General features: G+C 41.4%; 4 protein-coding genes across 4 annotated transcripts; 2 read left to right on the top strand and 2 right to left on the bottom strand.

The window, feature by feature from the left end:
* Positions 1-4,753: 4,753 nt before the first annotated feature.
* Positions 4,754-22,661, top strand: NAT10 (N-acetyltransferase 10). Its single transcript, XM_017826781.1, has 28 exons — positions 4,754-4,938; positions 6,114-6,205; positions 6,445-6,616; positions 6,869-6,991; positions 7,722-7,783; positions 8,022-8,136; positions 9,471-9,578; positions 9,742-9,875; positions 10,246-10,339; positions 10,691-10,789; positions 11,323-11,459; positions 11,871-11,995; positions 12,257-12,407; positions 12,908-13,004; positions 13,866-13,982; positions 14,084-14,185; positions 14,293-14,367; positions 14,556-14,672; positions 14,851-14,984; positions 15,978-16,026; positions 16,507-16,600; positions 16,690-16,800; positions 17,691-17,863; positions 17,972-18,091; positions 18,949-19,047; positions 19,433-19,506; positions 20,977-21,060; positions 22,181-22,661. The coding sequence occupies exons 1-28, from the start codon at positions 4,831-4,833 to the stop codon at positions 22,272-22,274; spliced, it is 3,060 nt and encodes a 1,019-aa protein (XP_017682270.1). The 5' UTR covers positions 4,754-4,830; the 3' UTR covers positions 22,275-22,661.
* Positions 22,662-33,989: 11,328 nt separating this feature from the next.
* Positions 33,990-148,548, bottom strand: ABTB2 (ankyrin repeat and BTB domain containing 2). The gene is made up of 17 exons (XM_017826782.1): positions 147,476-148,548; positions 74,463-74,609; positions 71,364-71,574; positions 51,067-51,219; positions 47,746-47,911; positions 44,539-44,628; positions 44,015-44,116; positions 42,333-42,429; positions 41,558-41,693; positions 39,832-40,058; positions 38,923-39,101; positions 38,243-38,348; positions 38,023-38,125; positions 37,487-37,577; positions 35,977-36,045; positions 35,466-35,579; positions 33,990-34,187 (listed from the first exon to the last, which is right to left on the bottom strand). Exons 1-17 carry the CDS (start codon positions 148,335-148,337, stop codon positions 33,990-33,992), a joined length of 3,051 nt encoding a protein of 1,016 aa, XP_017682271.1. The 5' UTR covers positions 148,338-148,548.
* A 16,708-nt stretch (positions 148,549-165,256) lies between these two features.
* On the top strand, positions 165,257-180,991 carry CAT (catalase). The gene is made up of 13 exons (XM_017826784.1): positions 165,257-165,524; positions 169,601-169,772; positions 170,701-170,811; positions 172,098-172,228; positions 172,876-172,980; positions 173,401-173,526; positions 173,973-174,164; positions 175,038-175,190; positions 175,990-176,128; positions 177,458-177,588; positions 178,094-178,201; positions 178,801-178,887; positions 179,307-180,991. The coding sequence occupies exons 1-13, from the start codon at positions 165,459-165,461 to the stop codon at positions 179,370-179,372; spliced, it is 1,587 nt and encodes a 528-aa protein (XP_017682273.1). The 5' UTR covers positions 165,257-165,458; the 3' UTR covers positions 179,373-180,991.
* Positions 180,992-187,387: 6,396 nt separating this feature from the next.
* LOC108503077 (fatty acid desaturase 1-like) lies at positions 187,388-196,855 on the bottom strand. The gene is made up of 12 exons (XM_017826703.1): positions 196,607-196,855; positions 194,741-194,851; positions 193,881-194,078; positions 193,429-193,530; positions 193,130-193,258; positions 191,978-192,038; positions 190,546-190,622; positions 190,132-190,229; positions 189,418-189,514; positions 188,868-188,947; positions 188,087-188,212; positions 187,388-187,993 (listed from the first exon to the last, which is right to left on the bottom strand). The coding sequence occupies exons 1-12, from the start codon at positions 196,853-196,855 to the stop codon at positions 187,942-187,944; spliced, it is 1,380 nt and encodes a 459-aa protein (XP_017682192.1). The 3' UTR covers positions 187,388-187,941.
* Between the last annotated feature and the right edge of the window lie 20,520 nt (positions 196,856-217,375).

Here is a 217,375-nt window from a genome sequence, read left to right as displayed (position 1 = left end):
TCTGGCAGCCGCTGCTGCTGCTGCCCTTTTAATTGCTCTCTTTTGAAAAGCACCAGTATGTGTTTGAGTTGATTTCCCTTTTGAAGGGAAATGACAGCCAGCAGTTACAGTTCTAATGGTATAAGCAAGACAAATAAAACATGTTTATAAAAATTGTATCCTGGAACACTGGTTTTCAACGACTGAAACAGATTCCATGTGATGGGGTGACATTTCATAAGGTTTTTTATTTGTTTGGGTTTTTTTCTCCCTAATAATCTCTTTTCCTGACTAGATGTAAACCCTCCTCCTGTTTTCCTGGTTTTACTCTACTAGCTGTGACTTCTGGGAAACCTTTATTTTTATGGACTTTTCCTTTTCGTCAAGGCAGCGATGTATAAAAGCAATGGCATAAGCCTGGGAGCTGGAAAATAACAAGTCTTACTCAAGTTTTACTGCATCCTTGTGGTATAATCCTTGGAAAAATCACTTGTGCCTGCCTTCTGCGCACATGCACTCTCTCTGCAGTGGGGAGAATATTTTGATGCTGCCTCCATAGAGGTGTTGGTAGTTCTGTTGCATTCTATAGCACATGCGAGAAGAAAAGTGCTATATACTCTGTGTTAAATATTGCTCATCAAATAATTCCTGCCTGTGGAAAGGTGAAATTAAGGAACAGCTGCGTGTTGTTTCACTGTTCTATACAAAACTCAAGGTTGTTTTCACTCAGAACTTTCAGAACTTGCAGTCAGATGTTTTGACTTCGTGGTGGAACAACCTGGAACTCTGTACAAATAGGTGGTGATCTCACTTTTCCATGTCCTATGTGAAGAGCACAAATGAAAAATGGTTTTGCAGCGGGAAGTGATAAGTTTGTGAAGACAATATTCCACACCAGGCATCCTGAAACGGTGCTGATGTCTGGGAGCAGCAGTTTGAGTCAAGGCCTAAAAACATTCCGTACCAGTATCACAATCCAAAAACTGCAGCCGGGGAGAAGTTGCTGTTCTGTGTCTTTTTTAGGAGGTTATTACTGAGATAATAGTCCCAACTGTTTTTTAACTGGAAACAAATAAAAAGACAAACCTTTTAATGTCAAACTGATGTAGGAAAACAGTGAATTCCTTTAATTATTTTTTTCTTTTTTGTGCATCAGCTTCCTGTTTAAATGGTTGGTAGAACACAAGCTGTTCAGCTTCTCCCATTGCACACCAAATGCTCCTTAAGTAGCTAATTGTAGTTGGGCAGTAAACATGCAGCATATTGAATTAAAAATTCCTGAATGGATCAGAACATTCCACTGAAAGTTTTGGGGGTTGGTTTGGGGTTTCTTTCCAACTTAAAATAAAACATCGGGTAGATAAGGGGCCTCCTGACAAGTTTGTAAATGTTTTTTGGTGTGAGAACAGCCTTTAGAGCAGCTGCTCTGCTGTTTTCTGGGAGAGGGAGAGGAGGAACAAGTCTATGAGAGGTGTTTAAGCTGGGAATTTGCACTGACTCCTTTAATCTCAAACTGTAGCGAAAGCTCTTCTGGGGTCACCCTGTGGCACATGGGTCCACTCACTGTTTTTCTGGCCTGTTCAGGGGAGCTCCAAATTATCCTTACTCTGTAGCTTGGCTCTGGGTCTGAGTCCCATCCTGATCGTGAGCATTCCTAGGTATGTTTCCTTTAAAAAAGGTCATATCTTGAACAAAGACTGTTACAAGAAGTTAATCGTGAGGCAAAGTGGTGGGATTTCGAGGCTGCTTCTGTTGCAGAGCCCAGGATGAGGTGTTTATCCTATGGGGAAACATCCTGTGTTGGAGAGAGTGAGGATAACACAGTGCTGTGTCTGAGCCTGCAGGTACACACAGCAGTTGCACCTTTTTGGTGGTTTTACCTGATTCTTCCAAGAAGTGTTTTTGGGAGAATTGGAGCCTAGTTCTGGCTGCCTTCTTGCATATACAGCTACCCTGAGAATTTTATTTTGGCAGGGCCTTTGTTATCTGGGCTGTGATAACGTGCAGTGGGGTGTGTTTGAGAACAAACCTCTGCTTTCAGCCTCTTGCTGCTTCTTGGCTGTAATTCAGGGTTTCTTGAGCAAATAGTATTAATCATTCAATTACTTCAGATGTTTATACCTATTGTTACTGTGTTTGGGGAACTCGGATTCTTCCTGGACATCCTAAAACTTAAAAACTTAAAAATCAGAGCTGTTGTCTCATACTTGAGGCCAGTGTCCTGAATTTTACTTCTGTTGTTCCTGCATATATTAAGAACACTGTACAACTTTGGGATTTTGCTGTGGAGCACTCTAAACTTCACTTAACTCCTATTTTCTTTCCAAGATACTGCCTTTTGCATCTCAGCAATCAGAGTAGTTGGAAGAGGATTGTTGGCTTCTTGTTTTAACCAATAAATGCATTCTGCTGGGATTTGAAACTCTCAGAGAACTTTGGGACCTTAATGTGTCTTCTCAGAATGTCCTGCTGACGTTATTTTTGAGGCAGATTGATTGTGTTACAGGTCTTTGGGGAATGGATCAAGCTTCCTTCTTTCCCCAAATGGCATTTGAGTGACTACTTTGGAGAGAAGTTACTGAAGAGGTTTTAACTGTAGATAAATACTGAAAAGATGACAAATGATACTGAAAAGTGGTTGAACTTCGTATTATTAAAAACAAATCTGTGGATATAATGGGGGACTCAAGAACTCATTAACCAGCCCAGGTAATGAGGCTGCTGGATCCATCTTGGATGAAAACACATGTCTCTTGCTTATGTGAAACTTCTTGGTTAAAGTGTTTGCAAAGATGGAAATGGGTGCTTGAAGACACAAATTTGTAGCTGGAGCTGAGGTTTGTCACTGTGAATTAGACTTTTCATTTCTAAAACGTGTTTCAATGATATTCCATCTGCTTTCCATGTGGATGAGACAGGAAAAGTTTTCAATCCTTGAAAACTCAATTCTTGAATATAATGCTATTAAAATTATTTGTGGCTCTCTGGGTTTAGCCTTAATGGAGGGAAGGAAATCTGTTTTCCAAAATCCACATCCTAAAGCCACTCTGAGCAGCACATAAGAGAACTGTATTAGGAAAACTTCAGCCTAACTTCACATTTGGTTCTGAATTAAATTTATTGTTTGCTCTTGCTGCAGTTATTAATTTTAAAAGCCACGCTCTGTTTCCCCTCACTTTTTAAAGTCCATAAAACAATGACATGGGTGTAACTGGCTCAGTTCTCATTTCTATAAAATGTGTTCAAATAGTGAATCAAAGTACACCTGGAATTTTGGTCTCAAGCTAAATTTTAGTCATTATCCATTAGACTTTTATTAAATGAAAATGTATTTTTTTTTAAGCTCTCCAGTTCTAGAATAAATTTTAGCAATGCTTCTACCATATAAAATACGTGTTCAGAGTTTTAGTTTCTTGTCAGGTTTAAATTTTCTGATGGCCTTAAACATACCTGTATATATGTCTTTGCAGTTCTTAAACTCAACGTTGGAAACCAATTGGTCCATGGCTTATGTAAACACTTGAAAAATAAATCTATTTAAATGTTTTATGTCCTTTCAAGCAAATATTTCGTACCTATACTTTCAGGAATTGTCTTGCTACACTTCATTGGTGATTTTGTCTCAGTGACAGGGTCTGTCTGGGTTCACCTAAAAAAAAATACTATTCTAAGCCTTTATTATGATTAATTCAGTAGTTTTATCATAGTTTTGTTATATTTTAAAACAAATATCCCCAAAATACATCCAGTGGTATTAAACAAATTTTTCCTATGATGTTACCTGGTTTTAAATGCTTCATTGTTCAAATGTTCGAGTTAAAAACCAAATTTTGGCAGTATTAAAAGCTAAGAATAAATATATCTATGCAAATAGCTCGGCTCAACTTTGGTATTGAAAGGTTAGGAATAGTTTTACTGTCAGTTTGAGAATCAATGTCATGTTTCTGAAAACTCGCTGAAATTTCAAGTCAGGTTGATCATTTTTTCATTGAAGCTCCACAGTTTTTCAACTTGGGATTTTATATAGAAAACTGTAAAACTAATGAGATGGTTTTATTAAACAGTAGAGCTTAAGTGTTATAAGCTCTACCTAGATTTATTGAGGAGCAAAATAACATTTTTGGGGGTTTCATGGTTTAGTATCAGATAATTATGTATCCTAAAGGTTTATTAGTTTCTGTATGTGTGTTTTGTTTTCTGTGGTCATGTTTCCATGGAAAAACTGTGTCCAGATGCCCTTTTATGTATATCTTTTTTGGTTTTCCTCTCTGCAGTCCCAAAGGCCACCCAGACTCAGTGTCTGGCTCACGTAGGACTGTAGTGGGTGGAAAAGAAATATCTTTATAAAATCAGAGGAACATGGTCTTTGGGGTTTGCAAGCAAGATTCCTGTAGAACAAGAAATTTAAAAAAATAAAATGGGTGTTGCCATTGCGGCTGGAGTTTGGTTTCATCCCCTTTTTACAGCGAGTAACACAACCCCCACCGAAATAAACCAAAAATAGCTGTGAGAGGTGAGGGCTGGTCTATGCCTGTGAGGGCTGTTGGGAGCAGGTTGGCCACAGGGGTGCGCGTAGTTCCAGTGTGTGTGCTTCATCAACTCCGCTGCGGCTTTCCCGTGTGGAAAATTACCTTAAATTATTATACTTTAAAAAAGAAATAGAGATGTTTGTGTGGGTGTGCGGCGCAGGCGAACGGCGCGGGCAGCCCCGGGGTCCTCCCGCGGCGCGCGGCGCCCGCGCTCTGCCACACTTGGCTCCCACGTGGTGCGTTGGGAGCGCCGGGAGCGGGAGCGAAACCGGGACCGGGATCGGGATCGGGAGCCTGGGGAGGCTCAGGGAGGCCCGCAGCCATGCAGCGCCGAAAGGTGGACAACCGCATCCGCGTGCTCATCGAGAACGGCGTGGCCGAGCGGCAGCGCAGCCTGTTCGTGGTGGTGGGAGACCGCGGCAAGGACCAGGTAACGCTGCCCCGGAGATACCGGGAGGGTGGGGCGTGATACCGAACCGGGGGTTCCCTAATCCCCCGGCACAGGCTTCTCCCTCCTGCAGCGGGGGTTAAACCCGCCAGCATCACGCGCGGGGGTTAGAAACGGGTTTTAGAGACCCTGCCCTTAGACATCGGTCTGAGAAAGCTCATGAGCATCCAATAAAACCCAGGACAGGGAAATCGGATCTATTTATTTACCTACTTTAAACTGGGGGAAGGTATATTTAATTTTCTGGCCAGCAGGAGCCAGGACAGGTAAATCATATTCATTTATTTGTTTGTTTATTCATTTATTTACTTTAAGCTGGGGGAAAGTATCTTTCATTGTCTGGCCGGCTGGAGCTTTCTTCCCTGTCTCAGCTCTGCCGTGAGACACGATGGTTTTGGGCTCAAAACGTGCTTTATGTACTCAATGGTCTTGCAGATGAACCCACTTGGTAGCGTTGTATGGAAGAAAGTGATTGCCAAACTCGCTTCGTTTCGGAGACTAGGCTTGTGTTTTTCATGGGGGAGAGGGAAGAACAGCACGGCAAACCCGTGATGTTTTAGGATAAGTCAGGTCATAGAAAAATAAAATTGTTCAGGCTGGAAAAGACCTCTAAGGTCACTGAGTCCAGCCATTCCCTCAGCACTGCCATGCCCACCACCAACCCGTGTCCCCAAATGCCGCATCCTCCAGGGGATTTGTAACTTAGTTACAAAAAAACTTGGAAAATAAGGAGTTGATCAGGTGGCAGTACAAGAAAGTTGTCATTAATTTACTGGTAAGGTGGATGGGTAAGGTCTGTCAGGGCATATCCCAAGTCTAGTTGTGTTCAGTGTTTTCACTGAAATACTAAAATATTCCGTGGAAAATCCATTGTAAGATACAAATACTAGGAACTGTATTTAGCCTGTAATAATCTCCTTCTGTCAGAGCAGTTTTTAGCAGTTCTGCCAAAGAGAGCTAAGGAAAACTGGGCATAAATCAATGTCATGCAGCCCTGGAGAAGGCACAGACACACAGGACTGTGTGAAAAGGAAGGTCGTCTTCCCAACACATCACAGGATCCTTGTTTTGCACAGTAGAAAACATAGCTATAAAATAAAATATGGACAGATATTTTGCTCTTTGATTTTGTTCATGAGCGTTTCTGTTTCTGACAGGTGGTGATCCTGCATCACATGCTGTCCAAAGCCACGGTGAAGGCCAGGCCCTCTGTCCTGTGGTGTTACAAAAAGGAGCTGGGCTTCAGCAGGTAAGAGAAACCTCATGTGTTTCCTTATCCAAAACTAAATTTGGCTTCCATAATACACTTGGCACCAGCACTTGGTACCTCTGGTTTCTTTCTGTAGCTCTAACTTTAATCTGTTGCCCTGGACCAATCTGTCCCTCACCTTTTTAACCTCAGTAATATTCAGGACTGGGCTCTGACTTCCAGTGGGACTTGAACTTAACCTTTTTCCAAGAAAACTTCTGTGTGATTTGGTCCTCCAGCCACAGGAAGAAGAGGATGAGGCAACTCCAGAAGAAGATTAAGAGTGGCACTTTAAACATAAAGGATGATGATCCCTTTGAGCTGTTCATAGCAGCCACAAACATTCGCTACTGTTACTACAATGAAACCCACAAGATTCTTGGGAACACCTTTGGAATGTGTGTCCTTCAGGTGAGGACTTCAACTTTGGACTCAAAAAGGACATTGCTCTGGTATTAAATTTTGCAGGAATAGTATTTGTTGCTTTGTTACTCCAATTGTACAAGTTCTGTGAGGGTGAGGTGGCCTTGGTGGTAGAAGTTTTAACAGGACATTTGTTAATGCAAATGTTAAGTGTGAATTAAATAATATTTTTAGGCTTTCTCTGCTTTCCAGTAGGACTGATGAACTCCAGGCAACTTTGAAATGTTATTTATTCCCTAGGATTTTGAAGCCCTGACTCCAAACCTGCTGGCCAGAACTGTTGAAACAGTGGAAGGTGGTGGAATTGTGGTGATTCTCCTAAGAACAATGAACTCCCTGAAGCAGCTGTACACAATGACCATGGCACGTTCTACATGATGTGTCTGTTTTCTTTGCATTGTGATGATGCCAAGTGGTTGTTTATTGCTTTTATTATGGGCTCTGATCTCCCTTTATGGTCTTTCAGACTGAATGTCTTATGCTCAGGCATTTCTGCCTTGAAATGCTGCTGGGAAGGAAGGAATTGCAAGGAAGAAACACCTGCCATTCACAAATGTAACTGTGTTCTTTAGTTCCACAATAGTTTTGAAAAGTATTTATTCTATCTGCCCATGTATCAGCAACTTAAGTTAAAAAAAACAGGTCTTTTGAGTGTTTTGTGACCTGTTGCTTGGTGAGATCAACTCCACAACTACTATGTATTTCCAGATAGGAATTATATTCACACTGAGTATACTTACACCTAGAGCAGGAGCTGTTTCTGTTACTAAGCAGTGGGTGAATTAAAGTGATAGAATGTTGTTTCTTTGCATCCCCAAGGTGTTTGATAAATTCTGGCAGAGCTGACCTTTAAGTCAGGCCAGAATAAATAAAAGTATTGGTAGTAAAAGTACATTTTTAGCAAGTATTTGGAAAATGTGGGTGTGTCACAGCAAACAGGAAATCAGGATTCTGTCTGGGGCGTGCTGTGGATGGAAAGGAAGGCTATGATCCACAAGAGTGGAAAAGATGGATTATACCATGAGTCACAGTCTTGCAGATGTCACTGTCAGTGCTGTTCCTTCTCCAGAGGGATGTCTTCTCTCTGTTTCAGGATGTTCACTCTCGATACAGAACAGAGGCACACCAGGATGTGGTGGGAAGGTTTAATGAGAGGTGAGTTACTGAGAGTGGAAAGGGTCTGGGGTATCTGGCCCAGAAAAGCATGAGGAACATCATATATTCCTAGTAGGAAAGCATCTTATAGGTTTGCACTGGAACAGGGTTTTTTGGCTGCTTTGGTGAACTTGGAGCTGAGCTCTAAGTACCTGTAATTGTCTTTGTTTAGAAAAGAGTTTGAAACAATTACCAAAAAGTGGAGTTTTTACTGCGCTGCCTTTGCTTTCCTGCCCAGGTTCATCCTGTCTCTGGCCTCCTGCAAGAACTGCCTGGTGATTGATGACCAGCTGAACATCCTGCCCATCTCCAGTCACGTTGCAAACATCACTCCTGTCCCTCCACAGTCCCAGGTCAGTGAGGGATGTCACCCCTTCCCCTTGGGACAAATTAGTCTTGAGCTGGCCCACAATATGTTTAAGATTTAAAGAGGAAGAATTTTTCCTTTCACCCAGGTTTATATCAAATATAATGGGCTTGCAGAGAGGAAGTAGAATGTTCTGCAAAAATGCCACCTGGTGTGGGTGGAGCACTGGGAGATATATATTCTTTCCTTGTTTTTTTTATTGTCACAGCTTTTTTTTTGTTTGTTTGGTTTTTTGAGGTTTTTTGGGGTTTTTTTTGTGCTTTCCCATATTTATTGATTTTCTTGTGTTGCTGTTTTCCATGTGTGGTGAGGCTTAATTGTGATTGCTGTTTCAGAAGTACATAGAAATTTCAGGCTGATGGACAGTTGGGATGAGACAAATAAAAAGACCTTTTGACAGTTGGAGAGTGTGAAAATACTTTGGAAATAAGTACATTACAAGCTTAGGATGCAACTGGAAACTGGTAGTTTCAATTTCTAAATTCTGAATTTCTGAATCTTGGGAAACATTCCCAGAATATAATCCACACATACTTGCATTATTGGAAGTGTATCCTTTTATCATTTTCAGGTGTAAAACTATAGTAAAATGGAACCAGTTTTAAACAGAAAACTTTTACCTTTTGAACTGTGTCGTGTGGCACAAGAAATACCAACATGGGCTCTGACAGAGATGTAAAAACATTTTAATAGGCCACTAATTTTAAAAAACAAAACAAAACAATTCTCCTTTATCATTAGAACAATACTGACAGAAGCACAAATGCTTATCTGTGGGATGGGTAAAGTAGTGCCTTTGGAATTTTGAGTGACAATAAGGAAAATCAGAATTCATTCCCATCTAAAGTTGACTGTGTTTGTGTCCAGGTTTATTGTTTGGCTTCAAAAATCATGATAGTGGTTTGAAAAATGATCTGTTGCTGCTGCAATAGTTTTTCCCCCTACATGGCAGTATGCACAAGTATAACAAAGATCATACAGTTTTGGTACAGCCTGAAGACTGAAAAGTTAATTAAATTCTTGAGAAATTTTTTGCTTGGTCTCTTCCTCTTAACATCTACTGAAAAATCCTTTCCTTTTTTCCTGCAAGCTTGGGGAAGCCAGGATACATCTCTCTGTGTAACCATTCTCCTGAAGATGCCTGAAAATTGAACTGTTAAATATCTATCTGTCCATATAAATTTTTCAAGGGATTATATTTTTCTTGTGGTAACATTTTCTTTCGTATCTCTTTTTCTACCTCACGGAAGACCTCACAAAGGTATAATTGTGCTGAAATGTCCTTTACTCATCCTGTTCTGGTCAATCCTGTGCTTGTAGGAAGACAGACTCCGGCCACAGGACTTGGAGCTGAGGGAGCTGAAGGAGAGTTTGCAGGACACCCAGCCCGTGGGGGTTCTGGTGGATGGCTGTAAAACCCTGGATCAGGTTGGTGTGGGGCTTAAATCCAAAATACTCTGTGCTTGACAGGTCACAGTAATGTGACAGTAATTGCCATTAATGCCAGTAAACCAGTTATGCAATTTAATTCCAAGTAATGCAATTTAAACACAGCTGATTTCTGTTTGCTCTTATTTTTTATAATCCTCAGGCAAAAGCAGTTCTGAAATTTATCGAAGCCATTTCCGAGAAGACTCTCCGCAGCACTGTGGCTTTAACAGCAGCCAGGGGACGTGGCAAATCTGCAGCTTTGGGCCTGGCTATTGCTGGAGCAGTAGCTTTTGGGTAAGTGATCCCCCTTCAATCTCCCAGGCTTTATCTGCGTCCATTAATTGAAAGAAAAAGATGACAGGATCTGAATATATTTGTAATCTCCAGTCCTAAATCTCTCAGTTTTATTCCTTTATGTTTTGATTGCTGTGTACACTGTTGTTCAAGTTTTTATATTTTATAGTAATAAGAAAATCACAGTCTTTAATACTCAAAATAATCGCACATAAATTGAGATGATTGTCTATAGAAATCTGCTTTATTTTGGTTATTAGGTAAAATCAACCTCTCATAAAGAAAAAGATAAAGAAAACATCCTATTTAGTATCTGTATTTAAAATTTGTTGGGAAAATAGTTAAACTCTTGTTTTATTTTTCTCTGCAGTTACTCCAATATCTTTGTCACGTCTCCAAGCCCTGATAACCTTCACACTCTCTTTGAGTTCATATTTAAAGGCTTTGATGCACTACAGTATCAGGTAAGGGGAGCAGACTATTTTACAATACTTTCATAGTGTTCCTGTTTAGTAAGTTTTGCATCTCATCTGTGATTGTTTTACTTATTTTTGCTACCAGCTTTTTTTGTAATGATCTGCAAAAAATGAATTATAGGGGAGTTATGTTTCCTTCTCTAAGTGGAGTAAATCAGTTTCTCTGTGAAGCAGTTGATAACATTAGTAAATAATTTCTCAATTCTCAGGCCTCTGAACCTTTTATAAGAATTTTTAACTAGAATGTGAAAGAACGGTGTCCTCTTAGTGAACTTATTTTGATGATGATGATAAATGATATTTTTCTTAGATCTTGGCTTTAACAGTGTTTTCTTTCAGGAACATCTGGACTATGAGATTGTTCAGTCTTTAAATCCAGAGTTTAACAAGGCAGTAGTCAGAGTGAATGTGTTCAAGGAGCACAGACAGACCATCCAGGTAACTGATCTCTTGCCTTCCTACTTTTTATTCCTAACCGTTGGTTTTTCCAACACTGTAATTGTTTTGATTTTAAGCATGTTCATTTTCTGTGATTGTGTAACTGTCCTAAAGGATTTTGCTTTAAGGCAAAACCTTTGGATGAGTGACTTTCACAAAATACCTTCTTTCTTTCTGGGAATAACTTGTAGATTACAAAGCTCCCTTGTGGGAAATAAAAGCAAAGAAGGGTGAAAGGAACAGTGAAGGAAAAGCATATGTTTTTAGTGATTAGATTTCCTCTATTTTCATCATCTCTGCAGATAAATTTGTGTGGGAATGTGCTAAATAAAAGACCCAGTCTTTACTAGGGTAGCATAAACCCTGTCCTGACTGGATTTTTTTCATGTCTCAGTCTCTGGCTTGGTGGCTGTGGGGAACAAGGACAACAAACGGCTTTTCAGGGCTCCAACTTTACCAACTCTGACGTTTCCCTAATTCCAGGAGAGGGAATGCTGCTGTTGGCAGTGACAGTGTCTTCTCTTTCCTTGCAGTACATACACCCTGCTGACTCCATGAAACTAGGGCAGGCTGAACTGGTGGTGATTGATGAAGCTGCTGCCATTCCTCTACCCCTGGTGAAAAACCTGCTGGGCCCTTACCTGGTTTTCATGGCCTCTACAATCAATGGGTAAGGTTTGAGCAGCAACTGTGTGCCTGGGGAAGCAGTTGTGACAGTGGATTATTATCTACAGTACTTGTTTTATTACATACTGGTACAATAACGAGTCAGTACTTGCTGCTTCCACTGTGGACTTGCACTTCTGCTCTGCTACAATGAGCAAATATATAAGCAGGATTCTGCAGTTAGAGAGGGAAGAAGGACATTTTCCTTCCACTTTGGCAAGGCTTATAAAGTTACCAGGGTCCTGCGCTCTCAAGAACATCAAAAGGCAGCGATTCTCGCAGATGGTTGGGGCCCTGACAGTCCCCAAAGCAGCACATGGCTCTGGGTGGCAGTCTGGGTCTATGCTGGAGCTTCCCTGTGAATCAGGATTGCTCTTTGGTTCTTTGCTTCAGAATTTTGTGTCCTGCTTTCCAGGTATGAGGGCACAGGTCGCTCTCTGTCGCTGAAGCTCATCCAGCAGCTTCGCCAGCAGAGTGCCCAGACCCAGGTGACCATGACAGCGGAGAACAAATCCACAGCCACGGCCAAGCTCACCTCAGGTAGGACAGTTCTGGGCTGTGCCGTGTGGCCCTGTGGGTATCCCATGTATCCATGTGCTTTGCAGCTGGAGGGAAGCAGAAAATACAGGAACTCTCCTCTGTTTTTCCCCTCATGATTTTCAGATGAAAAGCTTTCAAGAGATGAAAGCTACGTGATTAATCATTTTCTAATCTGGGAGCCCTTCAAAGGACACGGATCTTACTGGATTCTTTGCCAGCTGTAACTTCCAACACTACGTGTTCTCTGCCATCTGTTTGCAGCTCGTACCTTACATGAGGTCTCCCTCCACGAGTCCATCAGATACGCCCCTGGGGACCTGGTTGAGAAGTGGCTCAATGACCTGCTGTGTTTGGACTGTCTCAACATCACCAGGATCATCTCTGGCTGCCCACTGCCTGAGACATGTGACCTGTATCCTTATTCAGATGTTGTGCCCTGACCAAAATATATTGCTTTCTGGTGAAGGAGGCTTTTTTAAGCTCATTAATAGTTGGTTCTCTGGCTAATGTGATAATTTTAGCATATCATCTTTTTATTAAGACCACACTTCTGGAGTTAAGCTCTTACAACTGCCTTATGGCACTGGTGGTGTGTATTTTACCAGGACATTACCCAACTCCAGTTTTACTCCAGAGGCAATCCCAAGAAAGGGCTGCATGAAGGGAAGTCCTTATTGGAGTTATAAAAACTTTGGCTTTACAGATGAAAGGTGTGAAACACTGCCCAAACACTACCCAATGTCAACAAACACTGCCCAATGTCATTCATTCTACAAACTACAAACACTGCCCAATGTCATTCATTCTTGTAGATAAAAAGCACAGGCCAGCATGTAGCCCCAGTATTGAAAATAAACCGAGAAGCTTTTTCCCTGTTCTCAAGGAGGTTGTTTCCTTAACCCCTGTGCTTAGATACTATGTAAATAGAGACACACTCTTTTGTTACCACAGAGCATCAGAAGTTTTTCTGCAGAGACTGATGGCCCTCTATGTGGCTTCGCACTACAAGGTAGAGTTTGTGCTGCTTCTATCAAAATTTCAGCTGGGGAATTTTGTGGGGGGAGCAGTGCTTGTTATGCCAACCTAATTGTTCTCACTGAGATTTCTGAACAGCTTCTGTTGCTTCTTGCTGTATCCTTTCTCCGAGATCTCTGCTTTGGTCTTGGCTGAACATACTGGATTTACTGGAATATTTTTGTCTTGAGAAATTCTGGAGGCTGAATTCTAGATGAGTCTAGAAGCTTGTCAGTGATGAACCTCTTTTGCAGTTCTTTTTACTGTGTTCTAGGAACCTCAAGTTAACCAAAAGAGTAGCACCACTGTACTACTGAAAAGAGGAATAATGCATCTCAAGGTTTCAAGACCATGGGTGACTAGTAAATGTGAGGGGTGAAGTCCATAAGTACTGAAGTACTGAGTATTAAAAACCTGAGGCTTAAAACAAAAATTAAGATTTGGTAATTAAAGAGGCAAGGAGCTGTATAAAAATAGAAAATTCAGTTTCATACATATTAGAGCAAGAGGTTTCACTTGAGAAAAGCAGATGCTGTCTGATAGTGTGACAGCCATGAGCTGGCCTGGGATCTTCCCCATCCATCAGCATTGTACTACTTCCAAGTTTCTTAATATTCCTAAATTCAGAAAACAGAAGATTGTTTAGAAGTCAGCTACTAGCATTACACTGGACTTTGAAGCCCTTCTCATGGAATAAGCATTTGGACAACACTCTCAGACACATGATGTGATTCTTGGGGTTGTCCTGTGCAGGACCAGGAACTGGACTCGATGATCCTTGTGAGTCCCTTCCAACTCAGGATAGTCAATGATTCTCTGAATATTTTTTCAACTCTCTGATATCTTTACCCACTAGAACTCACCCAATGACCTCCAGATGCTCTCTGATGCACCTGCCCACCATCTTTTTTGCCTTTTGCCACCCGTTCCACCAACCCAGAATTCACTACCAGAAGTACTTGCTGTTGTTCAGGTGAGAGAGAATCTGAGTATAAACTTGGATTCTTATGTAGTTGAGTGGCTGTAGGAGAAGACATTTTTTCTCTGTTAATTGGTTTTTGCCTTCCCTGGCAGGTGTGCTTGGAGGGAGAGATCTCCCGCCAGTCCATCATGAACAGCCTCTCGAGGGGAAAGAAGGCCTCTGGTGATCTTATTCCCTGGACCATTTCAGAGCAGGTGAGTAATTTGACTGTGTCCTCACCCCAAATATACTTTCAGCACTATTTCTTATTCCCAGAGTACCCATCCGTGTTCTTTAAACTGACTTTTTTGTCTTTGTGTAGTTCCAAGATCCGGATTTCGGGGGCCTCTCCGGCGGGCGCGTTGTTCGCATTGCGGTTCACCCGGATTATCAGGGGGTAAAGTACTTTTCTGTCATGTCCTTCTTCATGGAGCTGCGAAACAGCAAAAAACAAAATACATTTTGCAGTGACTGAGTGTTGTCTGCACTGATTGTTAATGGGTTTTGAGGGGAGAATGTTGTTGCTCTGTCTTAAAAACTAGAGCCATGTTTTTGCTTACGTTGTTGTTTGTTCCTGCTCCACAGATGGGCTATGGCAGCAGAGCTCTGACCTTGCTGCAGATGTACTATGAAGGCAAATTCCCATGTTTGGAAGAAGAAACAATTCAAAAGCCAAAAGAAATTGCAACTGTAAGCAGTGAGGTATGGAACTTAGTACATTTTTTGTTTTCTGTTGTGCTAAGATGTGTAGTTTTCACTGTAAGTCTTCATAATGATTCCTCTCTGTAAGGAGGACATTTAATTTTTATACAGAATAAGAGCTTTAATTTGCAGGTTTCTGTGAGGATTGCTGCTAACCTATTTCCACTTTCTTTTTCAGACTGTTGGTTTGTTAGAAGAAGTTGTGACACCTCGCAAAGATTTGCCTCCTTTGCTTCTCAAACTGAGTGAGAGACAAGCTGAGAACCTGGACTATCTCGGTGTGTCTTATGGCCTGACACCGAGATTGCTTAAGTAAGACTTTGTTCTATTTCTTAATTACATCCAATGCAGAAATACAACTATGTAAATCACAAATATAATAATGTATATTATATAGATGCAGATGCTTTAGCCCTTGGATATTCTCTTTACCTCAGTTTCTGAAACTGGAACAGCTCCAAGCCAACTTCTCCTGTAAGACCTTTCTGTGATGTACAATAGAACTGATCCTAAGTGCATCATTCCAGATAGTTTTTCCTCAGACTCCTTCTGAGGGCAAACCCATTCCTTCTTGGTTGCCTCTGTGACCCTTCTAAACAGATAATGAGCTTTAACTGCTCAGTTTTTCCAGGCTATAGATATAAGAACAGCCTGTAATAAGTAGGGAGAAGTTAAACACTAATTCCTGTGACCTGCTGACTTCAAAGTTAGTTGTTTGTTTCCTGACTAATGGGAATGCTTTTCACCAGCAACTGCAGCTGCTTCAGCTTCTTGGAGAAGCTGAGTTACTGCAACAGTAAATAATTTATTAATATTTCTCAAGTTTTAGCTCCATCTTACCACATAGTTTTATATAAAATCCCTTAGGAGTTTGATAGATGTTAAGTGTGTCATTAAAGTCTCCCTTCTCGTTGATTAGGCTTTGAAATATCAAACATTAAAGAACATCCTTTCTTAAGAAAATTTTTACGTATTCCACATTTTGCAACAGTATTATTGGTCCAAACCCCATCTGCTTGTTTTTAAAGGAGGCCCTGGGAGCATGTGAAATACGATAACTGATATCATGTCTGTCTTTGAAAGTTTGTTGATTTTTTTGGTATTGCAATCATCATTTTTCACTTCTTTGAGGTAGAACCTCAGTTTGATGGTTGTTACTGCTTTCAGTGTTCATTTTCACTAGTTGGTGGGATGTTTCAGAGACTCACTAGTTGTCCTTGTACAGTAGATAAATTGCATTTAACCACAAGTATTACTGTACAATCAACAGCTCTGTAATTCTTGGAGTGTTTCCTCTTTTCCCAGGTTTTGGAAACGTGCTGGATTTGTGCCAGTTTATTTGAGGCAGACACCAGTAAGTACCACACTGTTTCTGAGTGAAAATCCAGCCCTACTGAAGTCCCTGGGCATCTTTCCATTACCTTCTGTGAGATGTGATTGGGGCAGGAATGTTTTCTGAGGCTACTTTTAGGGTTTGGTTTATGTTCATTTTTGTTCTTTAGGCCTGTCTAGTTAACTAAAGGAGTAAAGTTTTTAGGATTGTGAATGTGGGACTCTTAAGTAGTTTTCACTTTAAAATTCAGAGCAGAGGTGCAGCTTTTTAATTATTAATTAAAATTAATGTGGGTTATTGTTAAAATAACTGAGATTTACCAAATTCTAGCAGTTCATAGGTTTTCCATTAGATAGTGGTGATCAGTAGCAGTTGATATGTTTGTTGCTGTTGCTGATTAAGAAGATATTTGCCTTCCTCAGCTGAGCACAGAGTGCAAAAGGTTCATGGAGATGGTGGGAAATACATCACAGAATCATAGAATTGTATCTTATTTATTAGAATGACCTGACTGGGGAGCATTCCTGCATCATGCTGAAGATGCTGAATGAAGAGGACTCTGAACAGGAGCCTTGGCTTACTGCCTTCTGGAAAGGTAACTTTGACTTAACTCCAGAAGAATTCTCTGGGATATTTATCGTAGAGGTCCACAGAGGTAATTTATTGTATTGTCCTGTGCTGTAGATTTTAGGAGGCGGTTCCTTTCCCTGCTTTCCTACCAGTTCAGCACATTCTCTCCCTCGTTGGCATTGAATATTCTGCAGAACAAAAATATCAAACAGCAGCCACAACCACGTGAGTACCCTGGGTCACAGTGTTCCTATGATCCAGAAAAATGCTACTGTTTCTAATTAAAAGCTAAAACAGCATTTTTTGTCACTGAAAACAGGTAGTGATGGGGTTTTTGCTGGTTTTTTTGTGGGGTGTTTTTTTCCCCCCTTGCATTTTTTGATCTAAGATTTAAGTAACATTAAATTAGAGGGCTCCTGACTGTGACAGCTAAATGCATGACAGAGCACAGATGGAGACTGACACCTGCTAGATCCAGTATGGAACTAAAACAGAAGCCTTGAACAGCAGCAGGCAGAGCAACTTGCTTCTTAGGAAGAGCACTGTCATCAGGAATTTGGTAATTGGAATGTGATGCTCTTTTCAAAAGCAAGCACTCTAACAAAAGGGGCCAGACAAGGTACTTCTAACACCCACTTCTGGCTTAAAAGCAAGTTTCTGCTTTCTCAATATCCTTAACAGAGGAGGGAACTTGGTAATCTGTGTCTTGTGGGTTTTAGTTGTCTCTTTGGTGAGAGAGTTTTGGTTGCTGCTACAAGAGAACCAGCAAAACCAGTGTATGTAGTTAAAGACTGGGCAAACTGTGTTTCTCAACCTTCACTGTTTTCAGTCTCTGGCATATTTAAGTCGATATACTGGTCTGTTTTGACAGTTGCAATGTTTTTCATATGGATGTATGTCTGCCTGAAAAGACTTGGATTAACCAAGCCAGCCTGGGTAGCAGTGTTACTGAATTCTGAATTGTGTTGGGAAGGGAACCTGTGGGGTGGCTTTTGGCCTTTCTCAATAATAGGAAAAATAAAGTGTTAAACACTGAGATCCTGGGTAGCTCTGAAGAACAGTCTGGGCTGTGTTTTTATTTAACACCTGTGCTGTGTTTTTGCTGTGCCCCTCAGCCATCAGCCGTGCTGAGCTGGAATCGGTTTTCATCCCCTACGACCTGAAGAGGTTGGAGATGTACTCCCGCAACATGGTGGACTATCACCTCATCATGGACATGGTTCCTACCATTGCCAGGATGTTTTTCCTCAACCAGCTGAGGGATATCTCCCTCTCTGCTGCACAGTCGGTGGGTATGACTGGAACAGAGCCAGGACTTGGGAAAACACAGGGACTGTAGTGGGGAATATGTGTTTGTATTTGCTCTTAAAGCTTCTATAACATGTCATTTCCTTAGGCCCTTTTTCTAGGGATTGGCCTCCAGCATAAATCTCTGGACCAGCTGGAAAAGGAGGTGGAACTGCCCAGCAGTCAGTTGATGGGCCTCTTCAACAGGATCATCCGCAAAGTAGTCCAGGTACAGCTTTGATTTGGTTTTATTGGACCACAGTGGAATTCCAACACTAACAGAAAGTATGGCACTAATGGAAAGCTGAATCAGAACTGTGCATCTTCAACAAGTCCCCAGTAATTGACTGTACGCTTTTTTGTAAGATGGGAAAATCCCGGTAGAAAAAGCAGGTATTTGTGGCCTTGATTTATAAATCGAAACTCCCTTGGCAGGGGGGTTGGAACTAGAGGATCCTTAAGGTCCCTTCCAACCCAAACCATTCCTTGATTGTATATAGTGTTTTCGCAAATAACAGTGCTTGTTTTGTGGTTTTGAATGTTGAAATGTTCTGACAAAAGTGCTGAGCATAAAATCCATGTTGCCAGCTGAGCCTGAGCCGTTTGTTTACCACTGTTCACTGCACTGGTGGCATCTCAACCTTTCTTGGAAAAAAATGTTTTCCAGTGTTATGCAGAGGTAGACTTGAAGTCCAGTGAAACAACTGGAAAGTTTTGGATGTGGTTTTCTGGTTTCCTTTCTCTCTAAGGTTCAAGATACAGTAGCAAAGCTTCTGCAGCCTGACATTTGTCATTGTAGAGGTGATAAATGATGCTTAATAAACTATGAGTTCTCTATATTTATGTGAATGACATTGAGTGCTGACTGATTGTAGATTGATGCTTTTTATAAAAGCTGTGTATAATCCTGCCCTCAGGAAGCAGCCTTGGGCTTTTTATTTCAGTAGGATGGAAAAACAACTGCCTGATTGTATTTGCAAATTTAGAAGAGTTTAATGGGGACAGACAGCATTTCTTTATTTTAAAGCAATAACCCTAAAGAAACATCAGCAGGTCTTTACATGTGTTGGGTCACTTCATTTTCAGCTGTTCAACACAGTCCAGGAAAAAGCTGTGGAGGAGCAAATGGCAGCAACAAAGGATGTTGTAATGGAGCCAACGCTGAAATCTTTAAATGATGATTTGGTAATTACAAACTTTCTTCTTGATAGATATGTAAACATTTCATGGAGTTCCCTAGAGTGTAGAAGCATGGTAATCTAAATTTTCTTGGATGGAAAGAATTCCACGTCCTGTCTGTCATTTCCTGGTAGCTAAAACCTGACAGGTTTGCATTATGTGCTTGTAGAGTCATGCTTTGTTAAGCTACAATGTGGATTTTTTACAGAAAATTACAATTATATGTAAAGAAATAATGTAAAAGTGCAATTATATAACAGAGAGAAGCTTTTCAGGATCATCTGGTGTTTGTTTATAAAGGGATATATTCATTTTTCAGTGGGAAAGGCATTTTCCTCCCATTGCTATTACACTTCGGACTTATTGCATCTGCTGTGCTGTCCTGTTGTAGGAGGAAGCTGCAAAGGAATTCCAAGAAAAACACAAGCAAGAAGTGATGAAGTTGAAGGAAATGGACCTTACACAGTAAGAATTCATCTGTATGAGTCCCTGATATCCAATTGGATGCCAGGACACTAGTGTGTCTTGCTGGGATTTGTGCACAAGGCTGTAGTTGCAAACCATCAATAAATGAGAATTAGCAGTGGGTAAGAGAATCCTACCTGGGTGACATAAGAATGTGCTGCTCTGCTGAGGAAAACTTTTGGGGTCTTGTATGCCCATGTCACTTAAATGATCAATTATTCTTACTCTGTGTCAGCCTTGATCTTGATCTTATATTCCACGTATATAAGTTATTTAGTTGCAAAATATGGACTGATAAAACAAGCTGCCCGGCTGTGGACTATTTCTAATTTTACAGTTTCCTGTGCCCCTAGAAATAGTCATTGTTTTCCTCAAACCGAGATACCCAGATCCTGGTGGCTGCTGTCCTGTGTGTGCAACTCCAGTGAAAATAGTACCTGGCTAATTTTAATATTCTCTTCTTTAACAGCAACAAAATCAAACTAAAACCAAAAACCCCAAAACAAACAAACCAACCCCCCCTCCCTAAACTAAAACCAACCAGAGCTTCTTTTACTCAATGTGTCAGCAGATTTCTCTCTTTCTGGACCAAGAGGAGTTACACGTGCCACTGATTCTCTCCCTTCTCTCTCTCCTCCCACTTTTTATCTTATAAATCCTGTTTACTGACATCCCAGGAGAGTTGTCTGTTTTGGCTTTAGATTGATCTCTGCTAGGAGAAAAGGAATAAAAAGATTCTTTGAATCTTCATTTGTCTTGTTTGAAGAAAGGATAAGAATGGAAGCGATTTGAAGTGACTTGCAAGTCAGTCACACAAGGAAAATAATATAACCAGAATGTTTTAAAAGTTTTAATTCCATTTCTTAGCATTGTTACATACCTATTTGTCATTTTGGACCATGCTCCCTTTTTTTTTTCTCGCCCAGAAATAGATTTCTGTTCTCATCCATGAGAAGAGAGAGACAAAAATCTATTCTAAACACTTTTCAATACAGGTTATAGAAAACTAATAGAAGAGACAGAGCTGTCTGATTTGAAAAGGCTTTGTCCAGCATTGTTCAGCCTTGTATGAACAAAGCCTCCTCTATTCTAAATCTCCCAAGAATTTGAGATGGAGAGCACCCACTCCATTTTACTCCATGATTGCTTTGCCCGGTTAAATCTCTGTATAATTTCCAGGGTACTTGAACACCCAGACAAGGGCCACAGAACATGAGCTCATTTGAATGGCAATTGTTTTAATTTCTCTTTTCAAAAGAAAAGCTGTAGGTCTTCAGTTTTTCCCAGATTGATCCAGACAAACTGTACCATGCAGGCACTGCGAGCCTGGCTTGGTGTGTGTTTCCCAGTTCTGATCTGGTTGGGTGGCTTTGTTTGCAGAGCTGTGTGTGCCTGATGACAGAATCACCTTATTTTTTTCACTTTGTCCTAACAATTTGACTTGAATTTTCCTTTACCTTTGCCTCTTAGATACATTATCCGGGGGGATGATGAAGAATGGAACGAGGTGCTGAGCAAAGCAGGACAAAATGCTTCCGTCGTCAGCGTGAAAAGGTTAAGGAAGTTGCAATAACCCCCAGAGATCTCTCTGGTCTTTCCTGCTGCCTTTATTATAACATTTCCCAAAAGAGTGAAGCCTAGGAGTTAAATGCAGATAAACTGATCTTAGTATCCTTAAAAGATTCCTGGTTTTCCTGGAGAAATTAAAGTGTGAGCCCCTGCGAGCTCTAGTATCCAGTGGTTATGTCTTGCTCTTAGTCCTCTCTTCGTGTAACTTGTTTGCTGATTCTGACTTTTTTTCTGATGATCTGGTTAAGTCTTGATCCTGATCATACTCAGAACTTGCTCCTATTTCTCCCTTGGGTCACTCTTTCCACCTGACTGTCCTGTTTGCTTTGGGAACTAACACTGGATGTGAGCCTGTGGAGGTGCCACTGGAGAAAATGCAAATTCAGGAAAGAATAATTCTTTTAAATGTGAACTTAAGCCTGCAAAATATTTCTGCAATGCAGAATTTTCATCCATCTTCTTTCTTCTGCCTTACCCAGCATGGAGTCTTTCCTCATTTTTTCCTTGGGGATTTATAGTTGAGACTTGCCTGTCTGCTTATTTCCCCTTCCTGGGGTGCCTGACAGCTCAAGTAATTATGTGATCTCAATTCCACCCTTTCTTGATTGTTTTTTCTTGTTTTTTTTTCCCCATGAATGCTGGAAGCTGTGAGTTTCCAGAAGCCTTCCAGGAATGAGAGAGTCTTGCCAGTGCTTATAAAGATCAGAGCTCTGTCCCCTTTGCTCTAATCAGAATTCAGTGCAGGAACTAAATTGTATGCTTAAAACCATTAGTGGTAATTTTTTTTCTGGGCACTCTACATTCCAGATGCCTGACTTGAATTGCCTTTAGGACACACTGCTTGAAAAGCAATGACAAGAGCTAAAAATCAATATCATTTGGGATTCAGTTTGGGTTAGAGACTCTGAGGACACTAGAAGATCTTAAGTCAGGCTCTTGGTTGTGATTTTTCTAGCACTGAGTTTAAATGACCCAAGAAATTGAAAGTGTTTTCTCCCAACCACATTTCTATATTAGATACTCATCCCCCTTTTACAAAAAAAAATTTCCCAGCTGAAATACAGTCTAGTGTACTTTTAACAGCGATTTTGTTTCTGCTTCCCAGTGAGAAGAAAAGAAAATTAGAAACAGCGAGAGGACCCAAGCAACTGAAGAAATTTAAGAAGACTAAAGATCTAAAGCAGAAGAGGAAGAAATGACTTTAAAGCCAAGCAGTGAACTTGAATTAACAAGTGTTGGGTGTGTCCTTAAGAAGTACTGTTTTCCCTTAAATCAACAGACTTTCTTTTGGAGGATGAGAGCTGGAGAGAAGAAAAAGCCTTAAGAGACATTTTTAAAGTGTTTTAATTATGGGAAGAACAGTGACACTGCCAGGAGGTACTGTATGAAAATTTTTTTTATCAAGTGTGACTGCAGAGTGTGAGCAGGCACTGCAGCACACTGGGATGTTATGAAGGTGCTTTAGCAGCTCCAGAGTTCCCATTCCAAGAGGGCAGCTCAATCTGTAAACTTCCTGCATCTTCCTGGTTCTGTGATTTATTAAAAAAGAGCTTGGACAACAAAGGATAAAGATCTATTACCCTTGATATGTGACTGTGCCATTAGCATTGCAGATATTTGATATTTGCAGCTGCCAGTTCAGTGGTACTCTTGTTCCTTTGGAGCTTGATAGGGGTTTGATGTATTTTTATTTGGGGCTGGCTGAGCACTGAGCACTGTCTCCCTGCTGTCCCAATGCTGCTGCTTGGCTTTGATGGAAAGTTTTGTGTCAGGTTCCCAGGAAACACATCAACACCTGGTTGTGGTGATCTCTTTGACTTCAGGGGCCAGTTGAACAGACAATCCATTGGGCTCCCAGCTCTGCTTGTCCTTGCTTTGCAATAAATATGTTACCAGTCTGGAACTGGGATTTCTGTGACTGGAGTACCCTGGGTCTGCTGCCTGTCAGGGTAAACCTTTGCCATAGGATGACCTCGTCCCAAACCTGATGTATTCCCTTGATGTTTCCTTCATGCTGTAAAGGCTTGGAACAGAATTACCTAGAGCTGATACACAGCGTTGTTCTACTTACTTACAGGTAGCAGATGCATTAAATTTACTTCAATACCTTTAATACCTTTATTTTTTTTTTAGGATCTCACAGCTCCTTTTCCCAGCAAACCCTAAAGAAACAGTTTCTTACTAAGTAAAGGCAATATTTCTTCTCTAGGAGGCTGATTTGTGTTAAAAGTGTATTTAACATGGATCTCGCACAACACAAACCTGTGGTTTGCGAGCTGTTGGGTGTGAGTTGGTGACAGTGGAAAAGCTGAGCCCTGAGCAGGGAGATCTGCAGCTGCAGCCCATAAAGGCTTGTTGGGGGGCTCTTATCACCCAGCTGTATGAAGAGTAGCACTGGCAGCCCTTAACCAGTTCTCAAGAACTTGTGAAAGGAGCAGATGTAGAAGGCAAGAAACTCTTCAGAGCTGCCCAGGAAGTCCTTGGAAGAGAAGGTGGGTGCAAATTCTCTCTAGTTTTGCTGTTGTTATTGTTAAAAATAATGTAAATGGTGGCCTTGCTGTGGACTGTTTGTAATTTTACAGTGAAGAACTGCAACTGTTTCAGGAGATGGGGCTGCTGGATGTGCTGCTCTCTGGATGTTGTCTGTGCTGGTCTTTCCTGAGAGACCAAGAGCAAAGTTATGCTATAAAGGGAGTGTTAAAGCAGTTGGAGTGTCCCTTTCAGCCACATGAGGAGAGAGCAGTTCCCAGAAATACTGGGGCTGGATGACTGTGCCTGGGGGCTGTTCTTTAGCCCAGGGGCTCTGCAGCACCAAAACCACATTCCCATGGATATCCACAGGGCTGTGGTTTCCCAGTGTCCTGCTTAGCCCAATACAGAAACCTTGGAGTCAGTTGCATTTGTCTGAGGGATAGTTCTTGTAAGTTCATTTTTTGTGGATTGTCCTGAGCCACCTACATCCTGCAGCCATTGGAGGAAGGGATGACAAAGATGTGGTGGTCTTGTGACAGGGTGCTTCCCACCCTGACCTTCATCAGCCTGTGTGAAGATTTAAATGTGGTTTAACAGACTGCATGACAAAAATTCAAACACCTTCAGACTCCTTTTAAAGCCTGTTGAAACTCTGCATTACTAAAGCAGCTGTAACTATTTTGGATTCTCTAACCTGTGCTGATTGCTGGATTTGTTCACCCAGGGGGGAGCATTTTACTTCCTCTGGACCTTGCTGTGTCATAGGTGACAATATCAGAAGGGTTTTTTAAATTACAGGTCATTCCTTGTGCTAAGAAAATGCTGATTGAACTTGCTTAGAATGTAGAAGTAGTGCAAATTACAGCACATGTCTCAGAGGGGCTAATTTTTGGGTCTACTAATAGGCTCAAAACTAAGGTTTAAGAGAAGTTTTATTACAGAATACCTATGTGCTGCTAGGGCTCAGAAACTGGTTTGTGCTTTTTAAGAGCTAATATTTACTGGTGTGTCTTGGGGAAAGCACAGTGCAAGAATTTGTGGTGATGAGCTGGAGCTGATCTGTGAAAATATCTATAGTGTAGCCAGATTTGTTGTAAATTATCTGTATTTCAGGGTGGAAGACAGGAGGCAAAATTAAACTGGATTCTTCAAGCAGATTAGAGTTTTATTGTTCAGCTGAGATCTTCCTAGAGCTGCCTCCACTGCTTTCTGTGGGCTGGAGTAATTCTTGCTCTGTTGTCTGTGACCTGGGAGCAGTGGAGTTGTGAAATACTTGCAGGATTTGGGCTGCAGGTGTGTCCCTCCATTTCTGAATGGGAGCTGTATTTAAGGAGAACTTTGCTATTTCTACAGAAAATGTGTGTATTTAGTTGAACTGCTCCTTTTCAGGTTTTCCCTGTTCACCTTGTAATTCCTGGCAGCTTTTTAGATTCTTCTGCCTGTCTCTTGCTCTTTGAACAGCAGAGGGGAAAAAAGCCCTCAGATGCTAAAAATAAGGGAGAGTGTGTATTTCTAGTTTTTTTAACAAGTCTAGTCAAACCACATTTTCCTCTCTGTGCTTTCCATCAGGGAAGCTGGGTTAAAATTCCACCTAGAGCAAGGGCTGCTTGAATGCTATCCAACAGCGAGGCAGAAGTGTGTGTCTTTCTGTGGCCAGGAATGCACTAAAAAAAAAAAAGCCACAGGAGAGTGAGTTCTGCATCTCTGAATTTTTAGGATTGGGTGGGTTTGACCAGCTTTGAGCCTGGTTCCCTGTGACTAGAGCAGGTTTCTGGGCTCTCCATACCCGGACTCCCAGCAGATGGGGCTGTGAGTGCTGGAAGGAGCTGGGTGTACCACTAATTGCAGAGTGTACATTTAATCCTAGCTAAGCCAGCTCAGCTGTGCCTTTCCTAGTGGGGGGACAGGTCTTCGCACAACCCAGTAACCAGGTCCATCAGTGTCTCGGGGCTGTTTTAAACCTGCAAAGTCACTGTTCTGGTGCTCCCTGGATCACTGATCACGCTGCAGCAGGTTCACCCTCTCATCTCCTGTGCCCAAGTGATGGGGGTCCTGTGGCTAATTGGAGGCAAATGTGGCAGCCACGTCTGGCTGAGCAGCTCCCTGCAGGTGGTGGGTGATGTGACCTAGTTGTCAGTGGAATCATCCTGTGTGCTCGGAGACCCGTGAGCTGTTTTGACAGCTGGAGCGAGCTGACCTCGGAGGTGGATTTGGGAGGAGGGAAAACCAGGGAAGCTGAGGCTGCTGAGAGCTGGATGTGCTCTCAGGAGAGGTGTGTGAGGGAGAAGGGAGCTGTCTGGAAAGCAAAGGCTGGTGCACTGGAGAAGGGCAAGGCAGGAGGAAGTTGTGTCTTTTCCATTTGGCTGTCATGAATTCCCTTGGCAGTGTTGCTTTGTTAACTTCCAGGTCTGGATTTTTGTTGGACTATGTCAGTCCTACTTCATCTCTGAATCACAAGCCTGTCTCTTGGTGAGAGCCCTAAAACTACACACGATGTGTGATTTCTGGTCAGTGCTTTGTGTTAGAGTGAGGGCTGTGGATGGAGAGAGCTGGAGATGGACATGGGAAACCTCCTGTCTGAGCCAGACATGGAGAGAGGAGTGTTGGGTGAAATCCTGTGCTCAGAACAGTAGGAATAGGGACAGCACTGATGTGACTCCAGCTCTTGGCTGTGTTGCTCCTTTTTCCCTGCTGTGCTGTGATTTTTCATCATATCGCAGACACCTTTTTTCTGTCCCAAATAATGCTGAGTGCTGTGGATTAATGGATCCTTTAGGCTCCAAACCTGCCCTGTGGGGAGGCAGATCCAGCTTTGGAGTCCTCTCCCTGCCACAGGCAGCCTGACAGCAGGTTGCTGCCCCATTCCTCAGGGGAGTCTCCTCTCTTTTCCCTCCCGTGTGCCCTTGGCTGTCTGGCTGTGGCAGGTGCAGGAAGCAGTGTCTGCCTGCCTGGGCAGCATTTGGAGAGGGCAAAGGGCCAGTGAATAGTGGGGCTGCATTAGCCAGTGCTTGCCTGCTGTGCAGAGGCTTATTAGAAAGCAAAAAGGCTTTATTTTAGACTAGAATTCATTGAGTGTGTTCAGGCAGATGTGTGAGCCCTGTTTATTTCCATGGCATTATGGCCAGCAAAGGTTGGTGCTTCCCCAAAGCTGGGCAAACTGCTCTTTTACCTTCTCAGGCTCCATGGGCAGCACTCTGTAAAATATAGGCTGTATGCAACTGGTTTCCTAAGAAATTTCTATTTAACCTACTTGTTATAGTGCTCCAAGGGGAATCTGAGGTGTTTGTATTTTGTAATTCTTGATAACAAGTCAGTGTTTGTGCTGGTGGGTTTCCAAAAAAAGAAGAAAAAAGGTAGCTCTGGGTCAAATTCTTGCTCTTAAACCTTTATACTTCTTAGCTCATCGATGAGTCCATGCCTCTGCTTCCTGTACTGTAGCTGTCAGAATGTCTTAAATGCTCTTTGCTGTTACATCAATCCTCCCATAGTGCACCAGCCACAGCCCTGTTGGCCTTTGGGGTCCTGAGGTGATGTGGAAGGGAAGGGTCACTTGCTTTTTTTTTTTAGTATCTCTGGGGTATGAGTTACTTTAACCCTCACTGTCTCTCCTGCTGCAGAGAAGATTCCTAGAATTAGGGGTTTCCTTGGACACTACCATCTGCTGCTTTCTGATGGAAATTAGCAATTATGCAAATTATCAATTAATTATGCACATTAGGAACAAAATTTTTCTCAGCCAGCGATCTCTAACCCCTGCACCAAAAAAAAAAAAAAAAAGAAACTACCTGCAACATAATGGGGGGAAAAAAAAAAAGAAAGGAAAAAACAACCCCCTCAAAAAAAAAAAAAGTCCAAGCCCCAGTCCAGACTGCAGACAGGAGTGCTGTGAGTTGCTTTTGTTTCTGGGAGAGAGAATTCCTTTGGGAAGCTGCTCTGCCGAGTCTGTGAGTTTCTACAGGTAAAAGCAGAACTAAATAAGAGCTGCCTGACTGATGATGTCAAAGCTGTTTTTTAAGGCTTGGATACCAGCAGGGAGCAGAACTGGTGTTCATGTGTGTTTAAACACTGCTATGAGAACACAAATGGTGAAGTAAATACCTTAAAAAGCCACATTATAAACCCTCTTCATTTCAGCCAACTTAAAATATGAATATATGCATAATAATATGTATATGTAATATGAATCATCTTGTAATGCTGCCATATCAGCTGCAGTGGAGATACCTCTGTGTGCACTTTGGGAGCTCATTCCCAGGGCACCCAGCGGGCTGGAATGTTTCCAGGGTGTTGTAACCAAGGAATGCCTGGCTCCTAAAACTCACCAGTTGAGTCTTAGAGGTTTTTTTTTAGGAGCTGATTTCAGGCAGCAGAATTGGCCCCTCAGGAGGCCCTCTGCCTGCTCTCCCGGATCTGAGGGATCTCTGGACCTTCACGCCGGCACTGAGCTTTTCTTGGAAAGGCCCTCAGATCCCCAGACCATTCTGGGACGCAGGAAAGATCCCCCTGCATTATATAAATCAGGCATTCTTCTGGCTTTCTGCCCATACACCTTGGGTGGGGTATTTGTTATTTTGGATATTAGTTGGGGAGTCTGGACTTAAAAGTTTATTTGGCCCTGGGAACTGGTATTTAGGCTTTTTTCTGTTCTGAGTACTTGAAGTTCCAAAGAAGGAATCTTGAACAAATGACTTTTGGGTTGTATGTTGAAAGCTCGGGAACAAATTGGGACCTCCCTGGAGGGATGGTGCTGTTGATGCCCATTGGGGTTCTGAGGCCCTGAGGATTCCAGCACTCACCAAAAGGATTAGTCAGGAAGATCTTCTGGCTCCCTAGACCTGGAGAGTTCAAAGCAAGATCCCTGGGATTTTATTTAGGCATTCCTGGGAGTATAAAAGGTGTACCTACCCATCATAGAAATGGAGCTCTGTAATGTAATATAATTGGTTTATAAAGGTGGTGATATAACTGTGAAAGAAGTTTATATTGGGATTGAGAAATGACTAGTGATGTGCAATTGGCTATTTTCTATTAAATGTAATTGTAAGAGCTCTTCTCAGAGGAGGCAAAACCACTTTGCTTTCCCTTATAGGACTGACTGAGGCTGTGGATTGCAATGCAGAGCATCTGCAGGCTCCTGGTGCTTGGGGCTGTGGTGTTTGGAGTGCAGGAAACATCCCTGACTGTCTGACCTGGGTGTGGATGTGCATTTCCAGGACTAACTCAGTCTGGGTATCCCACCCACCCAAAGCTTCTGATGAAGCTTGAGGACCAGCAAGTCCCTGAAACTTGAGGGAGAGAAGAAATGAGTTCAGGTAGAAAGATCAGGTAACACATCTTGACTGATAAATCTTTTCCTGGCCAGAGTTGTTACTGTGAGGGGAAAAGCCTTTGCATCCCTGTGGAGCTGAGCTGTCAAACAGCCCAGAGAGGTTTGGTTTCCAAGTGGGAGACAAATCTGGGGCTCACTCCTTGTGTGGTGCCAGCTCTGCTCTGTGCAGCTGAGTGGACAGGAACTGCAGAATAAAGTTCAATCCTACCTTCAAGCAATTCCCAAGGAGCTGATGACGCTTCAGTGAAATCCTGGCCTGGGACAAGGCTGTCCTGCCTGTGGATCGATCCAGGTGAGCGCAGTGCTCTGGGCTGGGAGTGACACTTCCTGCCCTGCTCCCTGTCCCACGCTGGAGCCCCAGGAACTGGGATCAGGGGGCTGGGGTGGCTGCAGCCCCCTCTTGCTCTGGAAGGGAAGCCAAGATGAGCCCAATTCCCAGGGCCTGTGCAGGGGCTCCCTGTGCAACAGCAGTTCAGTGTTTTAGTCCCTGGCTTCTGGTCCTCTGAGGACAATACCTTGGTCTCTCCCTTATTTTTCACACACTCACATCCTGCTCTTTTTGCCCCCCCTTCGGGGCCTGCATTTTGCCAGTGCGATCTTCCCACTTTTCAGTAGACCAGGGATCACTTTCCAAGGTCCCCAGGACATTTCTGGAGCTGACCCATTACTGAGCACAGAGCACAGGACAAAGGAACCACAAAGTTTTTAGCACTTACCACATGGCATTTTGTTTTCCCACAACAACTTGCTCCAGCTCTTCCCATCTCAGAAGATTGTCTTCGTTCAGCCTCCAAGGATTCTGTGAGGAGATTTCACACCCACAAATCAAGATCCCAAACCCAGAGGGCTGCCTGTGGAGGTGGAGCAGTGTTGGCTGCTCCAATGAACTTCCTCCACGGGCCCAACGTAAAAATAATGACATCACTTCATAATCATCGTGGGCTGTACTGTAACAGTGGAAAAGTCCTTTTGCATGTCCAGAGGCAGGAGACTGTCTTGGTACAGGCTGTGAGACCTTAAACTGCACGCTTGTGTGGGGGGCTGTGACTGGGATTCCAGCAGAGAATGAGCCTCCTTACACATAAAAACTCTTCCAGAGACCAGCACTGAAAAGGTTGGAAGCTGCTGCTTCACCCCATGGTGTCAGAAAAAGAGAGAAAACACAAAATGTGTTTCCCAAAATAATGATAAAATTATTCCTTCTGCTTTTAGTGGGACCAGGGATAACTGTGCTATGGAATGACAAAGAATTTCTCCCTCAGACCACCAGAGCTCCCTCCAAAAGCCAAACTGCAGCAGGTCAGGATGGCAGGGCACCTCTGCCTCATCTGTTAGGGACAGCACAGCTCCTGCTGGTCCCAAGGGCTGGGAATGTGGTGGGAGCCAAAAGCATCTTCCCAGGCCAGAGGGTCTTTCCTAAAGCACCACCTCTGGGAAGCCAAGGGTTATGGAAGAAATGGAGTGGTGATTTACAACAAAACCAAGAAGAATAACAACAACAATAATAATATTGGTGAAGAGCAGCAAAGGGAGCAACTATAAGTCCAAGGGAACAGGAGGGATGCTGAGCTTTAAATGGGATTTGGGTGAGGCAGCATCTCCCAGGATTTCTGAAGCATAGCTCCAGCTCTGGAATTACATGATCAGTGCAAAGTCCTCCTGTCCACTCTCTGCATTTGCCTCCTGCTAGTGCTTGGCACCTCAGGCATGTTTTGGGTGAAAGTGCTCCAGTGCTGCTGCCTGAGGGACCAGGAAAATGGGCATTCAACCACTTCCCACAGGGCTGACTCTGAGCTCTGTGCCTTTGGCACCTCAGGCTTCTCAGTAAAACCAGTTTCCATCACTGTGAAAATACACTGAATAAACCCAGCATAGATAAATAACCTTTCTCCAGAAGGACAACCCCAGGGAATACACAACTATTCCTACACCTGGTCAAACACACCAGCAGCCAGTTCTTAGAGAGAGATTCCAGACCCTTGGCTCCCTCCCTGGCTGTAAAACACTTGCAGAAGCTTTGAAGTTCATACACGCATATCAGGATTTGGATACTTGGGCCTTAATTTAAATTCCATTTACACTGAGGAATTGGAAGTGTCCTAAAGGCACCTCCACTCATACTTTCCTTCTAAGCTTCTTTCTCCCACCCATGAATTTTGCTGTTCTTTTGTCAGGAACACTCCACTCTGCTTCTTTAGGCATCTCCATTTGGGAAATACAGTATATGTGGAAAAAGTTTGGAATGCTGCTTCCAACTACACCCTTTTATTTTAAGGCATCTCCAAGGGCTATTGTTTGGGATTTAATTCCTGTGAGGGAAGACTCCCTTGGCTTTAACCCTGCTGCAGGCCATGGAATGTTATCGTATTTTCCCCTAATATTTTGAGGTGCTGCCCTGAATTAGTTGATTTCTGCCTCCCTCCCAATGGTGTTTCCCAGCAGTCCCTCGGCATCTCTTGGGCAATGCAGCTGTCAGAGGTCCCTCGGGACTGTGGGACAGGCAAAAACCCCACAGCAAAGGAGAACCTGGATTTGGGAGATAGAGAATTGAATGGCACCAGTTTGAGCTGTGCCAGTCCAGGGAATGCCAAAGGAAATAATTCCAAGACTCCTCCAGTGGGAGTGCTTTTCCTGGATGTGTGTAAACACAGGCACAGTTTTTTACTATAAAGTGAGTTACTGAGATTTGGGGTTGTTTTCTCAGTTCCCTCTGTAAGTTTTCCCTCTCTCAGCCCCACTGGCCAAACGGGAGGTGCAGCAGCAGCTCCAGGGCTGGAGCTGTTGGATGGGTTTGGGAGCCCAGATTCCCATCCTGGTGCAGAGGTGTCCTGCAGCCTCCTGGGGGGATGTCCCTGCAGCAGCACCCTGGGGAAGGGATGAGACATCTCCTGGCACTGCTGGCGCACAGGAACCCCACTGACTCCCACCTGGGGCACCCATTAATAATCATTAAACTTACTCCAGCAAGGGAAAATGCAAGTTCAACCTATTACTTTAAAAAATGTTTGAGCCTAGAAGGGGGAAATGAATCACTCTTTATCCCTAAAATTAGGTGTATATAAACGAAAACAAATTTAAGATGCTTAAACTGCAACAGCCTTTTCCACTGAAGTGTGTATAAATACATGGGTTTTTTCTCATTGTTAGAAGAGCAGAATAAATAACAGCAACTGTGTATTTTAAAATTACATTGTTAATAAAATCCTGGTACATTTACATAAATGACAACATTAATGTACAATTAACGAAGCATTGTAATATTACAGCAACAAAAGAGGACCTACATATTTGTACAGGTAGCTGGAGCAGCTACTTGAAAATACTTTCCAAGATCAAGCCTTCTGTGGTATTTCTCAGGCAGACTAGTGATAATTTTGAACCCCCTGTATGGCTTTCTGCTAATAAATAGGGTTATTGGAGCTGGTGATGTTCAGAAGCAGATGTGTACCTAAGCACAAAGGGAGTGTGCCCTGACCAACCTGTCAGCTGACTAAGCCTAGACTAAAAATCCTTATCCTTGCATGCAATTTGCCTCTTGTGTAAATCCTTTAGGACTGAGGCTGTGTCAGCTTTTGATGGATTTGTTGGGAGATGCTGTCATTCCTTCTCCTTCCCTGCATCTACCTAAACAGTGTCTATATTGTGCTTTGGAGCTTGGGCCCAGCTGAGCTTCCTTCTTTTCCAGTGTGTTTAATTATAATATTGATTAATTGTTGAGTTTCTAAGAAGGAACAGTTCTCCACTGAAAACTTGGTTTCCTCCACCCATTTAAAATGAATGAAAGGGCCTTGGTGAATGCTTCTGGTGGGTGCAAGCAAAGCTCAGTGGGAATAGCTGGAGGTCTTTTCCTTAAATCTCTTGATGAGAGTAAGGTCTGTGTTTTAACCTTCCTACAGTTGGGATTATTTGAAGTAAAAACACACACAAAAAACCATTGCTTTAGATTCAAAACTGTAGATTGAACTGTCTGCTTTTTCTTCTCCTAAGTCAGCTAGGATGAGGCCTTTTGGATCAGAAACATCTGTGAACAAAGGAAAAATGTGAATCTTGGGCATTTGAGTCGAGGCATCTTGTTTAAGGCTGCAGCCAACCCCCAGGTACCTGCTAGGTGTGCACTGTGCCCAGACCCCCTGAGGTAGTGTATCTGTGGAAACAGCAATCCAGGGATGAGGCTGTGGGAGTGGAGTATAGAGGTCAGAGCTGCTGATTCCAACTAGCTCCAGAAAGAGACCAAACCATGGAGCTCTGTGTTCCTCTTGGGGTCTTGGGGAGACTTTAATTGCTATTTATGCAACCGGGCAGTTTTTAGCATAGCTCCTATTACACCTGAGTCTTCTAGAAAGTGTCTTTTATGCTGTGAGGTCTCACAGATAATGTCCAGAAACAGGTTTTGAAGGTGAAAGCAACTGAGACTATCAGACCTTGACAAGTGAAAGGGCAGACAGTCTTTTTATATCTCCTCAAGATAAAACAAGATTAACAACTAGCACAGTGAAAACACACAACCCCCCGACTCTCCCCTCCCTGCCCCAGCTCGGTTCTTCATATAAGGTTTAAAGAACGAGTAATTTCAGAGTTAATATTAGTTTCTACTCAGCTTTGAACATCCAAAATATCTCTTTCAAGGTGCAAACAGTTTTGAGGGAAAGGTTATGTGAGTCTCTTGCCAGGTACAGACACTGGTGGTGTTACTGAAGTAGTTTGTGGCACTGGCTCATCGGATGGGCAGTGGATCAGAAAACTCCTTCTATGCAGCCTTTTTACATGGAAAACATCTGTTTGTGTGTGAACTAGGTGGTGTGTAGACACTTAAACCTATGTATTAGGCGTCAGGTCTAGGTAAAACTGCCTCTTTCTCTCCAGCCCTGCCTTGTGCTTGTGGAAAGGGCAGCGCTGATCTCTGAGGTTCAGATTCTTCCCTTGCACCCTCAGCCCTTATTTGTGCTGTGCCAGGGGCGTTTCTGTGACAGCAGCAGCACAGAGAAGCCAAGCTCTCCCTCCCTCAGCACCCTGGCCTGGGGGTGGCTGCTGCAGGGGGCTTTCAGCGAGATCCAGGAGGCAAACAGGTCAGCCACAGCTTTCCTGGTGACGAATCCCAATGCCTTGTCCCGCCTCACACCCTGGAGGTGACATACACAGAGTGCAGGCGCCCAGCCAGGGCTGTCTGCAGGTCCCTCAGTGGGTCCAGGCCCTGCACTTTGCTGTTCCTGCTGTAGATGAGCTGTTTGAATGAGTCCTGCTCCAGGAGGGAGCTCATGTGCTTGAGGAAGAAGCCCTCGCAGAAAGAGGCCAGTTCGGGTGCGTTGTGAATCTGAGGGAGAGAGGAAGATTTTTTTAGCCTTGAAGTCCTAAATTACATCCCTGAGTCTCTCTTTCTAATGCTTTTTCCTAAGACAGAAAAAGGACAGTGGGAAAGCACTGAAGGCAGGACCAGTGATGGCTGATAATTTCTCCTGATGCTTTTTGCAGGCACAGGTGTGAGCAGGGAGGCATCCAGGCTTTTTTAATTCCTTCCCCTGCTGGCCTGCTGTTGGCAGAGCCCCTGGCCTGCACTCCAGCCTCCTGCTCTTCAAGGAGCAGAGCAGCTGGCTGATGAAGTGGCCAAGGTACCTGTTTAGCTGTGACACACAACACTGCACTGCCAGATGGTGAGCACAGCTCAGGGCAATCAGGATACGGTTCACAGGATGTGAGCCTTGCTCCTACAAAAAGGAGATGGATGTAGAAGAACAGGGATATTATACTTCTAAACCATACTGGGTGATTTCTGGCTAGGATCTTCCCTTTGCTTCAGAATCAGTCAGGTCAGTAATGAGAACAAAACTCAAGTTCAGCATTAAGAAGCTCTGTGCACATACAGCCTGTTCCTGGGAACTTTGTGCAAATACTATTTTAAGGAAAAGTACTAAAGGCCAGTAGGAAATGTTCTTTTTCCCCTCTCTACCACGGCATACTGTTAAATTTTAGATCCTGAAAGAAACCAACCCAAGTTCCGTGGGAAAAAAACCAGCCCAGTGTGAGAGTCAGGAATTGAAAAGCCTCAGTGTGACACACTGCACACAAAATAAAAAAGTCATGATCAGCTCTCTGTTTCTTTTGCTTAAGGGATTTGATCCTGCAAAATTCCAGGAACAGCAAAGTATTTATGATTTATTGATAACATGGGTTATTTGCTACAGAGGTGAATATCTGCCACACAACTGGGTTTATGTTAATTCTGGAACTGTAAGGAATATATTCCAGCAGTAGGGGTCCTAGGAAAGGGTTTATTTCGTAGCTGCTGTGCTGTGATCAATGGCCCCTGCTGCTCCCAGGATTTGAATCCCTTGGGCTTTGCTGATGTTTGCAGGATCAGCCTGCTCAGACAGCTCTCCCGTCCTCTTCAGGGATCCCCCCTCAATTTCCCACGTGATTGCTTCAGACAGGAAAACACACTGGGGCTGTGCAGGACTTTACAGACTCACTTTATGGTGGGGTAGAGTCACCTGCAGAGAGGTGCCCGCCTGTGCTATTTACTTCCCAACAGGAGCCCGTGGGAAGAATCCTGCTGTTTCATTGGGATTCTTAAACAAGGGGGGTTGGCATTTACCTTTGCATATTTATAGATGTTCACAGAGTTGTCCATGCTGATGGTCTGGGCACAGAGGATCTCACAGTGTCTCTGGAGGCCGTCCAGCTGGAACAGGCTGGCAGCCGACAGCAGCTATGGGGACAAGAGAGAAGCAGCTATTTGAGATCATGAGCCTTGAAAGGCCTAGGGAAGGCAAACAGAACGGATCATTTCCTCTCTGAACAGCCTCTGACTCCCTGTTTTAATGGCCAAGTCCTCATGAAAGAGCAGAAAGGCCACTCAATGCTAAAGTGATTGACAGACACACTTCCCATCATAGCAAAGGCTCCTCACGCAGGAAATGTATTTGTGCTCCTTTCTGTCACAGAAGCACCAAGCAATGACGTTTTGAAACTTTTAAGCTCATTTCCAAGTGTTAAGTACACTCCTGGATTGGATGGGAGCTTGCTGTTAGCTCCCGGAGTTTGCCTTTCAGCTCTGTTTATGCCCCAGTGCACTTGGCAAGACTTAGAAGAAAATGCTCTCTCACCTCTAAGATATCAGTGGTGGGAATTTCCATAGATTCTGTTCCTCCATAGTATAAATACTGCATCAGCATCTGGAATTGGAAGAAGGCCAGGCATGAAGTTATCACTGAAGTCACAAGGGGCTGTTGATGGCTGTGCTCCCCTTCCTGAACAGACGGGAATCGTGTCCTATTCCGGCTCTCGCCTCCATTGGTGGCTTTTTTTTTCCCTAGCGTTGCAAATCTGCTGCTTTCTAACAGTCCTTTCTCTCTGGGGTTCTGAAAAGGGCCCTGCTGAGGATTTTAGGCTGAGGGTGACAGTGTGTCTCTGGGCAACACCGCTGTCCTTGTAAAGCGGTGTCTCAGATCCGGCTTTGTAAAGCCCGGCCGGCTGGTCATGCCCGGAGCTGCCAGCGAGCCCAGCATGTGTGTCCCAGGGACCTCCCAGCCACTTGCCTTCCCTGCTGGGCTTCTAATCATCTTCCAGCCTCCCATCAGGGCCAGAGGAAAAGGCCTAATTGTTTTCAGAAAGAGCGAGAGGCAGCTTTTCTGTTCTTTGATGTGCATGCGCTCACCCCCAGCCCAAACGGTACCATCCTACCAGGGACAGGACTGGATTTGGTGTTGGGAGAGAAGTGTCCTGGGTGCTGTGTAAGCAGGTGTGGGGCCTGCAAGCCATGCTTACCATGTCCCACAGGGGTAGTAACAAACTAAGCTGCTATTTTTAAACGTTTTCTAATTGTATATATTTGTATATATAACAATTACGGGAGAGCAAAGCTGCTTTCCAGTAGAACACTCAGATCTCTGGTGGCTCAGCATCCTCCACTGTAACTGAGATAGCATCTCCTTAACTCATCTGATTATATTTGCCATCAAATTGTTTAACTCTGTGAAGCATTTCACTGTTTCAATTCAATTCCCATCTCCCTGTTCTGTACCTTTCTTCCAAATCTGAAATGCAGGTCTGGAAATCTGGAATACCATAACTATCACATTTCACTGACTTGTTTTTTAACTTCGTTGTGTGTAACCTGCCTTCTCTCCATCATGAATAATCCTCCCGTAGGTCCATTAAATACATAAATGTCATAAAAGCAAAGTATAATTCTCAATTCTGACCCTTTCTTGACAGGAACGCCATTGATTTCTGATCCCCTGATCTGAATGAATATGAAGCCTCGTAATCCACCTGCTATAAATAATTTACTTTTGTTTAGCACAGCATGAAAATGGTGCTGTAAAAAAGTATGAAAATGGTGTCTTAAAAGTATAAAATGACTTCAGTAGAAGGCTATTTTCTCCTGCTTAATGGAAGAGCCTACTAAGAAAATAAGACTACAGACTGGAGGATTCTGTTTTAAGGCTGGTCCTACCTGAGAACTTTGGAAAAAGGATCAGAATACTCCTGAAATTCAGATGTATTGAAAGGAACTCCATTTCTACTTGTAAATTACCTATGATATTACATCTTACCTTCCAAGTAAGTGAGAAGATGATAGAGAATAAAGCAAAAGTAAAATAAGTTACATACCTTGAAAATATTGTATTTCATATCACTGATTTCAACAGTCTTGCTGCCGTGGCTGTCGTGCTCTGTTTTATTGGTCATTAGTGTCTTAAACCTGGAAATTGTTTTAAAAGATTAAGTTTAATTGCTGTGTTAGTGTGTCATATACTCATCAACTACTGACAAGCAGCCAAAGCAAGGGAAAAACAAAGATCCTTGTTCTTGTTTGAAAGTTGAAAATTGAAACATTTCTTTCAATTTAATGGTATTTAGTTAAGGGACAATTTAACCTACAAGTTGCTTGGGTCTGATCCAATCCCACCTTGTAATAGTTGGAAAACCTATTCCTATGCCAATAATAGAGAAAATAACTAATAAATCCAAGTGTACCAGGTCAGTGTACCAGGTGAGTGTGAGATTCCAGGAAAGCTGGAGTGAGTGTAGCTCTCACTGCAAACTCCGAGAGAAGGAAAGGGAACGGGTATGTAAAATCCCAACTACTGCACATATGTTTTAGGGATAATCAGGTTATTTAATTATATCCCTGGTTAGTGACTCACCTGTTAGATGCAGTAACCAGCAGGACTTTGTGTGCATAAAAGAGCTTTCCTTCTACTAAGAAAGTTACGTCAGACATTTCTTTGTTGTTCAGAAAGTGAGGATCTGTCGGGTGAGGGGAAAAAACAGGTGAATATTTTTTTTTAAACTGTGCATGTTTTTAAAAAATAAAAAAACACAACCACAACCACAAGAACTTCCCTGTGTAGGTGAGCACCTTACCTAGGCGAGCTGGCAGCATCTTCCGGATTTCAGGAATGCTGGGGATCGGGCTGCTCCCATAGCAGTGAGTGAAGATGGACGCAAGCTGCTGGTTGATGGAATCATTCTGTGAGGGGCATGGAACAGGTATTATCACTCTGTTTGGAGCAGGTTTCAAATGTGCTGTAACAGTTCACTTGAGGCTTAGAGCAACTGCATAACAACAGGAATAACCTCCCCACAGAGGGACAAGGATCTGAGCAAGTGTGTTCTGACAGAATTCTCAGCAACAGAGAACAGCCCGTCAGCAAAAGCTCATGCCCTTCTCTGGAACAGATGAGCCCACAAGTGTGTCCTCAGCAAGGTCTGATTTACACTTAGCTCATGGTCAGATCCATTTGGTTCCCAGTCTGCAGTTGGTTTTAGTCAGCCAGTTACATCTTTTGCTTTTAATTTAAAGGAGAGTTACAACGCATGTTGTAGTGACCAATTATGGAGGTATCAAGAGCTGGATCTGCTCCTCAGCTTCCCCCTGTCTGTGCATTTCAGGACTGCTTTGGGGGCTGTAAATGCATTTAGATAAATGCTATCAGGGCCATTTCCATACCATAACTCCTTAGGGACTTTGCACTTGTTCTTGTGCACAACCTCGTACAACAACAAAAACACTGATTTTCACACTGTCACAAACTAATACTTACTTTGCTGGTTTTGAGGATATCAAACATGAGCTGCAAGCCTTCATTAACCAGTTCTTCATTGTAATCCTCCTCTTTAATAGTGACAAACTCCCTGAGGAGGGTCTGTACTACGGAGTAACGGGACTGGTAGAAGGTTGTCCGCAGGGATTCGATCCACACGTGGAGTTTCCAGGGAACCCCTGCAGCCACAGAAAAGGAACAGTGAAAGATGATTTCCTGAAGTACCTGTGAGTAATTGTCCTGCTGCTATTACTAACACTTGGCAGCACTGGAGTAGACCATTACATACAAGCCAACAGCACAAACATTTTTGTTTGATATTGAAGGTGACTGAACTGGGTCATTGACAAATTGAGTTATCTACACAAGCAAAGGATTGGTACCAGGATCATAAATTGGAGCTTTATGCTGATTGTTAAGGACCACAGACTCCCTGTTTTGTTCTGAGCTTCATGATTAGTCAGAGCCACAAAATAAATTTGAATTGAACTTGTAAGAATACATAACCCTACGCAAACATGGTGTGAGGGGTCTTTTCTCCTGGTTACCTGTAATACACAAGCTTTAAAACTTCTCTTTCCTACCTTTACATCAGGTTTGTTCTTTCACCTTTAACCATTTAATCTCTGATTTTATTTATGGTTTTGAGACCAGCCTGAATTTTAGGTGTGAGTATCTGACAAAGGGATACGTCCCTTTGTTTTGATATGTGGGAACAGAGAATCCAGCCAAGAGTGAGGGACATCTCACATCAGGAATTTGTGAAGAGCCTTAAAGACTTCTTTAATTTAAATTACACAGCCTGGGATAGCTTTGCAGTTGGAGTTAGTGCTCCTGCAAGTGGAAGGGGCAGAGGAAAAAGCTTTTTATGCCTTAAATTTGCACAATGGTTTAAAAGGAAGAGCTTACCCAGTGCCCTGAGCTCCATGGTGATGTCCACGTAGCCATGCTCAGCACTGTAGTACATGGCCTCCTGCAGAGCCTTCATCCTTGTCTTGCAGAGCTTGACCTGGCCCTCACTGGAGCTTCCCTGGCTGGAGGTGTCACTCTCCACCCCCTCAGCCAAAATCTCCTCCAGGGAGAGAACATCTCCCTTCACTTGCTGGGGCTGGGTCAGGAGCTTGCGCAGGACGTTCCTGAAGAGAAGGAGGAAGAGATTTTACTTATTAATAAGTGAAGTATCAATTCACACAGGACTGTGGTGATTTAGCTGTGGGGATTTGGCTTAGTAGATAATTTCCTTCCCAAAGACAGACAGCAGGCACTATGGAACACCATTTAAACAACTTGTCTTTCCTTACCCCACATCCTCATGCCCTGTTTGTGCACATGGGCTATTACCCCTCATACGGTGGGTTTGTTTGGAATTTCACACAGCAGTTGCAAGAGAGAGACTTTCTTGTTTGTGTCCAGCCACTTTGGGAAGTTTGCATCATTGGTGTCCCTCAGCCAGCTGGAACCATCTGCTCTAGACATTCCCAATCCCAGCAAGGCCACCCAGCGCTCGGCTGTGCTGCTGCATTGCCACTAGCTGGTGCTCTCCTTGCACCCACACCACTCCCTGTGGCTAAATCCAGTTAATTTGGGTCTTTAGGATGGGAGAACAAACCTTGAATTTCAGTTTGCACGGTCAGAAAATGGTGGGAGGGGAACAGTGTTTGTGTAGTTTTACACTGTAAATAACTGCATTAGGCCGTTCCAGCTTTGCAGAGTTTGGGCCTCATTTGATCTTGGAATACTTTTCTGGGTGTATCCAGATGTGAGATGTACCTGGAGGTGCAGTTTTGTCACTGTAAAGCTCAGCTGGGTTCAAGGGAGCTGTTATTTAACATGCCATGTTGTACAACCCTGTGGGTTTCTCTCAGCCCATCTCCAGGGTTGTTCCAGGGCTGTTTTAATTGGCTTGTTACACTAACATTTTTCCCTGGGAACAGAAGGATTTCTGGACGAGTTTGAGAGTAATGACCTAGTTCTAAATAACTACCCTGCAAACAGGGTTGGAAAGCCCAGGCTGGCTGCTCAGCATCATAATGACTCATCTCTTGGTTGGCCATCCAAAAACCAGAGGTGCAGTCAACCAGATTCTGTTGCAGATTATTTTTGCCACCTTAACAAGATTAGATTCCGTCTCAGAACATGACCCAGGATCTCATAACCTCAATCTCATAACCTACCCTTAGGTGGAACTCAGTCTGCTCACACAGGCCCTAGAACCAGCTCCTGCTCACTCCTAGTGCCGCAGAGCCAGACCAGCAAGTGACAGACTAAGAAAAAGCAAAGATCTCTGTTGTATTTTGTGCTTTTGACTAAAATATAATACCTTTCTTTTATGAAAATTATAGTTGCTGAATAATGAAGTCTTGCATCAATTTTTTCTCAAAGGGATGGAAAAAAGAGCAACAAGCAATTTAAAAATCATGCCTAAAAGGCATCAGAATACATTGAGAAACTGTGGTTTCTCACCTCTAAAAATGGTTATCAGGAGTGTCCTAACACCATCTTCTGAGCCACACACCCTGCGATTTGGGTCACAAAGTCATATATACCCATATATATGGGTATATATATACACCATAGTGCAAAATACCCATAGTGCAAAAACCCCACCCTGTTCTGAACATAAACAGAGCCTTACCTGTGCCCGTGTGCTGCTGAGTGGCTGAAGCAATTCATGTCTTCGTGGAGAGATGAGGACATTCCATTGACTTCCAGCATGCTCAGGAGGGGATCTGCACCTCTGCTTAGCAGCAAACTGACCAACTCGTAATTTCCTGGGGAAAAATGGACAGAAACATTATGATGGTTCCTCTCTGGAAGCATAAAAATAGGAGTGGTAACAGGCAGGGCTCCTTTCTCTATCCTCATTAGATGGAGGAGTGAGTGGCAGGAGACCCAGCACAGTGAGTATCAATATCCCTTCAATAAATGTTGGAGCAGAGCAAACCAGAGAGACTCATCATAAAAGCACAAAAATGAAGCGGAAAGAAATCAAGGGAAAAAAAGTAAAACCAGTTAGAGGTGAAAAGTACTGAAAAACAACAACTAGCACAGACTTGTTCCCAGAATGCCCAACTCCTGACAGCCCTCTAGAAGAAATGCACAATTTTACTTGTACTTAATAAACTAATAAAACAAATTTCTTTACATAACAGTGATTTTTCCCCAGGCTGGATTTAAACTTGTTAATTTTTTTGCATCTGGATCTTACTTAGATCCATGACATGCCTGGACTAGGCAGGGCTGGTTCATGTTTCTTGACAGTGCTTTACAAAGGAGTTGGTGCCATCACCTTTGCTGTGGTGGCCTCTGGGAGGAGGCAAGTGTGGGACTAATCGCAAAAGCAGATAATCAGGGCCCACCAGGCTTGTGGAAGCAAGAAATGGAGCATGCTGGGGTCACAAGGAGCTCACCTGCAGCCGAGGCCAGCTGTAGGGGCGTCTCGGCGTAGTTGTCCTCTCCAGTGTTCACAGCAGAGCCCTCAACATGGGCACCAGCATCCAAGAGCAGCTGCAACAGGCACATGGAAGACAGGGAGGTGGGAAAAGAGCAATTCAGAGGGGCAAAACAGAAGGGGCTGTGTGTTAGGAAGGAAAACCAGTGGATTCACACTGAGGAGGGCACACACACAAAGGGCCCGCACACAAAGGCTACGGCAAAGTATTAGTTACGAAGCAAATTTCTCTTGCATTTCCTCACTCATTCCTCACCATGAATGGCAATTTACAGCTTTCTGTAAATTTTCTTTCGTTCACTGTGCTTTCAATATTTGAGTTTATTCTGGAAAGGGGCTCAGCTGGCAGCCTGGAGAACATCACCACCTATTTTTTATCTCCTTTATGGACGTGCCTTTGCAATTGTAATTTCCCAACTCCAAAGAGCTCTGCGATCAGAGCTTCTCTTGAGCACAGGAAGTCCATCTTACTTAGCTTCATGCTGTGTGCAGGAAGCGGGGTTCCTCCAGAGAATTAGCCCTGGAGCTGGTCATGGCTCTCGATCTGTTGCCCTGTGGAGCCTGCTGAAAAAGGAGCTCTGGCAGCTGCAGTGATTTGTCACACAGAACCTGCTTTCATTGAACCATTGAGCTGCCTGTGAGGGAAGAACCCCCTCCCAGATGAAGGGGACAAGGTTACAAGGTGATGGGGATGTTTTATGGCCAGGTGGGGCTGGCAGATGGCACAGGGGGTGGGACAGGGCAGGGAGGACCAGCCTTGTCCATGTGTATCCACCAGGATATTCTAATTGTGGGTAGTGCAGTCCAGCAGGAGCTTTGATATACTTGGCTTCATGTCCTGGGAGAATCAAACTCATATCTTACATGTAAATTAAGGCTGCCCAGGCAATTTGCCAGGTGGAATCTAATCTTTATAATTATTTACAAATGTACACAAATGATGAGTGTGTGCAGCCTCCATTTACTTATATCTTTTTTTCTTTCCCTTTGAGCAGAAGGTAAATTAAATTCATCAGCAATTGACTGCTGTGATCAGTTTGTAATTCCTATGGAAGTCTGTGTAGGATTTCCAGGACTCCACTCCATTTTGCTGCCCCTTAATTCCACAGAAAAGGGAGCAGGGAGGATGTGCAGGCTCAAATCCCATGACAGTGTAAGTCTTATTCATGCAATTTTCAAGGATTATAGAGAAAGTTACAGATGATTTGCTTCAATTAGAGCAGAAATCAGCACACACAGACAGAATTTTTGCACATGTAAATTTATAAACCAATCAATATCTACTGTCAGAAAGCTCCTGATCAAGCAGTCAAGCTGTAACCACTCCACATGAAGCACTACTTTGTCTAATACTAAAGAAATGATTGTGCAACATTGTTCTTGAAGCAGTAAGCCTTGGATCAATACTGAAACCAAAGAAAAATAAGGAAACACACTGTGTTTTGTTAGGAATTCTATCATCAATTTTCCTTCTCCTCATTTCCAAACATGCCATTTTTCGCTGGATTTTTAGGAGGCTCCCACCAAACTGCAGGTGGAGCCTGGGCCAGATCTGTGCTCAGGAAGGCTGAGAGTCAGGGTCACAGTGCTGCACTTCAGCCCCTCCATGCCTCCTGGAAGGATTCTCAACCAGAATCTTACCTGGACCACGGAGATGTGCCCATGTAGCACAGCAAAGGTGAGGGCAGTCCAGTGCCGGCTGTCAGGATGCACCGAGGGGTATCGTGGAGAGGTACTGGGAACCTGGCAGAAGGGAACCAGGCAGTCATTCCCCACTCTGTCTGTCTGCCACCATCTCTAGACTTGTACAGACCTGGCTTTTTCCTTTGTAAGTGACTTAGGCCACTTAGAGAACACTGCTACCATCAGTCCCCTGAGCCTTTTTAATGGGCTTACTGGTTTCTCCTCATGGCAGCTCCTTCCCCTCCCCCCACCCCCATGCCTATTAGACTTCCAATGCCAATCATAATTGTAGTCACTAAATTCTCCAAGACGTTTGGAAGGTTTTCTCCCCCCTCCAAAATCCCTGAAGACATGGTTTCTGAAAGAAATTCCTTGCTTGAAGCTTCCAGATCTGAAGCCTTTAGTTTCTAGAAGGAATTTCATAGCTGCTCCTATTAGTTTACAGATGAATAATTATGGGGAGAAGGTCCTCTGTTACTCACTGGTATATCTAAATTTGCTCCAGCATCTATAAGCATTTGGACCATGGCTTCATCTCCAGCAGCACAGGCGTACATGAGGGGCGTCATACCCTTCAGAAAGAAAAAGACAAGAAAAATCAAGTTATCTTTCTATATCTATCAACACTGACACTGTCACGGACACAGGGAGTTTGAATCTTGTGTGTAGGGACAGCAAAACACATGTTTTTAAAACAGTTTTCTATGCAGAGTGGGAACAACATACTGGTATTAGAAAGTGAGGTGGACAAAGCACCAGGGGACAAGGCTGCAAGAATACAAAAGGCATCACTGAAAATCCTTGCTGTGTATTGTCCACAATTCTCGAGGTTTCTCAAGGCTGCCAACAAAGAAACAGCATTTCTTGGCTCATTTGTAGCCAAATGAACTGAAAGCAGAACGCAACACAAAAATACAGAAGATGAATTTATTTGGCAACTTCTCCCCATTGCTAAAATCCTATTTGCCCCAATATTTCAGAATTTCAATCCCATAAATCTCTCTCTCTCTACTTAACCAGCAAACCATGACGGCTCAGAGATGAATTATGAGAGAAATGAGCCTTACTTATGGAGTTCATTCCAGAAGTAGCCAAGGACGGAAAGGAAATGGCCTAGTAAAATCCATTCCTGCTCAAATCCTATGACTTTCCCGCCCCCCCCCCCTTAATTATTGCAGGCATTTTAATTTTTCACAGGCAGCATCTCTGTTGCTTGGTGTGTAACAATAATACAGCTTCATCTTTACTGGGACCTGTATTGTAAAACAGAATTACATCTCTCACATAGGAGTTCTACTCCTGAATTTGCAAGGCATCTTTTCCAAGCAGGCACAGTTCCAAGCTTCCTGCTTTGAGGTAGCTACATGTACAAGTCTTTATAAAAAAATCTTCACAAAGGTATATCTGGGTGAGGGGGTTTGGGAGGATCCCCTCTCATTAGAGATAAGTAAACTGAGAATTTAAAACTCAGGTCTGCAGGTACAAGCCCATATTTACTGCCCCGGTCAGGGTTCTAAAATTATAGACTTACCTTTTCCTTTTTTTAAATTTTTAGTATTAGTTTTGCATTCCCTGCTTGTTCCTCAGTATGCAAAGGGAAGGAGAGTGTTTTCCTAAAAATCTCAAATCCCAGAGTGCTGCTCAGTCCCCAGTAGAAGGCAATAACAGGGTCCTGCTCCAAATTTGAGTTTCTGAGCACATGTTCTGAGTTCTTTCCAAAAATCTCCACACTCATAGATGGAGAATTGGGTCTGAACATGCTCACACTCTGGGAATGGTCAAAATTCAAACCTGAATCTAAAGCCTTCATGTTAAATTAGTCCAGCAGTCCTGTCTAAAGCTTTTGCTGCACATGGCAGGTGAGAGATGGTCACACCTGTCTGTGAGGCCTTGCAGGTGCTACCAACTGTGCAACCTGTTAAGGAGATGCATCCTGACCAAAAGAACCCAAATATATGAGCTTATACACTCTATCTTATGACAGGACCTGTTTTATCTTGTCAGTTTTCCCAAGGCTGGGCATCTGCCTTTGACTTATTCCTTTCCAGGAAGGGCAAAACAAACTGGTGGCAAAATTCAGCTTTGGTTTCATACTCCAGCTGTGGCAGAGCTCGCTCCTAGAACTTGGATTTCACTCTGTCTGGGGTTGGCAGTGCCATGAAGGATCAAGTGGAGAATTTCCAAGCAACAATGTCTCCAGAGGGGGCCTGTCCTGCCCTCCTTGGCTGGTGTCAAAACACTCTTTGTGTGGCAAAGATGACAGAGCTGCCCCGCTCACAGTAGGGCTGGTGAGAGGATCCCATCAATAGGATGGCAATGAGACCATCAATCAGTGACAGCAGAAACTCTTCCAACTTCCAAGGAGCTGTTTACAAGGGTCTCCACACATACAAAAGCCAGACAGCTCCCAGTTTTCTGGCTGAATAAGAGGTAGGAAACACCCCCCAGCGAGAAGTGACAGCCTTGGCACCACTGTCTGTGGTGCTGGGATAGTAAGGTTCACACAGCAAAATAATCTCTGAGAGAGCAAAAGGGCTACAGAAACAGGAACTGCAAAATTTATTTTAAAAAATTTAATACAGCAAGTGGAAAACCTTCATAATGTAAATCTGCCACCTTTGTCACTTTGACAGAGTGAATATAAGGCGCACCTATGAGGGGATACACACCTTTGTGACCAAAAAGCTTGTGGTATTGGGTATGTAAATAAGGCAACTACATACCTAGATATATTTCTGCTCTATTTGTCTATACATCCACACTTCCTCTAAAACTGCAGAATGGTGGGAAGTACCAGAAAAGATGTGCCAGGTTCAGAATTCAGCAGTAAAATGCTGTCTGTAAGAAAATGTCTCTACCTGAACATAAACCCTTCCCACTGCTCAATATCCTCTTGTTTCAGAGACATGACAGCTCATTCTCCTTGCTGTGACAGCTGTAACGAGTGTTTATTTGGGGGAAGTGGTTTTTTTTTCCTTTTTAAATTAAAAGCTAATTCTATGCACTGAATGATCCCCCAGAGGACAGACTCTGCTGTTACTTGATGGGACTGACAGCATGAGCAGAAGCAGCCAGAGATTCCCAGGACTACCAAATCCCTATGGTTCAATGGAGCAGAGAACAGGTAAAAATGAATAAACAGACACATCAGCACGATGGACTTTGAGCAAATCTAGTACTGACTGATGACACCACTGGGGTTCTCAGTGCTGTTTCTTGTATTCCAAACTGTTCCGAGCCTGAAAACCATCAGACAGCAACACCTTTTGGTCACTCATCACTGCCCCAGGCTGGATTTGGGCTGTTGAAGCAGAAGAGAGTGTCAGTGGCAAAACCCACTTTGTCTTGACATCAGACTTTCCATTCACTGCCTGCATATTAACCTGTCTGCCCTCAGTGCCTGAGACAGCCCATCCAAGGAACAGACCTACATTCCAGCTGATAAACGATTAATTCCAGCCTCTGATGGGTATTTTTGGAGGGGTGGCATGAGAATGAGGGGGGGGAATTTGAGGGGTTATTTTTTTATGTTTTCAGACTGCACTTTCAGACTAAAACATGAGGTAGAATTAGAAAAATCCTTGGAGAGGCAGCAAACACGACCTGGTGTATTGATTTGCCACATGGAAAGGAACATGGAAGTTGTTCATGCAGAGAATTTGTGGGTGTGTTTGTCTTCTGTGACATACCTGGTCATCCATGGTGTTAACCCCATCGGGTCCCAGTGCATCGATTGCTTGGTTGATCAGATCTGTCCTCCCGCAGTTCAGCATCCGGAAACCCAGATCCTGCTGGAATTTTTCAGTAGCAGCTTTAGCATCCAGTCTCCGGAAGGAACTAAAGCAGCATTCAGGTCTGTGGAAGACAAAATCATTCCTGGATGGTGCCCAAACCATGACAGGCACTGAGCAACCAGGGTTACTGCAGCAGGACTGAGGTTACTGTACTGTGCAAACCTGCAACAACCAGGTCTCCTTAGTCCTACTTCTCAAAAACCCCTGTATTGTTTTAAATAATTATCTATATATTTTTTAAATATCATATTTGTATTTTTCTGCCTGTTATGGTCCATCGAACATACATAAAACATATTGCAAGGAGGAGAAAGAGGTGGAAAGTGTGTTTATTATACCAGTATCATTCTAGGATGAAATAATTTTGCTGCCTGCTTACCGGACTAGCTGTTATTTTGAAATAAAAGACATTTCTGAAAGAAAATAGATATCCCTTAGTCTTTAATGGGGGAAAAAAAATTTAAAAAAAATGAAATAAAAATGAAATTTAGACAGCGGAACACTCTCAACTCTTTTCCAACGAGAAAAGTGTGTTAACATTTCTACAAGGCTCTCCTAACTCCTTATCCTTCAGATGAGTTCAAACAACCTTTATCTCATCTGCATGGAGCCCAGGGATTACTGTAAAACCCTCTGGTTGTCTGCTCACAGACTCCTGAATCCAAACCTGGAAGTGTATCTCCTTCACTGAAGAAGCACTTTCGAACTGGAGTTTTCCTATCTCAGCTGGGCACTGATATGGTCAGGCCTTTGATGTTATTTTGGGGTGATGCCTCCACCACCCGCCTGGTTTCCAGCACAGCCTCTTGTGCAAGCTTTCAGTGAGTGAGATATCACCCTGCCAAGTTCCTCTGATAAATGAGATGCTTCCAGCACAGCTAAACCTCTTCTGGAAACTCTGGATGGCCTTGCCAGAGAAACAAAACACTCATCACTTCACATAGAAGATGCAGGATGAATCTTATTCACATTTTAGTTCAGCTGGTCATTTTTTTTCTGAGCTTGCATGGCTGGTGGATGACAAATGGTGAGCAGAAGCTGTGAGCAACGTGCTGAGCAGGCAAAGATCCCCCCGCAGCCTGGGGACTGGTCACCCTTGTACTAGAGCAACCAGCATCTCACCACAGCTGCTCTGAGAAAGGAACTGCAGCAGGGCACAATTTGGGGCAGAGTCAGCAGGGAACGGAGCCACTGGTTCTTTGGAGATACAGCTGCAGTAAAACGTGCCTCTGTGGCAGCTGAGCTTTTGAAGGCAAGATCACTGAACTACTCAGATACTAGATCAGGACACAGCACAGAGCAGAAGAGGACAGTGGGGTAAAAGGCCTAATATGCTGGACATATATAAGTCTTACAGCTGGGCTTTAATAACCCTGTTCTACTAAGGTGGTTGGTACAGTATCACGGTGCTACAATATTATGACTTTGTATAATAGTAAGAAGAAAGAGAAAAAGAAGAACTCTGTGAAAAAAGTGAAATAAAAGGACACCTCTTGAAATCCAGTGAACCTCAGAAAATAAGAGTTTTTGAAGGGATGGCACTTCACATATTTTTCCTGTTTTGCCAACAGGCATAATTCCACCCAGAGCTATTGTCAGGAGGAAGAACACTCACTGACAAGCCCTGCAGAGCCACCAGAGAAACAGAACAGAGGTGTCAGGGACCCCGGAAAAAAAGGGGGCTGTAGTTCTCAGTGTAGAGCTGCCAAGAGGCCAGCTGAGGCACAAGAATTTGAAGTTATAATGCGTGAGCTTTGCTGCTGGGGACCCACAGGCTCAGGCATGCAGAAGTTCCTGTTGTTCTAGAGCTGGACAGTGTGATTTTCTCTGATGGATGCAAAGGAATTTTTTTGTTTTAGAATGTGATAAAAAATCCTACAAGAGCTGGGGGGGAGAGCTCACTGCTCGCTGCTGAGCAGCAGCTGTAACCACAGCAGGATTTCCATGTGTGAGTTGTTATCCTGTGGAGAAGAGAGGGAAACCCTTGCACGCTTCCCAGAGTGAAGGCTGTGCTCCTGCAGCTGCCCAGAGAGCAGCTCCTGTGTCCAGGGAAGGGACTGAAGAACTGGAGGTGGGCTGGGAGGAATGAGGAAGGCAGAGCTGGGGATGGGATAGGGCTGAGGTGTCCTAGTTTGGGAAGGGATATTTTCAGAACAGAGCAGGAACCTGGTGTGCTCTTTGCCTTCCATAAGCAGTAACTACTACTGGAACTACTGGAAACAAGTGGGTTAAACAACTACTAGAATTAGTGGTAGTAAGTGATTTAAACTACTACTAGAATTACTGGAAACAAGTGATTTAAATTTGCTCTGCAGTGAGGAAAAATAATAATAAAAACATTGTGTGCTAATAATATTAACCTCCCCAACACTTATATTTAAGTAAGTGGAAGGGAAATACAGCTCTCTGAAATCTAACATTTCCCCATTTAGATTCTCATTTAACCAATAACAGGTGAGTGCTGAGGATGTTTACAAATAAATCATCTGGCAAACATAAAACAAGAGCATCCTATTAGAAGGCTTCATCCACTGAGACTCAAACAGTTGTTGTGGAGGACTGTGGCGGAGAATAGATATTAGAGGTCTGAATTTTAGGTTATACTAATTATACGCTGTTTTTCTGCACAACTTCTCTTTCAGGGATGTCAACATACCCTACCTGGTGCATCACCACTGCAAGGAACATCATTATTATTATTTAATAAACAGTCTTTTAGCCTGTGCTTCATGAGGAAAAGGAAGTTTCAATTTGCCTACAGTCACGCAGCAAGCCAGGGATAAATCAATCAATCAATCAATCAATCAATCAATCAGTTCTAAGATTTCCTTTCCCTCTAAATGTGCTGGATACAAAAGACTGCTTTAAAGGGTGATATAAATGGCACTGGGAATGACGGATTCCTCTCTCTTTTTTCTGTTAGTTTAAATCTTTCATTCAAGGTATCCTAAAAAGCAAAGAATAATCTTGTAATTAAGGCATAAAAAAATCCCCCAAATCTTTGTTTTTCAGTCATTCTCTGTCTCATTCTTACTTTTGGCAAGACAAAAATCTCTGCTGAGTTTGGCCAAAGCTTCTTTACCTCTTGGAGTACCTAAAGGTTCAACAGGTGTCACCTGTGGAGTATTGTGAGCTCTGGCTCACGTGAAATGCAGTAAGAAGAATATTATGAGTCATACAATTACTGTAGGTGCTTATAAAGCTTAGGCCACGTACTTGAGCTGCCTGGGCTCGCAGTCCAGCCCAGGTAGGAGCAGCCTGGCTGTCTGCCTGATGTCATCACTGTCCACGGTCAGGCTGCGCCGGTGCTCGGCGTAGGTGATGGCCACTCTCATCCACTCCATCAGCGGGGGCAGGAGCATGAAGGGGCTGTGAAAATGAGAAAAAGCCCATCATTTAACACTGCCTTATGCAGAAGAATGCTTCATTGCTTGCAGGTTGGAGGCTGGCATGGGTAAAACCCACCTGTGGAGGCAAACTGTGCTCAGAGAGACTGGCAGGTCACAGCAGGGGGAAGGAGGTGGAACTGCTCAGCCTTGGTCATCTGAGCAGCTTCTTACCAAAAATAGGGCCATGCTGGTCTCATTTTGTACTGAGCCTGAACAGAAGGGACCTCCTTCTGCTGTTCTTAGCTACAGGTCAGGCCCCTCCAGTGCTTTGCTTTGAATCAGAGGGGTTCTCACCTCAGCATGCAGCTTATATAACAATTGTGTCCGTTCTAAATAATCCATACGTACAAGCTGCTCCACCACCAGAAACATGAAAAATATCCTTGATGGTTTGAAACTTCAGTTAAGCCAGGCTAATTCAGTCCTACCTCCATTAAGCTTTACATTACCATTATCTAATAGCTTTTCACATCCTACATTTCTCAGGACTCCATTTTTGCCCACCTGACCCTCTAGAGCACAGCAAAACTGGTGGAGCAGGGAGGTTTGACTCCATGTGAAGGGTTTCAAGGCAATAAAGGGATATAAATAAGGTAATAACAATAGCACTGGTGATGAGCCCCCCTCATTCCCACAAGAAGAATGAGCACAATACTGAGACTACACATTAATATATAGGTACCATAATACTCATACACAACATATCTCATCCACCCTCTCAATAAACAGCCAGACCGATCTATTATTTGCTTGATTTTTCCCCAAGGATACCTGCCATCCCAGTGGAAGGCTTGGAAGTGCCAGCTCTCCCATTTCCAGTAATGACCTTATTAACAGTGTGAAAACAAAAAAGGCTTTTCCATTTAAGCATTCAAAAGAAAATAGGGGAGAAAGTACCGATTTCTTTACAAAGTTCAGAGAGAAAAAAGATACAGATGAGGAAATATGAACTGATTTGGGCATTAATGAAAGCAGCTGAAGCCATGAAAGGCATTTTCAAAGCTCTGTGTGTGTACATGTGCACTCTCGTGTGAGAGCAGTAAGAGTGAGCAGCACCGATCCCGTTAGAAATCCATAATGGGATTTGCAAGCAGAACTCCCTTTGTTATGACTTTGAACACCCTTGAGGGTGGAGTAACTCCACTCTGTAAAATATGTGCTCTTTCCGTTTTACCAGTTTCAATGTGCACCCTAAAATGCTGCCATTGTCACTTTGCAAGCACATCCACTGTTTTTCCCCTCTTCTTCTGTTCTTCTGAGTGGAGAAGCAGCATCTACAAAATCAGAGGTGTTTTAAGCACCTGATCCACCCTGGATTGCCAAGACAAAGGTGTTTTTAACAGGACTGTTGTTACCCGTCTATTTGATGTCAAAGAATGAGACTATCAGGGTTGCTACATTTATCACTTTGAAAATCACCCAGTAGCTCGTCTGAAAAGAATGGGATGGGATGAATCACTTCAGCCCAGCCAATTCAGAGCTGAATGACTTCCCTAAGGGAAGAGCAGCAATTGTCAATAGGCATTTGGGAGCTGCCTTTCAACAGCCTATTCCAGAGAACGTGGATCCTTATCAGGCCTGCAAATGAGGCATTTACACTTTTTAAATTCAGGTCCTTAAGGGAGGAGCCAAAACTAATTATTTGTACTTTCTGTGTACTCCGAGAGTCCCTAGTATGGGACTCAAGCTCTGTAGAGGACAGAGAGGTAGGCAAGGGAGGCTAAAAGCACCAGAATTAAATACAGAATTAAATTACAGTTAGATGGGGTGAAAAGCTCAGGAGCACTGGAAAAGCTCATCTTCCAAGCAATTATATCTGCCACTTTTTATGCTAGATAAAGATTTAGGCCACATCCCAGCTTCCCTGACACTCCCAGTGATGGGAACACTGCTGGACAGAGAACCATGTGGATCCAGCCCTCATCATACCTTGGGAACTGTTACTCATGGCACTGGTCAGCCAACAGCAAATACCACGCAGTCTGCACCAGAAATAACACCTAAATTTCCATTCTGTAAAAAAATCCACATGTGCCAGGGTTATAAATGGCTTCCAAACAAGCCATTTGAATGTGGAAAAACCTGCTTGGGGAGGAATGGGAAAGAAAAAGGATTTTTTTTTTTGTTTCTTTTTTTAATCTCAACAGATTTTTCCAAAGGCTTTAAAAGTGACAGCTCAGACTGCCTGGTTACCCTTTGTCCAAAGGGAAACAGGCTTTGGATTGCAAAAGGCAGCGTCAGGAAGGATGTTCTCCTCATAATGCTCTTCTGATTTTCCAAACCCCACCACTGGTATTGCTGTGCAAGTTGGATAATTCATTCTTTATTATCCATTATTCTATCAGGGGTGACAATAATGACTCCAATTGCTATTTTGCTGTAAAAACTTTACTTTTCTCCCAAATTTCTAGCTTGAGGATGGGCTTTCTATTCCTCCCTCCACCCTTTTATCCGGCTATTTCCTTTCTCCATACTATAGGAACAGCTTTATCTTTGCTCACTGACACTCCACCAGCTAAGCAGCATTATCACAGGATCGAAGCAGAAAGAAGAAATACTGGATAAAACACCCACACTGGGTCACATTGCACTAAGAAAATAAATGCAATTATTCATTTTTTAGAAAATAAAACACAATTCTCATCCCTGTGGCCCTTAACCTGGGCATCCATCTGCCTCCAGGGAATCACTGATCATTTCACAGTCTGAAAAACACTGCAGGAGGGGAAGGGGAAAAACCTTCATGGAAAATTAACTGGGAGATGCTGCAAGCTAAAGAATTCATTTCTGTCTCTGCGTTCCTGTCTGTGCCACATTCTGCAAAGTGCCATTTTCCTCTGGTCTTTCTGACATTTAGAAGCATTTGGCAGCTCATTAAATTCCACACATGAAGTGATCCAAGCCTTGGGAAACTGTCATATTCCAGCAGCAGCTCACTGGGGACACAGACTCTGTGATGTCTGTTACTGTCATGTGCTGTCAATATTCCATCCATAGATTCTTTGAAATTCTCTCCATTTAGAACTGGACAGCCACTCCATTCCCAAGGGGATCAGGCCGGAGCTGGGTGAGATGTGCTCTGAGAAAGGCTGGACTTCACTGTGGGCTTTTCCCCCTCATTTGAACTAAACCACATTGTTTTATTAGACATAACCAAGGAGGCCAAGCAGCACTTGGCAGAGATTTTATATCAATTTTATACTAGCTTTTTCCTGGAAAAAGGTACTGGCATGTGGAGATCACATGCAGCATCCTAGAGGAGAAGCTGTGGGATCACAGATCTCCTGAGTACCAGTTCCTCCTGGGGAGATTCTGTCTGGACACAAGAGGAAAACTTTCACAATGAGAACAGTCAGCCACTGGACCAATTTCCCAAGGGAAGTGGTGGATTCCTCAATATTGGACACTTTTAGATTTGTCTGGACAGGATGCTTGGCCAACTTGCTTTTGCCAAAAAAGGCTGGACCAGGTGATCCTTGAGGTCCCTTCCAAGCTGGTGTTCTATGATTTATCCATCACAAGGAAACCAGCCCCCAAAGTGGGTTCTTCTGAAGGTTTTTAAGAGTGCTGGGATCCAGGTATTTCTGGCAGAGGGAAGTTAATTGTATGCAAAAAGGAAAGAGCTCCAGAGGAGTCAGAAAATTATGTCATCCCTCCTCTGCAGTGAATGCTGGGACAATGCTTTGGAGCTTCACTCTCAGAAGTGAGGAATATCTGCTACCTCAGGTGAAAACAGTCAGTTTTCCCAGAAAAAACAGACATGCTGTCACATTCCTTCCTCCTCCCTGGGTCCCCAGGAGGGTCCTGTGATTAGGTTGCTGAAGAATCACAGAATAGTTTTGGGTTGGAAGGAACCTTAAAGATCATCTCATTCCAAATCCAGGAACACCTTCCACTAGACCAGGTGGCTCTAAGCCCCATCCAACCTGAAGGAAAAAAGAAGCAAGAAGGAGACATTTTCCCTGCAGCCACACCTCTTCTCTGCTGTTTTTCATTGCCTCCTGTTTTGCTCCAGCAAAACAAAGCAGGAGCCAACAGTGACAGCAACAGCAAGAGAGAAAAACCTTGTTCTTCTAAACAAAAGTCTCCTTCTTCTAAAGCAGGGAAGAAATGAGTGTCCTAATGGAAGCAGGTGAGAATGGCAAAATTCACCTCACTCTTGGCAGCCTGAGCAGGTCCTGAGTCACACATGCACAGTCTCCGATCCTGCCTGTCCTATGGTCTCCTAAATGCTCTGAGTGAAAATTTTCTCTTCCCTTCATCTGTAACTGCTGCTCTCTAAGTCCCTGATAACATTTTAAACACACACAAACTTTAGCATCACAAAACGTGTAAGCATCAGAGTACTTTTGGTCAGAGTGGGGTTGTCCATGGTATATCCCCATATTTGATTTACTGGAAATATACAGATTCTACTGCAGAAAAGAACCCCAAATCTTTAAAGATCAGTGTGTGTTATTGCAAGGGACTGAAAAAAAAAAATAAAGAAAGGTTTTCAGTACACTAATGTTTGAGTTTAATGCTGGAACCAAACTCTATGGCTCAGTCCCACCTTGCCCTAAAAGGAGAGAGCTCAAAGTGACTAAGACTTTGCATGAAGACGGAAAAATCCCCAGGATGGCAGCAGAGTGAAAAAGAAATCAGAGTGAAGTCTCATTAACTGGAGAAGGGAAAAGACTTTGAGGCAAGACAGAGTATCCAAAACCCAAACCAGGTCATGCTTATGTGGAAATCAGTGGCATATTTATAATTTGGAATCTCAAACACTTAAAACCCTTCTTCAGCCAGCAGGAAAAAAATAATATCTCAGAGTATATAATTACATGTGAACAGAACAACAACAGAAATGCTGATTTAGAAGAAACACAAAATCTTTGCTCCAAAACACAATCAGTCTCAGTCACAAGCCATTCCTCACAGATTTAAAAATATTTTACAGAATTTTAAAACTTCCCATATTTACAGAGAAAAGATAGGAATTACCATGCTGGATCCTACTCAAGGATCATCTCAACACATGCCACGTCTTTTAAAGCAGACAGTTTTCACATCTTCACAGAAAAGGAAGAAGAAATTCAATCACTTTCAACTGACCCAAAAGGTATTCTTCCGAATCCCCTTGAAACAATGGCTGGCTCTCATCTCAGAAGATAAGAGTTCTCAAATTTTAGTGGATCATTATCAAGTTACCAAGGTCTTGGCTTGGATATGCCATGAGTTTAGTGAGTCATCCTTCAGTCAGACACTGATGGAATGAAAACCATCTGGATAATATTATATTTATTTGGATCCTTTCTCCACTAAATCTGCATTCACAGCTTCCTCTGCTTAGAGAATATAAAATGGTACAAGAATAGTTTCAATCTAGAACCAGCAGCTCTGATCTCTCCTACCACTCCTCGTAACCACAGACAGAAATAACACCTTTTCCATCCTTTGCAAATCACACTTAAAAATAAGATGCAGCATCACACAGGTTTTATTCATGCAAAACCAAGTCAAAACTAGATTTGAGCTCACTAAAAAAAGACATAAAGGGAATTCACTGGGAATCTTAAAAAAGACCCCCAAGTCTGTGGTTTATTTATTATAATCACATTTTACAAACTTTAACAACAGGGAAAATATTCCATTTTCAGGCTGAAAACAAGCACTGGTGCTGCTCTGGAATGTACCATCAGGAAAACATGTTTGTAACATCTGTGTGCTGTGGCAGGAGGAAGGTTTCTAGAGAGATAGAAAATAATTAAAACCAACTTAAATTGTATATACTTGATGATCAGAGGCAGATATAGATACACACGATAGTTTAACTACAGCAATCTGGTCATAGTTATGTGGTCAAGGATGTGACCAACTCCCATCTGCCCCCCCAGCCCCACATGGAGCTCTTTGATCCCTGATGGACATTGTGAGTCGCCACCTCCTGCTCCTCTTGCTCCTCCCAACTCCTTGGTGTCCTAAAACTCTCCATAAAGTGAAAACTACTGCAAACAGTTCAGGAGATGAACTGTTCTGAGTCTGGACCTAACTGCAGTCTTGACCTCAATTAACATGGAGCAATTCCAGAGATATGGAGGGAGTCCAGAGGAGGCCACGAAGATGTTCCACGGGCTGCAGCAGCTCTGCCCTGGAGGCAGGCTGGGAGAGCTTGGGGTGTTCAGCCTGGAGAAGAGAAGGATCCCAGGAGAACTTAAGAGCCCCTTCCAAAGCCTAAAGGAGCTCCAAGAGAGCTGGAGAAGGCCTGAAGTGACAGAACACAGGGAATGGCTTCCCACTGCCAGAGGGCAGGGTTAGATGGGATATTGGGAAAAAATTCCTGACTGTGAGGGTGGTGAGGCCTTGGCACAGGTTGCCCAGAGAAGCTGTGGCTTCCCCATCCCTGGAAGTGTCTGAGGCTGGATGAAGTTTGGAGCAAACTGATCTAGTGGAAGGTGTCCCTGTCCATGGCAGGGGAGCTGAATGAGTTGGTCTTTAAGGTCCCTTCCAACACAAACCATTCCATGATGATTCCATGATTCTAACAGTGGCTCTGGCTAGGTCACCTACATCAGATCTATTAAGCCTCTCCCAGCTCTTACAAAAAGGTGTCTACCCTGCTTTGCAAGCACAAAACACCCTCCCAGACACGATCCAACAAGTCCAACACATGGAGTCCTGGTACCCAGGACCCACCCCAAGGAGACTGACCAAGGAAAACCTTGCCATGCACGACGATTCCTGCAGCAAAGGAAAACACTGGTCCATTTTGGAGCAGGACATGAATCCAAATGAGATGCATGACAGAAATGAACTTGTAACAGCATGCTAGGTGATAGTCAGAGATAAACACGGGCACAGAGCCAGAGTGGGGGGTCTGCTATTCTTGGATTAGCCTTGATCCTGTGGGCAGAAAAACCAAGAGGTAACTCCTACAGTGAATTCCAGCAGCTCTGCTGGCAAACTAAAAAAAAACCCCATTGGTCTCTCAAAGCAGATTATCAGGGGTCAGTGTGGTTCTTCACTATCCACTGCTGAGACTCCTTCCCCATTTTTTTTTGCCCATTTTACTTAATTCCCAACAGCACAAGGAGGATTGAGATAACAGGCCTTTTAGTTATGACTTCAATCTGATTTGCCAACATGCATATGTTAAAAACATATGCTGATTCTCGAGCCAAGACCAATCTGCCAGATTCAATCACTGAACTCACTTTCAGGGCCCAGTTGTAAAATCCTGACACAGAGCGTTGCCACGCTCAGGAAAACTGCCTGAAGCTCCTGAGTTACAACTGTGGGAACAAAGAGCCAGAAAGATAAATATTTTTGTGTAGTTCTGGAAAACTGAAAGCTGTTTAATTAATTACAACTGAAAAAGTTTGCTCAGTCAAACACAAGACAATTCTCACCAAAGCAAAGGGTTTTCACAATGAATAGGGGAACGTTTCCCATTTACCTCCCAGCATAAGCCAAAACCTAATTAGTGTTTCAAAAGAGGAATTTTAAAACACAAAATACTGGTATCTAGAGGCAAAACATTTCAAGGTTAAAAAGATCATTCTTTCCTTTTCAGAACTGAGAAATAGTTGATCAATCTGTATTTTTTAATAACTTTAATTGACATTACACTTGTGTGCCATGTCACGCTCCCATGAGCATGGACATCGTGTGGCGTCGCTCACCCCCTTGCTGATGTCAGTGCTTCCTTAATTAAAATCTAAGTAATCTTTTGGCTTTCCACATTCCCGCAATCCGAGATGTTCCAGAAACTAATTTAGCATGGAGGTACGAGGAACACACCAGTACATGCAGATGACAGGAATGGGTTTTGGAGCTCTCTTAGGTACAATTGCGCCATGTGTGCTCTGAAATCAGGTACCCACTCCACCCCCACAGTGGAATTACACAACCCAATTTCTGGCTGCTCTCTTACAATCACAGAAGGTCTCACAAAAGAGCCAAAATTTAAGAGTCCACTTTCTTGAATAAAAGGCATTCAAGCCCACAGTGTGTGGCATTTGTGGATGAACAGGCAGAACTATACCAATGCCAGGTAAGACACATCAAATCTGTCATAAATGAAAGTTCAGAAGGAGAAGTAACATCACTGCTGGACCAAATAATTTCTTTGATTATTATTTTTCAAGAAAGTAAGACTCTGTCCTAATGGCAAGCTGCTTAATGAACATATTTCACCTAAATCTTCAGGGAGTTTCTGTTCCTTAGTTCTTGTCTTAAAATATTGAAGAGTTGATGTGCAGGATGAAGAAGGTGTTCTGTTTGCTACCAGTGGTGAATGGATTTGTTTCTCTTTTCTACCGGAAAGCATAATTAGATCCATGTTTGCATTTTGCCTTAGATAAATAAATAAATAGTGCCATGTAAAGGTACAGATATGAGAAATAAAAGCAACAGAAGTGTCCTGTTTAAAGAAAACTATCACTGCAATGAAGTTCTTTTATGCCAGACTAGAAATCATCCCATCCTTCCCTTTTGTGTTTAATACTGTGAAATCTCCCAACTTCAAACTCTTTTTATGCTGCTATCCCTGTGATTTCCATGGTCCTATCAATGGGTATCACAACCTAAATAACACTGGAAATGGCAGACACAACAGCTTAACTCTGGGATTCTGATAGGTGGATGGATTTAATTGGCCCAGCTCAAATTCCTTCTGTTTCCAAATATCCTAAATTTAGAGCACGCCTGCATTACATTTCAACATTTGGAGCTGCAGTGCTTCTCAGCAGATGCCACAAATTCCACTATTAAGTCTGCTTTCAGTACCAGCAGTGGTGCTGAGCAGTCTCTTGCTTTGGCTGTGTGTGAACTTTCACTGAATTTCAAATAAGAATAATTAAAGTAATAAAAATACCTCAATATATAGATCTTTCAGTAGATAAGTTTCGCCTAACATCTCATGTATTCTGAACAACAGAGTTGCAGATTTTATGCCAGGATGGCAAATGATTGAATAAGACCCAGCAATGTTTGTTTATACCCAGGACACCTGCAGTCCAGGGAGATGAAAAAACCCGACTGTCCCGCAAGTCTCCATATCAAGGTTATCTGTTACCCCATCTCTCTCTCTAAAAAGCCACACTTAAATAGCCTTATATTAACAGATTAGATAAAAATTCTAATGGGGGGTAAGAGAGTGAAGTTTTCTTATCCACACCCAAAACCTGTTCTTGCAACAAGCCCAACCTGGTTCATGCTGACCATTGCAGAGGGTGCAGCACTGTGGTTACCACAGGAACACAGAGGAGTTTCAAGCTCCAGCTGCCTCCTCAGCTAATGACCAGCATGACAAAATAATAATTTTTGTTTCTAATACCAAATTACAAGGATTTTCTTTTTCTTTTCAGCCCCCTGTGGCCAGAAAGCAGATCTAAAACCACAGAAGCAGCAATGATTGAGATGTTAAAGATGACAAAGCTGAAAGTGCATCAATTCTAATGCCAAGTACAATGTGCACAATTATTCTTTACCAGCTTGTTGTGAAAAATATTTTCACTCAAAATCTTCATATGCTCTACACTTCAGCACCTGTTACTTGAATAAACCTTTCTATCAGCACCCAGTGCTCTGCATTCCAAACACAAAAAAAAAGATGATACATGGGAAACATCTTTCTTCCCAGAGTTTTTTCCTCAAAAAAACCTGAAGAAACAAAATTATTTGAGAAATAAACTGATTTTCATTTACCTTTCTTCACAGGAGGTACCTCTGAGCCCTGACTGTGTGGCTAAAGCTGTAAATAGCCAAAACTGTGCCACATCACTGTCCTGGGGCAAATGCCCTTTTGCTCTCAGATTAAGCCAGTTTGGCCACTTATCCTTAAGCATATTAAGTGTCTCAAAACAGACAGTTTAGCAGACTAAAAGTGGTCCCAAAGTGAGTTAATTAAACTATTGTAACTTCTTGTGTAAGGAAGAATGGCATGCCCAGATGGAAAGTCATTTAAAGGCACATATGTTTCTGTGATGTTCTAGTGCACCAACTCTTCAGAGAGATCCTTCCTGAAGAATTTGGCAGCCCCAACAGGGAACTGAGCACTGACTACCTGGCACAGTGCAGAGCTGCACAGAGGGAACTCTTAATCACACAGTCTGGCTGCTCCGAGCAACGTAATTACAGCAAGATACAGGTTACGTTAGTCCTGTTATAATTTCATGCTAATGTGCTCAAGTTCCTCTCAACTAATTAACTATCCTCCAGTAATGCATCATGGACAACTCATCCTTTCCTACTGAAAAGGTCTCTAGTTCTGCAGCACCTGTCTCAGAAGAGCCCCATGTTTCTCTGGGAGGATCTTTTCCATTTCTCAAGGAAGCCAAAGGGGTGAGGAATCATTAACTGAATTCCTTACAGTAGCAGAGAGTTTTCCAGGAATAAAACTTTCCAGCTCCTGTCTCCCCCTTCTATCCTCTAGCCATTATGATACACTTTCTAATCCATGGAAGAAAGACCTCCAGGTACAAACTCTTCAGTGGAACTCGTGTTGTCAGTGGTTTGGCTCCAGACTGAGAGTGCCCCTTTCAGCAGCATCACCCCAGATAAGCAGCAGCAAAGCACAGCTTGGTCTCTCCTCTCTCAGCAAACATGTCAGACCAGCACCCGTGGTATCAACACCAGGTGGTTTAGCCCCAGAAGATTCCATGAACCAGGGCTGAATCAGCTCAGACATGCAACTCATTTGAATAGGATTTGTCTTGCAGAGCAGACATGCTTTTTCAAACAGCCACTTCAGCAGTTACTGTAAAAACATGTGATTAAAACAGGGCAGTTGAGCTCTGTAAGTGACCGTAAGGTTACATGGCAGCACAGGCACTCATAGGTATGGGACAGGGAACTGCAAATTGCCAGGGTCTCCTTTAAAAAGGAAACCAAGCAGAGACACACCAATCTAGGATTACCCCAGGGAAAGCTTAGGTCTAATCTCCACAAGGTCAGAGAAAAAGAATGATTGTTGCTATTATCATAAATTACACCCAGAAACATTTACTCTTCAGAGGAGGTTTGCTCTCAGCTCTGTGTTACAGAGATGTCAGGAACAATAACAGCAAAGCCCCCAACAACCTGCCAGCCCTGGCTGCTGCACAGCAAAGACTCACAAATGTATTTATTTAGTGTGGCCTTTGTTAAAGCACCAGCTAACTCCTTCCTCAGGAAACAGGCAAGTTCTGCAAGGGAAGGGCTGTAATTTAGTCCAATAGGAAACAATATTAACTTCAATTGGAAACAGCAATTACTGAAAAAGGAGAAACTTGCTGGCTTGATACCATCATTGTTCTTTGCTACGTGCTCAGAACTTTTCATCCACCAAGTTGCTGCTTTTTAGGTATATTAGTACAAAAGCATGATGTTGGTATCACAATACTGACAATCAAGGATCTATTTAAGAAAAAATGGAGACAGGCTCATAGGAAAAGACGGCAAACCAGCAAGAATCAAGCAGAGAAATGTAGACTCCGTCAGTCCTCTACTGTATCAATAGGCACTCACTGTCCAAAAGGCGGAAAAAGAAGCCAGAAGACCTTGTCTTACTCATTTCTGTGTTTCTATAATGCTCAAACAGTTTTGTTTTAGGTTTCCCTGCATTATTTTCCCTTCATTTTTAATGCTGGGTTGCTGCTCATTCTTCTCATCATGAACAGCAAACAACGAACAACACACAGCCCAGGGTGCCTGCAGGCACTGAGGATTCCTGGGTGCACCAGCCCTGAGACTCCAGGCAGCTGAATTGCCAGGCTCTCATTTTCTTACACCTTCTTTTTTATCTTCACAGATGGAAACTCAAGAGCAGAAGCCAAGAGCTCGATGTGGGCATCTTTACAGTACAGTAATTACTGCAGCTGTAGTTACAGTAATTGCAGGGTGGTAGCACACACATACACAGTGGCTGTCATCTCTTCACTGCTAAACAAGACAGCCAGAGATCATCCATCCACTTTCCAAACATCTAGACAAACAGGGACTTTCAGCAGGAATGGCTTAGGTCGGTGCCAGCCTTTCTGGGGATTTCCACCCACCACCGGAAAAATGTCTATGAAAGAAGAAAATGTTTTTTTCAAACAAAGGTTTTGTGACTGAGAGGACAAAGGCTGTCAAATGCCTTATGCTTCTCTAGGTAGGTGGTGAGGACCAATGACTGCACTGTCTGTGAAGAACCAGTTTTAGGAAACAAGGTATTGATACCTGTGGATGAGGGGGAAGTTACCAAGAGGACAGAGGTACAACAACTTTAAGGACAAATATTGGAATTAGAACCACAGAAGCTGAGGTACAAAGGCACTTCTGCAGATCATTCAGTCCAAGCCCCTTGCTCAAAACCAAGGTCAGCTACAGCAGGTTGCCCAGGACCACATGAAATGGGTAATCTTTCAGGTGACCTGTCCTACCTGCATCTGCGATACCTGAGACTTCTCAGACCATGAAAACCAGTGAATATGCAGCAGCAAGGTCCCAAGACAGCCCATTTTTGGTTCATGGCTCCACTACAGCCATTATCATCAAGTTTTTGTTTCACTGTGCATTCTCTTTTTAACCTTTAATGCCTTCCCCATGTGTCAGGCCTGGCAGTGTCTTTATTCTCCACACACTCTGCTCTGTGCTGCTCCATTTCATACACAGAGAGATTCCTCTCCTTGCAGTTTTGCAGAGAATTTAAATAATCTGTGTTTGTACCCCACCCCTGCTCCAAAACAGCAAGATCAGAAGATATAGGAGCTACTTTGGAAACACAACAATAACACTACAAATTGCTTACAGCCAGTAATGTGGAAGAAAGGCTGGGCTGTCCCAGGTGTGAGATATGCAGAGTTAAAAAAAAATAAAATTGAGCAGTGTTTGTTTATACAAAAAACATAAAAGGGAAAAATTATCTAATTCAGAGCATTGCCAGCTACAGCAGTTGCACTTGGATGAATTCAATCCTCAGGGTTTGCAATTAACTCCCTTCACTCCTGCCAAGGTCATCTCTCACATTCCAATTCTGCAATCTTTGAACTAGAAAGAAATAAACAATTAAAAAAATTATGAGACGTAAAAATAGATGATGCCAGGCAAAGGCAGGAATGTTCCAGGAACACAAACATAACTAGTGTCTGTCATCTACTGACTTCAGTCTGACTTGGTTTAATTCCATTCCCTTTAATATTCCATAAATACTTCATCCTGGATCTCTCCTCTCAGTCTTTCAGTTAAAATACCAGGAGCACATATAGAAGGAATCCGACTTGTGGGCTCTGTCAAGAAATCATTTTTTTTCTATCAAAATGTTACTGAGATGTCCCATAAACAGCAGGAAGGTGAAAGTTGTTCATCAAAAATGTTGACAAATAAAGCTACTGACTCCTCTTTTTAAAATATGTTTCCGATTTTTAAAACCGTGGAAGATATTCAATGTATTGCAGCAATTTAGTACAGGCTCAGCAAACAGATTATCTAGTCTAAGGTCAGGAACAGCACTGCCAATGAACAATTAATTTCAGTCAATAGACACATGTTGATTGCATTTTATTGGCCTCTGAAATAGGGCCATTCACTCCATCTTCCCTGTGAATGAGCATCTCAAAACCACAATTAAACCAGACATTAACTGGTCAAAGTCTGAAAAACACCTGGTAACAGCTTCCCTCCTTAGTGCTGGTGGAGAAAGTTAACCTTATCTGTTTATAACTTTCTTATTCTTCTAATAAATCTACCAAGTTGATTTTTCATCAATAGCAAATAGCTGCTTTTTTTTGGTCCCCTCTGCACAACCAATGGCACAGTTCAATGTAAGGCTTCTGTTTCTCTATATTTAATCAGTATATTTATATCAAAATAGCTTTGGGGGGAAAAAATAAAATCAATGGACTGGGGGTGGGACATGGGGATGGGACTGGAATATGCTCATCACTGACACATCTTTCTGTAATGATCCTGTTGACTTCAGGGATATTCCGAGTGGATTTAAGTACTGTTAAATATGAGTGTATGATTGTGCTCTCTCAAGGCAAATAACTGGATCAGGGTTTACTTTTATTATTCCTATACACCTACTTTTGTCTGGTGAGGCAGCTGCAGACAGAATGGAAAGATACTCAAGATCTCTCAGACAAGCGACCCCAGAACTTGTTTTATTGCAGACCTTTTTAAAAGCACACCTCACTGAACTAAGTGTATCAAGTTCTGTTCCTGATACTGCATGGAAACAATAGGATATGGCTGTAAAATACAAGAATTCAGACATAAATACATTAATTTTGAATTAGGAAAGGCTAGGCCACAGATAAATCTAAAAGACAGACAATGATGTAGCTATTACACTTCATAAAATTCCATAAACCTGTAGTTAAAAAGAGTAGAGGGGGGAAAAAAGCCTCATGACAGATCAGGGAGAGTCTGGAAACATCCAGCTGGAGAAGAGATTTGTCCTGGAAAGCCTTACCCAGTTCTGAAATCAGTGATACCTCTCGGTGATGTTGGTGATGAAGCTCAAACCCAGCCCTCAGCAGCAAGCTCTGCAGGTTATTCCTGATTTTCCTTCCTTTTCTGCCAGTTGGATGCCCGTGCAACACAGAGCAAGGCTTTTTGGAGGCAATTCACATTAATAACTGGGATATTAATATCCCTTTAATACGGATTAATACTGCTATATAAATTTGATCCATGTAGCCAAATCACTCCTGTCTCAAGCAATTCCAGAAGGAACATTTAGTTGTGCCAGGTATTTTCTGGACACAGGGAAAGAAGGCAGCAAAACATGAAGGAAGGAGCTGAAGGCTCTAATTATTCCTAATGATGCACCTAGAAACCATCAAGTAAATAGGAACTAAGTAAGAACAAAGTAATGCTTTTTCAAAACATGAAATTTAGGAAATCTGATGAGATTCAGAAATAACCATAGCACAGGGGCTCTTTATTTGAATCAACCACTGCAAATCAATCAATTAATAAATAAATAAATCCTGCTTGGGCAGGATTTTGACAGAAGAATTAATTTAGGCCCAACTCTAGTTTCTGTGCCAGCCGAAGTAGGTTTAGATTTTACACCACAAGACAAAAAATATTAAGTGTTCCAGCCAATGATGATTTAAATCAGGAGCTCAAGTATTGGAAGAACAGAACATTTGTGCAGAGAGCACTCAAAAATTGCATGAAAGGGCTACAATCTTTTCTTCTTCCTTCAGAATCAGATGCATTTTTCATCCTTTCTCAATAAATAATGTCTCAGAGCTGACACTGCTGGAAATACTCCACAGAGAGAAAACCCAAGTACATGGTTCAGCTCCTTCCTCCTCCTGCCCCAGAGGAGGAGGAGGCACAAGTCCATTTTTCCTGCTTGACTCTACTGAAAAATATGGTTTGCATGTTTATCCAAGGATCATGTGAGGTAACAGATGTAATGGGAAGGCTCCTACTGGAAGTAGAAAAAAATTTAGGTCATTTTTCAACCTTGTAGGTAAGAGCAGGCATTGAGCTGAAAGCAGGATGAGCAGCAGCCTTCCAGCTAAAAGCAGGATAAGCAGCAGCCTTCCTGAAGGATTATCTGTGGCAAGGAAGAAACTGAGTGAGCCCAGGTTTGTTTACAGTCACATCACAAAACAGACTTCTCCAAAAAAGCAGCAAATCTGGAGCCTGCACATGGCAAACAGCACGAGGTGGCCCCTGTGTGACTGCAGTTGGTTTCTTGCAGGGTCCACGGCTTTTCCAGCTGAAGAGCTGTGAATTTCCAGCAAATTGGCAAGCCTCAAATTTTACTGTTGTTGGCAGCTGACAAATCCTCCATCAGCTCTGGAATTTCCCTAGTGTTTTACTGGATTTTCACTGACAGAGTCAGATAGGTACAGTCTGTGTGCTTCTGCTGATGCAAATTGTTTTGTATTCACTGATGTTTGGAATAAAATAATGCCCCAGCAAACTCAGACAACATGTAGAACTTGGCACAGCTGCCACATGGATAGTCGGGAAAGGCCTGACATGGCTGGATCCACGAGCACTGATGGACAAGCCTGGAATTAGTTTTAGAATGTTCTACAGACCAACAACAGAAAAACACAATTCAGAGTTTTTTAAAGGGGTAGCTGGAAGGGGAGGATAATCAGCTACACAAGGAACCAGGATCCAACTTTTTTGCCTGTTCTTCAGTATTAGATCATGCTGACTTTCCTATAATAAATGCTGTAGGCACATGATAACCAAAAAGAGACAGGATGAGGACAGTCAGTGGTGTCAATTCCCAGCTTTAAGGCTGGACCACTATGCTGGCCAAGTCAATTTACCCAGGGCAGACAAGTCCACCCAGCTGTAAAATGAAACCATAATATTGACCTGGATTTGGGCTCTATGGGAGCAGACAAATACTCCCCAAGATAAGCATCACTGTGAGAGCATTCTTGCCCTGACATACCATTAAAAATAAAACGAAAGCTTTACGTTCCACTTAGGAAAAGTGAAAAAGGAGAAAGAAACTTTGTTTACCTTTGAATGGCTCTTGTCAAGTCACAGTATCTCAAACAATCCCAGTAAACATGATCTCAGGCTGTGGAGTGCTCCCAAGCTCAGCCAGCCTGACATAAGCAATGGGAAAAATCCCAGAGCAGGAACAGAGCAGAGAGTGGAGTGCCATGTGTCTGCTTGCTCCTTGTGCTCCAAAAACACATTGTTTGACCCCTGACACAACACAGACTAAGATTTCACAGAAAATCAAAATATCTTATTGCCCAGCAGAGCCATTTTTTTGCAGCAGCACAGACAGGTGTGCTCTGATGACACCAAAAAGCTCTGAGCCTTCAGGCACCCAGGTGTATCCTCACTGAGCAAAGCAGCTTGTGCTCACCTCAGGGTCTAATTCCTTTGCCAAAATATTGCACAAGTGGCACTCTCTGTTTGCAAAATGCTTCCTCAGGTGGGCCATCTGACACCAAATAGCAGATGGTTTATTGTCCCTCCAGCAAATAAGGTCATTCTGGGGTTCTAAGTGGGCCATGGCTTGGTTATACAGCTGCATTCACTTTAATGTTTTGCTTAAGATACCTGAGTGCTTTCTCTCTAATTCTGCCTCCTCTACTCCTCCTGCTTCAACACCTTCATCTGGAGGTATCAGAACCAACATCACAACAAACTTTCCAGAATTTCAGTGTACTGGGATCCATTCACATACTGGAGGCCGAAACAGAGAGCTCCTCTCTCTGCCAAACTAGAGGTAGCTCCACTGACCCTACTGCTGCAGGACTCTCCAGCTTTCTCACCTCAGGTCTTCTGCCAAAGTGTTTAACATGGATAAACCCCACTTTAAACTGGTTTTGTTCACTGGGGTGCCTTAAATACCTTTCTGCAGCGTGTCTGTTTTCATACCTTATGAACTTTGCTGCAGGATACATTCAGAAGCTGAGCAAGATTTTTAAAGTCCTTTATGGCACGTGACAGCCCCCATTAGGTGTGGTTTCAGAGCTGAATTCTGTGCTTGCCTTCATGTTGAAGACCTTCCAGACCCTTCAGTGTTATGATTTTCACAGCACTTTCCATCACAGTGTGAAACACAAAAAGCTCAAAGACAGCGGAAAGCCAAAATAAACAGCAGATTGTCAGGTCTCTGGATGAACAACTGCAGTTCCTTCCACTGAATCAATGTGGCTCGTGGATTTTCCCAAAACAAGGTTCTACCAAGTTTGCAGCTCTAACAGCCATCCCTCTCTTTGCTAAATTTCACATCAACGTTCAACAGATTTATATATTTATACAGGAAACTGAAGCACAAGCAAACACAGAACAGCTCAGTGTTACTGTCCTGGTCTGTGACAGATTTTTCCAGCAGGAAACAAACTGGGATTGCTGTGCACAGAACAAGGATATTCCAAAGAGCCAGCACAAACACACAAAAGAGCAATGTCGAGTTTGCAGCTGATTTAGCACAGCTCAGGAAAGAATAAAAGGCTGCCCAGCCTTGCCAAGTCACACTAGGTGAATCAGTGCCCTCATCCCTCATGCCCCGAGCCCGGCCTCCACTGTCCCTCCTCTTCAGCCAGGAATGAGTAAACCACCTCCTCTGCAAAGTGCCACCAGCAATATTTATATAATAATAATATTTATATAAATAACTTGCCCAGAGCTCAACACATTAAGACACAGATAAATCCACCTTGGAGCAAATGAAAGGTAGGGTTGGATGTTCAATTCTGGTGTACCAAGCAATATTAATTTCATTCTCAGCTTTCATAAACTTCTCAAAACCAGCCCTTTAATCTTATAGTGCTCACTTCTGATTGGTTTTTTTTTTCCCTAATTTTATTTTTTTGCTCCATTTTAATATATCCTCTTTAATTTCCTTTACAGCTAAGTACTGGTCAGTAAAAAATGGCAGAAATTTCCCTTACACCAGCTGTCACAGGATCTAGTGAGGATTTTAAAACAGAATAGAGTTGCAGCCCATATTCTAAAAAAACTCCGGTGAACCATGCGAAGAGCATTGTTTGGGAGCAATTGGAGAGATAACTGCACTCCTGACTTAACTCATTTATTGTCCTCAGTGTACAAAACAAGTAGCTGCAGTAACATCATCCCACTGAGAGTACTGAAAAGGACACAAAATAGAAAGCCTAATCTATATTTCTGGTACAAACTGTTCAGCAGCTTCAGCTGTACAATTGTTGTACCTGTAAACTGTTGTACCACAATACAGTGGTACAACTTTAGACAATCTGGCCTCATAGAAAGTAATTTTTTTACACAGAGTGCAAGCATGCACAATAAACAATCTTGCACTAGGTAGGGCATTTGACTAAAGCGAGTAAGCCCAAAAAATTGAGCTCCCAATGGGTTCTGAGTTATGCAGCTGCCTCTTTCTATTCCTGTTTTATTCAACTTCACTTAATTCCTCTTGATTCTTCATATGTGTACATCAGTTCCCTCTCAGTGTATTCCTGCTCCTTTTGAAAAGATTTTAGAGGAGGATCAAAGAAAAAGACAATTTTTTTTACCTTTGTAATTATTTGTCTGTTACTATGATTTCACAGTAATTTTAGAAGCTGGGGCTGAGCACAATGAAGCTCAAGATGGGAAGAAGAAACCATGTTATTTCCAAAGCTGCAGAGATGTTTTCCTTTCCTGTCCAATAAGCACCTTGCTTTTTTTGTTTTGTGAGTGTGGCCTCCCCTCCCAGGTTCCAATACCTCAATACACCATGGAACTTCCCACCCACTTTGCTTTTGGGAAGGGGCAGGATACAGCCTTCCCTCAACCCCGATGTCCAGCAGGCTAAAGGACATCCAAAGAGCAAGCTAGCATAACTAATGGATAACCAGGAACCAGAATTTCCCATTTAAGATTTCTGAAATAAACAGGAACTTGGATATGCACTTGGAAATGGGGAACTGAGCCTGTAACAGCCTGGGTCTTCCTGCAGAATGCAACTGGGGAGCAGGAGCTGCCTGACCTGTCAAGGAACTCAGCTTGTGGCCAGGCTGTGAGGGCTTCTCAGCTCTCCTCTTGCCACCAGCCTGTCAGGCAGACTGCCAAGGAGCTGGGCAGGAAGGAAACCAGGGAGGTTTCCAACAGAAAAAACGTCCCTCTGGAAAACTTCTGACCACTCTAATAATGGGCCTACTTTCAGAGTCAGTTACAGTGCTGGCAGGAGGCAGGGAGACCCACTGCATTCTCTGTTTAGTTATTGGCTTCCTATCCAAATTCCTTTCTGTACGAGACACAGGGCATCAACTGAAGTAATCCTTAGAAGGATGTTCATAAATCCCTCCAACCCCCTCCACAGCAAACGTGGCTTTTCCCCAGAACGATGACAATTGTTAATTGGTGCCATTCAGAAGGTAACATTTTCTTTGGTAAGGTCTTTACCGCTTCAGGCAACCACATGTACTTTTGGCAAGGTCTCCAGACAAGCCCTGTTGGCAGCACACAGCATGTGCCTCGCTCGGAAAGACTGCATGAAAAAACAGCTCACTTTCCGGTTCCAATTCCAAGGCTTCGTAAACTTGGCCACACAACCTGGACTGACTGCAGGAATAACTGATGCCTGATAGGTAGCATCCACAAAGCTGCCCACACAGTTACCCTGCAGAAGGGTAAAAACCTAAAAAAGGGCAAAACCCCTTCTCAGCCTAATTCCACAACTACCGAGAGTGAGCTGACTGATTTACGTACCGCTCGTTGCTCAGGGTCATCCGTGGAGGGTCAAGGTTGGGGTTCTCCATGGACTCCATCTGGGGACAGCGTAGGAAGTAGTAGAGGGTGTGGAGAGCATCAGGGGACCAGGAGATGGGCTGCTGCTGCCGGGTTTGCCGCACGGGGCTCATCCCAGGGCGGATGGTGTTCAAGCACTGCATATGGTGCATCGCTCGTGAGACCAAATCACCTGCACAGAGAGAGGAATAAAGTCCTTTTAAGTGCACTTTTTGACCTAAATAACACTTCTCTGAGCTAAGAGAAATGTCTTCTGTGTGCACACAATTTTCCTCCACAAAAGCCTGTCCTCAGGCTGCCACTCTGGAGGTTGTTGCGTGGGAAATTTAGTAAGTAATGGCCAGTCTTCGCGAGCGAAGATTTGGGAAGGGTCATTAACCCTTCGAGCCTGCGCAGTGGATTTTTTAGGTGAGACACAGCGTGCGCTGAACTGAGCCCACCCTTTAATCCTGAGGTTCATCTGCCGGGGCCGAGTGAAACTCGGACAGTGGCAGTGAGGGTCTCAGAACGTAGGTTTTGTTTAGAGTGACCTTCTCTTAGATGGATTGCCTCACAGGGCTGACGAGCTCCATCTGCCCGGGGGGCCGGGAATCGAACCCGGGTCGCAGCGGTGAGAGTCCTGCACCCTAACCACTAGACCACCAGAGGCCCCCGTGGGAAATTTAACTTGCTTTCAAATGACAAGTTATTACTTAGAAAACATTAAATGAAACTCAGTCCCCACACATTCAGAACAACAGCTTTACACTGAGTTTTCTGGTTTAGTGCTGGTTTTCATCTCTTTCCACCCACATACACCAGTTTCTTGCCTGCCTACAAAAACTACTGATGTCTTTGTAAAATGTCCTCTGCCCAACCTGGGAGCAACAGCTTTCACAAGGCAAAGCCATCAGCACCAATACAAATACTTTACCCTCATTTCTGTTATGAGGTTGCTCCCATCTCTTCCAACTGGGTCATGCTGTTCTACCCTCCTGCCTAGGAACTTGAGCAAACCAATGACATTATGTTCAATACAGAAATTCCTTCTTTTAGGGATCTGCTGCTCTCATTCTTACTGTAGCTGCAGGTTTCTCCAGAATAACAAGACCTGACTCTTTTATTAAAAAGCCAATCTTTATCATGCTGCTTGTCACAAGCTGTGCCAGAAATTTGCTCCTGAGCTTAATCCAGGAACTTTCTGGGCTTCTCAATCCTCTCGGTTTTTGAACTCGAGCCAACCTGCCTCTATGCTGGAGCATGGTGGACCTGAGGAGGCCTGGAAGAAGGTGACCTGTATTACACAGTTTCACTCAGAAAGGATTTTAAGACTGCAGATTTTCAAAAAGTTCACAAAGCAATGACCCCAAATCTGCTCTTTGTGTAATAACCTTGCTTTATGCACACCCTGGTTACTCTCCTCGTATTCTGGTGCATTACAAAATCTAAAAAACCTTTTAAAAGTTTCAGACATTACATCTCGGAGCAGTGTGACTACAGGGAGCTGAATTATTACTATAGATTACTATACTTAGCTAGGATCTATTTTTTCCTTGGGAGAATCCTCTATTGCTTTATGTTTAACAGTCCCCTAAAACTCTCACAGGAAACGTTACTCTATTGTGTCCAAAAGTCACAATACTGGGAAAGGATGGAACTGAAATAGTCGCCCCATCACAAAGCTGGTTCCTGAGAAGGCGCCCTGAGTTTAGCTGTGAATTAGTAACACCTCCCTCTGAAATCCTTAGGAAGTTGTTATTTGTTCATTAATATCTAACAGCAACACACTCAATTTGCCAACCAAACTCTGGCTGAACCCCTGGGCTTCTGCTGTTACACAGGAGAAACCCCTAAAAAACTACTCTATGTCTAAACATGACATTATCAATGGAGTATTAAAAATCTCACTTTGCAATCTAAAGCTGTGCCACTCGTTTGTTGTACAGTATGTTCAGCTTAAGGACCCACTTCAGAATTAAAAAAACCTAACAACTCTGCCTTTCCATTCCAGTAGCCACAAGATCTGCACATTTTATGAGAATATCATGAATCCTCCAGCACTGGTGCTAACACAGAAGTCTGTGCAGTTATAGCAGAAATGCATCTGGAATTCAAATATTCAGCTCAGAATAACGTTCCTTCTCCTTTGCACACTCACTCTATTTTTCTGGCAGTGTGCAGCAACATTTAAAAGAAAGAAAAAAAAAAGTAGGCAACTGTATCAGGAGATCTATTCACTGGATGTACTGACCAAGTTGGCCAAGGCAGGGATGGGGGAAGAGAGGGAGAGAGGAAGCTGTATTCAATCTCAGGCCCTTGATACAAATGTTCTCTTGTGTTCCAGGATAAATAGAGGTGTGTTAAAGGAATTTGAAAACCTCAAATTAAGGCAGGTTGCAAAATAAATGGTGAAACCCACAAACTCCTTGCTGGCCCTGACATTCATTAGCATTCAGATGGTGCAGACTAAGAAAGTGATGCCAGCAGAAACTTTGCAAGGGAAAAGTAGGACCAGGAAAACACAAATCATTTTTGTTTACTTTAAAGGGGTTTTGTGAGTACTCTAGGAATGGAACATTTCATTTGCTTAGCACGAAAAAAAGAAGGGTTTGAACAAGTTTTTGTTACCCAAGTGCTCTCCGATTTTTTTCCTCCGTTTTTTGTTTTTTAAGTAACCAAAAAGCTTTTCCTTGAATATCCTGCACCCTTGACATTTCCACTGCAGAAACACTAACAAAGTGGAACCCTGTCTGCCATCTGAGGGAGGTGCTTCACAAATGTGCAAGAAATCCTCCACAGGCATCTGGGCAAGAGCATCCATCTTCAGTTGGCACTAACACCACTACCAAAAGGCTAGAAAAGCCACATCTTGTATATCTCCAGGTGAATTAAATTTAAAGCAGACTAATGAAACAAGCTGATTTTCATAAACAGCACCACGAGACAATTAAATCTTCCCCAACGTCAGCCAAATGCTGCTTGTGCTGTCAACAATGGCAACGCTCCCACTGACCTCAGAGGAGGAACTGGCTCTCCTGCTTTGCTGAAAGAAACCTGTGGTTGATTGCAGCCAAAACTTACTCAGTTCAGAGATGCTTCCAACACACGTTGCCAGCAGGGACTGCTCCAGGGTCCGGAGTTCCAGCTGGGCGTACGCGTCGGCCCGTCCGTCGCTGCACACCGAGCCGTCGTTGTAGGGGCTGAAATAGGCAGGTAGGGACAGCACACCTGGGGCAAGAGCAGACAACAGACCTGTTAGAAGTGAAGCTACAGGTGTGCAAAAGCAAGTCCCTCTAAGAGAACTCAGCACCTTTCTTGGGGGACTTGAGGTCTTCTGACAAGTTCAAAGAAAATCAAACTGTGCCATAAATACCCTTGGAATGGTTGAAACAGGGAAATTGGGCCCTGGGGACTGAGTCTGGGTGTTTCTTCAGCCTTTAAAAGCTCAGAACAAATTGCAGTTGAGATAAAACTACATGAAAAGCTTCGGTGAAGTCTCCACTCTTGTTTACACAACAGCTCTGCTGCACACACAGCTCAGCTTGCTGGGGAACAGCTGTATGCAGATTGTGGGATACAAGGGCCTGACCCGGAGATGTGGAACAGCCTTGAGTCCACCTCAGGTAGCTGAAATCTCTGCAACCCTGCAAACAAAACCATGGGCTGTGCCAGCCCTTTGAACCTGCCACTGCAGTTTCAAATGCTCAGACTGTGGTTTCTACATGTGCAAAGATCTGGATAAGCCAAGCAACGCCCACGAGTTTTGAGGTTATATTTTCATCTCTATAAATGACCCCTGCGCGAGAGACAGAGATTAGAAAGATAATTACATTGCACACATGCATTTACCACACACACACTCCTTCCATCTCCTCTTGCATGCATTACTATGCAGTCATTGATGGATTTGCACTCAGTTTTGTTAGTTGTTGTTGGGACCCCATCCCACTTTGTGCATACTCCTACAACTCATCTGCATTACTGGCAAATTAGAGACCTTTTGGGTAAATTGGCTGAAATGGCAGTGAAGGGTATGCTACCAAGAACCCACACATTAAGATGCAGGCAGTCTCTAACAGGGGCACTCATTCACTTTCCCCAAGTCACCTTTCTCACCCATTATCTTTGGCTGACCATGGCAGATCTGCAGCCACAAGGCAAGTCAGTGCAACATAAAGATCAAAAAAAACATGCCTTCCCTGCTTTCCTCCCAGAAATCCATTAGTTGAATAGTTTCTCTTCAAATTAGCCAGCTGAAATTTGTTGTCTTTTGGCCACAAGATTGTTCCATGTGGCACAGGGAAGGGGGAATGTGATCCCTGGAGCTGGTGTGAGACAGGGAGCTGGGTATGTGATGGGGGCTGGGGTGGGACAGTGACCCTGGGGTGGATCAGATGAAACCCAGCGTGACACTGCATCCACATGGCGGGTGGACTCCGAAAAGCTGCCTGCAGTCACTCAACCAGTGTTCCTGTGCCCTTGCTACTGCCACACCTTCAGCTGTGTTTGACTGCTACCACAATTTTAATTACAGATCCATCCTGCAACTGCAGTAGCACCCCCAGCCCAACTTTTTCATGATTTCAGACAAGGATGCTAACAGCCACGACTGCCTGTGCTCTTACCCTGCGGCATCCTGTATTTTTGCTTTTTAGCTTTGATCCATGCACAGCCATACCAATCCATTTCAGCCTGGACCCACATTTCCTTCCACCCTTCACCTCCCGACCCTGGGTCAGTCTCAGATGTGGAGATACTTTGCTCCTGTGGCAATGACCTCCTGTCTCATTGGTGCTGTGTATTCTTGTTCAACAAAACCCTGCCAGAGGAATGGCAGCACATTGTACAAGACCTTTTGTTTCTTTGTCTTGATGTTTTCTTTTGAGATTTTATGCTGCATTGATCTCTCCTACCCTTTTCACATCCTCTTCGCATCCTGCTTGGTGGTAAAGCCAAGGGCTGCATCAAAAACTTCCTGGACATTATGAGAATAAGGGAATGATTTATCCTGTTGTGCTTCTTCACTGTACATCACTGTTAGTTAATGGAGAACACTTTGCCAATGCCCTCTTAACCTGAATAATTAGGAAGTTAAGGCTTTAAGAGCTACCAGAAGTGATGCATGCAAACTAGAAGAGCTTGCTTTAAATACACTATACAGAACCTAAGCCACTTCCTTTTCCATGCCAAAGCTATGAAAGGATGTTTGAAAGACATATGGATTGAATTTATGGCAGAGGGAGAATGAAAATAGACTGATTTGTCAAAACTTTCAAATAGAGGCACATAATTCTACAGAGGCGAAAACAGAAACTGGCAGTTACATTACCAGGAAAAAAATGGGGCACATTTTCTCTGCCAGCCGGTTCCAGTTGGTTCTGTTTTCTAACAAGGAATTAAAAATAAAGATTTGCAGAGGGATTGAAGTTGGCTCCCAGACACAACAACATTTTCTCAGTTTTTCAGTTAATGCTTCACCAGGTGGTGTGAGGAAACAGGGAGGATTTATTTACCTTTGGAAAAATGACTCACGCAGGATGGTCGTGGATGAGATTTATGTTGTCATCTGCCTTGGTACAGCTGAGGAGCATCCTCTGTGTACCAGGGAGAAATAAGGAAGTTACCAAGACTTGGGCAATGCGCCAAAGCCTGATGGTGCCACCGGGAATTTTCCCTGGGATCGGGAGGGGTATGAATCAGGCCCTCATGATATAAGGTTTCAAAGGCTCCTTGTGTCTGGCAGGCCTTGATAGATATGAGCAGTCCTGGGAATGAGGACACACCTCCCAACACTGATTTTGAGACAGGGAGAACAGTGACTAAACTCTACTTGTGGGGTAGAAACATACCCCACAATTATTATATCTTGCAACACCCTCATCAGGATTTCCTCTCTGATACACTTCCAGTGGAGTTGGAAGAAGCATCATCTTTGCTCTTCAGATCAGAAATTCAGGTACAAAGACATTTGAAGTTGAGCTTTTCCCACTGGTATTATAATTAAGAACAGGACTCAATCATTTATATAGAATAAAAATAGTTGTTTGATAACAGACAACTGCCTTGTGATGACTGTTTATACCCCAAACAGTGGTTCCTGCTCTCCTGCCTCTCAAATCAAGGAATGTGCAGTCAAAAGGTGTTATAATGGTAAACCACAGGGACAGTTTCTGTCTGGCATTCACATTCCTACATTTTTTGAATGTTTAGAACTACTGCTTTTAATCACAACTGGCTAAATAAGCAAAACTGGAATTGAAATAAATCAATCCATGTCAAAACACTCTCTGTTTGAAATCACCTTCAGACTGCCCACTTGTTTCCTGACTTGCAAATATGCGTTTTCCCCATAAAACAACAATGTGAAACAGTACATAATTACACTGCAGGAATGAACTGCTCTTACAGTATTTACTCTATGTTGCGTTTCCTACAAATCCCTGGCTTTATCCTGGAATTCTGGTCACTTTTTTTTCAATTAACTAAGATTTTAAGTACAGGATCCAAGCCCAGGTGAAGTTAGTGAGTTAGTTAATCAATTAATTTGAGTGTGGCTTAGCTCAAACCTCAGCAGAAGGAGCTAAGAATTCACCTCTCTAGAATGGTGTGATTCTAGATTAACAATTTGTTTCTCATATTTCCATAGCCTTTGAAACAGCAGCTGGAAATAAAGGCATATTTATTCTACCTCAGTTAAATATGAAACCTGCTCATGAGCACTTGCTGCCAACCATCTTAAAAGACAGTCACGACTGGGTGAAATTCCAGTTAAGCAGTTCCTTAAATTCAAATTATTCTGCTTGCCTAAAGAGTTTGAAATTGTTGTCTGTAATTTGATGCTTTTTAATAGCAACTGAAAATGTTTCCAGTCTGAGCAAGATCCAGGGAAAAGTCTGTTCACACTCTTGGACATCTTTCTGCTTTAGGAGGTGCAGCAGTTCTGTGGAGAGCTTTGGCTGTAACGTGACAACTCCCACAAGCAGGACTGGGCAAACTCCTGCGTGGTTTCCAGCATGTGCTGGAGCTCCTCTGCTCTGGAGACAGGCTGGGAGAGCTAGGGGTGTTCAGCCTGCCGAAGAGAAGGCTCTGGGCAGACCTTAGAGTCCCTTCCAGTGCCTAAATGGGCTCCAACAGAGCTGGAGAGGGACTCTGGACAAGGGGGAAGGGCCTTAAGCTGAAGGAGGCCAGGTTTAGATTGGATATTAGGAAGACATTTCTTCACTGGGAGGGTGGTGAGGCCCTGGCACAGGTTGTCCAGGGAGGTTGTGGATTCCCAATCCCTGGAGGCATCCAACACCAGGCTGGATGGGGCTCTGAGTAACCTGGTCTAATGGAAGGTGTCCCTGCCCATGGAAGGAGGGTTGGAACTGGATGATCTTTAAAGTCCCTTCCACCCCAAACCATTCCACGATTCTGTGATTCCCTGAGCTGGTTCTGCTCTTTTGGTATCACAATAAAGTAAATGCAGAATTTTACCTCAATTTTATTTTAAGATCTGAATGTTTAAAAATCTTATTTCAAATAATTTTCCAACTATCCATTGTATCTTCACACTTCACATTGTTTGCATGTTACATTCATGGCAAAAGGACTCTCCATGATTTTTACCTTGCTGGAGTGATTTTCTCTGGCCTTTCCCTCATCGGATTCCTTGATGTTGGCAGACAACCTCCCAGTGATTAACTCATCAGCCATTTGATGACTTTCAAACACTTCTCTGATGTCTAGAGGTTAAGATGGGGCCACTCACAAGTGGCAAAGGGCCAAGGAGACTTGGCTGGAAAGCACTTGAATTCTGCTGTCTGGGATTCCTCATGGAAATTGCCCAGGGTACTAAGTCCCTTATTTCAGAAATGCACTGGCTGTATTCATGACAGATTAGGCAAAGGATCGGGAATATAATTAGGACAGGGGTTTACACCATAAATTACTGACAGAGAAAAAGTCTTTTTTTTTTTTTTTAAATATACCAAGTAAAGTCTATGAGACAACGCAATGTGTATTGATTTCTCCCTTTGGCCAGAATTAAACCAGGTTCTTTGGGTAAGGATTCTCTGTGCGTTCTGTTTTCATTGCACCTACATCAGTGGTGATTGTTACTGAACGCTTCCATAATACAAATTACAACAGCAGGAACAAAAGTACCTATTTGGTCAAATCAACCAGAAAGCCCTTGGAAAATTCAGGATCACCTTCATACATTATAAATTGTTTCTAAAAGCCCCATATGTGAAATGAGAACTGCTGTGAGTATGCTTGAAAAATGTATTAGGGAATTGAGTAAGAAAAATTGGTCTCCAGCACAAGTGTGTTTTTGCAATGTTTGCCTTGCGATAAATTCCACAAGGAACATTCCGTGGGGTGAGAATGGCAGTTGATCCCACTGAACTAGGCTGTGACTTGGAAGGCCAAAATTTTGAAGATGATGACCTGATTACACTGAAGTGAAACAGCCAAATCCCACTGATTCCAATGGACCCATCCATTGCAACTGCAGTTCCCATGCTGGAATTTGGCCATGAGATCAGGGTGGCTGTCACCTTGCACAAAGTCCTGCAATTCTTCATGGCAAGGAGCATTCAAGGCTCTCCTTGTTTTTTGTTCCCCATTCTTCTAAACAGCACAATGCCCTGCAGTTCCCCCTTGCCAATCAATTCCGAGCACAGAGCACCACCAGGAATTAATGCCAATTCCTGGAGCTCTGTTTTCTTCTTGCTGACCCACCACTGCTAGGAAAGCTCAACCCTCCTTTGTTTTATGAAACGAGACGGGATCATTTTGACAGAACATAAACATACTCTCCCCACCTCTCCATAAAACAGCAAGCAAAGTGTTCCTGATAGAACCCCCTGATAGAAAGTTGATTATAGGCTCTATAATCAACTCCAGTCATGCTACAGATTGTGAGAATGGCTTGTGATCAGGAAACAATGCAAGTAATTGCTAACATATAGGAAAATAATGTGGCTCCTGCTACAGAGCAGGCAGGCATCTCTCTCAGTTTGTCAGCAGTAAGAAAAATCAAGCACAGTTGCTTATATCTGTATCCACATTAAACAGTAATTGTGTAACTGAAACCAGGAGGAAAAGCAGAGAAGGGAGGAGCTTCAAGCAGGAGGGAAGATCTTTTAAATCTTCTGCAAGTGCTCAACTGATCTCTCCATCAAAGAGCTGATGTCCTCATGGGACACTTCTAGACTCCTCAGTCTTGATCGAACTGCTCAAATAGACAATGTCCTCTTCAGATTAACAAACTGCAGTTTGCCTGGACTTCAGGAATGTTATTAAAAACATTAATGCACACAGCCTGGTCCATTCTGTAGCTCAGTGTCAACAGGCACTGCTGGACTGAAGTACCAAAATACTCTAAAATGGAGTTATGAAGCACTCTCAAAATCCACTACCACTTCTTCCTGGGGTGCAGCACCTTGAAGTCCAAAAGCAGGGAAAGCAGTAGAGTTCAAAGCTCACAGTAACTGCCCTTCCAGGGAAAGGGCAGGAGCCCAGGAACACTCACTACAAATACTTAAATGCCTCCTTGGTCATAAATAACTCATTGTCCCTGTCTTTATCCCACACTTGGAAAGGTTCAACATTTTGCCTTCCTTTTGCTATGGAAATGGTGGAAGTTGGAGGAAAAAAGGTAGGAAGTGTCTGTATTGTATTTGAATCCAGCTGTGATATATGGGATTGCAAATGACTACAAATGTAGGAGAAAGGCCTTGGTTTAGTACCGAGTCAGTGTTTCCTGAGTCATTAATCCCACTTCCATATCCCTGTGGTCTTCTGGACAACCACTAAGCTGGCTTGGCCCCAAGCACTTAATTGAACATAAGCACAAGGGAGCATATCCTTGGCTTACATTGTGATGGCTGCCAAAAAACACAGCACAATGACTGTCCTCATTCCCATTTCCTAGATGGAGAAACAGACAAAAGGAAAAGAAGCAATTACGAATTTTGTGCATCAGAACCAGCCCTTTGCAAAGCCCAAACCTCCCAGTTCAGAATCTCTGTGCCATCAGAAACTGGCCAACCACGCTCCCACAACCTGGATCCAGAGATTTGAAATAAATGGAATGATTATGAGGGTTTAGTCTAGTTTTGTAGAACTATGCTTCCTATTTTATAGGTCATAATAAAAGACCTTTGAGATATAACCTGTAAATATGACCTGTAAATGCTTCCTGGTATTATGTCTACAAGTACTTTTGAAAAGGAGCATGTGAACCTAAAATTAGGTTGATCCATTAGAATTTGGCATGTGGTTTTCCAGGCACTGGATCTTCTACACAGGGTCCAAGGACAGGCAAAGACCCACACTACAATAATATCAGTATCAATAAATCCCGCAATTATCAACAAAACCATGTTTTTAGGGCTCTTGTTTTCAGGATCCAGTAACTAAAGAGAAAACCCCATACTGGGCTATAAATATCAATGAAACAAAAACAGAGAAAGTTTTATGAGGCGTGGTATAAATAGATTATGAACACTGTGAAAGAAATACAAACCCAGAATCCTGTTCCAAAAAATGACTGTGGTCAAACAGGAGGAAGACTTAGAATTAACTAGTTGTGTAAACCTCGACCAGTTTATCTCCGTGTCCCATCTTATCTGGAAAATGGGGATATTGCTTCATTCCTGTTAAGGGTTCTTGCTTCGTTTCTCATTCTCATCTTACTCTTTCACGCTGCCCAACATCTCAGCAGTGTCCCCATTTCCCAAGTGTGCCAATAGCACATTTTTTTGTCCCTTAGCAACAGTCCATCTTTCATTTACAAGGCCCTTTTTCCCTCCAGTAATCCCAAAGCTCTCCCAGACACAGCTACTTCTGAGATGAAAGGACACAATATTGTGACAGTATATAATTGCACCTCAGTGGAACTTATCATACCAGAAGAGGACCTTTACCCAACTGAGAGGGTTAAGAATGGCAAAATGATTTGAGCCCAATAGAGATTTGGATATGGATACAATACTGGGACAGTTATTCTGAAAAACACAGAAGAAATTCCATGAGAAATTATAAAGAAGAAACAACACGTATATATAAGAAAGCTAAAAAATAAACCTTATTTTTTAAGGAGGGAGAGAGGTAGGACAGATAAACAGTGGCAATTCCAGGAGTCCTTCAATGACATTGCTAAGGGGATTAGAAAGCTCAGGGAGAAGAATTTTATATCTCTTTCTCCATTCCCTTGGAATTCTTTAGAAGTCTCCAATTTAGGTGCTTATACAGTAAAAACAGCTTTATCTGGTGTAACCAATGGGACTGAAGCAACTGCAGGCACCAGCTAGAGCCCTCATAGCCTCTACAATACCCTCTTCTAATCCATTCCTTATTGTTCACTGTCCTTCCTGTAATATGGCCTTTGAATCATGCCCAGCTCCCCAGATGTGGTCTGAGTAAGCCCTTTGTACATGCCATAATGACCTCTCTCTACTTGCCTTCAATTCTTCTATTTATACATCTCATGACTGTGTGCTTGCCAAACAAAGAGGAGAGTAAATTTATATCCTCTGTCACTCCCAGTTCCTTTTCGTAGGGAACATCAAGATGGAGAATCTGGCCAGAGCAGTATTCCAGAATAATCCAGTGCAATCCCTCCTCAGCTATTCCAGAGGAATCTTTTGGAAGACCTGTGCCCAGCAGCTTCTTTATACAGGTGAGCCCTTGCCCCGATGAAATCTCCTGGACATTACAAGAATAAGGCAATGATTTATCTCCTGGCTGCTGTAAACATGCCATTAAAACAGAATTTTAGAAACTGTGGCCACTTAATAATAAACATCAAGACTGCAATTACATCAGTTAATGACTTACAATATCAGAGTGTCATAAGAACTGCTTATTCTAAAAAAGCCAGGAGGAAACAGGAACTCAGCAGTAACCAACCTACCGCTCCTAAACGACTGGAATTCCTTAGGACTGTCTCCATTAGCCGTCAGCTAATGCACAGCTTGGATTTTGTCAGGGTGAAATATGCATCTGTCACTCAATATAAAATTGAAATTTTATCTAAGTGAAACACAGTGCAGCCATGAGACCATAAAGTGTGACCTCAGGAGGGCAAGGCTTGGAGGCTCACTAGGATGAGCACATCCATCCCCTGCCTGCAGACAGGTTTTGAGTCACCAGCCAGACAACACAAAACTTTAGGTGGGTGTATCCTGGGTTGTTCACGAGAAAACAGACAGTATATTGTAGAATTGATACCTGGGGTTTAATCTCCAATATTATCATTGCAGAGCAGTGAATTGCTCACACCAGCATTTATGTGCATGAGTAATTAATGAATCACAAGCGCTGTCATTTTCCCCCCCAAATCTGCCTCGAGCCCAGTATTAGTCCAAGCTTTTGGGACAAGACAAACACAAACCTCCACCATATAGATAACAATGTTTGTGTTTGCCAAGCACCATTAGGCAGGGTTTGCTCTAGAGGAGTATTTTGATAGCACTAAAGACGAGCTATCCCAGGACAGAAGCTATTCCTCTTTTAATTTTCATTTCCTCAAACAAACACTTGGAAGTATTTGGCAGTTTTTTCCCCCAGAATACAGCAAATCAGTCTCTTACTAATGACAGTATTTCACAACTTTCTGCTTCCTCCCATCAAAGCATCCTGGAGATCTTGTCAACAATGACCAACTGTTTAGAGCTCAGAAGTGGAGTTGAGGAATTCCACTTAGTCACCAACTGCCCAATTTTGCCCTCTATCTTTGCAACACTTCAGCCCGTTTCTCACATCGTGTGTGGTACTAAAGGACCATCTTATACCATCGACTTGGCTTTCTTGGCTTCTAACACCTATTTTACTCCCTGCTTCTGCATTTGAATTCATCTTTCTTGTTCCACACCACCTACTTATTGTCATCGCAACTGCACTCAGGATTCAGCCTTTCAAGGCTCAACATCAGTCACAAGCAAGATCTATTTTTGAATGTACCCTTTAGGGGTGGCAACACTGTAAGAATTTGGCACTGTTTGTAAAGTTGGAGGGGTTTTTTCTGCACTACAAGGCTCTGGCCTGTCTCTCTCGTTGCATAAGTGCCAAATGCATTTCAAAGTCTAAGTTCTCTTGGTTGTAGCCATTTATAGTTGGTATAAAAAGCATAACTTGTACACTTCCATTAGAGCCCTAAATATAACTGCCCTGAGCAAGCATTCCCTGGTCAAACAGTACCTCTTTGAATTTTGTTTTCAAAAGAATCCTGTGGCCACTATATTATTTATAGACATTTACATTATGATCTGAATGCTTGGTGAGGAAACTACTCTAATTAATGGATCCCCAGCATTGTTTTATAACTCAGAAGAAAACCTAGTTGCCTATATTTTTATTCTAGAACAGCAATTTTTTTGCATAAGTATAAAAGCACCAATATTTACAGTGCTCAGACTGGATGGCCATGGTTCTTTGAAGAATTTGGGAACACTACCATGTTTCGGTTTTCAAATATAGCAGCTGTGTGGAGGATGAAAATTAGAATCTTAATCTTACATTTTATTTAAAAAATATATTTTGATATCTTTATTACACCCATGCACCACATCTCTTTCATTGACAACAAATAACAGCTGGAAAAACTTTTTTCTTTTTTTAATAAACTATCATAGTGTTACCTCTGTTTATAAAACTTATATAGGCATTAGCATATAAAATAAACTTAATATTTGCTATTTTCTTGGTTCTGTGTTGGTCTACATTGTGATTTTCTCTCTGATGGCAACATGCAGCATCTCCACTGCTGCAAGGCAGAGATGCACAACATGGAAGTACTTTTAAAGCAAAAGTCCATCGAACATCAATAATCCCATTCCACAGAAGTAATCACTTTTTGGATCCAGCTGTTTGTATGTAATCACTATATCCAAGAAATATTAATAGCTTTGATTACTGCCAAGAAAAAAATGTCTTAGAAGGCTTCTTAAATTTATCATGGAATAAAGCAAAAGCCAGAATCATGGCAGAGGCAGATTTGGGGAAGCTCAACTATCTAAGAATACTTTTTTCTGTTCCTTTCACCAAATTATTGAACAGTTTGAATAAGACACTGTTCTGTTAAAACAGAACAAGCTGATAAAGGCTAAAACCAGACTACCCTGCAGCTCCACTTTGGGAATTTCAAAATACAGATGGGAGTAAAGGGAGCATCACTTGGATTTGACACCCAGGTGGCTCCACAGTGTAAAGTTATTTGGATTTCAAATTTTACTTTAGAACTATCTTTTTTCCCCAAAAAGAAATACAACAGTAAGAGGGTGGAGAAAGGAGCACACAGGAGACTCAGAGAGGCTGGAAATAGATACATGGAGGAAGGATGGTGGAAAAGAAACAGGAAAAAAAATAACCAAATATTCCGTGATGAAGAAATCAGTGAAAGAATGGGAGAGCCCTGGGAAACAGTCTAATAAGTAAGAGCCAATTCTGCACCCTCATCTTGGAAATATTTTATTTTTCCTAAAAGTTTTCAGGGTCTTTAGGAACACATAACACTCTATATCCTTTAGCCCCCAGTATCATTTGTCTCCCTTCCACTCACCTCATTCTCTGGGAAGTGGCACAACAAACAAAGGGTGATTGAGCAGAGCTGGACATGCCTCTGCTTAACACTGCTGGAACCTGATACCCACTGGAGCTATCTGGGCAAAGCCATTCAGCTTCCATTGTACCTTAATTTCAAGATCACCATAATAACATACAAATATGAAGGAATCTATTTTTTAATACTGTGCTTTGAAACCTGAAGTTACTGGGGTTTATTTTTGCTTGTTTATGGTTCTTCAGAGCAGAATAATCAGACAAACAGAAAAATGCTACAGTCTCTTAACTACCAATTTTCAAGATGATCTTCACCTTCCTGCCCTATTCTTACTAATAAATCACTGATTCACTGTTAGGGCCCTGCAGGCCCCACCACTGCTTCTTCATCTCAGTGGGAGCCAAATGATGATTGAGATGCCAATATATTAGGCTGGCCTGATTCAAAGCAGGATAAGGAACAAAGCATTTGTGCAGAGCAAAGATAAATGAATATAAATCAAGTGCTGAACCATTTTCTGTGATGGATTAGCACCTTTCTTTGACCTAATAATGTCAAGGGGTCTCCATGCTGACAGCAACTAATGTGGAAATCTCTGTGTTGTGTGAAGCCAGGAGGAATCCTGATCTCCAGCTGCACTTTTACTGTACTTATATTTTGCCGGGTGCCTCACTAAGATGTGAGCAATCCATCTCCTTCATCTCACCTTTGAAACATCACTACAGTGCCCACCAAACTACCTCTAGAGTATAAAAGATTGCTTCCACTCTGTCTTTGAGTTTCTCCCTGTAAACCCATTTTTACCAGTAAACCAGCACAGACAGTACTGACCTAGGCAAGGACTGGATGGAAAAGCTTTCTCAGTGTCTCATGGAATCGTAGAATGGCCTGCATTGGAGGAATCATCTCATTCCACCCTGCTACCATGGGGGCAGGGGCACCTTCCACTAGAGCAGGTTGCTCCAAGCCCCGTCCAACCTGGCTTTAAACACTTCCAGGGATGGGGCAGCCACAGCTGCTCTGGGCAACCTGTGCCAGGGCCTCACCACCCTCAAGGGAAGGATTTCTTCCTAATATCTAATCTAAAGCTGCTGTCTTTCACTTCAAAGCCATTTCCCCTTTTCCTGTCACTGTAGGCCCTTGTAAAAAGTCTCTCTCCATCTTCCTTGCAGGCTCACTTCAGGTCCTGTGAAGGCCACAATTAGGTCACCCCAAAGTCTTCCCTATGGTATCTGGTGATGTTGTCAAAGTATAAAACTATACAAAGCCAGCAGCAAAAAGCAGATGTTTGGATCGAATCTGGCAACTGCAACTTTGCCAAAAACAGATGACAGCAAAAAAATTAGTACACCCTGAGAAAACTTTAGCAGAGTGGAGCCCAAACCTCTCAGTTTTGGCCATGTGTGGTAGCCAGAGCTGTATTATATAGTGGTTAAAAACCCATTGCATCATTGACTGGTGGCAAAAGCTGCAGGTTTAGAGAGCAGGAAATACATCAAAGTCCTGCAGTTATTGTAGCCTCCACTATTGGCATTTTCCAGATGCAGAAGTTGTCTGTGACCTGTCCAAAAAAAGAAGAGAATGATATTTCTCCTGTGTTTGTGTTTGCAACATGAGCCCCTGTGGTACATCTTAGATTCCTGGATGCTTGGGTCAGTAAAAGCAAGGTTTTTGTGTCTGGGCTGTTCCCACAGCTCACTCTGGATATCCTGGTGCAGACAGCCTGGGATGCTGAAATCACAGCTCTGCCATCAACCCACCCTGCAAGTGAGTGGCACTTGTCTAACCTGTTGGACTCCGAATCACATCTCACCCTCTCTGAAGAGCTGACCTGATGAAAGATCACCTCTATAATGTGCCTCAGGCCAGATTCCACCCCTGTGTCTCCCATGCAGACTGACAGATAGGAGGCACTATCTCAAACAGACTTGAGGCACTAAAAATGAGCTGAGGGCTTGGTGTTACATTGTTTTAAACTTCCACTGAACTACTTCCAAGGCGAGAGAGCAGCTCTGCTCCTTCCTCACTCCTCTGACATGAACTTTGTGCTCCCAGTCTCTACTTTTGTCGGAGTTGGAATCTCCTCCTCTCAATAGGCTAAGCTTTGGTAATATCGATTCCCCGCCTCAGCATCAGCACTGTAAAAACACATAAATGCAAATGCAGGTGTAAAAGGGGCAGTGGGCACATGTTTGGGAGCAAAAGGGGATGGGTGAAACTGCAGCACTCCCAATTCAGTTCAGCTTAAGTTGCCACAAAATCACACCCTGACAGTGCCACCATGTCTTGCAGAAATAATAGAAACTGCTAAAATACTGAAAACCATAAATTAAGTAGAACCCCTTAAATTTAATCTCCTGCTCTCAGAGAAAACAGTAAAGGACTTACTTTTAGAAATTAGTAGAAAACCTAATCCTCAGCTTTGGTCTTCTGAAACCAACTGAGTTTGCCAAGTGCAAGAAGTTGTTTATAAGAAAAGAAACAGAGAACTGGCAATGGTTCCAGAAAATTTATTATGATCCACCTGACTGTAGCCAAGAATATTACATCAGCCTAGATAGCCTGAGAACTGGAGCAATATTGCTCTCAAATTAACAACTTGCTTGGTACCACAGGCAGGGAGAAATGGTTTTGCAGGAGGTCTGGAGTTCTGTCCCCACCTCTTGTGAGAGACAATGGGCAGATCTGCTTCTCTGCCTCTAAATTTACTCCCTGTAACCAGAAATAAAGGTGTTTCTTTTCTTTACTCCTAAGGCTGGTTTTTGGCTGGTCGTTTTTGGTGAATTTGGGGGAAGGGGGTTTGTTTTTAAAAAATATTAAGATTCTTAGGACAGTGAGCTTCTCTTACACTTCCAGAATGTCCTGTTCTTTCTCAGTTCATGCTTAAAGAGGGATTAATACAAGGTAACTTCAACCCAAAAGCCATAGAGAACCAGTGGTGCTCATGGTGAGTTCGACTGAAGTATAGTCCCAACATGCCAAGGAATTCTGTGCGTTGCCACGTTAAAAAAGGAAAACAACACATGCAAAAAGATCAGCTGAGCTTAAACAATTCAAAGATCATAATTAGAGAACACCTTTTCAATACTTAGACAATTTCACTGCAAAATAAAACACAGCACTGAGTAGTTACAAAACGACAGCTCATCTAATAACCTTCTCTTCCCCACTGCAGCTGGAAGAGAATTTCTCTCATTTAGCATCACTAATAAATTACCTATTTTATGAGTGCCTAAGAAGCCAAGACTCATAAAGTCTCTGATGGAGCTGGCATGACATCATTAATTCTGAGATAGTGTTATCTTGAAGTATCCAAAAGAACTTTCTTATACATTAAACAAGGTGGTTCATTGGCAGTGCTTCCTGGAAAGTGGAAATACAGCCACTTCTGGGTGAAATCAAAGAGAAAACCAGTAGCTGCCTACACACAGCAATGCTGTCCTACCAATTATGAAAGGAAAACTACTGTCCACAGACACACAACGCACTTGAATGTTCTTATGAACTACCTGGGGAATGCTGAGGAGTCAGGGCTGGACTATTCCAAGCCCAAAGCACTCACTCAGTGAAGCCCTGGCCCGTTCAGGATCCCTCCTATCTGCTTCCACGGAAAAACCATCCCAGAGAGGTGGGAAGGATGGAAGAGCCTATGCCCATTACCACAATACAGGATGGGAGGCTTGGAATGCCAGGGGTAGCCCAACATTGAAGTGTGGTTATGATGATGCTCTGAGGGTCTTAGTGTTGGACTAAAAGACAGGACAACCCCTATAGACCCTCTGCAGCGAGGCAGATGGCGGGAACACAACTCAGTCTGTGGGGACATAACCTGAAGTTTGTTCTTGTACCATCATTTTCAAATCAAAGTCAAAACCTTCATGTAACTGTGCAGACATGGGGCTCATAGAAATGAGTTTTCAAGCTCGTGACTCAGCCTGGCCCTGAGGAGACATAACCCACAGGTTGTTTTCTCCCCAGTTTTGAACCATTAATTTATTTACTTTGCATAAAACATTCTCAGAGGTGCAACTGTTCAAGCTCACATCGCTTGTTTTCTGAAAGCTGAAATTTTAATCAAACATCCTGATATAGTTTAACATGGACAGTATCTTCCCAATTGCTCTAATTCATTTAAATGCTGCAGAAATACAAACTTTACTGTTACATTACAGAAAAGAACCCAAACGTCTGCAATGGAGGAAAAGATGGTAGGAAATTCTCTGCTGTTTTTCTTCAAGATTTCTTCTTGTCTGTACCTAAATACATCTGGTAATATGTTTCTTCTTCACAAGAAGGATCTTTAGACAAATGTAAAAGGCATTTTTTTGGAAGACTTTTTCTCCCTTCTCCCTCTCTCCCTTCACACTGAGCATCCTGATGAAGGAAGGTCTGTAACTAGGTTCATCTTCTGAACATTCAGTTCTTACAATGGCAAATCCCCTTAAAGAGCTCCAGTAATCTCCCATTAATCTCCCACCAGGGTTAAAAGTCCGGGGCAAAAATATAACCATCTTATAATCCCCCTTTTGGGCTGGGGGAAGTGCCAGGATACAACACTGAATCAAAGGCATTTAGTCCCTGAGCTAAAGTTTTCAGTAAATCATCAAATATCCTCCCAGGACAAAGGGGCTCTCTCCAAGTTATCAGCCTATCCCTATCCTATACTTTCATGAATACCAAGGGCATTCCCAGGTGGAAAAATACAACTTCAGCAATCTCATGAGTTGACTTGAGTAAGAACCATGTTGCATATAACCACAAAGAGTTCAGTTCTTATAAGCTTGATCACATCATCCATAAGGCCCATGTTAGGTCTAAATCATACCATAGTTCATATTTTATTATCTGTACAGTACATAAACCTCATAAGCAAATAGCTAATGAAAAGCACAACGCAGGAAATTTTACAGGGCAAGCAAAGGTCATCTGTTTCAAAGGGGTTATGCTGTCATTTTTATTTCAGCTGCCAAATGTCTTCTCCACAAATAAAAGTGCATTTGTTGCATCAGGTTTCATTCCTAACTTCTCCTTTTGAATTTTATAATGAAAGGAAATGCACTTTAGATACATCAGCATTTCTCTTTTCCTCACCAAGCACCGAGGAGGAAAATGTTGGGGTTTAGGGGCTTTTTTGTTTGTCTGTACTGTTTATTTGTTTTTAATTTACACCTGCCTGAAATTGAGGTTTGGATTTCAAACTGTGACAAAAAGTTGTGAAGGAACACATTGGCCCACTACACAGACACAGTATATTTGTCAAAATTTGGTTCGGATTTAGACTTCAGTGAAGAAATCATCATCACTCCTTTTCCAAACATGGTTAAAGGTCCGAGGTTTGGGTCTAACTGGAGCAGTTCTGCTTCCAACTCTGCACTTCTTAGGTATGAAGGAAAAGGTCTCTCTGAATCTCTTCTCATCTAATAGACTGAAAAAACAAACTGGGAACTCCTCCTTTCTTCTGGAATGTGATGAATAGACCTAAACCACTCTTTGCAGGAACACTGATTTATGGATTTGAATGGACCTGGCTCTTCCTCCTTTTAAAGCAGTTTGAAACAATACCTACAGAACCCCTTTTTTCAGTACAAAGAAAAGATCTATATCACTGTCTTTGTTTTTCACAGAAGAAAAGAGGCACAGGCACCACAGCCCTTGCTCAGCATCATTCCAGGACCGTGGTAGAGCAGTCCTGGAAGTCAGGCGTGCTCCAGGGAAAAGGGTGTGAGAACAGAAAGTGGTATCAATAATTCTTTTCCTGTCTGCACATTTATGGTGACCACAGGGCACCTGGTGCAGTGTCCAGGTGAAATCCATCTCCCTCAAGCAGATTTATGCAACACCCCACAGGGTACCTGGTTGACAGCCTAAAAGCTCAAGGCATTCCCATATGGATATGGTTTATTCAGTGTCTTCATCTGGGAAATATAACAAAAAAATAAATCACTTAAATGCTAGACTCTCTTTCAGTGTTATTTTGGTTACCCTCTGGCTTGTTTTCCTTATGTTCCCTTTCTCCTAAGGGATAGTGCCAATAAGACCTGCAGCACTACAAAAAAAGCATGGAACAGCCTAGAAGGAATGGACACATTAATTCTGCCACTCTCGTATTTTCTCCCCTCGTTAAACAAGCACCACTGTTTTGTTTCATTGCTTCTGTGCACCGGACTAAGGGCTTCCAAGATTTTTCCACAACAACATCCAAAGCCTTGCTCCAGCCACAGTACTCTGGATGATTTTTCCAGTGCACACATAATTCCCCCAGCTGACTTCTTTCATTTCCAAGTTATTGTACCATTAGAATGACAAGATGAGATTTATGACACCGTAGACGTATCCTAAATAACCCAGAGAGGCGCTGACATTCCCAGCTCTGGATGGGGCCTGTGCAAACCCCTCTCTCCTGCTGGAAGGACAAGCTGAGATCAGAGTGATGTGGAGCTTTTCAGCAGGGACTGATTAAAAATAAAAAACTGGGGGAGGGGAGGTATTTTGAAGAAAAACTTCTCTATTCTCAGAAGAAAAGAAAGACTATTTTGAGGCAGCTTTATAAACCATAAGCTGTGCTGAAACACAGTGGGAAAAGCCTTAGTAGGCTGTAAAGGCAACAGTAGGTTTAGTACGTCGCTCATGGGACCCGGCAGCAGAAATACTGAATTTATTCCAGTCTGCCACTAAATCATGTGACTGAGGCATTTCCCTCAGCTTTCTCATCTGTTAAACAGTTAACAATCCTGCTTCCCACAGATGATGCCTCAGAGATGCTTGGAAAATGCTCCGAGATGTAGAGGAAGGAAGCGGCACAGCAGACAAAGCTCTCAGTCTTCCCAGGGAAAAGATCTGATCCTTGTGAACACTAAATCTGTGATCCACTGAGACGAAGGGCTGCTGCTTCATATAAAATATAATGCTGTATATAAAACACATACTATATGTCAGCCTCTTCATAATTCTGTTTTTCCTCCAAAGAACTCTCGGGGGTGGGGGTGGGGGGGCACGGAATAAACAACAAAGAGCAAGACAACCCTCAGCAAACAGTCAGGACAAAGTGAGCAGCTGCTTCAAGACAAGTATTAACCTGAAAAACAAGCAGTTTCTTGTCTGTGGCAAGGCAAGTGTTGCTGAAATTACAGCTTTCTGGTATTCACAATTAAAACTAATTCCCAACCTATGCAGGGGCAAGGCAGAGCCAGGGAACAGCCCAGAAGTTCTGTCCAGAACCACTACAAAAGCACAGGGGCTGTGTGTTGCCTCTGCATTTGTGGCAACATCTGTGCTCTGATGGAAATGCAATCTTTTTATATTGATAGAGAAGATTTCCAAAACCAATTATTCAGCAAAGAAGCTGTTCTACAACAAATTATGAGATAAGGCTAAATCTATGTACTCTCCCAGGGCCTTTAAAAGCCTGAAGGGAGATGAAAGACAAGCCAGGGCATGTCAGTGGGAGCAGGCAAATGACTTAAAGATCACCAGTTACACACAGAAAATTCCCTTTATTGCCAGTGTATGACTACACTGGAAAAAGGAAAGAAAGTAATTAAAAAATAAATCAATCTGTTGTGGTTAGACTAAAAGACACCCCGCTCCACCAGCCATCTTCACTTTGAGCTGCAAGACAAAGCTGCACTTTGTTTGACACTTGGAACCTTGCAGCAAGAGATGTCACAAGGTACAGTACAGAAGGGTGTTGTTACAGACCCAGGGCATTACACTTCTGGGATTACACCCCCCATTTGAGACATTTTCCACATCCAGGAACTGGGAAAAAATATGGTCATTTTTAGGAAATATTCACATTTTCAATTGGGGAGAATATATACATGTGTAAGGCTCAGCTTCTCTCTGAGTAAAGACGTTTTCTGTTTCAGATTTATACTGTTCCAGATGAGCCAGATAAAACAGGGAGAGGGAAATGAGGGTCCCGGGAGCAGGACCACCAGTGGATGGAGCAAGAGTGGGAGTGTGTCCCACAGGAGAACAGGTTCCTGCGGGTGCTCTGAGAGCAGAGGCTCCAGAAAGGACAGTTTCCCATAATTCTGCAGTGAGTAATGAATCCACACAGCTTCCAGCCAGAGCACGTGATCCATTTCACTTTCCAGAGGAGGAGAAGGCCTTTCCCAACTGGACTGTATCAACAGCTATTCAGGACCGAGCTCCACTCACGTGCTCCACCATCACCCTCTTGCATGGAGTCAATCCATACTGAAATTCCACTTATTCCCGACCTCACTTTGCCTGGGACTTAAGTTGTCATCTTGAAATGAGAGTTATTTCTTTCCTTGCAGTTTTCCACATTCCCTGCCTGGTTCTGAGCAACTCCAGCTTCATCTAACATTAATGACATGGCCCCTGTGGGGACCTGCTTGGGGTTGAATTGCAGAGAAGTTTGTGACAGGCAGAGCCATCCTTTCAGAGCAACAGAAAAAAAAAAAAAAAAGACTTATCATGTAAAAGACTGATTTTTACTTTAATTCCAAACCAATCCCTTCCAAAAATAAAAGGCAAGTAAATGGTCAATTCAGCTTCTCTGCTGCCTTTCCCAAGGTCATGACTAAGGGCTGACAGGCTCAAAGCCAGGCTGTGAAATGGATAAATTTCCCTTCCCTACTCTCTTAAAAAGTGTAACATCTTGGCTCACCCTCATCTCTTTGCTACATTCATACAACCTCCTGACCAACTAGATTGCAATTGCTGTTCCACAGTCTGTTTTTTTAAAACAAACAATCCTTGTTCATTTCATTCTTTAACATCATCTGATTCTGTGCTCTGGAAGCAGAGTGATTTTGGAATGCCCATAAATCACACACAAACTCGACTAAAATAACTTTCTTTTTTTATTATTATTATTGATTTCTTTTACACTCTATTATTGCAACCAGCTTATCCTGTCATGTGTAAAGTCTGGACAGGTATCTGTTTAAAAAAAAAAACAAACAAGAAGAAAACAACAGAAAACCCAGCTAATACCTGTAGCTGATACTATTGGAAGCAAAGGCTGAGGAAGCTGCAAGGAGTCAACCCTTGATGTCATTTCTACACTTACACCTTCACTGGAGTATTTCTGGCCAAGAATCCAAATCACGTTCTCACACAGTCTTTCACCAACTACATTAAAGGGCTAAAATGAGGTATTACAGCTAACAAAGAATGGGGGGAGAACCCTCCTCCCAAAAAAGCAGTTGCTGTATTTTGCTCACTAGATCCCATCACCTCTCACAGGTTTAGAGTCTCCTCTTGGACAAGAGCCTCACATTCCCTGGCCAGGTGACTCCAGTTGCACCAGTACCACCACCCCCAGGGCCACAGCTCCAGCTCAAATTTCCCCTAATACCTCCCAGGTGGCTGACTGAAGATAAGGAGTAGGATCCTGTCCCACAGGCAAGCAATATGCACAGCCTCAAACCCCAAGATAAGAGGAGGCAGACAACCTTCATGTTTAATTTCTGTGAGAAACCACCCCTCCCTGCTGCACAGGAATGACTGAGGATAAAGCTGGGATATGAGAGGAGCAGGGGCTGTTTTAATGAACACACCAAGTCACTAATGTCACATCAGCCCACTCAGCATGGTGGCTTTTGAAGCTGGAAGAAAGAATGGCATTTTTTGCATGAGGAAGTTACAGAACATGCAAGAGACTTGTATTAATAACTTTATTTAGGTTGGTAGTTGAGAAAGAGAGGGAACAGCACAGGGATATAGTGTAATTGGATCCTGGCTTAGGAAGGAAAGACAAGGCTGTGCTCTGTGTGTACACACACACTGAGGAAAAGAGAAAGGAAAGCCAAAAAACCTTGTCAGAGTTGACCACACTTGCCTTCCACAACTGAGGTTTCCAGCCACTCTTTTTACTACAAAAGAAACAAAATAAATATAAACATAGAAGAGGATTTCTGTGAGCTCTGTGGGTGTGGGAGCAGGACATGTGTGACAAAAGCTGGTATGACAGCAGAGTTGTGAATCATATGGTAATGAAATGAGGAGTTCCTGCTCAAACAATGCACTCAGTGTTGGACTACAGGTCCTGTAGGCAGCAGCCCTGAGCTGAGGGATCCAGAGCTAGAAAAGCACATGGTGCCAACAAAAGGAAAGCCCCCAACAGACACAGTGAACAGCAGAAAAATGGGCTCTGTAATGGTCACACTTTATCTCTGAGAACAGAAGAACCTCAAATCTACAGAGAAAACTTAGCCTCCTACTTCACCGTCTCTCTGATGAAAACTTGCCCCAGAGCTTGTAACAATGAATTAAATAAAAAAGACTTTAAGATCTCCTCAGATGTTTTTGAACGCCACCAAACCAATATTTTACTACATTAAACTAAATTTGTTGTTTTCAGCCTTAGCCCCAACTAATCCTTTTAACAGCCTCTAAAGGCATCCTCTTTACCAGTTTCCCTTTAGCTTTCAATTACAAAATGCCAAAATCAGTGTGTTACCAGTATACGAAACACTGTTCAAAACCAGAAGACCCACCTTTCTTTTAGAAGGCTAAAAGTCCAATTTGAGGACTTTTTCAGCTTTAGAAAAGCAATGACAACAAAAAAAAGATGCAGCAAGAACTCTCAGTCAAGCAGGAGGTGCTGAGATGACCAATATCCAATGCTGACCAAGATCTGGACAATCAGTGCCAAGAGCTCAGGAGAAAGACAAAGGCCTGAATGTCACCTAAAAATAATCCCACAGCTCTGAGAAAAGAAGTAACACAACAAAATGCAAAGAATATGCAAGCTTAACCAGTAAATGCCAGAGCAGAAGATGAAAATAAATCACAGCTGAAGCAAATCTAGTGAAAACCACAAGCGTAATAAAAAACAGACAGTAAAACACAACGTAGATGGATCACTAGCTACGAGTTTTCTCTGGTAATGTTTCCAGCAAGTCCCAGAAAATAAATCTCATTTTGGAAACGATAAGAACAGCCCTTCTGAGTTATAAGAGTATATACATGCACAGATGCATGAAACTGAGGAGGAAACAGCATAGTCTATGATTTCTAAAGACCTGTGCAGTTGCAGTTTTTTCTGAAATAACATCTGTGCACACCAAGGGAAGGTGGGAAGGAAATACGCTCCTTAAAAACACGCTCCACTTCTTTTTACAAAAAAGCAAAACCACGTACACACTTCTGACTCTGTTAGCCCCTACTATGCAGCCAGTTCTCTGTACATGCAGCCCCCCACTTCTCCTTAGGCCATCTTCATCCACCTTTTTTTCCTTATTTCTCCTTCCTCAGCTGCTAAGTAGAGCTCATCTCGGATGGAAAGCTCTTTCAAAGGAGATAACACAGTGTCTTGCACTGTGAGTCTTAATATATAGAAACAGTGCCCAGAGGTGAGCTTTGGATTTGGGAGAAAGCTTATGATAGGCTGGTTCTGCTTTGAGGGCTAAATAGCTCATCATATAACCAGTTAGAACCAAAGAATCATTCAGGTTGGAAAAGACCTCCAGGATCACTAAGACCAAATACCACTTTGCCCACTAAACCATACCATGAAGTCTACTTGTTTTTTGCATACTTCCAGGGATAGTATTCAATACTTCCCTGGGAAGCCTGCTCAAATGCTTCACTACTCTTTCAGTGAAGAAATTTTTCCTAATATCCCACCTCAACCTTCCCCGGAGGAACTTGAGGCTGTTTCCCCTCATCCTATTGTTAGTTACCTGGGAGAAGAGGGTGACCCCCACCTTGTCACAACCTCCTTTCAGGGAGTTGCAAAGAGCAAAAAGGTCTCTCCTGAGCCTTCTTTTCTCCAGATTAAACAACCCCAGTACCCTCAGCCGCTCTTCATAGGATTTATGTTCCAGACCCTTCAACAACACTTACTGCCGTATGTAGCTAAACTACCAAGAGTCCCTTTTCCACTGTAGCAACTGAGCACACTGGCCTATTAAACATTCCAAACATGCCAAAACTATTCCAAATGCAACCATGGCCATGTTTAGGTAGCCCTATTAATTGCACTGAATTGCCACACTGAACACTGCAATGCTGAGGAGACTCTCACATGTAACAAAGGTCCCAAGGACCTGTTCCTCCTCTTGCCCACACCAGGATGTTGTGACGCCAGTGACTTACACAACTGATGTACCAACAGTCACTATGAGTAAAAGAGCCTGAGACTCAGACACTGTTCTGGCAGATGAAAGGCTTTGCAAAAAAAGCCAGGCAATAGCTGAGCTATGCACACCACGCCGGTATCTGCAGACATGCTTATTAAAGCTTAAGCAGCCTCCAGATCTCTTACCTTACAGAAACGACAGCAAGAACATGCAATTTGGTAATTGTCAGTGGCTAGATAAAGTGAGGATGAGTTAAGGTTGCACTTTCCTCTCAAAACTGGTAGAATCCCCCACTTCACTGTTCAACAAAAGCGTAAGTACAGACACTCATCCCTCACTCACTGGGCACTCAGCCAGTGCTACACTCCTGGGTCAGGTATTGCCAGGTTGGTACATCACACTTGCTTTTGAAGGCCTGTATTCATTTCTGTCTTCCTTACACATTGCAACTTGGGAAAACCTTGGTGAAACCAAGCGAATTTCCCAGTAAACCATTCGCTCCTCGTGCAGAGACTGAGAGTCTGGGTTGTGTTCGTGGGAGGAAATGGGGAGAGCCTTGCAAAGCCAGCCTTGCATAACCTCCTGACATCAAAGGCCTGCCAGAGTTTTAAATCAGATCAAAATTTGACTGTGCAGCATTTGCACTAGAAACAATCAAAACTCAGATATCCTGAGAAGCAATTTTGGATTCGTGCTTGAATCTTAACCAAGAACTTTTCTTTGCAATCCCCGTTTCTTTATTTTCTCTAAAGCAACCCAATTTAAGATAAGATTATTCATATTTAGTAAATCACTTTATGTGGCTTCCAGAGCAACTGCTTAAAACGTCTGAGCCCATGCAGAGAACACCAGAATACTAAACATCTGACAAATTCACTGAAGCATTTCTATAGAGAATTAAGAATAGATAAGAAGGGTATGAGGAAAGTGGATAAAGTGTAATCAGCAGAGGGAGGGGGGAATCCAACTTACTATTTGCTGGGTTTTTTGAGTCAAATAACTGACCTGAATGAAAACATAAATACCTGCTTTCTGCATTACATTCTGCATCATGAATAATACATACACCTCCCCTCTGTACTGAAAATAAAACTCACTTGAACTGCCACAGTGGAGCTGGAGAGTGTCAAGATTAAATGACATCCTTAGGTTACAATTGGAAAACGTGCAGTTGTGCTTTTAAGTGAAACAGTTTTGTATTTTAGCTGTTGTCCCAGTTCAAGAAAAGAATGGGAAATTCCCAGCATATGTGTAAAGGTAAAACATTTTATTGCAAAACAAAAATATATGTATTTTCGAGGAGCAGAAGTGACTGATACCCAGAGGATTAAAAGCATAGTTTAGTTGGGGTCACTTCTGCAGACAGGAGTCCATAGATACCTTTGTTCTTAGTCACTTAGGTAAGACAAATTTATTCAGATGGAACAGATATGAACAGTAACAAGGATTAATTACAACATAATTAATTAATGGTAACGTCTGGATGAAATGATAAACCAGTGGAAAGATTAAAAAAAACCAAAACTGAAGTGTGACATAGATCCTTAGTAAACAGATCCATTTATTACCATTAATGCACAGAGGCAGCATTATTGTTTCTCTCTGTGCCATATAAAGTTATAATTAATTATGCAGCACAGCCATTGACACCTGAGATCGATTCATGATCATTTATACTCTTCCAGGGCCAGACTTTGAGAGGAGAGAACTTTGGAGATACCTGATAGTGCCTCAGCATCTGTTTCCTTGGCACAGTGTGTGCTGAGCAATCCCCTCCCCTGGCACAGTCCAGATGCAGGGAAAAAAGAGGAAAGGGGTGTATTTAATTTAAAAATATGCACTTCAGGGTTTATCATGTGCATTTTATGGATAAATACACAGAGGCACAAGGAGCTCACTGACTCGTGGCAAACTTTGTGCCCTAGGTTTAGCATGAGCTTCCTTTTTGGATTGGAAAGTCCTGGAGTTTGTCAGACTGTGCTGCACAGCACTGACACGAGGCACTTTCTATAGTGGAAGATAGGACTTTCACCTCAGAGTCCCCAAAAGGAGTAATAAAAAGGGCTGTGAGATTAAATCAGCTCAAATCGATAATGAACTCCAGGTTTGTTTTGAACTGAGCTCACTCTTTAAATGGTGTCCCCTCGACTAAGTGACTCAGGGGATTGGTTTGGAACTGGGAATGTTTTGAATTGCTGCGTTCTGGATTTCATTATTCGCCCCGGGCAAGTGGATGCATTCGAGAGCCTGAAACTTCATCTGTAGAAATCCTGCTATAGCTGGAAAAGCAGGAATCAAACCAACCAGGATCGGATACATGCTGATGCCTCTGAGTCAGCATTCAAATTCCTGCTCCACTGCAGCATTTACCAAGTCTGGAAAGAGAGAGAGGAAATAAAAAAGAAAAAAGAGACAAGAGGCTTTCCTTACACTACCAGCAGCACACAACCATGTGTGTGCTACAGGAAACAGTCTTGGTTTGCTTTTCAGAAACTTTTTTCTCCATGAAGCAGCTCATTGTATATTATTACAATTCTATTCCTGTTCCTGGTTAACTCTGTGTCTCACCTTCCTACCAGCTGGTGGCTGTAACTGCTGCTCTCTCATCAGGTAGGGAAAGGTGAGGATGTTGCCTTTTGACAGGAGACTTGTTGCTGCAAGTCTGATATATTTAACATTCTTTCTACCTGGTTCATTTACTAACACACAATAATTAGCTTCCAGAAACAACTGGCGTAGCTCAAAGGGTTTGTTTGCTGAGATTCGTAACCAAAGCTTTGAGTATAAGCAAACACAAAGGGAATAAAAAATACAAAGAAAAACACAGAGTGTGTTCAAGATGAGACTTGAACCAAGGCCTCAGCCCAGTGCTGAACCCCGGGTGAAAATAGTGAAGGAATGCACAGAAGCAGAAAGCTCAATCTGCAGTCCAAGTGGACTCAAATGTGATGGCAATTATGTGGAAGATGTGCTTCTGCTCCTCATAGCTGTTCCTTCCCTTGGCTCCCTCCCAGCAATTCTCAGAGGTTTTATGGGCAACTCATATTTGAGACCAAGAATTAATGGAGATACTGACCACACAGATATCATACAAAATTTGATTTAAAAGACAACTATTGGTGCTTTTCTTTCTACAGCTACCTGCCTTCCTGAGAAATACTCAGGAGACACCAATTAAATCACAACTTTATGATGCTTAAGGACTTAGAGTAAACAGACGTGCGTCATGGAATCACAGATTCCTAGAATGGTTTGGGTTGGGAGGGATCTAAAAGAGCATCTAATTCCAAACCCCTGCCACTAGACCAGGTTACTCAGAGCCCCATCCAACCTGGTCTTGAGCACTTCCAGGGGTGGGGATGTCTGTCTTACTTAAAAACGGTTTTATTTTGGAAGGGGTGGATACAGTAAGAACATTCTCAAGTGTTCAAAGGTGGGAAAAGGAGGTGTTGAGATGACTCCCAGGTCATAGTTTTGTACTGTAAAAGGCCAAAGCACTACAACAAAAACTCTGACAGGGATCACCATCAGGGCAGGTTCAAAGGAGAGATTTCAAAAAGTTCAAGCAAGGACAGGTCCTGCCTGGTTAGAGCTGTTAGTGCTGCTGGTGGATAGAGGAGCACTTTGAAGACAAAAGTTAAGATGATCTTGGGGTTCAAAGAACAGATTTAGAAGCAAGAGATCTTAGTCTTCTCCCCACTTCAGACACGGTTTCATCTCCCACCCCATCACTACTTGCTGAATTGTCAAAACTCCTTCCATACAGCACCTCACACTGAGAACAGTAAATGGCTGTTGAGAATCAAGAAATTCAAGATCTGGCTTTGTCTGGCACTTGGTGTTTTCATTTGTAAAGTGGAGGCAATAAACATCTCTGCTACTTCAAAGCACTGAAGTGCTTGTAGCAAAAACAGTAGGTACAGTTATGATCTGCAATGTGATCACTGTAGGAACAGCACAAGTCTGCTCTCTCAGATTTACAGCTCCTTTACAGACCATTCATTTTTTTGTGTGTGTGTTACAACTGAAGGAGCTGATGACTAACTTACTGAATATAGAAATGCTACTGTACTCCTTGGAGTATTCCTTCCTGCAGCACTTTCCCCACCCCCAGACATATGTTAGTGGTTAGAATCAGCTTGCTGCAGCTCAAAGTTTGACAGAGGAAGGGGAAAAGGGGAAAAAGAATATATTTTTGTTTAGAACAAAACAGAATACCTCAAAAGACTGCCCTTGTCTCTCTGGCTACATACACACACGCTTCTTGCCTCTTTATAAGATTTTTAGTTAAGGCTAAGGCACAACAAACTGAAGTAGTAAATAATTGAAATGGTCCCCATTATTTATACCTATCCTTGAATAATGATTCATTAATGAAAGAACTCAGATTTTACTAATGTACATACATTGTGCATTAGTCTGGATCAGAGGGAGTTATCCTTTAGCTTTAATCACAGAATATCCTGAGTTGGAAGGGACCCTCGAGGATCAAAGTCCAACTCCTGATGACAACATCAGCACAGTAACCATTATAGTTTATCCTGCCTTTATTGGTAGGATAATTCTCCAGAAATCATTAGCCCTGTATCCAAAGTAGAGCAACATTCCCTAACAGAATTCCTGAGGAGGAATGGGCAACACCACACAGGACTAGTAAATAGAAAAGAAGAGCAGCAAACCTGCTGCTAGAAATCCCCCCAAAACAATAAAAAGAGTTTTCATGCTTCTGATTTCCCTTATGCCAGAGACATGAAGAGGGCAGAAGGTAAAGGAGGAGGGAGAAGGAACAGTGATCAGAAGCCAAAACAGAGGAAAGTGTGGCTGGTGGTGAACGTGTCACCCAGGCAGGGAATTCCAACCACCGCAAGTGCTCGTTCCAATTGTCATCGCTATGACACAGGAAAAACACCCCAGTGCTCAGCAGCCCCAGAGCACAGCCAGCCATATATGTTTATTAATACCCCTTTGGAGCCAGGAGGTGATGGGAACCACGGGAAGAGACGCCGGCTCGGTGCCTACTGGAAAAGGACTGGTGGTATCTCATTCCCAGCCCCAGCAGCACGTCGGTGACACACACCCCCAGCAGCGCTGGCACCCCGCCCAAAGAGCACTTACCCAGCCAATTCAATTAATGTTATCATTAAGTCACAATATATAATGAATGGGGCAGCCAAGTTCCTCCTCATTATCACAGCATTTCTCTCCAGAGCAGTGCTGGTGATGGGATGCAGGGAGCAGGCTCTGTCGTACAGGCAGCAGGGAGTGGATAAGGGAGGCTAAAACAGCCTGGGGAAATCAGCCACTCTGCTCCTGGGCCTGGGAATAGAATTGTCACCTGGGCTTTTATTTGCATAGGGCCCACACCAGACTTTCTCCTGCTAAGCAGCCAAGTCTGAAGTGAAGAGTTCAACAAAGCTAAAAATACTACGGCTTTTCAAATTTTCAATTTTTAATTAATCAGAATTACATCAGCACTCTAGAAGCTTTCACATGGCATATTTTTATTTTGAAAGAATTACATCTTTTCCCACATTTAGGTAAGTGCTTGGCAGGACACATCTGATAACAATGCTATCTGTACCTGTTCATGTACTGGAGTTACCCAAAGCAGGAACAGCAGGGAATTCTTGGAGTTTCAGCAACATTAACAATCTCACTGCTTTCATTCCACCAGGACTGCCTTCTAAAAACCTAGTTATCTCCATGTTAAATACCCCAAAACAGAAGCCTCTTAAAAAAAAAAGATTACATGAAAAGGCTGAAATTCCACACCCACATCTCTCTGGATTTTAGACTCTTCCCTCTCAGATGCCCTGAAGCTTCACCCACTGTCATAAATACAATGTGCTGCTAAACATAAATGCAAAAAGTTGTTCTGCTATGGCTGAGGCTTGGTCTGGCAGAAAGCTGCAGATAAGCAATGAAATGCTGACACGGAAAAGGAATAGAACCAGAATTCCACTCCTGGACTACCACTGTATTACAGGTTGGGAATAAACCCCTGCAGGGTTCATCAGCACAGGGAATGAGGCTTGGCAGAAGATCTCATGTGCTTCTATCACAGATGTAAAAAGAACACAGGATTTTGTGCTTCAGACTTTTTTCCCCCTAGAGATTTAGATGCTCCCAACTAAATGACCAACCTTGGTGTTTCCCATGCAACATGATTAAGGCTTCGTAGCAATAATTTCCCACATGTGGTTTCCAATGCACTGTTTTGTTTACAAAGGACAATTGGATCCAGTTCTCTGATCAAACCCAGTGTCTGGCAAGTTAAAAGCCAGGAGTGCTTCAGTTGACTTCTTTCTTATTCTACAGAATTTAGGATTTGCCTGATCTAAATAAAGTGCATGGACTGATTTTAGGACTCCAGCTTATTTAACTGGCAGAAATACTGATTTTTTTGCTGATGCTGTTTGCTGGAAAAAAGGCTTAGCTGACTGCTGAGTGTGGCAGAGACGCTTGTGATAAGTCTAAACAAGTTGGCTTAATCACGAGAAGGGCAGTAATTGCAATAGCACAGCACTAAATATGAGTTAATATACCCTGCTAGGACTCCCAGCGTAAATCTGCCTGAAAGGAACTCCAGGGCACCACAGCTGTCCTTCCTCAAATATTCAGGTCAACTCTGTGCTGCAGCACAGGAACACCTGGAATCTGAGAGAAACAAAAGTATTTCAGAAAGGGAAAAGATGTTCACAATTAACTAGGTTAATTAGTTTAACTAGGAAGTTAAACTAATTTTCCTGGAGTTTTCCTACTAATTTTCTCTGAAGTTTCTGAACATTCTAATAGCTTTTCCTACAATTACAGATCAGAAGGACCTTGGAAGCCTGGGACAGTGTTTTTGGGGCTCAGGACTTCTTCCACATCTAGGAGACTTTAATGTTTCCAACACTAGGGCTTTCAGCACTTTCCTGCAAATCTGCTTGACAGAGCAACAGATCCACTGTCAGGAAATCCTTTGGTATTCAACTTGAGTTCCTTTTTGCATCCTCTTTCCTCTGCCAATTACCTCTCTGGAGCACACTAAGCAAATCCTTCAACATTTACATCTTTAAAGTAACATGGTATAATTAACTCCAGGGGAACAGCTTTCACCAAACTACATATATTTATCTCTTTTAATCTTGTGTTATTAATTTAACCCCTCCAGCCAGTCCCTGAGTTGTTTGGGTTGCTCTCCTGTGAGCTCATGCCAATTTGTTAGCTTTTTTCTGGTGACTCAAATGCATAAAGCTGAGAGCAACATGGTAGGTGTGGTCTTTGCTGAGCCACAGAGAGAAATCTCTATGGTTAGAAGTCCATCCTGAACCATGAAAAACGACACACATTAAAATACTTTGGAAATGGAAGCTAATTCCCACATGTCTCTCTGAGGAGGGGAAGTGTCTGACCTGTTCTACAGATTGAAAGCAACAAAACATTTTACCTCTGGCCACAAAGGGAGAGTCAGTGTGAAAACAGTGTCTGAAATTCAGCCTTTTCCTCTCAGTCTTCGGTTTAGACTATTTCCATTGCTCCATAAAACAAACTGAAGGAGCTCCAGAGGGAAAATTTTCAGAAAGAAGTGACTTAGTCCCAGTTGAGCTGTAATTCTGCTTCTGGCACTCTGCTCATATATTATTGTATTGGCTCTGCTACCAAGTACCATTTTGCTTCCCAGGGTTCAGACACTTATGATGCTTGACTTGCTTCCCTCATTCTCATCCATCTGAAACTGCAGCCTGAACCTACAACCCTCTGTAGGAGCCTGATCCACTTCAGCTTTGAAGCAAATGTCAGAACCCAGAACATCAAAGCGTGAGCCTGAGAACACACCACACCTCCAAAAAGCCACAGCCTGAGCAAAAATGCTTCTCAAAAAACTCTGAGTCAGATGTGTAGATTTGTAAAACGAACTGAACATAAAGCAGTTCACTGCAAGACCCTTCTATTTGGGGAATAAAACCTCTAACATTATAAAGTGTTGGCACCGTTCAGCTCGTGCTTCATATGTTTCAGCAGTGCCGTGTTGTTGTTCGTCTTGACAGACTGAGCAATGCCAAATCCTCAGGGAATGCTGCAAGGAAACTTGCATGCCTGGCTGGAGAAGGAGCAGCTGTAGAGTGAGACCATAGACTGAAGAGAACATGTTTCAGCTTGATTTTTATTTTTTTAAAGCCATTTCTGCACCTTCCACACGTAGCTTGTTTCCTTTGCACTCTCACTCACACTCTGAGAAGGGCCTTTTCTGTGCCTGTTTTTTTGGGTTTTTTTTGTGCCATGGCTACTTCTGTAATCTGTCTTCTTCCAAAAAAAAAAAAGCTCAGCAGAATCTTCTAAAAACAATACAATGATCACAGCCCTTCTGTCTCACCACATTAGTGGCAGCTGCAGACAATTCTGGTTTAATATACCTTTGATGTACTCAGTAGACAACCATATCTACGTGCTTGATAAGTAATTTTATTCAAATTCAGGATTTGAATATCCTGAAGCAGTTTATAAGGCATGTGTGCACTTCACATCCCCTGCCTGTAGTAATCTGAGAGCTCACAAACCACCTAAGGCTTCCAAAACCAGCACTTCTCCATTCACACCCACTTCCAAAACTCATCTGCTACACCCAGAAGGTGGAGAGACACCAAGGAGTGGGATTTACACAGTGTTGACTCTGTTCTCTAGACAGAGTCTTGCACTGACTGTGGAAAAAATCTGCACCTTCCTCCAACATTACACATAAAGAGCTGTAAGAAAAAAAAAAATAATGGGAGGAGGTGATTGAGAGATCTCAGAAGAAAATACCTTCCAGAAGGGCAGAATCTTCCAATGACACAGCATTTCCAATGCATGCAAAAATAAGATACTTGTAGGGACATGTAAATTAGAGCAGAAGTGATAAATATTTTCAGTTCTGTTTCTTCACAGGTACTTGTCAGGCCTAGATCTGAGAAGGGAAGAACGTCATTTGAGGGAGATTTCATTTATCCTGGAACTCAACCTTTCCCTGGAGACTCTCCTTCATGAACTTGTGAATACAATACCTCTATTCATTAACTTCTTTTTCTCTTAGTTGTTTTCCTTTAGGGGGGTCCCTTCCCTGCTCAGCCCTTTCCTCCCATTCCCCCTCCTCTTCCCTGCACTATCCCACACTTTGTGAGCCGTGTTACTCCCATTCTGTTATCCCTGCAATAGGGATTGGACGTGCTGGTGTCTGTTTAGATTAAAACCATGTTGTAATTCGGAGGAAAAACACACAAAGCCACGGCTGAGCGTGACAGAAGAAAGTTATTCCCAGTTTTGGAAGCTGCGGTATGTCCCTCCTGGGAATAACCCAGCACTGTGTTTATTACTTTAACCAAAAAGAGGGGAAATGGCTGAGTTTTCCTGGTCTTCCAGAGGCCAGAGCTCATCCCCCCTCCAGCTACGTGGGGTGAACATTTTACACATCCTCTCATTTCTACTTAACGGTTCTTCCATCTTTCCAAAGAACTCTCTCCACTCTGGCAAGCACATGATTTATGGAAGCCCAGCAGGAACAAATGGATTACAGAGCTAATGAATGAATCCAAGGAACCCAAGAGGGGACATCTCATGATCAGCTGTGGTGGGACTGAGCTTTTAAATGGTACTTCTGCTACTTTAGGTCTTTGCACTTGGTTATACCAAGGTTTCAAAGAGCCAGAAACCAGACAGATACTGCATTGTTTAAAAAAGCATGGAATTTTTTCACGTGGATCTGCCCAGCATCGTCTCCATCCAAATTAGCTCCAACTGATGCAGAAAACCTCTCTGTGACAGCCTATAAAAAACCTAGGGCAGAACAACTTTTGGAACATTCCCTCTCTCAAATATAGCTATGGCACTGGGCATTTCTAACAGGACACTTCTCTTGGAAAACATCCAGGGCAATGAAATTTAATCTGCTCAAATTTTAGTAGTAATAAAAATATAATAAATAATATTACTGATTTGTATATAAATATTTTAATATATTTGTATTTACATACTTAATATATTATTATTCATTATACATTATAATATGTAATTATATACAGTATACATATCTTGTCATAATATATAATTATTAATATTATGTATTTGCTATATATAATTTCTTTATCTATTATACATATACTATATAATATGTTTATAATATTGATTTATATATTATATTTTTATACTTATATATTTATATAAATAGAAATTAATAAATATTACCCTGAACTTCTAAGCTGGTTTGTACCCTAAGCATGGCCTGCAGAGGGTGAGATACCTGGAGACTCCAAGAGAAACAGCAAGGTTTTGCTCCAAACTTCCATTCCAACAATGAAAAAAGCTCTGCCTTTCTACCAGCCTGAAGAAACTCTTTCAATATCATGGTCTATTATTTTGATTGAAAATTTCTTCAGCTTTTACACTAAATGCAAGCAAATTTAAAATTTTAATTCCTAGTGACATTAAAATCTCGGCCTTTTAAACCTAAAATGCAAATGTTTTAAACTTTACAAATTTTAATCCTACTTGTTAGGCCCATGCTCTGAATTTGATGAATACCCATTCTGAGCTTAAAATTCAATTGCACTTTTGGGAAATGAACCATTTGATTAATAACTGCCTTGTGTTGTTCAGGATTTCTTCCCTTCTGCCAAAGAAAGGTCACCAGAGGGAATGAAGAGATTTAGCGGAGAATTAGTTTAAGATAATCATTATATAACTTTCAGGCTCTTTCTATAGACAGGAAAACAACTATTGCAGAAACAGAAGTTTGGTTTAAGACTATATTTTGTAGAACAAGTGAAGCTCCCAAGTAGGATGTCATTCACTTATTTAGCAAATATGCAAATATATATTTAGCATATATTTATGCAGCAGCAGCTTAGAGTCATTCTTCCTTTACAGTGGGACATTATCCCATCTGGATGGTGCCTACAGACCTAAATTCATTAAATTTGTGGCTTTTTGGTTAATATTACAAAGAAATGCTCTCTTTGAGTGGTGCCTCAATACTTTCCAGGACTCATCTTTTCACTGCCCAAACACTAAGTTGGTTTTACTCCAGCAGTCCTGAGAGATTCAACATTTTGATGTTAATCATATTTACTGTGAGCTACCAGCACTGAAATGACAAAAACTGCTTCTATTCTTGGAGACTGATATAATTGATTGAACCCTGCTCTGCTCTTTACACCATATGGAAAAATAAGTGGCAAAGACTATTTCTCCCTTTCTCTCCACACAAAGGCTGACATTTCATTTTATCTGAGCCTTTTATTGGTTTTCACATCTGGATTATATAAATTTCAAGCCCAGTTTTCAATATCTGAGTTGCTTAAGGTTACAATATTTGACAAATCCTATTCGCCAGGCTGTCAAATTAAATTAACATGGGCAATGGAGGGGGAACAAAAGGATAAAGAGGCTGGGTTTGATTCCCTTGTGTTTGGAAAGTGAGACAAAATTAACCCCTCTAAAGGAGAAGCATCAGCCCTGACAGACAAACCTGCGAAAGTGGCAACAGGCAACGTGACATAAATCCAGAAATTATGCTGGCTGCTATCCCAGAGATCAACTGGCTTTTTTGTTGGACCATCAGCTAAAGTTTTAACCACAAATCAACAGCAAACACACCAGGAAGGATCCATTTAATGCTTCTTTTGAGTGTTCTTTCTTGGATTCAGCAAGAAACACCTGAAAGATGCTGTAAACTCACCAGTGGGCCACAAAGATTAACTGGTCCCATGTTTTTTTTAGCTGATGAGAAGAGTGAAATCCCAAGGGATGCTCTTCACATCACTCCTTTGAAGATTCTTCACACACAGAACCTTTATCTGATGCTCCAAGGTGGGTTTTGGGGGGACACCCAACTTCAGCAGCCTTATGCTGTGGGGAGCACTTCCCAAGAGCCAACAAAAAGGCTCACAAAGTCCAGAAAAATAGTAAGGATAGAAGCAAAACTCAGGGAGCTGGTCTGCATGAACCAGCTTAATTCCTCACAGATGCTTAAACCCAGTATAGTGCCGGTTCTTTATCTGCTAGGAGAAAAATCTTGGATCATAGTCTGCATCGATATGGCACTTGAAAGTCTCTGGAGCGGGGCAAGAGGGAGAATTCTTTCCTCAGAATTACCTGGGGGCTCTACAATTCCTGCTGTTTTCTGAGATAAACTTCTGTAGTCACATCCCAGAGTTGAAATCAGGCGGTCTCATCTTCACTCTTCCCACAATTGCATTTTTGCCCCCCCCCCCGGGTTCCTGCATCCCCCTCAGGTATGGATGGACAGACTCCATACACTTTCTTTCTGGGTGAAACTCTGCAATTCTTGTCCAAAACAGATATTAACTTCCACATTATCCACTAGGAGGGTTTCACTGAGAGCACATTCACAGCTATTACGGCATTTCTTCCTACTGTATCCAAGTAATTTGGGGGGAACTGACTGTTTAACTAATTCCTCTTAAGCTCTGGGCAAATTGGTATTAAACTTGAGTAACATCTTTGTGTTCACAGTACATACATTACATAAACTGCCTACTGAGCAGCCCCATTACACTGAACAGGACTCAGATTTTAGGAAATTAAGAAAACCACATGGCCTGGTTATTAGGATTGGTTATCAGTATTTCTTGCCATTGCCATGCCTAAGGGCAATGATGATTTCTCCTTCCAGCTTAAATTTGGAATATGCTTTTGCTTATCTCAACTATCTGCTGACAGGAAACATGAATAAATGTGATCATCTAAATATACACATTAGTTTTTTTTAAACCATCATTTTACAGCAAAACCAAGGGACTGACAGGCAGTAAAAGGGCAGAGAAAACATGCCAGCAGTAACACTGTTCAAGACACAGTGAAGCAAGGCACATCTGTCATGAGATGAAGGATCACAAGTGTAACTTTTTTTTGTATGTGCAGATACACGTACATATATATTTGACACCACACTGACAGTGTTCAGCATTTTTATCTACCGTCACCATGATGTCAATGTGGTACCAAGGTTCTCCAGAAACTCTGAGAAGAACTGGCAGCTCTGCCAGTCAAAACCTACTCAGTCAAAGCTGTAGCCACTCCTTGGGGATTTGTTTAGGTTTATAATAGTGACATGAACTGATGAATCATCAAAATTCCTCAAGTTTCTGCTTTTACAAATAGTACATCACACTCCCACTGCCCCCAGACCTGTATGACACTGAGTCACCTGAAAACTGCAGCAAACCAACCAACACTCATTAAATCACTTTTTGTTGAGAAAATGGGTATCTAAAGATGACAAGATTCAGGTAACACACAGTTCCAAATGGAGCAGTGATGGCTGAAATCACAGCAGCACAATGCCACCATCCACCTGCACCTCCAGGGCAGTTACCAGGAGTTGTTTTGTAACACCAATGTTTCACAAAAACATTTACCAAGGGTTTGTTTATGGGCAAAAGGACACACCAAGGAAGAGACAAAGCCCAAAATAAAGCTGCAGTAGTCCAATACACGGTATTTGCAAGTATGTGGAAATAAGCTGTGAAAAGATAGAAGAGCAAGCCTTGAAGGAAGAACAGAACCTGAGCACAGAAAGAGGGATTAGGGAAGGTTTGGAGCTGTACTGAGGGAAGGCACTGAAGATTCCCAACTATGGAAAAGTGAGGCTGAAATGGAGGAGGAAGAGGGGAGAAGTTTGGAAGAGAACATCAGAAACAACCATCAGGATATAAAGCATTATTGGATAACTTCTACATCAAGAAGAGGCTTTTGGATAGTGTTTAATTTGTGCTTCCTCAGATTCCAAGCTTCAATTAGCACAGGCAACATTCTGAGGCCTAGGTATCAGATTAGATTTTTCTTTCCCAATGGGAATATAAAGTTAAAAACAGACTTCAAAAAGAAACAAGATCCTGCTTATTTCCTTATCAGCAGTTTCTGAAGTAGTTTCTTATCTCTGCCAGAGGGAGTGGCTCTCCACCAGTGCTGCATTCTGAGCTCAGCAGCCCTTGCTATCACTGATCCTGCACTTCAGATGCCACAGCTTAAGTACCCGGCTGTCGAGTTTTGCTTTAGACCCGACTAAACACTCTCCTTTGAGCCTCTTCTAATAACCTTTTGTGCCAAGAGACGTTGTTCCAAATATCACAGAGTCTGAGAGACCTTGTGGACACAAGTAAGGATGAAATAAAGCAGTGGGGAAGTTGTTGAGCACTTATTTCTCTAAAGGATTGATTCTGACCAAGAATCTGAGCCATGAACAGAAACCTTTCAAGCACCCACAGAAAACCAGCTGATTGATCAGTATCTGGAACCGTTGAGGATGTAAAACTCTATTGAATGAGGCAGATCACTCAAGCCAGATAAAATCAAAAGTTACTCCTACACTCTGGTGTGATGGATAATGTTGAGCTTTAATGTTCCCCAGAACCCTTGTGTAACAATGTTCACTTATCTGTCCAGATCAGCAGTTCTTTAGGGGCATTACATTCTCTCATCAAGAGAGAATCTCCATTTCCACTAGATGTAGAGGAATGTAAAATAAGAACAGCAGCACATGGCAACACTCATACTTGTTTAGAAGGAAAGATTTAAAAAATGAGATCGTTTGAGGGATTATTTATTCTTGGACAATTTATTTTTCCATTAATCCGTTTTATCATAGATCCCTCATAGAGGAAATCAGCCTTTCTCAAAGCAATTTGAAAGTGCAGAAGCATAGAAAGCATTATGAATATTCAACAAGGGACTGGACAACACAATGACAATTATAAATTTCAAAACTTAAGAATAACTACAACCTCAGCTGCTGGTCCTGAAAACTATTACATTGAAATTTGGAAAGAAAAACCACCCACAATGGAAGAAAAAAAAAAACCCACAACACCCCAAACCAAGAACAACCTGAACTCCTACCTCTGAACATCAATATAAAAGCAGGGCCATGTGTCCTCCCAGCTTCTCCTGTGTGTTCTCTTCCACACTATTATTGGTTCTGCAGTTATAGGATCATCAAGAGAAGGCAAGATTCATCCTTACGTGGCTTCCAATCCCAAATGCTGCACATATGGCAAAGTACAGCAAATAAAACCTGATCCCATTACCCTCCGTTTGGAATCAAAGTTTTTTTTTTCCAAATCTGCTTTGTGTGGCTTGCTCTATTCCTGAGGGAAAACCAAGAAAATGCACATCCTGCAGGGGAAAAAAAAACAACCAACCATATTTGATAGGGATTGAACCAGGAGAAGGAAGGTCAAAAATGCAGGGAACAATAGGAAATATTCCTGTATTCCTGCTTTTGAAATGATCCACATACCAGCTCTTTATCCTACAATGCACAGATGTCATGGAAGCAAAGTGCAACACCGTAAGGCATTGCACTTTTCTCCCAGCCATTCATTATTTAGACATCATTTCTCTTTTATGGCTTCCCTCGAAGGTCACGACAAATTTTCTCTCATCACCTCCAAGGCCCAGGTTGGTAATGAAACACCTCCCCACCAAAATAATTGCTGCATTATATGCTGTAATGCTCCATTTGAAAAGGGGAACACGAAATAGCTCTATCCTTCAGGGAGCAGGGCTTCCACTCGCAACACCAAGGCCTTGCACATTTCTCTCATTTTTTGCCTTCCTGTTCTGCAATATCATGTATTTCTGGCCAGAGGTTACACTGAAAGATCAAAACAACTTTTCCACTTTCTATCCTTTTCATCCATCAGGCCTGATAAGTGTAAATTAAGGAATTGTAAGGAAAAAGGCTTATGAAACAGACACATTAAGGAAAAGTAATTTTACAATAATTAGTATGATTTTCTGAATGTTACAGTAAAATTCAGTACTAATAAGCAATACCCCAAATATTCGGGTGTATTCAAAGGACCAAACAGAATTATCCACCTGAATTTCCTGCTCTCTTTCCAGAGTCAAAGCACAGCCTCTGCTCTTGCTTACAGTGTTAATGTGACTAACTCCAATTTTCACTAAAAAGCCTCAAGTTTGACCTTCATATTTGCATTTGTTCCTTGTAAATTAATAACGAATATACGAACATTAAAAAAACAGCTTCCAAAATGCACTTGTGCACATTATGAAGCCATAAGAGGCTTTTTTTAAACCCTATTATTGTTAACCCTGATTCTGTACCTGAACAAAACCAGGTAAGCACAAGGATTTGTACCACAGCCATAAGATATTTTTTTGCAAGGACACACTTTATACACCAAGCTGGGATCATTCATTCTGATTTCCAATGGGTAGCTTACATTTGATAGCATGAGTTGCACATTATTCTACCAATTTTTACCACTATGTAGTTGCTCAGGCCAGTTAAAATGAGTGCTCTGGTAGAGGAAATGTGAATAGCTGGGAGGAGAGAATTTACTGGCAAAATTATTCCCTGCAAACTCCTGTTTGTCCTGCACAGCTGCAGGACTGGATTGTCCTCACAATAAACAGGGAAATGCTCAACTGGGACAGATGTAAGAACCACCTTCAAAGCAAAGTAACTTGATAAAGCCCTTTTTATTAGTGACTGTAATAAAGAACATTGATCTGCAGTGTACAAAGCAAAAGGAGTTTCTCTAACAGTCCTCTAATAATTTGCAAACATCTCCTAAGCATGGCTTCACTCCTCCCAGGGATAAGAACTTCCAAGGGCAGCTGCTCACAGGGATAGACCTAGTAGGGCTATTGCTCTCCTGAAGGTAAAAAATTTATTTATTTTCTTGTCCACTGTCAAGGGGTGAGAGTGATACAGAGAGTATTTAGATCAGTTCCAAATTTTAATTGCTATGTTTGTTACTACATCCTATTTATACAGTATTTATTCCCACCTTAAATTTGGTCCAACAAACCGCAATTTTCACTGATTTACGGTTTGATTCTGCAGTGTGTATCCCACCAGACTACCTGCAAGGATTACTTCCAAGAATAAAGTTAAAGGATAACATTATGCTTTGTAAATGCCTTGACTTCAAATGGAGTTGCTGCTGATCTATATCAGAGTGAATGGAAACAAAGTGGATCAGATGAGACCAGATCCTGAATAAACCTTCTAAAAAAAGGAATTGGATCCACTACTTCATGTACTACTAATCAGGAAGATTAGATTAGACCCCAGGAGATGAGAGGATAAAGCGTTTGTTTTCACACCGGAAACTGTAGTTTCCTGCTGGTTAAGTCAGTCAGCAGCTCTGAGAGCACAGCATTCACCCAGAACACTGACCTGGGCTTCTTCCTGCTTCTCTCACTCAAATAAAGGTGTTCAGAGATTTGTTCCACACCCTTACCAGAGGGAAGTTTCATGTTTATCTCCTTCTTCTCTAGGAAATCCCCATGATGTAAGAGCTGCTCAGGTACTGCACTGGCAAGGAGTGAGTCAGTGGTACCAAGGAAGGGATATTTGCCTTCCAAATTCCACCCATTCCAGTGTTTCCACATGCAGTGCTAGAATCATACAGGGGAATTCACATCCAGTAACACAGAACCAGGATCTCACCTGTAGGTGCCAACTCATTTTAAAACATCCTAAGTAAGTATTCTCTATACTTCAACTAGATGGAATCAGAGTTTATAACTTAGGTTACAGCTTACATTGTGCTGGCTCCTGTTAAAAAGCGAAACCCTATTTTCTTCTTCCTCTAAGGTGCAGATTTTCCCCCTCAGTCTTGCACAGGCTTGTGCAGTTTTGTGTTTCAGGTCAATTCAATCCAATAGAAAATCCAATAGAAAATTCATTCAGTCAGCAAAGTGATCCAACTTGCCCACAGCCAGAGTTGCCAGAGCAAATACAAAAGATGGAAGCACATGGCTGGCCCAGGGAGAACAGGATCTGCTTTCACTGGCAACCCAAACTTAGGCCAAACTTGGTGTAACACAAACTGCACCCTGAACTGTCTGTGAGGCTGTTTCCCAGCTGTTCACAGGATACTGAAGGGTATCTCTGGATAACTGTAAAGAAGTAGCTGTGCACGAGGCCGATTCCTCCTCCTCTCATTTAAGAAAACTAAAGAGATGTGAAGTATTTGCTATAAGTGGTTACAGAGGTTGGCACAAAGCTCCCAGTGGATAAATAAAGGAATAATATATCCAGAAAGAAATCATGACATGTTCTGGATGACACCTTGCCACAATGTACAAACATGATCTTATCTTCTCACATAAGCTAAAACTCAGTAAAAGATTTACCCAAATTATTAATTATAATTCCTAGAGCTATCCAAACTCCTCAGTCTTCAACACAAAGCCAAGTCTCCTTCAGTACAGTCAACAGTTGCCACTCTATTGCAAATCATGGAGTTTTCTCTGATTCTCCAGCACAACTCTCAGAGTTTTAGTATTAAATGAGCGGAACGATGTTTCTTAGGAAAAAAAAGGGCAAACAAAACATCCATCCTTTTATTCTTCACAGATAAGGAAAAAACTTAAACACTGCAGGCTAAAAATACCAGAAAACAAACCTAACCAAAACAAAGGTATTTTGTTTTGTTTTAAAAACATGCTCTTAACTTTGAATAGCCAGGTTAGGATTAGGAAGACTGAAAGTGTGAGAAGAATCAAGCCTTGATCCTGCAAATTATAACTCCTTAGTATTCCAGAATTACCTTAAATATCTAAACAATAAATAATGTATTTTCTGCTAGAAGGGCCCTTCTAAGTTAGTTGCCTTTGAAAGTCTTCAATAGTTTATATTAAGTTCTTTATATTAGTGCTCTTTTCTTTTGTGATTAATAACTTGAATAATAAGAGGATGACAATTATAAGAATTAAAACTTTTATACATAATCTCTTAATTTCTTATTTTTATTATTAATTTTGGTATTTTCATCCTATGCCAGTTCTGAGGAAAAAACTTGAAATTTAAGAATTCACTTAGAGTATTAGAATTTAAGAATTCATTGTAGTTATTTTGGTTTTGCCAGGCAGGTCTTCATTCAACTCTGTCCAGGAAACCAGCCTGGCTTCTGGTCAAACAGAACCTGCCTAGATTGAGTTAGGTGATCGTTTAAATTCAGGTTGGTCTCTTCAAAAGGTAAAACTGGTAAAGATGAACCTCAGTTTTCCAAGCATATCAGCATCAGCACACTCTGAACTGGAGCACTTTCCAAGGGCAGAAGGAATCCCAAATGGCAGCAGATGCTCATTGTTCAGATGTATCATTCTGTTGTAGAATATTAAATATTCTTTTTTAAACTCAGTTTCTAAAGATGAAAAGAACTGTTAAGACTAGAAACAAACCAGTCAATGTGACAAGAGAGTCAGATTTGGGGGCTAATTCTAAAGGACAACATCCTTTAGCACACAAGCACGTTTTACACAAGCTTTTTAAATGGCTTTCACATTTATTTTGCCTCTGCACCGCTGACAATACAATACAAAACTGCCTGGATTTAAAATATGCATTTCATTTCCACTACAATGGATATATCTTTCTAGCAGATGTTGTGTGGAGTATCTAGTGATTTCTAAAATGTCTTGATCTAAAGTGATGACTAAAATGTGCACCAATACCCCCCTTTCTCCGCTGAGATTGGTTTTTTGCAAATCCAGTTCGCATCATTTCACATGAAACCATTTGTGGGACAGCCTTAAAATTCCAGGCACCACCAGGAAGTGTCAACATCACCATATCCTAAAGAAATACTGATTAGAGAATGTTGTTTCTGATCTCCAGGCCGAGACTTCTCAGCATATCAGGTTTCCTTATTTTGAGGAATGGTTTATTTAGGAAACTGTAGCAATATTCCTCCTGGAAAACAAAGAAGGCAGTTGTTTGAAAAGCAGAAACTGACCTGGATTATCAATGTCAGGGCAAGAACTTCAGCTGCTTGATGTAATTTTTAGTAAGCAGGCCAGGAAAAATGCAGAGCATTTGTAATAATAAATGCACGAACACCCCTCTAAGTCGTTGTCTCCTTGGCTTTGAAAACCTCTACCTCAAAACTGAATGTTTGGAAGTGTAATGGAGATATTGTATCTTATCTGCACTGACTACTCTTACAGTTTTGGTTAGTCCTGTATTCAGGATTATTGTTTCACTCTCAATTTTTCTTTCCAACTCATTTTCTTAGCCAAGTGATGGTTATTTGACTCCCCACACTCACATACCTGTAACTCTTATTCTGGTCTCTGCCATTATGCACTGTTCAGAAAGTGTGCTACCTGTTCTTCATATAGAAATTAAAAACAGCTTAAATAGTTAAGAAAAGCAATTTGCCTTTTCTTAATAATTTTCGGATTTTCTGAGGAGTTTAATTGCTTTTTCTAGCAATGATTTGATGCTTCTCTGATAACTTATCTTTGTTCTGTGTTTAACAGCCCTCTTCAACAGACTGCAAAGGCTAAATAAATAAATAACTGTGAAATAAATCACACTCTTGTTTTGCAAGTTCAAAGTTACTTTAAAAAAAAATCAGACTGAAATCAGCTATAACCACGATCAGCATTAAATTAACTTCCATCAAGAACTGAACATCTGGATTTCAATTAAGCTCAGAGTTAATTGATAACTGTCTTAACTCCTGACCCATCAAAGAGTTAAAAGAAAAAAAAGAGAAGAGATCAGGCTTTGATGATCAGTCTGGAAGTTGCTGAGCTATTAATCAGTGGTTATCAGTTTGCCTTAGATGACTAAAACTCATTAATAGAAACGAGGAGCCTGAAAGGATCACATTAGAGTGTTATCAGGTCCATCATTTACAACACTGAACCAGCTACAAGAGTTAAGCCATCACACACTGCATGGAAGGATAATTTGGCATCATTAATTCTACTCTGCCATTTGCCAAACCTAATTGGGAATGATGGGGCTTGTAAATCTGAGTTCAGTGCCTGAATTTGTTCATTCTTAAAGGGGCTTTTACACTTTTGGCACACAAGGATTATTATGAAATGGGAGTAGTTTCTTCCCTGTTAGTTAAAAATGAAAATAAATATATATATATAATTTTCAATTTCTCAACTCAAAAAGGAATACCCCAAGATTAATCTTGGAAGCAAAGAGAAAACAACAGTATGTACCTAGTCATCAAATGGTTAATGCACTAGCTCTTGAAAGCAGTAAAATAATTTCTTTTTTGTTAGCTCAGTTTGTGTATGAGCCCAATAGTGAGCAAAATGCACTCTTCTCAGCTTCACTGCCATCGCCTTTGAGGAAAAGCTTAGTATTTAGCTAGTTCATGAATAAAAAAATAATAAAAAGTAATCCATAAACATTAAACACGAATAATTTAAATATTCAGATCCAACCCACCTCTGATTTCAGGCAAATATTTAGTTAGGTCAGGGAGAGCAATCCTAAAGTAAAGTCAAGGGTGGAAATCCCTGTTCTAATTAATCTTTGTTGCTGGTCATTTTAATCCCCCTAAAGGTATAAGGAAAGCTAAAAGACAGGTGTTCCAATTCCAGCTGTAGATAAATATGCTGGGTCAGGATTATGGTTATTTATTTACACTCAGCCTAAACTGAATTACCCTCAGCTGTAGCTGCATCCCTTGGATCCAAAAGGCTCCGCTAATTCCAAGGAATCATTCCCGATTTGAAGCACCATCAGGGAAGAACAAATCATACCTGTGCTTTCTAAAGAGATGTCACTCACTCCACAGAAGGAAAGCATTCATCTTTCCCATTTTGTTACTCCCCAGATAATCCCTTTAGCCTTTGGGCTGTTGTACTTTATAGAAATTCAAAATAACCAGCCACCAGCCTTATTTCCTAGCACAGCCTTTTATGCAGCTCTTCAAAGAGCATTCATATTCCAAAGAGATAAGGGAGTTCTTTTGTCACATTGACATGGAGACTTTATTATCCTTTAATGGAAACTTCATCATCTGTGGCAGTTTTGAACCTCAAGGAGGTTGTGCTATTAAGACAAAATAGACGTGCTACTTTTAACCATTAAAAGTTATAACTCAAACAGTGGTTTCCACTTTTCTTGATATGTCATGATATTATATGACATTTTCTCTTCTCTTGCATTCACAAGAACACGCAAGTCACAGTCCTCATTCCAAAACTTTAGGCTTGTTTGGTTTCTTTCAATAAATTGTTTTGAAAAACTACTTTTAAAGGCAAACGAAAAAAAAGGGCTCCTTACAACTATGGGTCCTGAAACTTCATGTCATGAGTTCACTTCACACACTGAGAAATAACCATCTGCAAACCAATAGAGAACTAAATCTAGAATGGAACGTACCTTAGGGGATGGTTCAAAGCATGGAGCTGATGGAAGAATACTTCTCCAAGCCAAAATTACCCCTAGTGAATATTACTTTGGAGCCCCAGGTCAGTGGTGTTTATCCATTAAGAAATGCTGCCCAATAAAAGAAAAATTTACTTTACACTTGGAATCAGTTTCTGAGCTGTGCCTACTTCCTCCCCTCCAATTAACTCAGGGAGCCTTTTACTGCATCCAGCATCCTCAGGAGCCTTTGGAAAGTGGACACTGGTTTGTCAACACAGAATCAGAACAATTCAGTTCAAAACTTTCAAGGGGTGGTGCATTTTCCTTCCTTTAAAAATACAACAGCAATATGTTATTTACTCTCATTTCTTTTCAGCCCACCAGGTTACAACTCTATCCTTCAACTGGAAGGATTAATCATTAAATTTCTCCCTGTGATGTGAGGACCTTAAAGCTCATCCAGTTCCAATCCCCCTGTGCCATGGGCAGGGACACCTTCCACTATACCAGGTTGCTCCAAGCCTCCTTTTCTCCAGGTTGAGCCCCCTCAGCTGCTCCTGATGCTCCAGACCCTTCCCCAGCTCCATTCCTTTTTTCTGGACTCACTCCAGCACTTCAATGTTTTTCTTGTGAGGGCCCCCAAACTGGACACAGTATGATTTCTTTTCCATTGGCATGGATTATTCCTCAGGCAAAACAAGTTCCCATTTGCTCAGTACTTACACAATCCATTCACAGCTTACGTTAAAATATAAGATGTTAAGGAGGACCAAATTCTTTCCCAGGAATTCACCGATACCGAAGCTTTGTTAACCACAACCTTGGATTTACATAATCCCAGAGTCTGAAAAATGTGAAAAAGTATTCACTGCCAGGGGTATAAAAAGCATCCACTACAAGGGTGATGTTTGTGAAAGTATCCCAAGGGAATAATTTTGTAACCTGCTGACGTGGTGCAAACATAGGAATCTTGGGGGACTTTTCCAAAACCTTTTGGGGCATTTTCACTCTGGCCAAGTAATGCTCACACCAAAACATCCCAGGGGGGCAACAGAAACACCCTTTATTGTTCTATTTTATATAAAACAATGTTCATGTAGTGGTAGGAACAGATTGTTCCTTCCAGCAATAGGAGCTGCTCTAGTAGGAAAAGAATCAAACCAGTAATATTACAACAGTAGCAGAAACTTTGTTTTCGTTGTTTGTTTTAGAATCAAGGACAAATTTCATGTAACAGATTCTGGAGGACTCACAAAGTATTTTATTTTCATTAATATAACTGGCTCAAGTGTGAGGGGAATTATTCCCTTCAGAGCACTCACTGTTCGACATGGAGGAATTCAACTTCATCTCCCATTGACATTCCTGTGATGCCTCTACTCAAAACCTGCATCTTTGCCTGCTGCAGATATTAAGGATGGATTTCCAAGGATAAAAACAAACCTTACCAAACCTGATTTTAACCCAGCAGTGCTTTACAACCACGCATGCACTTCAAGCCACAGTTTTACCTGATAAAGCATTGGCAGTAGAACTGTCAGGGTTAATGAAGAGGCTGAGAGAGAAGTGCTAATTACCATGGTATTGGAATGGTATCCACACCCACTATTACTTTATGCAGCATGGCAATTCCTTATTTCTATCACTTCCAACACTGGATATTAACTAGTTTTTTCAAGTGAAAAATAAAGCTGGTCTACTGGAAGGTGTCCCTGCCCATGGCAGGGGGTTGGAACAAGATCATTCTTTTAAGGTCCCTTTCAACTCAAACCATTCTCCAGGTCTATGAAGCTTTTTAAATAATCATTGTTTTTCCCTGCACTTGCAAAGCAGGTTTAACAGAATCTACACTTCTTGGCGCACATCCTATTATTTGAGAGGATCCAATTCCTGCAGGATGGCAACAGGCAGTGTGAAAAGTAAGATTAAGCCCTGCCATTGAAGCATAGAGGTTTTGACACACAGGGGGCAAAGTAAGGAGCATGTAAGCAGAAAAATTAATAAAGATGGAACACTGTAAAGCAAGAGCTTCCAAGAGAAGCAGTCTCTGCTCCCAACACAGCCAAGCAAGTGGAGTCAGGGCACAGAGTGTACTAGTTTGCTACAGGTAAAGCCATTTAGGTTTGGGCTAAAACTCAAATGAGACCCAGAACCCAAATTTCACTGCTGCACTGCCCTGTGGCATCAGAGAACACAGTGACTCCCATTCTGCCAAATCAATCAGCTCAGCACAGACTGAAGTCAAGAGATGGCATCTAGGAATTGCTCACATGATGTGCCTCCAATTCTACTCTGGTCATGTCAATGTAAGTCTGTTTGGAGTATAAATCCATTCTGGAAACGTACCTGATGATAAAAGATGACAGCATCTCTTTTAAAAGCAATTATTATTTGAAAGGTGCTCATTATTGCTAAAATGATTCCTCTTTGATAGGGCTCCTACCTGCAACACTCCTGGTATTCCACACTCCCAGGAGGCAGCAGCTCTCTCAACTGCTAATTAATGTGATAACACAACGGCTCCACTCAGATACACTGTAATTAAATTTAGGGTCTAGAAAGAACAAGCTCTCCCATCTGTGTGGGGAGGGAAGTGCTTTATTAGGACAGGGATAGGGATTTTTTTTCCTCTCTTTAGCTCCCTCTAAGAGGGGACTGTTTACTGAGAACTTGAGCCCAATGTGTTTATGCTGATTTTTAGTCCCTGTTATGCTTCGTGGGAAATCTGTCAAGCTTTGTTTGCAAATTTTCTCTCTATATTTTTTAAAGCATTTGTGCCACTGTCCCACCCCCCCACCCCCAGCAGTTCTGAATAACTGATGCCTTTTTACAAATTTTGTAATTAAAAGACCTACTGGAGTTACTATAGTAACAGGGGCCCTTAGAAATCAATTGAATAAAACAAAAAAAAGGGGGTTGTTTGGTTGGCTTTGATCTTTTCTCTTTGTTCACTGGTATTAAGAATATTCTGAAAGATCATATTTTTTTCTCAGCTGCTGAGTTCAGTTATATTTCATGGCTTACAGTGTGTAAACACCAATATTCACCATCAAGCCATGGCATAAACAGGGATAACTTTTGCTGTTTTCTTTCTGAGACCAACCCTAAAAAGCAAACTCCACTTATCCAGTTTTAAGACAGCCTTCTTGAATTTTTACACTGCTGCCTATTGTGCATGGAAATCCACACATGGAAAGACTCCTGACTATGATGCACATTTTAGGGAATATTCCTCTAAAAATAAAAGCCAGCTCAAGTTACAAGAACAAAACTCAGAGCTCCTTCATTTCAAAGCAAGGTCCAACTGTATGGTGTAGTAAACTTGTTTTATTGCAAGTGTTCTATTCGATTTTACTTCCACCAGCACCTGACCCTTCAGGTTTCTGTTTCAAGAGTGTTTCCACTTTGAAAAATTACTTTAAAACAATGACAAGCTCTTATACAACAGCTCTGTTCCTTCTCATGCTGTGAACAGACCCAGATTATCAGTTCTCAGGGCACAGATCAGGCCTCTCTTGCTTCTCTCTTTCCAGCAGTTCAAGAACCAACACAAAGAAGAAGGTGTTTTTGGTAATCGTTATCTTTTAATTATGCTGACAGACAATGTACGTCCTTGTACACTAATATCAGAGTGTGTTACACCTTAGAGTAAGTCCTGCAACGCAGAATAGGAGTGGTAGTACCTGTGCAAGTCACTTTGTCTCACTGCTTCATCTGATTTAGTGCTTTAAGTCTCTCAACTTGTATCAAACGAGAAAAATCACACCAGAAACTTTCACTAGGAAAAATATTCCACTAGGAGTCACAAATTAGAAGACCACAACAGGATCACAGGCACAAGGAAAGGATGCGATGGCATTTCCGAAGTTCTACCCTGCTGCACAGGTGCTGCTTGCTTTGGGATACCAACCCACCATAAACACACAGTGATGCAGCTGCCACCCACGTTGGAAGGGCATGATTCTCGCTCCAGAACCTTTCCTGGGAAAGGTTCAGCTCAGCTCTCAGAGCCAAGTTTAGGCCTCTGTTGCAAGCAGCCACCTACAACATCTTCCATTTGCAGCCTTTCATTAAGCTCTTCATATTATTTATTGGCATTTGCTTGAAAAATACTTATTTTACAAATATCTCGTTTCTTTGCAGAATTAAGATGAAACTACAAATGTGAGTCTCAAAATATGGAACCTATTCCAAAGATACAGAACCTATCCTATTGGGGCATGGCTCTACTTGATCCTCACCATCAGTCCTGCCTAGACTCCAAACCAGGACCATTCCAGACACTACCTACCATCTTATTTTCCCAACTATGCAGCTGTAAACTCTACTGGAAACTCCCGTTTTCCTTAGAAAACTTGGTTGCCCAGGAAACCAGGCAGATTGAGGAGGAGGTGGAGAGATTCCCTCTCAAGTCCTGTCCTGCCTTGTGGTAGGAACATCAGAAGGTGTTAGACCAGATCTGCAAGGCACAACAGAGAGTAAATCCACCCCACAGCTTATGCAGAACCAGCAAGAACCAACAATTTAAAAGGGTATTAAATCACTTTTCTCCAGAGGAAGACACATCTTAGAACAAATTTAGCAACAAGGAAATTCAGCCACTCATAAATCAATAACATTTCCAGAGGTCTAACATGACTTATGTAAAATCTGTTCTTTAAAATGTCTAATTTAAGACTGTTGTAACAAGTTTACTAAACCAGATAAATTTATGGTCAGACACAGTTATGGAATGAGCCTAAATTTCCATGTAAAACTTGATTTTTACCTTAAATAACTAAGTTTAATAAATAACTAATTTTTATTGGTCTGAAGGGCTATTGCTTAAAACAGGTTTCTTTTCAGCCCAGATGCTCATTTCAGATACTCAGCTGCAGCTCAGATGAACACCAGATCCATTTGGTGAAGTCCAAGCCTGATTTGAAAGTAATAAATCACACTTTTTGTTAATATTTAAGTTATACTAGTGAACTTCCTTTGGAATTTTATATTTGCAATTAAAAATGTAAAAAAAAAATCACAACTGATTAGTGACAGAAGCTGGTTTTACATTAAAAAAGAACAGTTTTAGCACAGGTAACAGTAAATTGTGTTCCAAACCTAAAGTGAGCCATAAACACAATAAAGGATTGATTAGTTTTTTGATAAAGTTTTATAAAAAAAAAAAAAAAAAAAGAAAAATGCAGATGTATCCTCCTTTATCTTCAGCATCTACCACAGGGCTGGAATGGAAACAAAAACTCCTTCTGGGAAGAGCCAAATGGAAACAGACTGAGATTTCACTTTCAACATGGAAAGGAGTTTTGTAACCAAGTCATGTGGGATGCAAAGAGAATTGGCTCACTCTGAGAAGGCCCTTCTTGATTCAGCTGCAGGAATATCTTTCTCCACCAAAATTCCTGCAAAACCTCTAACCAGAATAATTTATTAAAATTAATGGCCTAAGCATGGCACAACCTTTTGTCCCCAAGTCTCAAGCAGACCACCTTCTAATAACCACTCAGAAGGAATTTCAGGAAGACAACATCCCCTTTCCTGTTTGGAGATGGGAGGAGATGCTGGAGATGCTTTGCTGTGTCATGTCCACTGTTTGTGGAGTATAAATACAAGCAGTGCTGGGGTTGCTCTGAAAAATTCTCCGCTTTCCTACAATCTCAGAGCACAGAAAAGCACATCCAGGACATATCTGTTTTGATCCTTGATGAGCTGGCACAGGCCCTAAACTAACAGCACATCTGGCCATTAGGTAGCACCACAATATCAACTCAGATTTCAGGATTTTCTTTCCAGTTTTGCCACTTTTGTGCGATTTTAAACAAAATCACTTCTGCATAACATTTCATATTTTCCTTTTTTTTTAATGTTAAGCTTGCAGTATTTTTTTGCCTTCATAATAAATCTTATTTAGTAGTTGTAAAACACCACCAAAAATTACTTTATAAAAATCTATAAAGTTATGCATTATAATAACAAGAAGCTTTCTAGCTGCTGACTTGATTCCTTGCAGCGTTTTGTAAGCAGGGTGTGAGGTAGAACCACCACACCGAAACTCTTGTGTGTCATCTCCTCCACAGGAGCTCCTCCACCTCTTATTACGCTGCCTACAACGCTCAGGGACCTACACCAACACACAGTGAACTCACCCAACTTTTCCATATAGCTGAAGGGGAAAAGAGAGAGGATTTCCTCATATGGATGGTATGCCCTAATTCTGCTCAGCTGGGGAAGATTTAAAAAGAGAACCATGACGAGCCTTCTGACGTACCCAGTGAGACTCATCACGAATCCAAAAATAGATGACTGTGCCTCAGAAAGAAAAAGAGAGAGACCTTCCTGTAATTTGCACTGAGGAAACCACCTTAGCTTATCATAAAGCAGAAGTTGGATCATTGCTGGGCTGGGAGTTGTTTGTCACCAGATGGGTACATGGAGGTTGTTGCAGGGGAGCTGCACCAACATATTCCGTAATGAGCACACACAGTGGTTTGCCTTCCACAACATGGAAATGAGACCCAAATGTGGGTGACTGCACAGCAGGTATTCCTTAGAATATTCCACCAAGAGACACTAAATTTCAATTTGGCAGAATGCCACAGCTGGGCTTAATGGAAATCCTTGGAGTTCACTGCTCTCCTTCACAACTGGGGAGAAAACATCAGACGAGCAAGCTATTAAAAGAAGTTGTGGAATGTATTCCTAGTATCAGTGATTTTTACTGCAGTGAGGCCTTGCAGTTGTTATTGTCATGGAAGGCTTGATGCTCATGGTATAAAAATCACTGTTACAGAACCTCATCATCAACTGATGCAACTTGTCCTCCAAAATCAGAAGCTTCAAAGTTACAGGTGGGCAGTGGAGGACAAAAAAACCCTCAGAACTTTGAACAGCCAGAACATCTAGAATTCAATCCCAACTCTAATACTGACTTAAAAGGTGGCCTTGGACAGTTAGTTGAAGTTTTGGTGCCACACCAATACAATGGGTAGAGTGTTATACTAACAAGCAACAATATTAAGATTAAATAAAGTCAAGCTTCACTAGGAAAAAAAAGATACTGGAATACAAGGAAATCTATCCCATACATGTTTTTATTTTCATAAAGGATCTGCTTTCCTTTTCCCACAGAACAACACCAGCAGGGAATGCAGGTCTCATGTTTTCAAACCTCAGCTGTACCTTGTCATATTTATTCTCCCACAATCTTCTATATATTCCTACATTCACTAGAAACAACATGGACAAACTTGGAGAGATTTGCAAACATTTTGATTGCACCCAATGATTAAGCATTAACAACAGACCAACTAGACACTGTAAAAGCAGGAATAATATCTGATCCTTCATTTGGAAAGCAGGAGACATCCCTAATCCCCCCTGCTCACTGATGTGCTCCTCATGGGACGCTACTACAGAACTAACTACAGTAAATCCATTCAGTGCTGGCTTCCCAAATGTTTGCTCATAATTGTCATTCTTGGTCATCCTTCCCTTTTTTTTTTGCATGAGAAGTGTGAAAGACAGGAATAATTCTGAGCGATCTGTTTTGCAATCACTACCTCCTTGGTTTCCCAACTGCAGTATTCACCCACAGGTTTTCCACAACATCTAAGAGCAGACCATGTTTTTAGAAGAATTTATGTATCCATATTTTCTTCACAACAGAAAATTATATTTTCATATATATATGAATTTTTTGTATTTACTAAGCACAAGTTTTAAAGTTAAGCTGTTGTTTGTAGACTGTTACTGGTACCAGCGAAACAGGTTTGTAAGCATTGTAAAATGCTTTCCTATTGAAACCATTTAAAGCACATGTTATTACCAACTTCTTAATTTTGCTATTAATGATAAAACTGTAAAGATGAACCCCCTCGTTTTCAAAGTCAGAGCTAAAGGACATAACCAAATTCATGAGCTGTTGTGATTAAGAACAGCTGAACTGCAACAAAAAAAATTACAACAGAATGAAAAGTGTCAAACCAGATCAAAGAAGTGATTGAAGAAGCCTGGAAAGACCTATTTAGTTCAGAATCTAAACAGCTTCTCAGACAAATAACAAGAGATCCCACTCTGAACACAACACACCTTTATCCTAGTGCTGCATTTCTGCTATGAGGGCATTTCACAATTATCAGTATCCCTAAGGAATGGGAAGGGGTTATATTTTACACACAGTCATGGTCCCTGAGACCTTTAAAACCAGTTAGGTGTATAGCCACACTTAGGAGATCCTGGCTAAGCACCTCCTGCTCTGACCCCAAATCTCTCTAGCTACTGACTGTATTTGCAACCAAAATGTTTTAATCCCTTATTAATTTACTCTCATATTCATTTATTCTGAAATGCACAATAAAAGAATTTTTTCCTTTGCAATCCCACACTCCAGCCCCACTGTCTCAGCTTCATCCCTTCAATGTTTTGGGGAAGGCTTTTTGATATTTCTGCTTGTAGAAAAGACACCAGATACCCAGAGACATTTCTGATCCTACTGCAGTTGTAAGTACACAGTGTGCTGGATAAAACCTGACAAATTCCCTCTTAATACTTGGGAAGGGAATTAGCAGCAAGACTCAGTTCTGCAATGAGAAAGGTTTAATTAATAGGTGTCAGCATAATGCAAAGGTGGTTTCTCCATAATCCCTTTTGCTAAAGGCTGGGAACGGGAAAGACTGGGAGAAGTTCACTCCTTATGTCTGGCTTTACAAGCAGAGTACCTGTGCAAACCAGCAGCTCCCAGCACAAATATCCCACCAGTAAATCCCAGGACACAGCTGACTGGGAGCTTGCATGGGTTTGTATTGCTTTATAAAAGGCTTTTACTAGCACACGTTTCAGATGACTTGAAAACTCAGTAGTGGCTTCCTGAATAATGTGCCTGGCTCAAACTCACACCAATAAAACTTTTATACCGGCCCAAACTGCCACCTAGTATTTTAACATCACACATTATGCAGGGAAGCTGTTTTAGAGAGCTTTAAATGCTGTATATTTGCTCCACTTCCTCACATCTCCAGTGATGCCATAACTGCCAGGAGCAAATGGTACCCAGCTGTACAGTTGGAGACACAAACACAACATTTCCCAGGTCACTTTTAGGGAGGTAGTTATTAAACATAAAGATGAGAAGCACTGATGTGCTCTGTCTAGTCAGGAAAAAAGGCCATTTCTCGACCTGTGATGCACACAGGGCTTATCCGCGGCAAATGAAGCCGATTTCAGGGATGTGCTTCTAAATTAGCAGAGCTGGATCCAGCGGCACATCGGATCCCTGGCAAAGCTGGCGCTCAGCCACCTTCAGCTTCTGAATCCTTGTGCGCAAGGAATGAAAGAGCCGGTCACATCCGCCGAGTGGAATGAATTAGTTACTGACAAAAGATAACATTTTCTGCTCCCTGAATAAGAAAGCGCTGAAAACGGCTGCGTTTCTGTAACGTGAGTGAGTGTTTAAGAGTCCCCTCTGGATAATCTGCATGTAAATGAGGCAACATTAGTTGCGAGTATCTCTGGAAACTTAAACTGGCTACACGTTCTGAAAGTTAAGTAAAAACAGAGCCATGGGAGAGAACCCCTAATTACCACATAGCGAGGGGACTGATTAAAACCATCGGGGCAGGGATCCTGTGTTTCATTAAATAAATACACCAAGTCGAGCTTTATTATTATTTTAGCTGATGAAGGAAAAATAAAGTCTACCTCCAAATGCATGAAATTGCCTAAATTCAAAGTCTCACTAGTAACAGACGTCGAGCAGGGCAGGATTTTCTTTCCCCCTAATGTTTGTATTTAAGTAGCTCACTATGGCTACTTGGATTAATATGAAATACTGAAGGCACAATTAACCTCTGGCATTTCAGCATTCTACATAGAGCCATTCCTTTTGGATTTCACATGGCATGGTGTAACTAATAAATTCAACATCAGAATACTATTTTAACCATTTTTTTAAGCTAAAATCTGAGAAGAATTACAGGGCTTTTTGGTATAATGGACACCACCACCACCACCTCATTTATTCTCCAGCTTATAGAGCCTTTTTCTGCTTTCTCAGTGCTGCATTAAGTATTCAAAACTGATTGCCAAGAGCGTGAGCAAACAGCCTCAGTGAGGTCATTTCTGGGTAGCAATTTCACAGGGGGTTTACTTCAATTAAAGAAAGACAGACATGAATTTGTATGTACGGAGCAAGTTTCCTCTTGCTACCATCGAACTCAATTTAGTTACACCGCTCCAGGCAGGAGAACATCCTTCTCCGGGCTATATTTGCAGCCTATACCTTGTTAGTCAGCATTATCTCGGCTGATGTTTCCAGAGTTTTTAAGTTAAAAAGAAGCCTCTACTCCTTTTCCATCAGTACTGACAGCCTCAAAGGAATTCCACATCCAGAACTGGTACTGCTGGTTAATGGGATCTAGCCTCTTTGAGGAAAGGTTCAGAATAATCCCAACATTTTCACAGGAGAGAAAGTTACAAATCTTATCAGTTGTTTTTACTAATCACTTGAAAAGCTCGAGTTTTGTTAAATGCTTTGTTCAACGGCTGAACAAGTTAATACAGAGTAACTTTCAGTGTCATGCTCTCCATCCCACTCTCTCTTTTCAAGTTTATAGCCTCCGAGCAAAATAAAGGAAAGATAGAAGAAAAGCTGAAACTTGCACAGTCACCAGCATTGCTATTTTAATTGGCATAAAATTCTCTTCAACTGCCTACTTATGTATTATTAGTCTTAATTTTTATAGGTGACATTCTGTTTTTTAAGGATTACGTAAGACTAAGGCATAATCCTGTACCTGTTTTCCTGGGCAGCCAGCGTTTAAAGTCACATATTTCCAAAGAAATACTGAATGAGTTTTTGGTTTGTGAAAGCTCCACAATGCAGTAGGTAGAGAAATCAAAATATTCTCGGTTCTCCACTTGCAGAGTGACTCAATTCTCCAAGTACCTTTAGGCACCATTCATGTCAGTAGCTGTAACCTTAAAAAGGGCATCCAGTGATAACAAAGGACAACAAAACTGGGTCTCCTATAACCAACAGATCCTACTTGGTCATTTTCTAAGCTTAAAATGATCAGGCAGGTTATGCCTTCAACTCTGGGAAGGGGGACAGGAAAGAAAAGAAGAAAGAAAATAACCACTGAAACATGAGACCAGACCTTAGGCAGAGGCAAACCTCACAGCCAGACTTCAAACCCTTGATTTTGATAGTGTCTGGATAGTGAAAATACTGATATTGTCACACACTGCAATAATACATCATGGCTCTAACTCAGTGGAGAGAGTCTGTGAGAAGTGTATAGTAATATTTGGCTGCCACAAGGAAGACTTCAGGGATTTTTCTTGGGTTTTGGGGGAGCTTTTTGGTGGTTTTGCAGTGGGGTGTTTTTTCCCCTTTCTGTTTTGTTTCATTATTTTTAAACATCAGAAATAGTTTTGACTGTACCAATGGCTACAAGGCAACTCAAGAATCCTCGTTTGTGGTAGCAAGTAGCTCAGTCCCTAGGGATGAAGTAATTTCTCTCTGGAGACTCCCTAGAGCAAAGGGACGTCTCTGTTTCATGCTCTGGCAGAATTAAAATTCTGCCTTTGAAACCTCTATTTTCCCATAGTTTTTTCATTGCACACAAAGCCACAACTTTGCTCACTGCAGTCTGTTGAGTGCAGGACTTTGCTGGAAAGGAACATGTCTTGGTATTGCCAGAGTCCATCAGTGGTCAGGCTGGACCCAGTTGGTCTGGGCTCATCCCTGCCTTTGCCACAGGGTTCTCATACAAATGTGGGATCACAGTTGATGTAACACTTGTTTGTGAAGTTCTTTCCTTCCCTGAACTTTAGAGACTCTACAAAAAGTTAAAGGAAGCTACTGACACCTTTAAAATGTAAATTAAAAACAGAGACACAGAGAGGGAGAAAAATCACATGGCCCAGAAGTTATCCAGCAGCTCAGAACCACAGAAGGAGTCAGAAGATGTGGGACTGCCAAACGCTTTGGAGAGGGCCTCTGGATTGCTGCCTCCTCCTCTCTGGAGCTCGGCCACTGCTTCCCTGCAGCCACCTGGGCAGAATTCAACAGTTTCCACAACCAGAAAGGCCTTTCTGCACTCAAGGTGAGGCCAAGATGACAGTGGACCACATAATATGCGGGACTGTGTTGTGTGCACATTAATTGGGCAGAATGATAATGATCAGAGAAGGCAGCAGCTGATCCTGGGGTCCATATCACTTAATAAAGCCCTAAACAGCCTCAGCAGGTTTGTGGGTAACACTATTTTAGGCTGCCCAGTTCAAGAGGGGTGTGTGTAAGCTGCAGAGAGAGCAGCAGATGGTCTCTGCCTGAAAATGGTCAGAGACCTGCAGATCAGGGCCTTCAAGGTGAGGGTGGGGAGCTGGGCTTGTCCTGTCTGGCTTCAAGGACACTGAAGGCCAATTTAAGAGAAACCTACAACTATTTGAAGGATAGCTACAAAAATTATGGAGTCAAATTCTTCTCAGGAGCAGCACACAATGCACCCCAAACTCTGGTTTAGCAGTCTCAGGCTGGATATTAGGAGAAACTTCTTCACTAAAAAGCAAGCAGGTTGCTCAGAGGGGCTTGTGGGATCTACCACATGAATGTTTCCCAGATTTAGAGATGCAAAGCCACCTCTTACCCGATCTAGTTCTGGCAGGAGCCCACATAGAGGTGGGAGATTGGACTAGGCAACCTCCAGGAGCTCATCCCAACCAGCATTTCAGTGATTCTAAGGTGACCAAGCAGCTATGCAATACAGCCAAGAGCTCCAGCTCCCAAAGTGTTCATTTATATTCCTCCTCCTACCCTTTCTTGTGTCTAATTCATAAGCTCACAGAGCTTTCACAATGAATGAATCAAAAATACTTAAAAATACCAAATAAACCCCAAAACTATCAAGCCCATGCAACTTCCCTGATGTCAGGGGGATGTTCAATATAACAGAGCATGTATCTAAAAATACCCTACAAGATAATCTACATAAAACACTTCATTCCTTTTTAAAGTGCTGCTTTTGTCTTAGCTTGTCATAAGCTGAGGAAAAGAGAGGGGCAAAGGCAGGGAAGAAGCACATAATTCCCCTCCCACAAAAATAAACCAAATATTCATTAAAGGCCTGAATATTTTCAGCAGACCCAAATACTTAAGCAATTCTTAATGCCTTCAACACCCCTGCCTGAATGTTGTTACTGATTACTTGCATTAGGAAGTTGAGGCCAAAGAATAATCTGTCCCAAAGCAGCCAATTGGGAAAGAAAATAATAATCAGCGAACAGCTGTGTGATTGCTGCACAACAGTTGTGGGAAAGGCAGTGCACCGAGGGCAGATCCGGACCCATTACATCAGTGCGGCTCAAGACAGAAGGAAAGCATTAGAGATGTGAAGTAAGCTCAGAGTGCAGTCCACAATGTGCAGGACAGGCAGCAGAATGCAGCTCATTAGCATAGCTCCATGAATGCCATTATTCAACCAAAATTAAGACTACATTGCTCTCAGCTCCTCAGTGTGCCAAGCCAGGAGTGTTTTAAGAGGAGGCACAACTTGGAGCCCAAGAGATCTCATTCTGGTTCACCTCATGCTTCTACTCACCCTTCCATCCAGTTAAGGCTGCCAGTTTTATGAACTACTATATATTAATGACCACACAAAGCTGACTGTACCCTCCCAATAAAGTGAAAAATGCTGGTTAAGAACACTCCTTAAAAGCTGAATGAACCCTTGGTCCTGTGGTTATGATTCCATTTTGCTCTGCAGGAACAGAAAATTGTGTTATTAAGTAATTACAGAGCAGGTTTCTCACCAGATCATTCAATCTTTTTGAAAAGTCATCTACTGATCCTTTCCTCCATCTCAAAACTAATCTAGGTTTTAATGGTTGATCTATTTGCTCACAGTACTCAGAAAATCTCTGCAACAAGTAGATGTGACTATAATGTAGTAAGTTCTCAAACCATTAGGGCTACACAGAGGATATATAACAAAGACATTGCCAAGGAACTCAGGAGTTTAAACACAGAATAAATTCTCTTGTAAAATAAGCACTGGGATTTGAGGGGAGAAAAGAAGGAGAAGCTGGTTTATGTACCTTCCCCCCCAAAAAAGACTTTTAGGAAAGTGAGAATTTTTGTGTCGGCGAGATTGAACAAAGTGAAGAAACCACTAGTCCAGGACAAAAATTTATACATGGCAACTGGGGAACACAATAAGAGTTCAGTTTTCCTTGTGCAGGTATTTATATACAGCCTCCTTCTACTCCTAAAAATGAATAAATAGAGCCAATACTTCAACAGGGATCCATTTTGCTTTACTCCTTATTATAACTTAATTTGATGCTCTTAACCTGTAGATCTGAATACATAACATACATCTTAGGATTCCTGGCCTTCTGAAGCACACAATAGATGCAGTAAGTTTTTTAAAATAATAACTGAAGGTCAAGCTCAGTGATTAATGGGTTCTTTAATGTGTTATGCTGATTTTGTTCCAAAATAAGCAGCTGCTTTATATGACCTGCTTAATTTCAACAGCAAAATCACAAAAAGTAGAAGAAATCACTCCCACATGAGTCTCCTAAAGCTCGTGCTGTTCATCACAGAACAAGCAGAGAATAACCTGCTGTCCCTGAACAACAGAAAAGTGTCCTCAGATGAACCAGTCCTATAAAATACTATATATTTTTACAGATATTCCCATAGCAAGCTCCTCAGTAGCAGCTGAGCAAGAAGCAAGGCTAGGAGAGCAGATGATTATTAATGCAGATCCATATTCAGAGCCAAAAGTCAAACTAGAATGTGTCCATCAATCCCTAATTAAGATAAATCACATAAAACTCCTGTTGTCTTCTAGAAATCACTGTGGGTGACATTCAGCTGCAGCCAACCCATGCAAGCTCCATGAATATTTTAAAGAAATATTGTGTCTCTCTCCCCATAACTGGCTCCAGGGAGCTGACAACAAAAGATCTTGTACCTCCAAGCAAAATACAGATTGAAAATACAAGTGACAGTAGCTTCCCACCATTGTGGAATATCAGAAAGAGCTGTAAGCCACCCCAGATTGTTCCAATCAGCCTTACTCAATCACTCGAGCACTTCTTTGTTATGCACTCTCATCAGAGAAATACTTGGCAGTGTTCACATGGAAATCATCAGCAGCTTTTTGGATCACTTCTTTTACTGGAGAATCAGCCCAAACTTTTCAGAATGAGGATGTTTCACTAGAATGCTCTTTCAAAAATACAATGCTCTGCTGAGGATTCGGGCAGGTGGCTTGGCTGAGACAGTTTGCCATTTGACAATTGTCTCCAATCAGATTGAAAGAAAATAAAAAATAAAAAAGCAGCAAGTCTTTTTAAGATATTACACAGGGAAAAGCAGCAGTTACTAGAAGGTATAGGGTCATGGAATAGACTCCTCACTCACTGATCCCAGACCCAGGGTTAAATGCTACCCAAGTTATTTGATTTCTAAATGGGATTAATTGGTATCTCTAGTCTCCTTCTTGACAGACATCACCACTGCATCCAGCAATATTTGGCACTGTAGCCTTCACCTTCCTCCTGTTCACAGTTCCATTCTTTCAAGCAGCTGAAAAGGGACTACATAGCCAAAAAACAGCTATGGTTGGAAAATGCCTGGAGAACAAACAACCCTCTTGTATGATCCCCTTCGTCAGAATTAAAAACCACAGATGGGCCTGGGAGAAAAAGTTTTAAGTCAGCTTTTTTTGCCACAAGAGGTTTGCTAAGCTCCTATTCTGTCCATCCTGAATGTGTCCTCGGTATTGTTTTGTTACTATTTTTTAGTAAAGGAGCATCTTCTCTACAAAAATGAAATTGGAAACTGATGGAGAAATTCTCCAGTCCCCTATATGTCAAGGGAGCATAAGCTGCCCAGTCAGACACTGCTCTTCAGACACACTGAGAGCTTTGCAAACTGTGCAGTTCATTACACACAGATTATTGTGCTTATCTCTCATAGACAGATAAGAAAACTGTTTGCTCTCCAAAGCAAATCACTCCAGTATCCCCTGTTTCAATCTAAGAAAATACATGGATAAGTGACCCTATGATCTACCCACAGCTAAAAACTGAGCCAGCTCCACAAGCCAAACAGCTTCTGCATCCCTGTCACTTGGTGGATCACACACATACACTCTGAGCTCTAGATGTTTAACTAACACACAGAATCCGTGAAAATCCTCCCTGAAAATAAAACCAAACCCCCAAAATGAGCCCAGGGAAGCGGAGGCAGGAGGTGTTCTTTTGTCTGACATGCCCAAAGCTCTCTATGGCTCCTCCACATGTGCCAGGGACCCAGTTCTCTGCTGCTTTACTCTCCTTTTAGCCCAGCACAACCAATTAAGTGAGGGTTGAATCAGGCCCCCGGTATATAAATGGACCATTTGAAGTTACACACGTTACTTTACATGGAAAAAATTCCAGCTTTTAAAAAATGAGCATATAAAATATAAAAAGACATTGAAGGCACACACAAGGCAGCTTTGCTTTGCCCTGCCTGTTCAGGAGAACAGATAGCCTGTTCTCTGGCTCTCTTTTAACTGCGAACCTTATACTAGCTGTGTATATTTTGGACCCTTTCCCATCCTACCATGACTTCCTGTCTGAGTCTGCAGCCCATGGCAACAGCAGAAAATTGGAGTGTGGGCTCTGCAGACGGTGGAAGGCCAAATGCCCTGTGCCAGCTCAGTATCTTCTGCCATAACTTCTGCATTATCTAAGGCTTGGTTGTGTGGCAAGAATTACCTTCATGCTAATGAATTATATTCATTGGAATTTGTAAGTTGTGCTCGCCTTAGGGGAGCTCTGGCCTTCTGCAGTGAACGTGAAAAACCACAATCACACAGCCTTACACATACTGTAAAAGGAAAATGATCCTCTGAACTGCTGTGGAGGTAGAGAAAATTCACACAGTTTTATCACACAATTCCAGCAGGTCACTGAGACTGTTTAAAAACAAAGGAACACAGTCCCCTCCCCAAATTTAGGGATGTGCAGCGTATACAACGTGCCACAAAACAACCTACAATGAAAGCTGCATTTCCACATGTCTGCAAAAAAACATGAGACCCAAGAATACACACACAGGGAAAAGGTGCCAGAAACAATTCCAGGGTTGTTTGCCATTGACAAACATAGTGTTAAGCATCAATCTTCCTCGAGTGGCTTTAATAAGAGACTTTGCACCTGGCACTGCCCTGTGAGAACAGAGCTAGAGGGAGTGGCAGGAGGAAGGCCACACTTTTTCAAAGGAATAATATTAATAAAAGCACACCAGTCACCCTCCTCACACTCACCAGCACAGCTACAAAACTACCTCAGTGCACAGATGCTTTAAATCCCCCCTGCTCCCTCCCATATAAGAGGACATTCAGGCTTTCCATGGAATGAAGGGTCACCATCAAAGCTTCTCCCACCTCAAGGTGTAAAGCTTCTAAATTTACTGCAAAGTACTAAAACAAAACTACCTCAGACAAACATGTGGCCTCAACCCAAGTGCTTTCAGACCAGGCAACTGCTTGAAAGAATCCAGGTTTTTTCTGATAAGCAATAACTGATCAGTCCCCTATTAAATCTAAGGGAAATTATTCCTTTGGCTCTAGCAAGGTTAAAACTTGAAGGTAAGCAGCACTTCCCATGTGGATTCTGAGCTTCTTTCAGTAACAGCATTGACAACAATTCCAACATTTTCTACTTGATGATCTTACTGTCATCACCCCCAAACATCTTTTCAGTTCAAACAAAACTGATACTCACTGAAGCCAAAATTTCCACATATACCGACAAAACAGAAAAATTTTCATAACACTTCCTGGAAAGAAACACTTTAAAAGTCTTTATATATTGACAATAGAATTAAATGGTTTATTAAAACCAACAATAAAGATAATAATGTGTCTTGGTTGCTATTGTAGTTTCTCATCTTCTTCCCTCCCCTCTAAGTTAAAGTATCCCTTGAGCGAAAATATCCAAAGGCACCTTATAAATTTGATATAACAACTTAAAAGCACCAGAAACCATGCTAAGAACATAATAAAGCTGTATTAATTCAACTCTGGAGCGATTTTTATGATCTCTAGACTAAACAAAGCTGCCAGTGCAAGTTGAGCATTAAACAGGGTGGGGGGTGGAGGGAAGATAACATATATAATGAAATGTATTTCCTCTGTGGGGGTGGATATATATATATATTTCTGCTCTTTGGTTGAATGCTATCTCTTATACTATTATAACAAGCATCCATCCTTAAGTGTTTTGGTTAGACCTGTGGTGTTATCTCAGGAAATTGCACAAAAATTGGGAAAGAAATAAAAAGGAACCTCACAACCTTTTAAGGACAAGTTTAGGGCATTCACCAGTCCATTAATCATGGAGTCATTGGATCATTTAGGTTGGAAAAGTCCTCCAAGATCAGAGTCCAACACTGCACTGCCAAGTCCACCATTTCTCATCACTCCTGTCACCGATTCTTCCCAAACTCAGCCCACAATAAAACACTCCAAAAAGACACCTCTGACATCAACACTCTGGCTGATGGTACACAGAGGGTGCTCTCTACCTGCTACAAAAACACCACACCTGCTCCCATCCCTGTTCCTCCAGCCCCAGCAGCATCCCAGTACCATTTCCTCATCCATCAGGAAAGGCCAAAACCCTATTTCAGATTAAAAAAAAAAGGATCATCAGTGGATCATCCAAGAGGAATCAAAGATGAGTTGACTGTCTAAAAGCAACTCAAAAATCAAGGTTGTGTTTTCATCTACTAGTTTTGCCACACATGGAGCACTGAGTAGCTATTTAAACAAAACATGCAAACAAGAAACTGACTGCTACTAAATTCTATTAAAACATCAAAAATACAACCAGTTTGAAGAAAATATGAGGCAAAACTGGCCTGATTCCCTGCTTTAGCTGTTTGCCAACACTCAACTCTTGCCCTTCAGCTGAAACAGTCGTGTGCTTTATTCACAAACAATAAAATGTAAATATTAGAAGAAACTCTATTCACTGTCAACTTGGAACTAATCAGGAGAAAAACCAGAGCTATATAGGATCAAGAAAATAATAGATAATTATGCCTCTACATGTTTATTTTTTTAATGTATAAATCCCAGTGTAAACACACAGTCATATTCCCTTCTTTATTCTCCAGGACTCAGGCAACAGGCTGCAGATTGGGATAGAAATTCAAGGAACAGAATTACCCAACATGGACTGTAATGTTATAAACACTAAAGACTGGGACAAGCAGATTATGTCTTTTGTAGTGTTCCTTTCCTCTCATCCCTGAAAAATCATAAACAACATTTACTTTGATCTTTCACAGCCCCACAGAAAATTTATCAGTTGTTATAAATTTACATCCACAAACTGAAAAGCTGGTCTGAAATGTTTATTTGGCTTCAGTTCTTTGTCTCTATCCCGTGATTATACCACAAACACTCTTAATCATCTCAAGCATTTTAGTGTCACTACACAAAACCTACAGAAATTGCTTAAGCACATTTTCCGCTGTTTTCCTCTTTTTTGCTTCTTCATTTTTGGACAGGGAGAGCCAAATGCAGCCCCTGACAGCCCTCTCTGGCACTGCAGGAGCTGGTAGCTTGCTTAATTTGGATGAGAAGCAAGTTAAGTAGCCCTGTGAACACCACACAGGTTTTAAGAAAGAAATGGCCCACATGTAGTAACTAAACAACCAGAACAAGATGGACAAGTGCTCGGTGCACAACTGACCTATGAGTGTCTGGGTCAAACCCACACAAAGAACACCAAACACTTTTTGCTTGGTCCACAAGAAGGAGGGAAGCGCATTGACATCAATCCCTGTGACCTGATTTAAAGATGCTCCCAAGGTTACAGCCCAAAGTCTCAGCTCTGCTGAACACCCTTTTCAAGGAAATGTTTCATGTTAAGGTCACAGCAAAGACCAATCCCAACTACTCCTCCATAAACAGCATCAGTTGGACTAGAGTTAATAAAATCACATCATTAAGTAACAGGTCTGGAGCAAATGAGGAGAAGTTTACAATTCTGAGGCTCTTTCATCTGCAAGTAACACATAACAAGGAGGTTTTAACAGACAAGGATTTTACAGCTCAGAATTCCATTTAACTTGAATTAAAACGACTGATCCCCAGTGTCCACTCCTGAAGACAGTACAGTCACAGCATTCCTTTTCCTCAGAAGTTACTTCCACACTATTAATTCCACCCCACATATCCCAGGCTCACAAAAGTGCAGCCACCACCCTTGCAGGGTGCAGGCAGACACTTTAATTACAGGTTGACAAACCACCTCAGCTGTGCCCTGCCCATCACTGGTCTCTCCTTGCTCCCCTTGCCAAGCTCTCCAAGTCACCCTCTGCTCCCAAACATTTCCTGAGGACCAGGATGAGCTCTCAGATCCAGCCCAGCCTGTGAGCAGAGTCAGAAGGCAAGTCTGGATGTGTTGGGGTCAAAGGACCAAACCTTTCAGCATTTGGTGCATCTTTTCTTCTTTCTATTATTGCTTTCTTGGCACAAGTCCTGCAACTCCACTTAAAAGGTTCTCTTCACTCAAATGCTTGAAAGGTTGGACCAGATGAACCTTCCAACCTGGTATTCTGTGATAAATTCACAACCTGGAACCCTTAAATAGACTTAGATGTAATAATATGTGGTGGACTTTGAGAGCACCTATCTCCTCTTCTGTAAGGAAAAGAATCAAGAGTTCTGTTGAAGTACTTTGGCCCCAATTTGTAAATTAAGAAAGCATGAATCCATCATTGTGCTGGATTTACTGTTGCCTCAGGCTTGCTTGGATTTAACCAAATGTCATGTTGGGCACTTAGGTTCAAAATAGCATGTAAATTAATCCCATCAAAACAAGAAAATCATCAGAAATGATTGTGTTCATTCTTTTGTTCGTCAGCCTAAATTCTCACTGCTCAACAAGAGCAAACGGACATTTTCTCCTGCTCTGGTGGAGCAGAACTTAGTCAGGGAGAGAGGTTTTCCTTAATGTCCAGTGTATAAAACTGCAAAGTCCTGCACCATAAACAATGGAAAAATGTTTATAAATATATACATTTTACATATATATTGACTTGAAAAGCTTAGCACTGACCAAATGCAAAACAAGAACTAAAATGTACACAGATAATTATTTCTCTCTTGTTTCCAACCATTCAGAAGATAAAGACAGTGAGGGATTTGCTGGGCACTGTTGGGTATCCAGTGGGTTTATTGTGTTTAGAAGCCTCTGTTTCTCCTCATTTGAATTCCGCTGGCACAATGGGCAAACTGCTCAAGAAAACGTAAAATGTATTGATCTTTAAGAAAGTACAACTTCATGAAGATTACAAGATTAATGTGTTATCTTTGGACTTATTTTTCCATTTTCTTGCATTGCTGCAAAATTATTTCTTTTTAAAAACCTACTTCTAGTTCAACACTAAGATTTTTGGTATAAGCTCCCAAGTGCACTTTGGAGCTTCAGTTCTTTCTGAAGTTAATTAAGTGTTGAGTCCTAAGCCCAACTCTGCAACTTGGTAATTGTGTATTAAGTGAATTTTATAGTCCATTTTAAAGAAGTATTTCCAGGACTTTACTTATGTTTCCTGCAGAGGATTTTATAAACTTCAGTGTTTCCTTTGAGTTGTTGCAAACCATTACAACACCAAGCATGGGAAAGGGACAGAAAAAATCCAACAGATTAAAAAAAAGCTTTAAGTGGACCACTAACTGGAGGAATTGAATCATACCAGGTACATCAGCAGAAACAAGTATTACTACATGAAAACATTAATACCCAAACAAGATTTTTCAGAGTAAAAAGATCATCATTTCACCCCACTATCAAAACACAATTTATTCAAAATTTACCACTACCCTGTGTTACTGGTGCACTGAATTTTGGAATAGCCCCAAATTAGGTAGGATTAAGATGTCAAAACAGTCAAAATATATATGATATCCATGCTCTGGGTGAGTGATGATCTCAAGGAAGAGGAAGCAGTGTGGAAAGCCAGAGATCAGTTAGGGAAGTTCATTGACAACCATCAACTCTCCCCAGATGAGTTTAGATTTCAAATAATATTTTATTATTAAGAATATGAACACCCAGAGCTCATTCCTCATTTTCTGCTGACACACACACACTAAACAACACGCAAGAGCACCCCAAATATCCAATCACTGCTAAAGTTTGAGCTAAAGCAGCATCATTTTTCATCTGAAAAATAAATAAATCAATGAGCCAAACACCAAAACTGTTATAACTTAGGGGTTTACACACCAAGGATAAAATCCTGTGCTGGCCCCAAAAGAATTCATTCAGTTCAAACCCTTGGCTTTGGCAGTAACAAGACACTTCAGTCTGGACACAACAGGTCACAGAGTTTTCTCTCCAAAAGATCCCTCACTCACAGGCCCAGCTCCTCAGTTTCACAGGGTTAAGCTGCCACCAACCCCAATTCCCCTAAAAACCAAAATATAATCAGCATTTGGTAATTATACACCAAGGGAGTTTCAGCTGTTTAGCCAACTGAATTGAAAGGACACAAATTTTATTGCCATGGAGTAATATCAGCAATATGAAGGATAAATTTATGACTGCACCATTACTTCATTAATGAAGTTTTCCTTTACTATCACTAAAAAAAAAATATAGACACAGAAAACTGATTATAAGGGGGGAAAAAAAATAGACATTTTAGCCTTACTTGAGCTATACCTTAACATAAAATGCACAACTAAAATACAGACAACTGCAGAGAAGCAACTGGTGGTTTGTGTCTGTAGGAGAGGTGAGCATGTACATATAAGCATTAACATTTAAGCTTAAAGAATTTGTCCCTGGGGGTTTGTGGATAGAAATCCAAGCTCTTGACTGTGGAGGAGTGGAAGCACACAAGGTATTTGGGGGTCCACAGGTGAATGAAGCCATAATTTGAGTAGGATCATAGCTACAACCAGCTCATCCAACATGGAAATGTGGACAGAAGTCTATTACATTTCTGCCCAGGAATCCCAAAACTGCTTTAAGCTCCTGCTTCAGACACAGTAACAGAATGCAGAGTTATTTATTTTTTTCTTAAATAATTGGCAAGCCACCTGCAGTATCATTGTCCTAGCCCTCTATTTGTCCTCAGCTTGGTTTATTGATTGCATTTACAGCTCTCTTCCCAAAAGTCCACCCATTCTACCATGTAGTGCTTTCCCCAATAGTTGTGGAGCTGATAGCTTATTAAAATTGATGAGGCTCTTGATGAGCACACCAGTTTGTTCAGCTCTGATAACAAAAGGACATTCTACTTCTTAAAGTGTCACTATTTTTGCTCATGCTGGATTTCAGTACAATACCACAACTACACTGAAATAAAGTTATTTCAGACCATTTTGACAACTACAAAAAGGAATTTTTAGATTGGCATAGCTTTAAAAATCCTTAATTATTTATTTTTACTAATTACCCTCAATTTTAAAACTGGCTTTAATTTTTAACCTGTATTAGTGCAATGAGAAATATAAAAGAAAATGTGCTTAGTGACACTAAATCTCAAGTCCATGTTTGATGTGTGGCAACGTTTAGAGAAGAAAATTTAATTTTATTGAGTCCAACCCATTCCCTCTCACTCCAAGGAAATGTTACACGTTTCTCCCCTCAACCCCTTGCTAAGAAAAATGCCTTAAGACATAAGTAGAGCTTATTTCAGGCTCATGTTTCTACTCCTCGTCAGCTGAGCAGGCTTGTTTCTGGATTAGTTCATCCAGGGAGAACTTCAAGTGTTTAGGTTGACAAGTACGTGGACAAACAGTGTTATCAAATTAAATTCCAACCCCCACCTTATTTTTTTTTAGCAAAAACATCTGTCAACACTTGTATCTGCAGAGCACCAGGATGTGCTGATGCATTAAACAGCACAGCAGGTGTACTGGCAGTCACAGGGGTGTTTGGCCACAGCCAGATAGTTAAATACAATCTAAGTGCTCTAGTTAATAGGACAATAATAGCAAAACGTATTTGCAGTGCTGATAGTTCAAATTCTAAAGAAACAAGCACCAAACATAAGCAGGGCAAGGAAAAAAATCGTGATTCCAAGGTAAGTTCATATTTCAACTCATCTCTCAACGAACATTTTAAATTAATAGACTAATATTCCAAACTAGCATGACTTAAAATCCCTGTGAAACTACTGGGTGCATTCTCTACTTGAGCTGCATATTACACATCTCCATGTAATTAAAAATAGAAAATAAAATGTGTTTCAGTTTACACAAGTTTGGGGTTTTTTTACCTTCCAGTAGCCACATTCTTCAGTAGCTGCTTATAATTTTTGCTGCTTTTCTTTCATTTTCTTTCCAGCTTGCACTGCATTATTTTTTCATCAGCCCACCTAGACTCTGCCTAAAAAGACTTAGTCCTTGGAGACATCAACACACCCAGAAGCTTGGCAGAACTCCTTAAGGCCACAAGCTCAGAGAACAATCCTCGTTCCACAGAACTCACACTGACAGCACAAAACATCTCATAGAGGCAGCAGAAAGTTGATTAAAGAACAGCTTCACAGAAAGGGCAAATAAATAAGCGAGCCACAGATTATTATGTATTAAAAAAATATTAAAATTCCCCCTTAAGCACCTAGAGTTTTAAACTTTACCCTTCACACACCAGGTGTTGATTAAAACACATTTGTTATAATACATAATATTACTCCAAAGCCTCGAGAGCAGTGAGTGGACTGTGGTCTTTGATGGGAGATTAGTCACTGAAGAAACACAGGGCTAAAGCTCAGTCTCTTGAGAATTTAGGAAGATTTATGTATTTACTTACTATTTCTTTGACTCCAAAGCAGCAGGCTATCCTGATCTAATAATGAAAATGGTATTCCATAGATCATAATGCCAGAAATGTCCATTATGATAATCTCCTGCATAGGACACCGCCATGGATTTCATCCCAAGATTGCAATGCTTGACTGGAGTTAGACCTGAACCTCTTAAGTGCTCTTTATCTCTGACATCAAACTCAGGGCTATAAACAAAAACCCCAACACACACATGCCAAACGTGCAATTTATGAGTCCTCCACTAAAATGCTCTTACTAGAAAAGAAGCAAAAGTGACAGCAAAGCAAGTTTTCCTGTTCCTTAAACAGGAATAAATCCAGCTATTTCACCACCAGATCTACTTCAGATTCAAATTAATGTAAAAAGCAAGATCACTTGAAAGCACTGCAGAGAATGATGTGAATGCTACTCATTTACAATTCCTACAGGGAGAAGAAGAAAGAAGTTATTTCAAGCTTTTTTGCATCCATATAAAACCATTTGTGGCCTTGCAACTGCAAGAAAAGCCATTTAGAAGATTCACTGACTTGTGTCAGGTAAAATACTAGTGACAGACTGTCACAGGAAATCACAGGATGCCTTCATGTGCGGTTTTATTCAATTTCCAGACTTAAAAAATGCATCCAATTATTGACAGAATTGATCTGAAAGGCAGGAACAACAAAAGAGGCAACAGAAGCCAATCCTTCTGTGGCCACTGTCTGCCTGGCTTTGCACTGGAGGAGCGTTATCAGAACTGACCATTTGGTGCTTTGAATATTTATAAGCGTTTCCCTGCACAGTCACCCTTCTTTCGATTGAACACCAGCATCCATTCACTCCCTGCACTTTTTCCAAGGAGATTTCTCTTAAGAAATAAAAAGAAGGGACTGACTTTTCCTCTCCATTTTACACACAGAACTTGTGTGGCAAAAGCACTGAGCAGAGAACACAAAAAAAAAAAATGTATATTTTAGTTCACAGAAGCACAATATTTCACTCCAGCTTCCCTAAATAAGGGGAAAAAAGGTCCTCTTTTTGGACAGGTGACACACACTCCCAGGATAAACAAAGAATTACAAGTGTTTTGGCAGACAGGACATCCTCATACCTCTCTAGTCATCCCTGAGCTTGGAGTTTGTAGAGTCTCTGACTTTGAAAGTTACAGTTCTACCCTGAAACGGTGCCAAGAGAACATCCCAAAGGGCTCTTCACATTTATTTCACAAACATTTAGTGACACTGTCAGCGGAGGGAGGGCAGATAAAGTGCACAGGAGGGGTTTTGTGAGCACCCTTAACGGCAGGAGGTCTCTTACCTTGGAATTTGAGCCAGGGGACACTCACTGCACTTATCTACTCGTGATCTGAATCGCGACATTATTGCTTGGGTACGGGATAACCTCGGGAAATCAATGCATCCAGGGAGGAGAAGGTGAATCAGCCCTCTTTCGACACTGTTTCCTTGCTAACACTCACCTAGGGGGTGTTGTCTCTCCTTCACTTGTCTCTCGCTATGAGATTATCTTCTGAAAACGCCAAGCCGCTTGGTTTTAGAGTTAAACCATTAAGGTGTTAAGCATGGAATAACCGACCATAAGGATGTGGCCAGAGAAAGTCCTGAAGCTGTGGGTGGTACACAAAATAGTTTCCTAAACTCCAAGTTTCCCTGAATTTTCCACAGAAAAATATGGCATTCCTCAGTGTGACAGTGCAAAATAAACAGAACTGTCACAGTTAAGCCTTCCAAACTGCTCCTCGGTCTTGTAGGAAGATGCCAACATTCCTCTATCTGCTTATTTGCTTAAGTGCTCAAAACCTTTGCTTTCCAAAGAAATTACAGGGGTAAGTACCTTAACATCGTGTTATTCTCATTACTGAGGCACCGTCCTACATACTCACTTTGGCAAGCCAAGCACAAGCTCATGTTTACTGCACAAGACAACACAGCTCTCTGCTGAACTAGAAGGAAGCCCAAGTAACACGTAGTTATGAGTTTGAGCTCAGAAACTGAATTTTACTACTCCAAAGAAAAAAGATTGAATGTTGTTTTCCCTCTCCAGGTTGTATGTGGGAACGGCATCTTTAAGATGAAGCTGCAAGACACTCACTATAATAGAAATTTTGTCTAAAAGCGACAGTGGTATTTTCTGAAGAGCAGCTTCTAGAGCACATTTCATCTTACGGTTACAAAGAAAGAGGTTTACACGCCAGTTAAGAGTAAAAAATGCTCAAAACAGCAGCTGGTAGAAAGTCAGATGTTTGTTAGGACAACAGGGCTTGGTTTCCCACAGCTTCTGCGCCTTTTATAAGCTGGGACATCTCAAGAATAGAGCAGGATCATTCTTGCCTGGTAAAGCCGCCGTGCCCGCTTTGCGCACACACAAACCACGACCAAGATGCAATCCAGATGGCAAGAAAAGCCAAGGAAACCACTGAGTCTATAGAGATCAAGGATTTTACTGTAAAGCTCGCTGGTATGAAGACAACAAATCGTAAAAGCTGGGTCTTACCATTCGCGTTTTTCCCACAGATGAGATGCTCGTAAGGTTGCAACACTCCCCAAAGTTCCGCGTCATTGTTGATAACCATCTCCAGGACTTCGGCCGAGATCTCCCCTCCACCATCCGGGCTCTGACTTGCCAAAACCCTACCCTTAATCTCTTCCACGAGGTTCTCCATGCAAGCCGTCAGGGAGATGGCCGCGTACTCGTGGATCCTCACCGAGATCCTCGTGTCCACCATCCACCTGAAAAACCTCCCCACCGAGAAGGTGAGGCCACACCTGGCGGACTTCCCTTTCCTCAGCCCGTCTCCTGCGCTCATGCTGTACAGGGACAGCGCCTTGACGGTGGCCAAGACGCAGCTTTCCGACAGGGACCAGCTCTGGATGAGCTTGATGGCGCTCTGCACCTCGAACCTGGTGCATTTGGAGTGCATCACGCTGAGCCGCTGAGCCTCCCTGGAGATCCTGATCAGGGCGCGCCGGAGCAGCTGCGAGAGCCTCCTGACAGCTTCCTGGGAAAAGGTCCTGCCGTGGCCATCTCCCTTCCCTTTGCGAAGGATCCTACCGATGTCTTCATCAGTCCACGGGTATTCCTCTAGATCCGGCAGCTTAGGGCACTTGGAGAAGATATCTGCGACCTCGGGGTCCTCCGGCAGAACGGTGTTCACAGTATCCCAGCTGTTATTCCTACTGTTCATGGAGCCCGAGTAGTACCACCAGTTGCCTCTGTGCTGAGAAGAGGTGAAGGCTTGGGAGTTGGACTTGGAAGAGGAGAGACTAAGGGACCTGCAGGAATCCCCTGCCCCATAACCAGAGTCCAAAGTCAAATCCTCCAGGGTCTTCAGAGTAGAGCTGTATATCCCAGCCATAGGAAAAGACGGGTTAAAGCCAACCGGCAGCGCAGCGCGAAAGGTGAGGCTGGGGCAAAGCCCTATCGAGCCACCAGCGGCGCGGGAGGAGCGGCGGCAGAGCGGGAAGGAGCCCTCCTCGAGGGTCCGGCTACCTCCATCCCGGCGGGAGGCTGCGCTGGGGCATCTCCAGCCTCGGGAAAGGCTGCGGAGGGTCCGGCGGGGCGGGACGGGAGCGCGGCCGCGGCTCCGGCGCAACTTCCCCGGCGCGGCTCCACCGCCGCATGCAAATGAGGGTCGCGCGGAACCGCCAATCAGCGGCGGCGGCGGAGGCCGGCCGGCCAATGAGGTGATCGGTGGGCGGGGCGAGGGGAGACCGGGACCGGGCTCGGGACCGGGACCCGCGTCCCGGCCCTCGGGCTCGGAGCCTGTTCGGTTCCCGGGGCGGGGGTCACCGCTCGAACCGGGGATTATACGGGGCAGCCGCGGAGCTCCCGAATTCCTCAAAGGAGCCTTTGTGGGGTTTCCCCATCGCGGAGCCCGGCACCAAGCCCAGGACCCCGGCTCGTCCCTGCGCGGTGCGAGGGCGCTCCCGCTCGGCCTCACCGGGGAGCGGCAGGGCTGGACGCGGGGTCTGCCCGTGTCTCTGTCTCAAGTCCTTTCAGACTACAGTGATTTAACTTTAAAATTAAATATAAATAATTACTAAATTAATTTAACTTTGAAATGCACTTTTCACAGCTTCCCACAAGGCGCGACCCCCCTCCCCCCGCCCAAAGATCCTGCCATCTACAGCCAGCCGAGCCAGGCACGCAAAGTAAAGCGGGAGAGAATGCACGTCCTTGAAAATGTGCATCCTTGATAATGTCGCAACTATGCCAAAATGTGTAAAACTCAGAGGATTGGATTTTTATCTGTTAGTTCAAAAGGATTCTGAATTTTTCTTTCTATTCTTGCCATATGCTCACTCTTTGTAGGATGTAAGTGAAAAGATACTTGTTGAAGCCAAAAGAGTCAATTCAAGATTTCTCACAAATTATATTCCCCCCCTCCCCCCAAACTATAGAGTGGATCTGTAGAACTTCACACGAAAATCTACAGATCTACACAGTCCTGTAACAAAATACATAGATCTTACACAGCCCTGTAACTTACCTACAGGTTTTAAAAAAAACCCATTGTATATCTTTTCCATAGTAATGTCCCTTACAAGATACAGCTTCCAAGTATTATCAGCTTCAATACCTGGAGAATACCTTCCAAAACCTCCTTTTGTGTTTTTGTACTGTTCTATGTACACTACTTAGTGCCAGTAAGAAATAGATCACAACTATTAGGTATGAATTAAATACTTGAAAAATCATATTTTACTTATCCGCTTCTGCTCACAGGATCAAGCAGCTCCTGTTTATACTGAAAAAGAAAATACTTAACAGGGTGTACTAACTTTTCACTAGCTGACCCTTAAAACTGATTTTTTTAGAAATCCAAAATATCTTCTTTTATCTTTCTTAGATCAAAGTCCAACTGTAATTCATCTCTCTGCTTTTTCACAGCTTCTCCCCATGAAAGCATGAACATGGAGTAAAAGTCGTCTGATAAAACCAGACCTAATTCTCTCAAAGTCATTCCAATTTATTTGGAAATCTTAACACCTCAGCACCTCATTTTGTGCTCCATAGTCAGCTCAGGAATAGATATTTTTTCCTACACAACTAATACCTCACTCAGGTGTTATTTTACAGATCAAAGCTAACTCTGCTATTTTGTCATATTTTTCAGGTTTGAGCTCTACTTTTAAGAGTTTCAAACTCAGTAAAAACACCAGAGCTGACAGTGCACATGGTAAATAGGTGTGACAAGGCATAATGGATTCAAACCACAGCTTTAAGTCTCATGCATTCAGTTAATACACTGATTTTTAAAAATAGTATTTCCTCTCTTACATCTGCATTTAATCCTATATATTAGGTGCCATGGGCCACTGCAGGGCTCTTAAGTGTGACTTTTGTGGGGTGCCCATCTCTCCGTCCCCACATCTCTCCATTACATCCTCAAAATAAGGGGTTTTTTGGGTCTTGTTTTACAAAACTACCTGTTAATTCTTTAAAGATCATACACAGAAAACTCTTTGTTTTGTGTTGCCTCTTTGCAAATGCCTTCCCTAAAACTCATCCTGTTCTATCTACCCCTTGGGATTCATATCAATCTTAAAAAAACAAGGAAAAATTGCCATTGAGAATCACTACACAGTTAGCAACTGACATTATTTGGGAAAAATGCAGCTGTGAAATTACTTAAAACTTCCACAAATCATTTTTGTTCCTTCCCTTTATCACACTTCTCTCATACTCCCACACAGTTTGTTATTCCTTCCATTCTGTGCAATTTAACAGCACAAAAATCATCTGACTTAACAAACAGTGCTTTCCCACTTCCCTCAGACAGTGTTTTCTCATTGTGAGAAGTCACAATTTCACTTGTATTTCCTTATACAAAACCACTTTGTTGATAAATCCTTCTCTCTCTGTACTGCAAAAGTATGACCAGAGTTTTCCTCAGGCAAACAAGCCCCCAAGCACAGAAAGGATTTTCCTTACTGAAGATTTAAACCTCAAGCTCCAAGATATTGAACATAGCAAAGAATCCAAGTCACGCATCTAAACACCAATAAAAACAACTTATCATTCCTTGATTTATAAGGCACAATAAGTATTTGGCTTTTTTTGCATATGATGCATTAGCAATTGCAAGTTATTTTCATGTGATAAAAGTCAACTTTCTACAAGCAGATTTTCTCATAATCATTTCTCTCTAGAATTAAAATCTTAAGGAAGTAGAAGGTATCAAAAGTCTTTCAGGAACATAAGGAAAACAGATAAAACACCTAACAGTGAAAGTTCCATTATAAATAAGAACCTGGCACTCAAGAAGCCCCATTTTCCTTCATGTAAAGAGTTCAGATGTGAATTATTCTAGCTCTGTTAAACTACAGTTTTAAAATTTGAATTCAAAGTACACCAGAATTCACCAGAATTTAAAAGCCTCAGCATTCTCTGATACACAAATAGCAACTGAGTGAATAGCAAACTTATTTTAAAAATAAACAATTTGTTTTAAAGAAACACAACAGTCAAAGCAAATATAAAACCCCTATAAAGTTAATCTGTACCAAAGACTCCAAATAATACTTCTTGAAATAACCAATTAATCTGTTACTTGTTCAAAGTTCAGCGAACTTCTAGAAAATAATGTTTACACATAGACTATTGAGCATAGTTTCTACATCCCATAGAAACTTATTTCAGTTACTTGAAGCAAAGAAGACTCAAGAATTTCCACCAGGAAAAGACAAAAATATTAATAACAGAACTATCCTCAGCAGAGCCCTCAAAAAAGCTGCTTGAGTGGTGCAACCAAGCCTTGGAGCAGTACTTGGAACACACTTGGCAGAGGAGCCCTTTTCAAGCCTTACTCCCTGCAGCTGGGATCCAGTATTCCATGGGTATTTCTGGAAATTTCCTTCTCAAGTTGCTGTCTCTGTCTTGAGCTGGTGCTAATGGCATTTTCCTTATATAGCTACTTAATTTACTCCATTTTATCTGCACCATTCAGAGCTAACTTTGTTGATAAACTGGAGCTGTGTTAACAGCTGGTGCCCGTCACCTGAAAATCAGGGTGAACCTAGACACCAGAAGATGTGGGGGAAGCAGAGAAGAAGCAGGTGAATCACATATCAGGCCTAAATTAAGTGAAAAAAAGTTTACTGCAGTTAAGAGAATACATTTTGCATATTTTCAAAGCAAAAGTGATGGAGAGATAACAAAAATCTGGTTTTCTGTACAGCAAAGGCACTCAATTTCTTGTCTAACTGGATTTGATGGTCAGGTGAACAAGTGACCAAATACTCACTGCTGACCTCACAACTGCCAAAGAAATAAGAGGAATATCTTCCCAGTTGAAGAGAAACTCTATTCAACATGTAATAACTCAAATTCTTCTTCCCTTATTCATTTTGTGAAGAATGGGATTTGCAAAGGTTATAATACTTACATTTCAGAATGTGTTAATTGGTAATTCAGGTAAATTTGCTTGATAGCACCAATTAAAATTGAAAAAGAGAACATAGAATGTCATGAACGTAGAATTTTAGGTATAATACTACCCCTTGTGTAAACTTTTCGGGTAGGTAGAACTCACTGAAATCTTGTGCAGAGAGTACACTGAAGAAATCTTCACGATTATTAGTAATAAGTGGCTATTCTACCTTCTCCCTGCCTTGGTTTTATCTGTGTGATTTGGCACAGACTAAATCTACATTTTGCTGTTAGCAATTCCACAGAAACACTCCTGCCTAACAAATCCTGCCTCATTTTTTTTTATACTCAAGTGATTAGTCTAGTAAAAGACATTACTTGTCCTTACATAACTTACCTCGCTGATATCCTTAGGCTGTCAATTAAAACATCATTTCTATTTAAAAAAGATCAGCCAGGTAAATTTGCTTAGCATAGGAAATCAGCCCAGATTAGCTTTACTGTTATTTGTAATGACAGATAAGGCAGAGCTTCTCAAAATTAATACTGTCAGGAAATGAGGGGTCATGTCTATCATGACTAATAGTGACTATTAAGCAAAGACCTTTTAAAAAACATTAATTGCTGAAGATTTTATGTAACAACCTGCTTCTGACACACATTTTCATGTATGGAAAGCATAAGAGCCACTGAGAATCTATGAAAATTATCCTTTCTACTTTCAAAAGCTGCCTTTTGTAGTAGACATAATTAAAGAGATAAGTAAGGTGGAGTGAATTCTCCTCTAGGGAGGAATAACCACCTGCATCACTATATGCTGGGGGCTCACCAGCTGGAAAACAACTTTGGATAAAAATATGTGGCGGTCCTGTTGGAAAACAAGTCAGACATGAGCTGGCAGTACATCCTTGTGGCAAAAAAAAAAAGCCAGCAGTATCCTGAACTGCACTAGGAAAAGCACTGCCAGCAGGTGGAGAAGGCGAACCTTCCCTCTGCTCAGCTCTGAGGAGACTCAGATGGAGTGTGGAGTCCAGCTCTGGGTGTTCCAGTACAAGACAGACACGGACAGACTGAGTTAGTCCATCAAAGGGACACAAAGATGGTTAAGGAACTGGAGTTTCTGTCATTTATGAGAGGCTGAGATGCCTGGGACTGTTCAGCCTGGACACTGTGACACAGTATTTTAGTGTATAAATACCTGATAGGGGCAGAGTAAAAAAGAAAAAAGATTGATACAGAATACTCCATTTAAACATTAAAAATCCTCACTGGAACAGGTTTCCCAGGGAGGTTATGGAGTCTCCATCCTCAGAGATATTCAAAACTCAACTAGAAACAATCCTGGACAAGCTGCTTTAGCTGACTGTGCTTTAGGGATTGGACTAAAAGATCTCCAGAGGTGCCTTCCAACCTCAATAAGAATTCTACGAATTGTGCTCTTTCCACTATGAAGGACAGAGAGATGAACCATTTCCAGTACAACTTTCCCTTCCCAAAGTCAGGTTCTCTGCCTACATTTGGAAGCCTTCTCCTCACTGGCATTTCTAACACTGCTGCTGAATCCTCTGATCTTTAAACATTTCTGGTTAATTTAGTTTTTGATATCTCTTAATTCAGCACACATTTTATAGGTGAAACATCTTTAAGTCAAACACTAAGATTGAAAGTAGTATTGAAGATGCTTCCTACACTTGTTAGATGCAGGAAATAGCCTCCTTCCTCAGCCGCAGTTCCACTTGTAATGTATTTATTCTGTTTGTTTTGAAAACATTTTGAAGTAGAAAAAGCAAACTCATCTTGGAAATAACCAGTGACATTTTACCTAATTTAAAACGCAATCCTCAACAAACACTGGACATTTCTGTCCAGAAATTTGGATTGTATGAAGAGAAGAGGTGACAACTTTACTGAGGCCTCTTTTCCCACCTCTTCTCTTCTCATTTCAGCGCTGACTATTAATTACAATTTTACAGTGCCTGCATTTTCTTTCTCAGAAAGACAAAGAAACTAGAACATTCTGCGATCCATTAGGCATTACCAAATAGCTACAAATAATGATGTTGTTCTTCAGCATTTAACAGCTACTAATTCATAACATGCAGCAATAAGGTTACAACAGGATAAACTTCCCCACTCTCCAAGATACTTAACCCTGATATAACACTAGGTCTGCCAAGTCTGTATGATTACCTACCAGTGTCAAATAACTCTTGGGAGGCACTTAAAATAATCTCAGTTATCATGGGGTCATACATCATGTTTCCACTAATATATCACAAACCTGCTGCAGCTCTGGGTGCGAAAATACTCACGTATTTGGAAGAACTTCATGTCAAAATTGCACTTATTACCATGGCTGTAATATTAACTTGTCTCATGAGGCACTTGATAGAGCAAATTAAATGTATTGATGGCATAGGATGTGTGTCATGTTTCCTGGGACGCGTGCACTGAAATAATGTTCATGTCCTCAACTCTCTCTTATTAGCCAGGGATACAGTCCTGACAATAACATTATCAAGAGTCAGTCACTGTGATCACAGAGTCAATGGAAAGAATAGCCATAGTTAAATATTGTATTTTTCATAACCCCGAGCAGTCAGGAAATTACCAGGAAGCCAAATAGAGTATTATCCTCTAACATATAAAGTGGATGCTCCAAAAATTATGGGTTCATGCTGAGATTAGTGGTTATATACAATGACAAACAGTGCTGAAAAGAATTGAAGACAAATTATCAGGGCACATTCAAGGGCAAAACCCAAATCCTAATGTGTTCTGCCTTGCCTGGGATCATTCAGAGCTGCAGTGTTTACTGTGGTACTGACATGCAGGATCTCATTCCACGAGGTTCTTACGGGCTCTCACAAGAGCTACTACTCCATCATAGTCTACACTGGCCGTGTGCATAAATTCGCTTCCCCCGGTTGTGCTTAGACCTTTGTTTTCCCAAGGAATACGAAACTTTGTAGGATTAGGAGCTGTGCTTTACCGCAGTGACCCACTGTCTCCCTCTTGTGGCCGGTTCTAGGTAATAATGTAACAGCACCGAAGGTAAACTGCTCCAGGTTGCCTAAAAAACGTGAAGTAACTCAATTCCCGAAGAACGCTGAGGGGAAAGGATGCAGAGCAGCTTTCCCGGCGCCGTGTGAACGGTGGATGTGTGACACTCCTCATGGAACGGGGGCAGAGCCGGGCACGTCCCGTGATGTGGCACTATCACAAGGTTCTTGCCTCATGGAGGGATCAACGTGAGCAACACCTCTCCTGTGTGACTGCTTGGAATAGCTACAGGATTGCCCAGAGCAGCAGCTGAACTGCGTAGTAATGAAACCACCAACTTTCTATTTATAAGACTAGGAAGAGATGTCTGTTTTCTTTCCTTATTCCGAGCCTAAAGCCTATGGAATGGGGAGCACCCCTTTCTCTTCGCAATATGTTGGCAAAGCATGGTGCCCTGTTGCAGACACTTGCCCCACAAAGGCAAAAACTGAAATACTGCACGAGGAGGAGATTTAAACCTTCTCATTTGCACATCACATTCCCAGCACCTGAGGAGGTGGCCCAGCTCGACAAGGTGCTGTGCCTACCAACCCTGGCATCTCTCTGTGGAATAACGTATTCCTGAGTGAGAAAATGGAAGGAAAAAGGAAGGAAAAAGCAAATGAGACAGAGATGTGAAAACAGCATGAGGAGACAAATCAAGCTGACACATTTATGACCAGCGCAGTGTGGAAGTGGAACTTGCCTGCTGTACTTCTCTATTCTTCCCTCAGTGAGCAGTGAACCAAAAGCTTTGTGATGCTGCAGGTGCCTCACTTTGAATTGGAATGTATTCTGTAATTCCTGGAGCATCCTCTTTTTCACATGTGCCCATGGGTAACAGGCCCATGGGAAGGTGTCTCCTGCATTTAGGAATCTCAGAGAGCAGTTGGCTGGGAAATGCACGTGAAAGCATCAATGGGAGAGGGTAAGAGGTGTGATGACTCTCCCTCCACCAGGATGATGTCACATCGTTTATATAAACTGCATTACAGGGTGGTGGTGATGTTGTTTCCATGGGAAGGATGGGTAGAAGGGGGTTTGCACCTAGGGAGTACTACTTTTTCTGGTTTACACTGAAAAGTTTTGTGGGAAAATCCACAATGAATCAGTACTTCCAGCAACAAAATAATTACTAAAAGAATGCCAAATATTTTAGAATTAGAGGCAAAAACCACAGAAAATATCTTTACTTGCAGAATTTTCTTTTCACTAAGAACTTCCTACTGTTTTATTTTGTGATCCCTAATTTTCTATTCTCTGATTTCTCTGGTAAACTCCAGAGTTTTTAGCCCTTTCCACTATACACTAGAAAACCTTGCCTACCTGCACATAAATCCATAATAGAATGCTATAAATTTTTCAGTTTGAGGTATATTTCATATTGTTTAAATACCTCAGAGCCAAGAGCATGTAAAGTTAATTTAGTAAATAAATGAGTGGTTGTCCAAAATTAGGCTGAAATTTTAATAAACTTACATCTAAAATTTGTAAAGCCTGTGTGAAAAGTGCTATATAACTCAGCTTGGGTTGGGGGTTTTTAATGGAATAAAAATAATTCCAACAAACAAACAAACCAGAAAACAAAGCTTTGTAACACTAGTAGGCCACTAAAACATGAATAGAGACACAGGAAAAATCTTTGTTTCTCTCTCAAAGATTCTGTAAGAGTTTCAAGGAGATCTTTTTATTTTTTTAATGTTATATAAATATTTACAATATTTACAATATACAAATATTTACAATATTTATGTTATTTATATAATATTGTAAGAGCACAGTAACTAGTTTTCTAGTATTTATCACCAAATTATATTGGCCTTATTACAAATTTTACAAACTTTCTTCAATGAGATTTAATCTCAGTATGTTGGGAGCAGGAATTTGTTTAGTTGGACATTTATTGCCCAAATGAGTGGACTAGTTAATGAAAACTTTCTAAGTTAATATAACAGTCAGAAAGTAATTTATATAAAACAGTGTTCACTCTTTTTCAGGCTGTTTCTTCCTAGTTTTTATGTGGATGGACAGTGTTTTACCACCTCACTATTCTTGTGGAATGTGTATCCCATGGTTTTGCTACAGCAGAAGAGTATCCAACCCAAAAAGGAAAATCCTTGGAAAGAAAACACTAGGGAAACAATCCCATACTAAAGTTCCAAACCTCCTTGTCAGCTCATGGCACATGTTGTTAATTAGCATTGGTGGCTCAGGAGCCACCTCGTCCGAATAAATATAGCACCATCCACCTCCTTGTATCCCTAATTCCAGGTATGACACAGAGCTGTTTGTTATCATAGAACCCAGGAGTATTTTTCCAACAAGGAGGCCACTGACACAGGCCAATTTGTCATTGCCACTTGGGATGAAACACATGTTGGAAGCGATGGGGACATAATTACCAACTCCCTTTTTTTCCACCTGTGTCATTGGGAAGGAATTCCCATGACACATCACCTGTAATGGAAGGATCACAGTGCTATATAATGTGCATTGGTCCCAAAAAATATAGGAACAGTCTGTGGGATTCAGTAAAAGGGTGGGTATTATCAGGATTCCTAAGGATGGGATCCATCAGAGCACAATAAAATGGTGTATCAGAAGCTGATAAAAAAATTAAATTAAATGAAGAATTGGAGGGTGGATGTTGTAGGATAAGTCATTAGGACTGGATAACAGCTAAAACCTCCACCTTCTGTACATTAAAATAGAGATGGATACACCAAAGCCTATCTCAAATCCATTGCGAATACTTAGAAGTTAAATCTCAAGTACAATGGAATGGAATATATTGATTCCAATCCCTACAAGTGGTAAGGAAGAAAAGGAGAAAAGCATCAATGCAAAAGAAAATGGTGAAAAGCCTCAGGAATCTCTCGTGCAGCCAGAAAACTAAGATATCTCAGCCTTCCATATCTTGAAATCTATTTTCATATTTCAGGAATATTTATGAATAAAAACACAAAACAGAAGAGGGATTAGCATGCTGGGAAACCAAATTAAAAAACCCCTTACCATATTAACAACAACAAAAAAGGGAAAAAATGTAAGCTTCCAAAATGTTAACCTCCTCAGCCAAATCATATGATAACCAGAGACTACTGAAAAATAGCTGTTTTCACTCTGGGTGAATCAAAAGTAGTTGGTTGTCAAAAATAGGCCTAATTTTCATGATTAGTATCATGTAACTGTAAAAACTTATCAAATTATTTTAGACTAAAAGTATTGAAAAAATGAAGGCAGCATATCCAGTGAAAAATGTGTATTCCTCTTAAAATTGTTTGGAAGTCCATGTTTTGAAACAAGACCCAACTGTGCTGTTCAACTACTGCCCTTAATCCAAGAAAAATAGGAAATGCACATAAACAAAGCCGGACAGGAATCCTGATAGATCCCTGTAGATCTGCTCCAAAGGGTTTACTGTGTTTATAAGTTTGGTGGTTTGTAAGTTATTATCTGTATTTTATTTTTATGCCTCCATCAGAAGTTTCTTGGCAATGTAAATGGCTTGTAAACCTCTCACAAATATCGTGTAAAGGGCCAGCCAGGGTGCAGGCAACAATTAGTAGCTAGAAAGAAACATATCAATTAACTTGGTAGCTTAATGTCAACCTCCAGGAAAAGAAAAACAAAACACATTAATTATTTGTTGTAGTTTCCAGATAAGTTTCACCTCTTGGTTGTCATGAAACAGCCAAGCTCTGTACTGATACGTCAAAATCTTTTTATCTCTTTTAGCAACTTTTATAAGGAAGATGCACATTTTTAAAAACAGAGCTCTGCATACACATAAAAAAATCTTTAAGATGTCTAAAATTGAATTCAATGTCTAGCTAAATGCTGTAGTTGTGGAATTATGTTGGGGTTTTTTTCCTACTATATTAGATGCTTCTATAATTTCACTTTACCTATTTGAGGCCATGAATTTTCTGTTAATGGAAAACCTTGGAAAAATGAGGTAAAATGTACAGAAGACAACTCTGGCTTCAAGAACAGCCACACCTAAATATGTGGAATAAAACCTGCTGTTTGTTTTCCAGGCACCTACCTGTGGCCAAAACACTCAAGGTCTTGTCCAGGGCTTTAATCCAGAAGCAGGTCCCTGGTAATTGTGTAAATCTTAAAGAAAATAATGGCCATCTTTGCAACCCATAATGATACATAACTAGGCAGGGTGAAAAACTGCTTTTAGCCAAGGACTGGAACAACAACTCCAATGGTGCCGTTACACAAGAGAGCTGGGGCAAAGGGCATCAGCCAGCTCCTGGCCATATGGCAGGCACTGAGCTGGATCAATTATTCCAGGCTGCAAATGCTATTTTATGTTTATTTAGTGTGCTACGAACTGTTATATTTCACTCTGACCATACACCTTGGTTCTTTGTATCTCCCAAGACCCCAGAACTTTTTGTAGTCTTTCTTACTGTCAAAAATAAGATACATAAGCAGATGGCTTACAGATTTTTTTGCCACTGTTCCATCCTTAGATGCCTCCTATTATGATGTAAAATAGAGTGAGAGTGGCAGTTACTTCAAGGGAAAAAAAAGGCTAAAATATTCACAGCAAAATAAAAACAGATTTTCAAAGGTACTGAGAGCCTGCAGCTCCTATCAATTCAAGCAATACTAATTAGTGTGCTGGTGCCCTAGGATTAATTATTCCTTTGGTTCTATTTGCCACCATCTCAAGGGACAAGTCTTATGTCGAAAGCTGTTATTCCTCTTAAATGGGACAACTAAAGAGATGCCATAATTCATCTTCTAGAATAAAGCAGAGTTTTAAAACCGCATTTATTTCACAATTCATTGAAATTACCTTAAAAATATCGGAGTTATGTTCAGCATCTCTTAGTTAATGAAAATGAATCAGTGATGAACTGCCATATTTTAAAGTGTGTGTGTTTTCAGGACAAAAAAAAAGGTGTAAGAGAAACAATATTAAACTACATTTGGATCATAAGCATATCAAACTTAGAAAATATTATCTTAATGGGATCCTGGCAGGCAATCTGAACACTGGGAATTAGCAGCAATTCCCTCCAGGTGATTCCATAGGAACTTGACCCATCAAGTCATCAGGGCAGATTATTATATATGTAAAGTGCTCTCTGAAACTGTGGCATCCAAATACCACGTGTCCCTGTTCCATTTGTCACATGCACTGGAAGAGGCTTTGATGTCTCTGTGCTTGCAGAGCTTTGCATCTTTCACAACTGACACAAAAAATATAGATCCAGCCTTTTTTTAGACACCTAAACATCATTACCTGCCTGACTTAAATCCCTCAGATTTGCTTTAGTGACTAGAGCTATTTGCCTATTGGTTTCAAAAATAATGACATTTTTTCTTTTTGTACCTTGCAAACCTTCTTCTTTGTCTTTCCTTGTTTACCGACATCCATATTTGCTCTCATGACACAAATCCCTCCCATTTGTTGCCATTCCACTGACTGTTTTCTTTGGGTTTTTTCCCATAAACTCCCTGTGATAACATTATAATCTCTTTCAGTCACCGCCATGATCCATAAAAAAATTCAGAAATCACCACGGAAAAGAACAATGTGTAATCAGATGACAAATTTTACACTGTTTTAATACCAAAACTAACTGAAATTTGATGTTAGAACCATGCCTAAATCCATTCTAGCTGATGTTATTCACTTCACAACCTAAATGTCAGTCATGCACTCAAAATTACACTAATTAGGGCTTTTCTTTCCCTGCTGGTAAACCTGTTGATATTGTAAAGTATATATGCTTATATCCAAATTTTTCAGAGGCACATATCTAATTTTTCCTGGCAATGAAACAACAGCCTGATTTTCCAGTCCTGCTGGGCAGCCAACATTTTTAATTGCCTTTAATTTTCTGGAAATCCAATTGGTTTGAAAAACCAGTTCATTTAGGATTCTCTTCTTTCTAGAGGATTAGAACACATGAAATGACACCTATTGTATCAAGGTATCTCTTGGATCAAACATCTATATTTATACATGCAAACACCCAGCATGCCAATTAAGCACTTGACTAATTTAAAGTACATGTGACTAAATCATACTAATGGTTGACCCATTTAAAAGCTTCAGAGCTTCTGATTCTAACAACTGGACAAAATATTGCCGTGTTCAGCTGGAAATCTTTTGTTATGCAGAATGAAGCTTTTATGGGCAAAAACATGTTTCAAAACAGATGTTTTATTATTTATTAGGTAAATGCTTCAGATAATGCTGCTAATAATACAGAGGACAAATGCAGGAAAACGTTCCTAACCTTATGGGTGCTCGAACTTGAAAGGGAATCAAATAAAAAGAGCTACATTAACAAAAGAAAATTGTATGTGTATGGTGTGAATTAATTTTAATAATGTAGTTTTATGGAATAAAAACATAAATATCCAGGATGCCAAACACATGTTTAAGTAACTCACCACTTGACAAGTGCTGTATTTCTTATTCTTTTCTTGTTCTTCTTTCACTTACCTCAAGGACTATATTGCAGCTGTCTTTCCAGCACTAAATATGAAACACAACTTCTTGATGATGATCATGAGTACTGTTTATGAAAATCAATAAATTATTGCAAACCATTAACGTAGATTAATTACATTCTGGTTTTGGTAAAAAATACAGAAAAAATTATTTTGCTCTAGGGCTGGTGTATCTATTGGCATTTAGGAACCACAAAGTTTGAAGACATCTAGTTCAAAATCACTGAAGTCACTCTCATGTTTTCAATGTTTTCCACTAGATCTGATAACTGAAAATACAAAATTTAAAAGTCTACATATAGTCAAGTTACTGAATGATAAACTTATCACCATGATGGCTTAAGCTGTAAATTGCTTTCAGACATACCCCACAGAGTACATAGAGATGACCAGTTTATTATTACCTCTCTATCTATCACCACAGACTATGTCCAGCATCTCCCACATGCCACCCAGAGGTTGGAAGGCCTTTAAGAGCATGAAATTCATGTGTCTGTAATTGCAAGTTTGACATATAAAATTATTTTGGGTGTGTATTGTCAGCTTGAAATCAAGACAGACAATACGTTCTGTCTTCTGTATTACAATGGGCTTTAATCTGTTGTTTCTATTCATGTCTCTGGGTTTTTTTCCAAAATATAATAGCAACCTTCTTTTTCTCTCTGTATTTGCCATACTCAATCCTCTGTTGTGTGAGTAAACAGATAAATATTAGTGTATGTTGCTCTTTCAGTGATTTTTCTGGGCCCTGATATTTACACCACATGTGACAGCAAAAGGATGGGTGGAAAAGTCATTTGCAGAGGTTCCTGAGGTGCTGTAAATATCCAAAGGTTGGCTACTGATAAAGGCCAATTACTATTTCAAGTCTTGAGAATAGATTCATTGTATTACTTCACAATTGGAGTACAGGCGGTGCTGAATTTGTTTCACGACTGAAAACATACTCAGTAATATCAATTATATTTTTATTACGTGAGCCTAAACCAGAGTTTTTATGTTTTTCTTTCTGACCTTATTCCTTGTGGCATAGGTAGAAAACGTATCCATGCCTCACCTCTAGATACATAGTTTGGATGCTCAGGAAGATACAAGTTTGAACATATTTAGTGGAAGTGTCAAAAATTAGGTTGCCCAATCCTGTGACCACTGTTCTCATCAATAATCAACTTAATTAAGAAGTAGGCACTCTCTGCCTTGTGCTTCTCTTTTCTGATCTTTTAGAATAAAATAAAGGTTTGGATGCCTGTGTAATTTAATTAGCAAAGCAACAGGCACTGTGGACCTCCTACTCAACTAATTCCCTTGAGTGTAAAACACTGAATTAGGTGTAAGTTTTATTTACAACACAATTGTTTATGTGTGTGTGAGTGACACTGACATTGCAGTTTTGTGTTTAAACTCACTTTAAATACAGAAAACAAAACACAAATGAAAAGCACCATGACTTTTAATCTTCCAAAATCTTAATTAAGGGTGAAGTGTGGTTTGGATTATGCCTCAGAAAGTCATGCAGCAACACAGAACCAGTCTCCCCAGGTAAATAAAGATGATTAATTCAGAATTGTTAATGGTTTGTTTACTTAACACATGTATAACAGGAGGCTCACACAGGCAAATAAGACGCCGCAGGAAACAAATATCAAGATAGAAGGGCGGAAAAAAGGAAATAAATGAAGATACCATAGCAAGAAACCAGTGGGATTCAAACCAGTATTCACTGCTTTCTTGACTAAAAAGGTAAAAAATTAGATCAAGGTGAGAGATAAAAGTATTTGTGTCAGGCTTAGCTTTATATGACCTTTCTTATGAAACACAGTCACTTGGTTTTAGTTAAGCTGAAGTGCAAACACTGTTTGCAATACATGCCATTGATGTTGCCACCTGCTCTCCCTTGGGTTTTATTTTGGCTTTTGCATATTTCCTTGGTCAATATTTAATCTCTTCTTGTTTGTTTTTTTATGCAAACATACACGTACATATATACACTTATATCTTTTTCTCTAGCATATAATAAGAAGGGTTGATGGGAGAGGAAAGAAGTAGTTTTTACAAGTTACTCTTATTTTGAAACAGATTTGTGACCAGCAAGGTTATCTACACACCTTGACCAGCAACGTTAAACTTTAAAGGAAAAGCAAACAATAGCTTTTCATGAAAATGTCCACATTTTCCTCATGTTGCTGATTAAGTAAACTGAAATATCAATCACTGATTCAAAAAAAAATCATGTGTGTGCAATCCTAGTAGTAAATATAGGTGGCATAGTCTGATGATGTATATTTTGTATAGAAATATCAGAAACATAGGTGATCTTCCTTGCTCTTTTTTATTATGTTGGTTATCATGTTAAGGAAAAAAAGATTATGAGACTCAGAGACATGAAAGAAATGTACCAAATAAGGCTGAAGCAGAAAAAAGGGAGTTTTCTGTTCTTAATTCTGAGGAAAATTAATGATATTCCCTGTGTAGTACAGACAGAGGTTTAACCCTCTAATTCTCAATAACATATACTAGATAAAGCAACTGTCAGATTGAAATAATGAGCTAGACAACTCTTTGTGTCTGTTAAGAGAAAAGAATGCAAACATAATCTCGTAGATAAGCAGTTTAAGATAGAATATTCATGTTGCTCAAATGTTTTACCTCAGAATTAGGAAAAACAACCAGCTGTTAACCACTTTTATCAGCTGTGGTATATGAATTAGGCACAAAGCCAGATCTCCTTCAGTGTTACCAGTGCCTAATGGGAGAACAGTATTTATCTCATGATTCGTAAGCATAACTACATTATTAATTCAAAAGTGGGGTTTTTTTAAGGGTATACATTCAGAGCTCTAAAGAAATACTCTTTACTATTGGGCGCATACGATTATTACCAATGTTAATGTATGACCTGTACCTCGTTTAAGGTACAAGAGCGAGCCTTTATATAGCTACACATTTATATAGTTTATATAGTTATATTTGGTCACTTTGATTTTGCAGTTTACAAACATCTTTTTCCTGCCGAAACCAAGCCTGCCTCTGAAACTCCGTAAGCAAGTGCAGCCTTCACAGCGCCCTGAGCCTGTAATTTCTTAACAACACCTCCACCCTCAGCGGCTGTAGAAAGCTCCGGCATCTCAAAATTTAAATCAGAGCCGAAAAAAAGTACTTTCACAGCTCCGTATTAGTTAATTACACTGCAACAAGGGAACGCCGCGGCCCCACCGCCCTCTCGGGGCGAGGCGGCGGGCGGTGCCTCACAGGGCCTGATTGACGTGCCTGTTGGCCAATCACAGGTCGATCTGGCAGGCTAGCGGCGATTCTATTGGCTGAGGGGGTAGCGGAGGGCGGGCGCAGTGCCGGGGGTAGAAGCCGTGCGCGGGGTGCCTCCCGCTACCCGCTGGTGCTGCGGGTCCCCGAGGGGTGACACTGTGACACGGTGACAGGGCGGTGACAAGGCGACAGAGCGACCTCTCCGGCGCTGCCTCCTCGCTGGGAGCGAGCGCAACCCCTCTGCTCCTGCTTTCCCGCAGCTCCCGCTTCCCTCCTCGCCGCCCTTCCTGCCTCGGGGGTCTCCCGCGATCGCAAAATGGCCGACGGGCGGGACGACGCCGCGGACCAGCTGAAGCAGTGGAAGAGCCACCGGGGCTCGCAGGTATTCGCCGGCACAGTCCGTTCCTCGCATCCCCGGGGGGAGCGGGCGAGTCCTGGAGCCGGAGGGTGCAGAGCCAGAGGCGTTCCGGGGGATGAGGGGCTCGCTGTGCGCGGGTGTCCCGGGACACCGCCGGCGGGCGAGGCGCCCTCGCCCCGTGCCGCCCTCGCCCCCACAGGCTGGGGCCGTGCCCGGGAACAGCAGGCGCACGGAGGGCGGGGGAGCTGCCAGCTGGCCCCGAGCGATAAGGGCGGTCAGCGCTGCCTGGCCCCGGCATATTCCTTAGGCAGTAGTGGGGCTGCTCTGCGCCCAGGCCGGCAGGTCCTTGGGCAGAGATATTGTTAATTTTTCTCGTCTCAAGTCAGATGCTTGCATTTCAGTTTGCTGTCACATTGGTAGAACCTAGTGAAATTGTAACCAGGGAATAACATAACAGATAAAGTGTGTTCAGCGGTATGTGGGGACTTGCTGACCAGGTTGAAGTGAATTTTTTAGGAAGGAGTTCTTCCCTGAGAGGGTGGTGAGTCACTGGCACAGGTTGCCCAGAGAAGCTGTGGCTGCCCCATCCCTGGAAGTGTCCAAGGTTGGACGGCTCTTGACCAGCAACCTGGGATAGTGGAAGGTGTCACTGCCCATTACAGGGGATTGGAAGTAAAGGGTCCTTTCCAACCCATACCATTCTGGGTTTCTGTGATTCTGTGTAGTGAATTGACTGAAATCATAAGAGCATGTAACCAACAGCATGGCACTCAGCCTTCTGAAGATATAGAATATTTCCAAAATATTTGGGTAAACGTATAAATGCTGCAAGACTTGATTTCCCTCATTCTTCATCAAATCACTGTGACAGTTTCTGTGTGTATTTTCTGACAGAAGTGTGTACATTCCATTAAATACTCCTGCTGGTTTTACTAAGCAGAAATCTTACAAGATGGAAGTGGATGCCTCAGTTCCTGCTGGCTATATCTATTAAGTCATCTTAATATTATTTTATTCTTCTCACTTCTAAAAGGTGCTGTGTGAGAACTACCTGCTGAATTGTGACTTCATCAAGCCCCAGTGTGTGTCATGATGGCTCCTTTTTATCCATGAGTAATACTTTTTGTAAGGATGTCGGCTTTTCTGTAACATAGCAGCATTTGAAAACAGGCCAAGGTTAATTTGAAGGTTTGGGAGGCAACCCATAGTCCGTGTTGCATAAGGAGTCATGAGACTTTAAGATAGAAAGTAGGGAGGACTTATTAGAATTTTAAAGTGAGTTGTATAAGGTACAAAGTATCAGTAATGCCTGGAAGTGTGTACTTTGATGTGTGGTGTTTACAACAGCCGTGACTAAAATTCTTCTGGCTTTGTTTCCCTTCTTTCTGTCATGGCAGGTTGGTGCTGTAATGAAATACAAATGCAGATTCATGAGTTCTTGTCGTTTAAGGTTTGGACTGTATGCAGCTCCCAACCATATGAAAATACAGGCATCAAACAAGCTCAAGCCCAAAAGTAGTGTGAGAATTCTTCTTACAACTACTGTGTGGTTCTTTTCCTCTCCCTTCACACTGATAGAACTTATTTTGTGTGCTCCACAGGTTATCCTGAAACCAAAGTGGATATATCCAACCATTACAAAAGTAAATATTTTTAAATTCTAATGAGAATGGTAGAAAGGACCTTTCAGAAAGTCTACTTGCATAAACAAAAGAGACTGTACAGCCACAAAGCTGTTAATTTTTTTATAGTCTTAGTTTCAACAAGCTGTGGTTTTAGCAACTACTTCTAGTAGTCCTAAATGTGATCATTAGAGATGAAGTGGGTTTTAGACCTGTTGAGCTGGGAAGGGCTGCGTTACCTCTACAAACCTTCACTCTTTGTGGCATGGCTTACAACTAATATTCAAAGGTTTTTTCTACCCTTAAGATAATCTCACAGATATTTTAAAGGCATAGGTGAATCAAAAAGTCTCTTTAAGACTAAGGATACATTTCCTCCTCCATTCTGTCTTTTACCAAGCTGTTGCAAGGTCTTTGCAGAGGAAAAGGTCATAGATGTAGTATATGCATTATAGTTCTGCCTCTGTGTGTTTAAACCTACTGGGCTGCTTAGAATTGATGAAGAATTCTGAGGTAACCAGAGCTCTTAATTCCACATAATTTTTCTATGTTTCTCTGTGGACTGAGTGAAACTTGGTTGATGCTTCAAGATGACATACTCTTGCATATTTCCATTGACAAACCGTAGATAATGTTTTGATTTAAGCAGATTTTGCTTTGACTTACGATACTTTAAATACAGGAAAGTTCCCATTTCAGCTTTAAGTTTCTGAGCATCATGTGCCTGTTTGTTATACATTGTCTTTTTAAATGTTTGTGCACATTTCAGTGTAGGTGAGAATTCCAGGCATCCTGAAGGAATTGAATTTATGCTTATGTCTTTATGCTAATGAAGTGGTGAATGAAGAATAAAGAACTTGGATATTTTGGGAATGCAAGCTAGCTGAAGGAGTGTGTGTTGCATATTAGCAAGAACACAGTGGAAATGCAGTTATCCTGTCAAATGTCTTTTATGTGGTTATTCAGGTACCTGAGCTAAACAAAGTGTCTGTAACTCCCTGTATTCTCTGCCTCATCCGGAGCTCTGGGCGTGGATGTGAATAATTGTTCTTTCCCTGCCTTTGGGGATTGCCTCTTGGGGAAAAAAGAAGTCTTCCATCAGAATTTTGTCTGTTTACCATAATTAAACCCTTTAAAGCAGAACTTCCCTTGTCAGTGTGAAAATTGGAACCCCCTAAGTAGCTGATAGAAAAGTGAAGGCTTTTTTCCTCAAGAGTTGCTTTTTCCTTCTCTTCACCATCCCTTTTCATCTGTAGAACTTTAAAAGAAGGAGAACTAGTTATGAGGGGCTGAGTGAGTTTATGCTGGTGTGTCCTGTGGTCCAGGTAGGGTGGTGTGGATAGAGAGCCCATATGGATTTGTCGCAGTTTAGTGCAACATGTGACTGGGTTTAGTGTTAATCTGTGACTTGGGTATTTGAGCTCACGCCGTTGCAAACTTTATTTTCTTTTCTTTGTACTAACTTCTGTTCTTCTGAGTCCTTTATATGCACTGCCCTGGCTCCTGACAACAAATGTACTCCAGGATGAACTGGCACCTGTGACCATCAGGTCTCTGGAGCTGATGGACCTTTCTTGCTATGTTTTCTGCAGTACCCAGTAATATAGGAGTATTGCCTTAGAGGATTAATTGTTTGACCCCATATCTGATGCAGAGAAAGTCCTTTCCACTGGGATTTTTTATGAGAAAATAGGAGTACGCTCAATTGCGGTACTACAGAGTTCCAGCAGGTGTTTCTTGAAGTTTCTTGGAGATTTTTTTAGTTACAGGATCATTCTTGCTGCTGCTCTAAGTAGCCTATAAAAACTTAAACTCTTAAGTTAAGGTGTGAAAGGGAGAGGAAAAGGATGAGTGTGGGTTATCTTGGGCAGTTTCTTTATAGACAATAACAATGTTAGAGAAAAAATAAAAGCTATGATTGCTGTCATTTTGACAGGACATTTCCTGGCAGTAGGGCTTGTGTTGATCTTGGTTCTTCCATGGTTCAGGAGTCAGAATGATGATTCCTCAGGTGTTCCTGTTATTTTCCATAGCTCTTCCACACCAATAGTAATCACAGATACCCCCTTTTATTCCTTATGCTGTGTGACTGTAGCTCTTTCCTTATGCCTCTGTCCCTGTACTGACATTACCTCCTCCTTCCTTTCCTTTCTTCTTTATTACTTTCCAGCAGCTTTTTTAGCTTTCTCTTCGCATCCCAAATTTTTCTTGAAGCAAGATTAATAGTCTCAACAAGTGATATTTCTGAACCATGGAAAACATTCTTGGATTATACATGACTTGGACTCTTGTTCTTAAATAGCCTCAGACACAGCACTGGGATGTAGTTGACACATGTAGTTTCTGTAACTACTTCCAGAAACTTAAGTCATTTTGTCATGTACTTGTTCGTGTGACATGTAATGGTTGAACAGTCTGCACATTGTGTGATTTAAACACAGAGGGCTGAGTGTGATATTGACTGTCCCCTGCTTTCAGAAACCAGATGCCTTGACCACTGGTGCTGGGAACCCCATAGCGGATAAGCTGAATATTCTGACGGTGGGGCCACGTGGACCTCTTCTTGTCCAAGATGTTGTTTTCACTGATGAGATGGCTCATTTTGACAGAGAGAGGATTCCTGAAAGAGTTGTGCATGCAAAAGGGGCAGGTATGTTTAAACCTACGTATTTTCTTTGTGTAGAATTAGAGTTAAAAGCTTTGCAGGTAACACGTAGATTGTGACAATAAATTGCATTATGTTTTCTATAATTTAGTGTTATCAGTTATAATAAATCTATATGAACAACAGTGCTAGGGCCTGGTTTAAAAAAATCTCAGTGCCAAAACTTGAAGCACTGAAAAATTGTTTAAAAAAATTAGGTAGAAAAAAATGTAGTTGTTTGATTTTTACTGCATTTTCTGCAATCTCTGCTTCCTCTGCTTGTTCTTCCATAGTATCCCATTCCTCATTGAAGGGGAAACCTATCATCTCTATTTTAATGTTTGCTTTCATGTTATTTAATAGAGAATCTTGGCTTTGTCTTCCAATGTATCTGTCTGCCAAAGCAAGCTGATGATATAATATTTAATTTAAACCCCTAAATAATTAAAAAATTTATTATTAATCTTAGAGGGGTAGAACTATCACCTCTGATTTTTGTTATGTGTTGCCCTAGAAGGAGCAGCATATGAATTTATAACATGAATGTACATGGGAAAAGTTGCTCTGTGGGAGTGGAGAAAGTTTTGTTGCTTCATCCAGCTTGCAAGTGGACCAAAAATTCTGCAACACATAGCAGGATTAAAGAAATAATAAAGACAAATACACAGATCATGGCAGAAGAGCATCTTCTGTGCTGCTACTGGGAGCTGTTAACAATCAGTTAAGGAGCAGAGAGGGAGCACTGTGCAAATAGAGTGTTAAACAAGTTTCATTTTGTGAAAATAAATGGAGTGCTTAGTGCATGGAAATGAACTGTGTTTAAACTGCTGTATGTTTGCTTTTGGCTTGAAGTTGTATGTTGGACCACAGTAGAATAACAGATGAGTGGAACGAAGGTACCTAGAGCTGATCTTTTGGAATTCCTGTTCTTCAGGAGCCTTTGGCTATTTTGAAGTCACTCATGATATCACCCAGTATTGCAAGGCAAAAGTGTTTGAGCACGTTGGGAAAAGAACTCCTCTTGCTATTCGATTCTCCACTGTTGGTAAGACTTTAAAATTACTGTGTACCCTCTCCTATGTGTGCCTTGGTTCCCGTGAGAGCAGTGTGGAGCACTTAAAGTAGTTTCAAACGCTTTTTGCCAACCCAGTTCTCCTCTGAATTTAAATTAATTTAAATTAATTAATTAAATGAATCGTGTGTAAGACCTTCAGCACCTTCTGCCTCTTTCTGTCAGAGCTCTCAGGAGATGCTTTTCTGACTGAAATGCGAGAGGGAGGGTGACCTGCACTGTGTTTTTTCTAACAGAAAATCTGCTTTGTTTCTGGTTGGATCATAATCAACACTTGCACACTGCAGCTTAACACTTGGAAGTTAAATACATGTAATCTCTTATGCCCTGGGAATGTTTCGGGGATGAATGATGTAACCTAAATACTGGGCAAAGGAAAAGAAACCATCTTCCAGAAATAAACTCCGATTTTTTTAAAGAGTTGAATATGTAAACTAGCAAAATCTTAAATGCTATAAGTTAAAACATGCCTTTTGATCAATATCTTGTCTGATAGAAAAAAAATTATAATTCATAATGTGTATGTTACTACTTTATCTATATTTAAAAGAAATCCTAATGAGGATTTGGTTCTGGAAGTATTGGAGAGAAAAAAGTAGTCCAAGAAGGCTGTGTCAGCAAAAATTAAGGGGTCCTGATAGAGAGTAAAGACATGGAGCTCTTCCCCTTCCCTCTGTTTGAACACGTTCTGTAGAATACAGTTTTTATAATGAGAGGATGAGTGTCCTGCTTATTTCATCAGGATGTTCTGAACACTTCTGGAACACTTCTGCTCAGCTGTTGTGCTTGGCACTTCTGCCCTGGTAGAATTTACCCATTGAAAATTCTGTCCTGGATGAAGCAGGAGGAATTTAAAGGATTACAATCCTTCCATAATATTTTATTAGGCACGCTGGTTAGATTGCTACCTTCTACATGAGAGCTTTAACACTGGGATTTGATGCACAGAAACAAATGTGCCTTTAGATGATTCAGCCTTATAATCTGATGATGTCTCTGTTAGTGATAATGCAGATTCCACTCTTAATTGGTTCATGTGGGTATACTTGTTTTTCTTTCTTTTAACTTTAATGTTCGGGTGGGTTTCTGTTCACATTTTGAAGTACTGTTAAAAATATGCCTAAAATTCCTTGGTATAGAAAAGACTTCAATGCCCTTTTAGGATATTATGGCCTAATTTTAAGTTATATGGGGTTTTGCTTACAATTTGTATGCATTTCCCCTCCTGAGACTTCTGTATGTCCATGTGTTTCTTCAAGCTGGAGAAGCTGGGTCAGCTGATACAGTTCGTGACCCTCGAGGCTTTGCAATGAAATTCTACACAGAAGATGGGAATTGGGATCTTGTGGGAAATAATACTCCCATCTTCTTTATTCGGGATGCAATCCTGGTAAGCACCAGGGATGAGGGTACTTTGGGAAAGACTCCAAAAGTTCATTCACATCTTATTCTTGTCTCACTGAGAAGTAAAACCTGTTAAACTTTGTTACATTCTCTGAACATTTTTGACTTGAAAAGATGTTACTAAAAAAAAAGTGAATTTGAGAACTAATGGTTGATTACTTATGTGATTTCATACTTTTCACTCTAAATTTTCACTTTAAAAGCTTCTTGCAAATTCTTTGTATTAAGTCTGATTTTTTTGGTCTTTTAGTAAGCTTAATAGCTCTTTGTAAGATGGTTTCTAGTGTCTTTGCATTTGTTTATAAGTCAGATCAGATACTCAGTGAAGTTACACAGATTTGAAAAGATTTACCTCTCACCTTATCCATCACAGAATGAAAACAGTCTTTATCTCTGAACAACCTGTTTATCCTAATTCTAAATGCTTGGCTTTACCCTAATTTTACTGGTCTGTGAATGAATTGGTTGCAGGAGGGACGTGACAGTAGAAGATTTTTCAGTTATCTTACAACTTTGTCTCAGTTTTCAATATGCTGTTCTTTCATTGTGACACATATTGAAAAATTGTTTGTCTTGTTCTTGATCTCGTATAATTTCTTTTTTTTTTTCCTTCTCCACTTCTGGACAAACTAGTTTCCATCCTTTATCCATAGCCAAAAGAGGAACCCTCAGACTCATTTGAAGGATCCAGACATGGTGTGGGACTTCTGGAGTCTTCGCCCTGAGTCTTTGCATCAAGTGAGCTTCTCCTTTGACTTTATATAGTAAAATCATGCTATGAAGCATGTTTTTAACTATCTCTTCTCCATGTTTGATCTAGAAGTCTATGTAGTCTTAGTTATATTTGTAATTTAATTTATCCATGCTTACCTGTTCCGTGCTTATGGGGAAGATCATAACACTACCACGAGGTTTATGCCTACTTCTTGTGCGCATAAAACTTCACATAGGTTTAATTCCCAGTTTTCCTTTGTGCAAAACCAAAGCAGTTTTTTCATTAGCACTCTTAAAACTTAAACTGGAAATTCCTCATGGAATTCCTAACATTAACATAGCTTCTAGTGATACAGATTAATGCAATAAACAAACTTAGTCTTGAATGATCACTTTATCTTTGATCTGATGAGCCCTTTAATATTGTTTCATCCTTCACTTTAGGTGTCTTTCCTGTTCAGTGATCGTGGAATTCCCGATGGTTATCGCCACATGAATGGATATGGATCACATACTTTTAAACTGGTTAATGCTGAGGGAAGAGCAGTTTATTGCAAATTCCATGCCAAGGTATTGATCTTTTTTTTTCCATTTATGTATTAGAGCTATACACCATGTTGGATTAAAACCATAAAAGTGTTCAGTGACTTTTCAAGTTTAAATCAGAGACAACTTTTTAGTGCTTGGACTCAAAGGGTGTGTGGTGTCCTTGTTTAATATCAGTAGCATACCTTTAATCAATATAGTGGGTCATTGTTCTTGCTAACACTGCAGTCATTTACTAGACTATAAAGAACTCTTCTTTGGGGAACTGTTTCTTGTTATTGGAGCACTATCGATGAACTGATTTTTATTTGAAAGGCAGCTGTTGAATGTACTGTAAATCTGAACTCAAATTGTTGCAAGTTGGAACATGGACAGTCTCACTCTTGGATTACAAATCTTGTTAAAATTCATTCTGATTAATGATTTCTGTAATACTTTGTAACTGGTGCTGTTGCTTTTATTGCTTTTAGACTGACCAGGGCATCAAAAACCTCTCTGTAGAAGAAGCAGGAAGACTGGCTTCTACTGATCCTGACTATGCCATACGTGATCTTTACAACGCCATTGCCAAGGGGGACTATCCCTCATGGTCTTTCTACATTCAAGTTATGACCTTTGAAGAAGCAGAGAGGTTTCCATTTAATCCTTTTGATGTAACTAAGGTATCTCTGATCCTGTTGTGAATATTCCATTTCAGCTGGTTTAAGAAAGGTCAGGAGATAAACTTGGTTCTGGCACTTGCTACGTTATCTGTAAAAAAAGTGTAACAGTTTCTGTGGAGTAGCACTGTTCTCTTACTAGTTCCTATCAATAAAGTTAGTCTGGCCTTTTTATTCTTCCCTTCTAGTTTTTAAGTGTACTCTTCATTATATAGCCATGATGAGTCAAATTCTGGAGATGAAATTGCAGTGATGTTATATCTGATGTTACTCTTCCTCAGTGAAATAGGGATAGGGCTTGATTCCAGAACTGGATGCCACTTCAGAATTGTGATCTCAGATCAGAGGGTCACACCCTGAGCTCTGTTGGTCTAATTTTGTCAGACTTCCAATAGCTGTTCCTAGGAATGGCCTGTTGGAAAATCCTCACAAAAACTTGTACTACTCTTTTTTCCCCTCTAATATTGCTCTCCCCAAATGGCTGAAGACTTTTTGAACTTGAAAAAAATGGCTCAAGTGACAAAGACAAGGCCAGTTAAGCTAGTTAAGCATTTTGAAGTAGCTGAAAACAATTGTGCCACCAGTTCCACCTACGAGGTGCATTCCTAGGCAGTTTTTCAAGCCCCTGCGGGTATTTGATTTAAGTACTCAAGAGCTGAGATTATCCTGGGATGATGAAATAAGTTGCATTAATACTCTGTATTAGTTGCAAAAGACTTCTTAAAATAAGACATTTCTCAATGTTTGTTAGCAAAAAAGAAATGCAGGAATGAATTTTCTCAATCAAGGCTTAAATCAGGCAAACGCTGCCTGGCAATTAAGCTAGATAATACTATAATAATGTTGGTTTTAATGTATGTGTGTTATGTCTTATAGGTTTGGCCACATGGTGACTACCCTCTCCAACCTGTGGGGAAGCTGGTCTTGAACAGGAATCCTGTAAACTACTTTGCAGAGGTGGAACAGATGGCATATGATCCAAGCAACATGCCACCTGGGATTGAACCTAGCCCTGATAAAATGCTGCAGGTAAACTGCAATGTGTATGAAATTTGACCTGGTGAGCATTGTTTGCTTTGCTGTTTATGAAAACAGTCCTATCCCTGTTCGTGTAGCAGCAGTAAACCTGATGGATCAAAAGCAAATGATTTTTTTATTTATTTTTTCTGTGGTGGTGGTTTATTGATCACCATTTGATGTGCTCATGCAGAATTGAAATATAAAGAGAAGAGGACAGAACTAAAGGAAGAGAAAATCTGGACTTTAGAGGGCATCTGCAACAATTACCAAAGTTGTCAGTCTGGGATGGATGAAGCCATGGCAGCAATGCACATTTACTCATGTTTTTACAGTGTTTCTCAGAATTCTAAATTCTTATGAGTAAGAGGTGAACTTTGGTGCTCTAAAATACAGATATAACTAATTCCTGGTACAAACCACAAGACTATTCTTTAGAAGTAGTATCGGATTTCTTACAGCTCACAACATTTGATAAGGCTCGTTGCAGAGTCATCGATGTTTGCATGTTATGGTTTTTCAGATTAAATCCAAATTGTTGTTTCAAATTGTATCTGTGGAAACAGAAGGTATTTTGACAGTTTTAGCTGGATAAACCCTTGAACTATCATGCAGGGGTTTTTTTGCCTCTCTTCACTCCCTCAAACTTCATAGTCAGAATTAGTCTGTTGTCTTGGCATCTGTATGTCACCAGAACCGCTGAAGGTTCAATTCAGTAAATAATGCATTTAAAAATTAGTGAAATAGTGTTCAATGCTTTGGATTGACATGTACCACTGCAGTGATCTCTTTTCTGTTTATGATATTTTAGGGACGTCTGTTTGCATACCCTGACACTCACAGACACCGCCTGGGCCCAAATTATCTCCAGATCCCTGTGAACTGCCCCTTCAGAGCCCGTGTGGCCAATTACCAGAGGGATGGACCAATGACTGTTACTGACAACCAAGGTAGGCATGCAAGTACCTTTCAGTGTAATGACACTTATGCATGGACTGCAGAATTCTTTTCTGTTCACTTCCCGAGCTTCAGAATTCCCAGCCTTCACCACTCCTATTTGTGTATCCAGTCTATCTCTTGTCAGTCTTGTACAAGTTTTGAGAATCAAAACTTCCGGTAAAACAGAAGTTTGGTTGGGTAGATTACAGAATATATTATCTACATGTGTTTTTTTAAGACTCTAAAGAAGCTCATGGATGTTTCTGACACAACTTCAGGCTTGTTTCCAGTAGTTGATATGCTTAAATATAAGTGGTTTTCAGAACGATGTGTGTAACTTCTGCTTTCTAAAAAAAGACTAAATTATTCATTTTGTAAGCAAAGGGGGGGCAGGGGGAATGAAGCTTTTGGTACCTGAAAATTAGAATGTTTGTCATCTTTACATACTTGTTATGATGGGTGTATATCTCTGCTTTTAATCCAGGAAAGGAGACTTCAGATGTTTGGATGCAGGATGGGGAGTTTGTTTAAAAATATAACAACCAAGTGAAGCTTAGATGTCTTTAAAAACTTAACAAAAGGCCTTTAAGAGAAAGGGGGATTGCAGAACACCTGCAGTTAAATTCATTCAGTATTGTTTGTCCCTAGTTATGTTCCTTTAAAGACTTCTAGAAACATGCCTGATAAAGGGGTTTAATTGAAAAAGTTCTAAATTAATTATTTGAAATGAAGAAACATGTCAGAGAAATATTATTACAGAAGTTAATTACTACCTCTTTGTTTCTTCTTCTAGGCAAAATCTAATCTAAAAATAATAGAGGTGGGCTAAATGTCTTTGAGAAATCTGTATTTGAATCTGTTAAATTTAAAAACACTTTCTTATGCTCAGTCCACTTCATTGAACTGCTTTGCTTTTCTGATTTCCAAGAGATTGCGACAGGCAAGAGTGAAAATGAAATGTAACTTTCCCTCTGTTGAGCAGCTCATGGCCTGTCAGTGTTTGCCCAATAGTGACAGTTTTACACCTGAGAGTAAACAAGGATATACTTAAGCTGTGGCTCATGCCAAAATATGTATTCCCTTGGGCTAGGGATTCTGACACCTGCTGAGGGAAGAGAAGGAAATATTTGAAAAACAAGAGCTTGAGAACAACTGCTCTTGGCCAGGAACAGATAATAAGTTCATTTTTATGCAGTTCTGTAAGTTTGTGTTTAAAATACACCCCCTGTATAGGGAAGCTTATGTTCTTCTGAGCAAAGAACATTGTCTTCTGGCTTAATCTGAGAGTGCTGGCATCTGATCGTTTTGGCTTTTGGGGGGTTGTTTTTATTTGTTTTCAGGTGGTGCCCCAAATTATTACCCCAATAGCTTTTCTGGTCCAGAAGATCAACCCCAGCTTAAGGAGAGCCGAACGTTCGTTTCAGGGGACGTGCAGCGCTACAACAGTGCCAATGAGGACAATGTGACTCAGGTGTGGGGCATGGAAGGACAGGATGGGTTTACAGGGCGACTTTAGAGAATATTAATAGTGTCGTGCAGACGTAGCTCCTTTCTGAAGCATCTGGGCTGAGCTGAAGGTCTCCAGACAGCACAGTTCCATGAATAACTGAATTTTTGCTGGCAGGACAATTAGCGAATTGTCCCAGACCTTTGCCATCCATATTTTGGGCATCAATATATAAAAGGCTGCGACGTGACGTCTTGCCAGTAGTATCTGCAGATACACAAACTAGAGTGTGTCATGCTGTGATCCTCAATTCCTGAATTAGATCCTAACAGCAATATTTATTTTCATTAATTCCATAAGCAACAGTTAGTTCAAGTTAGAACCAGAAGGAATTGGTAGCAGGTTTGCCAAAGGAAAACCCTCACAGGTTGGTTGCCTTTTGAGTTTTAAGTATTTTGAGTGTTTTGAGTATTTTCTAACTACTTGCTTTTGGGAATTTCCAAATAACTTTTTTTTTTCCAATGGCAAGGTACGGGAATTCTACCTCAAAGTGCTGAATGAGGCAGAACGCCAAAGGCTCTGTAAAAACATTGCTGAGCACCTGAAGGATGCACAACTCTTCATCCAGAAACGAGCTGTAAGTGGCCTCTTTGGTTTTTAGCCTTGGCTCTTTATTCTGGGTTTTCTTCCAGTCCAGTAATTTTGTCAAAATGGCATCATGCTTATGGAAAAGAAGATCAGGAATTCTCTGAGAAGGCTGGATTTCTTCTTACACAAGAATTCTCAATACAGATGTGCCTATTTACATAATATAGATAACATACAACATGTTAAAATAACCTTTTCCTGGTGGGAAGAATAGGGTAGATATTGAACATTTAGGATGTATTTAGCTTGGTGCTTAAAAAATCAGATAACTGCCAGTGTAATGTTTAGCTCTAAACAAGGAAAAGGCAGTGAGGGCCAGGAAGGGATTGGATCTTTATCCTTCCCAGTGCAATTTGCTTTAAATTGAGAATGAGCTCTAGGTGAGACAGTAGAAATAGTGTTTCAAGATGTTAATATCTCATTTCTGACTGGTCAGAATTAAACTTAGAGAAAAGAGTTTTCATCCTCCTTTTCGTCCTTATGATACAAGTACTGCTTGTAAACTACAGAGCAGAAACATGCTAAAGAATATGTTTGAAATGGAGGAAAAAATTCCCGTTGCCTTTTCTGTTCTGTCTTCCTGTTTAGGTGAAAAACTTCACTGACGTTCATCCTAACTATGGTGCCTGTGTCCAGGCTTTGCTGGACAAGTACAATGCTGAGAGTGGGAAAAAGGTATGGTCATGATTTTTGTAGCTGATTTTTGATTGGCTGTGAATTCTTTTGGCTTCTCTTGTAAATCCAGTGAAGTGAGAAATTGGTTCTGATTCCCATTTGATTTGAAGGCCAGAAGTCAGTGCATGTAGAATTACAAAATAAGGAAACATGACTCTAATAACACTCAATTAAATGTTGATTAACCAATGATGTGCAATTACTTTGTGTCAACTGGGGTTTGTTAGGCTTCTGGAAAATAACTGTATGTGATCTGTGATGTGTTCAGGTTAATTACCCCCTCTTTGTAACGGTAATGAAGCATTTCCACAAGCCTTTCCTGGGCTCAGTGCTTGCTCCAAGGAGCCACAGCATGACTCAAGTACTCATTTTTTCTCTGAAGTTCTCTAATTTTAATGGAAGTGTTGTGTTATTTTTAGGATGTGATTAGGACATACACACAGTCCACATCTCGTATGTCTGTCAAGGAAAGATCCAACTTGTAAAACATCCTGCAGAGATTTGCTTTATGAATTTTGCATCCCTGCAACTGCACAGGAACCAGTTGAACACGTTCATGAATGTAGCAGATCTTGGCCCAAACACGGGAGTGTTCTAAGTTGTGATTTACTGAGCTTCCAAGTGCTTTTATCTGTATTGGAAACCAGGTGACACGAGCTAATGATCCCCTCAATAGTGCCTTTCAACACGAGTGCTTTACTGCTTGATATGGTGTTTTTAAAGGCAATCCATGGTTAGAAATTCTCTTCTAATCAAAATACTGTCTAATTTTGTTGTGTCAAACTTTCCTGGCTAAATCACACAGTAGGATTTCTATTAATAACACTGTGATTGTCCTCATGGATAAACTTGTAATGTTAAAAAATTGATGTTGCTCAATTATTTCTTATAAAATAGTTATCCGTATGTATTTGTAAATGCATCCTTTAAATTTCAGTTTTGGCCTTCCAGAGCTAAAATGTTATGCAGTAGTTTGAGTAAAATGTTGGTATGTCTCATTCCTTATGGTAGAAATGAAGTTAACTACAAAATTTAATCTGAATATAGGTAAATTTTATCCCAATATGTATTTTAAGATAATCTTTGCTTGCTAATGCTTGGTTGGGATATAACTGACATAGGGGACATAGGAAAGGTTATTTTCTTATTCCATACACTGTCCAAGAAATTTGATTCCATCTTAAAGTCCTTTCAGGCACAGGGAGGTAAATTGTTCTTTCTAATCTGTAAGAAATTAAATAGGAAAATATAAATATGCCACCTGTTTGACAGATTAACCTCCAAATGCACAAATATTTTTAACTTGGCTGAATTCAAGCTCAGGGCCTTTCAAAATTATTCCAAATGGTTCCTGAAGTTCTGTTGTTTTACTGCAATAATCTGATATTGCTATTTCTGAATCAAGCCAGAGCTAGTTTTCAGAATAAGACTTTAAAGTGGAATGTTCTTATGAATGTAGGTATCTAGAAAATATGTATAAAGCCTGATTTTAGGCGTGTTTAATGTTACCTAATATAATCAGTGTCCAAGCTAAATACAGAGCATTTCAGAGCCCAGCTACTAACACTTAACTCAGACAAATGTGATAAAAACATCAAATCATGGCAGTTTGGAGGTGATTTTTCAATATTCAGTGCACTTTTGGGTCTGTCTTGAGTTGTATTTTGAATAGCATTATTTCCTGATTTGACATTTAAGTGGGAATTCCCAGAAGTGATGGCAGATAGATAAGAAAAGTACATACTAAGTGCTGTCCCATTAAATTAGAAAACTATTAATTAAAATTAAGTAGAAAGCTACTTTTTCTGCAGCTCAGTGATCTACTAATATATAGTGTTAAATTATCTGGGATAGAGGTGCAGTAAAATAATATGAACTGATAACCTATTGTATTCTGGTATTCCATTGGATTTTTACCTGATCAGGCAGGTGGGAGCTGTGAAAGAGCTACGTGATTAGGTGGGAATATTTCTTGCTGGAACATTGAATCCTAATGAGTTTTGGAAAAGAGTAAACAAGGCCTAATCTTCTTAATTTTGGTTGTATCTGCTAAGTGAATTATATTGTTGTCTTTTGCTTCTGAAATAAACTGAATTTAAAAATCTTTTGGCTACATGTTTTCTGTGAAAATGTCTTCAAATAGTGTGTTTTAATCTAGGAAGTTCATAACTTCATCAGCTTTTTTTGGAGATGGTGCAGAAGCTGTTGAAGTTCTGGGTAATTGGTATCAGTTTCCAAATGTAGTTATTTTGTTCCTAAATCCCTACTTTTTCTTTCCCGGATAAGGAACTGTGTGTCTTGTTGTACATTGCGAAGTATCAGACCATGCCTATAAATTATTAATAAATTCTTCTGTAATTTAGAGTAGTTTAGTAATTAGGCTAAAATTTGGACAGTGTCAAGTTGAAAAAGAAAATCAAGCACCAGGGAATGAGGAACAGAGAGGAAACACCTTGTGCAGTGATGAGGAGACATGGAATGGGCTGGGTAGGTTTTATGTACCTTTTGCAGCTGCCTTTGTTCTGAAAACTCACATTTCAACTACACAGTTGTGCTTAAATGACCTGTGTTATGCTGCTAAACTGGCCATGACAAGTGTCACACAGAAAACTTGGCTTTTTCAGAAGGTGCTGAGAGGGTTGGGCAACACTGGAAGAACAATAATGCTGTTCCTTCAAACAAATGAGACAACAAATCCATTTACAGCTACTTACTGTGAGAATTATAGACTGTTGACATGGCACAATCTCACTTGTGTTTTGATTTTGTGTTTTATTCAATTAAAATCAAACATTCCTTTGACAGGTTGTGTCATTACAATTTTCAGGGATCTATAGAGGAGAATTTCTCAGTGTTTTCTTATTACAGTTTTATTTCAGATGCTTATCTGTAACAGTGGAATTGGTAATGAATTTGAAACTAATGTTTTGGAAATTACAGCTTCTTCAGGAGTTCTTCTCCTTCTCATGGGCCTTTATTCCTAGGTTGTTTTCCCTTTCCCAAAATGTTTGATCTTGAGTATCCAAAAAACCTGAGCAGATTCTCAAATCCCATTTGTTGAGGTGAGCTGTGCCACCACATGAGTGAGTTCATGGGATTGCTACATGTTATCCAGGGAAGAAGGGTGAGCTAGGTTTGGATCAGACTGTTACTGCTTTAAATATATTGGAAAAAGGAAATCAGGGCTTTCTTGAACCCAGCTGGCTCATTGCCTGGTGGAAGCCATGAATGGAAATTGCCTCCTAAGCAGTGCATAGGTATCCATAACTTCAGCATCCATCAAACCAATCATGTTGATTTGCCAAATATTGTTACTCATCTTGGAGAAAAAGCCTGTTTGTTCTCTGGAGATCTGATACATAAATTCTCAGACAGGTGGATCTGTGAGTCACCATTTTCTCACCAGATGTTTCCCTGTGAGGGTGGTGAGGCCCTGGCACAGGTTGCCTGGAGAAGCTGTGGCTGCCCCATCCCTGGAAGTGTTCAAGGCCAGGTTGGACAGGGTTCTCTGTCCCTGGTTGCTGCAGGAGGTTGGTAGATGGCCCTTCTGCGACTTTTCTGCACTCTGAGTTTAGTTTGGTGTGGGGTTTGGGGCTTCAGAGCAGCCTTGCAGAAGGCAATCAGTCCAGAGAAATGTTGCATGTTCTGATCTCCTGTTGATAGTACATTATATGAAGATTTGCAGTGTGTGGTGAAGCTTGGCCATTCCCCCCAGGCAATATTGTAGAACTTAAGTTGAAATTGTAGAACTTAAACTCAAAATTGTGGGGTCAGGTCAAAGGTCATGACATGCAAATGTGGACTTGAGCATACCCTGGACTCTGACATCAAGGGTGCAACCCAAGCAGTTGCCTAAGTCCATTTTGGACAGAACTGGAAAAGCACTAAGGCTCTATTTTGATGATTTGACATGAAATTAAGGCAGTTTTGCCAGATTTGTGGTTTATGTTTCGGTAATTACAGGATTCTAACTTAGCTCTTGAATCCAACCTAAGAACTAAAGACTTTTAGTCTGTGCTGTACCATCATCTCACAAACAGCTGTTTGAGGTACGTACAAATCTATCACGTTCCTGTTCTCTTCTGTGCCATATCAACGTACTTTTCATGTGGAAGTTTCTCTCACGTGAAAAATCCTGAGGTTTTCTCATTCAAAGTGATTTCAGTTGTGCGAATGGATCAGTTAGACCGAAGAATATTCCTGAAGAATCCCTGAGTTTGCAAAAGCTTGTAAAAGGGTGCACAGTTACACACTCTGGGAAAGCAAATCAAGGCTGAACAATGAGGCAGTGGTGTAAAAATAATAGTTGAAGTATATCCTGATAGTTCCCTGTTAATGATGACACTTTTACAGCCTGGATTGCTGAGCAGAGCCTGGGATTTGGTTGTGTGATGAAAGCTTGGATTTTGTCATGCTGGAATTCCACCCAAATCCAAACTCCCACCCCAGAGCAGCTGGAAATCTCCCTGAGGAGAGCTCTCAGGAGCTGGGCTGAAATTTATTTTTGTATCACTCACTGAAGCTTGGTAAACTGAGAGTTTTAATGCCTTTTTAATGAAAAAATAATTATACATTCTGCCTCCCAGACCAAAGTAACTGAATCAAGGAGGTCAAAGAAGACAACATCTTCATGGTTTCTTACGAACCTCAGAAATTCACCTTGATCTTAATCCATTTCATTTAAATCTTTACAAGATTATAAAAGGCTTTTTGCTTAGTGGAATCTTATGATTCAAATACCGTAAATCTCTAATGGACTAAGTCAGAAAAAAACCTTGGTTTCCTGTTTCATAACGTGATAAAACAGAGAATGCTTTATATAGATTTGCTGTGTCAGTAAATGTCAACGTTTATTCTTTGTTCATTTCTCTCACGTTTCCCCATTTTAAAACTTTGACCAGTATTGGGAACTTTGTTATTATTTTATTTTATTGTTTGTTTGTTTGTTTTCCCTAGTGCAATTATCCTCCTCTCTCTGATTGTTGATTCAGGATTGACACACAAGTGGATGCACTTTCCTACAAATAACTGGGAAGCCAAACTATTGTATGATCCTATTTTCCACACTTAAGTTTTGGGAATCTTTGACCTTGTGCATATATTTTGTAAGAATTGTTGAGGAGAGATAGATGAGAAATTCTGTTTGCAGACCTAGTTGCAGCTGCAACACTCCCCAAATAGACTGAAAATAAAAAATGCCTTAAGCCAACCTTCCCTGGGATGGGAGCTGGGCAAATTGGCAGCTTTAAGCCTGGCTTACAGGATGTGACTGGATTGCACTGGAAGTGTGTGAAAAAGTGGTAACTGAGCTCTTGTGGAAGTTGGTCTCTTACTCTGTACATGGACTGTGTGGGTGAGAAGCTCTCCAGGAGATGGAAACCACTGGAACACCTGAATCTAAATACTCATTTCTCTCTTCCCCTTTAACTTGCTTTATTCCATCCACTGCAGTCACTTCACCCTCATTGCCCACATCCAGCCTTCTTTTTGCTTCCTCCTCGCTTTTAAAAAACTCAATTAAACATGTTTCTTCACCTTGGCATTGTCTTGATAGAACAGATCAAAGGAAAACATGCAAAATAAATTGCCTGTTTGGCCAAACATCCCCTTTTGTTGGCTGCTGGAGTGAAGGTTTGACCCTGCCCGAGCCAAGGGCTGCACGACCTGTTCCAACCACCTCTGCTCAGGACCTTACATTACACAATACCAGCTCTGCCTAAAGGTGGAATCTTTAGCAGGAATTTAATGTATTTTGTCTCACTTGCATTTTCCCCTCTGATCTTTCTGTTATACCCAGTTAAATCAGGCAGTAATTCTGGTGTTATTTTTTGTGTAGCTTGAGTTGAGGGGGAACATCAATACTGATGTGTATGAAGGAGATAAAAGTATGTAGCTCTACTTAATCATAGCTCCTATATTGTCTACAGGGTCTTAATGCTCTTGATTTTGTGCAGAGAATTTGGAAAAAACAAGGATGAAGGAATCTGCTCATTTTTCCTGCTTTACTTATTGCAGAGTGCAAGACACTTTAAACACTCAGTACTTTGCCTAAAAGCTACTCTTTTATTTAGAGTTAAATAAGTTTCAAGCTTCTTTTAATAAAATTATGCATCTGGTAGGTGTATATGTGCAAGTTTATGAGGGCTGCAGGATGAGCAGTAGTTTCAACACTTCCATGAAATAAACATGGTAATCTGATTATACTATAAAAATTTTGGCTAAGATCTGTCAACATTTGAATTGACACAGCTGTTTGTTAAAATAGTCAAGATTTTTAAAAATTATTTGCTATTCAGCTTTACAACACAGAAAATAAAGTGCTTATTTCATTTATTTAGATTTATTTAGTATGTCTGTTAATGTGAGGTGTTGTATGTAAAATGAAATTTGTGATGCACGTTGTTGTTTCTTAAAACAGGGCCCTTTTCCAGAGAGATTTTATTGGAAAAATACTTCACTTTGAATTTAAACTTTCACTATTATTTCCAGTGGAAACTTGTCTCTCCTGAACCTCTGATTCCAAGATAAGACCATTGGAAAAGAACAGAATTTGCCTTTCAGAGTTGCAGGAATCAAGGGTGTATTTTAGAATAAGTCAGTTAATATTTTGTGTTATTTTCACTGTTCTTTCCATTTGGAGAAGATGCTTTAGTGGTGATGCTTATTTTACTTTCACTGTGTTTCCATGTACCATAACTGTTTTACGTAAGAAGTTTTTTTGTGGGTTTTTTTGTTTGTTTGTTTGTTTGTTTATGCTTTTCTGCGGTTGTATAACTAATTTGTATGTGTTCCCTACCTTCTTTGTAAAATCTCACCTAGCTATCAAATATTTTCCTGAGGGAATGCTGGCAGCCTTTCCTCTGGGGCTGATTCTGATAGGATTGGTCAAAGATAATCGGCAACTCCTATTTGCTCTGGCATTAATCCATATTGCTTAGGCTTTATTCCATATTTATCCACAGCCCTTCACCTCAGTCTTGCTCAACTTTCTTACACACCTTTCCTCATTTGTGCTGAAAACATTTATGGCTCTCTTTTTTTAATTGCGTTTTGACTTGCAGGGTCCTGACTGCAAGTTGCACCAAGAGCCCAATGATGTCAAAGGTCCAAAAATCAAATAAGGATCTTCAAAATCAGGCTTTTCATCTACCCAATAAATTTTCAAAGACTACTTAAGGTAATTTTGAAAGGCTTTTTAAAGTAGTGGAAATGAGTTTGTGAGTAACTGATCATTTGACTCATTTACACAGAATTTTGGGGAATTGCTGCTTTTACTCCCATAGGTCAGTTAGGAGTTAGACTTTTTGCTGTTAACCTCTAACCATAATTGCACATTTTCCAAGGCAAAAAATGGTTTAATAGCAAATCTTTTACATGTTCTGGCTGCCTGTGCAGGGGTTAAAGGTTTTTAAGCAGAAGCCAGTGCTGAGCACGGTACATGTAATTCAGTCATTGCACAAACGACACAAAGTCCATTCATTGTATCAGCAGAGGCTTTTTTATATCTTACTTTTTACCTTCTGAGATTTCTATTTATATTAACTTTTCATTATTCTCAAAAGTGGTTGTAACTGCTGGTACTCAGCTTTTGTTGTTCCCACAGTCCTCTTTCCAAAAGCTGGTCTTTTATTTCAGGGTCTCAGTACTGTTCTCTTACTAATTAATGGAAAGATATTACCTCCTCTCAGGGGTGATTCAAGCACCTGGATCAGCCTCTTTCCCTGACTCACCTTTTGCCTGGCATAGCCAAAATCTGAGTCCACTCAGGTAATTCCATTTACCCTTGAACTCTCAAAACTGCTTTAACAAGCTTGAGCTTAATAAGCTTTGACACACAAAAATCCATGTCTCCCTTAAAGCCTTGAGTCTGGGTACTGTGCTTTTATTCCCTTATGGTATATGGCCTTTTCCTAAGTCTGGCTGGCTGAGGCTGCTTTAAAAAGGAGCCAGGATCTAGTCTTGGATTAAGACCAGCTTTGCATCATGACCAGTTCACATGGCTGCTGTTCCTGCAAGCTAGACTTGCATAAGCAACTAACTCTCCCCTTTTCCCTGCTTGCTTGTCCCACCTTCCTCACCTGGTTTTATTTGTAATCCAAACTCTCAGCTGGGAAGGACAGCTCTCTGACCCCCAAAACACCCCAGAGTGCTTAGAAACACGTGACTTTCTGAATAACCTCCAAAAATTAGTTGTGTTTGCAAAGCCTTGGAACTGAGGCTTCTCAGCCTTGCTCAGTCTGATATTTTACCTGCAACTTTTTATTTGGTTTAGCTGCAACAGCAACTTTTCTATTTGACCAAAGGTCTATAGATAACTTATTTTACTTTTGGTTTATCTTTCTGTAGTATGATCTTTACATGGATAGCAGTACCAAGCAGTAAAATAAGAAATAGCTGTCTCTTAATATATAGAATTGGTATAATAGTAGCAGCTTTGAGAAGTGAAGACAAAGAATGTGGCTTGAAAGAGTACAAGGCATTAAGTGTTTGAGAACAGTAATGGAAACACATTTACATTTATTTATTAATTTGTCAATTAATTGTTTTTTACATTTATTTATTCAACTGTGATCTGTAGTTTGTTATAACTTATTATGATTTAACCACATTGCTGGAACAAATTCAAATTGCAATTTCAAGTAACTTCAAATAAGCAAATATTGTATTAAACATTAAACCTTCCACATGAGGAGAACCTAAGGAAACATGATCAGAGGACTCTGACATGAAGTGAGGTGTGTGCATCTGCACCAGTCCAAAGTCTGACTTGAGCCCGTGCTCAGACTCAGAAATGCTCAGACGTATTTAGCAAAGAGCTTCTCCCTGTTCTAACAATTCACCTTCTGCTTGCCCTCCCCACTCTTAACAGATCTGAACCAAAACCCCAGGAAAGACCAGAAGTAAAATTCAGGCGGCTTCATCCCTATTGGAATGGTATCCTTCAGTTCTTATTCATTCTTTTCTGCTAGAGAGTCCCTTGTGGTCCCTGCTCCTCAGCTCTGCTGGGAATGCAGACATAGCAGGTTCTGAATGGCACCACCAATCCTTGGCTTCTTATTTGTGCAGGTAGGCGTCGAGCCAGAGCTCTCCTGAGCTTTTCAGGGAACTGGGAGAGGGAGAGAGAGGACACATTGCTTAGAGGAGTGTCGGTGAGGGCCTCCTCCTGCAATCCTTCTGCCTTTTTGTGTGCTTCACTTACTGCACGATGTCTGCAAAGGCCGTGAGCAGGGGCTTGCACTGATACTCCAGGCCGTGCTTGGCACACAGGGACTTCACCAGAGGGGCCACCTTCCAGTAGTTGTGTCTTGGCATTGTGGGGAACAGGCTGTGAACATGAGACCGGCAGGTTCTCTTCCAGTGCTCCATGAGAAATCCTGCCTTTCTCGTGTCCACATCCGTTCATACTTCTCAGGAATCACCCAGCTCGCACTGAGCAGGGTCTGTAGCTGCTCCCAGCTCTTCTTTCTTTTATGACTTATACGACTTTTCCTGCTTTTCCCCCTCTTTTTTTCCCCCCCAGTTTGTCTCTAGCGTCTTCAAAACAATGTTTCTCTGAATTAAGTGCTGCTTATAGAAGAAACTACTTTCCCCCTGCCCTCTTTCCAGAATTAACCACCTTTGTAGCACAGAGAAGGAGGTGAGCCCATCCTTCTCATTCTCTAAAGTAACAGCATAAATAGTCAGCATAAGTGGGCTTAACTACTGTGGCACAGTATAAACAGGTGATGTAACATGGATATTTTCCCTAATCCTTACAAGCTACTACTTGAGATAGACCATGTTGCTGCCCATGTTCCATTTTCACCTGTCATCCCTGTGATTTTCTTTAGGGGTTTCAGTCTTTTTAAAGACAAACTCATTGGTGCCCCACAACTATTTGTAGAATTCAGAGCAAAGAAGAGAAGGGAAAAGAAAGAGAAATAAAAAATAGTTTTAAATAAAAGGAGGGAAGAAAATTCCCTCTTCGTGTGTGCACTCACTGATGTTCAATCTGGAAGTTCAGATGCCCAGTGAACCAGTCATTGAAAAGTGACTGCTCAACATTGCACGTTGCCTGGAGCTAGAGAAGAGCAAAGGAAAGCAAAGTTAGTCCAGCTTAGTAACTGCAGCCTTTCTCATCTCTCTGAAGAGCACAGTGCACTGTGCTGCTCTGCTCTGTTGTTTTCTTTTAGCCTAAGCTGAGCTACCTCCAGCCAGGGATCATAACCATCCTGCAGCTTTGTCAGCCAGCAGATGTACAGACTGGCTAAACTGGACCATGGTAAAGCTAGGAGTTGGGTCTTGCAGAAAGTGAGGAGATGGGTGTGTTTAGGAACTGGAGCTGGGACCTGGGTTTGATTTTAGATTGCCCATGAGTGTGTCATTGCTGTGCTCCTTTACCACTTCCATAAGTGAATCCATTACCCTGCTAACCTTTCCTGCCCAGTTGCCAGCAGGTTTCATCCCCAATGCCATAGGAGTCTTGCTTATCTTATGGTTAAAATTTGTACCTGTATGGCCACAATCCTTAAGAACAGAAAAATATTTTACCTGCGTAGACACCCAGTCCAGGTTCTTGTCGTAGTAAATATCCATAGGGATGTGGTTCATCTGGGAAACCCAGACAAACCAGCTGCTCTCCAGCATCCTGTGCAATCAGACCAGAGGGCAGAATCCAGCATCAGGTGGGAGGGTTAGTGATGAGCCATTAATAACAGCATAGCCAGACTCACAAAGACATGGCTGAACACCAGCCTTGCTAATCCAGCACCTGGAAGAACTTCCAAAACCTGGAAGTTTCATACTTCCTTTTGAAACTCATGATTATTTAATGTGTTTTAACACTGACATAGCTTGTGTGCAGATTGTTTTATCTGCAGCCAAGGACCAAACTGATTAAAATCAGTGAAATGGTCCAAGTGGAGAGTGTCTTGTCCATTCAAACCTGGGTATTTGCAAGCCCAGACTAAGCTGTTTTGGTTAAATGTTCTCTTAACCAGTAGAAGACCCAACACCCAAAGCACTGAATGTAATTTAACTATTTCTCAATTTGGTCAGCACCCAGTGAAGTCTCTTTGCTGCCACAGCAACCTAAAACTTGCCCTGGCAATTGAGCAGATGAGTGTTAGTATAACTTTATGGAATTAAAACACTAAGCAAAAAATGAGGTGGTTAAGGGAGAATGTGGTAAGATAAGCAGAGGCAGACAAAGGCAGGCAGGTACAGATGGAAAGAATGTCTAGAGGAAAGCTAAAAAGACATCACCTGAATATAAAATAATATGCCAGGACACTCTTTATTTCTAATAATGATCCATAAATATAAAAGAATCTGATATAGAAGGTCATCATCCAGGCCAAGTCCTACCAAAAACAGAGACAACAAGAAAAGGAAAAAAAAAGTGAATTACTTTTCCTTAAGTCTTTCTAATCTTCATTTATATGTGCAAGAGAATAATTTACATTCAGCTTTTGTAGTTTTGGGTTTTTTTTCTGAATGGTATAATCTGAAGAAATTCAAGTTAACACAAGTTAATAATTTTTTATGGCTTGTGTAAGAGATGAATCTGAGCCTTCACACCCAGTAAGGAGATTTTTATAGGCACAGCTTTTCCACAGAGCTCAGAAGGTTGAAGGCCCCCAGCTGACCCCCTTTTGTCACACAAGGAGCAGTACTTACCACCCAATACCTTTTTGTGTAAGCAATGTAGAACGTATGCCAGTGGAAGTAGGTGGGAAACAGGAGTGGAGGAAGAGCTGTAGGGGAAAATCCATTATCATTGGGAATGTCATGGACTGAATGACTGGATCTGTCCATTGATCTGGTGGTGCTTACAAACCTCAAATTTCATTTTAGGCTTTTAGCTGGGGAACAGCCACAAGTGAGTATTTTGAGAAGTGGTTTCCAAAGCCCAAAGCTTATCTGGCTCCCCATTCTGCTGTACAAAGCAGGGAACAATGAGAATACACACGAAATCCTTCACCTACCAGGGATTTGGGGTTGGAGAATTAAAATATCAACCTTCCAAATAGACATCTCACTTGAAAAGAAAAACCCCCAAGCCCACAAAAACCCCACAGACTATTATTTAAATTTGAAAAGTACTGAAAGATGTGGTGTGATATCATAACCCAGAGCCTCTGTGGAGGATGTGGGAGATTGGAGATACGATCTCCTTCCTCAACCAGGCATCTTGGAATTGTATATCTGAGACATTCACACCTGAACTAACCCTACTGTTTCTGTTAGCCAGAAGAGAGAGATCTGACACTGCTGGGAGCAGTTCTTGCCTTCTTCAGAGGTTAAGGGTAAAAAAATAGGTGAAATTAGTCAAATCAAAGTGTCCATTTCTGCTGGGTTTTATGGTTCAAATTCATACTGTCCATTTTCAAGCAAGAAGGAAACTTCAGACTATTCTGGAGAGAGGCAAAAGTTGATTATCACCTTGTCCCATGTTGAAATGGAGCTGCTTTGCAAAAGGAATAAAGCTTCATAAAGCTTCACTAGGGTGGGAAGAAGAGGGAAGATGGAGTGAGCCTGGAGATCAGGGCACCGATGGGAGAAATTCTGAGTTTTTCCCTCTCCTCTCTTTATATAGTTTATTAACCTTCATTATACAGCTCCCAAACAGCCCCTGGAGCCTCATCTCAACTTCCTTAATTAGGGAGTTAAGAGACTTTCTCCTTTTCTCTGTCCAAACAGCTGTATGTTTATTATTGCAAAGCCATACAATTTTAAGATGACCTGGTATAAGGGTACCCCCCTACTTTTTCTACTCTGGAACAAACGACATTTGGCTAAAAATTCTCAAACCAAATCAATGTGTTTCAAGTCAAAAAGGGCACAGAAACCTGATCTTACACAGATAAGATAATTCAGGCTGGAAAGGACCTGAGGATCTTGGAGCAGCACCAGCTCTGAGGTCAGACCATTTGCTTGGGGTTTGATCCAGTCAGGTCTTCAGCTGTTCTAAAAACTAGGTTATTATGTTCTTTTATTGTGCTCTTTGACACAGGTACCTTCATTCTGCTGAATTTCTACAGGTCAAAAGTAGAATCTGCAAGCTCCATTAATACCCCTCATGGTATTGCAGGAGAATGGAGATACTCACTGATGAAGAAGTATTTGTGCTGGTGATTGTAGGGCATGTACTTCTTCTTTTTTATCCCAAGCTGTGAAAACAACCCAGAAAAACAAATTACTGAGTGGCAACTCGGAAATTTGCACAGCTAACTTGCTCTTTTCCATTTATTTTCCAGAGGCATGTTCTTGCAGACTTCCCACAAGCCTCATTCCTTCTGTTTCCCTCCTATTAGTTTACAAATATAATATTGTCTATAAACCCTCATTGCATTAATGTAGGGATTTGATGCCTTTATCCATTAAAAGATGGTGTGATCTGTAAGTTATGATAAAAAGAACATTGAGCATGGACAGAGGTGAATTTTAGCTGATGAATTTATTGGTTTTACATTCTTGTCACATTCATAATTAATTTTGTGAGGAATTAGATATTTCAAGGCTAAATTGTATTATCAGTCAAAAATAGTTATATGTATTTTCTCTCATTTCCCCCTCTACTGTCTTCTGTGATTTTATGCACTTAAGTGACAGCTTCATGACGGCAAAGGTCTGCCAAGGAGAAAAATATTTTACTGCTGTAGCTGCTGTGACAGGGATTCAAGAACTGATGAAGATTTATAGCAAAAAGGGTTCAGCACTCTTAGGTTGTCACTTCTGGAAGTGTCCAAGCACATCCTGTACGGTCAAATGACTTCTGCCCAACTAGAGCTACAGGAACAGTTATTAACTCCTGCTGTTCCTATCACAGCAAGGCTTCTGCCTTCTGGCAGACACAGCCATGCCAAAGGCACTTGTATCTCTGAGCCTCTGACATTAATATAAATAGTAATATAAATATAATATAAAAAGACCAACTGCAGACATGCTTTATATTAATGTTTACAGGTTATCTAATAATCATAAATTACTGAGTTGGTGTTCCAGGTCATTAAGTTTCTATAACCATTAACAGTCCTTTTGCTGGTGGATTTATCACCCTATGTGTGATGCATGTACATCATGTCTAATTTATTTACAACTTGTCAGCTGTTTAAGATATTCTTAAAGGGATTTAACGTGAACTATGAAGAAAGTAGACCCAATCTTTTTGCAGAAACTGCCATCACATCTCACTTTTAGATCTTTATGGTCTGGCATGGTTTTGTTTACTGAGGTGTTCTTCCCACACATGGACACTGACCTCCACTGAGAGTTTCTTCCCCAAAGTGAACAGGAAAGGGTGCATATCGATGTCAGGGTCTTTATGGAAGCAGTTGGGTTTGGAGTGGTGCTGGGAGTGCAGAAGAGTCCACCAATTGGCTGATGCCCCCTTTTTAAGTGAAGAACAAAGTGTGAAAAGTATGATGCTTTCAGAGCCAGATTCTCCCCAGTTCCCCACTTCCCCCAATGCTGAACAGAATCCCCCACAGAGTCTTCAGAATGCACGTTTTTACAGGAAAACCATCCAATCTCAGCAGTTTTCCAGGGTCAGGTACTTACAATCAAGTGGCACATCACAAACTTGTGCAGCAAGTGGTTCCACTTGGTCTTCCTGAATACTGAAAGGTGTCCTAAATCATGTTGTAGCCACGAAGCCTGGACCTGGAAGAGGAAAAAGAAAACTTTGGGAGGGGAGAAGACCAGGATGGTGCCACATCCATCCTTTGCTTTGAAATACCCAGATTTACTTCTCTGACACCTCTCCAAAGTCACCATCAGAAAGGGACTATGAAATCCTGATGCTCTTAAGGCCTTCCCCAGAATATATCTCACTGAAAGGATGCCAGACTAAGTTTAGTGGGAGCCCCCCACATGCAGAATTTCTTATTTATATCCATATAGTTGTTGTCTTCTTATGACAAAGGAGGACTTGTGCCAAGTCAGGAAATGAAGGACTATGGATGAAAGGTGATGGAAGTCCTTGTGCACATTCTGTGGGCTCCATTGCTTACCTGGGAAATTGTCAACACAAGCAGGGAGACAACAAAAGGCATTAAGGATGTCCCAAAGTACAAGAGAATGAGCCAGGCAGCAGAATCCAGCAGCAGGATGTGAGCGAGGTGCAGGAAGAAGAAAAGCTGATTTGGCTCCATAAGTCCCATTTTCTCAACAGTATCACGCAATTCCCGGAAATCTTTCACCAGCATTTCCTGGGGAAAGCACCAGGGTTATACATTCTCTGGTTTTAGATGGCACTGCAGCCTCATAACCCAAAAAACAATTGAGGAGAGAAAGAGCAAAGGCTCTGGCTAAAAGGGCAAGACTTGGGCTTGCACACAAACTATTCACGGCTCTCTTACAGATTCTCTGTGTCTTTGCCAAGGTGCACAGAGCAAAGAAGCCATCCCAATTTCTGCACCCCCAGCCCCTAAGGCTAATCTTTGGTGCTCCTTCCATCATCTCCTTGGCAGGGGGAGAGTAGCACAGTAGCTCAGGTGGAGGTTGTGTCTAGTAGTTGTACTTTATATGCATGAGTTTCACATGCCACCTTGTGGTAGGTCTTCGGATGAAATCATTCCTCTTAATTTACATCGTCACTTTACCCTTCCCAGGATTAACAGAGGAGAGTTAAACTCCTCTATTAAAAATCTGCACCTCCAGCCCAGCTGGCCCCCAGCTAAACAAGAGTTACTGTGATAAGAAAAAAATAATCTTCAGGAATCTCATTCTCAACCAAAGATTATGGATTTAGTCTAATATTCATTTATGGTTTCTAAGTGGTAGCACAAAAATTGGGAAGATACAGAACAAGGCCTAATCTCAGAGTATCTTTTTAATCTGCCTTTGATCTGATTTTTGAGGACAGACTTACATTTTTAGTGGGCTCAATACTGGGTTGGTCTGGTGCCAGCTCCCCAATCTGCAGTGGCTTCAAGTACTTGCTCACCAGCACCTTGTCAACATGGAATGCCACAAAGGCATCCTGCAAATGCACGAGAGTAAAGGAAGAGGTAAGAAAACCAAATTCCAGGTGACAAACCCCGATCTGCTGTGCAAGACATTCCCTGTGGAGGAACCACAATAGCAAAGATCATTTATCTTCCTAACTCACCAAGCTTTTGTGGCCTTTGCCTTCCCATGTTTGTCCTAAGCTCTTAAATGAGATCTTATTTCAGAAAAGGGCTCATATCCACTATTGCAATTAATGCAGGTGTACAGGCTTCACAATACAAAATTAAATGAATCTCCACCATATGCCTAAATCAGTCTTGTGCAGTGTCACCCTGACTAATATTGTGGCATTAATTATCCTCATTTTATCATCCCTCAGGTTTCTTTGCTTACTGAGCCCCTTCTGTGTTTTTCATCCTCTCCTGAGTTGCTACCTTTCCTGGCTTTCTGCTCTTGATTAAAATCTTCCAGTCAACAAAGATAATTTCTTAATTTTTCCCGAGCCTCAAACATCCGTTATATATGGAAAATCAGGAACTATTTGTCTGGGTATTTTTTTTTTCTTTTAAAATAGGCAGCAAAGAAACAATCACATTTGTCACATCTTTGTCTAGATGTTAATTTACCACTATTTTCTACTCCTGCACATACTAAAAGGCAAGAACTCCAAGGAATTTCCTGAATGGTTCTGTGTGTGTTTACCACAAGTTTCCATGGCATTAAACGAACAAGACAAGCAAACTTGATGAGCAGAAGTCTTTTTACCCACGCACCAACTCCTGTCGCTGGACACCTCTTAACTGGCTAATTCTTTTCATTTTGTTCATCCCAAAGGTCAGAAGGACCACAAGCAATAACTACAGAAGCTTTTCCGGATGCCAGCCTGGAAAAGCACTGCTATCTTTGCTTTCCCTCCAGCTTATGCTGGGGGGCATTTAGGAGGGATAGAATTTAGGAAGGATGTTTCTGGAAGCAGCTCCCTGTGGCAGCTTTCTCACCTTACCCTGGCTGTGAGCAATCACTGCAGCTCACAGTAGTTGCACAGGCAAGATCAGGAGATAAAAGTAATCCTAAAGGCTTAAGAATCCTAGAACCAGATAAAACTAGACCAGGTTGCTCAGAGTCCCATGCAACCTGGCCTTGAACACTTTGGGGATGGGGCAGCCACAGCTTCTCTGGGCAACCTGTGCCAGGGCCTCACCATCCTCAAAGTAAAAATTCTTCCTTACATCTAATCTAAGTCTACTCTCTTAGTTTAAAGCCATTCCTCTTTGTCTTGTCACTCCAGGCCCTTGTCCAAAGCCCCTTCCCAGCTCTCTTGGAACCCCTTTAGGACTGGAAGAGGTTTAAGGTCTCCCTGGAGCCTTCTCTTCAAATTGAGCACCGCCGGCTCTCCTAGCCTGTTTCCATAGCAGAGGTGCTCCAGCCCTCGGAGCATCTCCATGTCCTCCTGAGAACCGGTTCCAGTACCTAAAGGGGCTCCAAGAGAGCTGGGGAGGGACTTTGGACAAGGGCCTGGAGGGATGGGACAAAGGGGGAATGGCTTTAAACTAAAAGAGTCTCGACTTGGATCGATGCCGTTGCCCCGAGGGCTGTCTCTCCTCATTTCTGCGTGTCCACAGCACGGGGCTGGGGAGGCTCGCACGGGGCAGTGACGCTTCATTCCCCCGCCCCTGTCCCATGCCCTGAGCACCCCTGCATCCCGCAGTCGCCCCCCCAGGCCCTCCCTGCTCGGCCCCCGCATCCCGGGGCGCTCCCGGCCCGTCCATGTCCCGGCGCCCCTCACCGTGGCGTCCTGCCCGGCGTGGCTGACGAGCAGCCGGGCCCCTCCCGGGTGCCTCCGGCAGAAGTGGCTGATGTCGTACACCTTCCTGTCGATCACCAGCCAGCGCTCCTGCGGGGCCGGCCCCCGCCCGTTCCGCTGCCCGATCTCCTCCCAGGTGAAGCGCCGCAGCCCCGCGGTGTCCCCATCTCCGTCCCTATCCCCGTCGCCATCCCTATCCTGCACCGCCCCGCCAACACCCAGCCCTGCCATCCTCCCTCCTTCCCTCCTCCCTCCCGTCCCTCCAGCCCGGCATCCCGCTCCGCCGTGGCATTTAAGGTGGGATCCGCCCCGGCCCTCCCGCACCCCCTGCCCCGCCTTTCCCCAGCTTCTCCATGAGCTCTGACTGCTCCGAGTTGGGTTTGTCCCCAAATAATCGCCCTTTCCCTGCCCCGGTTCTGCACCTCCAGAGCATCCCCAGCATCCAAAGCCCTGCAGTACCTATAGGTGGGGGGGGGTACCTGACTACTTGAGGGGGGAAGGTCTCAACAAGCTCATCCTGTTCCCAGGACTGGCTCAGACACGGAAAACTTCCCTTCAAATACACCCCTCATTAACCAGAAATGTGATATTACTCTGCAGTTTAGCTTTGATGTTACAGTCCCTGAAACCCTTGGATGAAACATGAATTAAGCACATTCTTAAAAAAATCCCAACCAAAACACATCAATTTCAAGGAAACTCAGTATTATATTTAGCACCTGATGAAACCCAGTATTTCTCTATTTCCAGTTCTCCAGCACTCACAGCAAAAAGGGAGCAGAGAGCAGGGGGTTCCACAGAGCAGTAATAATCCTTGGAGCTTGCACTGGATGCTTCTGTCACCTGGGATAAACCTGGGATGGCACACACTGAATGTTGTACCAGATTCTGATGGGAGATTGTGAAACTGCTTTTTTTTAACCCCCTCCGTGCCCCTTTCTTGTTTGTAAAATTATAAGTAAACTATTGACTTGGGGACTCCAAGAAATGAGTACTAATTGCAAAACAACTTTTCCTATATTCCTAAACAGTCACAGCATCTACATAATCTTCTGTTTTCAAAACAGACCACAATCTTGAAAATATAAAGCTGTGATTGAGTCGATGATTTCTTTGTTCCATAGAAAACCACATGTTAAAACCCACATCAGCAGCAACCCAGATGGAGGAGCCCACAATTAGGACAGGGTTTTCAAAGTGTGTGATCAAAACTGGAGTTAGTTTATCTGAGTTACTGTCTTTGATGATTAATTTGAATTAATTACTTTACATTTATAACATTTCTCACACATCTACTTGCCTTTTTTTTCCTCAGTACTCATTTGCTCTTGAGTCTGCTTGGGCTGGTAAAGCTCTCACTCAGTAACGATTCTGCAGTTTAGATTTCAAGTAAGAAATGCTGATGCAAAGAACCAAGAGAAATCTCATCTAATTATCACAATTAAATTGTTTACACAGTGTTTATGACTCCTCCCCTTTATAGGAAGATGTGAAAGTCCTAAAGCTGGTTTCTCAACACAGCTCCCAAAGTCAGCCAGTGCAATAAGATGCCTTAAAAAAAGGTTTAATAGCTTCTATCATCAAACTGTTTTTTTGCTTCTCCCCTGTAGGCAGTCAGGAAGCACATTTTCCTTCTCATTCCTGGGCTTTGGCATCCCTTTAGGCTCACATTTGGTACTTTTTATAGAATATGTTTTTATAACATTTGAGGTAAGCCACCTCCTGCCCACCAGCATGCACCTTTGGAAGGGCAGCACAACTTGTTCCTTTTAGCTGCCCTCCTACACTGAATACTCAATTCTGAATATTCAGCAGAAAAGGAGGAAGGATTCAGCCCCTCCTTGGCCTGTGTTCATACCTGCTTAGCTACTTCATAGAATCATTAGGGTTAGAAAAGACTTCAAGACCATCAAGTCCAACCTTTCTCTGATCCTAAAATCCTGCACGAAGGTAAAAAGCTCCAGTGACATCACTGAGAGATTTCCGTGTTTTTCCCCACCTCTCCAAGTGGAGATGGAGTGTGTTTCTCGATGGCCAGGACAATCTAACAGCCCTTTATTAATCTGCTCCACAGCTCTTGCATTAAGTCCAGCTGCTCACTTTTCTACTGGAACCTCACATTAAGCTAAACTTGAGCATTTCCAGTCTTGCAAGCACTGGTGTTTTGCAATCTATCTTTTCACAATCAAGATCTCAGCTGCTAAAAAGATAAACATCAAATTCTGACTTGACATCTACCTGATATCCACTTGTTCTCTCACACATCCCACGTTTTTATGCTCTGTAATCCATTTTTCTTCTCCTTGCAGCAGGGTGAAGTAGGCCAAACCTGCATGATTGTTCCTTCTTAAACATTTGTCTTAATAAATATGTCATCAAGCCTAAATTAAAAAACCTAGATATTTGGGGCAAGGCTAAATGGATCTTTTGTGCAGGTTAAAATCTGATTTTTCCAAACTGAGCGGTTACACCTCCTAAGTGATTAATACATTTGCTGCTTTTTTCACCGTAACTCAGTAAAATCTTTTTAATGGGTTCATCTTTCATTACCGTTTATGGGCAGCAGCAACAGCCTCAGTAAAAGGTGATTCTGTGACTTCCAACAATACAAGAAACCAAGGGATGTAATCAGAGGTAACCCAAAATCTCCATAAAAGGAGAAAAAACACCACACAAAGCAAAAAAACCCCAACAAGCCAACCAACAAACAAAAAACACAAAACCACAAAAACAAAAGGAAAAAAAAAGGGGAAAAAGGAGCACTAATTAAGCTGAGCAACTTAGAACAAAATATAAATAAAAATATAAATAAAAGAAATTATTCATAATGAAGAACTAAAATAAATTATTAATACAAATGCAATATATAGGAGGAAAATGCAAATTGTATCCATAAGTAATTATTTGCAGCCTGCAACTCCTGTTCCTTCTTTTTCTTTTCTTATTCTTCTTGCTCATGTGGTGCAACTTGTCAGAAGGATGTTCTCTGTTCATTCCTCATTCAGAGCAGGATCTGTGATTCTCTCCTTGGAGTTCAGAGCATCAAGCTGGAAAAAATGCCATGGTGGGGACTTTTGAGGGTCTTAATATTCTACTGAGGACTTGGGATGTGGGACTGTTCAGCCAAACTGGTGCTGTGGGTCAGACCCTGTGATTTCCATGGGTCTGAAAGAATTTGGGATCTCCTTTAAGGAACATCAAGATGTTCCCCATGGCCTTTTAATATGTAACAGGGACAGAGAGATACATTTTTCTAAGAAGTAGTCACAGAACAAGGAGCAACAGCTTTAACCTGAAAGAGGGTGGGTTTAGACTAAAAATAAAGAAGACTTTTGTTGCAATAAGGGTGGTGAGAGTGGAACAGAGAAACTGTGGATGCCCCATCATTTTTGTTGTCAATCAAGCTGACAAATGCAAATTTGTGTGGAATTGTGACAGAATATCTCTTAAACTCTTTATAGCTCTCATTAAAGTTGATTATAAGAACTTTGCACAAGTCCTCAGAGGTGTCACACCATCTGCATAAAAGATGAATCCATATTCCCCTCCAGTTCGAAACATCACAGCTCTTGTTGCTTCCTGGGACTAATTGATGACCAGAAGAGTGTCCCTCTTCTGCTGTAACTTGAATTCTGTGTTTTAGGGAAGAGCACCAGTGTTATGTAGCTTAATCTGAACTCCTCTAGAGCCACAAGCAGAGTCACATTTTGGAAGAATAACAATGACCTTTAGGAAATTTAGAAATTCTTCATTTCCTTTTGTTCAAGGTCCTGAATGCTGGTCTAGAAAAGACTCGGGTGAGTAAGGATTGGATAAATAGTGTTTTAGTGGAGCAGCTGATGAGGCCCAGAGTTGATGCTGACCCTATTCTTTATGGATGTCCCCCATTGTTTGTGTGTGCTCCCCTAGTTTTAACCAGCACTGGGTTCAGAGGTTGTCAGTAATGCCACTGAAAGTAGTTTGTTTGTGCCACTTTGCAGCAATTTCTGAAAAATTGAGTACTGTAACCCAGTGGAGGTCAGTAAAGAGGCAAAAGATGTGTGAAAAACCTGGAATTTCAAAGGAAAAAACCCACTGTATTTTGACTGAAAGATTTCTTATGCTTATACTATCTGTGTCTGCACATCACTCAGGATGGGATGAAAAAAATTGTGCTGCCCTGTTTGCATGAGACATCTGAGCTGAAACGCGAGGTTTTACAGTGGGGATGGAAGGGAGGCACTGGCAGAACTGTATCCTTGCATCTTCTCCTGATGTAACCTGTTCTTTCACAAGAGCAGATCTTATCACTGCCCCTCAAAAAGCATCAGCATGTGACTCAAGGTTTGCAGCACAGACTTGCTGAATAGAAAGTTATATAATCTGATTTTTCTATCACACCACACACCCTTTTTGGCCAGTAGAGCTGATTATATCCTGTTTTGGCTGCACCCAGAGTTGTGGGCTGGGTGCCTAAACCCCTTGAAGAAATTATGGAAACATATAGAGCCATTCTCCACTATTTTTCCTCACTTTTAACAACTCAAACTTACTTTTCTAAGCACTAGATGACCCTATTTCCATCTAAATCAAACCAGAAGTTCTCTGTCACAAATTCAGGGCTGAGGAGGCACTAAATATGCAGCTCTGCATGTCTGAACAAGGCAGGTACGAATGTCATGAAGGAGAAGCTTCCATGGAAACTGAAATTATAATTTAGACTCACTTGAGCCAAGCTGTGAATACAAAAATAGGGGAGAGAAGAACAAAAACTACAAAGAATGTGGCTTCCTGGGGTATATCAGCAAGGAATAACTTCTAGTTAATGGGATAAATGGAAAATAAGCTGAGAAAGGTGCTGCGTACAGAAGTTATGGAGGTGTCTGTGCTCATGTGCTTAAAGTTGCTGCATAATGGATTTTGTAATCCTGATGGGGAAGTGATTTCTGTCATCAGCCTTGTTTCTCACACCTCAAACTTCATCAGGCATGACAGCAAGCACCTTGCTTCTACAGCAGAGGACAGAAGGGAAAGTCCTAATAAAGGATCACATACCACCTCTACATCTAAATGACACATAAAATGAAGTGCACGATCACTTAGTCCCACAAGGGAGCATTAGGTAGTAAATTCAGCAGCTGAAAGCTTTATCAGTCCACATAACTTTCCCTGGTGTTATCCTCGTCCATTTGGAGAGCAGCTGTCCTACAAACACCAGAAAATCAGTGAAAGTACTTCACAACCAAAGTATTTCAAATTTGGTCCTGTGAAGAACTGAAAACAGAGTTAAGGTTATGCCCATTATTTGATTGATATCCAAATATACCAGTCCTTCTCCCCCTGCAAAGACAGACACTCCTACTTCATTTTAGAATCGCAGTGGACAGGATTTGGCCTGGTTTTGGTTTAGCCCCTTTGATTTTTCCTACAAGGCCAAATATTTAAGTTTAGACTCATCATACCTCATTTAATTGCCAAACTCCAGTTCACTGCCTGCATTAAGAGACCAATTAGACTCTCCTTGGCCAGTGCAATGAGATAAACAATTTGAGTGGATGATTTGTAGGTTTAAATTGAATATGGAGGTTTAGATTGGATATTAGGTGGGAATTCTTCCCTGTGAGGGTGGGGAGGCCCTGGCACAGGTTGCCCAGAGAAGCTGTGGCTGCCCCATCCCTGGAAGTGTTCAAGGCCAGGTTGGACAGGGCTTGGAGCAACCTGGGCTAGTGGAAGGTGTCCCTGCCCATGGCAGGGGGTGGAACTGGATGATCCCTTTGCACTGGATGACCCCTTTACATGTAACACTGTCCTCTGTGCTCAAAAGGGTCAGGGAGAGCCTGAAATCCCTTAGGAATTCTTGTCTCCTCCAGATAATCCTGTATCACATCATAGCTGAACTGACCTCTCACCATCCAGTTCCCTAACATTTTAAGTGTACCTGGAATGTTCTCAGCTGATTTCCACTTTACATTGCCAATCTGTGGGGGAGATAGGGATTAATATTGCATAATTTCTTAGTTCTATATATCATAACCATAATTACTTCCTTTCCTAATCTGCAGAGAGTGATGTTTTGCTGAAGAGAATATTTGGAAAAGGCCAAAGGAACAGCCTAGAAACTCTAAATATGTTGGAATTATGAAGAAAAAGGAACAAAATCAATGTCAAATTATATGGTATAGAATTATGAAAGGAAAGGGACAAAACCAATCTCCAATTACCTGGTATAGAAGGTGAAACATGGGTTTCATGAAAGTCAGCAGAGAGATTTCATAAGAGTTATGTTGCCATCACACCACTGGCAAGGATGGGGAAAGACAGAAAAACCTGGAATAGTTTGGTTGGAAAAGACCTTTAAACTCATATTCTTAAAGCAAATCTAGAGAGAAACCTGTGACAGTGTCCACAGTAATTACACATTTTCTCCTGGAAAGGAAGACAGAGAGGGACATTCCTCATTTTTATACCACTGCACCCCCTCTTTTTCCTATAAAAGAGAGGAACTGTGGACTCCAAGAGTTGAAGAAGCACAAGGAGATGAAGAAATGCAAGGAGCCAGCAAGGATTTCCTGCACATTGTAGACTGTGTCCACACTCAGATTTACAGACACTGTTTGTAGAAAGCTTTGTCTGCTGTTAGTACTTGGAGAAAACTGGTCATTCCAAGCTAAAGATCCACCCAACCTTCCCATCTGAGGTGTGTCAGCACGTCCAGACGAGTCACAGCAGGAAGAGGTGAAAACATGTTGCAAAACACCCCAAATTAGCTCCCTGAGAAGTCTCTTCCATAACACGTGGGCAGAACATGTGCTTCGCTCACTGGGGCTCAGGAGAACTTCCTTTGTATTTCTTTGACCTTAAAGGCTCCTACGGGGAGCGGCACAAATTCACATTGTTCTCCAAAATTTAAATATATACGTATAAATTACTGTTGTATTGGTTCCTGACTTTTCCTTTGGAGAAAAATACTACAAACATCATCTGGAAATTTGCTTGGTTCTTTTATTTTCTGATAATATGATCACCACAGCATTTCTCTGACCTACCAAGTAGCCCTCTCTCTTCAATTTTTAGTTAATCATTCTGTGGAACAGGCAACCAGCACTTTGCACAGCCATCTAGAAAAGATTTCCCCAATCTTCTACAAGACCACTACATTTTTTCTGTCACTACTGATCCTTCCTTGACTGATATTTGTTTCTTTCTTTTCCAGAGATGCACCAAAGCATTTGGTTTGTAGATATTGTTGCTCTAGGAGAGTTCAGATATAGTAAATGAATTAATTACCTTAGCTTTAGCTGTCTTCAAATGCTTAATCTAAATGGTTTATGTATTCTTGCTCTGTAATCATTTAAGCAAATGGACAGCATAAATTACATCTAGAGGTGATTATCTCACTCTGTTGACAAGAAAACTTAGGAACTATCTTGGACTAGATGCCTGACTTCATAAAGCTGGACAACTTAATGAAGTTGTTCAGTGCTTGCGTTGCCAAGTTTTTTTCTAAAAAGTCACTCCTGGAGGCAGCACAAGTTTTAAATTTAAAGAAAACTAAAGTACTTGAGATCTAATTATCTTTTCTTTGTGTTCCTTCCATCTATTATGGGCAGTGACCAACTTACCTCTCATCTTCTCTCTCATAAGTGAAATAACAGAGTTCTTTAAGGAACTGCACTTGCAGAAAAAGTCTGAAGAAGCAACTGAAACAGAAAATTAAACAATTAAAATAACCTCTTGCAGAATTGCTCTCTTACAATCAGCTTTTACAATCTCCTCACCTCTAGGAACAAGTCTAAATGATTCTCCTTTATTCTCCCCAAGGGAGACAGAAACTAAAATCAAGTTATTCAGCCAGTCTCAACTGAGAATTGGTGTTTTCCACACTTAGAATTGTCTTACAAAATCCCAGACACCCACTCACTCTGTGAGAACAATTTACTGACTTTTATTTGAGGGAAATGAGGGGGAGCACAGCAGAGGAGTATAACTCATCCTGTCACTTCAGAGCATTATCAAGATTAAAAGGGAGGAACTATATTTTGTAGCTGGACCAGTTCCTTGCTCAATCTGTACCCAGCACCAACTGGGTTACCTAATTCCCTTGTTTCTCTTGGAGTGAATGGATCCACATTACATCATCCTTTCTTTTAGGGTCTTCTTCCTTCTGTTTCCCTGCTAAGGGGAAAGAAAAAGAAACCTAAACCACACAATCATTCTTGCTTGCCAAACAGAATTTATCTAAAATAATCCATAAATTATCTAATTTGTTTATATTTTGGCTTGTATAAATTTCTATAGATGCAACAGGTACCGGATACACACCAACTTCATTTACATCCCCAGGAATCATAAGTGCAGCTCCCTCTGGAAACTACATGAATATATTAACTGCACCTTCAATGTTGTGAAACAAAGGCTACAATTCAAGCCATCAATGTCACATCAATCACAGCCACTCACTTGCACTTTTGAATGTATGTAATATTAATCAATATCTGTCAAAAGCTTCTTACACATTGATTAACAACCAGAAAAATATTTATGTGATTAGAATTCCAACATACAAAGAGTAGATAATATAATTCAGTCAGCCAGTGTAAATGGTGTTAAGTAGTGAATGTTGCATTGCAATACCTCCTTTTTTATTTTCTGTTATAAATATCTTTTTCATGATTTCGTATTATAAACATCTTTATCCAAGGGCAGGAGATGATTATATGTCCTTCCTACTCAAGGACAAACCCATTGTTCAGTTAAAGATTTCTTTATCCTACTTACCTATGATCAAAGTTTCTTATTTTTCAGACAGAACTTTTAATTATCTTCTCCGAAACCAATTTTTAAAGAACCAATAAGGTTAAAATTGTTAATTCTATCTATAAATGTAATTGAAGGTAGCAAAACTCTTTTCAATATCTCTTTTTTTGTTTGCTTATTTCTGACTAAGACAGGAGATTTAGTATTAACTCATCTGGTACAATCTTCAGCCCTTTGCCCCTTCAGGATTATTTTATGCTCTTCATTTAAAACTGACCTGTATATTGCGGGGAAATTGGTAAAAGTACAGTTCAACTGTTCCCAGTTGATTTTAACTTCAGCTTTTTCTAATTATGGCTCAGCAAAGGGTAAAAAAGAGGAAATAGGAGTTTATTCAGAGTATGCACAGTTTAAAACTATCTGAGTAAAACAGAAGGTTAAAAGTTTGGGGAGGGAAAAACATCTTTAAAATATAAAGAAATGTTAGAACTGAGGCAGATAAAGCAGCTACTGAGGGAAGCAAAGACTCAAAAAGTAACTGGGGAAATTATAATGCCTGGTAAAAATAAAGAACAAGGAAACAGTGTGGACTTAAGGTGAATTTTGATGTGCAGCCCATCTCTTTTCAGTTCTACATCCCTGAATTGATTGGAGTAAGAGCTCTCTTTTCCTAAATGAGACAAGTCCATTGAGGGACAGATCCTAGATCTTTAGTTGGATTCATGGATTACTGTTCCATGGGTTAACTAGATTAAATGCTTTGTTCTTCTAGTATGGTGTTTACCTAAGACATTCCATGATCCACCTGGAGAGTTCTCCTTGGGAGCAAATTGATTGCATTATGAAGACACATTTCCTAAATCTTTTGCACCAGCCCAGCATGATGGATATTAGTAGATATAGTGCAAGCATTGCATTTGACTTCTAATTGCTCCTAATCCTTGATTAGAGAAAGGCAGGCCTTGGACTATGCCTGTGGGATACTTCTGGAGATCTGAGTGAATAACTAATTGTTTAATCTTAGCCATGGGCAGCTCCTAGTTGCTTGTGTACTGATTGCTTCCAGATTGTAAACCTAAGGAGGTGGTGATGCCAGGCACCAAACCACTCCACACATTACAAGTGCTGTTCTTTGGGCATGGAACATGAAGCTCGACAGCAGCTGGGATTATCCCTGGGAGCTCGGGATCTGGACCTTCACTGTAGCAGGATCTCCCAGTGTCCTGGGACAACAGGCTAAGGAATTAATTTGCAGCTAAAGGCATTATATCAGGTACATAAAGAGACTTCATTTCCCATTGGAAAAGGGCTTTGTGAGCTGCAGACGGAGGCAAAGGAATGAGTTTAACTAGCTTAGGCTGTTAGAGTCAATCCCAACCACTGCTAGTCTGTCACAGGATATCACATGGATAAAGCAAAGGAGACACAAGCCTACTCCTGGCCTGGGACACTACATCCCATTTCACTTTTTGTAAGATGGATTGAAAGAAAAGGATATTTATATAAGAGTCCATGTAGCTATTCCTATGCTTCTTTTCTTGGAGAAGAGGTTTTGGAGGAGTCTTGTGCAGAAGGGAACTGAAAAGACTGACCTGTCATCCAAATCTCGAGTCTCTCTCCTTCAGAAAAGGATGAACCATAAGCTGGTAGCAAAGAGGCCTTCTGTAGTGCAGAGATAGTGTCCTTAAAGGTCCAAGGATGCTCCAAAGAATCTGTTGTTCCAGTCCCTGCAGCAAACAGGGAGGAATTCATACAAAGAGAAGGTAAATGTGGCCCATTTCCAGGCGTAACAGCGGGACAGTACCACAAGGGGGCAAACTTGGATTATTTTCCCTATCCTTTCCTGGGTTTCTCCTTGAGAAAGGATATACATCTAAATTATTGGAATGGTCGAGTGGTTTAGTTTTAGGTGGTCCTGCAAGGAGCAAGGGGTTGGACTCGATGATCCTCATGGGTCCCTTCCACCTCGACATATTCTGTGATTTTAGGTGACATGGGCAGGACACAAGTCAGTTCAAAGTCTGTAAATGCTCTGGGAAGCTCCTTTGGCTGATGACAGGATGACACAGGGTGACTGACATAGGTGTAGCTGCTGGCCAAGAGAAGGCTCTCAGGATGCAGCCAAGATGGGCAGGTCCCCGAAAGTGCTATGAGGGGCAGCTGAGGGGGCTGGGGGAGTTTATCCCAGAGAAAAGGAGGCTCAAGAGGGATCTTTTTGCTCTCTACAACTCCCTGACAAGAGAGTGGTGCCAGGTGGGGGTTGGGCTCTGCTCCCAGGGACCGGACAAAAGGAAACAGCCTCAAGTTGCACCAGGGGAGGTTTAAGTTGGATATTAGGGAAAATTTCTTCACAGAAAGGGTTGTCCAGCCTTGGCACAGGCTGCCCAGGGCAGTGGTGGAGTCGCCATCCCCAGAGGGATTTAAGAGCCATGTAGATGTGGCACTTGGGGACACAGTTTACTGGTGGTCTAGTGCAAAGATCATAATTGGTCCTGACGAGTGTATCAGTAAATGCTCCACCACTGAGGAGATAAGGAGGCTTCAAAGCACCAAAATTCATCCCTCTTCATGTGTTATTTGTGGTGATAAAATTGCTACTGCAATATATTCAAGTTAAATGATGTGCATGTTGCTTCTCAACCCCTCCAGCCTCTGATCAAATTCTCGAGGCTCTCTAGCCCTCCTCTCATTAGTTGTCCCAATATCGATCGATTATAAACTCAGATGTTTCTCCCTAGGGAGTGAAGAAAGACACAATTTGCTCTAGATCTGCATCCAGTCAAACACTCCTTTGAAAGCACTTGGTAAATAAAATTTTAAAAAAAGCTTTGACTTGACTTGAAGTCGTAAGGGGAATTTCTGACTCCTGAATCGAGGTGTAATGCACCCAGGAACCAAGAATTGCACTCCAAAAGAAGGTGATTTGACATTTTGGGTTTAGAAAACATAAAGTAGAATCCTGGCATATATTTTATCTGCACTTGGATGCATGTGCCACCAGAGAGAGCACATTGCTACAGCCAATATTTAACCTTAGTAAGAGCTGGACAGCACTTGGAGCAGGCAGGTTTTACTCCCAGTTTCAGGTGGAAATGATGCTAAAAGCATCAAGCAGTGACCTAGAGGACAAGTTCAGTCCGAAGAGTTCAGTAGAGAGTGAGTCTGAGCTACTAAATGGGAAGAGAATCTAAATGGGAAGATCCCCTTGCCAGTAAATAGCAGGAAGTCTTACCACCTTCTCCTGTCAGTGCCACCATGCAAACATGCAAACTTCAAGACAAATAAAGAATTTTTTGGTCTCAGAAGTGGGCTTATCAAGTGCCAACTCACCACTTAGCACCAACTTCATTTGCCTTTTCATCAGCATTAATATCACAGTGGAATGTTGTTAAAGTATGTTGGAAGGCACACAGGGAGAGTAAATGACACAAGTGCCACATGGTAGGCTGAGACACAACACAAAGACAGAGCAGGCAAAAAGGGACTGAGCCCAGTTGTCTTTCCAGTGCAAACACTCACCTTCAAAGGCCTCCAACCTGTTTTTAAATTACCATTCCGCATTTCTTTCTTGTCTTTTTCTTTTGCATATGAAGCTCCCAAAAGTATTTTGAAGATCAATGCACAAAAAAATCATGTGGTATGATCAGATACTGCTGTTGTGAAGTTACAGAAGCTTCTAGTTACTGCTTAATTTTTCTCCTAAACACCTCATAAGGTCTTCATTTAAACCCCTTCACATTAACAGACCAAAGGCACACAAATAAGTAACAAGTCTTCAGCAAGCACTGGCACAGATTGTCCAGAGAAGCTGTGAATGCCCCATCCCTGCAACACAGATTCTTATTTTATTTTAGAATTACAGTAAATAAGATGTAGGGCTTATGGGACCTATGTGGCCTATGAGTTCTATGCAGCCTGTGGGGTCTATGAGGCCTCTGGGCCCCATAATTTGTCCTGATTTGGGGTTTTTACATTTGATTTTCCTTACAAGGCCAAATATTTAGGTTTAGGGTCATCATATCTAACTTTAAATGTCAAACTTCAGTTTACTGCCTGCATTAGGAGGCCACTTAGGTTCTCCCTGGCTGGTGCAATGAGATAAACACTCTGAGAGGATGATTTGTAGGTTTAGATTGGATATGGAGGTTTAGATTGGATATTGGGGAGAAATTCTTCCCGTGAAGATGGCTGAGGCCCTGGCACAGGTTGCCCAGAGCAGCCTCATCCCTGGAAGTGTTCAAGGCCGGGTTGGACAAGACTTGGAGCAACCTGGGCTGGTGGAAGGTGTCCCTGCCCATGGCAGGGGGGTGGAAATGGAAGATTTTTAAGTCCCTTCTAATCCAAACCATTCTACGATCAGAGAAAACCCCCGACTGCCTTTCCACAACTTTTATGTAAAATCCATTCAACCTTGCCCTGTCCCCAGGGAAGCTCTACACCCGGGAAACATGTTGAGAGGGTTTCTTTGTAGAGAGAAGAGGGATTATATTCTGTCAGCAGATTCAGACACGACAGCAAGAAGAACGCAAGGCACACCTTGGTTCATGCAGCTGAACAGTGACAACACACTCGTGGAAGCCAATAAAACAGTCTGTATGAATGAGGCAGTGATGCCTCAACCTTGCTTTTAATATCTAAGGTCATATTTAAGAGCTGCTAGTGGAGACAATTCCTTTTCCAGCTCTGAGGAAGAAGCAGCAAAGGGAATTATATTCCATGGATTTTTTCCAAAGTCACTCTTTTGTTAAGAGAAAAATTGAAGGCACCTTTTTATTGCCATGACCCATCAACATTGACACTGGGCAATAGGACCGAGTGCACTCCAGTCTGTGCTGGGCATGTCCTAGGACAAGGGGGAGGGTTTTAAATTGTCAGAGGGCAGGTTTAGATTGGATATTGGGAAGAAATTCCCTATGAGGGTGGTTGAAGCCCTGGCACAGGTTGCCCAGAGAAGCTGTGGCTGCCCCATCCCTGGAAGTGTCCAGGTTGGATAGGGCTTTGGAGAAACCTGGTCTGGTGGAAGGTGTCCCTGCCCATGGCAGGAGGTGGAACGAGATGATCTTTAAGTCCCTTCCAACCAGAACCATTCTATGATTCCATTATTCTATCAACAGGGCTGGAGGGAGAACTGGAGCTGGAGGAAATCAGGTTAGAATGACGTTGGGGAGGTGCAGAGAAAAAAGGAGATACAAGATCCTTGTATTCCTGTAGTTCAGATTTTTCAGGAAACAGAGGTTCCTTGGTTCATTGGAAGGGACACATTTCAGAGGGATGCTCAAAGTGTAAATCGCAGTCCCAAGAACATCTTATTTCAGTCTGAAAAAAGTTCCCTTAGTACTTTTTCTACTACATTATTAGACACTGATAGATTTCATCTCATTCCAGAGAGCAGGATGTGCTACCAGCCTGCTGCCCTATCATCCTCTGGATATTGGATATATATATTTCATTCTGGATATATATATTTCATTCTCTTTTACGGATCTACAATAGAACACAATTAATTCAACAGAATGAACATGAACTCTGCAAGTTTAAACCTGCCTGCAGGTAAAAAGTGGTGTTACAAAAGGTAGGGTTAAAATGTACTCTGAGAGCTTCTCTTTCATTTTAACACACCCACAGCTGCAACTTCATTCCTGGGGTTAAAAACTTACAACACCAACCCTTACACTGAGCAAATTCAGAATGCTGCAATATCCAACTTTTTGCTCATGTCTCACAGCTGATATTTAAAGTTATTATAATGAACATTTTGCTCCTTGCTGTGCATGGCTGATGAATACCAGCCTTTCTGATTCAGCAAATTGGGCCTTTGTAATGGGGTGTTGAAACAGGGCATCAGAAATTCCAGTAGGCCCTGATAGAAAGCCAGGTAGAACATTCTAATATTGATTGACTCCTCTAACAGGAAGAATACAGCGAATCTTAGTTTGAAATAAGTGTTTCCTATGGCATAGGTTTTTAAATATATACTATTTATTTGGTTTGGTGTTTTTTTTTTTCTCATGGTGTGTGTGGCTTTAACACCCACTTCAACAAATATTAAAAAATAAATCCTTTGGCAGCTTCCTGAAGAGCTACAACCTGGTAAACCCACTGCTATTGCAACAGGTCAAGGTGTTTTAGGCTATTTCATCATTCCAGAGGCACAGAAGAAGGTTGGATGAATACTTGGGACATGTGGCATGAGGATGCAATTTCCCAGTAAATCAGTGGGAGTGGAGTAAGTAACTCCTGAGAAGAGCTACCATTTAAACCATTGTCTCAATGGTCAGAGCTGCTCCTTCCCACATTGGATGTCACTGTATATTCAGTCCATATATGATAATAAAATAAACACTGTACTTAATCTTTATTGAGCCTGGGTTTATATCCTTCTTCAGGCACCCACTTTTGGACACTGGACTGGTTGGAATATTGCTCTGATGGTCTCTCTTTTGCCCCCTCATGCCTATTTGTTGTTTTAGATACCCCCCAGACCAGTAACTGAAGCTTTAACCGGTTTGTGACACTGATACAACAGGTTGTAAGTGGGTAGAAATACCCACGTAAGCAATTCCCAGCTCCACACTGACTGGTATCCAGCTGCTCACAAAAATGGAATTATGAATCACAGTGAAAATTAAGGACCTGCAGATCTCTGTGTGCAGCAATTCTCACGGAGTATATAGGTTTCATTTGCATAATTAGCTTGTTCTTGCTCAATGGCCTCCATGTAGGGCTGGGATGAGCCTGTGTGGATCAGCACAGCATTGGTTTTGGCACAAGAAATGTGCAGTGATAAATAGGCAATTTTAAACTTCATATTTGGCATGAGAGACCTAAACCGAAGCAGAGTGAAGCTGCTGTGCTCAGTAGACACTTCTCACATGTTTTTAAGACAGTTGTTGATGCTCTTATTCTCCCGTCAAGTTTGATACACAGCAGCAAATGCGTGAAAGAACACAAAAATCAACAGTCACCATCCAGGGATGGCTTCCATAGGAAACGAGGCTCATAAAGCACATCTAGTATTAATTCACACTGGAGTCTCATGCTGGAGATTTTAGATCTTCTGTTAGATTTCTTGGGTATTATATGCCATTAAAAAAACCAAAAGGCAAGAAATGTGCTTTAAAAAATTTCCCTTGTATTTATTTCACTAATACACATAGGCTGAATCTCTTCTAACCCATCATAGGTCAGAAGAACAGCCCCCCTTCAATCGATAAACTTGATTAATTGGCACAAGAAGATAGTGTGGATCACTAAGCATGTTTCCAGTAGAATGGGAAAACCAAAACCTCAGACACAAGCATGTTTTCTTCTAAGAATAACCACCCTGCTCATAAAATATAAGTATGACTTGAGTGGTAAATATATTTAAGGATAGGGCAGTGAATAGGGAGAGTTCTAGATCCCCTAGGAACCTAAACCATCCCCAAAAGATGTATTTTCACATTATGTATATGTTTTTTTCAAATGTTAATTTTCACTTCCAAGAAGGAATGTGGGTCCATTAGAGGAGAAGGAATTTTTTCAAATCTTATGTCACTAGATTCAGTTTAGTGACCAGGCAAATCAATAAAGATTATTTCACTTAATTCTCATTTTTCCTTATGTATCCTCTACCAGAAGAGAATATGAGGAAGATGCATTTGTGTCTTCTGAGAAGATAGAAACACCCTTGAGGGACCAAGGGTTCAAATGAGGAACATCCTCACAACTCCTCCAGACTCCAATTTGTATGTGCAGAGCTTAACTTGTACTGACTCTACCAGTGTAACAGAACTCATCCCATACCACGATAGATGGTTCCAACAGCTCTAACAGCAGCATCATGAAAGTCACCACTTCATATTGCACAAGTTTCTCTAGGCTGTCCAGTAATCTCTGCTTCTCACTCTGTTTATCCTCAACTTCTGCACACAGCTGTTTATCCTCTAGTATTCAAGGCACGTTGTTTAATTCCAATTGGCAGTAATGGGAGCAGAAGCAGGGACTGGATGGCACTGTGATGATTTTGAATTGTTACCTAAGACCCATCAAGTCCCTTGGGAGCAATTCCTCAAAAATGACACCAAACGCAAACATTTGAACAACTGACTCAGTTGCTTTTTAGTCCCTGGTGGAGTTTCAGCAGGGACAGGCTCAGCAGAACAACTTCAGGGCCCAGGCTGCCCAAGATAACACCTTAGGTATCACACTGCTCTTTAATTACAAAGGTGGAAATTTGTGTTGCGATTGTCAGTTGCCGTTGAACCTGAGATGTAGAAATCCTCTAAAATGGGGCTCAAGTTCCTGCTTGAAGTATTCTGAGAACCAGACAAGAAATGCCATAAATAAGAGGCTTCTGCCAGTTTTGAGTTCTTTGCTGTGCTGTTGTCCACATTCCAAGGAGAGGGGAATGTGCTACCAGTCCATCTCTGGGGAAGAGGTAGGCATTATGGTTTTAAACAACTTTTCCTTGGCAGAGAGTCAAACCAAGGTAATTATACTGCCACAACAACCCTATAACCACCCTTTATGGAAGAAGTGGAGGATCACCTCTTCCAGCTCCATTTTAGAAAGAAAACAGACACAAATGTCCTCTGAAAAGCACTTTCCTGCCTGGCTGCCAAGTGGGACCAGGCCTCTTGGGGTATGACAGGCAGGAAAACCAAACACACCCCACCCTTAGGTGGGTGATAAGATAAAAATTGCTCAGACAGAGGCAGCTCTGTACATGCAGAGACGCCCAGCTCAGCGTTTTTAGAGCTTTAGAGTAACAGCAGAACACACCTACTGTGGGCAACACCTGAAGAAAAGTTTAGGTGGTGAGATGGAATATCTGACCTGGATTGTCAGTAATGGTTTTATTTCTGGCTGAATGTCCCTTTATGGGTGTACATTATATATATAATGTATGTACATATTACACATATATTATATGTATATTTTACACCTATATGCATATATATATATAATATATATAATATATATTATTATACATGTATATAATGATAAACGTTATATATTATACATTTTATAAACATATATATGCATATATTATTATAGATAGATTTTTATATAATATGTACACATTATATATAATGTACATCTAATAATACATATGTATAATATATATGTGTATATATAATATATATCTAACATTTATATTTCTAATACATATTTACTATAATATAATATTTTATATATGTATGATATATGTGTATTTAATATACATATATTGGGTATACATTTACATATAATATATACATACAATATATAATGTATGTCTAATAATATATATGTATAATAGATATGTGTATATATGTATGATCATATATATAATATATAATAAAATAATATAATATATATTTTATATTATGTGCATATATATTATTATACCTATATTATATATAAATTTATAAAATGTATATATAAAATTCTAAATTATATTTTATAAATATGTATATATAAATGTATATTATATTTTATATAATATATAAAATAAATTTTTAGATATAAAAATTTAATTGTATATATAAATTTCCTTCAGGTCAGACAACAAGTATGCAATAACATTGAAGAATTCAAGGAATTTTTTCTAGGGATGGTTGGCAAGAGGAATCAGCGGATAAATCTTTCATGGGAATCATTTTACCCTTTGGTGGGAAGGTGCTAAGCTGAGATCCTGCCACACAGAGCAAGACAACAGCAGAAAAGAGAGTTATTCTTTCCATATTTAAATTCTTTCCATCATAGTCCACCCAAACTACCTTATCCAACTGCATCCCTAAATCTGGAGCCTGAGTGAAGAACAAGAACAAAGATACAGAAGAGCTTTTGCTCCACCTGGATAAGAAAAATCACTTTAGCAGCACCTCAAACTCCTGCAGCAAATAGGATCCTGCAAAGCATCTCCCTCATTTCCTTGTCTCTTCCAGGTATTCCAGATGGCATATATTGTCTTTCATGAAATATTGCAGTTCTCAGCAGCTGTTATCCTACCCCTTGAAGTTTGTGAGCCATATCTGACCAAGGTAAACCAGCTCCATTGTTAATAACTTTTATAAAATAGATAAAGAAATGAATATTGGCACAGAGCAGCCTGTTAAGCCAATCGGAGACAAGAACATTTTAATTAAAATGAGGCTGCAAAAAGACAAACTCAATAAATAATGACACTCAAACAAGTAGAATTCCAATTAAATGCAACAAATCATTAGATTTGTGAGTCACACCAGAAAGAATCATTTTGCATCAGTCTTATGCTGGTTTCAGTGGGACTCAGGATATAATGAGCAGAGCTTTCAAGTCTCACTGGTAAAAAAAAATGTAGATATCCTTAATATTTATGTTGCCTTCAGCAAGACATCAGTTTAACACTATCATCATGTGCATGCAATACAATCCCTGCAGTCATGTTAAGACAGTATTGTCCCTTAAATATTTATAAAATGTTTCTACTGTTGCAAATAATTGTGGATATCACCATTCTAACCAGGCTAGGATTTCAGAATACAGAATTGGTATAGGCATTAGTTAGCAGAGGTTTCCAAATTACATTTTAAGCAGATTATTTTTAATAGCTTCTTTTTTAAACAGGATCATTCTCAAAGGCATCTGTCAGCTATTATTATGAAATAACCAGAACAGTGCTGTTAGCACCTGCACCTACACAAAAAAGAAATATAAATAAAAAGAAGAAATGGAGATGTTCTTAAAACAACAAAGGCAAAAATAAAAAGCCCAAACTCCTGCTTTGTGTGTGGGGGCTTGATCTTGTTACCTAGAAGAGGCTGTTGGTGCTGTAGCTTGCAACACATGAGTTGCTGCTCAGTTGTTCAGGGTGGTATCTCACTTTAAGATCTTCCGCATCTTCCTCTTGTGGGTGTTTTGTCCCCTGAAAGCTCTGGGTGTGAATGGCAGAGGAGAAGAACCATATGGTCTTTGTTTTTGTGGGCAAATTGTCTATTTATTTGCCATTGTAGACTCACTTTCACGGGTTTTGGTCAATTAGGTGGACATAGCGCAACACAGGTTCTGCCAGTGTGGCTCAACTGTCTCCTAGTGGAATATCTTTGCTCTACACGGTATTGGGAGATATCATTGAATCAGAATTCCTTTGCAAAATCAGCAAGATTAATCAGAGATCTCACACTCTTTCTAAAACAGGAATTAATTTCAATCCAAAAATCATGAAGAAGAACTTTATTCATAATTATAGCTATAATTTCTTACAATTTCTCTTTTTTTCCTATTTTTAGCTTTTCTATTTTAGCTTTTCCAAACAACCAGGTTATCACCACTCAGCTTTTTTCCCCCTGCTTTTTTCCCTGCTGTTAAATGATAACCACACATCAACTTGTTCTTTCATACATCCTCTATTTTTACTATGTTATTCATCTCTCCGCCTTGACATTTTAGCTTTCCCATACAATTTAAAGCACTCTGAATGAAAATATTCAACCATAGACCCACTTCTTTCTTTTATTGTCTCTCTCAAAACTCAGCAGTGTTCTTGGAGAGCCTCTACACAGGTGTGTATGACACTTTCCACCAGCAGAAGCTGTCCTTGACCATAACCACAGGTCCTTGGAATGACCAAGAAATAATCATTTAGATAAAATTTAATACACATAAAACTCAATAAAAGCAAGAGTGCCTTAAACACCCTTGAAATGCGGACCTGCTCCTCAGTGCTTAGGCTTGTTCTCAATCTTATTCAAGGCTGGTCTACATCAGAAAGCCAGTCAGACAGCACAGTTAGCACTCAATTAACATATATACATGTATTTATGCCTATAAATAATACATGCTATACAAACTGGATTCAAACTGCCTACTACAGGTGTAAACCAGCAATTAATTATCTCCCTCCCCACGCAATCCATGAACAGAACTAGTTATAACACCTAAGTAATCAGAACAAGTAGTTTACATGTGATCAGTAGCAATGGGGACATACCCCAGGTCATCTTGTTCTTTCCACCTTTATCTATTCAAAAATATCCCTTAAAGATTCCCCCTGCCCTAATATCTCCTGAC

This window comes from Lepidothrix coronata, unplaced genomic scaffold (assembly GCF_001604755.1).
Source record: "Lepidothrix coronata isolate B3197 unplaced genomic scaffold, Lepidothrix_coronata-1.0 Scaffold130, whole genome shotgun sequence".
Classification (NCBI taxonomy): domain Eukaryota; kingdom Metazoa; phylum Chordata; class Aves; order Passeriformes; family Pipridae; genus Lepidothrix; species Lepidothrix coronata.
Note: the sequence above shows the minus strand (reverse complement) of the source record. Positions and strands in the feature narration are given on the sequence as shown.

Coding starts and splice junctions, on each gene's coding strand:
- LOC108503077 (XM_017826703.1), bottom strand. CDS start 196,855: ATGGCAGGGCTGGGTGTTGGCGGGGCGGTGCAGGATAGGGATGGCGAC. Junction 194,852..196,606: donor ACGCCGGGCAGGACGCCACG/GTGAGGGGCGCC, acceptor GTGCATTTGCAG/GATGCCTTTGTGGCATTCCA. Junction 193,531..193,880: donor TTGTGTTGACAATTTCCCAG/GTAAGCAATGGA, acceptor TTCCTCTTCCAG/GTCCAGGCTTCGTGGCTACA.
- NAT10 (XM_017826781.1), top strand. CDS start 4,831: ATGCAGCGCCGAAAGGTGGACAACCGCATCCGCGTGCTCATCGAGAAC. Junction 14,985..15,977: donor CTGACACCGAGATTGCTTAA/GTAAGACTTTGT, acceptor CTCTTTTCCCAG/GTTTTGGAAACGTGCTGGAT. Junction 19,048..19,432: donor AATCTTTAAATGATGATTTG/GTAATTACAAAC, acceptor GTCCTGTTGTAG/GAGGAAGCTGCAAAGGAATT.
- CAT (XM_017826784.1), top strand. CDS start 165,459: ATGGCCGACGGGCGGGACGACGCCGCGGACCAGCTGAAGCAGTGGAAG. Junction 172,229..172,875: donor TTATTCGGGATGCAATCCTG/GTAAGCACCAGG, acceptor TGGACAAACTAG/TTTCCATCCTTTATCCATAG. Junction 174,165..175,037: donor ATCCTTTTGATGTAACTAAG/GTATCTCTGATC, acceptor TATGTCTTATAG/GTTTGGCCACATGGTGACTA.
- ABTB2 (XM_017826782.1), bottom strand. CDS start 148,337: ATGGCTGGGATATACAGCTCTACTCTGAAGACCCTGGAGGATTTGACT. Junction 39,102..39,831: donor CATGGAGCTCAGGGCACTGG/GTAAGCTCTTCC, acceptor CTGTGGCTGCAG/GGGTTCCCTGGAAACTCCAC. Junction 36,046..37,486: donor TGAAATACAATATTTTCAAG/GTATGTAACTTA, acceptor TTCCAATTCCAG/ATGCTGATGCAGTATTTATA.